The 243,793-nt window shown below is 45.2% G+C and overlaps 1 protein-coding gene across 1 annotated transcript; it reads right to left on the bottom strand.

Annotated features, from left to right (window-relative positions):
- Positions 1-1,266: 1,266 nt before the first annotated feature.
- On the bottom strand, positions 1,267-188,635 carry NMS (neuromedin S). The gene is made up of 11 exons (XM_075334263.1): positions 188,572-188,635; positions 155,465-155,614; positions 153,124-153,179; positions 145,592-145,642; positions 89,647-89,706; positions 78,672-78,698; positions 78,555-78,602; positions 75,074-75,109; positions 15,819-15,860; positions 14,633-14,685; positions 1,267-4,923 (listed from the first exon to the last, which is right to left on the bottom strand). Exons 1-10 carry the CDS (start codon positions 188,585-188,587, stop codon positions 14,650-14,652), a joined length of 522 nt encoding a protein of 173 aa, XP_075190378.1. The 5' UTR covers positions 188,588-188,635; the 3' UTR covers positions 1,267-4,923; positions 14,633-14,649.
- Positions 188,636-243,793: the final 55,158 nt, after the last annotated feature.

Raw genomic sequence — 243,793 nt, 5'->3', positions numbered from 1 at the left:
ACATGTACAGCAAATGGATATAATCTGTGTGATAGGTAAAAGAAAAAAACGCTTGACACCGAATCAATGTTTTTTACAATATGCTAAAGAGATACAAAGATAGACAGATGTATAGAGATACTGTAGATGGATAGGCTAATACAGTCCACACTGTTTGCCTGTTTTTTGAGCGCTGCCTTACTTTTATCATCCTATTATCTTGCTTGTTATTTTACAGGGCTTTGCACCTGTATCACATTTTTTAATTTGCTGTTCCATTTTTTTTTTCAGCTGTCTGCTTTACTTTGGCTGTCTTCTCTCTTTTTGTTTTATATATATATATATATATATATATATATATATATATATATATATATATATATATATATATATATATATATATATACATATATACACTGTGTATATATATATATATAAAAAGGAGTGATGTACTTTAGACAGCCCTTGCACCCCATCCCCCACGTTATCCAATAGCCTCATGTGTTTTTAAATCCCAAGGTTACTCGCTGATCTTATATGTAGGTTTTTAGGAGCCCAGACAGATGATTATAGAGTAGGACCCAGCAATGGAGGTTGCCGTGACGTGGCCACTGGGCAGGTACTACAATGGCCATTCTAATGTGCCAAACTCCTCTAAATGTTTTATATTAGTTTTTTATTAGTCTGCCATTAGTGTGTGCAATTGTTTTTCTCTTAGAAAATGCAGGAAAAAAAATCCAGCTAAGTATACATGGATGAAAAATATAATGTAGCTTTTATTTATAGCATTAAAAGTCTATAACGGCACCGACATGCAGGACTGTGGAGTCTGTAAGCCAAACCTTCGACTCCAACTGCGAGTCCTCAATTTCCCTTGCACCGACTCCGACTCCACAACTCCGACTCCCACATATATTGCTTATAGTTAAGTGAAAAAATTGTTGCAGTACAATGTGAACATCAGACATTTAATCATTTTTATGATACAATAATCAAGATATTTAGATAGAATATAAAATATATTTATTGTAATACAACTTTAAAACACAAAAAACTGTAATAAATTGTAAATATGTAATACACTATGTAATATACAGTAGATTACATATATATCTTGCATATATATATACATATAGATATATATATATATTACATATTGACATATTGTTTTACATATTTACAATTTATTACAGTTTTTTGTGTTCTAAAGTTGTATTCCAATAAATATATTTTATGTTCTATCTAAATATCTTGATTATTGTATCATAAAAATGATTAAATGTCTGATGTTCACATTGCACTACAATACATTTTTCACTTAAATATAAGCAATATACTAAATGTTATTATTTAGTATGTTTTTGTTGAAAACTGTTTTTTTGCCACTTACATAGTGTATTACATAACACCATGTAATATACTATGTCAGTGGCAAAAAAACAGTTTTCAACAAAAACATACTAAATAACATTTGTGCAGTCCATGAATTTGTTCTAAGAAATAGAATTGCTTCCATCAGATCCTCCTTCGCAGATGATCTCAAATCTGACCTAATAATTTTAAGGCTAGAGAACAACCTCTCTACAGTAACTTGGGTTGGAGGCAAAGCCGTAACCACATGAGCAACATCTCTAACAATTTCCGGGTATAAAGGAATTGCCTCATGCACAGTCAGTTTTGATGAATTTTTGACTTTTTCTATTTCTTTGAGAGCAAGTGAAAAATTTTACTGAAATCTGGTCAATCTGCTGCTATAGGAGACAGATTGAAATCTTTTTCCTTGCGGCAACGCTTTGCCTGCTCCATGTCATCCAAATACTTGTCAAAGTTAAAATCCTCATCTGATGAGGATGAACATATGGCAGCCCATAGAATAATAGAAGAAGGGCAGCACTCTCCGGTGGTGTGAGACTATTTTATTTTCCAATGCTGACAGGTGAAACAGACATGAGGGAATGGAGGGAGGGAAACACGAGGACGACGGTACCATTTCGCACCTCTAGGGGTGCTTTCACGGGTCCATGGTCTTCTATTATTCTTTGGACCTACATGCTTTGGCTGGGCAATAGCACCTCGGTAGGAGACTTCATCTTCCATCAGGAAAAGATCCACGATTATACCCGGTATACTAAGCAAAATTTACTAGGCAAGAGCCACACTGAATAGTGTTGGAACGGGACTACTTTACTACCTCCTAAATGGGTAAGCAGTGCTGTGCACATTCTGTCTAATATATTTCAAGTTTGAACATATGGCAGCAGTAGCACTGTCAGGACTGAAGTTCTCTTCCGCCTGGCAGTCCTGTAGCCGCTCATCCTAACTGCTACCTCACTAAAAGCTTCTTTTCATTTAGTAAGCTGTTGATCATCAAGCAGTATATGATGACTTGGGTCCACATAAAGAGCTGCCAGAAGAATCTTATTTTCCAATAGCTGCATCTCTCTCCGTTTCATTAAACCTCCTCTTTGGGACAGGCAAAATAGCAAGTTCTTCCACTCCCTTATGAAAATGCCAGGAGTTAAATCCTCAGCTTGTAATTTTTTAGTCACGGTAAATGGGTGATTAACCAATTCCTTTAATTCAGCCACCTGTGTCCATTGACCTTCATTTAAGGTTACTTGAGGGTTCACCATATCTATAAGAAATGATTTTAGTTCAAGCAATCGCTCAGTCATTAAATAAGTGTTGCCTCACTGAGTGGCTTGATCAACAATTGCCCCTTTCCCAGCACGTCTCTTCAAGATGGAATCAATTTGAGGGGTTCTTGCGGCAATAACCAATTTCCTCACTTTTTCAATCAGATATCCAGCATGTCCGCCCAGTTTCACACATCCGGCTTTTCGCCGGTTTGGCGGATGCGGCACACGCCAGTACAGTACGATACAGTACAGTGGCAGCACCGCAACTTCCAGGTCACATGACAGCATGTGACCGGCATTTGTCGCGCTGCCACTGTACTGTATACACTGTACTGCAGTGCGCTGCATCCACCAAACCGGTGTAAAGCCGGATGTGTGAAATCGGGGTCCCTCTTGCAGACTATCTCTTATTGCCAGCTGCAGCGTGGCCACAACACAGCGCATGTGATGAATATGAAAGTGTTTTGAATCATCTTCAACAAGATCATCTAGTCCTAAAGTATCATTTTGCTGTTCTTCTGTTGTAATATCTGTTTGTTCCTCAGTTACATGAACAGCGCTGTGGCTCCATCTCACACATACTGAATCCTAAATTTTCTTCTAGATGTTGTTCATTACTCTCATTCATCAGTTTAATTGTACTTATCATGTTTCAAGCATTGTCCGCTACAATAGCAAGAACCTGTTCTTGTTTTGAGTTTGTAATCTTGCAGAACTTTTTCCACTAAGGCCTGGAGAAACTGGCTGATGTGATGAGCTTTAGTATCTTTTACTGCCAGTGTCTTGCTAACAATTTCTTTTTTATCACAAACATCGAACATTGATGGCAAAATAATTCAGTTAAATGCAGTGACTCTGGCATCCCAGCAAAGGCAATGGGTGAAAAGATAGGACATTCAGACACATCGTTTTGTCAGGATCCTTTTTTGTGCTCAAAAACAGATCCTCACAAAGAATGAGCATGTCAGTTTGTGGTGGTTTTCTAATCTGCTTTTGCTATTGAAAGCATTATTTATGAGCTCAAAAACCTTTCAGGTGATGCGGTTTTTTAAAAAGCTGATCTGCTTTTGCAGCTGACAAACTTATCCTCAAAAAACACAGTAAAAACGCTGTGTGAATGTAGCCTTAGATCAGGAATAGAACAGCCATTTATAGGACATTTCATAACTTTCCCAAATTCCTATGAAAAAATATTCAGCACATTCTGCATTGCACTACTGTCCCCAATTTATTATATATTTTAGGAGTCGGAGTTGGTGCATTTTATACCGACTCCGACTCCACCAAAATGAGCTCCGACTCCATGACTCCGACACCACAGCCATGCCGACATGTAGTACTGACTGTACAGTATGGCTCAATGGGACAACAACGTGATTCGGCGACAGCGTCTTCCTCTAGTCAACTGAGACCCAAGGAAGGCGCTATTCCCGAAATGCGTTGTTGTTCAATCGACCCATACTGCAATGTCAGCATTACATGTCAGTGCCGCTATAGACTTTTAATGCTATAAATAAAAGCTAGTTTATTTTTCAGCCGTGGATGCCCAGCTGGATTTTTTCCTGCATTTTCTGGTTTACTATTGTGCAGTTTGCTGCTGAAGTTCCATGCTTGGATACAGGACCTCTACAATACAGGGTGGATTCTGACATATCTACAGAGTGGATAGCAGTGTCTGTGTTTTTTGATATTGTATTGCTTTTTTTTCTCTTAATTCTATCTAGCAATCTTTGCTTATACACACCCAAACCATTACGGTTATTTCAGTGTCAAGCATTTTCTTCCAGTACATGTCACACAGATATCACACAGATGGAAAAAACGGAGCGTGCAACATGTGTGTTTTTTAAAAGGACGCATGAAGGGGGCCTTAGTAGAATTGCTCCCTTTTACATGCACAGCCAGAAGGAATTAATTCTCTCTGCTCCACATCTTCTCTTGCTTGATCCACCATAAGCTCCATTCACAGAATATCGGAAACTGTAATGATGATATAATATTGCTTATGGAACCCACAGGACTGATGATTGGTTGTAAATGGAGCAGTTCTAGTTGTATTGCAAACGCAATTAAATATTGTGACATAAACAAAACCTAAATACATTATTATTAGTTTACTAACATTGCAAAATTATTAAGACATGTTAAAATTTTAAAAAATATAGATAACTTCTTTCTACTCTTAAAGTAATGCAATGTCGGCAGTTATGTTTAGCAGTCAAAAAGAATGCGTCTGTAAAGCTAAAAAAAAGGTTAAACAAAAAGAGAATAGTTGATCAATCCATGCTTGAAATCCTCAGTGATTCTGTAAAAGAAACAGTTTGATAATGTTATCTTAGTGAACCGAACAGTAGGTACAGTATGTACTTTAGTTTTCTCTTAAAACTCATAGACATCACGTAATATCTCTTTGTACCAGTTTGTGCACTTATAACCATCAGCCTTGAGAGCCAAGGATGACATTCCAATAAAAAAAAAAGCATCAACATTAACCAATGATGATCAAGATGGTTTCGACACAAGTTTGTGTATTGCTGCTTCAAGATGTCACAACAACACTTTAAAGCCAACAAAAACAATGATTAAAGCTCTGAACAAAAAATGACTTTTGACACAAAGAGGTATAAAGCTTAAAGGAAACGTGTCATGATGAGAATGGCATCTGATCTGCAGCCAGCATGATGAAGGGTAGAGGGAGCTGATCAGACGGATATGTACAGTATATTGTTATGGGAAATCTAATATATAAAGCTGAGTGTATGTGTTTGTGTGTGTGTGTGTGTGTGTATGTGTGTATGTCCGCTAAAGGAATCCGAACCGTCGCATTTACAATCACGAAATTTTGCACAGACGCCTCATGTGACCCAGGGAGCGTCGTAGACTATGTTTTGACAGAAAAATGTAACCCCTTGTTTTACAGTTAGTCTCTAAAATCCTGCCACCATTAAACTGAATGGAGGTGGGAGCTATAGGTTATTAATTGCAACTGTCAGTAGTTGCTATAGGAACAAAATAAACTGTTAGTTGAAGCTTATATGATGTTGGTGGAGAGATGGATAGAGAGACAGAAAAAGACAGACAGACAGACACAGACAGAGACAGATGGGGAAAGAGACAGACGGGAAAGAGACAGCCCTGGAACGAAAAAGCCCTGGAACGAGACAGCCCTGGAACGAGACAGCCTGGAAAGAGACAGCCCTGGAATGAGACAGACAGGGAAAGAGACAGACGGGCAAAGAGACAGACGGGCAAAGAGACAGACGGGCAAAGAGACAGCCCTGGAAAGAGACAGCCCTGGAAAGAGACAGCCCTGGAAAGAGACAAACCTGAAAAGAGACAGCTGAGCAAAGAGACAGACAGGCAAAGAGACAGACCTGCAAAGAGACAGCCCTGCAAAGAGACAGACCTGCAAAGAGACAGACCTGCAAAGAGACAGCCCTGGAAAGAAACAGCCCTGGAAAGAGACAGACGGGCAAAGAGACAGTCCTGGAAAGAGTCAGCCGGGCAAAGAGACAGTCCTGGAAAGAGTCAGCCGGGCAAAGAGACAGCCCTGGAAAGAGACAGCCCTTGAAAGAGAGAGCCCTGGAAAGAGACAGACGGGGAAAGAGACAGACGGGGAAAGAGACAGTCCTGGAAAGAGTCAGCCGGGCAAAGAGACAGTCCTGGAAAGAGTCAGCCGGGCAAAGAGACAGCCCTGGAAAGAGACAGCCCTTGAAAGAAAGAGCCCTGGAAAGAGACAGCCCTGGAAAGAGAGAGCCCTGGAAAGAGAGAGCCCTGGAAAGAGACGGACGGAGAAAGAGACAGCCCTGGAAAGAGACAGGCCTGCAAAGAGACAGCCCTGGAAAGAGACAGCCCTGGAAAGAGACAGACGGCGAAAGAGACAGCCCTGGAAAAAGACAGCCCTGGAAAGAGACAGCCCTGGAAAGAGACAGACGGGGAAAGAGATAGACGGGGAAAGAGATAGACGGGGAAAGAGATAGACGGGGAAAGAGACAGACCTGGAAAGAGACAGACATGGAAAGAGACAGACGGGGAAAGAGACAGACGGGGAAAGAGACAGACCTGGAAAGAAACAGACCAAGACAGACAGAAAAGAGACAGACGGGGAAAGAGACAGACAGACACACACACACATAGAGACAGACACAGAGACAGAGAGAGACAGACAAACATAGAGATGGAGACAGATAGACTGATACAAATACAGACAGAGATAGAAATAATCAGACAGAGACATAGACACAGACAGACAAGGAAAGAGACAGACAGAGAGACAGACAGACAGAGACTGGGAGAGAGACAGAGAAACAGTTACTATCCCAGGCAACACCCGGGTACTACAGCTAGTGTTTCTATAAAACTTGAATTTTCTTACTAAAAATCCCTAGTTCATGTATGTATGGGTCCAGGGGGCGGTCTAAAGGCCCTGTCACACACAGAGATAAATCTGCGGCAGATCTGTGGTGACAGTGAAATTGTGGACAATCAGTGCCAGGTTTGTGGCTGTGTACAAATGGAACAATATGTCCATGATTTCACTGCAACCACAGATCTGCCAAAGATTTATCTCTATATGTGACGGGGCCTTTAGTCAGTGATTGACAATGTTCCTTATATGATTGCTAGTAAAACCACCCATTGGACATCTATACATACAAACACCAAGGATTTGAATGAATAAATTACAAGTTATACTGAATCTTTTTTTACAAACCTATATTATCTTCTCTTTCACTATATCATGTTGTCCACAGGTTAACTGCATGTACAATGTGCCCAGGTTCCCTTAACTTGTCAGGTACAGCTGAAGACATAATGTCAGTCTCAGCAATTGTCTCTCTCAAACTGCATTCACAATGACTATTTAAAGTTCTGTGGGCCATTTCCATTGAGGGCTTGACATTTCCGGGAGGGATTTTCCGGTCGTTGATTCCTATATTATTCCCAATTACCCTTACCCGGTATCAATAATACACGGACACTGCTTGCGACTTGGTAAAAAATGGCCACAGCAGCCCTTTATTGCCTATTGTTTACACACTAACACAAGGGGGCGCCGTCCAACGGGCGTCCCCAACATTTAACAATAGGTAATACCATAATAATAATAATACAGTACGTAATACAATACGTAACCCTGGGTAGGCCCGGTCCAGAAACCACCATCCACCACCAAAACATGATCCCTGGCCGCAACACACACCAGGCCGGAGATGAGGTATGAATCACGGATCAATACCCCCCACCTTGCAGGACCCATGCCTGCAAGATCCTTGTAACCGGAGCCACTATATCCTACAAGTGACTCTCCAATCAAATAACATTATCCGTTAAACCGCCTCTGGACCAGACCTACCCCCGCCACAGAACAGGCCACGTGACACCTTGCGTGGCCTGGACCCCCACACACCCAACGCTTGCTCCACCAACTTGAAAGCCAAACCAACCATTAAAACCTTTCCATCCATCACTTAAACTCTGAGCATCCAATATATGCACCAGCCAGCGTACCCAGTCCACCTTACTGCACCGCACTCCCCTGATCCTTGGTGGCAGGAGCCACCGGGTCCCTCTGACGGCCACTCAGGCCCACCATGCCACAAGCTCCCAAACTATACCGGAATCCACACCATGCCCCGTTGGCCTTATTATAACCAATTAAATGCAGTACCGACTGTACCATCGTCCTCCCCAGTACCGACCAAAGAACCACTGTACAGTCACCCTGTACAGTCATTCCTCCTCCTGTCTCCAGCTGAATTAAACCACCACTGGGGTTGAGATACAACAACAGGATGACACTCACACTGCTTATGCTACTGGGTCACTTCGCACCCCAAACCTAGTTCTCCCAGGAAACCGCTAAAGTGAAACCCCGCTGTAAAACGACTGCAATCCATAGCCTTGAAATTTCCCCTACAGCTGACCTTGCAGCTTCCCCAGAGCCAAATATCACTACCGGTCTCCCCTGACCGATTTATTCCGCCATCACACCCTCTGACAACAACAGAGGCTCGAGCTGTCTTCCCCAGAAAATCCCAAAATCTTCCCACATACTCAACTACCACACTAATGGACCTTCTTCATCCGAAATCAGGCCCACTTAATTTCAACGAGGCCCACACGGCCTAACGGAACCATGCTCCACCCCAAAATTAACACGGCCTCAAAAAACAAAACAACCACAACCATCACCCTGTACCCCTTACTGAGGCGAAGATATTGAAGCATTACCTTTGATCCCAAGGTCCCCAACAACACCTCCAACCATAATACATGGTCCGCTTGCCTCCGCAAACCGGACCACGACAAGCTCCCTGTACTACAATGCCCACCGGAAAATTGCAGCCACACCACTGGCCCGATTGACTCCATATGCAACTATGGGCATCAGGAGACACAACTTTACCAAACACCATGTCCGGGCCTTTCGATCTCAAGGAAAAACCTTGTGACACGCAACCCCCTTTGAGCTCTCATATTACACCCCAAGATAAATTAAAACCTTGGCCACACCATAGTATCCGCTCAAAGCCGACCACCGAGGGGCGTACCACTATTTTCCCGTAACGCACAACTGCACCTTCAAACCAAATACCTTCGTGTCGTGAGACCGGAGCACCACGACTCCCTAAGCAAACCCTTACCCAGATGCCCATACCTACCACCGGGCCAAGCATTCCTTTTTTTTTTTTTTAAATTGTATATGAATATAAAATAGACTCCACCAGCCCACAGATGCCAGGAGTCCACCCATGCAAAACACCCAATAATACCAGATGGCCCTAAGCTATCCGACTTACACTCTATGCACCACAAGTACCCAATCCTCTAGTCCAAACCATAACTCGCATAGTCCCCACCCGTAATCACGGCTGTCGAAGAACTCCATTATTCCGTCCGCAGCCCACCATTGCTGATTAACCGAGTTCACCCACAGCAGCCCAAAGCTGCCCAGAACCTACATTGACACCAATTCAGTCACGCTGGACTCAACATTCCTCCCAGCAACAACCTCCACAATGGGATAACATGCTGACTAGCCACAAATTAACCCCATGTTACCATTGATGCAGTTGCAAACCTACAAACCCATTACAGCAACCAACACTTCACCTTCTCCTACATTTCCGCTCTCCTTTATTCACTTATCCACAGCAACCCTCGCGCCATACCGGGGCCCCGCACCTACACATCACTCACAAAACCCCCCTGAAAACTCCTCGCACACACCGTACCGCGGGACCCCTCGCCCCCTTACCTTACCCACCATAATTCATCCAATAAGAGCCACCATGCATCAGAAGATTAATAATGAAACACCCCAGCAAACTTTCAATAACTGCGCCGTCTCACCCGCTCACATGTGCCGCAATCATCAGCCTCCTTAACCAAGTCTCACAAGACCTAAACTGCGGTAAATGCCGAACCTTGCCATCCCCAACCTGCAACTGTAACCACCGGACCTGACGCCACCTGCACTCTCATGGCCCCGCTGCCATGAGACCACCCCTTCCGTAACTCTGCCCCTGGCCACCAGAACATGAACCCACACCCCCCGGGGACCACGGCACCAACCGACCTATGAACTAACCACATGCTCCAAACCCCCCCAGCTGCTACCCATATCTCCAGACACTACTCCACTACAGCGACTGTCCCCCCACCACTACAAAAAAAGCTGAAACTTAAATTGATTACTGCGCCAGGCTGCCTCCAGAGGACGCCCTCAGATCAGCCGTCACCGTCCTTTTCGCCAGTCGTCCGACGCTGATCCCGGGACAGTCCCTCAAGCTGCAGGCACCGAATGCCCGCCAGGTTCGCCCCCTGACGCCAGGAGCACCGTGTCCACATGCCCTGTTTGGGCTGATTGTCGCCTCCACAATGCTGGGCGCTCCCCTCTTGGGGGAAGCCGCTACTGATGAGAACTGCACCCTTTTCCCAATGCCTGCTCCAGGATAGACAGCAGGCCTCCTGTCTCCTCCTCGTCGCCACCTGCTGCGCCCAGTCCTCCGGTCCCGATGATCCAGCCACACAGGTAAGGTGACCCTGCAGGCGCCTCCTGTCTCCTCCTCGCCGCCGCCTGCTGCGCCCAGTCCTCCGGTCCCGATAATCCAACCACACAGGTGAGGTGACCCTGCAGGCAGCCGTCCTCCGGGTGGGGGGGGGGTGTTGTCCATCCACCGCCACTGGGTGCGCTTCCGGCCAGGAGCGGCCGCATCGCTCAAAAAATCCAGCCTGAGGCCTCACACCGGAAGTAGGCCCCCGGGCTGGACACGCCCCTTTTTCGGCCGTCGCGGCCCTGCAGGAGATTCATCCTGACAGCCAGAGCGGGCGCAGCAAGCTACCGCCGCCCGCCCAGCTGCGGAGGGTCCCCACGGGAGTGGGGGCTCTCACGTTGTCCTCCTCACCCCCACCTTCCCCAAAAGACCCCGGCGAGTCCTGAAACTGCCAGCACTGCAGCAAAGAGGGGGGGGGGGGAGGGGAAGGTGTCGAGGAGACACCCAGGCAGCCTGGGTGTGGGACTGCACTGCCTGGGCGCCCTGCACCGCCATGCTGACCAGATCCAAGGATACCTCAGGACATCATGATGGAGGTTCCCCTGCCCGTCCAAGCTGTCATCCAGGAAGTGCAAGAGGAGGTAATTGACTCCCACCTCCTATTATATACACCATGAAGCTCCCTCCTTTCCTACCACCACACTCCACCCCCTAACCAATCACCTTCTTTTCCTCATTCCTAAACGAACCAATACTGTTTAACCCCATCAACTCCCTACCCTCCGGGCTGTCATGTCGCCCCTACAACCTATGGGTTCCATGGCTTTCTTTTGTGTCTCAGTCTATCGAGCTTCAGTCTGGTGACATCTCGCAATCTATTTATCAATTTTTGGCAAATATTAGGGGCCTCTCAGTCACACCAGTTTGACTTGTTTTGATCATGTGTACTTCTTCATGAACATGAGCTCTTGGATGATGTCCACTAGCCACTATTCTCCCACTTACTGTTTCAGTTCCACAGGTTTCTGCGTGCAGCCTGGCCTTTCTTGGCACTGTTTCTGCTCTATAACAGGCTACACCCTATCTACTGAAGGACTCACCGGTGACCGCTAATCCCCTGAGTGACTGAAGTGAGCAAGCGTGATCAGCAGTGCCGTCACTCAGATGACCCGCGGCCAGCTGGAGTCCTCCACCCGAGACCGCAACTCACCTGTGACGTCATCGCTGATTGCGCAGCTCACTTCAGTCACTCGGGCGACTTGCTGTCACAGTTGGAGGATCCAGCGGTGGCCGCGGGTAACCTGAGTGACGTCATTGCTGATCGCATGGCTCACTTCAGTTGCTGCGTGGAGTTGACAAAGAGTGGTTGTGGTCTGTGGCCACTCCTGTCAGCTTCATGTAGCAGAACTGGATGCGTCGCGGGATCTCGTGTGGATTATGTTGGACCTGGAGGGGTATTTGGGGATTAATAAAGTGGTGAAAGAGGGTGTTTTTTTTGTCTTTTATTCCAAATAAAGGTTTTTTTTGGGTGTATGTGTTTATTTTCTTTAACTTACAGGTTAATCATAGAAGGTATCTCTGGGAGACGCCTGCCATGATTAACCTAGGACTTAGTGGCAGCTATGGGCTGCTATTAACTTCTTATTATCCCGATTGCCACCTCACCAGGGCAATTCGGGATGAGCCGGGTAGAGTCCCGGGACTGTCGCATCTAGTGGATGCAGCAATTCCGGGCGGCTGCTGGCTGATATTGTTAGGCTGGGGGGCTCCCCATAATGTGGAGTTCCCCATCCTGAGAATACCAGCCTTCAGCCGTGTGGCTTTACCCTGACTGGTATCAATATTGGGGGGGGACCGCATGTCGTTTTTTAAAATGATTTATTTATTTATTTTACTGCACGATATAGACCCGCCCACCGGTGGCTGTGATTCGTTGCAGTGAGACAGCTGTCACTCACTGTGGGTGCGTGTCTGATTGCAACTAATCATAGGCGCCGGTGAGCAGGGAAAGCAGGGAATACGAGATGGAATAATGAGCGGCTGGCATTTTGAAATGAGGAAAAGCCGCCGGCGTTTTTGACAGCCATGCAGCGCCGTGCCAGTGATTGGTTAGTATGAGAGAGGGGCCGAGACCGACCGATGGACAGAGAGAGAGACAGACAGACAGAGAGAGACTGACATCGACAGAGAGAGACTGAAAAGACCTGGGTTTTGTTTGTCAAAAAAGCATCTGGAACGCAACAAAAATGCAGTCCCAAGTTCATTTTGGTTGCGTTTTGACCCACATCATTGATTTCAATGAGTGTAGAATGCAGATACAACACACAAAAGAAGTGACATGCTGCTTTTTTTTCCGTAGCGATTTTTGGCATCCATTTAAAAATGCAGCGTGCGCATTGAATTTTTGGACTTCTCATACACTTTGCTGAGGGAAGCAGAATGCATGCAATTTGGCACTGAAATGCTGCAGTTCAAAACGCAGCGTTAACGTGGGAAAAAATGCAACCAGCGCACATAGCCAAACGGTGGGTTTTTTTTCAGCAATGATTGCTTCTTGTGACAGACAAATGCTCTGGAAGCTAACACCTCTAACAAACTCTGCTTTTGCTTTTATAGGCAATTTGGACTTGATAGGTTCTCGGAGCTGGTCAACAACTACAAAATGTTTTTTTCTCCATCCATAAGGCAGGCTAGGACTGGCCCACGGGTGAATTCTCCAATGAGCTTCTTCTATACAAGAGTGCAACCAACCAAATGGGCAGCGTGTGGCATATTTACAGTGAACAACAGCATCACCTCATTAAAGAGGTGGTTCAATACCAAAAATCTCCTTTGTAAATGTCTATCTTTACACCCTAACCACTTTTGTAATTAGCTTTATTATACAGTACAATGACCTACAATTCTCCCTATCTAGCTATTCTTGACATCCAAAGATGTTTTGTTTGAGAGGAGTCTCAATTGGGGTCACAGGATCCAGGGACCACACTCACTTCCCTGCAACGTCTATCGCCCCTCCTGCAACAGGATATCATTAGGGTTACTTATTACAGTTTCTTGCATTGCTACCCTCTAAAGATATCTTGGATCCATGGTGATAGAGGCTGCAAGAGGTGAATGCAGCTCCGGTATTTTGCTTCTGTCTCTGCTACATCTTGAAAATGTGAAACAAGACATTGTCTGGGGGCAGAGATAGCAGCAGTGAAACCAACACTGCCCCAAGCTTCTATCACTGCTCTCAAATGAATAGTCATCAGTGGGCAGTACTTGTGTCACTATCACAGTCCGGGAAAGTGAGTGCAGCCCCAGCCTCCTGTAACATCATGTTTGAGACTATTCTCAAACTAAATGTTACAGGAAGTGAAGTAAAAAAACCAAAACATTAAGGTATTAGTTATGTAAGGAAAAATATAGGCATTTTATAATAAAAATAATTACAAATGTGGTTAGGGTGTAAAGATAGATATTTAGAAACGACATTTTGGATATTGAAACAATGCTTTAATTTAATAAAGTGCAGAGTTTATTATTATTTAGTAGCAGAGGCAAATTTCTGGACAAGGATTAAGTAATATTACATATTGCCGAACAGTAGGCACCCAGAATCAGTGACACTTATGGGCCCTGCACACTCCTCTGAGCTGAGTATCACAGGCCACATTTTCTTCATCAGCTAGTTCATTGAGGATCAAACACTAGAGACTCAAGTTCTTTGATAGCTCGCTATCGCCCCCGGATAGTGGTTGTGATATATCTGCATTAGTGGGTGTCTGCTGAGTGAAGACAGGGTGTAATGCCCCCGCAACAAAAATCAGAGCTAACAGGAACTTATCAACTATACAACTTATTACTTCACTTGTGCAAACAATATAAATGTAGCAATAAAAAAACTAGTTCAATCATTATCAGGGAGTAGATTAACAAACGAGTTCAGTATCAGACTACACGCATGAGGTCTGTTTGCAGCCTGTTACCTTTCTGGTACATGCTCTTCGAAATCCATTTCCAACATACCTTTAAGTATGGAAGTATTATTCCTCTGTGGAAACTTTTCTTCCATTTCTAGGCTGTTCAAATATATAAATGTTGAGAATATAATTAGAAAGTAGAAGACTAAAGTCTAGATTGGTAAAATGTTAAAGACTAAAGCCTGCGTTACACGCTGCAATTAATCGTGCAATCGCATATGCGATCGCACCCGCCCCCATCGTTTGTGCGGCACTGGAAATTTGTTGCCCGTGTCGCACAATGTTGTAACCCCCCGTCACATGTACTTTAACTTCCAAACGACCTCGCTGTGGGCAGCGAACAGCCACTTCCTGAAGGGGGAGGGACGTTTGGCGTCACAGCGACGTCACACAGCGGCCGGCCAATAGAAGCAGAGGGGCCGAGATGAGCGGGACGTAAACATCCCGCCCACCTCCTTCCTTCCGCCATGCCGGCGGCCACAGGTAAGCTGCAGTTCATCGTTCCCGGGGTGTCACACGGAGCAATGTGTGCTGCCTCGGGAACAATGAACAACCGGCGCGCAGAAGGACGTTCGATATTTTGAAAATAAGCGACGTGTCAACGAGCAACGATAAGATGAGTATTTTTGCTCGTTCACACTCGCTCGTAGCTGTCACACGCTACGATATGTCATACGATGCCAGATGTGCATCACTTACGACGTGACCCCGACGACATATCGTATGATATATCGTAGCGTGTAAAGCCCGCTTAAAATAAAAAGTTGTAAAAAATGATGGCTTTTTCAAAAAACTTCAATATAAATACATTCTGGAACATTCCTAATGGGCAAATAACAGAAAAGGGAAAATAAGTCCTGAACATTTGTGAAAGAAATCTGTACCGAAACATCGGAGAATGTGTGACTGTAAAATGTTTTACCAATCTAACAGATATACTTTATGTAATACCTAAGTGAAAGACTATCACTTTAAAGAGCTGTCCTTTATTTTATTTTATTTAAGTCAATTATATTATGTCCATTTTTGAGGTAAAAATGTCATTTGTGTTGATCTATTATATACTGTACCAGAAGACTCCTGGCTGTTTATACAATTGGAAGCAAACCACATGCACAACCTAATGAAGGCTCTCAGCAGTCATCTTCTGAAAGGATTAGCCATGCAGCACTTCAATAAACAAAACATTTGTCATAGTTGAAAGGCATTTAGAAAATATAATAATTATTTACCCTAAAAAGGAAGAAAGGTCTTCCAACGGTACCGGAGCTATCCTGTAAAATAGAACATATAGATCTCACATATGAATACATATATATATATATATAAAGTATATATACAGTATATAAATATATATACAGTACAGACCAAGAGTTCGGACACACCTTCTCAGTCAAAGAGTTTTCTTTATTTTCATGACTCTGAAAATTGTAGATTCACATTGAAGGCATGAAAACTATGAATTAACACATGTGGAATGAAATATTTAACAAAAAAGTGTGAAACAACTGAAAATATGTATTATAGTCTAGGTTCTTCAAAGTAGCCGCCTTTTGGTTTGATTACTGCTTTGCACACTCTTGACATTCTCTTGATGAACTTCAAGAGCTAGTCACTGGAAATGGTTTTCACTTCACAGGTGTGCCCTGTCAGTGGGATTTCTTGCCTTATAAATGGGGTTGGGACCATCAGTTGTGTTGTGCAGAAGTCTGGTGGATACACAGCTGATAGCCCTACTGAATGGACTGTTAGAATTTGTATTATGGCAAGAAAAAAGCAGCTAAGTAAAGAAAAACGAGTGGCCATCATTACTTTAAGAAATGAAGGTCAGTCAGTCTGAAAAATTGGGAAAACTTTGAAAGTGTCCCCAAGTGCACTGGCATAAACCATCAAACGCTAGAAAGAAACTGTCTCACATGAGGACTGCCCCAGGAAAGGAAGACCAAGAGTCACCTCTGCTGCTGAGGATAAGTTTATCCGAGTCACCAGCCTCAGAAATCGCAGGTTAACAGCAACACAGATTAGAGACCAGGTCAATACCACACACAGTTCTAACAGAAGACACATCTCTAGAACAACTGTTAAGAGGACTTTGTGCAGCAGGCCTTCATGTAAAATAGCTGCTAGTAAAACACTGCTAAGGACAGGCAACAAGCAGAAGAGACTTGTTTGGGCTAAAGAACACAAGGAATGGACATTAGACCAGTGGAAATCTGTGCTTTGGTCTGATGAGTCCAAATTTGAGATCTTTGGATCCAACCACCATGTCTTTGTGCGGCGCAGAAAAGATGAACGGATGGACTCTACATGCCTGGTTCCCACCGTGAAGCATGGAGGATGAGGTGTGATGGTGTGAGGGTGCTTTGCTGGTGACACTGTTGGGGATTTATTCAAAATTGAAGGCATACTGAACCAGCATGGCTGCCACAGAATATTGCAGCTGCATGCTATTCCATCCGGTTTGCATTCAGTTGGACCATCATTTATTTTTAAACAGGACAATGACTCCAAACACATCTCCAGGCTGTGTAAGGGCTATTTGATTAAGAAGAAGAGTGATGGGGTGCTACGCCAAATGACCTGGCCTCCACAGTCACCAGACCTGAACCCAATCGAGATGGTTTGGGGTGAGCTGGACCGCAAAGTGAAGGTAAAAGGGCCAACAAGTGCTAAGAATCTCAGGGAACTCCTTCAAGACTGTTGGAAGACCATTTCCGGTGACTACCTCTTGAAGCTCATCAAGAGAATGCCAAGAGTGTGCAAAGCAGTAATGAAAGCAAAAAGTGGCTACTTTGAAGAACCTAGAATATAAGACATACTTTCAGTTGTTTCACAGTTTTTTGTTAAGTATTTCATTCCACATGTGTTAATTCATAGTTTTGATGCCTTCAATGTGAATCTACAATTATCATGAAAATAAAGACAACTCTTTGAATGAAAAGGTGTGTCCAAACTTGTGGTCTGTACTATCTATATATATATATATATATATATATATATATATATATATATATATATACACACACACATTTTTTATTTTACACTCACAAACTTACACGTATGAGCGAAAGGGTAACAATGTTTTTGTTATGCGCGTAGTACCGCACACTTGCAAAATATAGCAGATAGTATAGCGCAATACCTCGACAACTGATCTGACCGTTTCTTGTCCAGACTAGAGGTCCAGGCTATGCAGTTTCTAAAGAACCCAATGCGCAGACTGAAACAACACTAACTGGATAACTAAGGTGACCACTCGGACCTTTGCTTCCCACGAAGCCATGGAGGGTATCACATACCTCCTTGAGAATCCAGTGAAAGGTGCAAAATAAAAAATAAGGAGAACAAAAAGTAACAATCTACCAGAAAAAGCACTTGGCAGAACAGCTGTAAATCCAAGCAAGGTCTACTTCAGAAATATCACCAGCGGGAAATGCAAGCCCAGGAAAGCTTTAAATTGTTACACCTGACAGGTGACAGGTGAGACTGAATTACAGTATGGAAACACCTGTTGGCAGAAAGTCAATGAACACAAACAAACTGTTTAGAACCAGGACAGCAACTGAACCTTACTGAGGCTCAGTGGAGAGGGAAATGGACCACAGCACACAGGACTGCTGGATCAAATCCAAGGCATGACAGTACCCTTGTTTCCACAAGGGGCCACTAGGCCCCCAAAAATACCCATCCTCTGACATCACTGATAAAACTCTTTTTTTTTTTTAGACCATTATCACACAGCTCTACTCCATTATCCAAGGATTATCCTCCGGACTGTAACCCTCCCATGTAACAAGATTCTGCAGCCGACGTCGGACATGTCTCTCATCTAATACTCGCTCCATCTCATATACTCCATCCTCTTTCAAATCCACCTCAATTATCTCCCAAGGATCAGACATCTCTCAAACCTTTTAAGGAGAGAGGAATGGAAGGAATTATTGATCCTCCATGTCACAGGAGTTGGAGTTTAACCATCACAGGATTAAGGATTTTAATTACTTATATAGACCAACACATTTGGGAGCAAATTTCTTAAAAGGTACTTTAAAGAGTAGATTTTTTGAGGCTAAACCTCAAAAAATAAAGTGTAATTTACATGCTTATCTAAAAGTAACAAACCGTTCCCTTGAAAATCTTTCTCAAACAGAGCTGTGGAAAAAAGCGCAAAATAGGGTCTTATCTGGTATACAGATGGGTATAAGGGGTAAGACAGGTACTCACCTGTTAAAGTTGTGACGGGCACAACTCCTTTGTAGGCATAAAGCAAATTAATGCAGAAAGTGGTCAGCCGCAGCCCCGATGGTACAATAAAAGTCACAGGGTAGGTGGAGAAGTCGGGCTAAATGCTGCGCTAGAAACCACAAATCCAGGAGATGTAGTGAATTCTTTCCTTTATTAACACAGGTCTGTGTTAATAAATGAAAGAATTCACTACATCTCCTGGATTTGAGGTTTCTAGCGCAGCATTTAGCCCGACTTCTCCACCTACCCTGTGACGTTTTTTGAAAATCTTTCTGGGAGGGGCAGTTTGGGTTTGGATGATCCAGGACCAGAACAGATTGCGCCGGTGTGGCGGACTGTGCTTGTGGCTGTCTGAAATTGCGTCATAGCGTAGCAACTGGGTCTATGCTGGAGTATAAAGTATGGCCAGTTATAATGTCATGATGACTATGGAATAGTGGGGAACTGGGGCTCCTAAGCTGTCCCTCAAGCTAAGTGACACTATGCTATACCTAATCTCAGAATTACTCCTAATGGTGGAAATGCCTGAGTCTTCTTCCTGGCCCTGATCCTGACCAGTCCTGATCTGACTTCCCTCACCCCTCCCCCAGGGAGGGACAGGACAGGAGTGTGTAGAAACCCATAGAAAAAGACTGACAAGGGAAAGCCAAAACTCTGTCACACAGCCGCACACAGAAAGGTAAAGACACTAAGAGATTCAGGAGAAAAAACAAGTGTAGGAAGGAAGTATAAAACAACAAAGTTAAACTCCACAACCACTCTAAGCAAAAAGCACAAGTTAGTGCAACTTTCACCAAAGAGTCTGTGACACCACACCTCACAGACCAACATAGAATAAACTATAGCTGGTATAGGTAGAAGGATTCCACCAGCCTAAATAGGAAGGGAGAAACTGTGATATGTCTCCTCACTACATGTGATTACAGGAGCAAGCAGAATAGCAGAGATTAAAGGCCCTGTCACACACAGAGATACAGTGCCTACAAGTAGTATTCAACCACCTGCAGATTTAGCAGGTTTGATAAGATGCAAATAAGTTAGAGCCTGCAAACTTCAAACAAGAGCAGGATTTATTAACAGATGCATAAATCTTACAAACCAACAAGTTATGTTGCTCAGTTAATTTTTAATAAATTTTCAACATAAAAGTGTGGGTCAATTATTATTCAACCCCTAGGTTTAATATTTTGTGGAATAACCCTTGTTTGCAATTACAGCTAATAATCGTCTTTTATAAGACCTGATCAGGCCGGCACAGGTCTCTGGAGTTATCTTGGCCCACTCCTCCATGCAGATCTTCTCCAAGTTATCTAGGTTCTTTGGGTGTCTCATGTGGACTTTAATCTTGAGCTCCTTCCACAAGTTTTGAATTGGGTTAAGGTCAGGAGACTGACTAGGCCACTGCAACACCGTGATTTTTTCCCTCTTGAACCAGGCCTTGGTTTTCTTGGCTGTGTGCTTTGGGTCGTTGTCTTGTTGGAAGATGAAACGACGACCCATCTTAAGATCCTTGATGGAGGAGCGGAGCTTCTTGGCCAAAATCTCCAGGTAGGCCGTGCTATCCATCTTCCCATGGATGCGGACCAGATGGCCAGGCCCATTGGCTGAGAAACAGCCCCACAGCATGATGCTGCCACCACCATGCTTGACTGTAGGGATGGTATTCTTGGGGTTGTATGCAGTGCCATCCAGTCTCCAAACGTCACGTGTGTGGTTGGCACCAAAGATCTCGATCTTGGTCTCATCAGACCAGAGAACCTTGAACCAGTCTGTCTCAGAGTCCTCCAAGTGATCATGAGCAAACTGTAGACGAGCCTTGACATGACGCTTTGAAAGTAAAGGTACCTTAAGGGCTCGTCTGGAACGGAGACCATTGCGGTGGAGTATGTTACTTATGGTATTGACTGAAACCAATGTCCCCACTGCCATGAGATCTTCCCGGAGCTCCTTCCTTGTTGTCCTTGGGTTAGCCTTGACTCTTCGGACAAGCCTGGCCTCGGCACGGGAGGAAACTTTCAAAGGCTGTCCAGGCCGTGGAAGGCTAACAGTAGTTCCATAAGCCTTCCACTTCCGGATGATGCTCCCAACAGTGGAGACAGGTAGGCCCAACTCCTTGGAAAGGGTTTTGTACCCCTTGCCAGCCTTGTGACCCTCCACGATCTTGTCTCTGATGGCCTTGGAATGCTCCTTTGTCTTTCCCATGTTGACCATGTATGAGTGCTGTTCACAAGTTTGGGGAGGGTCTTAATTAGTCAGAAAAGGCTGGAAAAAGAGATAATTAATCCAAACATGTGAAGCTCATTGTTCATTGTGCCTGAAATACTTCTTAATACTTTAGGGGAACCAAACAGAATTCTGGTGGTTTGAGGGGTTGAATAATAAATGACCCTCTGAATAAACGCTTATCAATTTAAAAAAAAAATAAAAAAGAAATAACATTCTTTTTTTCTGCAGTGCATTTCACACTTCCAGGCTGATCTACAGTCCAAATGTCACAATGCCAAGTTAATTCCGAATGTGTAAACCTGCTAAATCTGCAGGGGGTTGAATGCTACTTGTAGGCACTGTAAATGTGTGGCAGATCTGTGGTTGCAGTAAAATTATGGACAATCAGTGCTAGGTTTGTGGCTGTGTACAAATGGAACAATATGTCCACGATTTCACTTGAACCACAGATCTGCCAAAGATTTATCTCTGTGTGTGACGCGGCCTGAACTCTTGCTAGCCTACCTATGAATCAGCACACAGCAGGTCGATGCCTCAGTCTGCCTGTGTTGATCCCAAACACCAGAGAAACCATCAGGTGGAGTGTTAGAATCTCCAATCTGAACAGAGCCCAATGTCGCCATGATAGTTGGTGAAGTTTGTGCAAAACTCTAAGTGGGATGAAAGGCCCTGCAGCAGAATAAAAGGGAGGTACCAGTGGCTGTAGAAGTGCGATTATTGAGAGCGAATTCAGCAAGAAGTGTATATTCCACCCATTTCTCCTGATTAGATGAAACAAAACATCTTAAATACTGCTCTATTTCTTAGTTCATCCTTCTGTCTGTTCATTAGTTTCAGGATGCTAACTTGAGAAGAATGAACGTTTAACACCAAATCTGGAGCAAAAACGACACCAAAACTAGCTAAAAAGTGAACCCCTCTTGGAAATAATGTTCTTAAACATTCCATGTAATCTCACGATATGCAAGATAAATTATGTATCTAAACTTTTAGACGTGGGCAATCTTTGGAGAGGAATCAAATGAACCATCTTGGTGAAATGGTCCACCACCCACACTAAAGAATTACCGCCAGAATTATATAGATCAGTGACGAAGTCCATGGACACGTGCATCCAGGGCTGAGACAGGACCTTGTTAGGCAAGAGAAATTCTGCTGGGGACTGATGAGAAGCTTTAGCCCTGACACAAACTCTACATTTACAGACATACTCATCAACATCCTTACAAATGTTCTACCACCAAAAGGCCATAGCTTTCCAAGTGGCAGAAGAACCCAGGTGATCGGTCAACATGGAATCAGGCATCGGACTGGCTACTGGAGGAACTACCAGTATTACCAGGCCTGGCTGCGGTTACCTGCATTGAACTCTGGAGCTTTCACTCACCTGAGCTCCAGAGTGCAGCCTGGACTGAACTCAGGGCTTGCATACTGAACTGTGAGTGCCGACTGATTCCTCGGCGATTGAGGTTCAGTTCATGACAGCTGCGGACAGGCAGGGCTGAACTCGAAAGCTCTCACCTGAGCTCCGGAGTACAGCCCAGCCTGTCTGCAGCTGTGACATGAACTGAACCGCAATCGCCAGGGAATCAGTCAGTGCTTGCGGTTCAGTCCTGCAAACCCTGAGTTTAGTCCAGATTGCACTCTGGAGCTCAGGTGAGAGCTCCGGAGTTCAATGCAGGTAACCGTAGCCAGGCCTGGTATTACTGGCGGTTCCTCCAGTAGCCAGTCCGATTCTGTCTGTGCATAAAGAGGATGGTATAAAATGTTTATTCACAGGCAATTCCTTTGATGCACTTTACTGAGCATCCTGAATGAACTGTCTGAGGTCAATCCCCAGAGCACCCATCACCGCTCTTTCATTAAGAATCTTAATAGGATTTTTGACCCTCAACTCTGAAAAAAAACTATGTGACAAAGCATCAGCCTTAATATTCTTAGATCCGTGGAGATAAGTACCAGAAAAAATAAACTGGGCAAAAAATAGCACCCATCTAGTGTTAATGTCCCAATAAAGTTTTTACAAACATTGTCGACTGTCATGGTGGCTTCAAGATCTGTGGAGACTACAGATTCTAGCACTCTGCCTGTTAATTTCTCTGATATCTGTGATCAGAGTAGTTCATAGGTAGGCTAGCATGAGTTAATCTCTGCTGGTCTGCTTGTTAGTCTCCTTGGAACTCATGCTGTTGAAGAGTTAGTCACATTCGCTCCCCTTCTATATATGCTTGCTGGACACTTCCTTTATTGGTGATATAGCTTCTCTATGCTGGTCTGGTGAGGTGTTGGGATTCAGACTTACTAGTAGTTGTAGTACTTTGTTGCTGTGAGCAGTTGTGGTGTTAACCCTTGTTGTCCTTTGGTTGCTGCCATACTTCTCTTTCTCTTCTCCTTAGTTTTTTACTGTTTGTTAATGTGAGTTTGTAGGGTGTCTGAGTTTTGTTTTCTCACTATCAGTCTTAATCTGTGTTGCCTTCACACTCTTGCCCCTTTCTTACCTGGGGGATGAACAGTTTAGTTCTGTTTAGAATATTAAGGCATGGGACTCCGACATCTCCACCATCAGGGGTAATTCGAAGGTTAGGGATAACCTTGGATCAGCTAGCCTGATTGACATTTTTGGAGCCCCATGTCCTTTGCTATCCTACAGTCACATTGTAACAGTGAAGACATCTGGCGGTGTCAATATACAGAAGGTTTTTATGGTTGGTAAGGAGTCGGACTATCATGTTATGTAAAGCCCCCTCTAATTGGGTAAGGAATTGGCTAAAAGATAGGAAACAAAGAGTAGTCATAAATGGTACATTCTCTAAATGGGCTATAGTCAGCAGTGGGGTGCCGCAGGGATCTGTGCTAGGACCAATTATTTTTAATCTCTTTATTAATGACCTAGTGGATGGGATTCATAGTAAAGTGTCAGTCTTTGCTGATGACACCAAACTATGTAGGATATTAAAAACTGACCTTGATAGTACAATATTACAAAAAGATCTGGATAAGATGTCAGAATGGGCAGATACTTGGCAAATGAGATTTAATGTTGATAAATGTAAAGTAATGCACCTAGGACAGAATAATCCTATAATTGCGCATACATTAAATGAAAGTAAACTCGGGACTACAGAACAGGAGAAGTACTTGGGTATTCTCATTACAAATAAGCTGAGCAGAAGCACTCAATGTCAAGCAGCAGCTGCAAAAGCAAACAAGATTCTAGGGTGTATAAAAAGAGAGATTAGATCCCGTGATCCCAACGTATTGTTACCCCTCTATAAATCACTTGTAAAGCCACATCTGGAATATGGGATCCAGTTTTGGGCTCCACATTTTAAAAAGGACATTCAGAAGTTAGAGTCAGTTCAAAGGCAGCTAACTAGACTACTACAAGGAATGGAAGGCCTCTCATATGATGAGAGGTTGAAAAATTTAGATATGTTTAGCTTAGAAAAAAGACGTCTCAGAGGAGATCTCATTTATATGCATAAATACATGTGTGGTCAATATAAAGGACTGGCACATGACTTATTCCTTCCAAAGACAATACTAAGGACCAGGGGGCACTCACTGCGAGTGGAAGAAAAGCGATTCCGACAGCTAAATAGGAAAGGGTTCTTTACAGTTAGAGCAGTCAGACTGTGGAATGCCCTACCATAAGAGGTAGTAATGGCAGATACTATAACAGCTTTTAAAAAAGGGCTGGATGATTTCCTCAGTACACAAAACATTGTTGGTTATAAATGACTTAGTGACCAAATGTAGAACTGGTGGAGGAAGGTTGAACTAGATGGACCTAGGTGTTTTTTCAACCTTAGTAACTATGTAACTATGTAATTAATGTCTCTACTCCTTTAAGGCTCTCTCAATTTCCAGAAGTTCCTGGTCCCCAATATCATAGACTCAGCTTGTGAGGACATCTGAGACAAAAAAGCACAAGGATGAAGGTAACCATCTTTCTTCTGTGAGAGATACACATCCATCCCAACAGAAGAGATGTCTACCTCAACCACAACAGGCAAATCAACCTCAGGTTGCCTGGGCACCGGAGCCTTAGGCAGACTTTACACGTTGCGATATCGGTAAAAATGTGTTACCGACACTGCAGCGATAGTCCCCGCCCCCGTCGCAGGTATGATATCTTGTGATTGCTGCCGTAGCGAACATTATCGCTACGCCAGCTTCACATGCACTCACCTGCCCTGCGACGTCGCTCTGGCCGGTGAACCGCCTCCTTACTAAGGGGGCGGGCCATGCGGCGTCATAGTAACATCACACGCAGGCAGCCAATAGAAGCGGGGGGGGGCGGAGATGAGCGGGACGTAAACATCCCGCCCACCTCCTTCCTTCTGCATAGTCGGCCGGGACGCAGGTAGGAGATGTTCCTCGCTCCAGCGGCTTCACACACAGCGATGTGTGCTGCCTGCTGGAACGAGGAACAACATCGTACCATCGCAGCAGCAGCATTATGAAAATGTCGAACCTTACACCGATCATACGATAACGACACTTTTGCGCTCGTTAATCGTATGTAAAAGGCTTTACACACTACGATGTCGACAGCGACGCCGGATGTGCGTCACTTTCGATTTGACCCCACCGACATCGCACCTGCGATATCGTAGTGAGCAAAGCCTGCCTTAGAGGAGGCTGTTTTGAGAGCTGCAAAGTCTTCAATAGCCTCTTTAGACCAGGAGCAAAAGTCAGTACCTTCTTGGTCATATCAGTAAGAGGCTTTACAATAACTGAGAAATTCTTATTGAACTTTCAATAATAATTAGTAAAACCTAAGAATCTCTGTAATGCTATAAGGTTAGGTTGTATCCAGTCCAGGACGGCATGTACCTTACCTCCAGCTGAAAACCTGATGAAGAAACCAAATCACACCAAAAATATACTCAATGAACCTCAGATTGACATTTCTCTAGTTTGGCAAATAAATGATAGTCACAAAGAAGTCGAAGCATCTGTCAAACCTGTTCCTGATGGTCCTCACGAGAACATGAGTAAACCAATATGTCATCCAAATAAATTCCCATACATCTACACATCATAGGGTAAAAAATGTCTTTAAAGTTCTGAAAAACTGCCGGAGCAGTAGTCAAGCTGAATGGCATCGCCAAATTTTCTCAGGTGTACTGAAAGCGATTTCCACTCATCAACTTGCCGAATACGTATGAGGTTATATGCCCATCTAAGATAAAGTTTAGAAAACCATTTGGCTCCTGCTAGTTGATTAAACAGGTCAGGTATAAGAGGTCAAGGATATTAATTTTGGACCATGATCTTATTAATCTCTCAAAGATCCAAGCATTGACGCAACCCTCTATCTTTCTTCTTGACAAAGAAAAATCCCACTGGAGAGTTGTATGGTCTTATATGCCCCTTAGCCAGACTATTATGGAAATACTACTTTAACGCATCTTTTTCTTGAATAGGGAGATTAAACAAACGAGATTTAGGCATTTTGGCACCTGGTATGAATTTGATTGTGCAATCAAATGACCTATGCAGAGGAAGAACTTCACACTCTATCTCAGTAAACACATCCTCAAAATCCTGAATAACTCCAGGAAAATTCATTCTTGTATTTGAAACACTGAATCATGACATGCCCAGAACGACCACGGTACAAGCAAAATTGAGCAGAGATTGACAATTCAATTCCCTCCTTGGATTGTTGGCAGGAACCAATTTGTATAGGTTCACCCATATCTACTGAATGAGAGGACGTAATCACTGACACACCATTAAATATGTCCATATTGCATTGGTCTAAACGAACAGCCAGTGACATTGTCTTTTCCAGTGATGACGGGAAGAGACTATAAGCCATTATGTCTCTGATGTTACTAGAATTTCCCTTAATAAACAGACTGCGGAGAGCTGGATCATTCAAAGAGGTGTCCACTGCCCAACGTCTGAACTGGGAGCAATAGTCCTCCATTTTATGATTACGGTACCCTGAAGCAACTTGTGGATCACCGAATTAAGAACTGCAACCTTATTGGCGCCACCATAAATGAGACCCAGCGCAGAAAAAAAGTGTTTACAGTGGTAAATCTCGGAGAATCTTCAGGCAAAGAGAATGCCCAAGTCTGAGGATCGCAACAGAGCAAAAACATAATAATTCCTATTCATTTAACTCCCCCCAGAGGAAATACAGTGAAGGAAATAATTATTTGGTCCCTTGCTGATTTTGTAAGTTTACCCACTGACCAAGACATGAACAGTCTATAATTTTAAAGTCCAGAAAATCACATTGTATAAATTATGTGAATTTATTTGCATTTTTATTTGCATTTTGCAGAGAGAAATAATTATTTGATCCCTCTGGCAGACAAGACTTAATACTTGGTGGCAAAACCCTTGTTGGCAAGAATAGCAGTCAGACGTGTTCTGTAGTTGATGATGATGTTTGCGCACATGTCAGGAGGAATTTTAGACCACTCTTCTATGCAGATCATTTCTAAATCATTAACATTTTGAGGCTGTCACTTGGCAACTCAGAGCTTCAGCTCCCTCCATAAATGTTCTATGGGATTAAGGTCTGGAGACTGGGTAGGCGACTCCATGACCTTAATGTGTGTGGAAGGATTATCCTCCCCTGTCTGTATCATGGTGGCTTACAGCTGGCTCCACACCTGTTTTTTATGATTCTTCAATAAAGACTTGTTTAATTCACTTACCTGTACCTTCCGTGGACTCTGGAGACTTCCCCTCAGTTATGTCTTCTCTGCAAGATTCCGTCCTAAGCCAGGAAAGCTCTGTGCACCGGCTGTGACATCCTCCACCAAAGGTGGTAAGCTGATCTTCTATGTCTACAAGTCTTCGATTGGGTTGAGGTCTGGGGACTGTGGGAGCCAAAATAGCACCTCTACTTCATTGTCATTAAACCATTTCTATGCCAATCTTGACATATACTTTGGGTCATTGCCATGCCGGAACACTATGTTGTTCTTTTCAGACCCATTAAACTTGAGTTTACAAAGTAACTCATTTGTAGGATACTCACATATAGCTCAGCTTTGAGACCACCATTGATCCTGGTCAAGTATTCAATGTTTGTGGCTGGGGAACAACCCCATATCATCAGGTTTTGCCCGCCGAACTTGACAGTTCCTTCAAATTGTCAATTCATTAAACCCTTTTTCGTCCAAACCCATTTGCACCTATCAAAGCCTATGCTATTGAGTTTTGTTTCATTGCTCCAAATGACCTGTTTCCAGTATTCTACTGTCCACTTTTTGTACTTTTTTGCAATTTAGAGGCGACGAGTTTTATGATTAATTGAAGTCAAGGTTTCGTCACCTTTTTTTCAGTCCATCATTCTAGACTTGTATAATGTGTGTTGCATGGTGCTTGCATGGATGTCTGTGAACTCACTATTAAGAAGCATACCAGTCACCACCACTGCCATGTTTGTTGCACCCGGATTGATAGACCAACCTCTTGGCTTTTGTATGGATGGATGAGCTTCATTTTGTATTCTTCCAATTTTCATGGCACTCACTTGGTGCATTATGGCAATTTTCTTGACTGAGAGACCACTATCAATGGGCTGGATGACACTGTTTTTCTTTTCTTGGGAAATCTTCATGGCTGCTTCTCGATTCGAACCAGTGATCTTTTGTTTAGGAATAATAATAATAATAATAATTTTATTCATTTATATAGCGCTATTAATTCCACAGCGCTTTACATACATTTGCAACACTGTCCCCATTGGGGCTCACAATCTAGAGTCCCTATCTGTATGTCTTTGGAGTGTGGGAGGAAACCGGAGTACCCGGAGGAAACCCACGCAAACACGGGGAGAACATACAAACTCCTTGCAGATGGTGTCCTTGGTGGGATTTGAACCCAGGACCCCAGCGCTGCAAGGCTGCAGTGCTAACCACTGAGCCACCGTGCCGCCCAATAATGCCCACAGCATATACATCACAGGAGACGCTGGGGGCATACACATCACAGGAGATGCTGGGGGGCATACACATTACAGGAGATGCTGGGGGCATACACATCACAGGAGACACTGGGGGGCATACACATTACAGGAGATGCTGGGGGCATACACAGGGGGGGCATACACATTACAGGAGATGCTGGGGGCATACACATCACAGGAGACGCTGGGAGCATACACATCACAGGAGACGCTGGGAGTATACACATCACAGGAGACACTGGGGGCATACACATCACAGGAGACACTGGGAGCATACACATCACAGGAGATGCTGGGAGTATACACATCACAGGAGACGCTGTGGGCATATACATCAAAAGAGGGGCTGGGGCATATACATCACAGGAGGGGCTAAGGGCATATATATTACTGGAGGTGGTGACGACAAACACATCACAGGAGGGGCTGGGGCATATACATCACATGAGTCGCTGGGGCACAGACATCACTGGGAGGCATATATACGGCTGAGGGACACAGACAGCAATTGGGGGGGCACAGACAACACTGTTGGGGCACAAACATCACTGGGGAGCAGGCATCACTAGGGGGCACGAACAGCACTTCTGAAGCACAGACATCACTAGGGGGAAACAGACATCACTGGGGGTTACAGACATTACTGAGGGCATGGACAGCACTCGGAGTACGGAAAGCACAAGGGCGGCTCAGATATCACGAGGGCAGCATGGACAGCACTAGGGGGGCTGGGAAAATCGGATAACACTAGAGGAGCACAGACGTCACTGGGGGGGAACTGGGGAGCAATGACAGCACTTCCGGAGCACAAACATCACGAGGGGGGCATGGACAGCACAGGTAAACATGGACATCTCTGGCACAGCACTAAGGGTGGTACACAGCACTGTGGGGTAGCACACAGCTCAGGAGAGGGCACACAGCTCTGGGGGTGGCACACAGCATGGGGGGCACTCAGCACTATGGGTGGCACACAGCACATGGGGGCATGCAGCACAGGGGCATTCAGCACTGAGGGAGGGGGAAGACAGCACTATGGGTGGCACACAGCAATGGAGGACACATACAGCACTGGGAGAGGGAACACACAGCACTGGGGCACACAGCACCGGAGGGCATATACAGAACTGGGGGAGGGAACACACAGCACTGGGGCACACAACACCGGAGGGCACACAGTGCTGGAAGCCTTGAAGCTGCTGCTGCTGTTCGTCTTTTGTGGGACAGACGCTCAGAACACTATCCACGCCCACGAAGTAAGTCCTGAGCACATTGGCCAGTGTGAGGACCCAATGATACGCTCAAGTAGCGTTCAGTAGTGAACGCTTCGGCGCCGGAGTCACATTTGCAAGTGATTCACGCTAGTCTCACATCACATCACCCAGCAGGGCTGCACATTCTCTGGACAGGAGCATCTCAGCTGCATAGAAATACATGCAGCCAACCTGCTCCTGTCAGGAGAGTGTGCGGCTGTGTCAGGTGATGTGAGACTAGCGCGAGTGCAAATGTGACTTCTGAATGTACGTCCTCACAGCGCACATGGGGATTTAAAGCCTTGGCAGCCGGCAAGACGGCAAGCCGGCAAGACGTGGTGGCTGGCCCGATTACTGCAGACCCAGGAATGTGCCCGGAGGCCACAGAAAACTGGTCTATAAAATGAAGTTAGTGTCACCCTCAAAGCTATAGTTGATGGTGAGATATGGAGCCTGAAAGTCAAAAGTCAAAAGTTCAAAACATTGGTTACCTTTTGTTCATCAGTTGTATTTTATTGGGATATTATTGGATATACCAACACAAAGTAGCAAGTATTTATGAAATGAAAAGGAAATGATACATGGTTTTCTAAATACTTTTACCCTTTATGACCTAGAATGTACCTATACTGTACGTACTAGGTCACTGTCACTTTAATGCAGGCAAGCGCGGCGAGCCCGCATTATTTTTCGCACGTTTACTGATCTGATCGGAGATCCACCCGCAACTATTAACCCTTTAGATTGCGCTGTCAAACTCTAACAGCGCAGTCTAACACATTGCAGCTGGGATCACGCCACTCCCCATCGCCATTGCTGGCCCCATAATGTGATCATGGCATGCCAATGGGTTGTCATGACAGCATGGGGTTAGCGCCAGTATTTACAGGAGAACAGCATTTCTGCTGATCAGAGCGCTGCTAAAGCATCACTACGATCAGCAGAAGTGATATCGGTTAGTGCAGGCTTCAAGTCCCCTAAGGGTCTAATAAAATCAATAAAAAATACGTTTTTAAAAATAAGAACCCCCCCAAAAAAAATAAAAGCTCAAATCACCCCCTTTGTACCATTGAAAATAAAACATTAATCAAAAAATACACATGCAGTATTTAGTATCGCTGAGTTCAGAAATGCCCGCTCTAAGCAAATATAAAGTCAATTGATCTGATTGGTTACGGGCGTAGCAAGAAAAAAAATCAACACACCACAATTAGTTTTTATGGTTGCTGCAACATTGCATTAAAATGCAAGAACAGGCGATCAAAATATTGGATCTACCCAAAAATGGTAGAATTAAAAATGTCAGCTCAAGGCGCAAAAAATAAGCTCTCACAAACCCCTGATCCCAAAAGTGAGAACGTTACAGGTCTCAGAAAGTGGCGACAAAAGCGCAATTCTTTTTTTTTTTTAATAAATTTTTGATTTTTTTTTTCACTAATCAAATAAAAGTAAAACTATACATGTTTAGTATCTACTAACTTGTACTGACCAGGGGAATCATATTGCCATGTCAGTTTTACCATATAGTGAACAAAATAAATAAAAACCCCAAAAAACAATTGTGGAATTGCACTTTTTTTTCCCCAATTTCACTGTACTTGGAATTTTTTGTCTGTTTTCCAATTCAATATGTGGCAAAATGATTCGTGTTATTCAAAAACCCAACTCATCCAGCAAAAAAACAAGCCCTCATATGGCTATATTAATGGAAAAATAAAAAAGTTATGGCTCTTGGAAGAAGGGGAGGAAAAAATGGAAAACCGCCGGGTGGTAAAGGGGTTAAAATATAAATCTGCAAATTGTGATGCACATTTTTATTAGGTCCAAAGTAATCTGATACCCCTAAATAAATCCTGAGTTACCAGTTCCCTGCAGAAGTCACCTAATTAGTATATTGAGTCCACCTCTGTGTAATTTATTCTCAATATAACTACAGCTTTTCTGTGAAGACCTCAGAGTTTTGTTTGAGAAAATTAGGGATCAAACAGCATCATGAAAATCAAGTAACACACCAGACAGATCAGGAATAACATTATGGAGAAGAGTAAACTATGGTTAGGTTATAAAAAAAAATAGCCCTAGTTCTGAACCTCTCACAAAGCACTTTTCAATCCATCATCCAAAAATTGAAGGAGTATAGCACGACAGCAAATCTACCAAGATATAGTCGTCCACCTAAACTGACATCCCAAGCAAGATTAAAGATGGAGCCAAGAGGTCCATGGTCACTCTGGAGAAGCTGCAGAAATCCACAATTCAGGTGTGAAAATTTGTCCCTAGGAATACTAACACTGCACATCACCCTGAAAACACCATCTCCATCGACAAACATAGTGGTGGCACCATCATGCTATGAGATCTTTTACTTCAGCAGGGACATGAAATCTGATCAGAGTTGATAGGATGATGGATGGCGGTAAATACAGGGTGATCCTGGATTTAAACTTGTTAGAAGCTGCAAAAGACTTGACACTGGGCCATGAGATCACCTTCCAGCAGGCCAATGACCTTAAACATACTGCTAGAGATACAATAGAATGCTTTAGATTAAAGTATATTCATGTGTGAATGGCCAAGTCAAAGTCAACACCTAAATCCCATTGAAAATCCATGGCAAAACTTGAAAATTGCTGCTCACAGACACTCTCCATCCAATCTCACTGAGCTAGAGCGAGTTTGTAAAGAAGAATGAGAAAAAAAAATCATCTTCTAGAAATGGAAAGCTGGTAGAGACATACCCCAAAAGACTTGTGCATTAATTACAGCATAATATGGTCTTACAAAGTATTGACTAATAAGGACTTAATACAAATGCACTTCACAATTTTCAGATTTTTTTTTAAGGTAGATTGAAAACTATGTATCAGTTCCTTTACATGTTACAGGTACTTGCTATTTTGTGCTGGTATACGCATAAAATCGTCAAGTCCTTTTTGTATGGAATCTGTCAGGTTGTTTTGCAACATCATCTGCCAGCCCCATGATCTAGGCAAAGGGATCTTGAATCCAAACATACATCACTTACAGGTGTATCTCAATAAAGAGAATATCATCAAAAAGTTAATTTATTTCAGTAGTTCAATACAAAAAGGGAAACACATATATTATATAGAGTCATTACAAACAGAGTGATCTATTTCAAGTGTTTATTTCGGTTAATGTTGAGGATTATGGCTTACAGCCAATGAAAACCCAAAAGTCATTATCTCAGAAAATTAGAATATTATATAAGACAAATTGAAAAAATGATCTTAAACTCAGAAATGTTGGCCTACTGAAAAGTCTGTACAGTAAATGCATTCAATACTTGGTTGAGGCTCATTTTGCATGAATTACTGTATCAATGCGGCGTGGCATGGAGGCGATCAGTCTGTGGTGTTATGGAAGCCCAGGTTGCTTTGATAGCAGCCTTCAGCTCGTCTGCCTTGTTGGGGCTGGTATCTCGCATCTTCCTCTTGACAATACCCCATAGATTCTCAATGGGGTTTAGGTCAGGCGAGTTTGCTTGCCAATCAAGCACAATGATACTGTGGTTATTAAACCAGGTATTGGTACTTTTGGAAGTGTAGACAGGTGCCAATTCCTGCTGGAAAATTAAATTTTTATCTCCAAAAAGCTTGTTGGCAGAGGGAAACATGAAGTGTAGACGGCTGCGCTGACTTTGGTCTTGATGAAACACAGTGGACCTACACCAGCAAATGGCATGGCTCCCCAAACCATCACTGATTGTGGAAACTTCACACTACACCTCAAGCAGCTTGGATTGTGGCATCTCCACTCTTCTTCCAGACTCTGGGACCTTGATTTCCAAATGAAATGCAAAATTTACTTTCATCTGAAAACAACACCTTGGATTTGGACCACTGAGTAACAGTTCAGTTCTTTTTCTCCTTGGCCCTGGTAAGACGCTTCTGGCATTGTCTATTGGTCATAAAACACGCCTGGACATTAGGAGAGAGGTGCACACGTCAATCAAAAAGTGCACGAATTTTCGAACTTTATAAAGTTGGATTTCACTGACTAAACACCCGAGCTGCACCCTAATGGTATGTACACACTATGCCTGATAGTGCCAGTACTGCACTGGCTGCACCTTATACATGAAAATCCTGATGTTTGGTTCCCTTTAAGCAAACGTACCTCCCGATGTGGGAAGATGTATGATTGTAATGTTTTAACTTTTCCTTTCCTGTTTAAAAAAAATAAATAAATAAATAAATAAACGTTGGTAGCTGGCCAGCCCGAGGACGGGCTGTGTTTTACCAAGGGATAGTGTGCCGCCCTGGCAAAACCAGGGTGTCACAGAGGTCTGCATCCATCTTTTTGGTGCAGATCTCACTCTCCCTTGGGAAAAGGAAGGGGGGCGAGAGGAGCTTAGAAAGAGCAGAGTTTGAGCGGTAGTCAGTCTGCAGGCGGAGAGAGGTCTGGAACCAGCTCCTGTGTGGAGCTGGGAAAAGTGGGAGTAAGGGCCTCAGGAATAGGCCAGCCGCTTGTGGGAACCGAAGTGGACCGGGAGAGGGTAGTGGCCCCCCGGTGCCGACTGTCGGGACCCAGTCCAGACCTGTGTACAAAACAGACACAGACATCAGGCAGGAGAACAACACCTGAATTACACGCATGGGTGTGGGACCCGTCCTCACAGCATCTGTGGGCACCAGCTACCAGCAATTTGGTTTACAAAAGACTCTGAGTATTTCTTCCATCTGCGTTCCTGACCCTCCACATCAATCCAGCTTCATCCAGCACCACGATAACCGAACTGTGAGTGTACTATTCTCTGCAATCCCTGCCACCACCACAACCCCCAACTGGTCCCCGGGACTACACCTCCCCTACCCGTGGAGGGGATCCCACCTTGCTGCCCCACACCATCAGTCCCGGGACCGGTCCCCAGAGGCAGCGGCGGTGCCACCATCTCATCACCGCAACCCACGGGTGGCGTCACGGACAATCTCCCTTACCTAATCCCCTTTTTGCTGTAGAGCCTGGGATCACAGACCGGGTGACGCCACCGTGATACTCACAGAAGTGACCCCTTGGCCCGGATCTGAGTACCCCCTATCCCTGGGCGACACACTCATATAATGAGCAGGACCATATAAGAACACCACTTACCCAAGTCGTGTCTGAACCGCTCCCATGCTGCAAGTACTGACAACTGCGAATAAAGGCAGCCCAGGTGCCAGTGTGTGTGGCAGAACCACTCACACCAGCACAATGTCAGAACTGGCCCTCACAGTGCCAGACCAGCAAACATGGATAAGGGCGGAACAGATTCAGGCAGGTGGTGCTTAAATAATGATGCCTGTGGAACAGGGGGCGGTGGCTGTGTATGAACAGGCACCAACATGAATTTTGATGGCAACAGAAGGAATTTGCAAACCACACTGGGCGTGCACGGCAAAGTGGGGGTCAACCACCGACCAGTTAAACGCAAAGAGGAGGGGAGCCAGCACTGCTCATGAATGCAACAATGAGAAAATAAAAAGTGGAATATTCACAAATTCATTCCTACTGTAAAATTTCAATGAGATTTTTTGCAAATGATTGATCAATGATTTGAGCCCCCCTGCCCCGTCACGGCAAATCTCTATAGGGGGGTCCCTACACTATGTAATAAATTATTATCGTACCATAAGGTCTCATATATATATTTATGTTGGTGCCTGTTCATACACAGCCACCGCCCCCTGTTCCATAGGCATTATTACTTAAGCACCACCTGCCTGAGGCTGTTCCGCCCTTCATCCATGTTTGCTGGTCTGGCACTGTGGGGGCCAGTTCTGACATTGTGCTGGTGTGTGTGGTTCTGCCACACACACTGGCACCTGAGCTGCCCTTTTACTCGCAGTTGTCAGTCCTTGCAGCATGGGAGCGGTTCTGACATTTCTCAGGTAGGTGGTGTTCTTATATGATCCTGCACATTACACGAGACCTTATGGTACGTATATAAATTATAAATATAGTGTAGGGACCCCCCTATAGAGATTTGCCGTGACGGGGTAGGGGGGCTCAAATCATTGATCAATTATTTGCAAAAAATCTCATTGAATTGTTACCTTAGGAATGAATTTGTGAATATTACACTTTTTATTTTCTCATTGTTGCATGCCACTCATGAGCAGTGCTGGCTCCCCTCCTTTTTTAAGGGATGGTAATGTATAAGATGTATCAAAGTAAAGAATGTTACTATGTAGAAGTGTAGTAGCATTGAAGATGTAGTGTATGAGTATTGGTATAAGGTATAATGCTATGTAGTATATAATGTAGAATGCTTAATAATGTATTTGTCAGGACTCTGGTTTTTCTGTCTATCCTGTTTCGGCTTTTTGCCCTTTTCCAAGATGGTGTCCCTGGCTTCATTCTTCTCCATGTGTTCTGTGTCCTCTTGCCTTTACAATTCCAGTCCAGCCTCCAGTCCTCTGCTTGAGTATTTTGCCTGGTTTCCTCCTCCTAGTAGTGTCTCAGGTTTCTCCATCTACCCCAGCAAAGTCTGTGTGACTTGCCTGTTACTGCTCATCAGAGGTTCTGCGAACGTCTGCCCTCCTACTGCTTCCTGCTTCTGATGCCTAGCACCTGCTGCGGTTCTTGTCTGACCCGCCTTGCTTTCACGTAAGCTAGCTTGTTCTACTGCTTGTTTTTTGGACACTTGCAAATTGCTCTGCTACTTGTTTGTTTTTCACGTGTGTTACAATATAAACCTTATCACCTATAAACTGGGTTCAGTTGTGTCATTGCTCCTCGCAAACAGATTCCTGAGTAATCCATTATAATTGTTACAGTATTATAAGTTTAGGTATGCAGGTGAAAGGTTAAATCTGCCCATCAACAGACAGTTAACAGTTTGGATTAGCCTATAGGGGAGGAGCTAGTTCTGAGGGAGAGAAAGAGTTTCTGGGATAACATCAGTTAGGGAGTAGTCTGTGACAGAAACAGACCTATGGTCTGCGTAGCAGCAGAGTCGCATAGTATGGGTGATTTGTGAAAGGGAAGGAAACCAAGAATCACGGAAGCGAGAATATAATAAGAGAAAGAGCCACCTGCAAAGCAGATAGTGACTGGAGCAAGATCCTTCTCCACTGAGCAAGTGAGCAAACAAGAATGACTTATCCGTAAGGGAGATGCCTGGTGATTTGTCTCAAGAACTTAACAACGTTATTTTTGCAGAACATACTGATGGCATAGGTTACAGACAAATTTCTAAACTACTGAAAGTCCAGGGAGCACTGTTGGGGCCATAATGTAGAAGTGAAAGGAACATCATTACACCCCAATTTGGCCATGATCAGGTGCTCCCTGCAAGATTTCACACAAAGAGTGAAAATAATTATCAAACAAATTGTCCAAAAGCAAAAAGTTACCTGTGGAGAGATACAGAAAGACCTGGAATCAGCAGGTACAAATGTTTCAAAGAAAACAATAAGTAACGCACGCATCCTCCATGGCCTGTATGCACGCTCTCCCTGCAAGACTCCATCGCTGAACAAAAACCATGTTCAAACGCGTATAATGTTTGATCAACAACCTGTGGACAGGCCTGTGAAATACTAGGAGAATATTGTCTGATCAGATGATACCAAAATTGAAGTCTTTGGATGCCATAATACACACCATGTTTCAAGGCCAATAGGCACTGCAAATCACCTCAAAAACACCATACTGACAGTGAAGTTTAGAGGTGGGAACATCATGGTGTAAGGCTGTTTTTCAGCAAATGGCACAGGAAAACTTCACATAATTAAAGGAAGGATAAGTGGGAAAATGTACCAAGACATTCTTGATAAAAATCTGTTGCCATCTACTAATATGATAAAGTTGAAACAAGAGTGGACATTTCAGCAAGATAATGATCCCAAACACACAGCAAATTAAACTGTCAATTGGTTTCAGAGAAAGCAACTAAAGCAGTTAGAATGGCCCTGCCAATCACCTGACCTGAATACAATAGAAATTATATGGAAGGAACTAAAGGTCAGAGTTCATAAACGGTGCCCACGGAAACTTCAGGATTTGAAGTGTATGTGGGTAAGAATGGTCCAAAATCACACCTGAGCAATGCATGTGACTAGTTTCTTCTTACATGAGCCATCTTGAAACTGTCATCACCATCAAAACATTTTGTACGAAGTATTAAATAAATTTCAGTAAGCGTGTTCAATTTTTTTTCCCTGGGTCATTTGTCATTAATACATATCACTAATTTTAGAGACATCTATGGTTTGATTTCTCTCATTGGATGGGTTGTTACTGACATCTGGTGAGAAATTCATGTAAATAGCACCTTTATAAATATAAAGTATTTACTTAGAAAATTCATGACGTGTTAAATACTTATTTCAACCATCATATACAGTATATATATATATATATATATATACAGTGACAAACAAAAGGGTAACAATTAGGGATGATCGAATGCCCTATTATTCGATTTGACGAATAACCGATGAATACCTTTCCACTATTCGAGTATTCACGAATATTCGACTCCCAATGTAAGTCTATGGGAAACCAGAATAATTTTACATCGGACGAGTCGGTGACCTTTGGTGACTGAGGAAAAGGCTGAAATGGATGGGAAAAGGCTGAAACAGTATGGTCACAGCCTGTAGAAGGTGCCTCACTGCATTTCTGGTGTCTTTAAATAACAAGGTCAGAACAGCACCTGGCGTTTAAGTAGTCGCCAGAACAGCTCTCAAACCAAAGTAAAAGAGGGGAAATTGCTAAGAAACAGTTTCTAGTGCCTAATAACTGTAATAAAACGTCAAATCGAGCCCCGACCTCCCAAAAAAAAAACACTTTAGCATATGTTCACACGTTTCTTTTTTTTATATTTTTCCTTCTTTTTCGATTAGAAAGGGCTGTAACTTATACATTATATTGGTGTCTGTCTCACACCTCTTTTTTGGGACAAATTTGACAGCACTTTAAAAGTTCAGCTACAATGTGCCCGTTGGGATGTTGACCTTGCCCTCCTCCTCCACCAGCACCACAGACTCCAGTGGCCCTCTACTCAAATGTAGGAAGGGCCACTGGCTGTCCTCTAATCTCAGACTTTTTAGGGCTCTCCGGTGGGCCCTATAACATACATTGGGGAGTCATTTGTAGTTTTCTGCGTCCCCTATATCAGTAGTGTGAAAGTTGGAATACGTACTCCATAACACTTTACAGTGCTATTGCCAATGTGGCCATATGGGTGTTGGCCTTGCCCTCCTCCTCCACCAACACCACCGGCTCCAGTGGCCCTCTATTCAAATGATTCAGAAATGTATGTTTTATGGACAAATAAACACCACGCTGGGACATTGAAGCTGATGTTATTGATGATGATTGCATCTGACCAAAAGCAGGTTGGGAGCAGGAGGCATCATCGCCTGTTTCCTAGACCGCAGTTTGTGAAGCATGCAGCACCGTGGAAGTGGCAGTTGTTTCACTCTGGAACTCAGGCTTTTTTCCACTAGCTAACACCGAGGATTTAAAAAAATTCAGTTTTCCCAGGGGGGAATGGTTCAAACACCATGGATCACAGCATCAGAAGGTACTCCCAAAAGCTCTCAACAGCTTTTATTTTTTTAAAAAAAAAAAATTGGTAGGATTTGCAACAGGGCATAACATGCCAAGAAGTTTAATAAATTCAGTTCGCCCAGGGGATAATGGTTCAGACACCATGGAACACAGCATCACAAGGTACTCCCAAAAGCTCCTGACAGCTTATTTTTAAAAAATTGGTAGGATTTGCAATAGAGCATAACATGCCAAGAAGTTTAACCCCTTCACGACCTTTGACGGATCTAGCCGTCATGGTGCCCTGGTACTTAAAGACTAGTGATGAGCGAGTACTAAAAAGCTCGGGTGCTCGAGGCTCGGGCCGAGCATCCCAAGATACTCGTGTACTCGGCCCGAGCACCGAGCCCAATGTTATCCTATGGGAGACCCGAGTATTTTTATGAAATGACCCCCGGCAGCATGTAGAAACCCTAAAAATGTCACAAAAGTCTCAGAAGAGTGCTCAAATGACATGGCAACAGCATGGGGAAGACCCCTTGAAGCATTTATCACTCAAAAGTCACAGCTGTGAACAATTTTGTCTGCGTTTTACGCCATTTTTACGGACTCACCAGAAAACCTTCAAAAATGACACCAAAATGAATTTTCATGGCGGAAATGTTAAGGGCACATACCCAATAGTGAGATAGAGCTGGTGTATGTTACTTTTGGAGATTACATGAAAGATTTTACGTGAAAACATTGTGTGGCACTCCGATGTCCCTGAGAAGAGACGTACATGAAGGCCTCTTGAGTCTAATGTGCCCATTTTGAGGAAGTGAGTCTTTGTAGTATTTTCCTTTGCCAGGGCAGTCCAAAATTGTGAGGTTCACCAATGCCCCTGCATACAGACGTTCATGAGGGCCTGTAAACCTGAAGTGCCCATTGTAAGGAAGTAGGTCTATTGTAGTATAGCCCTTTGGCAGGGCAGCCAAAAATTGGGAGGCTCCACATTGTCCCTGGATAGAGACGTGCATGATGGCCTGTAAACCTGAAGTGCCCATTGTAAGGAAGTGGGTCTATTGTAGTATAGCCCTTAGGCAGGGCAGCCAAAAATTGTGAGGCTCCACGTTGTCCCTGGATAGAGACGTGCATGATGGCCTGTAAACCTGAAGTGCCCATTGTAAGGAAGTGGGTCTATTGTAGTATAGCCCTTAGGCAGGGCAGCCAAAAATTGGGAGGCTCCACATTGTCCCTGGATAGAGACGTGCATGAGGGCCTGTAAACCTGAAGTGCCCATTGTAAGGAAGTGGGTCTATTGTAGTATAGACCTTAGGCAGGGCAGCCAAAAATTGGGAGGCTCCACATTGTCCCTGGATAGAGACGTGCATGATGGCCTGTAAACCAGAAGTGCCCATTGTAAGGAAGTGGGTCTATTTTAGTAATGCCCTTTGGCAGGGCAGCCAAAAATTGGGAGGCTCCACATTGTCCCTGGATAGAGACGTGCATGATGGCCTGTAAACCAGAAGTGCCCATTGTAAGGAAGTGGGTCTATTGTAGTATAGCCCTTTGGCAGGGCAGCCAAAAATTGGGAGGCTCCACATTGTCCCTGGATAGAGACCTGTTAGGTTCTTAGTGCGTCCGTGCTTGCATTTAAAAACCGCACGTGTGTGCCTGTTGGTGGCAGCGTTCAGGTGCACTTGTGTGCGTTTTGCACAAACTTGGATATAACGCACAAGTCTAGTGAATACACATCAGCACAGCATTGCAAAATGCGCAAGGGCGTTGGCAACGAACAAGGAAGTGGACGTGATGGTGGTGCAGGCAGAGACCGAGGTCATGTGCAAGCTCTAATATCGCCACAACAAAGGGCCACATCTACTCGCTCGCACATCCTGTCCCAAATTCTTGGGGACCGCAGCAGTACACCACTCTTGAACCTAGACCAGTGTCAACAGGTTGTTAGTTGGATAGCGGATAATGTCAGTAGCCGTGATACTGCACCGCACATTTCAGAACCTGATCCTCCTTCCTACCACCAGGCCGAGTACACGTCCACGGACATTACTGATCCCACACTTGGACACTCGGAAGAGCTGTTCACGTTTCCATTCACACATTCTGGCCTCTCGCCAGCTCCTGTTGAAGTGGGTCATGACGAGATTGTATGTACAGATGCCCAAATATTTGAGCAGCCACGTTCTCACGAAGTTGGCAACGTGTCTCAACAAGGGGTGGACGATGATGAGACACAATTGTCAGGAAGTCAGGAGGAGGAGCAGGGTGCGGAAGAGGAAGACGACGTGGTGGATGATCCAGTAACTGACCCAACCTGGCAGGAGGATATGAAGAGTGAGGACAGCAGTGCACAGGGGGAGGGAGGCGTAGCATCCCAACAGGCAGTAAGAAGCAGGGTGGTGGCCCCAGGCAGAAGTCAGGCAACCGTTCTCCGGAACAACAACACGACACAAGGTGCCTGTACAAATGTTAGGTCTTCCCGAGTCTAGCAGTTTTTTAAGTTGGCTCCAGATGATTCTAAAAAGGCCATTTGCAACACCTGCCATGCCAGCATCAGCAGGAGTACCAAAACTAGCAGCCTGACCACCACCAGCATGATCAGGCACATGTCAGCCAAGCACCCGACTTTGTGGGATGTACAACAGAGTCGAGGAGCAGTGCTTGCTGATGTCACTGCTACGTCTTCGCTTGTTGTGCATGCGAGCCAATCCCCTGTCCATGCTGCCCGCGAACAAGCCTCCTCCGGCCCTGCACCTGCAGTTGCCCACGCAGAAATAACACCATCATCAAGCACGTCCTTGTCCCAGCGCAGCGTTCAGTTATCCATTCAGCAAACCTTTGAACGCAGGCGCAAATACACTGCCAACGCCCAACATGCCACACTTCTAAATGCTAACATTTCGCGACTGCTTGCGCTGGAAATGTTGCCTTTTAGGCTGGTGGAGACAGAAGCATTCCGCGACCTGATGGCGGCAGCTGTCCCACTTTACTCGGTCCCCAGCCGCCACTATTTCTCCCGGTGTGCCGTCCCCGCATTGCATAACCACGTGTCACAAAACATCACACATGCCCTGAACAATGCTGTTTCAGCCAAAGTCCACCTAACCACAGACACGTGGACAAGTGCTTGTGGGTAAGGCCGCTACATCTCGTTGACGGCACACTGGGTTAATATTGTGGAAGCTGGGACCCAGTCTGAGCGAGGGACGGAACACGTCCTTCCCACACCAAGGTTTGCAGGCCCTACCTCAGTCAGGGTTTCACCCACACTCCACAGCTCCGGAATGTCATGCTCCTCAGCCTCCTCCTCCTCCTGCGCATCCTCATCCACTTTACCCTCCACACCAGTCCCAAGCTGGAAGCACTGCAGCACTGCCTCGGCGAAGCGGCAACAGGCTGTGCTGAAGCTAATCTGCATAGGTGACAAACCCCACAATGCAGAAGAGGTGTGGACAGCTCTGAAACAGCAGGCAGATCATTGGCTCACACCTCTGAACCTAAAGCCAGGAAAGGTTGTGTGTGACAATGGCCGGAACCTGGTGGCGGCTTTGAGGCGAGGCCAGCTGACACATGTTCCATGCGTGGCCCATGTGCTCAACCTCGTAGTTCAGCGGTTTCTAAAGTCATACCCAGAGCTGTCTGATCTGCTGGTAAAAGTTCGCCACCTGTCTGCACATTTTCGAAAGTCACCTATTGCTTCAGCCGGCCTTGCCGGCTTTCAGCGCCATTTGCATCTTCCGGCTCACAGACTGGTGTGTGATGTCCCCACGCGTTGGAATTCAACTCTGCACATGTTGGTCAGGATATGTGAGCAGAAGAGGGCAGTTGTTGAGTACCTGCATCACCTAAGCCGTCGGGAAATGGGTCAAACTCCACACATAACACCTGAGGAGTGGAGATGGATGTCCGACCTATGTACCATCCGCCAAAACTTTGAGGACTCCACCAAGATGGTGAGCGGCGATGACGACATTATTAGCGTCACCATACCGCTTCTCTGCATTCTAAAATGGTCTCTGCTCAAAAACAAACATGATGCATTGCAGGCAGAGCGCGATGAGTTGGAGCAAGAAACAGTAGTGGGTGTGGGTGATAACACACAGCCCAGCCTCGTCTCATCACAACGTGCAGTGGAGGACTATGATGAGGAGGAGGATGAAGACATGGAGCAACTCTCCGGCCAAATTGAGGATATGACATGCAGTCATATCCTCGGTTCAGCGTGGCTGGCCAGAGGACAGGGTAGATGATGAGGAGGAGGAGGAGGACAGCATGTTCAGTCATCGTGTTGGTCAGGATACTGAAGTGATGGCTGTTAAAAGTCTGGCGCACATGGCTGACTTTATGGTAAGCTGCCTGTCTCGTGACCCTCGCGTTAAGAACATCTTGGCCGACAATCATTACTGGTTGGTAACACTGTTAGACCCACGCTAAAAGGAGAACTTTATGTCTTTTATTCCCGAGGCGGAGAGGTCAGGCAAAATGCAGCAGTTCCAGAAGGCCATAGTCACGGAAGTAGGAAAAGCATTCCCCTCACAAAACGCTAGCGGCATAGGTCAGGAATCAGTGGACAACCAAGGCGTACAGCCGAGAGGGGCACAAGTCCAATCCGCCAGAGGTAGGGGAACAGTCTTTAAGATGTGGGACAGTTTTCTCAGCCCCTCACATACCACAGCCCCTGAGGTGCAGGGTAGTGCCACAAGAAATCCTAAGTTTGCCCAGATGCTCAAGGAGTACCTTGCAGATCGAACAACTGTACTCTGACATTCCTCTGTGCCTTACAATTATTGGGTATCCAAGCTGGACACGTGGCATGAATTGGCTCTCTACGCCTTGGAAGTCCTGGCCTGCCCTGCCGCTAGCGTTTTGTCAGAGCGTGTTTTTAGTGCCGCAGGTGGAATCATTACAGATAAACGCACCCGCCTGTCAACTGAAAATGCTGACAGGCTGACTCTGATCAAGATGAACAAGGGGTGGATTGGGACTTCACCACACCACCAGCAAATGACAGTGGAATTTAAAGTTTGTAACAGGAATTTGCTATGTACCTCCACTCACCCATGGGTACACACTTCTGGACTTTGGCTAATCGCTGGACTGCTCCTCCTTCTCCTCATGCGCCACCATGATGACCGTTACAATAGTTAGGCCGTTGTTTCAGGTATACCCCCAGTGGTAAATTTTTTCGCCCATTCTTTCAGAATGGGCATTACAACGACAGGAGACCCGCTCCTTTGCAATGGGAACAATGTTTTGAGGCCCTCATGCACATCTCTATCCAGGGACAATGTGGAGCCTCCCAATTTTTGGCTGCCCTGCCAAAGGGCTATACTACAATAGACCCACTTCCTTACAATGGGCACTTCAGGTTTACAGGCCCTCATGCACGTCTCTATCCAGGGACAATGTGGAGCCTCCAAATTTTTGACTGCCCTGCCTAAGGGCTATACTACAATAGACCCACTTCCTTACAATGGGCACTTCAGGTTTACAGGCCATCATGCACGTCTCTATCCAGGGACAATGTGGAGCCTGACGCTGCCACCGACTGCCACACACGTGCGGTTTTTAAATGCAAGCACGGGCGCAATAAGAACCTAACAGGTTTTTAGGAGCGACAATTACTAAGAAGTTTGACACTATCAGACACTGCTGACGTGTATTATTCACTAGACTTGTGCGTTATATACTAGTTTGTGAAAAACGCACACAAGTGCACCTGTACGCTGCCACCGACAGCCACACACGTGCGGTTTTTAAATGCAAGCACGGACGCAATAAGAACCTAACAGGTTTTTAGGAGCGACAATTACTGAGAAGTTTGACACTATCAGACACTGCTGACGTGTATTATTCACTAGACTAGTGCGTTATATACTAGTTTGTGAAAAACGCACACAAGTGCACCTGTACGCTGCCACCGACAGCCACACACGTGCGGTTTTTAAATGCAAGCACGGACGCAATAAGAACCTAACAGGTTTTTAGGAGCGACAATTACTGAGAAGTCTGATACTATCAGGACTGTTTTAGACTGTACACCAGCCCCAGATATGATGAAGGCTGGTATACGGTCACCACTAGAAATGGCTATATACCTTGCCTGCCTGTATACAGCTACAATAGTCCTGAGAAGGACTCTTCTGGTCACTAGCCTGTATTCCGACCTGGCTATACCCTGCCTGCCTGTATACAACTACAATAGTCCTGAGAAGGACTTCTGGTCACACTTTTTGCAGCCCTGCTACGGAAATAACTATAAAGGGCCGCAAACCTTTCCCTGAAGCAGCAACACTCTCCCTGCACTGACTGTCTGGATGGCTGTGTGCAGAGCACAGCGCGCCCGCCGGTATAAACGCTCGGTCACGCTGTGCAGGCCGGCCAATCACTGTAATTCCACAACTAACAGGGCTGTGGCATTGCAGTGGTCTGCCAGTCAATCCCTGCATGAGGGCTGGCTCTCAAAAGAGCGCCAACATGCAGGGATGAAGACCACGAGTACAGCACGAGTATCGCGAGATTACTCGGTCCCCGCCGAGTAGCCCGAGCAGGGCCAGATTAAGGTTGGTGGGGGCCCCTGGGCAGAAAATCTGGTGGGGGCCCAATAACGTTAACAATTTTAGCCGTAACAGTAGAGCACGCACTGTAGCATTTAGATATAAATACTGCACCTCAGTCTCACATTCCCCCTTCTCAGCATACTGTGCCCTCCTCCATACTGTGCCCTCACACTGGCCACCTTGCTGCCCCTTCTCTATACTGCACCTCAGTCTCACATTCCCCCTCCTCAGCATACTGTGCCCTCACACTGGCCACCTTGCTGCCCCTTCTCTATACTGCACCTCAGTCTCACATTCCCCCTTCTCAGCATACTGTGCCCTCCTCCATACTGTGCCCTCACACTGGCCACCTTGCTGCCCCTTCTCTATACTGCACCTCAGTCTCACATTCCCCCTCCTCAGCATACTGTGCCCTCACACTGGCCACCTTGCTGCCCCTTCTCTATACTGCCTATGTCCTTCACTATCCAGTCACTATACTGTACCTCCGTCTCACATTCCCCCTCCTCAGCATACTGTGGCCTCACACTGGCCACCATGCCGCCCCTTCTCTATACTGCTTATCCCCCACCACTACTCAGTCTCTATTCTATGCCCCTCACACTTTTCTTTCCCAATACTGTCTACTTACAATTTTCTCCCACCATACTGCTGCCTCACACTTTCCAATGGTGCCCCTTTGATAAATATGCAAATATGCCGCATGCCCCCCAAAGGTACGCCCCTGCACAGTGTACAGGAGAATACATGACTGGTACACGCAGGGCCGGCTCCAGGTTTTTGTGGGCCCTGGGCGAAAGAGTCTCAGTGGGCCCCATCCACACATAGACATGCACAGATACATACACATACAGGCATACATACACATATATATTTAAAGAGAAATTCACAAAAACACATATAAATAGACATAAATCTAGACACAGTCATATACACTGACATACATAGATGACATACACAGATCATACACAGATACACATCATACATGCACACACAGACACATTTTTATATATATTTTTAATATTGGGAAGCCGGCAACAGTCTCATTCACCTCCCCGCTTGTCTCCATCCAACTCCTCCTGGGCATGTGTCTGTGCCACGCTGATTGGCGGCAGTCACTAACAGACATGGCCGCACATAGAGCACACTAACACCGATGTATATACACATCACATGAGAGGCTGGGGACATACACATTACTGGGGGGGCATAAATATTACTAAGGAAAGGGGTATGGAGCAATGGGGGGCATACAGCTCTAGAGGGGGGCAGTGGCTCTGAGGTGGGGGGACAAACAGCTCTGAGGTGGGGGGGTGACATGCAGCTCTTAGGGTTTACAGCTCTGGGGTGGAAGGGACATACAACTCTGGGGGTATAGTATTATGCAGCCTCAATATTCCTCCATATAGTATTATGCAGCCCCGATATGGCATTATGCAGCCCCAATATGGCATTATGCAGCCCCCATATGGCATTATGCAGCCCCCATATGGCACTATGCAGCCCCCATATGGCACTATGCAGCCCCCATATGGCACTATGCAGCCCCCATATGGCACTATGCAGCCCCCATATTACAATAAGCAGTCCTCATATAGTACAATGCAGAACCATATAGCAGTAGGCACCCTCATGTAGTATACAGCCCCATATGGCACTATGCAGCCCCCATATGGCACTATGCAGCCCCCATATTACAATAAGAAGTCCTCATATAGTACAATGCAGACCCATATAGCAGTAGGCACCCTCATGTAGTATACAGCCCCCATATAGCACAATGCAGACCCATATAGCATTAGGCATCCTCATGTAGTACACAGCCCCTATATAGCACAGTGCAGACCCAGATAGCATTAGGCATCCTCACGTAGTACACAGCCCCTATATAGCACAGTGCAGAGCCAATAGCATTAGGCATCCTCACATAGTACATAGCCCCTATATAGCACAGAGCAGACCAGATAATATTAAGCACCTTCACATAGTACACAGCCCCTATATAGCACAGTGCAGACCCTGATAGCATTAGGCATCCTCATGTAGTATACAGCCCCTATATAGCACAGTGCAGAGCCAGTTAGCATTAGGCACCCTCATGTAGTATACAGCCAGTATATAGCACAGTGCAGAGAACCAGATAGCAATAGGCATCCTCATGTAGTGTACAGCCGCCATATCATTTAATGTACCCCCATGGTCGTCTGGCCACAGTGAATGTACATACTCATTTCTCCTCGTTCCCCCGCTGCTCCGGTCTCCTCGGCGCGTCCATTGCTGTCGTTCGACCTATCAGCAGGCGCGCAGTGATGACGTCACCGAGCTCTGCTGCAGCGCTGTCAGAGCGCCAACAGAGACAGTGAGGAGAATCATGAGAGAGAGCCGCCCAATCTCATCATTGCTCTCAATTGTATCGGCAACTGCGATGCCGATACAATTGAAAGTGCGATCCTCGGCGGGGGGGAGGCTGGTGACAGCGCTAGCACTGGGCCCCCTGACTAGCGGTACGCCACTCCTGCCACCGCGATTGGGCCCCCCGGCAGCTCAGGGCCCCGGCATTTGACCGGGTTTACTGTGATACAGACACCAGATGTTATACAATATACACATTATATGCCATCTGATGTGTGTACACAGTATATCACACTGCTCTGTACACTGGATGTGGTATACCATGTACACAGTATATCACACTGCTCTGTACACTGGATGTGGTATCCCATGTACACAGTATATCACACTGCTCTGTACACTGGATGTGGTATATAATGTACACAGTATATCACACTGCTCTGTACACTGGATGTGATATACCATGTACACAGTATATCACACTGCTCTGTACACTGGATGTGGTATACCATGTGCACAGTATATCACACTGCTCTGTACACTGGATGTGATATACCATGTACACAGTATATCACACTGCTCTGTACACTGGATGTGGTATCCCATGTACACAGTATATCACACTGCTCTGTACACTGGATGTGATATACCATGTACACAGTATATCACACTGCTCTGTACACTGGATGTGATATACCATGTACACAGTATATCACACTGCTCTGTACACTGGATGTGATATACCATGTACACAGTATATCACACTGCTCTGTACACTGGATGTGATATACCATGTACACAGTATATCACACTGCTCTGTACACTGGATGTGATATACCATGTACACAGTATATCACACTGCTCTGTACACTGGATGTGGTATACCATGTACACAGTATATCACACTGCTCTGTACACTGGATGTGATATACCATGTACACAGTATATCACACTGCTCTGTACACTGGATGTGATATATAATGTACACAGTATATCACACTACTCTGTACACTGGATGTGGTATATACACAGATATACAATGCCCTGCACTGATCACACCTGGGCCTACAGGACCTCACATATTCTATATGTAATATGGGCCACATAGTGTAATGTGTGCTGCAGGCTCAGATGTGATCAGTGCAGGATTCTGTGTATGTAGTGATGTCTCTGCTGAAGATCAGTGTGAGTTATTGCAGGGGAGGGATGAGGCCGATGATCCGGCACTGACAGCCCGACCTGATCTGCAGCAGGTCACACTCCTGCAATAACTCACACTGATCCCGCCGGCAGAGCTGCCGCTGACACTATGAAATCCCGTCCTGCTCCCTCCTCACTGCAGCCTCCTGCCCGGCACCATGATGGATGACGTCACTCACCATCATCCACCGAGGCCTCTGCTCCGGTCCTCCCACAAGCTCCTGTACGGCACGAAGAAGCAGCAGCGCGGTGACGTCATCCTTGCAGACTCAGCCCACATCATGCAGTGGGCGTGTCTGCAGCATAGTGATGGCCAGATTGAAATTCTCTTAAAGGTACAGTGTGGTCCTGAACCTTAATAAAATGGCGCTCACACTGATGGTGGTGGGGGCCCCCTCAGAAGCTCTTGTGGTGGGGGCCCCTGGGCTGAAGCCCCACCTGCCCCGCCTATAATCCGGCCCTGAGCCCGAGTATAGTGATACTCGTGCGAGTACCGAGTAGTGTCAAGCATACTCGCTCAACACTATTAAAGACCCATGACGGATACATCCATCATGGCGAAATCGCGGCCCCGGAGCCACGGTAACTGCGATCGGTTTTCAAAAACTGTAGATTCGGGAAGGAGAGGACTTGCACCTGACCTCAGGAGGGGTGGTGTCTCCTTCCCGGACCTACGGAGGCTGTGATTGGCTGACGAGCGCCGCTCAGCCAATCACAGCCAGTGTAATGTTTCAGCCATTGAAAATTGCTGAAGCATTTAATTCCAGCTATGGTCAGTGCAGCTGCAGCACTGGCCATTGGCTGGAGCTCGGTGAGCTTTGCTGCACCCGCCCCCAGCTCTGATTGGAGAGATCGGCCATGTGACCGATCTCTCCAAGCACCGTGCATCTGGGACCGGGTGAGCTGTAGATCGCTCTTCTCAGATTCTCCCTCCGTGGAATCTGAGGAGAGCGATCCCAGCGGGTGCCCATCTGTGAGTCATAGCCCCCGATCCACCGCTGCCCTCCTCCATGTGCTTTGGCCCTGCTCTCCCACTGCGCCCCTGCATGTGAAGCCGCTACTCTCCCGCTGCGCCCCTGCATGTGACGCAGCTACTCTCCCGCTGCACCCCTGCATGTGACGCAGCTACTCTTCCACTGCACCCCTGCATGTGAAGCCGCTGCTCAGCAGAAAGAGCAACGTCGTCAGATGCAGGGGGGCATTTGACGCCGCTGCTCTCCTCCCACTGCGCCCCCCCTGCATCTGACGCCGCTGCTCTCCTCCCACTGCGCCCCCCCTGTATCTGACGCCACTGCTTTCTTTCTGCTGCCTCCTTGTATCCGCCGCTGCATCTGCCGCTCCACTCTCCCCATCAGCCACAGCACTCTCCCCATCAGCCACAGCACTCTCCCCATCAGCCACCGCACTCTCCCCATCAGCCACCGCACTCTCCCCATCAGCCACCGCACTCTCCCCATTAGCCACTGCACTCTCCCCATCAGCCACTGCACTCTCCCCATCAGCCACTGCACTCTCCCTATCAGCCACAGCACTCTCCCCATTAGCCGCTGCGCCCCTGCATCTGCCACCTCACTCCCCATCAGCCTCTGCCCCCTCCCTGATCTGCTGCCTGCTCTCTCCCATCCACTTAATCCTCTGCTCCCTCTCCCACCTCTCGCCCTCCCGGATTTGCTGCAATCCTGCTACCTAGATCCATTCTGTAAGGTAGCTATCCCCAATTTCACCTCCCACTCCCCTTCCACCCTCCCCCCATCCTCCGCCGCTTTTGCATCCGTTGCGCCCTCACCCATCCTCCGCTGCTCCTCCATCCGCCGCGCCCTCACCCATCCTCCGCTGCTCTTGCATCCATTGCGCCCTCTTCCATCCTCCATCCATCTTTTTTTCCATCCCACCTAGTCCTCCCCTTTTTGCAGCACATCTGTGCGTTCGTCCTGATTTTCTTTTCCTGTAAACTAAGAAAGAAATACAAATAAACTTAGTTTAGGGCCAGTAAAATTATACTGTAGTAATCGTCAACTACAGTATTTTTTACTGAATATTGTAAGGATCAGCCCAGTGCCACACATGAGAGCGAAGCACAAGTCTCACATCGCATCATCCGGCATGGTCGCTCTCTTCCAGACAGGAGTGTGCGGCTGTGCCGAGTGATGCGATGCAAGATTTGTGCATTGCTGTCACATGTGGCACTTGCCTTAGAGTCAGTTGCAGGCGCTCATATATATATATATATATATATATATATACATATATAAAAAAAATCATACATTAACTACACAATAAATTCTAGAAGACCCGATGCCGTAGAATCGGGCCACCTTCTAGTAGTTATATAAATCAAACTTAACATCCAATATAATGTAAAGGCTTCAATGTTCTGAAATGACCCATTTCTTAATGATTTTCACCTCAGTCATGAATGCAAATATGAGAATGAACATTTCTAGTTGGCTCTTGTTTCTATAATACCAAGGAGTTTTCCATTTACTGCTACATTTAAGTAATGCATTAAAGCAAACCTGCTAAATCTGCAGGGAGTTGAAGACTACTTGTAGGCACTGAAGATATATATATATATATATATATTTTTTTTTTTTTTACTGACGTCTATATTTTTTATTTCACCAAACTAATATTTTTTTGTATGGGGGGTCTAGTTTCCAACATGGGGTCACATGTGGGGGGAGCTCCACTGTTTGGGCACATCAGGGGGATCTCCAAACGCAACATGGTGCGGCTAACGATTCCAGCTAATTTTCCATTTAAAAAGTCAAATGACGCTCCTTCCCTCTGGAGCTCTGCCGTGCGCCCAAACAGTGGTTTTCTGCCACATATGAGGTATCAGTGTACTCAGAACAAATTGCCCAACAAATTTTGCAGTCCATTTTATCCTGTTACCCCTGTAAAAATTAAAAAATTGAGCCTAAAATAACATTTTTGTGGGAAAAAAGTACTTTTTCGTTTTTATGCCTCAATGTATGAAGCACGTGAGGGTTCAAAGTGCTCATTACTCATCTAGATTTATGCCATGGGGGGTCTAGTTTCCAAAATGCGGTCACTTGTGAGGGAGCTCCATTGTTTAGGCACCTCAGGGGGTCTCCAAACGCAACATGGCGTACGCTAATAATTCCAACCAATTTTGCTGTGAAATGGCGCTCCTTCTCTTCTGAGCCCCGCCGTGTGTCCAAACAATTACTTTCCCCCACATATGAGGTATCTGTGTACTCAAGATAAATTGCACAATACATTTTATGGTGCATTTTTTCCTGATACCCTTGTGGAAAAAAAAAGCTACTTGTTTGAAATAACAATTCATGGAAAAAAAATATATATATATATTTTCACGGCTGAACATTCTAAACTTTTGTGAAGCCTTCAAGGGTTCAAAGTGTTCAGTAAACATCTAGATAAATTCTATGAGGGGTCTAGTTTCCAAAATGGGGTCACTTGTGGGGGAGCTCCATTATTTAGGCACCTCAGGGGGTATCCAAACACAACATGGTATCCGCTAATGATTCCAGACAATTTTGCGTTTGAAAAGTCAAATGACGATCCTTGGCTTCCGAGCCCTGCTGTGTGCCCAAACATTTGATTTCCACCACATATGAGGTATCTGTGTACTCAGGAGAAAATGCACAATGCATTTTATGTTGCAATTTTTCCTGATACCCTTGTGAAAAAAAGCTACCTGGTTAAAGTAACAATTTTGTGGTAATTTGTTTTTTTTATTTTCACGGCTCAAAGTTATTAACTTTTGTGAAGCCCCCAGAGGTTAAAAGTGCTCAACAAACATCTAGATAAATTCCATGAGGGGTCTAGTTTCCAAAATGGGGTCACTTGTGGGGGAGCTCCATTGTTTAGGCACCTCAGGGGGTCTCCAAATGCAACATCACATCCGCTAATTATTCCAGACAATTTTGCTTTCAAAAATTCAAATGATGCTCCTTCTCTTCCGAGCCTTGCAGTGCGCCCAAACAATTGATTTCCCCCACATATGAGATATCGGTGTACTCAGGAGAAATTGCACAATTAATTTTATGGTGTATTTTTCCTGATACCCTTGTGAAAATGCTAAATTTTATGGCTAAAGTAACATTTTTGTGTAAAAAAGTAAAATTTTCATTTTTTCCTTCCACATTGCTTTGGCTGTTGTAAGGCTCCTAAAGGGTTAATAAACTTCTTGGATGTGGTTTTGAGCAGAGTGAAGGGTGCAGATTTAAGACTGGGGTCACTTTTGGGTATTTTCTGTCACCTAGGCCTCTCAAAGTCACTCCAAATATGATGTGGTACCTAAAAAATTTTTTTTGTAAATTTTGTTGGAAAAATGAAAAATTGCTGATGAACTTTGAACCCTTCTAACTTCCTAACGGAAAAAAAAACTTGTTTCGAAAATTAAGCTGGTGTAAAGCAGACATGTCGGAAATGTTATTTAGTAACTATTTTGTGTGACATATCTCTCAGATTTATGGGCATAAAATTTCAAATTTTGAAAATTGCAAAATTTTCAAAATTTTTGCCAAATTTCCAAAATTTTCACAAATAAACGCAAAACATATCATCCTAAATTTATCACTGACATGAAGTACAATATGTCACGAAAAAACAGTGTTAGAATCACCAGGATCCGTTAAAGCGTTCCAGAGTTATAACCTGTCAAAGTGACACTGGTCAGAATTGCAAAAAATGGCCTGGTCTTTAAGGTGAAAACAGGCTGGGAGCTGAAGGGGTTAATAAATTCAGTTTCTAACACCGCCAAAAGGTCACGGAAAGCCTCTGTCCCCACAAGTTGATACTGCAATATCTCAAGGGTTATCAATCGTGCAATGTGTGCAGTTATGGTTTCTGCCCTTGGGTGCGTAATGGGGTATTTTCGCTTCTTTTCGAAGGTCTGTGGTATGTACAACTGAACAGAATGCTGGGACACCGAAGTGGATGTGGTCATTGATGATTGAGTTTGGCCAACATCAGGTTGGGAGAAGGAGGCATCAACGCCACCTTCTTGCACACCAGTTTTGGAAGCAGACAGCCCAGGGGAATTGGCAGAGTTTTGAGTCTGGAAATCGTGTTTTCACCTAGAGCTGTCAACCACCTAGGGGTGTGCTTGGCTAACATATGGTTACTCATGCTGGAGGTGCCCAAGCTGGAAGTATTTCTGCCTCTGCTAAGCTTGGTCTGACAGATTTGACAAATGGCAACCGTTTGGTCCAAAGGACTCATGAAAAAAAACTCCCACACAATCGCACCACGGACCCTTGGACTCTGAGATGGCTGAGATGGTGCACGGACCCTTGGACTCTGAGATGGCACAGGTGGTGCACGGATCTTTGGACTCTGAAATGCCACAGGTGGTGGTGTCATGTGCACAGTTGATTGACTTCTGGCAGTGGTCGAAACCCTATGTCTTACAGCCTTTTTGCGGACTATGGGCACATGCTCCTCTGCACTACTGCTCTCGCAATCCATGCCATCCGTCCATGGTGGATCAGTCACCTCATGATCAACTTGGTCGTCTTCTAATTCCTGAAGGTCAACATCTTCAGGAATGGAGGTTTCAGGCTGACCTGAGGGCAACTGTGTCTCATCATCCTCTAACACTTCCACCTGATTGCCCAGCATGTCACGGCCAACAACATGGCTTTCTTCTGGCCTTGGGTGCTCAAAGATCTGTGCATCACTTCACACCACGGCCTCACCTGCGTTGGTGGGGTTGTGCGGTGAGACGCAAGAAAGGTCAAAGGGTCCCATAAACATTTCCTCAGAGTAATCTGCTTTGGTGTCATATGTTTCCTTAGAATACTGATGTTGTGAGGAAAGAGGAACAGGCTGAGGTTTCGATGGGCCAGCCTCTGGGCTACTCAAGTCTGTCTGTGTGGACCCTTGGAATTTGCTACTCGACAAGTAACTGGAGGCATTTTCTGCTAGCCAACTCGTTACCTGTTCGCACTGTTCAGGGCGCAAGAATGCTTTCCCTCATGGACAAGAAAATTGGGATAGGAAGGCAGAGGTAGATAAAGCAGGAACCTTTTTCTTTGGCTCGATCACACTGCTTGGGTGACCACCACTGTCACTACCACCTCGTCCATGGCCCTTATCCCTTCTTTTTCCCATTTTTTTGGTTTGATTATTTGAAGGTGAATACTGTAACGTGACCTTTTCTACAGGTAGTGGAACAAACCTTATGCCGGGTTGTTAAACTTGTGTTAATAGTTTCTCACAATAGCTGTTTTTGTAAGTCTAAAAACCAAAAGGTACCTTTATTGGAGAAACTACCTCTTGGAGGAGTCGACAAAGATGTTATGAATGTCTTTCAGCCCCAAAAGAAAACAGGGTTTGACAACACTTTTATTTTAGTATTGGTTTTTGGCACTCAGACTGTGTTTTAGTAAGAGCAGGACACTATGTAGGTTCTGTAAGATAGGAAGACGCCCCCACCAGGATGCTAGTTTGGTGCTATGAAGGTATTTTGCTTCAAGCAGAAGTAGTGCCACTGACACCAAGTATTAATAAAAATTTGGTAACACTGAGACTGTGTTTTAATAAGAGCAAGCCACTATCTAAGTTCTGTAAGATATGAAGCCCCCAAAATTATGTTAGTTTGTTGATAGGAAGGTACTGGCCTTAAGGCAGAAATAGTGCCACTGACACCAATTATTAATAAAAATTGGGTAACACTGAGACTGTGTGTTAGTGGCAGCAGGCCACTATCTAGGTTCTGTAAGATATGAAGCCCCCCAAAATTATGCTAGTTTGCTGATTGGAAGGTGTGAAGGCCTAGGCTATGAATCATTTGTCCAGTATGATATTATATTATAATTAGATTAATCTGTATTTTGAATGTTTTATGTATTGCTTTCTACATATATCTGACTGAAATGTTGCAAGGATTGTATATGTAAACAAACTATGCTTAGGGCTAAGTAATGAGTTTGTAGTCTCATAAATAAGTAAACTGACATTTAGAACAGGTTCTTGGAAAACCGGTTAGACTCATGATTAAGCAATATTCTTGAATAGGCTTTCGTCTGTTCCCAGACACACCTGAATGACTTAAAGGAATGATGTTTTACAGGACTATCCAAAAAGCTGTGTAAAATGTTATGCTTTGTGAATACACGGGCAGAAGACCTTCACTTCTCCCAAATAGAGACACGTTTCTCTGTGTGGTCATTTTCCTGATTCATATACATCTGCGCAGTTCTGATTTGAAATACAAATCCGTGACCCTGAGAGAGACCCTGAGGTCTCCCCCAACAAAGGTACTAGCCTTTAGGCAGAAGTAGTGCCACTGACACCGAGTATTAATTAAAATTTTGGAAGACTGACACTGTGTGTTAGGCCTCCGACACACATCCGTTAAAACCACGCACGTGTAATACGGGCCGTTTTTCAGGTCCGTGATCCATTTTTTTGTCTGTTTTTATGGTCCGTGTGGCCTTTGTATGACCGGCGTATGCTAGCCGTGTGTGCGTGTGTAATGCCCATGTGTGCATATGATTTGTAACTGACGTGTGAATGTTTTTTTCCATGTGAAATGTTCCGTGTTTAATGTAAAATGTCGTGTTTGATTACCCGTAGACAGCAGACAAAGTTGCGCGCTGAGAATGAACTCGGGTGAACTTCACCCGACTTCATTGTCATCCCGCGGCTCTGTCTGGGTGTCATGTCCTGATTAGCAGTCACCCATGAAGGAATAACCGGTGATCGTTAATCCCCTGAGTGACTGAAGTGAGCAGCGCGATTAGCGCTGCTGTCACTAAGGTTACCCGTGGCTAGCTGGAGTCCACCCCCCGTGACCGCAACTCACCTGTGACTTCATCGCTGTCACTCGGGCGATTTGCTGTCACAGGTGGAGGATCCAGCGGTAGCCACGAGTAACCTGAGTGACGTCATCGCTAATCACAATACTCACCTCAGTTGCTGCGTGGAGCTGTCAGGAGTGGCGGTGTTCTTCTGCCGCTCCTGTCACCTTCATGTAGCAGAGCTGGAAGCGACGCGGGACCTCCGTGGATTACGCCGGACATGGATGGGTATTTGGGGCATAATAAATTGGTGAAAGAGGGTTTTTTTTAGTGTTTATTATTTCAAATAAAGGATTTTTTGGATGTGTGTGTTTATTTACTGTAACTTACAGATTAATCATGGAAGTTATCTCAGGGAGAAGCCTGCCATGATTAATCTAGGACTTATTGGCAGCTATGGGCTGCCATTAACTCCTTATTACCCCGATTGCCAATGCACCAGGGCAATTCGGGAAAAGCCGGGTAGAGTCTCAGAACTGTCGCATCTAATGGACGCGGCATTTCTGGGCGGCTGCTGGCTGATATTGTTAGGTTGGGGGGGCTCCCCATAACGTGGAGCTCCCCATCCTGAGAATACCAGCCTTCAGCCGTGTGGCTTTACCCTGGCTGGTATCAAAATGGTCGGAACCGCACATCGTTTTTTTTTAATTATTTATTTATTTTTTTTACTTCACAGTATAGACCCGCCCACCGGCGGCTGTGATTGGTTGCAGTGAGACAGCTGTCACTCAGCGTGGGGGCGTGTCTCACTGCAACCAATCATAGGCGCCGGAGGGCGTGGAAAGCAGGGAATACTAGATTGATTAATGAGCGGCCGGCTTTTTCAAAAGAGAAAAAGCCGCCGGAGTTTAGTGAACAGCCGTGCAGTGCCGCACCGGTGATCGGGGATCGGTAAGTATGAGAGAGGGGGGAGACTGACCGACAGACAGAGAGAGGGACACACAAGACAGAGAGAGACCGACAGACAGAGAGAGACCGACTGACGGACTGAAGGAGAGTGACCGACATAGACAGAAAAAGAAAGAATGACCGACATCGCTACAAAAAAGCACAAAACGTACACGGAGCATACAAAGATGCATCCATGTCACGTACTTGTGCGCACCAAACCATTGACTTTCATGGTGTCCGTGTGTGCGTGTTCCGTGCAGGAAACAGACATGCTGCCGTGAAAAACGGAAACACATACGGATCACGGACAAGATGAAAAACGCAAGTTTGACCACAAACATAGATTAACAATGGTGCACGTTTGTCCGTGTCTCCGGTATATACGGAAACGGACAAAACACGCACGTTTTTAACGGATGTGTGTCGGAGGCCTTAGTTGCAGCAGGCCACTATCTAAGTTCTGTACGATATGTAGCCACCACCAGGATGCTATATATTATGGTATTTGGCTTCAGGCAGAACTACAGGCTGTGACAGCAATTTTATTTATTTATTTTTTTAAACTTACACTATTTTTTTTAGCAGTAGGTACTGTGGAGTTTATGTATGCTATGAAGCAAACACAAGGGCGCAACTGAGCTAGTATGAATTGAGATGGTGGCTGACAGGCACTACACTACACCTGAACCCGTTGTTTTGGCAATTTTGGGATCTTTTTTTGCAAGTTGTAATACCTATTCCTAGTATAACAGACACAAGGGATGTAGCAGTGCTGCGATTGTTGATTATTAGTACCAGATGTCAGGAGGACAGATTTAAATCTCTCCCTGCCTGTGAATAAGCTCTCCCCATATCACACACTGCAGTAACAGACCGTATGCACCACTAATAAGAGGATTATTTTTTTTTCGCCGGTTTAAAACAGGAACGGGTATCACCTAACTAAGCAATGCACTAACACTGTCCCTATACCTGGTTCTACGATTTAAATAGCTGGTAGCAGCTTGTGGACACTGTGTTCAGCCCTTACAAGGACTATTTTGGATTGTGCAGCAGGAACGCTATCTCATAGAACGCAGTGCACTGTCCCTATACCTGGTTCTATGATTTACATAGCTGCTAGCAGCTAGTGTACACCGTGGTCAGCCCTTACAAGGACTATTACTAGTTCGCTGTATAAAAGCTGTCCCGCACACAGTACAGTCTAGCTACACCGGCAGCTCAGGAATTAATGCGTGCACAAAATGGCGGCAGCCTTATATAGCCCCTATGACACTGTGCAGCCAAGCCAATCACAGTAACACCACAACAAAGATGGCTGCGGCGTTACTGTGAGGGCAAGCAACGTCAGATGTGTTCATTGGCTGGAAAAAGGCGCCAGGAAGTCCAGAAATGAAAATGAAAGTATTGGAGCGAATACCATATTAGCCGTCGGATACCAAATACCTCGAATACCCCATTATCCGCCAGATACCGAATAGTGGCGAATACATTCGCTCATCCCTAGTAACAATGTTTTGAACTTTTGACCTTCAGGCTCCTTATCTCCCCATCCCTTACAGCTTTGAGCACAAGACTACCTTCATTCTATAAGCAACCATCTTGATTATCTCGTACATAAATTTTACTTGCAATCATTAAGCATATGATTAGTTATGCAGATTCTTTTCATGTCTCTACATTGCTACTGTTTTGCATCTTAAAATCTAAATTTTGATTTTTATTATTTTATTAGTATTTTGTAAATCCAGTCTTGGCCTTCAACACTGCCTGAATCCTTATGGGCATTCTCTCGATCAGAATCAAGCATTTCTTGACTGAAATCTGATCTCAGCTCTCTTCTGGTTTCCTGATTCCCAATATTGGTGCATACTGGTCAACTCACTTGGGTATGTATACAGCTTTTTCTTCAACTCTACCCACAAGTGTTCAATTGGGTTGAGGTCTGGGGACTGTGGAGGCCAATACAGCTCTCCTACTTCATTGTCATTGAACCATTTCTTTGTAAATCTCGACGTATGCTTTAGGTTGTTGTCCAGCTGAAACACAATGTCATCGTTTTCATACCCACAGTATTTGAATATATGAAGTAACTCATCTTGTAGGATATTCACATATACCTCAGCATTGAGACCACCATTGCTCCTGGTCAAGTATCCAATGCCTTTGTGTTTGAAACAATCCAAATCATTAGGCTTCCTCCACTGAACTTGACTGTTCCTTCAATTTCTCTATTTCTTAGCCTATTTTTCCCTTGTTTCTTCGAGACATATTTGCACCTATCAGAGCCTAGTTCATTGACTTTCACTTCACTTTAAATCACCCGTTTCTAATCTTCTACTGTCCGCTTTTTGTACTTTTTTAAAAACTCGAGCCAATGCATCTTACGATGATATTAAAGTTGAGGCTTCCTCACCTTTTTTTTGTGCCACCATTTCAAATTTTTGTAACGTCTCGTACAGTGCTTGCATGGATGTCTGTGATTTCACTATTATGAAGCATTTGAGCCACTTCCACTATATAGCACGCCAAAACTGAAAGACCTTGTAATGAGCCGACTTTTTGACTCAAATATTTTGCCTGGACGTCCACCTCTTGGCTTTTGAATGGATGGCCGAACTTAATTTCTTATTCTTCCAACTGTCATAGTGTGACGTCCTGGACTAGCCAGGTAGTCACAGACATAACACACACACACAAACACCCTCCACTGAATATTAACATCAGTCAAACAAAACCCAGGTTGCCTCCCTCCAGGGTCTGATGTCCACACCAGGTGGGGCGGAGCCAGGTGGTTGGCCCCACCCACCGAGGAGTTCACAGGCCTGGAGGCGGGAAAAGCAGGGAGTTGAGCAGGCAGTTCAATTTTGGAGTTCAAGTGGAGTGGAGTTGAGAAGTGAAGGAGAGAGACTGCTAGTGTCTGGGTAGGGGCCCAGGCACTGTCAGCAAGGTCGGCAGATGGTGGTGGCCATCTGCAGGAGTTAGTGGACCTCTGCGGAACCGTAGGACCGGGGTCGGGCGGTGGCCCGCCGGTACCGAACCAGGGAGCGGAGTGAAGCTAAGCACAACAAGGCAGGGCCATCGGACCCCGACTAGGCTGGGAGCCGCCGACAACGGTCAAATCCGAGAGTGACCGGAACCCCAGGGGTTTCCTAACATCCAAGACCCGACAGAAGGCAACCGCCCACACCGTGAGGATAGACAGCCACCGCCATAGGCTAGAGCTCCAAGGGCCAGTGCCTGCGGGCAAAACGGGCTCCTTCGGTACATGTACACCGGGGAGCGGACTACCAGTGGGTAACCACAGGAGTCAGAACATTCTAACAAGGTGCAGGGAAAGACAGCCACCATCAACCTGTCCGTGGAGAGCAAAGACACTGCAGCCGGCTTCGAGACCCGTCCATCCAGCCGTTTGGTTTACCAGAGACTCTGTGAATTTGTGCCTGAGTGAGTACCACAGTGCCATCCGGCACCGCGCCGTGCTGCCCCTGCAACCCTGCACCCCGGCCGTCCAGCCTCCTCGTACCGCCACCGGGCCCCACGATCACCAACCCCTGCCCACGGAGGGGACAACATTCTAGCTGCTCCCTACCATCACTCCCGTGATCCCCGTCACCAGCAGCGGTGGTGCCCCATAATCACCACGACCCGTGGGTGGCGTCACGAACTCTCTCCCAAAGCAAACCACCCCCCTTTTCACTTGTGGGCGAGGAGTCCCCGGGTCCGGCCTACCGCTCGAGCCACCGAGCAGCAGCAACAGCCGCGGACCCAAGCGTAGCGAGCGCGGCCCCTCCGCCTGCGACAACTTGGCGTCACGAACAGGATAGAACCGGTCTACCTACCGGTAGAAGTGCGCCTTGCAGTCCCCGCTGGCGGCGTCTGCCCAAAAAATTTGAAGTTCCGCCATCTTTGGGAGCGAAGATTTCCCGCTCGAGCGTCTTCCCCGAGCAGGGAAGGCCCGAAAGTGAAACCCACCCCCAGCAGAAGGAAGTGCTGGAAAGAACCAAGGGGGGGACGGGAAAAAGTTGTCTGCGCCTGACGGAGCCATCGGAGGTGCGGCAGTCGCAGCCGCGGCGGCGCCCGACGACGGAAATGGGGCGGCCCTAGCTCAGGGTGCAGGAGCGGGGGAGGCCAGGGGTCCAGCGGTCGCCCAGGTAATGCCGTTCTCCCTGCCCTATGTGCCTGGTGCTACCTGGATAACGCAGTACGATGGGAAACCGCTTTTGAGACCCGCACGGAAGAGGAGTTGCGGATGCAGTTTTATCAGTGCCGACAGCGGCCTGCGGATAATATAAGAGACTATGCCTTGCGCCTGCAAACAGCCCTCCATACGTTCAAGCGGGTGGACACTATTAACGATGTGGACACTGGAAAGCAATAAGATGCTAGTAGAATAATTCCTGCAAGGGCTGGGGTCCACGGAAGACCGCAAGCAGCTACGACTGTGGGCCCTGGAACACCCCGATCTGGACTTTGCAGTATTGAAAGAGCGGGTCATCAAGGCCCTGCAAGCCCCAACACCCGACGCTTCTGAAGCGGCCCCATGGCAGGCCGAAACTGCTCCCATCTCGGTGGCACCTCCTCTCCCAGCTCTACCAGCCCCTGCAGCGCCTGTTGGGATGATGGAGGAACTGGCTGCCCAGGTCCGCCGCATGGATGGAGACCTCGCCAAGATCCTCGCAGCACTCCAGCCTCCAACGAGAGTCAAGCCACCAGGGAAGATCCAGCTCGCCTACAGCCCGGAGGACGTCCCCTGGATGCAGCGGAGAAGGACCAACGATTCGCTGTATGGGCCTCCTATTTGTTACAGGTGCAACAAGCCTGGCCACTACTCTAGGCGATGCCCGTTAAACGAGCAATCCCTGGGGCCAAGGGCCAATCCTCAGAAGTAGACACCACTGGCCCCCCTGACTGGTGAGACCGGTACGTTGGAGCTTGCCCCATCATCCCTCTGGCAGTGGACGGCATCCCGCTCATGGCCCTATTGGACACAGGATCACAGGTAACCACTATGCCGTATACATTGTACCTGCATTATTGGGGTACTGGTGAACTTGCTCCCCCTGATGATAGCCTGACCCTTGTCGCGGCCAATGGACTCCCTCTGACCCAGGTGGGATACAAACAAGTGGCCCTGACCGTGGGACGTGTGGAGCTAAAGCACCAGGGGATGATTGTGGTGATGAATGAACCCAGTTACCATAACCCAAAAGTAATTCTAGGGACTAATGTGATGGAGCATTGTATGAGTGAGGTGCTGAGTTTGTTGCAGCAGTTGTCCGCCACTGCAGGAGGAGGCCGACAGAGGGCAGTGCAACGTGAGATCCGGGCCCTCCTATATCGGCAACAAGTGAATTCGACGGGTGGAGAGATTGGTGGAGTAAGGGTGATGGATGTGGCCCTCTTGGTGGTGCCACCAAGAAGCGAGATGATGATTTGGTGCAGGGCAGCAGTAGGTCCACAGGGGCGCGACTACCCGGCGATGGAGGAGCCCACGCCTTCTGAGCACTGGCCCACGGTGATGGCGGCCAGAGGGGTGGTTGACGTCAAAAAAGGGAGAGTGCCTGTGAGAGTACTGAATTGGGGGGAGGAAGAAGTTAGGCTTCCCCGTTATGCTACCCTTGCCAAGCTGCTTACCCTAGACCCTCACACCATTCATGAAGCCGCCCCTTCTGCCTCTACACCTCCTGCCAGTAACCACATACCCCCTGAACAGTTAGAGGAGTGGTGCCAGGAGCTGCATGTAGGCACTGAAGCTACACCCACGCATCACAAAGAGGGGGTATACAGGGTAGTACAGGAGTATGAACAGGTTTTCAGCAAACACCCATTAGATTTCGGGAGGATTAAAGGGGTTCAACACCATATCCCTACAGGCATACATCCACCTATCAAAGAAAAGTATAGGCCTATCCCGCCAGCACACTATCAATGCGCCAAGGACATGGTGAGGAACATGAAGGAGGCAGGGGTCATTCGCGATAGTTGTAATCCTTGGGCAGCTCCCCTGGTACTGGTGAAGAAGAAGGATGGCACCATGAGAATGTGTGTGGATTACCGGAAGATCAACCAGATAACGCATAAAGATGCCTATCCTCTCCCCCGTATCGAAGAGTCGCTAGCTGCTCTGAAGACTACTAGCTTCTTCTCTACCCTTGACCTTACCAGTGGATACTGGCAGGTGGCGGTCATACCGGAGGACCGCGAGAAGACTGCATTTGCCACTCCCATGGGTCTCTGCGAGTTCAACAGCATGCCGTTTGAGCTGTGCAATGCCCCTGGAACCTTCCAATGGCTCATGGAATGCTGCCTGGGACATCTCAATTTCGAAACTGTCTTGCTGTATCTGGATGATGTGATCGTATACTCCCAGACGTACGAGGCCCACCTGGAGCACCTGGCTGAAGTGTTCGCGTCCCTTGCCAAGTATGGGATGAAGCTAAAGCCCTCCAAGTGCCACCTACTGAAGCCTAGGGTACAGTACCTCGGACACGTGGTGAGCGCAGAAGGTGTCGCCCCAGATCCTGAGAAGATCAGGCTATCTGGGACTAGCCGCGACCGACCACAGTGAGAGAGGTGAGGCAGTTCCTGTGCCTGGTGGGCTATTATCGCCGCTTTATCAAGGAGTACACGAAGAAGGCTGCACCTATTCAAGGCCTCCTCGTGGGACAGACCAGGGGTGGCAGAGCCCCTGGACCCTTGTTGTTGTGGGAAGAGAAGCATGAGGAGTCCTTCCACCAACCGAAGTCGGCCTTGAGCGGGGAAGAGATTCTAGCGTACCCTGACTACGGTCTTCCATTCGTCCTCTACACCGACGCCAGCAATGTGGGCCTAGGGGCAGTCTTGTCCCAGGTCCAGGAGGGGAAGGAGAAAGTGATCGCCTACGCCAGCAGGAAACTCAGGCCCACGGAAAGAAACCCTGAAAATTACAGCTCCTTCAAGCTCGAGTTCTTGGCCCTGGTATGGGCAATCACCGAAAGGTTTAAGCATTACCTTGCCGCGGCAAAATTCACTGTCTACACGGATAATAATCCGTTGACCCACCTGGATACAGCCAAGTTGGGCGCTCTAGAACAAAGGTGGGTGGCTCGGCTGTCTAACTACAACTTCACTATCAAATACAGAGCCGCCCGCAAGAACACCAACGCGGACGCGCTGTTCCAAATGCCACACCTACTTGATGGAGGAGCGGAAGATGATGACCTTGAAGAAATCGAGTTACCAGCGTTTCACCGGCCACTTCCTGAAAAGCTGTGTGTCAGTCAACAACAGGTGAACCTGGACCCGTTACCCAGTCAGGGATGGCAAGAAGCTCAAGATCAGGCGCCTGCTGTTCAGCTGGTCAAAACCATGATTGAACGGGGTTCCTCCATAATGGACCCCGCTGCTCTCCCAGAGGTCCAGCGGTTATGGAAGGAAAGGGCCCGGCTGTGCCTACATCAAGGGAAGCTGTTTCGGGAACTGATTAACCCAAAGACTCATGAGAAGGTTCGCCAGCTGGTGGTTCCTCAGGCTAACGTGCCCAAAGTTCTACAAGCTTACCATGACGGTGCCGGGCACTTTGGTTGGAAGAAGCTAGAGATGCTGTTGAGAGAACGGTTCTATTGGAGTGGGATGCGGGAGTCTGTAGAGGCCTGGTGCCGAGAGTGTGGTCACTGTACACTGAGAAGAAGGGACGAAGCCAGCAAGAAGGCCCCACTACGACCAATCATTGCCCATCAACCGCTAGAGTTGGTCGCTCTGGACCACGTCAAGCTCACACCTAGCAGAAGTGGGTACACCTATGCCTTGACCATTGTGGACCACTACTCAAGATTCATGGTGGTTGTTCCAGTCAAAGATCTGACTGGCCATACTGCAGCTAGGGCATTCCAGGCCTACTTTTGTCGACCGCACGGATACCCAGAAAGGGTGCTTACAGACCAGGGTTCGGCCTTCGAAGCAGAGGTGTTTCAAGAGTTCTGCCAATTATACGGTTGTAAGAAGATCAGGACCACGCCGTACCATGCCCAGACTAATGGGATGTGTGAGAAGATGAACCACCTGGTTCTGGATCTCCTCAAGATACTACCGTTAGAAGAGCGGAACCTGTGGCCGGAGAAGCTGCCTGACCTGGTAGACATGTACAATAACATCCCCTGTGGTTCTACCAAATGCACATCGGCGTATCTGATGGGAGCCCGACCTGGAAATGGACTTGGAAGTTCCAGAGGCCATCCCTTCGACTGCCGACTGGGATACCCGGCGGCAAACACAGTACCGACGGGTCCAGGAATATGTGGAGAAGAATCTGCGTCAGAGCCGAGAAAAACAAGAACAGTGCTTCAACAGGCGGGCTCCAGCTGTTCCCTTTGAGCCCGGGGATGTAGTGCTGAAACGGAAGAGAAAAACCCATAAGCTTGATGACTAGTGGGAGAAAACCCCGTACGTCATACAGCCCACCGAATGGGAGAACAAGAAGACTTATCTGATTAGTCGCGACCAGGGAAAGACCTCGGCTACAGTTTCCAGGGACCACCTGAAGAGGTGCCCACATCCCTTGAGATTGGCAAATGAAAATCCGGTTCCCACGCCGAGCGGGGAAAGGAGGAAAGAGGTGATCCACACAGTGATGAGCGATTTTCCAGCAGACTGGCCTATGCAGAACGGTGCGGTGATTATTCCGGTGATAATGTTCCCACAACCCGTGGAAGAAATAGAGACGGAAACGCCCGCCAGTGAGCCACTCGAACTAGCGCCCAGGGATGCACCTATACCCCCTCCCCTTGGGTCTCCACCTGCCATATCTGACAGACGGGAGGAGGAACTGGTTGTCTCCTCTGTCCCATTGCCCTCCACTGACAACATTGGGCCCAGAAAGTCCACACGCCCCAACCTAGGTAAGCCCCCGCTTAGGTACAGGGAAACTGCCATCTAGGGGTGCCACATGGTGATTGTGTAAATATTGAATGAATGAATATTAATCATCTGAGTTTGTAACCTGATTTTCAGCAAGTTGATTTTACCGCCCGTTGCAAACAAGTTGTCCCCGTAGGGACTCTATGTGTTCCCACTAGCCATTTCAGAGACAAGGCCGAGAACTTGCAGGCCAACCACGAACTTGTGGTCTTGTAAATAATTTGCTGGACTGTGTTCCGTTGCCGCCTCCGGAGAGGCAGATTGGAGGAAGGACCCGCAGCAGAGTAGGCTGGGGTTCGGTCACCACCAGGACTGGTGACCATCCTCCGGGGGTCAGGGGTCCCCCTGGACGTGGGGCCCCCTGAATTGACAGCCGGGTGCGAGACACCGTACCCGTTCTCGCTTGGGTGACCTGGAACCGAGTTCCTGCTTCCGGACTGGGGAAAAGGGGTGCTGCCCATTTCTTAGGGGCACCATCAAGGTTTAGGTTGCTTGGGTGGGGAAGCGGAGGAACATGAACCCGTCCGTTATTATTAAAAGTGTTTTTACTAATGTTTGCAATGTTTAAGTGACATGCCTCCCGTAAGGGATTTGAAAATGCATACTGTTCTTTGTTATTTATCTTTTTCAGAAAAATAAAACCGGTGATGGACGGGCAGCCCGCGGACGGTCTGCATTTCACCAAGGGGGAATGTGATGCCCTGGACTAGCCAGGTAGTCACAGACATAACACACACACACACCCTCCCCTGGATAGTAACATCAGTCAAACAAAACCCTTGTTGCCTCCCTCAAGGGTCTGATGTCCACACCAGGTGGAGCGGAACCAGGCGGTTGACCCCACCCACCGAGGAGTTCACAGGCCTGGAGGCGGGAAAAGCAGGGAGTTGAGTAGGCAGTTCAGTTTTGGAGTTCAAGTGGAGTGGAGTTGAGAAGTGAAGGAGAGAGACTGCTAGTGTCTGGGTAGGGGCCCAGGCACTGTCAGCAAGGTCGGCAGACGGTGGTGGCCATCTGCAGGAGTTAGTGGACCTCTGCGGAACCGTAGGACCAGTGTCGGGCGTTGGCCCGCCAGTACCGAACCAGGGAGCGGAGTGAAGCTAAGCACAACAAGGCAGGGCCATCGGACCCCGACTAGGCTGGGAGCCGCCGACAATGGTCAAATCCGAGAGTGACCGGAACCCCAGGGGTTTCCTAGGATCCAAGACCTGACAGAAGGCAACCGCCCACACCATGCTCCCTACCATCGCTCCCAGGATCCCCGTCACCAGCAGCGGTGGTTCCCCATAATCACCACGACCCGTGGGTGGCGTCACGAACTATCTCCCAAAACAAGTGGGCGAGGAGCGCTGCTCGAGTCCCCGGGTCCGGCCCACTACTCGAGCCACCGAGCAGCAGCAGCCGCGGACCCAAGCGTAGCGAGCGCGGCCCCTCCGCCTGCGACAATAGCATCATAGCATATAGTTCAACACTTGAATTAGAGATTCACAAAGGTAGTGTAGAGGCTCTGTTATTTTATGCTTATGGGTTGAGGACCATGGAGAGCCTGGATATCTTCACTCAAGAGAAAAAATACTGCTAAGGGACCTTTTGACCCGAATATATCTCAGATAAGTGATTGTTTCTTTGGTTCCCTCTACTATTTAATGATATAATCCTAGAAGTTCTACCCGACAAGAAGGGAGATCAGGGATATCACCGGAGGGAAAGTCGCCGAGGAATGGGGGCACCTTTTTACCTTTAGGGTGTGTGTGACGCAAGTCATAACTCCATTGGCAGGCAGAGGAAAGAAAGATTGAGGGTCATCTAGGCTTTATCCCTTTAGCAATGTTGTTCATTTAACATGTTGAGTAACTAACAGTTTTTGTTCCCTTGATAGGAACTATTGTGGCGGTCCCATGGTCCTGGGATTTTTTTGTGTGTGTTATTTTTCACAGGTGGAATGTTTAGTATTTTAATAAATTTAAATAAAAGTGTTTTTATGTATTCTAATTGAGGTAGCTTTTGAGGTTACATCATAGCATATACCCTATATAGGTTAAAGTGAGGGATAGAAGTGAGAAAACTAGTGGAAAGATGGAGAGGATGAGGGGGGAAGAAACCTCCTCATCCTCTCCATCTTTCCACTAGTTTTCTCACTTCTATCCCTCACTTTAACCTACCTGCACTCCTAGGGCTACATACAATACATACAATACAATACAATACAATATAGGGCTACTCCCCTATACATATGGACACATTTATAGACATACAGTTAGGTCCAGAAATATTTGGACAGTGACACAATTTTCGCGAGTTGGGCTCTGCATGCCACCACATTGGATTTGAAATGAAACCTCTACAACAGAATTCAAGTGCAGATTGTAACGTTTAATTTGAAGGTTAGAACAAAAATATCTGATAGATATTGTAGGAATTGCACACATTTCTTTACAAACACTCCACATTTTAGGAGGTCAAAAGTAATTGGACAAATAAACCAAACCCAAAGAAACACTTTTTATTTTCAATATTTTGTTGCGAATCCTTTGGAGGCAATCACTGCCTTAAGTCTGGAACCCATGGACATCACCAAACGCTGGGTTTCCTCCTTCTTAATGCTTTGCCAGGCCTTTACAGCCGCAGCCTTCAGGTCTTGCTTGTTTGTGGGTCTTTCCGTCTTAAGTCTGGATTTGAGCAAGTGAAATGCATGCTCAATTGGGTTAAGATCTGGTGATTGACTTGGCCATTGCAGAATGTTCCACTTTTTTGCAATCATGAACTCCTGGGTAGCTTTGGCTGTATGCTTGGGGTCATTGTCCATCTGTACTATGAAGCGCCGTCCGATCAACTTTGCGGCATTTGGCTGAATCTGGGCTGAAAGTATATCCCGGTACACTTCAGAATTCATCCGGCTACTCTTGTCTGCTGTTATGTTATCAGTAAACACAAGTGACCCAGTGCCATTGAAAGCCATGCATGCCCATGCCATCACGTTGCCTCCACCATGTTTTACAGACTATGTGGTGTGCCTTGGATCATGTGCCGTTCCCTTTCTTCTCCAAACTTTTTTCTTCCCATCATTCTGGTACAGGTTGATCTTTGTCTCATCTGTCCATAGAATACTTTTCCAGAACTGAGCTGGCTTCATGAGGTGTTTTTCAGCAAATTTAACTCTGGCCTGTCTATTTTTGGAATTGATGAATGGTTTGCATCTAGATGTGAACCCTTTGTATTTACTTTAATGGAGTCTTCTCTTTACTGTTGACTTAGAGACAGATACACCTACTTCACTGAGAGTGTTCTGGACTTCAGTTGATGTTGTGAATGGGTTCTTCTTCACCAAAGAAAGTATGCGGCGATCATCCACCACTGTTGTCATCCGTGGACGCCCAGGCCTTTTTGAGTTCCCAAGCTCACCAGTCAATTCCTTTTTTCTCAGAATGTACCCGACTGTTGATTTTGCTACTCCAAGCATGTTTGCTATCTCTCTGATGGATTTTTTCTTTTTTTTTCAGCCTCAGGATGTTCTGCTTCACCTCAATTGAGAGTTCCTTAGACCGCATGTTGTCTGGTCACAGCAACAGCTTCCAAATGCAAAACCACACACCTGTAATCAACCCCAGACCTTTTAAATACTTCATTGATTACAGGTTAACGAGGGAGACGCCTTCAGAGTTAATTGCAGCCCTTAGAGTCCCTTGTCCAATTACTTTTGGTCCCTTGAAAAAGAGGAGGCTATGCATTACAGAGCTATGATTCCTAAACCCTTTCTCCGATTTGGATGTGAAAACTCTCATATTGCAGCTGGGAGTGTGCACTTTCAGCCCATATTATATATATAATTGTATATCTGAACATGTTTTTGTAAACAGCTAAAATAACAAAACTTGTGTCACTGTCAAAATATTTCTGGACCTAACTGTATATATCCCCTTGACTATACATTGCTGACAGCCTTTCACACAAACCATTTAGATCATACCCCTAGTCGTCTATACCCTATCGTACCCTAATAATCTCTGTATCCTTTTTAAACCACTATTGCACCCTCCTTTCTACCATACTCTCCTCTACTGATGTTCGCATCTATCCCCTATCAGATGCTTTTCCTATTTCCTTTTCCTTTTACAGCAGCTAACCCCCTCCCTTTTTTCTACTAACATTACCTTCCTCCTGTTTCCTTCCCTCCCCAACTTGCTCCACCCATCCATGGTCTCCCTTATTACCTTAGTAGGTCCTTTCATCAATTATGTACATTCTGTATGTATGTATTTTTTTTTTTTTAATTGTCTATGTATCCCACATGTATTGTTACACAATGATGCACTTTTTTGTAGTATTATATAAATATTGTATACAGTATATCGCATATATTGTATACTTTCTAAATGTTATTCCTTGTATGTGACAGATATCCTTGACAAGGACCTTGAACAGGTCGAAACGTCGTATCGTTTTCTGTTCCCTTGGTGCCAACTCGGAAGAAAATGTCACTTTTTGCAGCAATACTGAACTAATTTTGTCTAATTTTCTGCTGAGGTTCTACTTTCTGCATTAGAGGACTTCATCCTTTCCTCACACATAAATACTTTTATTAAATTATATGCAGGGTTGGAGCTTTGCCCTCTTTATGTTGTGGATGGTTAGATATGGAGGAGCCTGAAAGTCAAACGGTTCCAAACCCTTTTTCTGGCCACTATATATATATATATATATATATATATATATATATATATAGTGCTCAGCATAATGACTATGCCTCTTTTAGAAAGGTAAGATTATAATATCTCAATGAACACTAGAACTTTCAAAATTTTGACAACACGGAGTTTCACAAAACATATTTTTCACTCTTTAACTCATAACATCAAAGTAAGGTTAATAATGTAACTTTAATTAGATAATGTCTAGTTTTACTCAAGTTAGTTGATGCAAACATTAATAACCTTCACATCACAACTGCTACATCATCTATTGCAACATCTATATTTTTCCATTCTTCGAGAAAAACCTGTGAGGCTCAACAAGTCTATCAAAAATATTCCATAGGTGTTCCATTGGGGTTAGATCAGGAGACGTACTTGGCCACTCAATCACTTTCACCCTGTTCTTCAAAAATACAATAGATGTATGTTGGCAGCACAGCGGGAGCCAAGTGTCATTCGAGTATCTGTGCTACTGAGGTCCGATAGACCATAACTGCGGGGGGCGGGCCGGCTCTGAGAAGGGGCGGGCCAGTGCTGAGGAGGGGAGGGAGGGATTTATCTCTATATCTCCTCTGTTGCTGGCTATTGCCATTCTCCCTCTGCACTCACATTACACCGATGTACTGCGAGTGCAGTGCGATTTTTCTCTCGCCCCATAGACTTGAATGGGTGCAAGAGAAACAAGGATCGCATTGCACCCGCAGCATGCTGTGACTGTTTTCTCGGTCCGATTAGGGCTGAGAAAATAATCGCTCATGAGTGCTGGCACATAGGTTAATATTGCTCCGAGTGGAATGCAATGTTTTATCACATTCCACTCACTCTGATTTTCATGCCATGTGGCTTAGGCCTTAGAGATGAAGTAGAACAAGGAACAGAGAGAAAGTGCGGTGTGGTGTGTGAAGAAACAGGCTAAAGAATTGGGCAGGAGGAAGATAGAAGCAGTGACCTATATCAGGTTGTACAGAGCGGTTTCCGGGAAATATATCAGCAGCGCCTCCAGGGTCAGCAGGCAGACTGAAGTAGTGCGGTAGAAGATCAGTGCCTCATTCCATTACTGCCAGTTCTGGGGTCATTGGATGTCCAACTCAGGGTGGCCTATCCTTAGGGGAGAAGGTACTTGCCTAGGGACTCGGAGTGGAAGATCTGTATACTCTCAAGAGCCGGTGGGACTCTGTACATAGCCGGTATGGGAGAGCCGTGTTACACTGTGTTACAAAGCCTGTAATGATCGTGTGCCTCTCCATAGGAGAAGTTTGGAGTAAAGTTAAAATATTATTCAGCAACTATGAGTGTGTCTATGATTCTTCAGGACCAAGACCGGCAGCCTGTGACATGAACCCGCAGCCCTCAGGTAACCACACCACACTGGCTCCACCACACACCACAACACCTGTTCATGTAGTCGCCAGGCAGGTGCACGACTACAACCCCAGGCCTCGGCCATTGCCCGTCCCAACTCTACATTAGTGTACAACCCCGTGATCGGCTGCAGCCGAGCCGTTCGGATCCGGGCTCGCTAGTCGGTGGCTCGAGCGTCTCCAGACCCGGAGGCCCCTGTGGTCACTTCGATCTGAAAGGGGGGCTGGTGGTTTAGGGGACGTAGGTGTACGGCCGGAGCCGTGGTTAAGTTCGTGACACCACCCATGGGATGTAGTGAAGGTGGACACCACCGCTGTGGCTTACGGGGCACCTGGGGGAGATTTTGCGCAGCAAGTTGTTAACCCCTCCGTGGGTAGGGATGGTGGCCCTGGGACCCGTTGTGGGGTGTTTGGCGGTGCAGGAAGATGGGCGGCCGGAGGGCACTGGTGTACTCATGATTAGAAACACACACAAGTCTCTGGTAAACCAAGGTGATGGTAGTTGGTGCCCGCAGCCGGCTGCAGTCTGGTCCTCCACCCGATTTGTGGTCTCTGCCTTTCTCCTGCACCTGTTTGTGATGATGGACTACCTGAACTTGCAATACAGGAGTCCGCTCCCCGGCTTGTAGATGTCGGAAGAGCCCTTTGCCCGCAGACGCTAGCCCGTGGGATCTCTCTGCCATGGCGGTGGTCTTCTATCCCCCTCGTTGGGCTGTTGTCTTCAGTCGGGACTTTGGGTGGGAAAGGACCTATAGTCCTGACCGCAATCAGTTAATTAGTTAGCCCCCAGTAGCTTCTGGACCTAGCTTCAGGGTCTGAGTACCCCCCTTTGTGCTCCGGTTTCCAGTCGGTTCCCAGGGGTTGGTACCGGCGGGCCAGTACCCTGTCCCGGTCCACCTCGGTTCCACCGAGCTGTCTTCCCGGCTCCTGCAGGCAGAGACCTCCGTATGCCTCCTAGCCAAAGGTGCCCGGACACCAACCCTGGCATCTGTCAGTCTGCTACAGGCCTGTCACACAGGCCTGACCTCCTCCACTCAACTCTCAAACTGATCTCTCCAGACTAAACTGAACTGTTTTTCCTGCCTCAGGCTCTCTGAACTCCTCGGTGGGCGTGGCCAACCACCTGGCTCCGCCCCCTGGTGTGTCCATCAAGCACTGAGAGAGGTGACTAGGGTTTTAGTGGTTTGGCTGCTGACACCTTGTTAGGGGACTGGTGTTGTGCGGGGCTCTATCTGTGACTAGCTGGCTGGTCCAGGGCGTCACATTAGCACACCCACGGGGGCATACTAACATGCTATTCAATGCAGCGTCACGAGCGGTCCCGCGCGTACCTGTGTGTGCTGTGATTGCGCTTCTGAATGCTTGGCACTTCCTATATCACAATCCAATTAATTTCCAGTGTCCTCAGCTTTAAGAATGCCATCACTAATAACCTAACTAATCAAACTTTTCTCAGCTCTCCATTTCTACAGCGTTGCATAAATAGTCGCATCTAATATAAAGATGGCTGGATCATAAAGCATAATCACTTGGTGTTGTCAATATGTAAGTTTTAGCAAAAAAAGATTTACCTTTTTTGTAAATTCTTCTGTGGTTATATGGGATTCCTGGAGAAGTAACCATAGATGGTGTTAGTTGCTCCTTGCAGAGCTTGTTATCTGCTGACTTGGAAAAGGGTATGGAAATCAGCTTTCCATCACAAAAAAGAAAGCTTGCTTTCTAGAGTCACCTACTGAAGGTAGCAACACTAGAAGTCACTAATTTATTATATTTGAAACTTTACAGAGCTTTTTTTACTCCTTCGAGGCCGGTTTATATTTTTCATTTTTCCGGTTTCATTATTTCCTCCCCTTCATCCAGGAACGACACTTTTTTTTCCCTCCATTAATAAATCAGCGCTTCTTTTTTGTGGGATGATTTATTGTGTTCAATGTCACCAGACATTTCACCATAAGTCTGCCATGGTAGCAAACTTTCATAGTCTTTTTAGATTTTAATGGAGAAACAAATACATGGAGAAACAAATACAAATTTTTTTTTTTAAAGCGCTGTATTAGGGCTTATTTTCACGTGCCAAACTGACATATTTTTTTTATATATCATTTTGGGTTACATAGTGATTGTTTTTTATTGTTCTTTTGGGGGGAAATTTGGTGACTGAAATACTGCAAATTTTGACTTATGATTTTTTTTTCACCATTCCATGTACAGCGAGTGGAAAAAAGTATTCAACATATCACCAATATTCAAAGTAAATATATTTCTAAAGGTGCTATTTACATGAAATTCTCACCACATGTTGGTAACACAATCCATCCAATCCACACAAGCAAAGGAATCAAACCATAGATGTCCTTAAATTAAGTTATGCGTAATAATGAGAAATGACACAGGGAAAAAGTATTGAACATATGCAGAAAGAGAGGTTCAAAAAGCATTGGAAAGTCATGACACAAGATGAAATCTATCAGTATTTAGATAATAATCCTGTCACTTATTGAAAAATAATATCAGCTGGTTTAGCTGATTGTCTATAAAAAGGTGTTTCATTACCAGAGGTCACAAGAAACATCCCATGATGGGTAAAAACAATAAGCTTTCTCAAGACCATGGAACCTTAACATAGAGAATTTCAAAATGAATGAAGGTTCCAGAGAGCACAGTTAGGACCACAAGAACATCAGTTCACCATAAAGCAGCCACAACCAGGTGCTCCTCGCAAGATTTCAGACAAAAGAGTGAAAAGAACTATCAGAAGAGATTTCCAAGAGCTAAAGACCATCTGTTAAGAGTTAAATAAAGACCTGGAATCAGTAGGTACAAATGTTTCAAAGAAAACAAGTAATGCACTCAACTTCCATGGTCTGTATGTACGCTCAACATGCAATACTCCATTGCTAAACAAAAAGCATGCATAAGAGCGATTAAAGTTTGCTCAACAACATTTAGACAAGCATGTGAAATACTGTGAGAATATAGTTGGATCAGATGAGATCCAAATTTAACTCTTTGGATGCCATAATACACAACATGTTTGGAGTCACTTAACACCATACCAACCATAAAGTGTGGAGGTGGAAACATCATGGTGTGGGTCTGTTTTTCCACATACAGCACTGGCAGACTTCATATATTTGAAGTAAGGATACATGGACATTGGACATTCTTGATAAAAATATGCTGCTATCTACCAGGATGATGAAGATGAAACAGGGGTGTGGAGCAAGACAATACTTCCAGTCACGCAGGCAACAAAAATTTCTCTTGGTCTCAGAGAAAGAAAATAAAGCTACTAAAATGGCCCAGCCAATCATCTGACTTGACTCCAACAGGAAACTCATGGAAGGAACTAAAGCTCAAAGTTCATAGAAGGAGCCCACGGGATCTTCAGAATTTGAAAAGTGTTTGTGTGGAAGAATAGGCCGAAATCATGCTTGAGCAATGCATGGGACTAGTTTCTCCTTACATGAGGCATCTTGAAGCTGTCATCACCAACAAAGGATTTTGTATGAAGCATTAAATACATTTCAGTAATTGTGTTCAATGCTTTTCCCTGTGGCATTTGTCATTATTACATATCACAAATTTTAGAGACATCTATAGTTTGATTTCTCTGCCCGTGTGGATTGGATGGGTTTGTTACAGACAGATGGTGAGAAATTCATGTCAATAGCACCTTTTATAAATATATTTACTTAGAGAATTAGTGACATGTTGAATATTTATTTCAACCATCGTATATTTAAATAATTTTATATTTTGGGACATTGGAGTTTTATTAATGCAGTGATACCAATCATGTTATTTTTTTTCTTTACTTTAAAACTGAGAAAAGAAAAGGGGATGATTTAAACTATTATTATTTTTTATTGTTTTGAACATTTTTGAATATTTTTTACTTTCTTTTTAGTCCCACTAGGGGATTTAAACCTGTGATTGCTTATGCTATATACTACAAATTATGGTTTCCTTTGAAACACAATCTATGCTGGAGCTTCAGCCTGAGCTTCAGAGGAGTACATAGATGACCATGGCGGACACCTTCAGCAGGCTCATGACTACCATGGTAGACAATTGGCACCCCACATTGTGGTGCGAAGGGCCAAAGAGAACACTATTTAAATACTGCTGTCAGTGATTTACTGTGGTATTTAAAGAATTAAACAGCGGCTAGCTTTGTTTGCTGCTGTTACTGGTAGATGCTGGCTGTGTATTTCAGCGACCATCTGCTTACCATGGTGCGGGCTCAGCTCCTGAGCCCACTGCATACAACACACCCTAAGGGGTACTTTGCACACTGCGACATTGCAGGTGCGATGTCGGTGGGGTCAAATTGAAAGTGACGCACATCCGGCATCGCATGCGTCATCGCAGTGTGTAAAGCCTGGATGATAAGATTAACGAGCGCAAAAGCGTCGTAATCGTATTATCGGTGCAGCGTCGGCGTAATCCATGATTACGCTGACGCAATGGTCCGATGTTGTTCCTCGCTCCTGCGGCAGCACACATCGCTGTGTGTGAAGTCGCAGGAGCGAGGAACATCTCCTACCGGCCTCACTGCGGCTTCCGTAGGATATGCGGAAGGAAGGAGGTGGGCAGGATGTTTACATCCTGCTCATCTCCGCCCCTCCGCTCTGATTGGCCGCCTTCCGTGTGACGTCGCAGTGACGCCGCACGACCCGCCCCCTTAACAAGGAGGCGGGTCGCCGGCCACAGGGACGTCGCACGGCAGGTGAGTGTGTGTGTGAAGCTGGCGTAGCGATAACTTTCGCTACGCCAGCTATCACCACATATCGCTGCTGCGACGGGGGCGGGCACTATCGCACTCGGCATCGCAGCATCGGCCTGCGATGTCGCAGTGTGCAAAGTGCCCCTAAGATTGATGTACTATTCTGTCAGGGAGCGCAAAAGGGATTAATATGAATTAATAAGAATATTTAGCTAAACCAGAAATAGGTAAATTGTACCCCTAAATCTTCACACCCTGTTCCCTGATCTGCCCTGCAATAAGATCATTGTGCATTTTACATGGATTAAGTTGAATGTACTTACCCCAGTTTTGAGGGCAGGATCTTGAGCTCTGGAGTATTGAAACAGAAACTATAAAGAGGGACATTGTAAGTAGAGAATCAATGATATATCGTAATAATGCAACATTTTGATACTTACTCTTTTGTATATTTCTTGGTTGTTCTCCTAGAATAAGAAAATATACATTTAATAAAATGTACATTATATACATACAGTAGCTACAATTTTAAAAGCACACATAAATATATATATATATATATATATATATATATATATATATATATATATATATATATATATATATATATATGGATATATATATATATTGATATCTGATTTTTGAAGAAAATCTGTTGCCAGCTTTATGCTGCCCCTTCCGAGAGCAACGTAAAGTAGGTGCAGAAACCATAATTTGGATGCTAGATTATTTCCTATACTTTTTGCTGTAGTTTTGATAACATTTAGTAGTTGTATTCTGTAGCTCTGCTAGTCTTCTCATTGACAAGCTGATAATACACAGTCCCTGATATGTAAGAGTTATGGCTATCCCCACTCTCCACCATTGCTTTATTTTGCCTGTGCATAGTATACTGCAGGTGAAGTTAGATTGGGGTCATCATTGAGAAGACTAAGAGAGCAGCAGCAAATAAACCCAGTGATTTTATTAAAACAACATCAAGAAGCCTAGTACGTAACCCAGTGCCCGGAGTCAATGTCTCTGTCCCCATTTATGCTGTCCTCAGATTGAGAAGCATAAACCTGGTCACAAATTCTCTTTTTATATGAGTTTGTTAAATACAGGCATGGTGATAAATGGGTTGCAATCAATATCTGATTTTTGAGGGTCTTTATGCTTTGATGCATTGACCTTTACCAAATGTTAAAGTCAAACAGTAGTGGTCGCAGAAAAATATTTTAAAACAGCCAAACTTTGATAAAAATTCATTGGGCATTGAAAATTCATAATGATAAAATATTCTTGGCTCTTTTTCTGCAAATAAAATTTATCCCTTCCTGAATGAGCGATTTTCCATTTTTGTGCTTTCATTTTTCCTCCCTTTATTCCAAGAGCCATAATGTTTATATTTTTCTGTCGCCAGTTTGTTTTTTCTTCATGACGAGTTGTAATTTTGAATGATAATATCCATATTATCATGTGATATAATGGAAAATGGGGAAAAAAATCCAAGTATGGTGAAATAGCAAAAAAGCGCAATTCCGCAATTCATTTCGGGATTTTTTATTTACATAATTTATTTTTACAGGAATAATGATTCTGCCATATGATTCTCTAGGTTATTATGATTACGTAGATATCAAATATGCATAGTTTTATTTAAATGATGAAAAAATGATCAGAAAATTGTAAGAAGAATAGAACATTTCGCTTATGCTGCCATTTTCCAAGACCTGTAATGTTTTCAATTTTCTTAATATACTTTCTTGATATATTGATAACACCCACTGCGAGCGAGCCATACTGTATGCAAATAAAAGGGCTAGGAACAGGAGAAAACCAATGTGGCTAAATAGGGATGTAAAAGGGGCAATAAATAATAAGAACAAGACATTTAAGAAGCTAAAACAAGAAGTCAGCGAAGAAGCATTAAAAAGTTATAGAGAAAAAAATAAAATGTGTAAAAAACAAATACATTTAGCAAAAGTAGAAACAAAACAAATCCCAAACTATTCTTTAATTATATAAACAGTAAAATGATTAAAATTGATGGTGTCAGCCCTTTAAAGAACAATGAGGGTAAAATCATAGAGAGCGATGGGGGAAAAGCAAATGTTTTAAATACTTTCTTCTCAACTGTGGTCACACGGGAAAAGCATATGCTACGGGAAATGCAGAGTGATCATGTAAACGCTTCATTAAGTATGACCTGCCTAACCCAGGAAGAAGTGCAGAACCGACTTAGTAACATTAAGGGTATGTGCACACGTTGCTTTTTTTTCCGCGCGGAAAAAAACGCACCCTCTGGCAGAGGGGAGAATTGTAAACAATGCTTTTTGAGAAACAACGCATCGAAAACGCATGCGTTTTTCATGCGTTTTTCATGCGTTTTTCATGCGTTTTTCATGCGTTTTTTAGGTGCGTTTTTTAAGACTTGTCAGTGATAATAAAGTTGGTTGAACACAGACCTTTGGAAAAAAAAAACCTGTGATGTCATTTCCTTCTCCACATTCTGTTTGGATAAATGGGAGGGCTTGGAATGGAAGGAGCACCATTTGAATTTTGGAAAAGTTGAAATAAACTTCGCGCACCAAGCCCCTTAGGTACCTATACGTCAGAAAACCCCCACAAGTGACCCCATTTTGGAATCTGCACCCATCAAGGATTTTATTCAGGAGTATATTAAGCATTTTGAATCCACAGCTACTTCACCCAAAATGTTGCTGTAGCAACAATATTCTCACTTTTAGGCCCGCTTCACATGTCAGTGAAAAACACTGACGTTTTTCACTGGCGTGTAAAACACGCACATGTCCCTCCGTGTGCTGTGAATCACGGCACACGTGGGTTGTCTAAGTGCAATCCGGGCTCCGTTCTCCGTGGCCCGTGATTGCACTTAGAGATTAACTCACCTGCACCCGCTCCCGCTCTCCATGGTGCTGATCGCTCCCGCGGTGCAGCATCCGGCCGGCGCTGACCCCCGCAGCAGCTGCTTCCGGGTCGGCTGTGTCGTGCATCATGAATATGCGCGACAATAATGAGCCGGCACAGAAGGAACAGGGAGGACGGGCTGCAGAGGACATCGCTGGAGCCGGGTGAGTTAAAATGTTTTTTATTTTAAAAGCACGTTTTTTTCTGGCACGTGTTTCACGGATCACACCACTGCGTGGTCCGTGGGACATCAGTGATGCCAGAAAAAAATGGACATGTCTCCGTGCGGCAATCACGCACACGCGGGTACGCCGCATGGAGACACGTGCAGTGAAAAATCACTGACGTGTGAGCAGACCCATTCATTATAATGTGTCCGCGTATGTCAGTGATTCTGGTACGTTTAAAAAAAAGCACAAACGTCCCAGAATCACTGACGTGTGAAAGGGGCCTAAGGCTATGTGGCCATGATCCAGCGACACGGCATCTAGTACACAGTGCCAGCCTTCCTGCAGCTGCCCATGCCCACGATTTGGGTTCAGGCTGCTGTGGAGCTCTATGCTACCTGCAGAGAACACTCTCGTCTCCGCAGCATAAATTGACATGCTGAGGCTCGGGAAGCCACGCTACCGGTCAGTTTATGCTGCGGAGAAAAGAAGCACAGTGGGCATGGGATCTCCAAAAATCCTTCCACTGTGCTTCTACTGCACAACGCAGCGTTATGGACGCAGGGAAAACACTCAGCGCCCATAACGCTGCAAACCCTGATTGTGGACACACAGCCTAAAAAGCGTCAATGGATGAAGGGATGTCAAATATATAGAACGTCCTACCCCCGCCTGCATATTCTAAGCTGGCACCTTTAGTACCTTTCATGTGGCACTAAAGGGTGCCTAGCTTAGTATTTATCCAATAAAAAAAAAAAAAAAAAAAAAAAAAAAAATGAAAAAAATGGCGTGGGGTCCCCCCTATTTTTGATAGCCAGTCAGGGTAAAGCAGACAGCTGTAGCCTGCAAACCACAGCTGGCAGCTTCATCTTGGCTGGTGATCAATTTGGAGGGCTCCCCATGTTTTTTTTTTTATTTATAAATAAAGAATAAAAAAAAAAATAACGTGGGGTCCCCCCAAATTAGATCACCAGCCAAGGTGAAGCTGACAGCTGGGGTCTGGTATTCTCAGGGTGGGAAGAGCCATGGTTATTGGACTCTTCCCAGCCTAAAAATAGCAGGCCGCAGCCGCCCCAGAAGTGGCGCATCCATTAGATGCGCCAATCCTGGCGCTTCGCCCCAACTCATCCCGCGCCCTGGTGCGTTGGCTAACGGGGTAATAAATGGGGTTGATACCAGATGTGTAATGTCACCTGGCATCAAGCCCAGCAATTAGTGATGTCACGGCGTCTATCAGACACCCGACATAACTAATTGACAGTAAACAAAAGCAAAAAAAGACAACAAAAAATTTTTTATTAGAAAAAACACTCCCCAAATCATTCCCTTGTTCTCCAATTTAATAAAAAAAAATGGGTCCGCAGAAATCCATATGGATGTCCCACGTCGCCTCTGGACCTTCTAGAATATGGGGGCACGCTCAGGGAACGTACCCCCCATTTTCTAGGAGGGCAGACCCTCCATTTGAGGAGAGTGGGTGCAAAAATCTGCACCCACTCTCCCCGGGTCACAGCTGCAGAGTGCGAGCAGCCAGCACAGCTCACACTGAACACTGTGCTGGCTGTCAGCTGCTCTGCTCATGTGACCGGCCAGCGTGCACTGAAGGAGGAGGGGGCCGCGGGGGATCAGCGCTGCGACCGGACAGGTATGTATGACACCGGGGGGAATAGGGGGTGACCGGGCAGGGCCTGGGGAACAGTTTTCTGTCGCATGTGTTATTGCACATGAGACAGAAATCATAGGAGCAGGGCGGCCGGTGCGCTACTGTGCGCGCGGCCATGTTGGATTTTCGGGAGGGGGGTCGGGGGTCGGGGCGGGCACTTTGGCGACACCGGGGACTTTGCCAGGAAGTGAGGTCAACAGGAAGCCTCTTGACCTCACTTCCAGGTAAATGCCTGCGTTCTGGCGTGCCGACAAAGGCCGCGGACCGCAACAAAAAAGCAGGTCCATGCGTTGTGGCTGCGTTCTGACCCCACATCATTGATTTCAATGGGGGAGAGAACGCAGCCACAACGCACAAAAGAAGTGACATGCTGCTTTTCTTTCCGCACCGATTTTTGGCATCCAAAACGCTGCGGAAAGAAACGCAGCGTGTGCACTGATTTTTCAGCTTTCCCATACACTTTGCTGGGAAAGCTGAACGCATGCAATTTGCCACTGAAACGCTGCGGTTCAAAACGCAGCGTTTCCGCGGTAAAAAACGCATCGTGTGCACACAGCCTAAAATTGACAAATCACCAGGCCCTGATGGCATTCACCCTCGGGTATTAAGGGAGTTAAGTAATATGATAGACAGGCCTCTATTCCTTATATTTAAAGACACTATAGAAACCTGGTCTGTTCCACTGAATTGGCAGTCAGCAAATGTGGTACCAATATTCAAAAAGGGGTCTAAAAGGGAACCTGGAAACTATAGGCCGGTAAGCTTAACATCTGTGGTGGGTAAAATGTTTGAAGGGTTTTTAAGGGATACTATTATGCAATATTTCAATGTTAATAAATGTTTAACTCCATATCAGCATGGATTTATGAAGGATCACTCCTGTCAAACTAACCTGATCAGCTTCTATGAGGATGTAAGCTCTCACATGGACCGAGGAGAATCATTGGATGTCATTTACTTCGACTTCGGTAAAGCATTTGAGACTGTCCCACATAAAAGATTGAAAAGTAAAATGAGAAAGCTTGGGCTCGGGGAAAATGTGTGTAGATGGGTAGGTAGCTGGCTTAGTGATAGAAAACAAAGAGTGGTTATTAATGGCGCATACTCAGATTGGGCCACTAGTGGGGTACCACAGGGGTCTGTATTGGGTCCCCTACTATTTAATATATTTTTTAATGATCTGGTGGATGGCTTACAGAGTAAAATATCATTATTTGTAGATGATACAAAACTATGTAAGGTAGTTAACACAACGGAGGACAGTATGCAACTACAGATGTATTTAAGTAAATTGGAGAATTGGGCTGAAAAATGGCAAATGAGGTTTAACACTAGAAGTCCCAGAGAGGGGTCATTTAACATTTCTACTTTTTCTACATTTCTACTATTTGGAACCCAGAGAGCTCAAAATCTTTGGGACTTCTAGTGTTAATGTGACACCCTGGCAAAACCAGGTAGTCACAGTTAGGCCCCCGAATTTCACCTTCCCTCATTAGGAAACACACAGCCAACCAGAAAACCTAGCCACCCCCCCTTAGGGAAAGATAGACACACCAGTGGGCGTGACCAGGTGGTTGGGGCACGCCCACCCAGGTGTCCAGACAGCCCGGGGCGGGAAAAAGAGCAGTGGAGGTCAGAGAGGAGTTTGGAGAGGAGTGGAGCTAAGTGTAGCTCCAGCAGTGAAGTTCAAGTGGAATGGTACCAGGGTAGAAGCCCTGGTGCCTTTGGCTAGGAGGCAGACGGTGGTCTCCGTCAGCAGGAGCCAGGAAGACGGCTCGGTGGAACCGAAGTGGACCGGGACAGGGTTGTAGCCCGCCGGTACCGACACGGGAAACCGACCCGGAAACCGGAGCACAAAGGGGGTACTCGGACCCTGAAGCCAGGACCAGAACCAACTGGAGCTGGTTAATTAACCGATTGAGGCCAGGTCTAGAGGTCCTGTTCCACCCAAAGTCCCTCATAGAAGACAACAGCCCACCGATTAGGGATAAGAGGTCACCGCCAGGGCCCATAGATCCCACGGACCAGCGTCTGCGGGCACGGCTCCTTAGGCCACATTCAGCCGGGAGTGGACTCCTGAGTTTCACACTAGGAAAGTCCACCTTTCACACAGCAGTGCAGGACAAGGATAGAGACCACCAGCCGGGTGGGGGACCAGAACGCAACCACCATCACCTTGGTTTACCAGAGACTTGTGTGTTTTACTAACAGTGAGTACACCAGCACCCCCTGCAGTCGCCATCCCCTGCACACACCAACTGGGTCCTGGGGCCACTATCCCTACCCACGGAGGGGTTAACAACTTACTGCACAACATCTCCCCCGGGTGCCCCGTAACAGCAGCGGTGGTGTCCCACCTCACCACACATCGTGGGTGGCATCACGAACTTAATACGGCCCAGCCCGTACATCTACATCCCCCCATTTATTCGGCATGTCCGTTAGACCCCCGGGTCCGGAGACCCTCAAGCCACCACCCTTGAAGGCCCAGATCCGAGCAGCAACCGGCTGCTGGCACGGGGGCGGCACATTAACACAGATAAGTGTAAGGTTATGCACAAGGGAAGGAGAAACAGATGCTATAATTACTTACTAAATGGGAAACTGCTGGGAAAATCAGACATGGAAAAAAACTTAGGCATTTTAGTCAATAAGAAGCTAAAGTGGAGTGCCCAGTGTCAGGCAGCAGCCACCAAAGTAAATAGGCTCAAGGGATGCATTAGAAGAGGTCTGGGGGCACGAGATGAAAACATAATTCTCCCTCTGTACAAAACACTCGTCAGACTACACTTGGAGTATTGTCTGCAATTTTGGGTGCCGGTGCTCAAGAAAGACATTACTGATCTTGAAAGGGTTCAGAGGTGGGCTACTAAAATAATAAATGGAGTGAGTGCATTACAATACACGGAAAGGCTATCAAAATTAGGTCTATTTACTCTAGAAAGCAGAAGACTTAGGGGAGACCTAATAAATATGTACAAATATATCAGAGGGCCATATAGAGATCTCTCCCATGATCTGTTTGTACCAAGGACTGTGCCAAGGGGGCATTCTCTTCGATTTAAGGAAAGAAAATTTCTGCACCAGCATAGAAGAGGGTTCTTCACAGTAAGAGCAGTGAGGCTCTGGAACTCTCTTCCTGAGGAAGTGGTGATGGCCAACTCACTGAATAAATTTAAGAGAGGAATGGATGCTTTTCTTGATAGCAACAATGTAGAAGGTTATAAATAGCATAATATTACAGATAGATAGTTGACTCAGCTTAGGAGTCGGGAAGGAATTTTTTTCCCTATGGAGAAAATTGGTTTCTGCTCTGTGGGTTTTTGCTTTCCCCTGGTTTAACACTGCAGCACAGCGGCACTAAAAATAGGCTGAACTAGATGGACATGAGGTCTTCCTTCAGCCTTAGAAAACTATGTTACTATGATATGGGACTGTGCAAGGGTTTGGTTTTTGCACCCCAAGCCAATGATTTTATTAGTACTATTTTGGGGTAAATACAATGTTTTGATCGCCTCCTATTATATTCCTCTGCACTGTTGCGGCAGCTGAAAAACAGCAATTCTGCAGTTTTAATATTTTTTTCTACAATTTATCAATTGGATTAGTTTATTTTATAGTTTGATAGATCAGACTTTTACAAACATAATGATACCAAATATCTGTATTTTCTATGTATTTCTTAATTTTTCATGGGGGGGGAATGAGCGATTTGAACTTTTATATTTTTTTATTATTTTTCATATTTTTCAAAACTTTTTTTTCACTTTTTACTCTACTTGTTAGTCCTTTTAAGGGTCTTGAACCTGCAATCATCTGACCGCATGTACTCTATACCTTAATACAACAGTATTGCTGTATATCGCAAAAATGATGGTCTTTTATGAATGCCAGTCACATACTGCCTTTCACAGGAGTACAGTCATGACATTGATGGGGTCTTCAGCAGACCCCTGACTATCACAGCATCCCATCGTCACTCCACAATTACGGTTACAATGGCGCACCTCCCTACCAGTATGCTGTAAATGCGTCTGTCAGATTAACAGTGGCATTTAACAAGTTAAGATCTCTGCTCCATATATGACTGTTAAAGGCAGAAGATGGCTGAATAACCGCCATCATCTGCTAGCAGAAATACAGGCTCTGTTTCTGAGCCCATATCAATGCCAGGTAGCAGACATATGACATAGCAGAATATCATATGTTGGTAAGGGGTTAAAAGGCATTATTGTTATATAGACTATAGTTATAAAATGAAGGCACTTAGCACTCAACTTGTCAAATTCATGTGTGCCCATCAGCCACCACAAGGCATACCTATTTTGGATGAGACCCTATCCTAAGGTTTATCAAACCTGCCTCTCCCAAGCTGAAAGCCTACAAATTTAGAAGGCAGGTATGATCAAGCTTTAATTAACCCCTTCAGCCCCAGGGCACTTTCCGTTTTTGTTTTTTGCTCCCCTTCTTTCGAGAGCTGTAACTTTTTTATTTTTCCATCAATCTTGCCATATCAGGGCTTGTTTTTTGCGAGAAAAGTTGTACTTTTAAATGAAACCATACGTTTTACCATATAGTGTACTGGAAAATAGCAAAAAAATTCCAAGTGTGATGGCACAATAGTTTTTGGGATGTTTTATTCACGGTGTTCAGTATATGGTAAAACTGATGTGTGGGTGTGATGCCTGAGGTCGGTGCAAGTTTGTAGACACCAAACATGTATAGGTTTAGTTGTATCTAAGGGGTTAACAAAAAATTCACAAGCTTGTCCAATAAAAGTGGCGTACGTTTTGCGCAATTTTCCAAAACCCGTAGCGTTCTCATTTTTTGGGATCTATGGCTCAGTGATGGCTTATTTTTTTGCATCTCTAGCTGATGTTTCTAATGGTACCATTTTTGCGCAGATGCTACGTTTTGATCGCCTGTTATTGCATTTTGCGTAAAACTTGCGGCGACCAAAAAATGTAATTTTGGCGTTTGAAATTTTTTTGTCACTACCCTGTTTACTGATCAGATTAATTGATTTTATATTTTGATAGATCGGGCATTTCTGAATGCGGCGATACCAAATATGTGTATATATTTTTTTTTTAACCCTTTAATTTTCAATGGGGTGAATGAGGGGTGATTTGAACTTTTAGGTTTTTTTTTTTTAAATTTTTTAAAACTTTTTTTTTTAAAATTTACTAGCCCCCTAGGGGGCTATAGTGATCAGCAATCCGATCGCTCTGATCTATCTGCTGATCACAGCTATACAGCTGTAAACAGCAGATACAGTCACTTCCTGCTTCACTGGCCTGCAGGCCAAGTGAAAACGAAAGTGAAACGTCATAGCTGCAGGCGTCATCACATGACTCTGTGCTACCATGGCAACCACCGAAAGTCACGTGATCACTCACGTGACTTCCGGTGGGGGCGGCGGTAAGTGAAAATCTTCACCGCGCGTATATACATCTCACTGACAGACTTTGGCAGCGAGATGTAAGGGGTTAATGTTACGGGTGGAATGCGGCACACATGTCAGCTGTTGAAAACAGCTGATATGTGTGCCGATCGCCGCACCCTGCCCGCGCCAGGGGGTGGGGCTTAACGTCACACGATCCATGACGGATAGATCCGTACATGGTCGTGAAGGGGTTAAAAACAGCCTCTTTGATTGGAGGAGAGCTCCTTCAACTGACTGAGCACTCCTCCAATGAGTGTTAAGGCTGCTTTACACGCTACGACATTGCTAAAGCGATGTCGTTGGGGTCACGGAATTTGTGACGCACATCTGGCCACGTTAGCGATGTCGTTGCATGTGACACCTATGAGTGATTTTGAATCGTCGCAAAAATGTTCAAAATCGCTAATCGGTGACATGCCCCCCTATTCTCAATTATCGTTGCTGCTGCAGGTACGATGTTGTTCGTCGTTCCTGAGGCAGCACACATCACTATGTGTGACACCGCAGGAATGAGGAACCTCACCTTACCTGCGGCCGCCGGCAATGAGGAAGGAAGGAGTTGGGCGGGATGTTACGTCCCGCTCATCTCCGCCCCTCCTTTTCTATTGGGCGGCAGTTCAGTGACGCCGCTGTGACATCGCTGTGACGCTGAACGAACCGCCCCCTTATAAAGGAGGCAGTTCGCCGGTCACAGTGACGTCGCAGAGCAGGTATGTGCATGTGACACAGCCGTAGCAATAATGTTCGCTACGGCAGCGATCACCACATATCGGCCGTACAACGGGGGCGGGTGCTATCGCGCTCGACATCGCCAGCAAATGCTAGCGATGTCGCAGCGTGTAAAGCGGCCTTAAGACAAAGCTCACATGAGCGCATATATAGGGCAGTGCTATTTTATTTTTTATTGGATAGCACTTGGACCAACGTTACTCAATGGGACAGTGCTGAAATATTGCAGCAGGATACTATTAGTCTGAAATTGCGTGTCGCTCAACCATTCAAGTCTATGGGTTTGTGGAAAACATCGTACTGCACTTGGATGACCTACTTCATCTACCTCTGTACATCATGTTCTCTCAATGGGTAAGATTAGTTCCTTTCTTAATTATCCCCTTTTTATTTATTACTTTACCAAAGCTACCATTTGATTGGTTGAATATTTTCTATATTGAGTCCATATTGTGTTCAGGAAGGATTACACTTACAAATAAATCATAATTTGTCCTTACCTCGTCAACTTTCATTCTGTTGTAAATGGAGGTACAGAGGTCCATGACAAAATTTGAGATCTGAAAAATGCATTATATTGTTAACACAGATGATCAATATAACAGTTTTCTATGAAATAAAGACTGATAATTGGGATAAGACATTGGGAGAGCAATTAAAGAGGTTGTCCTCAACTTAGATATTGATTACTACTTCTTAGCATAATTAATCAGTATCAGATTGGTGGTGGTCCAATGCCCAACACACCCCACTGATCCGCTGTTTGTATTTACGGCGCCTGCCAGACAATGAACTGAGCTGGAACATCACAGCTATGTATACTGTAGCGATCGTTCTTGTGTACTACAGAACAGCTCATATTCACCTGAAAAAGAGCTGAGCTGCAGTACCCAAGAATGGTTACTACAGGGGAACGGTGGAGTACCGGCTCCTTACACCATGTAAGAGCTGAGCCATAGTACACAAGAATGGTGACTACAGAGGAACTTTAGTGTACCGGGTCGTTACACCATGTAAAAGGTGAGCCACAGTACACAAGAATGGCGGCTACAGAGGAACTTTAGTGTACCGGGTCGTTACACCATGTAAAAGCTGAGCCACAGTACACAAGAATGGCGGCTACAGAGGAACTTTAGTGTACCGGGTCATTACACCATGTAAGACCTGAGCCACAGTACACAAGAATGGCCACTACAGAGGAACTATGGTGTACCGGCTCCTTACACTCTGTAAGAAGTGAGCGCAGTACACAGGAATGGCCATTACAAAGGAACTCTGGTGTACTCTGTAAGCTAATATTGCTCACTCTGCAAGCTAATATCGCTGAACAACGGTGTCAGACCCCACAGATTTCATATTAACAACAATAATTAAGTACTGTTTGTCCTCACTAATTTATAATAACTTTTTAACAGTTGTATTTATGATTTAAAAATTGTTACTTTTTTCCCAGCCATTATTTGTGTTGGATATAGCAGCATTTAAGTCAATGAGGTTGAACTGCAGGTGGTGCTTTGAAAAATAAATTATTTATTTTTTACTGATCCTGTACAACTCAAGATTGTGTGCAATAATCAATTTTTCTGTTAATAGTGAAATTTAATATAAACAAGTGAAATATTTACCCTCTTTGTAAAATATTTGGTGTTTTTGCCCTTATCTGTTATATGAGAGATGATACAAATTAAAATTACCGTAAGGCTGGGGCCACACGGGGCACTAGTGCGATCCCCTCACATGACACTCGGTTCACGCTGGCAGTACAGCAGAGCCGAGTGTCATGCGAGTGTCCCTGCGACTGAGGTCTGACTGTGCGAGCAGACCTCAGCTGCGGGGGGCGGTCGGCACTGACGAGGGGAGGGATTTATCTCCCTCTCTCCTCCGCAGCCGGCTATTCCCATTCTCGCCCTGCACTCGCATTACTATGGTGTACCGCGAGTGCAGTGCGATTTTTCTCTCGCCCCATACACTTGAATGGGTGCGAGAGAAAGAGTCTCGCATTACAATCGCGGCATGCTGCGATTGTTTTCTCGGTCCGATTAGGGTTGAGAAAATAATCGCTCATGTGCGCTGACACACAGGCTAATATTGGTCCGAGTGGAATGTGAGGTTTTATTGCACTCCACTCGCACCGTTTTTCTCGCCTTGTGTCTAAGAAACATACACTAGGGTTCAAACACAGGAAACTGACCTGAGCAACACACTGCCCAGATTTATTAAATAGTCATAAATTTGAAATAAAATTATTATACATTTATTAGAATTTTGCAAATGAAATTAAAAATTTGGTGTACTTTTCCAGAATTAGATAAATTAGATTATTTTCCTTAAATCATCTCATGGTTGGCATATGTTATGCTAATATTAAAAGAAAAAAACCTAAAATTCCTATGCATTTTGCTTTTCAATGCACTTTTTAATAATACCGTATTTTTCGGACTATAAGGCGCACCGGATTATAAGGCGCATTAGCAATGAGAGCCTGCTAAGGCGCTAGGGGTAAATATATAAGGCGCACTGGATTATAAGCCGCAGCGCTTTAAGTTCATGACAGCTACAAAAAGGCTGGGGTGCAATCCGGAGTTCAGATGAGAGCACCGGAGATCAGCCCAGCCTGTCTGCAGCTGTCATGAACTGAACCGCAATCGCCGGGGAATCAATCACTCAGCGCTCGCGGTACAGTCTAGGCTGCACTCCGGAGCTCAGGTGAGAGCTCCAGAGTGCACTGCAGGTACCTGAATCCAGGCCTGGTATTACTGGAGATTCCTCCGGTAGCCAGTCCAACGCTGCTCTTATGTACAGCATTCTAACATGCTGTATATAAGAGCGCAGGCCACACTTTAGAAAATAAAAAACACTTTACTCACCTAAACCAGTCGCTCCGGTGCTGGTTGGCCAGATGGGCGGCGCTGTTCTCCAGGACCGGCGCCTCCTCTTTCGGCCATCTTGCTCCTCTGTCTTTTGAAGCCTGTGTGCATGATGCGTCCACGTCATACACACTCCCGGCACTGAGGTCCTGCGCAGGTGCACTTTGATCTGCCCTACTCATGGCAGATCAAAGTATGGTATTGTAGTGCGCCTGCGCAGGACCTCAGTGCCGGCGAGTGTGTATGACGTGGACACGTTATGCACACAGGCTTCAGAAGACAGAGGAGCAAGATGGCCGAAAGGAGGCGCCCCCGGAGAACAGCGCGGCCCATCTGATCAACCAGCACCGGAGCGACCGGTTTAGGTGAGTAAGCATGTCTCTTAACAGGAGGCATAATGCTCACTTGTGTTCATATACAAGGCGCACCGGACTATAAGGCACACTTTCGATTTCTGAGAAAATCATAGGTTTTTATGTGCGCCTTATAGTCCGAAAAATACGGTACTATTATCCAGAGTCACTCATTTTTATGATTATTTGTTTTGACTTTTTCATATCCAATGAATACTAATTTGTTGCCCTGCTTCTTTGGTTTGTTGTTCAGCCCTATAAGACCATGTTCTCAAGACAGTATTTTAGTCATTATTTCACATCAGTATTTGTAAGAAAAATTACAGAAGTGGTGCCTATGTTTCTATAATACTTTATCTCTGATTGTCCCACTCCTGGTTTTGGGTTAAAAATACTGATGAAAAATGCTGTGCGAACAGGGCCTAACAATGGTACTAGTACCTAATAAAAGTTAAAGCCACAATGCCTTGATGATGATAGCAGTCATTGTGTCCCTACAAAATAATAGGGTGCAACGTTAGTGAGTGTAGAGGTTGACCTAAAGCACGGGTCTCAAACACGCAGCCTGCGGGCGGCATGCAGCCTCTGAGGCTGCACCTTACAGGCATGTAGACCCCCTGAAGATCACGGCCAGTGCATAGGGCCGCCACAGTCAGAGCTTTATTTTAGGTCAATGTATTGCGAACACTGAGCAGAGAAGCCTTCTGCATAGCTATCCAATAGCAGCTTCTGGCCTCTGATTGGCCGATGGCTGCTATTGGATAGCTGTAGAGAGAGCTTCTCTGCACGGCGCCTGTAATACATTCACCTGAACTATAGCACTAACTGTGGTGGCCCCCTGCACTGGCTACAATTATAGGGGGAGGTCTATGTTCCTGCAGGTTGCAAGAAACAGAAAGGAAGACACCGAGGGAACGGAAGACATGTGAGTAGAATTTTTTATTTTTATGTGTATGTGAAGAACGGCATATTAGTTGAAATTACTATACGATGGAACATTGCTACAAGAAGGGGACTAGGAAGGGGGACATTACTACAAGAAGAGGACCAGCATGCGCACATTACTACAGGATGGGCACATTACTGCAGGCTTGGGACATGGATTAGCACATTACTACAGGATGGAGACAAGGATGGGCACATTACTACAGGATGGGGACAAGGATGGGCACATTACTACAGGGTGGGAACAAGATGGGCATATTACTACAAGAAGAGGACCATCATGGGCACATTACTACAAGAATAGTACAAGCATGGGCACAAGGGGACAAGGATCGGCACACTACTGCAGGATGGGGACAAGGATGGACACATTACTACAGGATGGGGACAAGGATGGGCATAATACTGCACAATGGGGATAAGGATGGGCACATTACTACAGGGTGGGGACAAAGATGGGTATATTACTACAAGAAGAGGACCAGCATGGGCACATAACTACAAGAAGGGGACAAAGATGGGCACATTTCTACAAGAAGGGGACAAGAATGGGCACATTACTACAGGATGGGGCACATTACTACAGGATAGACACATTTTTGCAGGATGGTGACAAGGATGGGCACAGTTCTACAAGATCGAGTGAAGAAGAGGCACATTACTCGAGATGGGGACAAGGATGGTCACATTACTACAAGATGGGGACAAGGATGGGCACAAGGATGGGAACATTACTACAAGAAGGAGACAAGAAGAGGTACATTACTCTAGATGGGGACAAAGATAGGCACATTACTACAAAAAGGGGACAAGGATGGACACATTACTACAAGATGGGGGCAAGGATGGGAACATTACTACAGGATGGGGACAAGGAGGGGCACATTACTACAAGATGCCAACAAGGATGGGCCCGTTACTGCAGGATGGGCACATTATTACAAGGGAACAAAGATGGGGCACATTACTACAGGATGGGGACCTGGGCACATTACTGCAAGAAGGTACATATTAGGGGAAATTACTACAGGATGGGGCATTGCTACAAGAAAGGGATTAGGAAAGGGGGCATTACTATAAGAAGAGGACTAGCATGGACACATTACTACAAGAAGGGGACAAGCATGGGTACATTACTACAGGGTAATGACCATCATGGACACATTACTACAGGATGGGTACAAGGATGGGCACATTACTACAGGATGAAAACTTTACTACAAAATGAGGACCAGGATGGACACATTACAACAAGAAGTTGGCCAAAATTTCGACATGTGTTAATTGTAAAACGATATTACTTACAAAAAGGGGATAAAATGTAAAAAAAAAACAAGATATAGCATGATTTATTTTTTTTACCATTAAAATTGATTTTTATATAACCTAAAATAAACAGAAAAGTGCACGTTTGTTATCACCACATCCATAACAACCCAAGCTATAAAACCGTACCATAAGTATATGATGAATGTCATTTAACACTAGAAGTCCCAGAAATTGCGAGCTCCCCCCTGAAGTCCTGAAAGAGGGTCAAATGACGCTTAATAAACTGAATAGAACTAACTAGAAACTAAATGGCTAAACTCAATGGAAAACAACAACCTCCTGTGGTGCGACAGTAATGGCCTTAATTACAGAACAAAAGACGGTGATTATAGGATGTTAGCTAAAATCCTTCTCTGGGTTCCAAAGGTAGAAATGTTAAATGACTCCTCTCTGGAACTTCTAGTGTTAAAAGAAACATGCTGAGAATGTTAAAAAAAAGTAATCCAGGGGTGTATAGAAAAAAAAATATATCACTAAAAATGTCACTTTGTCCTGCAAAAAACGCAGTCCCCCAAATAATTTTCTTTCTATGTGCAGCCCATATACGTAGCTGAGTTTGAGACCCTTGCACTAGAGCATATGAGAAAACTATTCTTCTTCTTCTTATTATTATTATTATTATTATTATTATTATTATATATCTGTCTGTCACATTTGTGTTCTATGTTGGAAATTTTGCATTGGGGCTAAAAAGCTTCAAGCTACACCACTGCAGATAATCTTCATATTATGACAGCTACAATGTCCTTATGTTACACCCTGGCCTATCAGGTTGTCACAGGGTATTGTGCAATCTGCTCTTCTGTGCAATATCCACCTCCTCCTTGGTTACGGGTCCCTAACCAAATGGTGTTGCCAAGACCAGCTAATCAAAATCCTATGAGCACTCTACACCACACCCACCAGACACACCAGTGGACGGACTGAGTGGAATAGGGTCACCCACTTGGGGGGTTGGTTAAGGGGTCAGGAGTGTCAGGAGTAGGTCAGTGTAGTGTTGGAGGCAAAAGTGAGATGAGGTCAGGAGCTGGGCTCCGTGAAGTACTAGGTAGCAGACGTTGGTCTGGGCCTGGTAGGAGCTGGACCCCCGGTCGCAGGGGATAGTGACAAGGGGTACGGCATTGTCGTGGAGGACAGCCGGCAGCCTTGTACCATCACCGGGCTGGGACCATGGTACGATGGGGTACGTGGACCCTAGGTCAGGGAGTAGCTTCAGGAAACCTGACAATTTACCCAACGAGAACGGAGCCTTCAGGATCCGCCCTCCACCCGCTCCAAAATCGGGGTACTAGCGCAACAAGAGAGATAGGACTTTGCACAAATACAGTCCAAGAAATCCCAAGCGTGAACCCTGAGAGCAAGCTTCCCCATTTAGCCATACTGGGAAGCGGTACCCGACTAGTTTCAGGCTACAGGGACCAACCAGAGAGAAACGAAGTGCCAAGGGAAAGGTCACAGATCAACAGGCAACACCAACGGCAACGGGACCCACGCGTTCTCCCACTCAGCGGCAGCGGTGTCCAGAACTTTGGTTTACTACAGTTGTCGGTGTAAGTGTGCCGCCCCCGTGCCAGCAGCCGGTGCTGCTCGGATCCGGGCCTTCAGGGGTGGTGGCTTGAGGGTATCCGGACCCGGGGGTCTCGCGGACACAGCAAATAAATGGGGGGGACGTAGACGTATGGGGTAGGCCGTAGTTAGTTCGTGACGCCACCCACGGTGTGTGGTGAGGTGCTGTTATGGGGCACCCAGGGAAGATGTTGTGCAGCAAGTTGTTAACCCCTCCGTGGGCAGGGATGGTGGCCCCGGGACCCGGTGGCTCGGTGCAGTAGATTGCGACCACAGGGAGTGTTGGTGTACTCACTGTTAATAAACCACACAAGTCTCTGGTAAGCCAAGGTGATGGTGGCCGGGGCCGCGGCCGGTTGCATTCGGGTCCGCCACCCGGCTGGTGGTCTCTATCCTGGTCTCTGCACTGTTTGTGTAAGGTGGACTTTCCTAGTGTGAAACTCAGGAGTCCGCTCCCGGCTGGATGTGGCCTAAGGAGCCGTGCCCGCAGACGCTGGCCCGTGGGATCTATGGGCCCTGGTGGTGACCTCTTATCTATAATGGTGGGATGTTGTCTTCTATGAGGGACTTTGGGTGGGACAGGACCTCTAGTCCTGGCCTCAATCAGTGAATTAACCAGTCTGCTTGGTTCTGGGTTCTGGCTTCAGGGTCCGAGTACCCCCCTTTGTGCTATGGTTTCCAGGTCGGTTCCCCGTGTCGGTACCGGCGGGCTACAACCCTGTCCCGGTCCACCTCGGTTCTGCCGAGCAGTCTTCCCGTCTCCTGCTGACGGAGACTACCCTCTGTCTCCTAGCCAGTGGCACCAGGGCTACAACCCTGGTACCGTTCAACTTGAACTTTCCTGCTGGAGCTACACTTAGCACCAGCCAACACTCCTCTCCAAACTGAACTTCAGACTCATCTGCCTTGCTTTCCCACCCCAGGCTGTCTGGAGCCCTGGGTGGGCGTGTCCCAACCGCCTGGTCACACCCACTGGTGTGTCTATCTTTCCCTAAGGGGGGGTGACTAGGGTTTTCTGGTTGGCTTTATGTTTCCTAGTGAGGGAATAGTGTAATGTGGGGGCCTATTTTTGACTACCTGGTTTTGCCAGGGCGTCACATTCCCCCTTGGTTAAATACAGACCGTCCACGGGCTGTCCAACCACCACCATTTATTTAACTGGAAAAGATAAAAAGATGAACAGTTTACAAGTATAATAACATATTTACAATCAATATTTTGTTTTCTTCCCTTATGGGAGGTATGTTACTTAAACGTTGCACATATAAAACCGGGACGGGACGGACCGGGTCCGTCTCACCTCACCCACCCAAAACAACCTAGCCCTGATGCCACCTCTAAAACACAGGTTGTCACCCCTTGCTCAAGTCCAGGGTAGGTCCGGGTGTTGCCCAAACAGGCCGGGTAAAAAGTTCCTTACCCGGCAGTCCTTTTTCAAGGGCCCCACATCCAGGGGACCCCTGACCCGGAGGGTAGTCACCGGTTTTGCTGGTGACAGGGCCTCGGCCGAAGGCCCATCCTCCAACCAGCCTCTCCAGAGACTGCGGCTTGGTGAAAAGGTTAGTCATTTGTAACATTTAAACTCCGCTGCCAGAACAGCCTCGTCTTGCAGCTTTCCCCGGACCACCACCGGACAGCACGAGTCCCCAATGCCACCTTCGCTCACGGGCGGCACTGTCCAAAACACTCCGTCTTCAGCTGCCGACGGTGCGGGTATGACTGCTCCTCCGGAACAGGCTCCATCCTCCACCTGGGGCTCCGACCCCAGATGGGCTCTTCACTTGTAACTTGCAGGGGTGAAGATGTTCAATAAGAACGGAGTGCTGCATCATTGAACTTTTTAACTGCCCTGTCATCCCCCACCTGCTGTGCAGATGGCCTCCTCCAGGAACAAGAGGACGTTCAACAGGGGTGCTAGTCCATAAACATCAAACTTCAACTTGTAAACTTTAAAACTTATAGCGGGCTCCGGCCCCTTTAAGGCCGGTCATTCCCGGGGCACGCACTGGCAAAGTGCCCGGGCACCTCGCAGTGCCGGCAGATTGGCACTATCACACCCTCTCCGGCAGTCGGGGCCTCATCCTCAGAGCTGGACTCCGCATCAGCCTCATACGCCACCAGCATACAGTATGTACGGGTCAACAGAACCATCTGATATCCATTCCCACCACATCGCGGGGTATACGCTGCTACCGAGGCGTCGACACCGGGGCTGCTTTCATCTGTCTCCTCCGATTCCGAGCTGGCGGCTAAGGGGTCTTCTGAGCCAGGCGCCATTCCCGTTGCGGCTGGGCGGACTACCGGAGCTGACACCCTTCCTGTGGCAGGCGGGTCACCACCAGCTGCTACATGGGGAGTCACTACCGGAGCCCAGGGGTCCACCGCTCCTGCGACTGGAGCGGGAGCTGCAGCTTCCTTACCAACTGCTTCACTTGCGGATGCCGCCGCTCCCAGCTGGATGTGGTCTAAGGAGCCGTGCCCGCAGGCGCTGGCCCGTGGGATCTATGGGCCCTGGTGGTGACCTCTTATCCCTAACGGTGGGATGTTGTCTTCTATGAGGGACTTTGGGTGGGACAGGACCTCTAGTCCTGGCCTCAATCAATGAATTAACCAGTCTGCTTGGTTCTGGCTACAGGGTCTGAGTACCCCCCTTTATGCTACGGTTTCCAGGTTGGTTCCCCGTGTCGGTACCGGCGGGCTACAACCCTGTCCCAGTCCACCTCGGTTCTGCCGAATTGTCTTCCCGTCTCCTGCTGACGGAGACCACCATCTGCCTCCTAGCCAGTGGCACCAGGGCTCCAACCCTGGTATTGTTCAACTTGAACTTTCCTGCTGGAGCTACACTTAGCTCCAGCCCACACTCGTCTCCAAACTGAACTTCAGACTCATCTGCCTTGCTTTTCCGCCCTGGGCTGTCTGGACCCCTGGGTGGGCGTGTCCCAACCGCCTGTTCATGCCCTCTGGTGTGTCTATCTTTCCCTAAGGGGGGGTGACTAGGGTTTTCTGGTTGGCTGTATGTTTCCTAGTGAGGGAACAATGTAATGTGGGGGCCTATTTGTGACTACCTGGTTTTGCCAGGGCGTCACATCAGAGTTATTGGACTGAGTGAGTACGCAAGTGACCATTACCTCCCAACGGCACGTCCCTGTCACCATCACCGAGTCCTGGGGCATTCCCCTTACCCGTGAAGGGGTTAAACACCTGCCTGCCCACTACATCGCCACCGGGTACTCCCAGCCGCAGCGGTGGTACTCAACCTCACCACACACCACGGGTGGCGTCACAAACTATTCCAAACAATACTCCGCTGTAAATCTGTAAATACCCCCCTTCTTTCTATTCGAGTGGCCGCGAGACCCCCGGGTCCAGACGCCCCTCGAGCAACCGCGGATCCGGGCAGCCCAGCTGCTGACACGGGGGTGGTACACTTACAATAAAAGACACAGAACATTCAAGAATAATGAACACAACTTTCTAAAAAATAAAATAAAAAAACAACAAAATGCCACAGTCACTGCCATCCACAATTCTCCCATGTTGCCACCCAAGAATAGCCCATTCATTGTAACATTACACTTACCTACTTTCACAATGTTCAGTCTCTGTATTAAAGTGGATGGTCACTGCTTTTTTTTATAGGTGGTCTATACGTAGGTCATCATCTATTAGCTCTTACTGGTGCTGGCTGGAAGTTCTCTGTTGCAGCCGAAACAAAGTAGCTCCATCATTTCTATAGAGACTGTTGGCAGATACCCCTTATTCAAGTAGAGGGTGGATCAGCACTACCTGTCTCTGGCCACTATAGTTCTGATGGAACTTCTATGTTCCAACAGCATCTGAGAACTTCCTGATACCATCAGCAACAGTTGATCAGTGAGTGTGCCAGGTTTCGCATCCCCACCAAAAAGATATTGATGGCTAATCCTACAGATAGGAAATCAGTAAAAAAAAGCAGTGGCCAACCTCATCAAGGGGCGTTGCAGGCAAGCTACCACCAAGAGACACTGATCTGTAATTTACTACTTGCATTATTCGATATGAGAATTTGAACTAGAATTTTTCACTATAATATGTTATATAGGAGATATGTGACATTTGGTGGTATTAAATAACATTTTCCATAGGGATACCTAAACAGAATTAAGATAATGCTCAATTACTTAAGGAGAATTACACATCTGAATAATTACATATTGACAATTCAATACATCTACTTGTTAATGCGCAGTTTCTATTAAATATGCCTTTACTAACTTGCAAACCCATTCAATATGTCTTCAGGCAGTCATGCGGGGTATATTGATTCACTTTGTGACACAGATATTGACTTATTCATAACCAGCTGATGTCCTAAATACATGTAATAAATTACTGATAATAATATAATTGAAATGACAGACCTATAAAAACCAACGTCTAATAATACTGCAAGCTTATAAAAAAGGCATAACACTATATTATATGTTTATTTAAAAAATAACAATATGCTGGATTTCTTTTAATATATATAAATCCTGGAGGGGGGAAATATGGTTCACCGAGGTTGATAGCCTCAGTCATAATAACTCAGAAGCAGGCTCCAGCATGTTAAATGCTTAGGCCGGTTTCACACATCCGGCTTTTCGCCGGTTTGCCGGATCCGGCGCTCTCCCATACAGTGACTACAGTACAGTGACAGCGCAACAAGCGCCGGTCACATGCTGTCATGTGACCGGCGCATGTGACCCGGAAGTTACAGCGCTGTCACTGTACTGTATTGTCTGTACGGGAGAGCGCCGGATCCGGCAAACCGGCGAAAAGCCGGATGTGTGAAACCGGCCTTACAGGGTTACTAGGCCATGACAGGGCTTGGTTTTTGTGAACAAAGACATGTGTGGGATGGCTGTTCAGATATCTCTACTCCAGGGTTTGGTCCAGGTGGTCAGGTGGTAAAATGGAGACCTGTGGATTCATTCAGGTGCCTGTGTTTATGGAGGTGTGTAAATCTCCACCAGAGTACTTGTGCTAAAAGAGCCGGATATTTACCTGAACAGGCAGACCGTGTAGCAGTGTATTTGAGTTTAGTTTGTTCATTTATGCCAGACAAAAGCTGTTATTGAGTTTGTGATTTTTGACTTGTTTATGAAGCCTAAAGAAACCAGCTGAAGAACAATAAGCATCCTTATGATTACCTCAACCCACATCCATGCGAGGTGAACAGCCACATTTGGTGCTAGAAGTGCAGGCAAGATTCCGAAGGAGCACGTGTGACTGCTGGAGACAAACTGTATGTCATGGGCGAAGGCAGCCATAAGTCTGGAAGCATGTTCAGACAGCATGGGGGACATGATTTAACACCTGGTGCAAGCTCAGCAACAGCAGTAGGTGTTGGAGCAGCAGCAGCGGCTGTTGCACCAAGTCTTGAAGCAGCAGATGGATCTCCTAGCAGAAGCAATCTGTGGTTGAATGCCCACCAAACCCCCTAGTCCAGGTGATGACTCACACGTCCAGAAGGCAGTAAGGAGAGCAATGCAAAAGATGACCTTGGGTGACGATGTTGAAGCATTTTTGACTGTTTGAAAGAGTCACAGAGTGGAAAAAGCTGCCGCTGGAGCAGTGGGCAGAGGTGCTGGCGCCATATCTAATTGGTGAGCCACAAAAGACCTTTTGTGACCTGGCCTTGCAGGACGTGAAAGAATATGTTAAGTTGAAAACACATAGGAGTTACTTTGACTGTCACATCGTGATGGGTGCACCGGCGGGTGAACCACTGTGCTTATCACGATGACAAACCTCCTCACTCCCAAATGTTTGACTTGCTGCATTTAGTTAAAAAATGGTTGCAGCTGGAGTCCTCCACCCCAGCACAAATGATTGAGAGAGTTGTCAAGGACCGATGAATTCACTCCCTTCTGAAGCTGATGCAGATGATGACTTAGTGGGCTTGTACTCCATTACTTTGTGACTGTTTCTCTATGAATTAGCTCCTATATAGTTCTATTATTTTAAGCTGCTGAGAATACTGCTGGAATACCTATACAGAGGACAAGGAGGGGGGGAAATTACTAAGACTGGAGTTTCATACTACAGTCTTAAACTAAAGTATGGTAAAGCAAAATGCACAAAGGTGTTAACGCGCCTTTAATAATTTAACATGTAGCAATTTTGTCGCAATGTAGGCTTTCTATAAAGCAGACATTAAAATCTTTGAGCATGCGTATATTTACACTTAAGGCCCTGTCACACACAGAGATATATCTGTGGCAGATCTGTGGCAGATCTGTAGCAGATCTGTAGCAGATCTGTGGTTGCAGTGAAATTGTGGACAATAAGTGCCAGGTTTGTGGCTGTGTACAAATGGAACAATATGTCCATGATTTCACTGCAACCACAGATCTGCCAAAGATTTATCTCTGTGTGTGACGGGGCCTTATGTTACTAAAATTTCTGACATTAACCCCTTCACGACCATAGACGGATATATCCGTCATGGAGCGTGTCCCGTTAAGCCCCACCCCCTGCCGCGGGCAGGCGGTGGCGGTCGGCATACATATCAACTGTTTTCAACAGCTGACATGTGTGCCTGCTAGCCGCGGGTGGAATCGCTTCCACCCGCGGCCATTAACCCCTTAAATCTTGCTGCCAATGTCTGGCAGCAAGATCTAAATGCGCGCGGCCATGTTTTTTACTTACCGCCGCCCCCCACCGGAAGTCACGTGCGTGATCACGTGACTATCGGTGGTTGCCATCGTAGCACAGGGTCATGTGATGACGCCTGCAGCTATGAAGTTTCACTTTCGTTTTCCCTCGGCCGCGAGCAGAGAGGAATAGAAAGTGACTGAATCTGCTGTTTACAGCTGTATAGCTGTGATCAGCAGATAGATAAGAGCGATTGGATTGCTGATCGCTATAGCCCCCTAGGGGGACTAGTAAAATAAAAAAAAAGTAAAAAAAAAGTTTTAAAAAATAAAAAAAAAACAAAAAACCTAAAAGTTCAAATCACACCCCTTTCCCCCCATTGAAAGTTAAAGGGTTAAAAAATAAATAAATATACACATATTTGGTATCGCCGCGTTCAGAAATGCCCGATCTATCAAAATATAAAATCAATTAATCTGATTGGTAAACGGCGTAGTGGTAAAAAAATTCCAAACGCCAAAATTACGTTTTTTGGTCGCCGCAAGTTTTACGCAAAATGCAATAACAGGCGATCAAAACGTAGCATCTGCGCAAAAATGGCACCATTAGAAATGACAGCTCGAGACGCAAAAAATAAGCCATCACTGAGCCATAGATCCCAAAAAATAAGAACGCTATGTGTTTCGGAAAATGGCGCAAAACGTGCACTACTTTTTTTACATAGTTACTAAGGTTGAAAAAAGTCCTAGGTCCATCTAGTTCAACCTTCCTCCACCAGTTCTACAAAGTAATTTATAACAAACAATGTTTTGTGTACTGAGGAAATCATCCAGCCCTTTTTTGAAAGCTGTTATAGTATCTGCCATTACTACCTCTTGTGGTAGGGCATTCCACAGTCTGACTGCTCTAACTGTAAAGAACCCTTTCCTATTTAGCTGTCGGAATCGCTTTTCTTCCACTCGCAGTGAATGCCCCCTGGTCCTTAGTATTGTCTTCGGAAGAAATAAGTCATGTGCCAGTCCTTTATATTGACCACACATGTATTTATACATATAAATGAGATCTCCTCTGAGACGTCTTTTTTCTAAGCTAAACATATCTAACTTTTTCAACCTGTCATCATATAGGAGGCCTTCCATTCCTTGTAATAGTCTAGTTGCCTGCCTTTGAACTGACTCTAACTTCTGAATGTCCTTTTTAAAATGTGGAGCCCAAAACTGAATCCCATATTCCAGATGTGGCCTTACAAGTGATTTATAGAGGGGTAACAATACGTTGGGATCACGGGATCTAATCTCTCTTTTTATACACCCTAATCCCTAATAAAGATTTTGGGATTTATTTTAATGTCATTGGCGATTTTTGTTTCAGTAGCTAGTTTTGCTTGTTTGATTTCTTTTTTGCATTGCCTATTGATATCTTTATACTCCTGAAATGCTATTTCTGTATTCTCAGCCTTCAAGATTTTAAACGCCCTTTGCTTTTGTTTTATTATACTTTGTACAGTCTTATTTAGCCATAGTGGTTTCTTTTTATTCCGGGACGTTTTATTACCAGAGGGTATACGTTTTTTACAGGACTCTAGCAGTATATCCTTAAACTTTCCCCATTTATGTTCAGTATCCCCAGTTACCATGACTTTGTCCCAATCTACACATTTAAGCTCTTCCCTTAATTTATTGAAATCAGCTTTCCTAAAATTCCAGGTTTTAGCATTTCCCCTTTGAAATGTTATTTTGAATATTACGTTGAAGCTTACCATATTATGATCACTGGTGCCCAAGTGCTCCCGGACCTGTAGGTCTGAAATTGTATCCGGTCTATTTGACAGGACCAAATCTAGCAAATTATCTCCCCTCGTCGGTTCATCTACTATCTGAGAGAGGTAATTGTCTTGAATGGTAGATAAGAATTTACAGCTTTTAGTACACCCAGAAGATTCTATGTCCCACTGTATAATCAAAAATTTCAAGGTGACAGATGGGGTATACAATAAAAATGAAATACGGCCACTCCATAAAGGCATCAATAGAAGAAAGAGAGGAAGGAGTGTTAAATGGCCAACCATATAATCAGAAAAAATCATCAAGACCATTGTCATTATAGTATAAAAACTAAAAAAGTTTATTAAGTACAAATTCAGACAATGGTAAAATCACAATAATAGAAAAAGACATAGTAGGTAGGAGAACAGTCCCAGACAAATAATCCCCAAAACAGGAGGACATCAACCCAATAAGGTAAAGGCATATACAAAGAATGGGCAAGCAGCACCCTGAAGATGTAGTAAAGGAAGTTCCTCTAACTACAAGTACAATGAAATGTCTATAGAACAAAGCTGCTTACCCATTAAAAAGTTGCAAAGTGCTAAATTAGTGCCAGGGCAGAAGTCCAAGTATCAGTGGGAGAAGCCCCAACGCGTTTCGCTTTGCGTTGCTTCTTCGGGGGGCAGTGCATACATCCTATGTGGCCAAGTGCCCCTAAATACCCCTGTACATTACCATAGATCACCGCCATCTGTGCCGCATGTATCGCGTCAGCGCTCCCCATCCACCCATCACTTCCGGGTCTCCCCGGCAGAAGTGACGCCACAACAGCGTCACCTCCCACCGCATCCGAGATCCTCAGCGTGGGCGGAAGTGGGGAGCGGCAAGATACATGCGCCGCGGCCATCTTGTGTGTGGGCAAGAGAAAGGGCGTCCCCGAACTCATAATGCCGCACGGAACCTAGCATCACACAGCATTATTGCAGGTCCGTTCCACACCGATTCGCCTCAAAGAGAAGGGAACCACTAAGATGCCATCACTGGAAAAACCCAATGTGATGGCACCAAATATAAGCTGGTATAATAACTATATGTGTATGGGACCGGCAGGGGTATCCCTGGAATAGCAGATGAACAAGGGGAACCGAGAGGTGATAATAATCACTACCCAAATGGAAAATGAATTCAAATATAAAGGACACATCATGAAGCATTAACATAAATCATAATGCATGTATGCAACATATTCTTGAAGGCTTCATTTCTGTGTCACACAAAATCCATCATATTGGCCACAAAAAAGAGATAAGAGCACTAAGAAAAAATAGAAAACATAGAGGGAGGTAATTAAAATCAATTTAAAAACAAAACATACATAAACATATATGAAATGCCCCTAGAGAGACAGAAAAATCCGTAATAGCATTATTATAAGAATGGAGAAAAGCTGAGTTTTTCGTTGAGGCCCATGGGTGTCATGGTTCCAAGGCGAACAATCCAGGCACACTCTCTCTGTGCCAAAATCTTGCCATAATCTCCACCCCTCGCCCCAAGATGGACCACATCTATGCCCCTTACCCTAAAATGGGTTGGGTCACATCCGTGTTCCACCTTGTGGTGACGGGGTAGCGTAGTAAGGCCGGGGTCATCCATGTCCAATTCTGATGCCGCAGAAATACTCCTGACATGTTCACGTGTACGTAGGCGCAATTCACGTGTAGTAAGTCCTATATAGACTAAATCGCACCCACAAGTGGCATAGTAAACTACATTGCTTGTACGACAAGTGATGTGGTGGCGTATCTCAAATTCACGACTGCCATCAGCAGAAGAGAATGTGGTTGCTCTTATCATATTACGACAGGCAATGCAATTGCCACAAGGAAAAAAGCCACGTCGTGGTTCGCCAACACCAAAAAGACGAGGCACCTTAGCCACATAATGGCTGTTGACCAATGAATCACGTAAATTAGAGGCCCTTCTAGCTGTCATGGGTGGATTAGATGGCAACCTATCCCCAAGGGAGGGTTCAGTCTTGAGCACATCCCAATGGCGTTTTAGAATTGTTCGCATATCCTGCCATCTATCATTATAGGTGGAAATGAACCTAGTAACAGGAGCTGTCTCCACTTTCTTTCTTGAGACCAGTAGATCATTCCTTGGTGTACTACGGGCCCGTTGATAACCTCTGCGCACGCTCCTCCCACTATATCCCCTAGAAATAAATCTCTCCCGGAGATCTTTAGCCTCTTCTTCAAATAGATGGTCATTAGAGCATACTCGTTTAGCTCTTAAATATTGGCCAATTGGTATCGCGGAGATTGTGGAGGGAGTGTGCGCAGATGAGGCATGGAGAAGGCTGTTCACTGAAGTCTCCTTGCGGTGTATAGTGGTCTGGATCGAGCGGTCTGAATGCACAGATATATGAATATCCAAAAAATCAATGGCAGCGGCATGACATTTGGATGTCAATTTGATGTTATAGCCATTAGAATTCAAAACAGAAATAAATTGAAAAAATTCCAAATCAGTGCCCTTCCAAAAAATCAAAATATCATCAATAAAACGGAGCCAGCACTGCGCCTGAGACGCGGCGGGCGCGCCCTCGCCAAAAACCTCCCTCTCCCAGTAGCCCAGGAAAAGGTTTGCGTACGAAGGCGCGCACGCCGCGCCCATCGCAGTGCCACGCTCTTGTAAAAAGAATCTATCCTTAAAAAGAAAATAATTGTGCGTTAAAATAAAAGAAAGTAATTCCAAAATTAATTCAATCATCGGTGCATCCAGACCGCTCGTCTCCAGAAAAAACCTAGCTGCTTGAAGTCCAAAGGTATGACCAATGGATGAGTACAAAGACTCAACGTCTACAGTGGCCAGGATGACGCCAGGATCCACAAAGATCCCATCAATCTGCCTCAGGACGTCAGTGGAGTCCCCGACATAGGAGGGCAAAGTCTGAACTAGTGGATGCAGGTAAAACTCAATGAACCTACATACCGGCTCAGACAGCCCCCCAATGCCGGAGACTATCGGACACCCCGGGGGGACAAGGGGATCTTTGTGGATTTTAGGGAGTAGATAGAAGGTCGGAATTTTGGGATCCTTAATCAACAGCCCCTCCATAACCTTTTTAGGTATCAAGCCCAGCTGAAAGGCCCGATCCACTATCTCAAAGAGAATAGACATGAATTGATCGGTCGGATTGGATGTCAGGGTAGAGTAGGATGATTTATCCCTCAAATGCCTGAAGGCTTCCCGCTCATACATTTTGACGGGCCAGACGACCACGTTCCCCCCTTTGTCCGCAGGTTTGATAACAACATCGGGTAGGGACCCCAACTCCCTCAGAGCTTTCCTCTGATCTAGGGTCAGGTTGCCCCCACCCGATCTCCTACTCTCCAGTGCCTTGAAGTCACTGGACACTAATTTATGAAAAATATCAACCGCAGGACAAAGTACCACTGTATGTCTGGTTAGTTGAAATCCCCCATAATAAGAACCCGATTATTATTATTAGCTGCCTTTTCAATTTGTTCCAGCATTTCACCCTCTATTTGTTCAGGTATGTTAGGAGGCTTAGAGCAAACTCCAATTAGCATTTTTCCATTATTCCCCTCCCCATGTACATTTACCCATACTGACTCTACATTGTTGCAGTTCCCCCCAATGTCATCATTCAACACAGGTTTTAGGTTTGATTTGATAAATATACACACCCCACCACCTTTTTTGTCTTTCCTGTCCCTCCTAAATCTACTATAACCCTGTATGTTTGTCACCCAGTCATGGCTTTCATCCAGCCAGGTTTCCGTAATGCCCACCACATCATAATCCATGGTTGACATAAGAGTCTCCAATTCATTCATTTTGTTTGCAAGACTTCTTGCATTTGCCAGTAGACATTTAATCCTATTAACACCTTTATTACTCCTAGCCTCCCTACGTTCCTTGCATGTCCCATCCCCCCCTAATCCTTCATTGACCCCTACCATCTCACTGTCTCTATCTGCTCTATCTATCCCCTTTTTTGCTCCACTACCCTCCCTCCCCCCAGGTTTAAAAGCTCCTCCATCCGTCTCACCATTTTCTCCCCCAGCACAGCTGCACCTTCCCCATTGAGGTGCAGCCCGTCCCTACCGTAGAGCCTGTAGGACAAACTTGTGAAATTTTTTTAACCCCTTAGATACAAGTAAACCTATACAATGTAAGTGTCTACAAACTCGCACCGACCTCAGGCATCATACCCACACATCAGTTTTACCATATAGTGAACACTGTGAATAAAACATCCCAAAAACTATTGTGCCATCACACTTTTTTGCAATGTTTCCGCATTTGGAATTTTTTTGCTGTTTTCCAGTACACCATATGGTAAAACCTATGGTTTCATTTAAAAGTACAACTTGTCCCGCAAAAAACAAGCCCTCATATGGCAAGATTGACGGAAAAATAAAAAAGTTACGGCTCTCGGAAGAAGGGGAGCAAAAAACAAAAACGCAAAAACGGAAAGTGCCCCGGGGCTGAAGGGGTTAATAAATGCCTACCTGCATCGTTACTATTTTTACAGTGTCAAAGGAAGAAAAAGTCACAAATTTGAGTGCAAATATGGAATGAATTAAAATTTGCAACTTGCCAACACCAGAAAAAGTAAATAATTTCTTTGATTCTCCACATTAACCGTCTTCTGCACACCTCTAAATAATAAAACTAATATTACATTTGAGGTAGTCCCTCTTTTGACTCATATGATCTCAATCATGGTTTTTCAAATAAAATGTGATGTTAATTTTAGATTTGACAATCAGTAGCTGATACATAACAATTAAGTCTAGAATAATACAATAGCGACATATATTATCTAGAACATTATACATGAATATAGTGAATGTGGCGTGACATTCATTCTTCATTTTCATTAAACTTTTACATTTACACAAAGTATAGCATTAGGGCACAAATAATGTCTTGGTTAGATTAATAGACTGACCCTACATAGATATATTAGAGGAGGCTCTTGGGATTTGGTTACTACTTCCTGGAAATCTTTATAAGTAAGTCAAAGGACTTTATTAAACTGCTACAGAAATTGTTCTAATGCATTTGAAAATGTCTCTAACATTAGATAAAACACTTGTAAGTTTTGGTTTGAAGTGAATTTAGCTGCACTTGACATAAAAAGTTAAAACGCCAACTTTTTATCATCTACAAAAACCATATCAAGAAAAATCATTTCAGAATTTTTTCCTCCTTTAATGTCCCTCATAATCTGTACAAAGCCATTGAAAAATAAATTGAAATCTTTTTAGGTAGAAAAATAAAAATAAAGAACTAAAATAATGTATTTCCATAAATACAGTGCCTTGTGAAAGTATTCAGTCCCCTTGAATTTTTCAACCTTTTCCCACATTTCAGGCTTCAAACATAAAGATAAAATTTTTAATGTTATTGTGAAGAATCAACAACAAGTGGGACACAATTGTGAAGTTGAACGAAATTTATTGCTTATATAAAACTTTTTTAAAAAATAAATAACTGAAAAGTGGGGCGTGCAATATTATTAGTCCCCTTGAAGTTAATACTTTGTAGCGCCACCTTTTGCTGCGATTACAGCTGCAAGTTGCTTGGGGTATGTCTCTATCAGTTTTGCACATCAAGAGACTGAAATTCTTGCCCATTCTTCCTTTGCAAATAGCTGGAGCTGAGTGAGGTTGGATGGAGAGCGTTTGTGAACAGCAGTTTTCAGCTCTTTCCACAGATTCTCGATTGGATTCAGGTCTGGACTTTCACTTGGCCATTCTAACACCTGGATACGTTTATTTGTGAACCATTGCATTGTAGATTTTGCTTTATGCTTTGGATCATTGTCTTGTTGGAAGACAAATCTCCGGCCCAAACCATGATGCTACCACCACCATGTTTGATAGTGGGAATGGTGTGTCCAGAGTGATGAGCTGTGTTGCTTTTACGCCAAAAATATCGTTTGGCATTGTGCCCAAATAGTTCGATTTCGGTTTCATCTGACCAGAGCACCTTCCTCCACATGTTTGGTGTGTCTCCCAGGTGGCTTGTGGTAAACTTTAAACAACACTTTTTATGAATATCTTTGAGAAATGGCTTTCTCCTTGCCACTCTTCAATAAAGGCCAGATTTGTGCAGTGTACGACTGATTGTTGTACTATGGAGAGACTCTGCAGTTCATCCAGAGTGATCATGGGACTCTTGGCTGCATCTATGATCAGTCTTCTCCTTGTTTGAGATGAAAGTTTTGGCTGGATGGCTGGGTCTTGGCAGATTTGCAGTGGTATGATACTCATTTCATTTCAATATGTTCGCTTGCGCAGTGCTCCATGGGATGTTTAAAGTTTTGGAAATCGTTTTGTAACCAAATCCGCCTTTAAGCTTCTCTACAACAGTATCACGGACCTGCCTGTTGTGTTCCTTGGTATTCCTGGTATTGGTGTTCCTTGGTATTCATGATGCTCTCTGCGATTTAAACAGAACACTGAGACTATCACAGAGCAGGTGCATTTATACGGAGAATTGATTACACACAGGTGGCTTATATTTATCATCTTCAGTCATTTAGGACAACATTGGATCATTCAGAGATCCTCAATGAACTTCTTCTGGAGTGAGTTTGCTGCACTAAAATTAAAACGGCCGAATAATATTGCACGCCCCAATTTTCAGTTATTTATTTTTTTAAAAAATTTAAAATAAGCAATAAATTTCATTCAACTTCACAATTGTGTCCCACTTGTTGTTGGTTCTTTACCATAACATTAAAATTTTTATCTTTATGTATGAAGCCTGAAATGTGAGGAAAGGTTGAAAAATTCAAGGGGGCCAAATACTTTCGCAAGGCACTGTATGTACACCCTTAAACTGCTACTTTGTTGAAGTATCCTTTGATTTGACAGTATTCAGTCATTTTGGGTAAAAGTGTATGAGCATGGCACATCTAGAATTGGAAATCGTTGCCCACTCTTCCTTGCAGTAGCATTCCATATCTGTCAGATTGTGGGGGCTTCTCCTGTGTACAGCCCTCCTCAGGTCAACCCACAAATTTTAAATTGGATTAAGGTTTGCGCTCTAAAGGCTATTTTACATGCTGCGATATCGGTCCCGATATCGCTAGCGTGGGTACCCGCCCCCATCTGTTGTGCGACACGGGCAAATCGCTGCCCGTGCCGCACAACATCGCGCAGACCCGTCACACATACTTACCTGCCCGGCAACGTCGCTGTGACCGGCGAACCGCCTCCTTTCTAAGGGGGCGGTCCGTGCGGCGTCACAGCAACGTCACTGAGATGCCGCCCAATAGAAGCGGAGGGGCGGAGATGAGTGGCCGGAACATCCCGCCCACCTCCTTCCTTCCTCATAGAGGCAGGTAAGGAGAGGTTCCTCGTTCCTGCGGCGTCACACATAGCGATGTGTGCTGCCGCAGGAGCGATGAACTACATTGTTACTGCTGCAGTAACGATAATCGAGAATGGACCCCCATGTCACCGATGAGCGATTTTGCACGTTTTTGCAACAATGCAAAATCGCTCATCGGTGTCACACGCAGCAACATCGCTAATGCGGCCGGATGTGCGTCACAAATTCCGTGACCCCAACGACTTCGCATTAGCGATGTCGCAGTGTGTAAAGCCCCCTTTAGACTATGCTCACATGTGGCATCTTTTTGCCAGTGCATTTTGAGTGCATCTTGAGTGCATCAAAAATGCACCAAAAATGTACCAAAAACGCAGCGCGGCAAAACGCTGCAAAAATGCATTTAGAAAAAAGCAGCCAACAAAAGATGCCCAGTGTGGACAGCAAAAATTGAAATCTCATAGACTTTGCTGGGAGAAGGAAATGCATGCATGTTGGTGCATCTTTGTGACCTCAAAAACGCACCAAAGATGCAGCAAAAGATGCACAAAAGATGCCACATGTGAACATAGCCTAACTGAGCCATTCCAAAACTTTGATCTTCTTCTTTTGAAGCCATTCTTTTGTTGACTTGGAGGCATACTTAGGGTCATTGTCATGCTGAAAGGTGAATTTGATCTTCAGATTTTTAGTCCCAAACCATAAAGCTTGCTCCACTATGCTTGATTGTTTTGTTCTTGTGGTGATGCAAAAAGGTGAAAAAGTTCAACCTTAGTTTCATGAGAATATAACACATTTTCCCACATGCTTTTGACATCCTTCATGTGTATTTTGGAAAAATTGGAATTTTTCTTCGTAAGAAAAGACTTCCGTCTTGCCACCATACCTCATAGGACAGTCATATGATAAATAAGGGAGACTGTATATCTAGTTAACAACCAGTCCTGCCAAACATCCCTGCAGCTCATTCGATGTTGCTATAGACCTCCTGGCAGCTTCCATGACCAGTTTTCACCTTGTGTTTTCATCAACTTTTGAGGGACATGCAGTTCTAGGTAATGTCACTGTTACTATGCAAAACAATAGCAGTAATGTGCCCATTCTGGTCCCCTTGCAGTAATGTGCCCATCTTTATCCCCATACTGTAGTAATGTGCCAATCCTTGTCCTAACTTGTAATAATGTGCCCATCCTGGTCCTCTTCTTGCATTAATGTGCCCATCCTGGTCCCCTTCTTGTATTAATGTGTCCATCCTAGTCCAATTCTTAAAGTAATGTGGCCATCCTGGTACCATTGTAGTAATGTGCCCATCCTTGTCCCCATCCTGTAGTAATGTGACAATCCTTGTCCTCATTTTGTAATAATGTGCACATCCTGGTTCCCTTCTTGTAGTAATATGCCCATCCTTATCCCCATCCTGTAGTAATGTTCCCATCTTTGTCCCTATCCTGTAGTAATGTGCCCATCCTTACCACATCCTGTAGTAATGTGCCCATCCTTGTCCCCATCATGTGTGCCCCATCCTTATCCCCATCTTATAGTAATGTGCCCCATGCTTGTCCCCAGGATGTAGTAATATGTCCATCCTTGTCCCCAGACTGTAGTAATGTGCCACCATCCAGTAGTAATGTACCCATCCTTGTGCCCAGTCCTTGTCCCCATCTTGTAGTGATGTGCCCACCCTTGTTCCCATCCTGTAGTAATGTGCCCATCCTTGTCCCCAGCCTGTAGTAATGTGCCCTTCCTGTCCCCATCCTGTATTAATGTACCCAGCCTTGTCTCCATCTTATAGTAATGTTCCATCCTGTAGTAATTTCCCCTTATATGGCATTATTCATATACACATTATAAAAAAAAATCTTCTCACCTGTCCTCCATTCCCTCGGTGTCATCTTTTCTTCTTCTTTCAGCCCTAAGTCTCGTGTCCCCCTGGATGAACGTGGCCATTGCCATGGGCTGCTGTAGTCAGTCCTTAATTTCATTTGAATGAACTGATGGCACCGCGCAGAGAAGCTCTCTGCAGCCCTAAACCAATGGCAGCCACTGGCCAATCACAGGCCAGCAGCTGATGTCATATGCCTAAATCAACTGCTGGCCTGTGATTGGCTGGTGGTTGCCTTAGGTATAGTTCCACAGAGAGCTTCTTTGTGCGGCACCAGAAGTTCATTTAAATGAAATAAAGCACTGACAATGGCGGCCCCCAGCACCGACAGCGATCATAAAGGGGGGGTCACGGTCCTGTGGACCGCAAGAAGAAACCTGAGGAGCCGCATGTGTCGCGGGCGGAGGAGGGGACGCTGCGCTCTCCCACTGCTCGGGTCCGGCTGCTGCTGGTGCCGCTGCTCGGTGGTGGCTCGAGCGGTGGGCCGGACCCCGGGGACTCGAGCGGCGTTCCTCGCCCGTGAGTGAAAAGGGGATTTTGATTGTGGGGGTTTTGGTTATTGTCCGTGACGCCACCCACGATTGTGGTGATATTGGTGACACCACCGCTGCTCTAGACGGGGATCTCGGCATCGGTGACAGGGAACAGCCTTGTTGTTAGTTCTCCCCTCCGTGGGCAGGGGGTTAGTTGTCCCGGGGCCCGGTGATGGGGGTAGGGGTGGATAACAGGCGGGTTACAGGGCCTGGTGAGGTGCAGGGTCGCAGGGGCAGCACTGTAGTGGTACTCACTCAGCCAATGATGAAGACACAGTTCTCGGTAAAACACACGGCTGATGGATGGGTCCCACCGACGGCTGCGGTGGTTTCTGCTCCCGGCAGGTTGATGGTGACTGCCTTTCCCTGCACCTATATACGGTAGACGGTTCCAATGGGTTCCCACCGGTAACCCGCTCCCCAGCTTGGATATGGGCTGGAGGAGCCCCTTTTGCCCGCAGGCTCTGGCCCTGAGTAACGGTTGCCTTGGCGGTGGCGGTGTCTCCCTCTCTTAGTTGGACTGTTGCCTTCTGTCGGGACTTGGCTGCTGGGAAACCCAGGAGGTTCCCTTCACTAACGAATTCGGCAAATTCACGGCGACTCCTAGCCTTGCCGGGGTCCGTAAGCCCCTGCCAGATGGTGCTGGCTTCTCTTTGTGTACCAGTCCGGTACTGCCGGGCCACCGCCCGTCCACGGTCCTTACGGCAGACTCCGATAGGCCACTCCTGCAGACGGTCACCACCGTCTGCCAACCTTGCTGATCTGTCCGGGCCACACACCCGGACCAACTTCAGATTGCTCGACTACCACTCTCCTCCCTCTCACTTTCACCTCCAAAACTAATCTGCCTGGTTTTCCCACCTCCAGGACTGTGAACTCCTCGGTGGGCGGGGCCAACCGCCTGGCCCACCCCCTGGTGTGGACATCAGCCCCTGGAGGAAGGCAACAAGGGTTTTGTGTCTGACTTCGGTGTGCCTGACCGGGAGTGTGGGGTGTGTGGGTGTTGTGCTCTGTGGCCCCTGGCTTGTCCAGGGCGCCACATTCCCCCTTAGTTAAATGCAGACCATCCGCAGGCTGCCCGTCCATCACCGCTTTTATTTTCACAACTGAAAAATAGAAAAACGGCAAAACAGGGATTACAAGTAAAATAACATCTTCCCACATCGGGAGGTACTCTTACTTAAACGTTACGGTTACGGCTTCCACTCTCTCCCACCCAAGCAACCTGGCCCTGATGCTGCCCCTAAGCAAATCGGCAGCACACCTTGACCCCAGTCCTGCACAAGTTGCCCGAGCGGGTTCTGTCCTTTCCAGGGGACCCACGTCCATGGGGAACCCCTGGAACCCCCAGAGGATTGCGACCGGTTACGGTAGTGGCTGGGCCCCAGCCTGCTCCACTGCGGGCCCTTCCTTTAATCTGCCTCTCCGGAGGCGGTAACGGTGAAGCCACAACAACATTATTTACATGCCACAAGTTTGTGGTTGCCTTGCAAGTTCTCAGGCTTGTCCATAAGGAGTTCCTTATGCATAATTGTAAAGGGGGGTCCCAACGGGGACCAGTTGCTGGCAACGACCGGTTTCAATCAAGCAGTAAATCAGGTGACTTTTCGGTAAATCATTTGCTTATTTCTCAAAACTTTAAACAGTACTTTCAACACACACACACTTTTTCCTTTTTTTTTTAAAGAGCAGTTTCCCTGTACCTAAGTGGGGGTCTACCTAGGTTGGGACGGGTGGACCTCCGGGGCCCGGTGTCAGTGGTGGCAGGCAGTGGGGCAGAGGGAACAATCAGTTCCTCTTCCCTGCATCATGTGGCGCAGGCGGAGGCATAGGGGAGCTGGGTACAGGTTCATCCCTGGGCACTGGCTCATGGTTGACCACTTCCATTACTTCCTCTTCCACGGGTTGTGGGAATAGTATCACTGGAAGAATCACCGCACCATTCTGTGTAGGCCAGTCCGCTGGAAAGGGGCAGCAGACGCCTTCTGGTTGAAGCGCTGCTCCTGTTGTTTCCGACTCCGACTCAAGTTCTTCTCAACATACTCCTGAATCTGTCGATACTGCACTCTCCGCCAAGTGTCCCATTCAGTTGTCAAAGGGAGCGCTTCTGGGGCCTCCAATCCCATGTCGAGATCCACCGGTAGCCGGCCGGGGCGTGCTCTCATCAGGTATGCTGGGGTGCATTTTGTTGAGCTGGAAGGGATATTGTTGTACATATCGACCAAGTCAGGCAGCTTCTCCGGCTACAGGTTCCGCTCTTCTAGCGGCAACATCTTAAGGAGGCCCAGGACCAGGTGGTTCATCTTTTCACACATGCCGTTGGTTTGGGCATGGTAAGGCGTGGTCCGGATTTTCTTGCAGCCGTACAACTGACAAAATTCATGGAATACCTCCACTTTAAAGGCCGGGCCTTGGTCAGTAAGCACCTTCTCCAGGTACCCATGTGGTCGGCAGAAATAGGCCTGGAACGCTCTAGCGGCGGTACGGCCAGTTAGGTCTTTGACTGGGACAACCACCATGAACCTTGAATAGTGGTCTACAATGGTTAGAGCGTAGGTGTACCCACTTCGGCTGGGGGTGAGCTTTACATGGTCCAGGGCAACCAGCTCCAGCGGTTGGTGTGTAACAATTGGGTGTAGGGGCGCCTTTTGGCTGGCCTCATCCTTCCTTCTCAGCGCGCAAGGGCCACACTCTCGGCACCAGGCGTCTACAGATTCCCGCATTCCACTCCAATAGAACCGCTCTCTCAACAGCATCTCTAGCTTCTTCCATCCGAAGTGCCCAGCACCATCATGGTATGCTTGCAGGACAGTGGGCACGTTAGCTTGGGGAATCACCAACTGGCAGATCTTCTCATGGGTCTTTGGGCTAATCAGCTCACGGAACAACTTCCCCTGGTGTAGATACAGCCGGGTCTGTTCACGCCACAGGCGTTGGGCTTCATCTGGGGCGGCAGGGTCCATCCCAGCAGCACCCTGTTCCACCAAGATCTTGACTAAGTGGACGGCGGGTGCCTGGTCCTGAGCTTCTTGCCACTCCTGGCTGGGCAGCGGGTCCAGGTTTACCCGTTGTTGATATACATGCACCTTCTCAGTCGGTGGCTCATGAAATGCGGGCAGCTCAATCTCTTCGAGGTCGTCGTCTTCAGGCCCTTCTTCCGACAAGTGGGGCATCCGAGAGAGTGCATTGGCATTAACGTTGACACGGCCGGCCCTGTACTCGATGGTGAAATTGTAGTTGGCTAGCCTAGCCACCCATCGCTGTTCCAACGCGCCCAGCTTGGCGGTGTCCAGGTGGGTCAGCGGATTATTATCCGTGAAAGCGGTGAACTTAGCCGCTGCCAGGTAATGGCGGAACCGCTCAGTGATAGCCCACATCAGTGCCAGGAGTTCAAGCTTGAAAGAGCTGTTGTTCTCGGGGTTCCTCTCAGTCGGTCGAAGCCTTCGGCTCGCATAGGCAATCACTTTTTCTCTCCCGTCTTGGACCTGGGATAGGACTGCCCCTAAGCCCACATTGCTGGCATCGGTGTAAAGGATAAAGGGGTGGTTGTAGTCAGGGTATGCTAGTATTTCTTCTCCGGTCAGGGCCGCTCTCAGCTGATGGAAGGATTCCTCATGCCTTTCTTCCCACACCAATGGAGCTCCTAGGGGTCTACCACCTTTGGTCTGTCCCATGAGGAGGTCTTGCATGGGGGCAGCCATCTTCGTGTACCCCTTGATGAAGCGACGGTAATACCCCACCAGGCCCAGGAACTGCCTCACCTCCTTCACCGTGGTCGGCCTTGGCCAGTCCTGAATGGCGGTGATTTTATCAGGGTCGGGGGCGACACCCTCTGCACCGACCACATGCCCTAGGTACTGCACTTTGGGTTTCAGCAGATGACACTTTGAGGGCTTCAACTTCATCCCATATTTGGCAAGGGACGCGAACACCTCGGCTAGGTGCTCCAGGTGGGCTTCATACGTCTGGTGGGAGTACACAATCACATCATCCAGGTACAGCAGGACGGTCTCAAAGTTTAGATGCCCCAGACAGCATTCCATCAGCCGTTGGAAGGTTCCAGGGGCATTGCACAGCCCGAACGGCATGCTATTAAACTCACAGAGCCCCATAAGGGTAGCAAATGCAGTCTTCTCTCGGTCTTCTGGTGCCACAGCCACCTGCCAGTACCCACTGGTGAGGTCAAGGGTGGAGAAGTAGTTAGCGGTTCTCAGCGCAGCCAGGGACTCCTCAATGCGGGGTAGAAGGTAAGCATCCTTATGTGTTATCTGGTTAATTTTTCGGTAATCCACACACATTCGCATGGTGCCGTCCTTCTTCTTAACCAGTAACAACGGGGCGGCCCAGGGACTACAGCTGTCCCTAATAACCCCTGCCTCCTTCATGTTCCTCAACATGTCCTTAGCACATTGGTAGTGTGCAGGGGGAATAGGCCTGTACCTTTCTTTGTTAGGAGGGTGCTCACCGGTGGGGATATGGTGTTGGACCACTTTAATCTGCCCAAAGTCTAGGGGGTGCTTGCTAAAAACTTGCTCATACTCCTGTACCACCCGGTATACCCCTTCTTTGTGATGTGCAGGGGTATCGTCAGTGCCTACGTGTAGCTGTCGGCACCACTCGTCTAACTCCCCTTGGAATGGGTGAGTGCTGGCAGTAGGTGGTGAGGTTGTGGGAATGGCCTCGTGGATGGTGTGGGGATCCAAGGTGAACAGCTTGGCAAGGGTAGCGTACCGGGGAAGCCTGACTTCTTTCTCCCCGCAGTTCAGCACCCTCACGGGCACTCTCCCCTTCTTTACATCCACCACCCCTTGGGCGGCCATTACTGTGGGCCAGTGTTCAGAGGGCATGGGCTCTATCATGGTGGGGTAGTCACGCCCCTGGGGCCCTACTGCTGCCCTACACCAAATCATCATCTCGCTCCTGGGAGGCACAATCAAAGGGGCAACATCCATCACTCTCACCCCACCAATCTCTCCTCCTGTCGAGTTCACATGTTGGCGGTACATCAGGGCTCGGATCTCAAGCTGCACAGCTCTCTGTCGGCTCCCCGCCGCCGTGGCGGCCAGCTGCTGCAGTAGGGTCAGCACATCACTCATACAGTGCTCCATCACGTTGGTCCCTAGCACTACCTTCGGGTTATGATCACTGGGTTCATTCATTATCACAATCATACCCTGGTGTTGCAGTTCAGCTCGCCCTACAGTCATGGCCACTTGTTTGTACCCTACTTGGGTCAATGGGAGTCCATCAGCAGCAATCAGTGTTATACTGGTATCTGAGGGAGCCAGCTCGTCTTTTCCCCAATACCGTTGATACAGTGTGTATGGTATGGTTGTTACCTGTGATCCAGTGTCCAGGAGAGCCATCACCAGTATGCCGTCCACAGCCACGGGGATGATGGTCCGGGCCCCGATGTACCGGTACCGCCAGTCTGGGGGGCCATGAGATTCTACTCCTGAGGATTGGCCCGTGGCCCCAGGGGTTGGTCGTTTAACGGACACCGTCGGAAGTAGTGGCCGGGTTTGCTGCACCTGTAACAGATTGGAGGTCCATTCCGTGAGTCATTGGCCCTTCTCCGCTGCATCCAGGGGACGTCCTCAGGGCTGTCGGCGAGCTGCATCTTCACCGGGGCCTGGGATCTGGTCGGAGGCTGGAGTGCGGCAAGGATCTTAGTGAGGTCCCAATCCATGCGGCGAACTTGAGCAGCAAGCTCTTCCATCGCTCCGCTTGGAGCTGCAGGCACTGGAGGTGCTGATGGGGTAGGGGCCACCACGATGGGAGCAGTCTCGACCGGCCACAGGGCTGGCTCAGGAGCTTCAATTGTGGGGGGTTGCAGAGCTTTGATAGCCCGTTCCTTTAATACGGCAAAGTCCACATCAGGGTGTTCTAGGGCCCACAGCCGAAGCTGTTTGCGGTCCTCCGAGGACCTCATCCCCTGCACAAACTGCTCACTTAACATTTTGTTACTGTCCACACTGTTGACGGTGTCCACCCGCTTCAGTGTGCGGAGCGCGGTTTGCAGGCGCAGAGCATAGTCCCGAATGCTATCTGCGGGCCGTTGCCGACATTGATAGAACTGCATCCGCAACTCGGCCTCGGTACGGGTCTCAAATGCAGTCTACAGCTTTTCAAATATGGTGGCTACAGAGGACCGGTCCCCCGCGGCCCAGGTCTCCGCCTCTTGCTCAGCCGTGCCGGTTAGCTGCCCCAGCACTAGCGCTGCACGTTTCTTATCAGTCAGGGGGTACAGTTCTAGTAGCGGACTGAGTTTTTTCCGGAAAACCTGCAAGGCATCAGGTTTCCCATCGTACTGCAGTAGCCAGGCAGCTCCGGGCACATAGGGCAAAGAGAACGGCATTACCTGAGCGAGAGCTGGGGCCGCGGCGCCCCCCACCAGCGCGGCCTGGACCTGGGCAGGCCCGTTCCCATCTACAGGTGCTCCCGCGGCTGCGTCCGCCGCTGTTCCAGCGGCTCCGTCGGGCGCAGACATCTTGTTTCCGTCCCCCTTAGTCTTTTTCCGGCTCCTCCTCTACAGGGGCGGGGTTTTGGCCTTCGTGCCTCCACTACTCGAGGAGACGCTTGAGCGGGAATTCTTCACGCCCAAGATGGCGGCTTCACAAATTTTCCGGCCGGACACCTCCGGTGGTAACAAGGCGCACCTCTACCAGACGGCAGAGCGGTAAGATCCTGTTCATGACGCCAAGTTGTCGCGAGCGGAGGAGGGGACGCTGCGCTCTCCCACTGCTCGGGTCCGGCTGCTGCCGCTGCTCGGTGGTGGCTCAAGCGGTGGGCCGGATCCCGGGGACTCGAGCGGCGTTCCTCGCCCGTGAGTGAAAAGGGGATTTTGATTGTGGGGGTTCTGGTTATTGTCCGTGACGCCACCCACGGTTGTGGTGATATTGGTGACACCACCGCTGCTCTAGACGGGGATCCCAGGAGCGGTGACAGGGAGCAGCCTTGTTGTTAGTTCTCCCCTCCGTGGGTAGGGGGTTAGTTGTCCCGGGGCCCGGTGATGGGGGTAGGGGTGGATGGCAGGCGGGTTACAGGGCCTGGTGAGGTGCAGGGTCGCAGGGGCAGCGCTGTGCCGCACGGCACGGTGGTACTCACTCAGCCAATGATGAAGACACAGTTCTCGGTAAAACACACGGCTGGATGGACGGGTGCCACTGACGGCTGCGGTGGTTTCTGCTCCTGGCAAGTTGATGGTGACTGTCTTTCCCTGCACCTATATACGGTAGATGGTTCCAATGGGTTCCCACCGGTAACCCGCTCCCCAGCTTGGATATGGGCTGGAGGAGCCCCTTTTGCCCGCAGGCTCTGGTCCTGAGAAACGGTTGCCTTGGCGGTGTTGGTGTCTCCCTCTCTTGGTTGGACTGTTGCCTTCTGTCGGGACTTGGCTGCTGGGAAACCCAGGAGGTTCCCTTCACTAACGAATTCGGCAAATTCACGGCGACTCCTAGCCTTGCCGGGGTCCGTAAGCCCCTGCCAGATGGTGCTGGCTTCTCTTTGTGTACCGGTCCGGTACCGCCGGGCCACCGCCCGTCCACGGTCCTTACGGCAGACTCCGATAGGCCACTCCTGCAGACGGTCACCACCGTCTGCCAACCTTGCTGATCTGTCCGGGCTACACACCCGGACCAACTTCAGATTGCTCGACTACCACTCTCCTCCCTCTCACTTTCACCTCCAAAACTAATCTGCCTGGTTTTCCCGCCTCCAGGACTGTGAACTCCTCGGTGGGCGGGGCCAACCGCCTGGCCCACCCCCTGGTGTGGACATCAGCCCCTGGAGGAAGGCAACAAGGGTTTTGTGTCTGACTTTGGTGTGCCTGACCGGGAGTGTGGGGTGTGTGGGTGTTGTGCTCGGTGGCCCCTGGCTTGTCCAGGGCGCCACACATGTTTAAGACCCTTGGTCTACATCATAGTCACACCTTGTCTGTTGTATGATCACTGAGCATGTTTCTGTTTTCTAAGAAAAATTGCTTCATTATTGAGGAAAAGCACTCAATTTACACAAAGTGTAGTATAAAATGTATTTCACGTGCATTCTAATATACAGTGGTTAGCATAAATGATCACACTCCAACAGATTTGTTCAAAAACCTTTAGTTTCCTTTCTGAGTCAACATTTTATGTGGAATACCATACTACAAAAAAATGCGGCCCATTGATTGTAAATATTATTTGTTATTTTGCATACACAAAAGATGATTTTCCTAAGAAAATCACACAATACCATGTTGCAAAAATGAGTACACCCCAATGAAAATCTTATGAGCAAAGCTAAACCTTAGACTACAAAATCCTAATTAACAAGAATTAAACCACAGATAAATCTAATCATTTATGAAACAGCTGTCCAGCAGACAGTTAACTATGAAAGGGCTCTACTTAAAGAAAACACAATCCCATTACATGCTATCAGCAATGGTACCACATGGAAGAGAAATGACACAAAACCTAAAAATATAATTTGTTTACACAAGAAAGATGAAGATCACAAGCAGATCAGCAAAGCTTTACTTAGTCAAAATATTGTAGAAAAAGTCATACAAAAATTTAACAAAATAGAACTGTAATCATCTTACAGAGATGTCCAAGCAGATCACAGAAGTTAACACCTAAACAGAAGCATCTTCTGATAAAAAAGGTTAAAAAGTTGACATGCAGTTAGATAAAGAAAAGTAGAAAGCCAAATCGGAGTGTGTGTTTCAAGTGACACAATACAGCGTACACTGCAGAGGAATGGCATGCATGTGTGTTGTCCACAAAGTAAACTTCTCCTAAAGCCCATGCACAGAAGAGCAACGTACAATTTGCCAGGGCTCATGCTGAAAAATATGAAGACAACTGGGACTCTATACTCTGCAGCAGATGTAGGCAATTAATTTTCCCGAGAGGCCACATGAGACACCATAACTAATATAGAGGGCCAAACCAATAGGCTGAAATTAAATTTGCTCAATATTAAGATTGACATAACAATTATTATATAAAACTAGCTGTAGTCTCTGTCTGTCTGTGTGTCTGTCTCTTTCTGTCTGTTTGTGTCTGTCTCTTTCTGTCTGTGTGTCTGTCTCTGTGTGTCTGCCTCTGTCTGTGTGTATGTCTCTGTGTGTCGGTCTGTCTCTGTGTGTTTGTCTCTCTCTCTCTCTGTCTCTTTCCCTGACTATCTCTATGTGTCTGTCTCTCTGTGTGTCCCTTTCTCTGTCTGTCTGTCTGTGTGTGTCTCTATTCATGTGTGTGTCTGTCTCTATCTATATCTGTCTGTGTCTAACTCTCTGTCTGTGTCTATCTCTCTGTCTGTCTCTCTCTCTGTGTGTCTGTCTGTCTGTCTGTCTCTATCTCTGTGTCTGTCCATCTGCCTCTTTCCCTGTCTGTCTCTTTCGCCATCTGTCTCGTTTCCCGTCTGTCTCTGTCCCTTTCTCTGTCTCTTTCCATGTGCATCTCTTTCACTGTCTGTCTCTTTCCCTGTCTGTCTCTTTCCCTGTCTCTTTTTCTGTCTGCCTGTCTGTGCCTGTCTCTTTCCCTGTCTATCTGTGTCTGTCTGTCTGTGTTTGTCTGCCTCTGTCTGTCTCTTTGACTGTCGGTTTCTCTCTGTCTCTTTCCCTGTCTGTCTCTGTCTGTCTCTTTCCCTGCCTGCCTCTTACTCTGTCTTTGCCTATGTCTGTCTGTCTCTTTCCCTGTCTCCCTCTCTCTCTTTCTGTCTGTCACTTTCTGTTTCTCTCTATCCATCTCCCCACCGACATCTTATTACCTCACACATAAGCTTCTTATACTAACAATTTATTTTGTTCCTATAGCAACCACTCACAGCTGCTATTAATAACCTGCAGCTTGCAGCTCGATTCACGTTAATGGAGGCAGGTTTTTTGGAGAGTAACTGTAAAGCACGGGGTTACATTTTCCAGTCAAAACATAGTCTATGACGTTCCCTGAGTCACATGGGGTGTCTGTGCAAATTTTCGTGATTCTAAATGCAGCGGTGTGGATTCCTTTAGCGGACATACATACATACATACAAACATACACCCAGCTTTATATATTAGACTAGCTGTAGTACCCGGGCGTTGCCAGGGATAGTAAGGCTGCTTTCACACATCAGTTTTTTTGCATCAGGCACAATCCGGCTCAAAAATGTATGCAACGGATGCGGCGAAAGACCGGATCCGTTGCATACGTTTTTCCATGCGGCCCGTCCGTTTTTTGACGGCTCCGGTTTGATACTGAGCATGCGCAGTTCAAAAAACTGCATCCGGCCGCAGGATGCGTTTTTTTTTGCCGCAGGACGCCGCATTTGGCGTCCATAGGCTTGCATTGTAAATCGCGCCGCATCGCGCCAGTCTGTCTGTCTCCCAGTCTCCATCTGTTTGTGTCTATCTGTCTATTTCTGTCCGTCTGTCTCTTTCTGTTTATCTGTCTCTGTCCATCTGTCTCTGTATGTTTGTCTGTCTTTGTCTGTCTATCTGTCTATCTCTGTCCGTCTGTTTCTTTGTCTCTGTCTGTCTCTGTCTGTGTGTCTCTGTCTCTCTGTCTGTCTCTGTCTCTTTCCCTGTCTGTCTCTGTGTGTCTGTCTGTCTCTTTCCCTGTCTGTCTCTGTCTGTCTCTATCCATGTCTGTCTGTCTGTGTCTATCTCTCTGTCTGTTTGTGTCTATCTCTTTCTCTGTCTCTGTATCAGTCTCTCTGTCTGTCTCTTTCTATCTCTGTGTCTGTCTCTTGCTATCTCTGTCTGTCTGTCAGTGTCTTTCCCCGTCTGTCTCTTTCCCTATCTGTCTCTTTCCCCGTCTGTCTCTTTCCCCGTCTGTCTCTTTCCCCATCTGTCTCTTTCCCCATCTGTCTCTTTCCCCATCTGTCTGTTTCCCCACCTGTCTCTTCCCTCGTCTGTCTCTTTCCTCGTCTGTCTCGTTCCCTATCTGTCTTGTTCCCTGTCTGTTACTTTCCCCGTCTGTCTCATTTCCTGTCTTTGTCTCTTTCCCTGTCTATCTGACTCTTTCTCCATCTGTCTTTTTCCCAGTTTGTCTCTGTCTCCTTCCCCATCTGTCTCTGTCTCTTTCCCTGTCTCTTTCCTTGTCTGTTTCTTTCCCTGTCTTTTTCCTTGTCTCTGTCTCTTTCCCTGTTTTTGTCTCTTTCCCTGTCTTTTTCCTTGTCTCTTTCCTTGTCTCAGTCTCTTTCCCTGTCTGCCTGTCTCTTTCCCTTTCTGTCTGTCTGTCTCTTTGTTTGTCTCTTTTCCTGTCTGCCTGTCTCTTTCCCTGTCTGTCTGTGTCTGTCTCTGTCTGTCTGTCTCTGTCTGTCTCTTTGACTGTCTGTCTATCTCTCTCTCTGTCTCTTTCCCTGTCTGTCTGTCTCTCTTTCCCGATCTCCCTCTCTATCTCTCTCTCTGTCTGTCTGTCTCGTTTTGTCTCTCTCTATCCGTCTCCCCACCGACATCTTATTACCTCACACATAAGCTTCTTATACTATGAATGTCCTTTGATCCTATAGCAACCACTCACAGCTGCTATTAATAGCCTGTAGCTCCCACCTCCATTCACTATAATATAGGCAGGTTTTTTGGAGAGTAACTGTAAAGCGCGGGGTTAAATTTTCCGGTCAAAACATAGTCTATGAAGTTCCCTGAGTCACATGGGATGTCTGTGCAAAATTTCATGATTGTAAATGCGACGGTACGGATTCCTTTAGCGGACATACATACATACACACACACACACACACACATACATACACTCAGCTTTATATATTAGATTAATAATAATTGTATCACTTAATACTGAGCAGAGCTAAGTATGCTGACATCCCTCTATATACAGTATGAGCCCACACAAAGGCCCCCTTTATACAGCATGAGCCCTGATGTAGCTCTATATATACAGGATAAAGCCTCACACAACCCCCTATATATCGTATGAGCCCACACACAGCCTCCTATACACAGTTGAGCCCCCACATAGCCCCGACATACAGTATGAGCCCCCCACATAGCCACTCTATACACAGTATGAGCACTCGCATAGTCCCTTATATACAGTGTGAGCCCCCACATAGCCTCCTAAATACAGTATGAGCCTCCACATAGCCTCCTAAATACATGAGACCTCACATATCTTTCTAAATAAATAATGAAAACCAAATTGCCTCCAATATACAGTATAAATCACCACATTGCCTACTAAATACAGCATGAGACCTCACATAGTTTCCTAAATATATTATGAGCCCCCACATAACCTCCTATATACAGTATGAGCCCCCACATAGCCTCCTATACATATTATGAACCACACATAGCATATTGTATACATTATGAGTTCCACCTAGCCTCATAAATGCAGACTGAGCCCCACGTAGCCTCTGATATATATTTCTGAGCCTACATAGCCTCCTATATTTATTATGAGCCTCACATAGCCTCATATATACATTCTAACCCCCACATAGCCTTCTATATACATTATGAGCGAGTGTAATCAATACTATTTGCTACTCGCACAGACAGTATTCGGGTTACTCGTTAGAATGCGAGTTTTTATGTACTCACCTCGCTATATTTGTATGTGTTGCCCAGTAGGTTTGGCACCTGATTTTCAGCCACTAAACATGCAGGGCTTCTTAACCAATCACAGTAATGCCACAACCATCTTGGTTGTGGCATTACTGTGATTGGCTGGCTGCGTGTGTGGTGTCTGATGGCTGCCCTTGCCAGCTCCACAGCGACTCACAGCAGTGTATGAGCAGTTGTGGGGATGATGAGCGCTGCTATCTTGAGGTTAGCTAAGTTCATTACTTATAGTGATGATCTCCGCTGAACTCATGATGTCAGCGCTTGTCACTGACTTCCATGCCCACCGCGTTCTTACATCAAGTCTCACAGGCGGCCTGAGGCTGTAACTAGCGTTGACGTCACGGGCGTGAGAACGTGGTGGACCATGGAACTCAGTTATGAGTGCTGATGTCACGAGCTAGCTAACCTCATAACGTTGGCGCTCGTCATCCCCAACTGTGACCTGGCCTGACCTAATGATGTTAGCTCATGTCATTGCACTGCTCTCCCAGCCAATGGGGAACATTCTGTTCTTCATTGACTGGGATAGTGAGTATGGATCGTTGTGGGACCCCTTATTGGATTACACTGGACCCGGATTTTTATTTCCCTTTCCAATAAATTGGTGAAACAGGGAATCTGTTGGGGAGTTTTCTTTCAAATAAAAAAAATGTTGTCGTCTATTTATTTTGTTACTGACTTGGTTTGTGATTTCGAGTATCTGATAGACGCCGTGACATCACCACTTATGCCAGGGCTTGATGCAAGGTGACATTACACAGCTGGCATCAACCCCATATATTACCCCGTTTGACACCGCACCAGGCAACGGGATGAGCTGGGACGAAGCGCCAGGATTGGCACTCTTAATGGATGTGGCTTGCTATTTTTAGGCTGGGTCCAATAACCATGGACATCCCTGGTCTGAGAATACCAGACCACAGCTGTCCGCTTTACCTTGGCTGGTGATCCTATTTGGGGGGACTCCACATTTTTTTGTTTTAAATTATTTATTTTCTTTAATTTAAAATAACAGCATGGGGAAACCTCTGTTTTAGATTACCAGTCAAGTTAGAGCTGCCAGCCACGGTCTGCAGGCTAAAGGGGGATTTACACGCTGCAACATCGCTAATGCGGAGTCGTTGGGGTCACGGAATTCGTGACGCACATCCGGCCGCATTAGCGATGCCGTTGCGTGTGACACCGATAAGCGATTTTGCATTGTTGCAAAAACGTTCAAAATCGCTAATCGGCGACATGGGGGTCCATTCTTAAAAATCGTTACTGCAGCAGTAACGAAGTTGTTCCTCGTTCCTGCGGCAGCACACATCGCTGCGTGTGACACCGCAGGAACGAGGAAGCTCCCCTTACCTGCCTCCCGGCTGCTATGGAGAAGGAAGGAGGTGGGCGGGATGTTACGTCCCGCTTATCTCCGCCCCTCCACTACTATTGGGCGGCGGTTCAGTGATGCTTCAGTGACGTCGCTGTGACGCCGCATGGACCGCCCCCTTAGAAAGGAGGCGGTTCGCCGGTCACAGCGACGTCGCCGGACAGGTAAGTATGTGTGACGGCTCTGGGCGATGTTGTGCGGCACGGGCAGCGATTTGCCCGTGTCGAGTAACAGATGGGGGCGGGTACCCACACTAGCGATATCGGGACCGATATCGCAGTGTGTAAAGTAGCCTTAACTGTAGCTGGCTACAAAAATAAGGGGGACCCCACGTCGTTTTTTGGGGGAAAATAATGAATCTGTGGCACTAAAAGGTGCAAGATTACAAAATGCAGGGAAGTGGGATAATATATTTGTCTTTCATATCTATCTATCTATCTATCCATCCAGCTATCTATCCCTCTTTATCTATCTATCTTTCTAGCTTTTGACTATATGTAACCCTACTACGGTCCAAATAAAAAAATGGAAGGCACACGGATGTAAAACAGACCGTATACGGAACAGAATGGAATTGATGTGGTCACATGGATGTCACACAGATGCATATGAGAAAAAACAGGACCATTTTTTATGGACCGCAAAAACGGGACGGTCATGTGAATTTACTCTAACACAAAAACCCTTTTCAGGGCTACCTGCAGTGTATACTAGGTCAGTGTAGTGTAGCAAGGAGAGATTTTCGAATAGGGACAGAGTTTAAAGGCTTCTTTACACACTGCATATATAGCCTAAAATATTGTAGCCCCAATTTCCCAAAATAGAGGTGGGGATACAAAGAGAAGAGGACCACAGATGATCAAAGTGAAATACAAAATTTATTGATATACATGCAGGTGATACAAGACACAGTGAGGACAGGCTAGATGGAAACAGCCTGCCAGGAAACAACCCAGCAGTACCAGGACATACCACCAGATGGCAAAGCCTACTGACACGTGGCAGTGTAAGGGAAAAATGATGCAAGGTGTAAAGAGTTGAAAAGATGGCCCGTAGAAGTAGAAAGGGACAATATACAGATAGAATAATAAGTAGAAGATCTGTAGAATCTCCTAAGAGGTCCCAATAGCAAGGGGCAAAAAATGATCAGTCAATATTACCTTGCGACATGTCAGGGCAGCAGTGGTGGAAGTGTCCGGGCGTGGGGGCGGGGCCTCGACGCGCGTTTCGCCGATAGCTTCGTCAGGAGGCGTGGCTATAGTTTAAAAACGAGGGGTATAAGTAGTGAGGTCCCTGTTCCCGGCTCCATTCATTACCTATTTGATTGGCACAGACGCGCTTCCGTCATGCGCTGTCCCCTCCCCCTTGCGGCCCGGGCTCGGGCGGGTCCCTGTGCTGAACGTGGGAATGAGGTCTCTTCCTTCTCACGCTCGGGTCATGGGACTCGGCGTGCCCTGCCGTTCGGGGGGGCGTGGCAACATGACGTTGTGCGCGCCGATTTGCCAATGGGCTCCCACACCTCACTACTTATACCCCTCGTTTTTAAACTATAGCCACGCCTCCTGACGAAGCTATCGGCGAAACGCGCGTCGAGGCCCCGCCCCCACGCCCGGACACTTCCACCACTGCTGCCCTGACATGTCGCAAGGTAATATTGACTGATCATTTTTTGCCCCTTGCTATTGGGACCTCTTAGGAGATTCTACAGATCTTCTACTTATTATTCTATCTGTATATTGTCCCTTTCTACTTCTACGGGCCATCTTTTCAACTCTTTACACCTTGCATCATTTTTCCCTTACATTGCCACGTGTCAGTAGGCTTTGCCATCTGGTGGTATGTCCTGGTACTGCTGGGTTGTTTCCTGGCAGGCTGTTTCCATCTAGCCTGTCCTCACTGTGTCTTGTATCACCTGCATGTATATCAATAAATTTTGTATTTCACTTTGATCATCTGTGGTCCTCTTCTCTTTGTATCCCCACCTCTATTTTGGGAAATTGGGGCTACAATATTTTAGGCTATATATTTCTTGTGGACCTCTTCCGGTCAAAGGAAGGTTGTTTAGGTTATGTTGATTTTCTTGTTCCACAGAATCCCATACAGGGTTCATGGATTTTAAAAAACGTGATAGAGCCTGGGTATCACAACTCAGTGCTGTATTTGGTGAACAGGCCACGGTTGGTACGGAAACACAGAATGTCACTGATTTAAAGCTAGAAATTAAGTCTCTTCTCAAGAAACGTGTCAAGGTGTGGTGGAATAAGGCTGCTCTTGAGAATTACTTGCAAAAAAATATTATCCCTAGGGGGCTGAGGGTACAACTTTTTCCCACCCTAGCCGTGCAGGATACCACCTTTTCTGATAAGTGGGAGGAGACACTTTCTAAGTGTTCCCTTACTCTCCTGGAACTCCTTATTGGTGCGGATAAAAGAAGCTTGGACACTCTTGAAAAGGACATTGAGAACATCAGGTCCAAGCTTCAGACTGCTCTTTCTGCTGAGGATTTGAAGACCTTTGAGTGCTCCTTGGAGGAAACACTGGATAAGTGGGAACGTGATATCCAGGCTTCTAAGGCTAAAAAATTCCAGCGTGACCTCAGTGATTACCAGTGTAATCAGGTCTACCGCTGGCACCAGGGATCCAGGGGCGCTCCTCGCCTACAGTCGGCCTCTAGCGCTTCTTCTCTTTCGGAGGAAGAATGTTCTACTCGTTTTTTAGGAAAACGGCCAGCACCTGGAGAGGCTCCTGGTCCCATGTCTCTACAAGTAAAAACACCTATGGGGCGGGGCCAAGCTCACGGTTACAACACCAGGAAAAGGACCAACAGGAGATTCTAAAGGTAATCAACTTGTCCCCACATGTACTGACATCATCACAGATCAGTGTTCTGTCTCGTGGTCTTTCTTTTGCACCGGTCAGTGGATTTGATTGTTTCGAGGCCATTAAGGACCTGGAGCTCTTTGCCAGAAAATTAACTTTTAAAAAATATTTTTCCTCAGAGGCTCCACCCTTTTTCTCTGATGTAGAGCTCCGGGCCCTTAGGGACCTTGAGTCCTTGGCCCAGGAGCATGATGGCCTTCCTAATTCCTCTGTCCCCACGCATTTGCACCGCCACTCGCAACATTTCCCGCCTAAACATGGTTGTCCACAAATTGAGATCTTCGTACGGTTAGTCCGGGATGAATTTTCCCGCTTGCGGACTCATATCCATCATGATAATTTATCCCACACTGAAAGGACGGCCATCCGTTCATTAAAAGGATTAACCGATCTAGTGATAAAACCTGCGGATAAAGGCGGGAATGTTGTGTTGTGGCCGGTGCGCATGTATGAGGATGAGGCCTTTAGATTGCTCAACGACAGACAGTGTTATAGGCGTTTATCTTGCTCCCCCCTGGCCACTTTTTCTCGGGAGCTGGAATCCCTTCTTGATGATGGGGTGGAGGGTGGGGCTATTACATCTAAAATGCGGGATGCTCTGTTCCCTACTTGCCCTACCATTCCTACTTTCTACCTTCTTCCTAAGGTTCACAAGGACCCCCGGTCCCCACCTGGGAGACCCATAGTCTCAGGGATTGGGGGTCTTTGTGAACCTGCTTGTCAGTTTATTGATTTTTATTTACAGCAAAGTGTCCTGACTTTACCATCCTTCGTTCAGGACACCAATGATGTTCTTAGGAGGCTCGACGGTGTTGTTCTTGAGGATGACATGTGGCTTGTCAGTTGCGATGTGGAATCACTTTATACATCTATTCGCCATGAACAGGGTGTAGCAGCATCCCAGTTTTTTCTTAATATGACTAATTTTGAGCCGGAACTTAGGGAATTTATCATTCTTCTCCTCCGGTTCATACTCAGTCGGAATTTTTTCGTGTTCAAGGACCGCCCCTTCCTACAGCTCCAGGGCACGGCTATGGGGGCTGCTTGCGCACCCTCATATGCCAACCTTTTCCTGGGCCTGTGGGAAAGGGATACGGTCCTGGACACGGAGGGACATGGGGCAGTCATCTCTTGGATGCGCTACATAGATGACATCCTGTTCATTTGGCAGGGCTCCACATCGCAACTTGACACCTTCCTCGGCCTCCTCAATCATAACAACAGGAACATTAGACTGACATGGAAGTACAGCCGTGACACAATCGACTTTTTGGACTTATCTATTTCTGTTATGCCTGATGGCTCATTACATACTGACATTTTTCGCAAGAGCACCTCCACCAACTCCATCCTTCATTTCTCCTCGTCACATCCTTTGCAGCTTAAGCGCTCCATTCCAGTCGGGCAGTTTCTCCGGGCTAGGAGAATCTGTTCTGACGACACCACATTCCATCGGCAGGCATCAGTTCTGTCGCGGCGGTTTCGCGATCGGGGCTACAGGTCTACAGACATCACTGCTGGATATGAACGTGCATGTCAGACTACAAGACAGTCTCTGCTCTCCAGAAATCGACCTCGTGGGGGTTCTGCTGATCAAACCATCCGGTTTATCACTACTTTTAACGCAGAATCCCAGGAGATCCGTAATGTTCTGGAGAAACATTGGTCTGTGTTACTCACCGACAGGGATTTGCGCTTGGCCCTTACCCCACATCCGGCTATCACATGGCGTAGGTCCCGTAGTCTTAAGGACATGCTGACTAAGAGTCATTACATTCCTCCCCGCAGTAAATTTATTTTTGATAGTTGTGGCCCCCCTTGGGGCTCTTCACCTTGTGGTACATGCTCCGCCTGCCCGTTCATTCCCAAGAAATCTGATTTTTCGAGCTCCTGTGGTGGTAAGACATTCAGAATTGTCCATTACATTTCTTGTGGTACGGAGGCGGTTATTTACCATCTCACCTGCCCATGTGGTCTTATTTATATTGGCATGACAACACGCACTTTGCGTGTCCGTACCCAAGAACATGTGCGTGATATCAGGAGTGCGGCTAAGTCTTTGGAACCCGAAAAATTAAAGACCATTCCTAAACACTTTCGGGCTTGCCATGGATGCAGTCCCCGGGGCCTCTGTGTGCGTGGAATTGACCGCGTGTACATTGGCTCTAGGGGGGGTGACGTCAAGCGTAAACTCTTGCAAAAGGAGACTAGATGGATGACGGTTTTGGGGACTGTTGCTCCATTGGGCCTCAATGAGGCGGTTAGCTTTAAATCATTTTTATAAATAGCGCGAATTTTATGGTGGGTCTTTGTGTGTTCTTTCCTTCGGGGTCTTAATTTCTTTTCTTTTTTCTAGGCGCCCATTTGCATCTTTGTTGCAGCTCATGCCACCATTAGGACGTCGGGGACATCTGCCTTATGGAGTACATCTTTATATGGACCATTTTCCTTCGCATCTCTATTCCGGATTGGACACAGTCGGCATGATAATCTGTCCTGTGTCTCTTATACTGTATATGTTATTATTGGTATTTGGTGTCTTTGATATCACTTACTTTTTGTATATGAATACGTGTGTGTACATATATACATATATATTGATGTTCTCATGACATGTTCATGCTTTTTATTTAGGGGTGACATATATGTGTACTTACTGTAACTGATATAAACATATCTTTTGATTAGGACATATTTTGTCCTTCGCATGGATATACACTATGATATGTACACTCTTTACGGTTCTTTTCACTGTACATTAACTTCCATGTATTATACATGGTGAATCTATTTCCTGTATATTTATACAGTTTTGCATCTATCTTTGCATGTAAACATGTCTTTTATGTACACACATCTTTGCTAATATCATCCATATATGGTTTCGGCATACTTGATATATTCCCACTATTGCATATAATGTCCCTTTATATAGATGTATACTATCTTCCCTGCAGCATTTGGCTGCACGAGTCATTGCTGGTATTGTATTTCACTACCAGCGCCCTATGACGTTTTTGGTCCCTCCTTCATTCACTGTCCATTTAGACCGGCACATATGCGCCTTTATCTGGCGCTGTGAATACTATTATGTTTACACAATTGTGCCTCAGCTCTCCATGACGTCCCTGTTCCCGGCTCCATTCATTACCTATTTGATTGGCACAGACGCGCTTCCGTCATGCGCTGTCCCCTCCCCCTTGCGGCCCGGGCTCGGGCGGGTCCCTGTGCTGAACGTGGGAATGAGGTCTCTTCCTTCTCACGCTCGGGTCATGGGACTCGGCGTGCCCTGCCGTTCGGGGGGGCGTGGCAACATGACGTTGTGCGCGCCGATTTGCCAATGGGCTCCCACACCTCACTACTTATACCCCTCGTTTTTAAACTATAGCCACGCCTCCTGACGAAGCTATCGGCGAAACGCGCGTCGAGGCCCCGCCCCCACGCCCGGACACTTCCACCACTGCTGCCCTGACATGTCGCAAGGTAATATTGACTGATCATTTTTTGCCCCTTGCTATTGGGACCTCTTAGGAGATTCTACAGATCTTCTACTTATTATTCTATCTGTATATTGTCCCTTTCTACTTCTACGGGCCATCTTTTCAACTCTTTACACCTTGCATCATTTTTCCCTTACATTGCCACGTGTCAGTAGGCTTTGCCATCTGGTGGTATGTCCTGGTACTGCTGGGTTGTTTCCTGGCAGGCTGTTTCCATCTAGCCTGTCCTCACTGTGTCTTGTATCACCTGCATGTATATCAATAAATTTTGTATTTCACTTTGATCATCTGTGGTCCTCTTCTCTTTGTATCCCCACCTCTATTTTGGGAAATTGGGGCTACAATATTTTAGGCTATATATTTCTTGTGGACCTCTTCCGGTCAAAGGAAGGTTGTTTAGGTTATGTTTCTTTACACACTGCGATATCGGTCCCGATATCGCTAGTGTGGGTACCCGCCCCCATCTGTTGCGCGACATGGGCAAATCGCTGCCCGTACCGCACAACATCACCCAGACCCGTCACACATACTTACCTGCCCGGCGACGTCGCTGTGACCGGCGAACCGCCTCCTTTCTAAGGGGGCGGTCCGTGCGGCGTCACAGCGACGTCACTGAGCGGCCGCCCAATAGCAGCGGAGGGGCGGAGATGAGCGGGACGTAACATCCCGCCCCCCTCCTTCCTTCCGCATTGTGGCCGGGAGGCAGGTAAGGAGAGCTTCCTCGTTCCTGCGGCGTCACACGGAGCGATGTGTGCTGCCGCAGGAACGAGGAACAACCTCATTACTGCTGCAGTAACGATTTTTGAGAATGGACCCCCATGTCACCGATGAGCGATTTTTCACGTTTTTGCAACGATGCAAAATCGCTCATCGGTGTCACACGTAACGGCATCGCTAATGTGGCCGGATGTGCGTCACCAATTCCGTGACCCCAACGAGTTCGCATTAGCGATGTCGTAGCGTGTAAAGCCCCCTTTAGGCTATATGTGTACACTGCAGTTTTAACTGCACCCAAACTGCAACCAAAACTGCACCTTGTCACAGAGACCCTGGAAATGTAAAAAAAAACATGCTTGTAATGATGGTGTGTTTTTGCCGCGTTTTTGTTAACGCGTTTTTTAAAGGAGAAACAAAATATGATATGATAGGATAATTGATAGATAGCTAGAATAAATGTATAGATAGAAAAAATAGAAAGAATAGATAGACAGATAGCTAGATAGAAAATATAGAATAGATAGATAGAACCTATAGAATAGATAGAAAGAAAGAATAGATAGAAAGAAAGAACTGATAGAATAGATAGAAAGAAATAACAGAAGAGCTCAATAGAGGGATAGCTAGCTTGGCCAGCTGATTTTTTTTTTCATTTTTGGGGGTAAAAAAATGACGTTGGGTCCCCCCCCATTTTTCATATCCAGCACATGAACAGCAGCAGCTGCGGGCTACAACCCTCAGCTGTCTGCGATACCTTGGCTGGTTATGAAAAATAGAGAGGATCCCATGCTTTTCTTTTTTTTTTTAAAAATTATTTATTTATTTTTTTTAAAATGACGAGAGGTCCCTCCACATTTTTCTAAAACCATCCAAGGTACAGCAGACAATTGGGGGCTGATATCATTAGGGTGGGAAGGGCGATCATTATTTGGCCCTTACCACCTAACAATAGCAGCCCACAGCCGTCCCAGAAGTGGCACATCCTTACGATGCGCCAATTCTGTTGCTGGGCCCGCCTCCTCTTGTGCCTTGGTGCGGTGGCAATCAGGGTGGTAAGGAGTTATTAACAGCCCACAGCTGCTAATAAGCCCTAGCTTAGTGATGGCAGGCATCTATCAGACACCCCCCATCACTAATTTGTTAAGTAAAAGAAAATAAACATAAACACCCAAAAAATCCTTTATTTGAAATAAAAGACAAAAAAGCCCCCTCTTTCACCACTTTATTAACCCCAAACATCCCTCCAGGTCAGCGTAATCCACACAAGGCAATTCAGCTCTGCTACATCCCTATCCTGTCACAGCGAGCATCTTAGAACAAGACTGCCCGCTGTGAGCTCCACGCAGCAAGTGAAGTGAGACGCGCAATAAGTGGTGATGTCACTCGGGTGCGGTCACAGCAGGAGTCCATGTGATCTGGAGTCCGCGACTGAAGTGAGCCGCAGGTGGAGAACATACCTGAGTGACGACACCACTGATCGTGCAGCTCACTTCAGTCGCAGCTGCCTGATTTGCGGTCACAGGTGTAGGACTCAGCTGTGACCGGAAATCACCTGAGTGACATCACAGCTTATCATACAGCTCACTTCACTTGCTGCGTGCAGCTCATAGTGGGCAGTCTTGTTCTATGGTGCTCGCCATGAGCGTCGGATGTAGCAGTCCTGGAAGTGTTGTGGGACCTCATGTGGATTACGTCAAACCTGTAGGGGTGTATAGGGGGTTAACACTAGAACTACTGAGGTAGTCATTTTGACTACTTCGCACTATGTAGTTCTAGTAGGTGTCACGAGTCCAGTAGTTCTAGTGTTAATAAAGTGGTGAAAGAGGATGCTTTTTTGTCTTTTATTTCAAATAAATTATTTTTTAGGTATTTGTGTTTATTTACTTTTACTTACAGATTAGTGATGAGGGGGTGTCTCATAGATGCCTTCCATGACTAATCTAGGACTTAGTGGCAACTATGGGCTGCCATTAAATCCTTATTACCCCGATTCCCACCACACCAGGGCAATCGGAAAGAGCTGGATAAAGTACCGGGACTGTCACATCTAATGATGTGGCAATTCTGGGCGGCTGCTGGCTGATATTTTTAGGCTGGGGAGAACCTAATAACGATAAGCCTCCCCAGTTTGAGAATACCAGCCCCCAGCTGTGTGGCTTTATCTTGGCTGGGGGACCGCTCGACATTTTTTTTTAATTAGTTATTTATTTATTTTACTGTACGATATAGACCCGCCAACTAGAGTCTGTAATTGGTTGCAGCCAGACAACTGTCACTCAGCGTGGGGGCGGGTTTGACTGCAACCAATCACAGATGCCAGTGGTCGAGAGAAGCAGTAAATATGTAAGCAGTAAATATGTATGAGCCTAATGAGGGGGTGCAGTGAATATGTATGAGCCTAATGAGCAGGTAGGGAAGAAGAATGAGAGACCACGGGAGCAGTGTGACAGCCGTGCTGCGCCAGTGATCGGTGAGTATGAAGCGCTTAGAGACAGAGAGAGAATAAGTGGCGTATTACTGTGATACATTCTTAATCCAAGAAACCATGTGTGAGTCAGAAATGAAGGCAGGCATATTCTCCCGTCTCTCCCCATTCACTTTCATCACTTTCCCATCCATTTCAGCCATTTCCTCAGGCCCCTAGACCTCTTTGTTGGGTTCAGCAGAAAATTACTCGCATTTCCCATTGATTTGCATTGTACTTGCTATTCTGAACGAATACTCAAATATTACAAAGTACTCGTTACGAGTATAGCGAATACAAATATTACGGTACTTGCTCATCTCTAATTATAAGCACCCACATTGCCACCTAACTACAGTATGAGCCCTCACATTACATTTATATTATTAGCCTCACTGTCATGTTATGTGTGAAAAAAAATGTTCTATGAAACTCAGTCTTGTTAAAATCATGAAATTGTTATTTCGTTCAGTGAGAAATTGATTAAAACCTTAATTTTTAAAGGGCGTATAATCATTTATGTTATGCAATGTATGTAAAAAATATTATTTTGCTGATTTTACTAAACTACTTTGGAAAACTTGTCTTTTAATATGCTATACTCTAGGGTCTCCTTATTTCCTTTATTTATTGTATATTCATTGTCAGGTTTTACTTAAATTCTTGCCTATTAAAAATCAAGACTAAAGGCTACTTTACACACTGCGATATCGGTCCCGATATCGCTAGTGTGCGTACCCGCCCCCATCTGTTGCGCGACACGGGCATATCGCTGCCCGTGCCGCACAACATCGCCCACAGCCGTCACACATACTTACCTGTCCGGCGACGTCGCTGTGACCGGCAAACCGCCTCCTTTCTAAGGGGGCGGTCCGTGCGGCGTCACAGCGACGTCACTGAAACGTCACTGAACCGCCGCCCAATCGCAGCGGAGGGGCGGAGATGAGCGGGACGTAACATCCCGCCCACCTCCTTCCTTCCGCATAGCGGCCGGGAGGCAGGTAGGGAGAGCTTCCTCGCTCCTGCAGCGTCACACGCAGCGATGTGTGATGCCGCAGGAACGACGAACAACCTCGTTACTGCTGAAGTAACGATAATTGGGAATGGACCCCCGTGTCGCCGATTAGCGATTTTGCACTGTTTTGCAACAATGCAAAATCGCTAATCGATGTCACACGCAACGGCATCGCTAATGCGGCCGGATGTGCGTCACGAATTCCGTGACCCCAACGACTCCGCATTAGCGATGTCGTAGCGTGTAAAGCCCGCTTAAGTATATAATTCACTAATTTACAATCTTTAAATCATCTTTTGGGATATCAGCTCATTAAGAAAGCTTTATGTCAGCATCTGTAAGCAAGCATATTATTCCCCATAGACCCCGTACAATCTAAATAATGTATATAGTAACCAAAGTAGGGCTGAGAATTGATACATCAGAGAATCCATTGGATACATTTTATCCCGCAGACCTTATGTCATTGACAGCACTATATCAATACAAACACAACGACATTTCCCCTTCTTTAGTCCTATATGGCTGGTTTCACAAACAGAGACTGCAAAAAATGTGTTTTAAAGCAGATTTTCTAATTAAAAACAAAAGTAGATTTAAAAGGAATAAGACATTTGAGGGCACAACCTAAGACCATATTTATCAAATAGCTTCACCAGGATTCTGGCATAAAATTGAAATGTAGCAAAAATGCTGTGACTTGACATTTTATGCCACTCCTGTCCAGCTACGCCAACTTTAAAACATTGTTGGAGCTTTATGGGGACAGAGGTGGTCGTGCACAGCCTATAATTACATTATAAGATGTGCAAGTTAGGACAGATATGTACATAAATTCTTGACTGGAATACATGTCTTGTTCTGGAGCATATCAGTTGAAGGGTGCACCAAATGTATTCATCCCTTTTGATGAATTTGCCACATCTTACTCCAAGTGGACATGACACGCCCAGCTCCAGGGTCGGGGGGTACTCGTTACCGGGCCAGACTAGTCCGGTGATGTCGTGTCGGCGTGGGACGGTTTCGTGACCCTGGGGATGTCTTTCAGTAACAAAGGGACGATGATTGTGATGATGGGAGTTGTAGTTAAGAGTAAAGGTTCATGACAGCCACCTGTGGTGCTGCAGCTATGTGAGCCGTTGCTGCACTGTGTATTCCCTGGGGCAGATGTTGATGGCACCGCTGAGGTGATGTATGTTGCTCCCTACAGGTAGAGCTTGAGGCTTGGGGATCGTGAGAAGGCGCGGGAAGGTAGTAGACGACACTGGGGGTTGCAGTCAAAGTCTCACGACACCAGTTCCACAGGTGTACAGTAAGCTGGCAATCACCCGCGGTATGCTGGGATCCACCGTAATGGGCTCCCGCCGATCCCGGACAGGTCAGAGGCCAATACCGGTGCACCCCTCAGATGTGCTTTTCCTAGTCATCTGTCCCGCGCCTCCGCACACAGTGCCCTGAGCCAGGGGCCACGGACCTTCAACGGGTTTTCTGCCTGCTTGGCCCCGTGATGCTCTGTGGCCCCCTTCCAGCAGATTCGTGTGCTGATTTTTGGCCCTGGATGCTTGTAGCCACCCAGGCCCCAGTGTTACTAAAGAGTATGTTAGTTTTCTTTTAGTCTAGGGACCGGGTTTTGCGGCAAGATCCTTCCACCCAGTGTTCTGTGGAGCAAGGCCATGGGTGCCTTATACAATTCCGTGTCTCTAGGATCCCTTCTTCTGTGTCACCCGGGTCGAGCAGGACCTCTGGGTTTCTACACTCCGGTCACCTCCTCACCACACCACTCGACCGCTAACCTCTAACTGACACTGTCAACTAATGCCCTGCTCACTCACCTCAGACACCTGACCCACTAAGCTCCACCCCCAAACTGGCTTTGGGGACAATGCTAGTCGCTATACAAGTCTAGCTGCACTAGGCCCTAACCACGGTTTAGTGGAGTGTTGTGATGAGTCTGTCTGTGTACGTGTGTCGCGTGAACCAGTGGATGACCCCTTCTTACCCTGGGATGGGATACCACACCTCTGGATGAGGTGGAGCATCTCTGTGACGACGGAAGCCTCAGGGGCGCCACAGACACTTCATTAACACTGGCGAGCAAAGCATCAATCTTGGGGTTGCGCTTGTGGGAATGAAGAGTTCTCAATACTATAAAATGAATCTTTGGATCATACCAACATGTTTTGGCGACGAACTGGAGCCTTTTTCAAGGTACAAAAATAATGTCATATTTCGTCCACACATTCAGCTCTGCTACATCCTGGTGCCTGACTGTAATCTTAGATACGTTGTATCAAGGTACCAGTCTGTCTACATGTCCCTACTGATGATATGTGCCTCCTGCAACTCAGCTCTGCTGTACCAAAATGCCCAACAATGTACATAGGAACTATATTTGACTATTAGCATTTATTTTATTGTTCATAAACAAAATGGAGATAGGGATGGAAAACAGAAGTAAAAAAACACACAAATGGATGGAATATGGATGTAAAAAATGTACACATGGAACTCATTCAGCTGCAAAAACATCTTTTTATGGATGATCAAGGATGGTCGATTTTGCATATGCTTGTATGAACCCAGCCTAACGGCCCCTTCACATGTCAGTTTGTCTTGTACGGCTGCTATGCATGTATTTTACAGATAGCACTTGTACCTGTGATAGTCTATGGAGTATCTCACATATCCAATTTTTATCGTGTACTGAGTGGTTTGCACAAAAGCACAAAGACTTGTCTGATTTTGATCCTAGTGTCGAATTAAACTCGACATGGCAAGTGTATGGTCCGTGAAACAATCAGACAACACTTGCATGCCATCCATGTGTTGTCTGTTTTTCATGGACTGTTTGATATGGGAAGTCTGAGAAACCTCAATCGTTTTTTTCACCAAGAAAAAATAATGAAACTGACTGAACTTGGATGGTAAAAACTGTCACCCTAACCAACCGCTGAAGGCAAACACTGATGAAGTCAGACCATTTATTTGTGTTTAAAAAAAAATCCCTGAGGTGTGAAGGAGTCCTACCTCAGACGCCTGATGATGAAATCTCATTATATTAGGCTGGATTTAAACAATGGTATGGTATCGGATGTGAGTGCATTGGATGTGATATGCTAATGACCCTCGGCTCCAGCTATGCTGCCAGTGTGAGCCGAGTGTCATGCAACTATGATCCGACCCTTCGCTCTGATCACAGCTGTGGAGGAGAGGGAAGGATTAATCCCCCCATCTCCTCCATTGTCAGCTGATGTGACTGTGGCGCCCCTGACCTGGTCAGGCACCACTGAGTACTGCACCCATGCTGGGGACAGTACAACACAGGTAATCCAGAAGGCTGACAGGGGTGTGGAACACAGGCGCATAGTGATCAGGTCTCACACATGTACCCATGAGAGGACCCCTGGGGATCCCAGGAGGGGGAAAAGCCTTGACCTTCACTGGAATAGTGGAGGGGGCCAAAAGCCTCCATCTCCTCTCAAGGGGTGTGGTGGAGAGTCTGGTTGCTAGGTGGCGTAGGCAAGAACAGGAGAGGAGGAGCAGTGAGTCAGTTAGAGCAGAGAACTCCAGAGGGCTCGGAGAGGAGCAGACCTGTGGGGAGATGCTGTCTAACAGCGCCCGCGCAGTGGCTACTGACGGGGGAGAACGGTCAACTAGGAGTGCTGCCTGAAAGCCAGCTTCAGCTAGAGAGAAAGCACGGAGTGGGAAGTAAGGAGACTGCTAGAGAGCACCAGGCCCAACCGGGCGGCAGATCCCGAAGCGAAGATAGATCCAGCTTTCTTCTGCTAAACCTGCCGGTGTGGGGCTCTCAAAGCCCACACCACAACACCACAAAAGCCGCAGCCACGTAACCGCAGTGAGGGCCCATAGGTCACAGGAGGCAAGCAGCTGGAGTGGCCTGGTCCGGGGAACAAGCAAACGGCAAACAAAAGGGGGAGAGAGGCTGCAGCATCTTCCCTGGGTGACCCCCATAGGGACTCAAAGTCGGGGTCACCCCAAACCACCAAGGGCTAAGGAAGGCGAGTCAGTAGTCACCCTCATAAAGTCAGCCTGAAGGATACCTGGTTCCCATCTGGTTCATCCCAGCTACGCCCGGGCTACTCACCCTGCCATCAAAAGTGAGTAAAGCCCTTGAAAGACATCCTGCCTGTGTGAGTCATTCTGCGACTTGTGGTACTACAAACCTACACCGGGCCCTGGGGCTTGCCTCACTCTCAGGAGGCTATTCCAACTAACTGCACACACCATCAGCCCCAGGCGACCCTCAACCTGCAGTGGCGGTCCCTACTGGCCGCAATACTGAGAGTGGCGTCACGATCAAAACCGAAGATTCCCTACCTGTGACCAGATCCAGCTGAGTGGAGTCCCTGAAGGTAATGCACCGACACAACACCTGTGGGGCTTCACATGACTATCGCACTGCACTCGGATGTCATCCAAGTGCAGTCCGAGGTTTCACTTGCACCCATAGATTTGTATGGGTGCAAGTGACACGGCTCTCACTGACAATCGCAACATGTTGCGACTTTTCTCTCATCCAGAATCTGGATCAGAAAAAAGTTGACAATCTGATCTCCCTCATTTTTTCGCATTGTACTTGTCCGAGTCATACGCTCATGTGAGCGTACCCTTTCACTTCTGCGTCCAGTCTCAGGACAAGAAGACATCAATAAACACCAGGCAGGTGACCAGAAGAAGGATAACGGTGGGGTATATATTTTGTGTTATAGACTTTACTGCATCTGCAGCAAGTAACCTGCCGACAACTCCACCAAAATACACTAAAATGTGCCGAATTGCAACTGCACATGGGCATCTGCGTTATTCATACAAAAAAACAATATTGTGTCTGACATAATTCCTATGGAAATTTTTTGGTGCAATTCCATTCTGTGTGACCCAAAAAAATAAGGTTAAAAAATGCTACCCGAATCATCATAATTTAATTTTGCGAGAATGAGCACTATAAAATAACCCAAATAAATAAAATTGCTTTTTTTATGACATCTTGCCTTTACAGTAGAGAGTAACCCTGTATATTACGCCCAATTTAAAAAGATTTTCTTATTGTATTAATAGTATGAATGTTCTAATACAACAAATAAGACTCGCCTTACTCACTCCGTAAGACATATGATACCAGCGATAATTTCCCATGCCTGTGGTCTCGTTGACTAGAGCATATCCAAAAATATAGTGGACGTCTACTTTTCAGATCACTATATTCACCATGCTGAGAGAACTCCTACCATCTTGATCTTGCCCTCTGACCAGTGACAGATGGCTGCTATATACAGTATGAATGCAGTTACACAGCTGGTAATCCACTCATGACTCAATGGTGAGACTGCTGTATTTCTGGTTAGGCTGTATGGTTTGAAAAATATTTACTACATCTTGACTAATGATAGAGGGACCCTGTCTATATAATATTTTACCCTTAAAGCACCCCTCTAGTGTTTTATTTCTAATTTAACTGCTAGAATGGTGTTTTAAATGTAAGTCATCTGCCTCGTTTTATGCTCACCATCCGGTGGCTTTATCTGTTTCCAGTGTTGCTTCAGTCAGTCTCCATTCATTTGTGACCTGTTGGCTCTATTCAGTGTTTCATGGAGCGCAAAGTAGGTTACAAATCAATAAAGTTCTATGAGAACCTCGTCCTGGCTCTCATAGACTTGTATTGAGCAAATGTGACATAACTGATGACTTCCGGCTAGCCAGAAGTTACGAGCACAAGATGGTGCCACCGGACCAGATAGGCTCTGAAAAAGGATTCAACGCCAGAGAGTAAGGGGTACTTTACATGCTGCGACATCGCTGCCGATATATCGTCGGGGTCACGTCGTTAGTGACGCACATTCGGCACCGGTAGCGACATTGCAGCGTGTGACACAAATGAGCGACGATCAACGAGCGCAAACACGTGCAAAATCGTTGCTCGTTGACACGTCGTTCATTTCCATAATATCGGTGCTGCTGCAGGTATGATGTTGTTTGTCGTTCCTGCGGCAGCACACATCGCTATGTGTGACGCCGCTGGAACGACAAACATCTCCTTACCTGCTTCCACCGGAAAAGGAGGAAGGAAGGAGGTGGGCGGCATCTTCCGGCCGCACATCTCCTCCCCTCCTTTTCTAATGGGCGGTGGTTCAGTGACGCTGCTGTGACATCGCGGTGATGCTGAACAAACCGCCCCCTTAGAAAGGAGGCGGTTCACCAGTCACAGCGATGTCGCAGAGCAGTTATGTGCGTGTGATGCTGCCGTAGCGATAATGTTCGCTATGGCAGCGATCACCACATTTCGGCCGTGCATCGGGGGCGGGTGCTATCGCGCTCGACATCGCTAGCAATTGCTAGCGATGTCGCAGCGTGTAAAGCCCGCCTAAGACCGGGGCAGCGGACTTAGGTTTAACGCACCACTCCAACACTGAAAAAGAAATCCGCTGGAGTGTTACATTAAATAGGACATCACATATAGATGACAGATTAGCATTAGGGTACCTTATCTATTCTTGACTACATTGTCTGACAAAAAAGAGAAATGATTATTATAAAGGTTGTCTGTTACAAGCATAACATAGATTGAACATTTTAATAATATATATAGTAAAAGGCTGTATATGATATTGTGGCTGTAGTGTCTGTTTCACAGTGGCATATCACATCACCCAAAATATACATTACATATGTTTATTCCTGTGGTTTTACCTGGGGTTGATCTGATAGCGCTGTCCACTGACTGAAGCAGAATGCAAGTCTCTAGATTGAAAAGAGGACAGGAAAATACATCTGAGATATGATATGATTTTATGTAATCCTTACCTTAGACAATGCACAATGACATACACTGGGCTGTCACACTCTGTCATCTATTTCCTAATGAAACAGATTAGTTGTATATACAGTTCCTTGCAAAAGTATTCGGATCCCTTGAATTTTTAAACCTTTTCCCACATTTCAGGCTTCAAACATCAAGATAAAAAACTTAAATTTTATGGTGAAGAGTCAACAAGTGGGACACAATTGTGAAGGTGAACGATATTTATTGCCTATTTTAAATTTTTATAAAAAATAAAAAACTGCAATATTTTTCGGCCCCTTTACTTTCAGTACAGCAAACTAACTCCAGAAGTTCATTGAGGATCTCTGAATGATGCAATGTCCTAAATGACTGATGATGATAAATATAATCCTCCTGTGTGTAATCAAGTCTCAGTATAAATGCACCTGTTCTGTGATAGTCTCAGTGTTCTCTTGATAGGGGCGTGTTCAAAATACTATCACGTGACAAAAGGGACGTCATCCCTGGAAGCAGCCCATACAGTCTAGCATCTACCCTGAGCACAGTGTGACCGCTGGAGAGGTTTGCGCGCTCACGAGATTATGGGCGGGTACTTGCTGATAACAATCAGAGCCCCGCCCATAATCACTTGCCTGCGCACACGTCACCAGCGGTCCCACTGCTCAGTCCCGTGAGACTGGCACTGGGTATGCGCGGGGATGGCTGGAGCAGTGGGCGGTGCATCAGCTATGGAAAGGAGCGATGGGGGCGGCATACAGGACCAGGAGGCAGACTAACGGCCATCAGGCAGCCCACCCCCGTGTCACATTTACAGAATCTGAATACAAAAGGTACCACTTTATAAAGTTTTTATTTTGGTCTCACATGGGGCACAATAATAACAGGGACCTTTCTAGAATGCAGCCCAGGAGCTGCAAAGGGGGAATCTTTTAGGTTTTAGGCAAAATTTCTGCTGACAGGTTCCCTTTAAATGGTCCAGCTTTTAAAATGGTGTCACTCTGTATAAATAGGCCTCTCAAAGTCACTGCAAATGTGATGTGGTCCCTAAGAAAATGGTTTTGTAAATTTTGTTGGAAAAATGAGAAATTGCTGATGAGGTTAGAACCCTTCTAACTTCCTAAAAAAAATATGTTTCAAAAATTGTACTGATGTAAAGTAGACATGTGGGAAATGTTATTTATTGTCTATTTTGTGTGGCATAACTCTCTGGTTTAAGGGCATACAAATTCAAAGTTTGAAAATTGCAAAATTTTCGCTAAATTTCTGATATTTTCACAAATAAACGCATAAAATATTATCTTAAATTTACTACTAACATGAAGTACAATATGTCACAAATAAACTGCCTTAGGCCTGTGCCACACATCCGTGCCTCCGGCACGTGTTTGTCATTTTTTACACGTACCGGCGGCACGGAGACACTTTAACCAATGCTACCCTATTGTAGCAGGCACACACACGTAAAACCACACGGAACGTGTGTCCGTGTGCGTTTGTACGTGTGTGCGATTTTCAAAGCGCTGACATGTCCGGTTTTTCGCCGGCAGCACGGGTGTCACACGGCCCGCACCCGCACCACACGGGTGTAGTGTGGATGCGGTCCCGTGTGACACGCGCCGGAGAAAACACACATGTCAGTTAAAAAAAAAAAAAAACATTAACTCACCTTCTCCAGCCCTCCTGTCTCTGCCGCTGCTGCCTCTTGCTGCCGACCGCCGCTCATTATTCTCATTGAATATTCACTTCACAGCCTGGCAGCAGCAGCAGCGGGGAGACGGGAGGGCTGGAGACCGAGGATCAGCACCACGGACAGCAGCGCGGACATCAGGAAGGACCAGGTGAGTATAATAATTACTGATTCTACGTGTGCTATCGCGGATAGCACACGTAGAACACACGTGTCACGCACGTACCAGAGACACGTACTTACCTGCACACAACACGCAGGGAAAATACGTGTCTCTCGGCACGTGCGTGAAATTCACGTGAGTGTGGCAGAGGCCTTAGAATCACTGGGATCCTATGAAGTGTTCCAGAGTTATAATCTGTCAAAGTGACACTGGTCAGAATTGAAAAAAATGGCCTGGTGATAAATGTGAAATCCAGGCTGGGTGTAAAGGGATTAAAAAGGAGTTGGCCACGTAAGACATCACGTAAGGTATTTAATTTCCTTGCAAAATAACATCCTCTCTCCAGCTTCAATCAACATGAAAATTTGCAGAAAATTTGTAGTCTTTATCTTGTTTATTTTATTTTTTATCATTGTTGCATTTCAAAAATCATAACTTTCATAACTTTTGTTTCACAATCAGTTTAGCTGATTTTTTTTATTAGGTTTTTATTTATTTATTTTTTTAAATGCTGTTAGTTTTAGAATCTTAGAACTTAACAATCACTCTAAGGCTGTGTTCGCACGTTGCATTTTTTCCTGCGTTTCCGCAGCATTTTGAGCTGCAGCGTTTTCATGCCAAATTGCATGCGTTTTGATTTTCAGGCAAAGTCTATGGAAAATAGGGCTTTCTTGTGCACACAGTGCTTTTTTTAAAACGCAGCGTTTTAGGTGCGTAAAACTTGTTAAAATCTCTGTGTTTGAAGAAGCAACATGTCAATTGTTTTTGCCATTTTGGCTGCGTTCTACACCCATTGAAATCAATGAGTTGTAGAAAAACACTGCCAAAATGTTAAGCAGTGCACTTGCATTGCATTATTGTTGCGATCCGCATGTTTTTTTAAATAATAAAGGCAGGTCTTTCGTCTCTCTCTCTGTCGGTCTGTCGGACGGTCTCTCTCTCTATGTCTCTATCTCTCTCTCTGTCCATGTCGGTCTCTCCCTCCCACTTCCTCTCTCATACTCACGAATCCACGATCTCTGGAGCGGCGCAGCATGGCGTTCATGCTGTGACGGCTTCTCCTCTTTTGAAAATGCCGGCCGCTCATTAATCCATCACGTATTCCCTGCTTCCCCCAACCACCGCCGCCTATGATTGGTTGCAGTTAGACACGCCCCCATGCTGAGTGACAGCTGTCTTACTGCAACCAATCACAGCCGCCGGGGGGCGTGTCTATATCGAGCAGTAAAAAAAAAAAAATAATTAAAAAAAAAAAAACGACGTGCGGTCCCCCCAATTTGGATACCAGCCAGGGTAAAGCCACATGGTTGAAGGCTGGTATTCTCAGGATGGGGAGCTCCACATTATGGGGAGCCCCCCAGTCGAACACTATCAGCCAGCAGCCGCCTGTAATTGCCACATCTAGAACACTGCCGCTCCTATCAGCTCCATGCAGCAACTGAAGAGAGTCGCACGATCAGCTGTGCTGTCACTGAGGTTACTCACTGCCACCGCTCTCAAGTGGAGGACTGCAGCTGTGGCCGCGAGTAACCTCAGTGAAAGCACAGCTGATCGCGCGGCTCACTGCAGTCACTCAGGGGATTTGCGATCACAGGTGAGTCCTTCACATGTGACCGCAAATCAAGCCGCGGCACACGCACAGAGCCGCGCGATCACAATGAAGTCAGGTGAAGTTCATCCGAGTTCATTCTGATCGCGCGGCTCTCTCTCACAGCCAGCCATGCTATTTTTGACAGTGCGGTCCCACTCGGCTCTGCTGCAAGTCTATGGGGATGCTGCAGAGCCGAGTGAGACCACACTGTGAAAAATGTGCATTCTGGATGCTTTTCCCACTCTGTCTATGGCAGAGAAAGCATCCAGAACGCATGAATTCTCCAGGAATGTGTGCACGTTGCGTTCTGCCGAATGCGTATCAGAACGCAGCTTTTTCGGCTTCGTTCTGAGACGCACAGGCAGTGACTTTCACGCTGCGGAATAGAATGTAATGTGCGCACAGAGCCTAACTCTTGCAGGGTGTGGCACGGAGAAAAAAAGAAAAAAAAAATGTTTTTAAATAAACATTTTGCATAAACATTTTTTTGTGTCGGCATCATTTTATTATTGATTATTATTGATGGAACTGTATGAGATCTTGTATTCTGCAGTCTTAGATATAAATGTTTTAATCACTTTTTTTTTCATTTTGCATGGGGATAAAAAATAGAAATTCTGGCATGGCTTTTATACCGTATTTATGACAAATAATTAATTAACTTGATTATTTAAATAATTTTTTATTATCTGTTTCAATTTTTTTAGTTCTACTAGGTACTCGGCCTCGTGACCAATGGGTCCCATAGCTGCAATGAAAACCCATCCAACCCCTTAGATTCTGCATGTTCTATTGACTGCGGCATCTACCGTATTTTTCGGACTATAAGACGCACCGGACCATAAGACACACCCTGGTTTTAGAAAAGGAAAATAGGAAAATAAAATTTTAAGCAAAAAATGTGGTCATGACACAGTTATGTGTAGAGGATCTGCTGCTGACACTATTATGGGGGTAATATCCCCAAATTCACTACTAAGGTACCCATCCTGGTAATGATGCACCTGCCTTGTGTATATATTTATGTCCCTCATCCTGGTATAGCCCCATCTTGCTATATACTGCCATCCTGGTATGTGCTCCCATCCTGCTATATACACCATCATCCTGCTCATATATGCCATCATTCTGCTCATATACCCCCATCATCCTGCTCATATATCCCCATCATCCTGCTCATATACCCCCATCATCCTGCTCATATACCCCCATTATCCTGCTCATATACCCCCATTATCCTGCTCATATACCCCCATCATCCTGCTCATATACCCCCATTATCCTGCTCATATACCCCATCATCTGCTCATATACCCCCATCATCTGCTCATATACCCCCATCATCCTGCTCATATACCCCATTATCCTGCTCATATACCCCCATCATCCTGTTCATATACCCCCATTATCCTGCTCATATACCCCCATCCTGCGGCACACACAAAAAAATAAATAAATGTTTACACTCACCTTTCCTTGTTCCACGCAGTGTCGCTCCTCCTCCTGTCTGTGCCGGCAGCGCTGTGTTGAGCCAGCCACGTTCCCTGCAGCACCGCGATGTCCTCCAGTCTGCCGACATGGCTGTGAGGACACACGTGCACACAGCGATGACGTCATCGCTGTGAGCACCGCTAGTCTGCAGTACACACAGCGCGGCCGGCAGACTGGAGGACATCGCGATGCTGCAGGGGAACGGTGAGTACATTGATTCACTGCACCCCGTGCTGATGATGATGCGCGGGGGGCAGTGAATACAGCCGCACATGATCACTCCAGGCTGTAGTTGCCAGGGGTGATCACGGTCAGCTGTTAATTATGCGCACGTCCCCGCCTATCACCCCGCCCACACGTCAGTGCTAGCTTCAGCGCTGAGAGAGGGGCGGTAAAATACGGTAATTGTCAAGTGTCCAAGATTGGCAATATCGCAGATCCAAGGCATTGTACCATGCTCTTGCTGAAGATGGACATGGTCCTTACCTCTTTCGATTTTCCTTGGCAGTCAATCATAAAGACAACTCAAATCACCCAGTCCCTTCCTCCCTTAGAAGTACATTTCTTATCCCAGTCCTTTGCTAGTAAGGGAAATGGAATAGCATGAAATCAAGAGTGGTCTGATGATAACTACTCACAAAAAGTTAGGGTTACTTGGTTTTTGGGTAAAATTTCAAGATGATCCTAAAATGCACTCTAACCTTTCCAGGTGAACTTAATGTGACCTTCTCTAAATGTCTGAATGCACATGTCCAATTGTTCAGTGTTTCAGTACTTTTTGTACAACTTACTGTTCTCTAATAAGGAGCTTAATGGCAGATTCACAATAGGTATTTGATCGATTAATTTTGGGGTTGAATTATAATTGGTATTTAAACAGCCTCCTCATCATGCTGTTCACATTTTAACATCATGAGCCCAAGACACCTAACAATTGATCAGCAGTATCTTGCCAATGCGAGGCTTCAAACAGGATATTCTTAGACAGAATTAGTCACTGAGCTTACAGTATCACAGAGTGTCATCAGTCGGTTCCCACAGAGATACAGAAAGACTAGAAGAGTCACAGAAAGGAATAGAAGTGGTTGTCCTTTGGCCACATCCCACACTGATGACTGCTTCATTGTGAAAAATGTCCTTCGAAATGGGATGACGACTGCCACATAACTCCAGGCACATTTCACAGGGAAGTGAAAGGTACCCAAGTGTCATGTCAGACCATTCAAAACCATTTACATCAGCGTAGTTTGAGTGCTACATTATATGCAAGGGTACCTGAAAATACCACCAGGCACAGGTTTTATTGTCTTGTTGGGGGCCTCAGTGCTGTTGAATGATAAAAGCTGATTCATGCTTAGCAGAAGTGATGGCCGCCAATGATGTTGGCAACGTCAAGGACAGCGCTATGTATTAGCCACTGCTGTCACCAGATGAGACTTTGGTGGTGGTGGTGTTATAGTGTGGGCAGGTGTGTCTTCTCAATACAGAACTGTCCAACACTTTGTGAATGATACAGTGACAAGTCCCTACTACTTGAATAACATCATTAATCTAGTCATTGTGCCTCTGTATAAACAACATTGGCCTAATTTCATCGTCATAGACGACACTGCTCCAGCTTATCAAGGTTGCATCATTAGGGAACAACTGCTGGTGACTGGGGTACCTCAAATAGAGTGCCCTGCACCATCTGAATCCCATAGTACACCTATAGGATCAGCTGAACTGCCATGTAGACGCTCTTAACTCTGTACCTCAAGAAGAGTGGGATGCCATGCCTCAGCAGACAATAACTCCACTTATGAACAGCATAAGATGTTGTTGTCGAGCTGTAATTGATTGCCAAGGCCACAGGACAAGTTATTGAGCATTAACAATTTTTATTTTTGTGGGGGGAATATCCACGACCATTGTTGTCTTTTGTATCAATATTTCAATTAATTATTTGAAATGAGTAAATTACCAGTGCACGCTGCTACATAAGTGCCCTACTTTCAAGTTAAAATATCGCTGTGGTGTGAACTTTTCCAGTTTTGCGGGAATTTCCCCCGAAATCTCCCTAACTTTTTGTGAGTAGTATATATATTCTATGGTCTTCCATCAACTGTTTTTATGGAAAATAATTCTATAAGTCTTGATATCTTTGTCTTGAAAGCTGTGAATTTACAGTTCTCCCATCCTTCCCATCAATAGATCCTTATTTGAAAGCGTAAAGTACAAGTACTATTACTTCTAATTACTTCTAATGTGATAATGTCAAACAAAATATATAACATCAAGATTATTCTAATTAGTTTGTAACAGAAGTAATTGGAAAAAAAATAAATATATATATATATATATATATATATATATATATATATAAATAACATCCTAAGAGATGTAAAATGGACGAGTGCATGAGCACTAATTCTCTGAATGACAAGTGTTATTTAGATGGAGCAATTTTAGAACTCCTCATTCCCCTTGTGCAGTTTTATAGAAAGTTTACAAAAAACAACCATACCTCACTTTCTGGAATATCCACTCCATCCGCATAGTGCGCTCCTGACTGGGGAAAACCTGCAAAGAAATCAAATGGTAAGCAACTGGAGCATAATTTACTGTTTGATGGCTACGCTTGACACAGAGGCTACCATTCCTGTCTGTGAATTTATATTAAGTATAGTGTCATTTAAATAAGTACACCCTAGGGATGGGTGTGATAAAGAAGAGTTATAAAGGCTTAACAAAATTATCTGGTGGTTACTTGGCTTGTGGCTTAATTGGATTAAAATGAAATTGATTTTAGAACAGCATTAATGATCCAAATTAGATTTGATGGGCACCCTGCAGGTTTGTTGTATTGTTGGTCACAGAGTAATAAGGGCAAAATATGATATATGTATCTGTGTCATTAAATAGATACTGCAGCCATACATATATATATATATATATATATATATATATATATATATATACACATATACAGTATGTATATATATATATATATATATATATATATATATATATATATATATATATATTCTGTATGGCTGCAGTATCTATTTAATGAAACAAATATATATCATATTTTGCCCTTATTACTCTGTGACCAACCATGTTATATGTGATTATCATAGACATATAGAATTATGCCCCAGTTGCAGTATACAATATTACCCTGGATACTATCTATTTCACTTGTCTCTATGATTTATATAAATATATATATATTTATATATATATATATATACATATACATATATATTTTTATATATATATATATATATTTATATATGTGTATATATATATATATAAATTTATTTTTTTATATATATACATATATGTGTGTGTGTGTGTGTGTGTATATATATATATATATATATATATATATATATGTACAGTATATATAAATCATAGAGGCAAGTGAAATAGATAGAATCCAGGGTAATATTGTATATTGCAACACGGGCATAAATCTACATGTCTATGATAATCACATATAACATTGTTGTCACCGTAGGGTTACTTAAATGTTATATGCCATATAATATCCTCTTGATGTTATGAGATTTCACAATGTAATTTTGAATATTTTTTTTATTACTTGCTAAAATAAGGCACCACTTCTCCATTGGGAAAAATTGTCAGCACTGTAATAATGCATTAGAAGGCAATGTATGTAGCATGGGCAATTTGGTGATATGATATTCACACGATAAATCATAAAAAGTAGTGCCAGAAAGGATGCAAAGTATTTATTCTATTCTTTATACTTCTCCCTTTAGGAAGCACTATCCTATCCAGTCATAATGCCACCAAACGTCGTTAGAACATGGTATATAGAAGTCGTAATGCTATATCTGATAATGTGGCATGCCATGTATACTTTTACTTTTGCACTGGAATTATTTCGTAACATACTGGGAATTAACAGGAAATTCCAATGATATAATTTTACATTATTATGTTAATGATTTATCACTTTATAAAGTTTTTACAACATTCTCCTATACTTTGCTATTTCTTCACTAATGTCAAGATACAAGATCCTTTGCTGAGAGTTTTTTAGACATAGCTAGTGCTCTCAGCTGATAAGTGTATATTGTATCAAGTCTAGACAATATTCTTGGAGCTAACCAGCCTGGACTGATACATTGTAGCAAACTATCAGGGATTAGTACATCATCTGCTGATACATACAGCTCACAAAGTATTACAGACACTTGATACAATTGTCTGGTTCTGAATGCATACAAATAATCTTGTTATCTGAGAGAGAACATATTTTGAACACAGATGAAATGAAACACAATGTATTTATGTAAAGCAGAAAAAAATCTTAAAATTCAGTATAAATACAATACTTTATAGATTTTTTATTTACTTGTTGTGCATGTTGTTCCCCTACTTAGTTGAGGTTTATCTCGAAACTTTTAGTTTCTTCTCCTCTAAACTAAATTGGTCAAAATGATCACAGAGCATGTGTACAGTTTATGTGAGAAAGACTTAATTTCTAGTCCTGCTGGGGACACAGATCCTACAATCCTGCAGAACATTTATTCTGCGCCATGTAAACACTATTCAAGAAAATATATTGTAGATAAACATTACACAAGTTAATCATATAGAATATGAGTTAATTATAAACTACTAACATTTAATTAGAATATTCCCAAAATATATCATTTATATCAATTGCTAAAACAATTGAGTCCTGGGCATTTATGTGACTAACATCATTCCAGGAACAGGAGATGATACCAAGTCTTTATTAGGTTGATAGGTTATTTGTCTTAGTTTATATTTTTTGGGATATAATAATTTGCATTATATTGTAGTAATTAAAGGAGATATCCTCTTACCTGAGGAAAGATGTAGGGAGCCCAGGCAGCAGATGACAAGCAGCAGAGGCAGGGGTGGATGGTGCTTTACAGATTTGATTTGAAGCCTCTTCCTCTCTGTAGATGACTTGCCTCTTTTGTGTGTCCTATACTTGAGCATCTTGCCAGGAACTGTTGAAGGTTAGATCTGTGAGTCTGTGTCTGGCTCATCCACGGTGCTGTGATATCTCTTTAAATGTAGCACTGTATCCCATAGGAGTGGAGGCAATCAGCACCTTGCAGGATCCTACTTTCTATCCTGGTGTCATGCTGAGCTCTTATTTATGAGGCATTGCCCTCCCAAATCAATGTTGCCTGATTAGCTAAGGGTTGAGTAAGTAGGGGAGAAGAGAGGATCTATATTATTGCACAATAGGGAATCTGAGAACTAACATTGACTTTGTAGCAGATAGGAAATGCTGCTCATGAACACTATGTGATATCGCTGTACTTGCCCTTTGAAATATAATAGCTTTTTACTTCCCATGGAGTTTATTAACAATTACTATTTTATGACATTTGCCGATGGTTTTACTCAGAGATCATACAAAAAAATTGGCGTACAAGAAATGATTCTAAGATTGCTCAGAGATCATGTCCCTTTACTACCATTGACTTCTTATTAATCACTTTACGGTGCAATTTGCACATTTTGCTTACAAAACGACAAGTCCTAGTTTTCGTTCTGCATTTAATCCCTCCACTATGTCAATGCCCCATTAAAAAACCTCCAGAGAAATCACTTATCACCACTGGGATTGACTTGGATTATTGTAGTTTTAGTCAAACCTATTTATAAAAAAAGGCTAGTATAGGAAACGAGCCAATTGTTTGAAGCCTGCTTATAAATATTCATGTTCAATAATCAATTTCACAGATTTTTGCATTAACACTATACACTGTATGTAGGATAATCAGCTCTCTTAGCTTGACTTTTAGCTAAACAAAATAGCATTAATTCTGTCTAATTATTCGGGATGATCGAATACGTCAAATATTCGGCTTTGCAAATATCCGAAGAAATAGGTCGCCACTATGCGAATATTCGATGCGCAATGTAAGTCTATGGGAAGCCCGAATAGTTCCGAATAGTTGTTATTCGGGTTTCCCATAGACTTACATTGTGCATTGAATATTCGTGAATAGTTCAATAGCGGCGACCTATTCGGCATATATTCGCGAAGCCAAATATTTGAGGTATTTGATCATCCCTACTAATTATCTTCCTATGCTATAGGGTTGACAGTAAATATAAAGCTGAAAAGTAAATGGGTCCATCTTCTGCATCACCTCGTCATCATGGAATTCAAGTTTCTGGCTCAGTCGCATTCTTGGTGTCTATAATCAAGCATCTGGCTGCAGATAGTTAGCATGGCCAAACATCAATCTTTGCTGCGTTTTGGGGACCAACCCCTTTATTAAAAGGTACCTGTAATGTCTCCAAATGCTATTAACCAACAAATATAGAGTCAATCTGTAGGTTAATAGCATTGTAAAGCTGTCTGGCCCCTTACTGAAAGTACGTATACTGAGAAGAAATTAACTTTATTCCTCCAGTGGTGTTGCTGGCTTTCAGTCCTAGAGGGGCGGCTTCAGTCTCTGCTCAGTACATAGTGAGTGGCAGTCATCAGTACATCCCATCATATCTGTGCAGACTGAGCTATCAAAATACCTGGGTTTGCTTACAGACACCTTTCACTGTATTCTGATTGGTGACTTAAAAACTGTGGCTCCTGGTAGGGATAAGGCTTATTTCTTCTTGGTAGCTACATTTTCAGTAAGGTGGGTTGGCAGATTTGGAATGCTATTAACCTACAAGATGACCCTATATCTGCAGCTTAATAGTCTTTTGAAACTTGACAGGTTCACCTTTAAGTATGCATATGCTTAAGAAAAGGGTGGTCCACAAAACGTAGTAAGGTTTGGCATGTGGCTATGCTATTTTAACTGTGATGGCTACATTTATGCTCCTGATTAGAGATGAGCGAACTTGTTCTCAAATTTATCATGAGCCTTGGCTCATTCGGGTAGGATGGGTTTCACAAACACTTTTCTCAAATATCGGTAAAGTTCGATAACTATTCACGTTTATGTGCCGCCCCCGCAACAGCCGACAGGCTGCTCGGATCCAGATCCGCAGTGGCTCGAGGGGTCTCCGGACCCGAGGCGGGGTCGTGCGGCCTCTCGAAATAAAAAGGGGGAATGTTTTTGGATAGGGTGGATTGGATAGTGTTCATGACGCCACCCACGGTGTGCGGTAAGGCAGGATACCACCGCTGCTGCGTTGGAAAAGGAGCACCCAGGTGCGATGGGCCGGAAGCTTAAGATGTTAACCCCTCCGTGGGCAGGGAGAAGGTGTCCTGGGGCTCTGTGATAAGAATGACTGGGGACCCGTTGGGGCAAAAGGGGCACAACATACTCACACAATCCAAATACGCTGACACAGACACCGGGTAAACCAAAGTCCTGGAATCTCCTGCTGCTGTTGTTAGAGCATGCTGGGTCTGTGCCCTCTTGGCATTGCTAGTTGGTCTGAAGCCTTGTCCCTTGGCACAGTGTTTAACTCATTGTAGATCCCTTTTGCCTAAGACTACTCGGGTCCCGCTCATCTGCGTGGCTAGCAGGGTGAGCTTGCTCTCAGGGTTCACGCTTGGGATTTTCTGGATGGCTTTGGGAAGTCCTATCCCCCTCGTTGCGCTAGTACCCGATTCTAGAGTGGGTGGAGAACGGCTCGTGAGGACTCCGTCCTCGTCGGGTGAATTACTGGGCTGTGTGAAGCTACTTCCCTGCCTAGGGTCCGCGTACCCCGTCGTGCCCTGGCCCCTGCCCGGTTCTAGCACAAGGCCGTCGAACTGCCCTCCTTGGCAGTACCGTGCCCCTTGCCACTACCCCCTGTTACCGGGGTTCTAGCTCCTTCTGGCCAAGCCAACGTTTGGCACCTGAGACGGGTGCAGGAGGCCAGCACCGCAGCGTGACCTTTCATTGTCACTGTTGGACCTCTCTACTCACTAACTGACACTTCTGGCCCTCCTTCTTACATCCCTCCATCTGGGTGGCCCTATTCCCCTCAGGCTGCCCAATGGTTGTTTGGTGGGTGTGGTGCAGAGTGTTCCCCAGGATTTATGTATACCTGTTGTTAGCAACACCAAAAGAACAGGACCCGTAACCAAGGAGGAGCGGGTACCATGCAAAAGGGCAGGTTGCACAGCACCCTTGTGACGACCTGATAGGCCAGGGCGTCACATTTACACTATTGCAGAAACCATCCACTTCCAGCCCCATCACAGCTATGTCAAGTATTGGCATGGCTGTGATTGGCCAGGGAAATCACTGTAAAAAAAATGAAGCAAAATGGTTAAAGCAGGACATACATACCAGTCTCTGCACAGCTGTAACATTACTTCTGGGTTTGCTCATTAACCATCATACATATTCACTGCTTCCCCCACCCACCGGCAGTCCCAGCATCTGTAATTTGTTGCAATCAGACCGCGCCCCCACTCTGCGTGACAGTGACTGTGATTGGTTGGAATGAGACACACTGTCTGCATACTAAAGTGTACAAATAAGTAAATTGTCATAGGGCCCCACATATGATATTCAGCGCAGATAAAGCAGACAGCTAGAGGCTGCAGTGCCCAGCTGTATGTTTATCTTGGCTATGTATCAAAATAAGAGGGACCCTAAGAGGCTTTCTTTAATTTAAATAAATAATTAGAAAAAATGGCGTGCAGGCCCCCAATTTTGATACCCAGCCATGATAAAGCCGACAGCTGGGGGCTGGCATTCTCAGGTTGGGGAGGCCCATGGCTATAGGCCTCCCAGCCTAAAAATAGCTAAATATGCGACAATCCAGCACTTTACCAGGCTCATCCTGATTCCCTTGGTGTGGTGTCAATTGAGGTAATATGGTAATATAAAGGATTAATGACAGCTCACAACTGCCACTAAGCCCTAGATTAGTAATGGGAGGTGTCTATGAGACCCCCCCATTACTAATACTGTAAGTGAAAAGAAATAAACACAAACACTGAAAAAATCCTTTATTTGAAACAAAATACAAAAACACCACCCTTTTTCTCCAATTTATTAACCCCAAATACTCAGTTTTGAAGTAATCCATTTGACTTCCCATGATGATACCGGCTCTGCTACATACTGAAGTCACAGCACGCAGGCACAGACCATGACTGCACATTTTGACTGCAGGCAGAGATTGACTGAATCGCAGCTTTGAGCTGTAACGTCACTCACTTTACCTAAAGTCACAGTTGGAGGTTCCCACAGAGGTTCCAAGCGGCTACTTGATCTTTCTATAACCTCTTCTAGTGAAGTTAGATTTGTGCTTCAGGTAGCCACTCCAAGGTAATCCCTGGATCCGCGGAAGCTGACAATAATGGAAACAGGAGAGACAGAGTCGAAACCATTGCCAGGACAGGATCTGGACAACTGTCAGGGAGAAAGCTGGTACAGGTACTGTACATACGGGAATGGATAAGGTACGGGTTCAGGTTCAGGCAGGAACAAGGATTCAGGAACACAGGCAGGTACTGGTATACTGAAACAGATACAGGAACACATGCCTGTACTGGGACACAGAAACGGATACAGGTACACAGGCTAGTCCCGGGACATAGAAACAGATAGAGGAACACAGGCTGGAAATGGGACACAGAAATTGATACATAAACTCCGGGACACAGTAATGGATACAGGAACACAGACTAGTATTGGAACAATTCAAAAATATACTGATAGGGACCTTTGATTGTGAGCCCCAAAGGGGACAGTGTTGCTGATGTATGTAAAGCGCTGTGGAATTACTAGCGCTATATAAATGAATAATTATTATTATATTATTATTATAAGAACGGATACAGGAATATAGGCTGGTACAGAGACACAAAAATAGGATCAGGAATTTAGGCTGGTAACAGGACAGAGGAATGGAAACAGGAACTCAGGCTGGAACCAGGAACCAGGAATGGGATCAGGAACTGTGGCTGGAACTGGGAACCAGGAACGGGTTCAGGAAATTATGCTGGAACAAGAAACCAGGAACAGTAATAGGATCTCAAGAAGGGACTGGGACACTGGAGCAGGTTCAGGCACTTGGGCAGGATTGGGTTCATGATCAGGTATACGGTTGAATACCGAATCTGAAACAGGATCCAGGGATCAGACAAGCTAGTAGCTTCAGGGCACACTGGCTACAGGAAACAACTTTGCACAGGCACCTCCCATTAGGGAAAAGTGCCTTAAATACCTCATTCTCCCCAGTGATAGGCTGGTAACACATCAGGTGTGACCCAATACTCTCCAGCGTTAGGCTAGGAACACATCACAAATGGCCCCCTTAAGAAGCAAGAAGGAAACCCATGTGGTGAGCCCGAGCCCTGGAAGCCAGGAGGTGCGGCGGAAACAGATGCTGTAGGAAACAGCGAGGCAATGAGTGGAGCAATGAGTGCGCCGGTGTCCCTGCTGGTTAGTGCAGGGAATGCCATCGTTACAACTATTACAGTGCTGGCCAAAAGTATTGGCACCCCTGCAATTCTGTCAGATAATACTCAGTTTCTTCTTGAAAATGATTGCAATCACAAATTCTTTAGTATTATTATCTTCATTTAATTTGTCTTCAATGAAAAAAAAATAAACAATTTGTCATAAATCCAAACTGGATATAATTCCACACCAAACATAAAAAAGGGGGTGGACAAAAGTATTGGCACAGTTTGAAAAATCATGTGATGCTTCTCTAATTTGTGTAATTAACAGCACCTGTAACTTACCTGTGGCACCTAACAGGTGTTGGCAATAACTAAATCACACTTGCAGCCAGTTGACATGGATTAAAGTTGACTCAACCTCTGTCCTGTGTCCTTGTGTGTACCTCATTGAGCATGGAGAAAAGAAAGAAGACCAAAGAACTGTCTGAGGACTTGACAATCCAAATTGTGAGGAAGCATGAGCAATCTCAAGGCTACAAGTCCATTTCCAAAGACCTGAAAGTTCCTGTGTCTACTGTGCGCGTATCATCAAGAAGTTTAAAGCCCATGGCACTGTGGCTAACCTCCCTAGATGTGGAAGGAAAAGAAAAATTGATGAGAGATTTCAACGCAAGATTGTGCGGATGGTGGATAAAGAACCTCGACTAACATCCAAACAAGTTCAAGCTGCCCTGCAGTCCAAGGGTACAATAGTGTCAACCCATACTATCCGTCGGCGTCTGAATGAAAAGGGACTGTATGGTAGGATACCCAGGAAGAGCCCACTTCTTACCCCGAGACATAAAAAAGCCAGGCTGGAGTTTGCCAAAACTTACCTGAGAAAGCCTAAAATGTTTTGGAAGAATGTTGTCTGGTCAGATGAGACAAAAGTAGAGCTTTTTGGGAAAAGCCATCAACATAGAGTTTACAGGAAAAAAAAAGAGGCATTCAAAGAAAAGAACACGGTTCCTACAGTCAAACATAGCGGAGGTTCCCTGATGTTTTGGGATTGCTTTGCTGCCTCTGGCACTGGACTGCTTGACCGTGTGCATGGCATTATGAAGTCTGAAGACTACCAACAAATTTTGCAGCATAATGTAGGACCCAGTGTGAGAAAGCTGGGTCTCCCTCAGAGGTCATGGGTCTTCCGGCAGGACAATGATCCAAAACACACTTCTAAAAGCATTAGAAAATGGTTTGAGAGAAAGCACTGGAGACTACTAAAGTGGCCAGCAATGAGTCCAGACCTGAATCCCATAGAACACCTGTGCAGAGATCTCAAAATGGCAGTTTGGAGAAGGCATCCATCAAATCTCAGGGACCTGGAGCAGTTTGCCAAAGAAGAATTGTCTAAAATTCCAGGAGAGCATTGTAAGAAACTCATTGATGGCTACCGGAAGCGGTTGTTCGCAGTTATTTTGGCTAAAGGTTGTGCAACCAAGTATTAAGCTAAGGGTGCCAATACTTTTGTCTGGCCCATTTTTGGAGTTTTGTATGAAATGATCAATGATTTGATTTTTATTTCATCCTCTTTTGTGTTTTTTCATTGCAAGCAAAATAAATGAAGATAATAATACCAAAGAATTTGTGATTGCAATCATTTTCAAGAAGAAACTGAATATTATCTGACAGAATTGCAGGGGTGCCAATACTTTTGGCCAGCACTGTATGTGGACAAATTCTCACAGATACAGTCTAAAGTCTTGTTAAAAGCTTTTCTAGAAGAGTGGACGATTTTATGGCTGCAGAAGAGGGGAACAACTGTGCATTAATGCCTATGAATTTAGAACGGGATGTCATGAAAGCCTCTGTAGGTTTCTTGTGTATCTATCTGCAATGTAATAGTATGTTAGCAAGACAATTTTTATATTTCCTGGAACACAATAATGATGTAATGTAATGAATTGTATTTTTGGAAGATACAAAAGGCTTTATTTTCTAAACCCTTACTGGAAGTTTGACAGCTTTTTGTCCGGTGCTCTGTACATGTGCTTCCTGAAATAGCAGTAAATATGTTCTTTCAGGAAAGATGCAAATGATTTAATAATTTTGAATGACTAATGTAAAAAGTTCGTTTTAATCATTGCATTTTATAGCTGCACTTACTGTTATCACTTTGTATTGTTAGCAATATTAGAAAATTGCTATGTTCACATGGTGTTAATGGCCTCCATTTAATTTATAGGTTGTTAAAGCATTTCATGTAGAAATAAAATAGGCCTGTGATAGATGCCTAAGGCTACTTTCACACATCAGTTTTTTGGCATCAGGCACAATCCAGCAAAAAACGGATCCGTTTTATTCCCCATTGACTAGTATTAGCGCCGGATTGTTCCGGATGGCCGCCGGATCCAGCGAAATTTCTTTGTCCGGCTGCCGGAAAGGACACAGAATGCAACGTTTTTTGTCTCTGACAAAAAACCGGACCAAGCCAGATCCGTCGTCCGGCATGCTGTATAATGGAAGCCTATGGACGCCGGATCCTTCGTCATCCGGCAAAAAACGCATTCCAGTGATGGATCGGTTTTTTTAATCTGAGCATGCTAAGATGAGATGTGAATTCTCTCTCTCTCTTTCTGTATGTCTCTCTCTCTCTCTGATGGTCTCTATCTCTCTCTGTTGGTCTCTCCCTCTCAAATAAACAAAAAACCATAGTCAGCTCACCCCTCTTCACTCTCAGACTCCAACCGATGCAGGGAACGCCCAGGCCCGGGCGGAAAGACAACTTGAAGAAAGGCAAATATCCAGCATCAAGGAGGGTAGTAGATTAAAACTTGCTTTTATTAGACAAGTAAAAACAAAATGTAGTCCAGTAAGCACAGAGGCACAAGTTTTAAGCGTGTAAACCAACGCGTTTCGACCAGAGCGTCTTATTCATGGCATGTGAATTACCCCAAAACTGATACCATATAAAGGGAGGCACACATTATACGTCATTGGCAAGGCTGAGTGCTTGATTAAAATTAAAACAGGTGCAAGTCCCAGTGCAATATAGACATATGGGACTGGAGTAAAAACATATGTGTGGAAAACCGCAGTTTGAAGAACAAAATTTACATAGACATATAAATGAAGCACAGATCAGAATTTATAGTTTACAGAGGATTAAATTGAGAACAAAAAAAAAATTGAATATGCATATATGCATATGTATGCTTCATTTAAAAAATTATAATGAAGCAATAAAAAGGCAAGAAAAAGAATTTATTATTATTATTTCAACATGTTATAGGAATGGAACCCGCTGGATATTCAGACTGTGCGATATTGTAGCAACAAATCCGAAAATCCTGCTGGATTCCGTCATTGATGTATTTGCTCTGATGGAACCGGCCGGACATTCAGACTGTGCGGTGTTGTGGCACCAGATCCAAAAGTGTTGCTTGATTCCATCATTGATATAAATGTTCTGATGGTTCAGTCAATACCTTGGCCGATTGAAATAAATGTGGATAAGCCCAAAAGTTTACGGTGGACATTCATAAGGTAAATGTGGGACAGTCATGATGTTATATATACTGTCAGTTGGGGCATCCGACAAGAGCCATGCAAATATCATAGGTAACATACTCGTAGTATATCATAAGTAATGGATTTAACATGAGATGATTTCTTATGATAGATTACAAGCCATAAGTGGCATTCAATACAAATTTAATACAAGTTTAAGTGTCCTACATGAAATTTTATGTAGATAAAAAATAATTATCTCGATTGTTTTTTAGCAAGTTTACACCCCGTGCAAAGATTATTAATGCAGCGGGAGGATCACTCGCAGGACAATAAAAATTTCTAATTATCCACGAGTAGAACCTATAGATATATGCAGAGCTCCTGGTATATATAGCAAATAGCTCTCCATTGCACATAATTTTTGTATATTGAGAGAATTTTTTGTCTCATATAGTAGTGAGATGTATTTTTATATATATTTTTTGCTACATAAGTGATTTGAATGATATCATGACATTGGGAAAAATGTGGAATACATGGATAGATACTTTTATTGAAATTAGTTGTCTTTATTGTTTATAATGAATTACTTAGGAGTATTGCAGAATTAAATCCTGCCGGATGTTCAGACCATGCGGTATCCTAGTACCAAGCCTGAAGATCCAGAAGGATTCTCTATTCAGGAGTTTTCTTCTGTGATCTCCTCCTCTTACTGGCTTGATCACTTTTTCGATACCCATGAATGTAAATGAGTCCAAACATCTATTGTGGGTGTTCACAAAGTGTCGTGAGACAGCTGAAATATTGGAGGCATTGACATTCAAAGTATCAGACAAGTGCCGCCTGATCCTTATTTTGAGCGGACTCCCGGTGCATCCGGTATATTGAATCTTACATAGAGTACATTCAATTAAATAGACCACAAAGGATGTATTGCAATTGATATAATTTTCAATGTTATATGTAGAATTTGTATGAGTAGAAGTAATGGTTTTGCTGATTTTTGCATATTTGCAAGCTGTGCAATAATTGTGGCCACAACGAAAAAATCCCTTGCAGGAAAGCCAGTTCTTATTATTTATCCTAGTGTCAGTGATCATGCTAGGAGATAAAATATTAGCCAGACTCATGGCACGTTTGGCAAGAAATTTAATATCATATTGTTCTAGGATATTAAAGAGATTTTTATCCTGGTGAAGTACTGGAAGATGTTTTTTAATGATTTTCACAATGTCATGATATTGTGGAGAATAGACTGTGCTGAAAGTAATTTTATTGGAACTATTTTTTCTATGTTTATTTTTATTATTATTTTTTAGTAAATCGTCTCTATCAATGTTATTTACAATTTTGCAAGCTCTTTCTAAGCTCCATTGAGAATAACCCCGATTCCTGAGTTTATTGACAGTTTTGGTACATTCCTGTGGAAAGAGATCAGAAGGGGAACAATTCCTTTTGGTCCTGATTAATTCCCCCACAGGAATGTTTTTAATTGTGTAGGCCGGATGGCAAGAACTGGCCAATAGTAGTGAGTTACAGTCTGTATCCTTGCTATAAGGTATAGCATCTATATGGTTCTGATTCCCCACCAAAGTAACGTCAAGATAGTTAATTTTTTCAGAATTGGTATGGTATGTGAATTTTAAATTAAAAGGATTGTTGTTAATATACTCAATGAAATTGGGAATAGCCTGCGAGTCCCCCTTCCAAATTAACAGTAGGTCGTCTATGTATCTAGTGTAAAAAACAATATGGTCAAAAAATGGATTATTAAGTAAATCAAAAATATAAACCTCTTCAAAGACAGCCACAACAATGTTAGCTAAAGATGGGGAAAATTTTCCCCCCATACTAACTCCACAACGCTGTAAATAAAATTCCTTGTTAAAAGAAAAATAGTTGTGTGTTAAAAGAAAATTAACCGCTGTCACAATATAATCTTGAATGTTAAGTGGATACGAACTGTGTTTGGAAAGAAAGGACTCCAGGCACTCCAAAGCTACATGGTGGGGAATAGACGGATACAAACTCACTATGTCACAAGTAACCCAGATATATTCAGGCTGCCAATTGACCATATTGTTTTTTACACTAGATACATAGACGACCTACTGTTAATTTGGAAGGGGGACTCGCAGGCTATTCCCAATTTCATTGAGTATATTAACAACAATCCTTTTAATTTAAAATTCACATACCATACCAATTCTGAAAAAATTAACTATCTTGACGTTACTTTGGTGGGGAATCAGAACCATATAGATGCTATACCTTATAGCAAGGATACAGACTGTAACTCACTACTATTGGCCAGTTCTTGCCATCCGGCCTACACAATTAAAAACATTCCTGTGGGGGAATTAATCAGGACCAAAAGGAATTGTTCCCCTTCTGATCTCTTTCCACAGGAATGTACCAAAACTGTCAATAAACTCAGGAATCGGGGTTATTCTCAATGGAGCTTAGAAAGAGCTTGCAAAATTGTAAATAACATTGATAGAGACGATTTACTAAAAAATAATAATAAAAATAAACATAGAAAAAATAGTTCCAATAAAATTACTTTCAGCACAGTCTATTCTCCACAATATCATGACATTGTGAAAATCATTAAAAAACATCTTCCAGTACTTCACCAGGATAAAAATCTCTTTAATATCCTAGAACAATATGATATTAAATTTCTTGCCAAACGTGCCATGAGTCTGGCTAATATTTTATCTCCTAGCATGATCACTGACACTAGGATAAATAATAAGAACTGGCTTTCCTGCAAGGGATTTTTTCGTTGTGGCCACAATTATTGCACAGCTTGCAAATATGCAAAAATCAGCAAAACCATTACTTCTACTCATACAAATTCTACATATAACATTGAAAATTATATCAATTGCAATACATCCTTTGTGGTCTATTTAATTGAATGTACTCTATGTAAGATTCAATATACCGGATGCACCGGGAGTCCGCTCAAAATAAGGATCAGGCGGCACTTGTCTGATACTTTGAATGTCAATGCCTCCAATATTTCAGCTGTCTCACGACACTTTGTGAACACCCACAATAGATGTTTGGACTCATTTACATTCATGGGTATCGAAAAAGTGATCAAGCCAGTAAGAGGAGGAGATCACAGAAGAAAACTCCTGAATAGAGAATCCTTCTGGATCTTCAGGCTTGGTACTAGGATACCGCATGGTCTGAACATCCGGCAGGATTTAATTCTGCAATACTCCTAAGTAATTCATTATAAACAATAAAGACAACTAATTTCAATAAAAGTATCTATCCATGTATTCCACATTTTTCCCAATGTCATGATATCATTCAAATCACTTATGTAGCAAAAAATATATATAAAAATACATCTCACTACTATATGAGACAAAAAATTCTCTCAATATACAAAAATTATGTGCAATGGAGAGCTATTTGCTATATATACCAGGAGCTCTGCATATATCTATAGGTTCTACTCGTGGATAATTAGAAATTTTTATTGTCCTGCGAGTGATCCTCCCGCTGCATTAATAATCTTTGCACGGGGTGTAAACTTGCTAAAAAACAATCGAGATAATTATTTTTTATCTACATAAAATTTCATGTAGGACACTTAAACTTGTATTAAATTTGTATTGAATGCCACTTATGGCTTGTAATCTATCATAAGAAATCATCTCATGTTAAATCCATTACTTATGATATACTACGAGTATGTTACCTATGATATTTGCATGGCTCTTGTCGGATGCCCCAACTGACAGTATATATAACATCATGACTGTCCCACATTTACCTTATGAATGTCCACCGTAAACTTTTGGGCTTATCCACATTTATTTCAATCGGCCAAGGTATTGACTGAACCATCAGAACATTTATATCAATGATGGAATCAAGCAACACTTTTGGATCTGGTGCCACAACACCGCACAGTCTGAATGTCCGGCCGGTTCCATCAGAGCAAATACATCAATGACGGAATCCAGCAGGATTTTCGGATTTGTTGCTACAATATCGCACAGTCTGAATATCCAGCGGGTTCCATTCCTATAACATGTTGAAATAATAATAATAAATTCTTTTTCTTGCCTTTTTATTGCTTCATTATAATTTTTTAAATGAAGCATACATATGCATATATGCATATTCAATTTTTTTTTTTGTTCTCAATTTAATCCTCTGTAAACTATAAATTCTGATCTGTGCTTCATTTATATGTCTATGTAAATTTTGTTCTTCAAACTGCGGTTTTCCACACATATGTTTTTACTCCAGTCCCATATGTCTATATTGCACTGGGACTTGCACCTGTTTTAATTTTAATCAAGCACTCAGCCTTGCCAATGACGTATAATGTGTGCCTCCCTTTATATGGTATCAGTTTTGGGGTAATTCACATGCCATGAATAAGACGCTCTGGTCGAAACGCGTTGGTTTACACGCTTAAAACTTGTGCCTCTGTGCTTACTGGACTACATTTTGTTTTTACTTGTCTAATAAAAGCAAGTTTTAATCTACTACCCTCCTTGATGCTGGATATTTGCCTTTCTTCAAGTTGTCTTTCCGCCCGGGCCTGGGCGTTCCCTGCATCGGTTGGAGTCTGAGAGTGAAGAGGGGTGAGCTGACTATGGTTTTTTGTTTATTCGGCTGGCTTTAATTGTCGTGCCCCCCCTAAACTATAGACTATCAAAATATACACAACTTCTTGTGACTTTTTTCCACTCTTATGGATCTTCCAACTAACAGGAGAAACAGATTTAATGCAATTTTTAATGTCCAGACCTCTCAGGCGTTACCTGAACCTGCTGAGGGCAATGCACATGCACAAGTTAATGAAGACATTGCACAATTATACAGATCACTAGAAAAATTCAAAATCAAAGAAACCAAGTTATGGTGGGATTCCACTTCACTTCAGTCTTATGTGGATAAAAATATGATACCACGGGGTCTAAGACTTCTAAAAAATCCCACCTTCTCTACACACTCAGAGGATTTCATGTCTAATTGGAACTCCATTCTATCGAACTGTTCTATAAAATTGATGGAACTTATTATCAAATATGAGGCATCAGAATTGGATAATACTAAAAGTCGCATACTAGAAACAGAAAAATCTTTGGAGTCTTTTAATAACCACAAAGACTTTATCAGCATGCAAACTAATTTAAACAAACGGTTGAATGACTTGGAAAATATAATTGCTGATAGAAAAAAGAAGAAATTTGAACGAGACTTCCAAGACTATAAACTCAACAAAGTTTACACATGGCGTCTCTCTTCTAATTTCACTCGCGGTAATTTCAAACATTACAATAAATCACCTCATACTAATCGCACCAGGAGGGTCAGCTTTGGAGACATTAGTACTACATCTATCTCCACTAACTATTCTGTGGATGATTCTTCTGACTCCTCAGCTGAGATTGATACCAACCGCAGAACATCCAACCCCAGCAATAGTTCCAAAAAAACATCAAAAAACTTCAACGTAGAGGAGGCAGAAAGCATAGGAGGAAACAGATATCCGGATCGCAGAAAGAAAAAGAAGAGATATTGATATATCCAGTATGGAATCTATCTGCACAAATCCTCAATTGTGACCAATTATCTGTTTTATCCAAAGGCTTGAAATTCTGTCCTACCAAGAAATTTGACATTTTTTCTACACTCCTTGATATTAACAAATTTGCAAGGAATCTAACACTCAAATGTCATTTTGATTTGGAATCCAACCATGATATTAGCTTCCATCAGGATATGGACATTAGAGAAAACAATATAATACCTAGTTTTCATGAACTTGTTCATCTTACAGATTTGAGAAAATTACAGTCGGAATCCAGGACATTAGATCAACTACCAGACGTATCTTTTAAGACGTCCAACCCATATTTTTATCCTTTGCAATCTCGTCCCCCAATATTGGACGTTTTCCAGGAAAGGATTGAGCATGATCTAATATATTTGGATCAGGCTCATAAAACAACGATTCACAATATGACATCTGCTGAAAAAACAGCACTAGAATCTCTGAGAGACAACAAAGATCTTGTCTTCAGAGAAGCTGACAAGGGGGGGGGATTGTTGTCTTGGATTTACCACTATATATCCAATTGAATAATGAAATTCTGCAAGACACCAATACTTACATTCACCTCAAAGGAGACCCAACTCTTTTATTTAAAAATAAAATTGACAGGTTATTGGAAGATGGGCTCACAAGGGGAATTCTCTCACAAAAAATATTTGATTATTTAAAGGTGGACTTCCCAGTGATCCCTATCTACCATGCTTTACCCAAAATCCATAAGGAGGTTTTCCCCCCCCCCCTTTAGGCCCATAATTTCGGGCATAGGATCACTGGGAGAAAGATTGGGATCCTGGGTTGCTCACTTTCTACAACCCCTTGTCAAAGATCTCCCCGGGTTCCTGAGGGACACTAAAGCCCTTTTATACAATCTGGATTCCCACACTTGGCAGCCTGAATATATCTGGGTTACTTGTGACATAGTGAGTTTGTATCCGTCTATTCCCCACCATGTAGCTTTGGAGTGCCTGGAGTCCTTTCTTTCCAAACACAGTTCGTATCCACTTAACATTCAAGATTATATTGTGACAGCGGTTAATTTTCTTTTAACACACAACTATTTTTCTTTTAACAAGGAATTTTATTTACAGCGTTGTGGAGTTAGTATGGGGGGAAAATTTTCCCCATCTTTAGCTAACATTGTTGTGGCTGTCTTTGAAGAGGTTTATATTTTTGATTTACTTAATAATCCATTTTTTGACCATATTGTTTTTTACACTAGATACATAGACGACCTACTGTTAATTTGGAAGGGGGACTCGCAGGCTATTCCCAATTTCATTGAGTATATTAACAACAATCCTTTTAATTTAAAATTCACATACCATACCAATTCTGAAAAAATTAACTATCTTGACGTTACTTTGGTGGGGAATCAGAACCATATAGATGCTATACCTTATAGCAAGGATAGAGAAAAAAAGGGAACCAGCACGATCTGAAATTGGCATGCATCATATAAAAAGTGAAAATTCACAAATTTATTCCAACTGTACTATAATAAAAAAATGAGATTTTTAGCAAATAATTGATCAATTTTTTGAGCCACCCCTGCCAACGTCACGGCAAATCTCAATAGGGGGGTCCTACTCTACATTCTGTATTTCATGTGCCATGCGGCCTCCTAGATAAAGTTAAAAGCAGAACCATAATGGAGCACACATACCTGCAACCTGTATATAGCCGCTTCCATGTTGCAAAAAAGGCACTTGTGGATAGAGACCAGCCCAGGTCCCAGCATGTGGAGCAAGCCCTACACATACCAGGACTATATCAGAACTGATCCTCCCAGTGTCAAACAGCAACCATTGATAAAGGCGGACCAGATCCAAGAATGGTGCTTAATTAGCATTGCCTGTGGAAAGGGGTGAGGTAACTGGGTCTGAACAGCTACCAACAGGAGGAATATATTGCAAGCCAAAATCAGGCGTGCATGGTATGGTGTTGGTCAGGCACCAGATTTGTAGCATAACTACGGTCAAAACAGAGAAAAAAAGGGAACCAGCACGATCTGAAATTGGCATGCATCATATAAAAAGTGAAAATTCACAAATTTATTCCAACTGTACTATAATAAAAAAATGAGATTTTTAGCAAATAATTGATCAATTTTTTGAGCCACCCCTGCCAACGTCACGGCAAATCTCAATAGGGGGGTCCTACTCTACATTCTGTATTTCATGTGCCATGCGGCCTCCTAGATAAAGTTAAAAGCAGAACCATAATGGAGCACACATACCTGCAACCTGTATATAGCCGCTTCCATGTTGCAAAAAAGGCACTTGTGGATAGAGACCAGCCCAGGTCCCAGCATGTGGAGCAAGCCCTACACATACCAGGACTATATCAGAACTGATCCTCCCAGTGTCAAACAGCAACCATTGATAAAGGCGGACCAGATCCAAGAATGGTGCTTAATTAGCATTGCCTGTGGAAAGGGGTGAGGTAACTGGGTCTGAACAGCTACCAACAGGAGGAATATATTGCAAGCCAAAATCAGGCGTGCATGGTATGGTGTTGGTCAGGCACCAGATTTGTAGCATAACTACGGTCAAAACAGAGAAAAAAAGGGAACCAGCACGATCTGAAATTGGCATGCATCATATAAAAAGTGAAAATTCACAAATTTATTCCAACTGTACTATAATAAAAAAATGAGATTTTTAGCAAATAATTGATCAATTTTTTGAGCCACCCCTGCCAACGTCACGGCAAATCTCAATAGGGGGGTCCTACTCTACATTCTGTATTTCATGTGCCATGCGGCCTCCTAGATAAAGTTAAAAGCAGAACCATAATGGAGCACACATACCTGCAACCTGTATATAGCCGCTTCCATGTTGCAAAAAAGGCACTTGTGGATAGAGACCAGCCCAGGTCCCAGCATGTGGAGCAAGCCCTACACATACCAGGACTATATCAGAACTGATCCTCCCAGTGTCAAACAGCAACCATTGATAAAGGCGGACCAGATCCAAGAATGGTGCTTAATTAGCATTGCCTGTGGAAAGGGGTGAGGTAACTGGGTCTGAACAGCTACCAACAGGAGGAATATATTGCAAGCCAAAATCAGGCGTGCATGGTATGGTGTTGGTCAGGCACCAGATTTGTAGCATAACTACGGTCAAAACAGAGAAAAAAAGGGAACCAGCACGATCTGAAATTGGCATGCATCATATAAAAAGTGAAAATTCACAAATTTATTCCAACTGTACTATAATAAAAAAATGAGATTTTTAGCAAATAATTGATCAATTTTTTGAGCCACCCCTGCCAACGTCACGGCAAATCTCAATAGGGGGGTCCTACTCTACATTCTGTATTTCATGTGCCATGCGGCCTCCTAGATAAAGTTAAAAGCAGAACCATAATGGAGCACACATACCTGCAACCTGTATATAGCCGCTTCCATGTTGCAAAAAAGGCACTTGTGGATAGAGACCAGCCCAGGTCCCAGCATGTGGAGCAAGCCCTACACATACCAGGACTATATCAGAACTGATCCTCCCAGTGTCAAACAGCAACCATTGATAAAGGCGGACCAGATCCAAGAATGGTGCTTAATTAGCATTGCCTGTGGAAAGGGGTGAGGTAACTGGGTCTGAACAGCTACCAACAGGAGGAATATATTGCAAGCCAAAATCAGGCGTGCATGGTATGGTGTTGGTCAGGCACCAGATTTGTAGCATAACTACGGTCAAAACAGAGAAAAAAAGGGAACCAGCACGATCTGAAATTGGCATGCATCATATAAAAAGTGAAAATTCACAAATTTATTCCAACTGTACTATAATAAAAAAATGAGGTTTTTAGCAAATAATTGATCAATTTTTTGAGCCACCCCTGCCAACGTCACGGCAAATCTCAATAGGGGGGTCCTACTCTACATTCTGTATTTCATGTGCCATGCGGCCTCCTAGATAAAGTTAAAAGCAGAACCATAATGGAGCACACATACCTGCAACCTGTATATAGCCGCTTCCATGTTGCAAAAAAGGCACTTGTGGATAGAGACCAGCCCAGGTCCCAGCATGTGGAGCAAGCCCTACACATACCAGGACTATATCAGAACTGATCCTCCCAGTGTCAAACAGCAACCATTGATAAAGGCGGACCAGATCCAAGAATGGTGCTTAATTAGCATTGCCTGTGGAAAGGGGTGAGGTAACTGGGTCTGAACAGCTACCAACAGGAGGAATATATTGCAAGCCAAAATCAGGCGTGCATGGTATGGTGTTGGTCAGGCACCAGATTTGTAGCATAACTACGGTCAAAACAGAGAAAAAAAGGGAACCAGCACGATCTGAAATTGGCATGCATCATATAAAAAGTGAAAATTCACAAATTTATTCCAACTGTACTATAATAAAAAAATGAGATTTTTAGCAAATAATTGATCAATTTTTTGAGCCACCCCTGCCAACGTCACGGCAAATCTCAATAGGGGGGTCCTACTCTACATTCTGTATTTCATGTGCCATGCGGCCTCCTAGATAAAGTTAAAAGCAGAACCATAATGGAGCACACATACCTGCAACCTGTATATAGCCGCTTCCATGTTGCAAAAAAGGCACTTGTGGATAGAGACCAGCCCAGGTCCCAGCATGTGGAGCAAGCCCTACACATACCAGGACTATATCAGAACTGATCCTCCCAGTGTCAAACAGCAACCATTGATAAAGGCGGACCAGATCCAAGAATGGTGCTTAATTAGCATTGCCTGTGGAAAGGGGTGAGGTAACTGGGTCTGAACAGCTACCAACAGGAGGAATATATTGCAAGCCAAAATCAGGCGTGCATGGTATGGTGTTGGTCAGGCACCAGATTTGTAGCACCTTTCCACAGGCAATGCTAATTAAGCACCATCTTGGATCTGGTCCGCCTTTATCAATGGTTGCTGTTTGGCACTGGGAGGATCAGTTCTGATATAGTCCTGGTATGGTGCAGAGCTTGCTCCACATGCTGGGACCTGGGCTGGTCTCTATCCACAAGTGCCTTTTTTGCAACATAGAAGCGGTTATATACAGGTTACAGGTATGTGTGCTCTATTATGGTTCTGCTTTTAACTTTATCTAGGAGGCCGCATGGCACATGAAATACAGAATGTAGAGTAGGACCCCCCTATTGAGATTTGCCGTGACGTTGGCAGGGGTGGCTCAAAAAATTGATCAATTATTTGCTAAAAATCTCATTTTTTTTATTGTAGTACAGTTGGAATAAATCTGTGAATTTTCACTTTTTATATGATGCATGCCAATTTCAGATCGTGCTGGCTCCCCTCTCTCTCTGTTTGGTCGTAGTTATGCTACAAATTCTGGTGGCCGGTCACCACCATGCCATGCACGCCTGATTTTGGTTTGCTTTGTATTCCTCCTGTTGGTGGCTGTTCAGATTCAGTTACCTCACCCCTTTCCACAGGCAATGCTAATTAAGCACCATCTTGGATCTGGTCCGCCTTTATCAATGGTTGCTGTTTGGCACTGGGAGGATCAGTTCTGATATAGTCCTGGTATGGTGCAGAGCTTGCTCCACATGCTGGGACCTGGGCTGGTCTCTATCCACAAGTGCCTTTTTTGCAACATAGAAGCGGTTATATACAGGTTACAGGTATGTGTGCTCTATTATGGTTCTGCTTTTAACTTTATCTAGGAGGCCGCATGGCACATGAAATACAGAATGTAGAGTAGGACCCCCCTATTGAGATTTGCCGTGACGTTGGCAGGGGTGGCTCAAAAAATTGATCAATTATTTGCTAAAAATCTCATTTTTTTTATTGTAGTACAGTTGGAATAAATCTGTGAATTTTCACTTTTTATATGATGCATGCCAATTTCAGATCGTGCTGGCTCCCCTCTCTCTCTGTTTGGTCGTAGTTATGCTACAAATTCTGGTGGCCGGTCACCACCATGCCATGCACGCCTGATTTTGGTTTGCTTTGTATTCCTCCTGTTGGTGGCTGTTCAGATTCAGTTACCTCACCCCTTTCCACAGGCAATGCTAATTAAGCACCATCTTGGATCTGGTCCGCCTTTATCAATGGTTGCTGTTTGGCACTGGGAGGATCAGTTCTGATATAGTCCTGGTATGGTGCAGAGCTTGCTCCACATGCTGGGACCTGGGCTGGTCTCTATCCACAAGTGCCTTTTTTGCAACATAGAAGCGGTTATATACAGGTTACAGGTATGTGTGCTCTATTATGGTTCTGCTTTTAACTTTATCTAGGAGGCCGCATGGCACATGAAATACAGAATGTAGAGTAGGACCCCCCTATTGAGATTTGCCGTGACGTTGGCAGGGGTGGCTCAAAAAATTGATCAATTATTTGCTAAAAATCTCATTTTTTTTATTGTAGTACAGTTGGAATAAATCTGTGAATTTTCACTTTTTACATGATGCATGCCAATTTCAGATCGTGCTGGCTCCCCTCTCTCTCTGTTTGGTCGTAGTTATGCTACAAATTCTGGTGGCCGGTCACCACCATGCCATGCACGCCTGATTTTGGTTTGCTTTGTATTCCTCCTGTTGGTGGCTGTTCAGATTCAGTTACCTCACCCCTTTCCACAGGCAATGCTAATTAAGCACCATCTTGGATCTGGTCCGCCTTTATCAATGGTTGCTGTTTGGCACTGGGAGGATCAGTTCTGATATAGTCCTGGTATGGTGCAGAGCTTGCTCCACATGCTGGGACCTGGGCTGGTCTCTATCCACAAGTGCCTTTTTTGCAACATAGAAGCGGTTATATACAGGTTACAGGTATGTGTGCTCTATTATGGTTCTGCTTTTAACTTTATCTAGGAGGCCGCATGGCACATGAAATACAGAATGTAGAGTAGGACCCCCCTATTGAGATTTGCCGTGACGTTGGCAGGGGTGGCTCAAAAAATTGATCAATTATTTGCTAAAAATCTCATTTTTTTTATTGTAGTACAGTTGGAATAAATCTGTGAATTTTCACTTTTTATATGATGCATGCCAATTTCAGATCGTGCTGGCTCCCCTCTCTCTCTGTTTGGTCGTAGTTATGCTACAAATTCTGGTGGCCGGTCACCACCATGCCATGCACGCCTGATTTTGGTTTGCTTTGTATTCCTCCTGTTGGTGGCTGTTCAGATTCAGTTACCTCACCCCTTTCCACAGGCAATGCTAATTAAGCACCATCTTGGATCTGGTCCGCCTTTATCAATGGTTGCTGTTTGGCACTGGGAGGATCAGTTCTGATATAGTCCTGGTATGGTGCAGAGCTTGCTCCACATGCTGGGACCTGGGCTGGTCTCTATCCACAAGTGCCTTTTTTGCAACATAGAAGCGGTTATATACAGGTTACAGGTATGTGTGCTCTATTATGGTTCTGCTTTTAACTTTATCTAGGAGGCCGCATGGCACATGAAATACAGAATGTAGAGTAGGACCCCCCTATTGAGATTTGCCGTGACGTTGGCAGGGGTGGCTCAAAAAATTGATCAATTATTTGCTAAAAATCTCATTTTTTTTATTGTAGTACAGTTGGAATAAATCTGTGAATTTTCACTTTTTATATGATGCATGCCAATTTCAGATCGTGCTGGCTCCCATCTCTCTCTGTTTGGTCGTAGTTATGCTACAAATTCTGGTGGCCGGTCACCACCATGCCATGCACGCCTGATTTTGGTTTGCTTTGTATTCCTCCTGTTGGTGGCTGTTCAGATTCAGTTACCTCACCCCTTTCCACAGGCAATGCTAATTAAGCACCATCTTGGATCTGGTCCGCCTTTATCAATGGTTGCTGTTTGGCACTGGGAGGATCAGTTCTGATATAGTCCTGGTATGGTGCAGAGCTTGCTCCACATGCTGGGACCTGGGCTGGTCTCTATCCACAAGTGCCTTTTTTGCAACATAGAAGCGGTTATATACAGGTTACAGGTATGTGTGCTCTATTATGGTTCTGCTTTTAACTTTATCTAGGAGGCCGCATGGCACATGAAATACAGAATGTAGAGTAGGACCCCCCTATTGAGATTTGCCGTGACGTTGGCAGGGGTGGCTCAAAAAATTGATCAATTATTTGCTAAAAATCTCATTTTTTTTATTGTAGTACAGTTGGAATAAATCTGTGAATTTTCACTTTTTATATGATGCATGCCAATTTCAGATCGTGCTGGCTCCCCTCTCTCTCTGTTTGGTCGTAGTTATGCTACAAATTCTGGTGGCCGGTCACCACCATGCCATGCACGCCTGATTTTGGTTTGCTTTGTATTCCTCCTGTTGGTGGCTGTTCAGATTCAGTTACCTCACCCCTTTCCACAGGCAATGCTAATTAAGCACCATCTTGGATCTGGTCCGCCTTTATCAATGGTTGCTGTTTGGCACTGGGAGGATCAGTTCTGATATAGTCCTGGTATGGTGCAGAGCTTGCTCCACATGCTGGGACCTGGGCTGGTCTCTATCCACAAGTGCCTTTTTTGCAACATAGAAGCGGTTATATACAGGTTACAGGTATGTGTGCTCTATTATGGTTCTGCTTTTAACTTTATCTAGGAGGCCGCATGGCACATGAAATACAGAATGTAGAGTAGGACCCCCCTATTGAGATTTGCCGTGACGTTGGCAGGGGTGGCTCAAAAAATTGATCAATTATTTGCTAAAAATCTCATTTTTTTTATTGTAGTACAGTTGGAATAAATCTGTGAATTTTCACTTTTTATATGATGCATGCCAATTTCAGATCGTGCTGGCTCCCCTCTCTCTCTGTTTGGTCGTAGTTATGCTACAAATTCTGGTGGCCGGTCACCACCATGCCATGCACGCCTGATTTTGGTTTGCTTTGTATTCCTCCTGTTGGTGGCTGTTCAGATTCAGTTACCTCACCCCTTTCCACAGGCAATGCTAATTAAGCACCATCTTGGATCTGGTCCGCCTTTATCAATGGTTGCTGTTTGGCACTGGGAGGATCAGTTCTGATATAGTCCTGGTATGGTGCAGAGCTTGCTCCACATGCTGGGACCTGGGCTGGTCTCTATCCACAAGTGCCTTTTTTGCAACATAGAAGCGGTTATATACAGGTTACAGGTATGTGTGCTCTATTATGGTTCTGCTTTTAACTTTATCTAGGAGGCCGCATGGCACATGAAATACAGAATGTAGAGTAGGACCCCCCTATTGAGATTTGCCGTGACGTTGGCAGGGGTGGCTCAAAAAATTGATCAATTATTTGCTAAAAATCTCATTTTTTTTATTGTAGTACAGTTGGAATAAATCTGTGAATTTTCACTTTTTATATGATGCATGCCAATTTCAGATCGTGCTGGCTCCCCTCTCTCTCTGTTTGGTCGTAGTTATGCTACAAATTCTGGTGGCCGGTCACCACCATGCCATGCACGCCTGATTTTGGTTTGCTTTGTATTCCTCCTGTTGGTGGCTGTTCAGATTCAGTTACCTCACCCCTTTCCACAGGCAATGCTAATTAAGCACCATCTTGGATCTGGTCCGCCTTTATCAATGGTTGCTGTTTGGCACTGGGAGGATCAGTTCTGATATAGTCCTGGTATGGTGCAGAGCTTGCTCCACATGCTGGGACCTGGGCTGGTCTCTATCCACAAGTGCCTTTTTTGCAACATAGAAGCGGTTATATACAGGTTACAGGTATGTGTGCTCTATTATGGTTCTGCTTTTAACTTTATCTAGGAGGCCGCATGGCACATGAAATACAGAATGTAGAGTAGGACCCCCCTATTGAGATTTGCCGTGACGTTGGCAGGGGTGGCTCAAAAAATTGATCAATTATTTGCTAAAAATCTCATTTTTTTTATTGTAGTACAGTTGGAATAAATCTGTGAATTTTCACTTTTTATATGATGCATGCCAATTTCAGATCGTGCTGGCTCCCCTCTCTCTCTGTTTGGTCGTAGTTATGCTACAAATTCTGGTGGCCGGTCACCACCATGCCATGCACGCCTGATTTTGGTTTGCTTTGTATTCCTCCTGTTGGTGGCTGTTCAGATTCAGTTACCTCACCCCTTTCCACAGGCAATGCTAATTAAGCACCATCTTGGATCTGGTCCGCCTTTATCAATGGTTGCTGTTTGGCACTGGGAGGATCAGTTCTGATATAGTCCTGGTATGGTGCAGAGCTTGCTCCACATGCTGGGACCTGGGCTGGTCTCTATCCACAAGTGCCTTTTTTGCAACATAGAAGCGGTTATATACAGGTTACAGGTATGTGTGCTCTATTATGGTTCTGCTTTTAACTTTATCTAGGAGGCCGCATGGCACATGAAATACAGAATGTAGAGTAGGACCCCCCTATTGAGATTTGCCGTGACGTTGGCAGGGGTGGCTCAAAAAATTGATCAATTATTTGCTAAAAATCTCATTTTTTTTATTGTAGTACAGTTGGAATAAATCTGTGAATTTTCACTTTTTATATGATGCATGCCAATTTCAGATCGTGCTGGCTCCCCTCTCTCTTATAGCAAGGATACAGACTGTAACTCACTACTATTGGCCAGTTCTTGCCATCCGGCCTACACAATTAAAAACATTCCTGTGGGGGAATTAATCAGGACCAAAAGGAATTGTTCCCCTTCTGATCTCTTTCCACAGGAATGTACCAAAACTGTCAATAAACTCAGGAATCGGGGTTATTCTCAATGGAGCTTAGAAAGAGCTTGCAAAATTGTAAATAACATTGATAGAGACGATTTACTAAAAAATAATAATAAAAATAAACATAGAAAAAATAGTTCCAATAAAATTACTTTCAGCACAGTCTATTCTCCACAATATCATGACATTGTGAAAATCATTAAAAAACATCTTCCAGTACTTCACCAGGATAAAAATCTCTTTAATATCCTAGAACAATATGATATTAAATTTCTTGCCAAACGTGCCATGAGTCTGGCTAATATTTTATCTCCTAGCATGATCACTGACACTAGGATAAATAATAAGAACTGGCTTTCCTGCAAGGGATTTTTTCGTTGTGGCCACAATTATTGCACAGCTTGCAAATATGCAAAAATCAGCAAAACCATTACTTCTACTCATACAAATTCTACATATAACATTGAAAATTATATCAATTGCAATACATCCTTTGTGGTCTATTTAATTGAATGTACTCTATGTAAGATTCAATATACCGGATGCACCGGGAGTCCGCTCAAAATAAGGATCAGGCGGCACTTGTCTGATACTTTGAATGTCAATGCCTCCAATATTTCAGCTGTCTCACGACACTTTGTGAACACCCACAATAGATGTTTGGACTCATTTACATTCATGGGTATCGAAAAAGTGATCAAGCCAGTAAGAGGAGGAGATCACAGAAGAAAACTCCTGAATAGAGAATCCTTCTGGATCTTCAGGCTTGGTACTAGGATACCGCATGGTCTGAACATCCGGCAGGATTTAATTCTGCAATACTCCTAAGTAATTTATTATAAACAATAAAGACAACTAATTTCAATAAAAGTATCTATCCATGTATTCCACATTTTTCCCAATGTCATGATATCATTCAAATCACTTATGTAGCAAAAAATATATATAAAAATACATCTCACTACTATATGAGACAAAAAATTCTCTCAATATACAAAAATTATGTGCAATGGAGAGCTATTTGCTATATATACCAGGAGCTCTGCATATATCTATAGGTTCTACTCGTGGATAATTAGAAATTTTTATTGTCCTGCGAGTGATCCTCCCGCTGCATTAATAATCTTTGCACGGGGTGTAAACTTGCTAAAAAACAATCGAGATAATTATTTTTTATCTACATAAAATTTCATGTAGGACACTTAAACTTGTATTAAATTTGTATTGAATGCCACTTATGGCTTGTAATCTATCATAAGAAATCATCTCATGTTAAATCCATTACTTATGATATACTACGAGTATGTTACCTATGATATTTGCATGGCTCTTGTCGGATGCCCCAACTGACAGTATATATAACATCATGACTGTCCCACATTTACCTTATGAATGTCCACCGTAAACTTTTGGGCTTATCCACATTTATTTCAATCGGCCAAGGTATTGACTGAACCATCAGAACATTTATATCAATGATGGAATCAAGCAACACTTTTGGATCTGGTGCCACAACACCGCACAGTCTGAATGTCCGGCCGGTTCCATCAGAGCAAATACATCAATGACGGAATCCAGCAGGATTTTCGGATTTGTTGCTACAATATCGCACAGTCTGAATATCCAGCGGGTTCCATTCCTATAACATGTTGAAATAATAATAATAAATTCTTTTTCTTGCCTTTTTATTGCTTCATTATAATTTTTTAAATGAATCATACATATGCATATATGCATATTCAATTTTTTTTTTTTGTTCTCAATTTAATCCTCTGTAAACTATAAATTCTGATCTGTGCTTCATTTATATGTCTATGTAAATTTTGTTCTTCAAACTGCGGTTTTCCACACATATGTTTTTACTCCAGTCCCATATGTCTATATTGCACTGGGACTTGCACCTGTTTTAATTTTAATCAAGCACTCAGCCTTGCCAATGACGTATAATGTGTGCCTCCCTTTATATGGTATCAGTTTTGGGGTAATTCACATGCCATGAATAAGACGCTCTGGTCGAAACGCGTTGGTTTACACGCTTAAAACTTGTGCCTCTGTGCTTACTGGACTACATTTTGTTTTTACTTGTCTAATAAAAGCAAGTTTTAATCTACTACCCTCCTTGATGCTGGATATTTGCCTTTCTTCAAGTTGTCTCTCCCTCTCACCCCCTCTCTCATACTCACTGATCATGGGCGCGGCGCTGCACGGCTGTCACACTGCTCTGGCGGCTTCTCCTCTTTTGAAAATGCCGGCTGGTCATTATTCCATCTCGTATTCCCTGCTTCCCCTGCCCACCGGTGCCTATCATTTGTTGCAGTCAGACATGCCCCACGCTGAGTGATAGCTGTCTCATTGTAACCAATCACAGACGCCGGTGGGCGGGTCTATATCATGCAGTACAATAAATAAATAAATGATGGAAAAAAACCAGCTTGCGGTCTCCTCCTATTTTGATACCAGCCAAAGTAAAGCCACTCGGCTAAAGGCTGGTATTTTCAGGATGGGGAGCTCCATGTTATGGGGAGCCCCTCAGCCTAAAAATATCAGCCAGCAGCCACCCAGAATTGCAGCATCCATTAGATGCGACAGTCCCGGGACTCTACCCGGCTCATCCCGAATTGCCCTAGTGCGGTGGCAATCGGGTTAATGGCGGCATATAGCTGCCACTAAGTCCTAGGTTAATCATGGCAGGCGTCTATGAGACACCCCCCATGATTAATCTATAGTGAAAGTAAATAAACACAAACACTGAAAAATCCTTTATTTGAAATAAAAGACAAAAAAACTCCCCTTTCACCACTTTATTAAAATCCCCAAATACCCCTCCAGGTCCGACGTAATCCACACGAGGTTCCACGACACTTTCAGCTCTGCTACATTGGAAGCTGACAGAGAGCGGCCACAGACCATGACCGCTCACTTTCAGCTTCACGGAGCAACTGAAGTGAGTCACGTTGTCAGCAGCGATGTCCCTCAGGTAGTGCTGGTGTGTGTGCGGTGATGATGGGTGCGGTAATGCATGCGTGTGTGCGGTGATGATGGGTTCTGTAGTGCCTGGGTGTGTGCAGTGGTGATGGGTGCGGTAGTGTCTGGGTGTGTGTGCTGATGATGAGTGCGGTAGTGCCGGTATGTGCGGTGATGATGGGTGCCGTAGTGCCTGCATGTGCAGTGATGATGGGAGCGGTAGTGCTTGGGTGTGTGTGGTGATGATAGGGATGGTAGTGACAGGATGTGTGCGGTGATGATAGGAGCGGTAGTGCCTGCATGTGCGGGGATGATGGGAGCAGTAGTGCCTGCGTGTGTGCGGTGATGATGGATACTGTAGTGCCTGAGTGTGTGCGGTGATGATAGGGGTGGTAGTGCCGGGATGTGTGCGGTGTTGATGGGAGTGGTAGTGCCTGGGTGTGCGCGGTGAAGAAGGGAGCGGTAGTGCCTGGGTGTGTGCTGTGCTGATGGGGCGGTAGTGCCTGGGTGTGTGCGGTGATGATGGGAGTGGTAGTGCCTGGGTGTGTGCAGTGATGATGGGGGCGGTAGTGCCGGTGTGTGCAGTGATGATAAGAGCGGTAGTGCCTGGTGTGTGCGGTGATGATGGCGGCGGTAGTGCCGGGGTGTGCGGTGATGATGGATGTGGTAGTGCCGGGGTGTGCGGTGATGATTTGGGCGGTAGTGCCTGGATGTGTGCGGTGATGATGGGGGGGTAGTGCCTGGGTGTGTGCGGTGATGATGGGGTCTCTCTCTCTTTTGGCATAAAAAAACCCAAAACGGATCTGTTTTTTGCTACAGTAGATCCGTCACATCAGTTTTTACACAATCTGCGACGGATCCGTTGCATCAGGCACAAGCCGGATTGTGCCTGTTGCCAAAAACATGGATGTGTGAAAGTAGCCTAACAGTAACATTCATCAGTCATAGGCTTGTAAAATGGTTAGTTTTTTCATTTAGGGAATACTGGGGTATAAAAGATGTTGTGGTGTCCTTTTAAGAGTGTGAATATAATGGCCCTTGGTTCCTCTCAGACAAAAGCAATGCAGATGTACAACAATTTTACTAAAGCCACTTTAATACATCCATTTTCCACATCTGTACATGTGTTTTCACTGATAGAACACATAGCCATTATAGCAGGGGTCCAAACTCAGTTGGGTATATGGGCCAGACATACAAAACATTTGACTTTGGCAGGCCACATTATCTGCAGGATGAGATTACATATTCAGTGATATCATATTTTTTTCCTGTGTAACTTTTTGATAATTTTATTAGCCATTTTTGCCATGTTGTTTATTTTTTTTAACGACATTAATTGTATGTTAGGGTACAGTGTTATAGATTGGTTCATTACAGTTGTGGCAATAACAACTTTAGCTTGTGCATAAAATAGGATTTTTAGTGGAAAAATATTTTTGGATTATTTTTTCATTCCTTATTTTTAATTCTTTTTTACATTTTTGCAATTTTTTTTCCTTTTTATTTTTTCCCCCAGTTGGTCACCTACACAGTAATACAATTAGTACCGCATAGTAATCTTGACCAATATCTTTTATCAATGTTCCCATCCGGGTCCCTATCTTGTAGTTATGACCCATCCAAGTCCCCAACTTGAAGCAATGTCTGCCATCCTGGTCCCTATTTTGTAGTAATGTACCTCATCCTGGTTCCCATCTTGTAGTAATGTGTCCTATACTGGTCTTCTTCTTGTAGTGAATTGCCAATCCTGGTTCCAATATTGTAGCAATATTGCCCATCCTGGTCCCCATCCTGTATTAATGACCTCCATGCTGGTCTGTATCTTGTAGTAATGTGCCCATCCTGGTCCTCTTCTTGCCGTAATGTCCCCATCCTGGTTCCCATCTTATAGTAACGTCCCCATCGTGGTGCCCCTGGTGCTCTTCTTTCTCTAATGTCCCCCTGCTGGGCCCCATCTTGTAATAATGCGCTTATGCTGGTCCTCATCTTGTAGCAATGTCTCCCATTCTGCTGCTTTTCACATACACATAAAAAATAATTCTTCTAACCTGCCCTCACTCCCTCAGCAAACAGCGACCTCTTCTCTTCCACAACCGGAAAGGCACATGGCAATGATGTCGTTTGCCACTTGTGATGGCATGCTGATGTCAGCTGTCGTTCTCTGATTGGTCGGTGACTGGTATCGGTATTGCAGTGCAGAGACCTGGTCTCTGCAGCGTGATACATTTCAAACATGCAAACATGAAGGCATATTCACTGAAGAAGAAGCATTAACATGAGCGGCTCTGTGGAACTAGCCACGATCATGATAGTTCCGGGGCCTGCAGGCCACATGATGCAACCACAGAGGTCGTGTTTGAGATCCCTGTGACTGTTCACATTCCCTTTTTTATTTTTTGCACACTGACTGATCTTAAAAAAAATATCAACATGTCCGTTTTCTATTTTTCAAGTCATGTATCAAAATCAAGTATACTAGTCCATGGGTCAATGAAAATCATATTTTTTTAACACTACAGTAGGGGAAAATTTGCAATTATTTTTTTATAAAAGAAAATCACTGATGAAACACTGATAGTAAAAACAGTCATACTGACCACCAAACACTGGTGACAATCTGTTCTTTTTTTGCGTATGAGGAAAGTCACTGACGTGAGGCTTAACTGGGAGGCAATAAGCTTGAGTTAACAGTCTCACGGAAGTCAAATAGTGGATAGCTTTTACCAGTGTTACATGAGACATCATGTTCTTGGGTAGAAAATAGAAACATCGTGTACTTGCAAACTTTGCCCAGGGCCTGCTGGCACACTCCACAGCAGCTCCTGCTTTAGAACAGTTACCGCAGTCTGCTGGCACATTTTCTTCAGCAGTGCACCTGTCTCTGTGTCTCCCACATTAAAGTACAGAACACATTTACAATGCTTATCTCAGCCCTCCTCACAGTCATCTCCCTGGGTTTTGTCTGGCGCTTTGCATGTTCTTGTCTTAGGTGGGCTTCTGAAGAAAACTTCCACTTTGTTCCTGGAACGTGGCGCTCCTTGACACATTGTTAACAACCCAAGGCTGACAGGCAAAAAAAAAGGCATCCACAAGCTTCTGTGAGCTGGAAAATTACCTGACAATATTCCCAAAGAGCATGTCTGGGCCATGCTTGGTCATGCAGTGAGAGTCCGTTCACAAAATCCTACTTGCGTGGAAAGTTTTTGAATGCTGAGTGGTCCAAAAGTCCATCAGTCGAAATTGCAGAACTTATCTACTCTGTATTAAGGCTTTAAAGAAAGCAAATAGTGGGATAGCCAACCTTTATATGCATATTTGGCATTTGTATCATGTGGATACTGTGAAATAAAAGTCAATATCTGAAAATCAGAGGGTCTACTTATGGGTTGCCTCTGTATGTGACATTGGATTGGATGTACCGTATATGTTTTCTGAATATGTTAAATTTTACTCAAATCTGAGTTTATAATGGCAGTTTTTCTTTGCCCCTCTACATGGCAAGGTCCACCATATTTGCAGGAATAATTTTAGAGACAAAATCAAATGCTGCGTTGATTCTTCGAGATGAGCACCTTGGGGATACCCTTAATTGAATCATGACAAAGGCTTTATATAAGTAATTACCAACAAGACAAGCCGAGGTGTAGTAATGTGTTAGTTCAGGGAAAATAACAAATTATCCGGTGAAAGCAAACAAGTAGTTGACTGCATATGGATTGATTGACCTATATGTATGTATTGAGTTGCACAGGTCATCGCTTATTATGAATACTCTTAGTAAATGCACTTTTTAATCAATTGTACCATGCACTGGCTACAGACTTCAGATACTCACTAGAAGAAGATGTATTATAAGAGTTGATCTTATTAGTTTGTATGTGTCTGGCTGTAGGTTCAAACCATTTACCTTCATGAAAGAGATGACAACAATATAGACATAATATTATTTTTGTATTTAGAATTAATATACATAGTAGAATACTTACTGAATTTTATGACTTAATAATATCGTACACTTAAGTATCTGGAAACAGTTTCAATACGTTAATCTATGAACAAAACATATCGTTCAACTTTTTTTATCATAGATTATTGAGCAGTACATTAATGGAAGGAGAAAAATATAAAAAGAATCTGCAATGTACTACACTATTTTTCCATATAAAAGAAAAGTTTAATTTTTTAATTAGTAATGGTGATGGGTGAGCAGTGCACTGAAATGCTCGGGTGCTTGTCTTGAGTAATGAGCATAATGAAAGTGAATGAGAAACTCAAGCATTTTTCCAGGAGACCCCCCAGGGGAGGTCTGGAGGACCTGAAAATCTCTGAAATGGAATGTGAAGATTATGAGGGAGACACTTGGACACATATCTTACTCACAGGCCGATGCTGGGAACAATGTTGTCAGAGTATTATGGCACTTTTACGGACTGACAATAAAACATTCCATATAGGTGCCTGCAACTCACATAACCCATCTAGTTGAGCAGTACCTGTATCCTACTTTCCTTGTCTCTCCTAGGTGAGACCATATTTTGCGTTCCTTTTGTCATCTTCGTCTTCTGTCAGATCAGGGCACTGTGAGGGCCATTGTAAAACCTTCAGATTGCGCCTTTTGAGGTAGTCTGTTGTGGATTTTGACGTGTGTTTAGGATCATTATTATCTATTTGTAGAAGCAATGAATGTTGTATGGCGATAGAAAAAAAACAAACTAATATCAACAATAAGAAAGTGTAAGCAACTAGCAGCAGCACCACTGTCACTGCTAGCAGCATGCATATTAGTGAAGAGGAAGCCGAGAGCATGGAATTAGTGATGGTCGAACCCCCCCAATGTTCAAGATCGGGAGCCTTGCCTGAGCTTTTTGCAAAGTCCGAGTTCGGGGCCGGAGATAACGCGAACTTGCGTCTGAAGCCCGAGCTTGGACTTTACAGTTATCGGATGGGGGGGTTGAGGGGTCGGAAAAATAAAGAATATAGTTACTAATAAACATTGTCATTATACTTACAGGTCCCGTGACGCATCCTGCAGACCCACTGTCTCCCAGCCACTTCTGCTTACGGGTCTGATCATTAACTTCCGACAGTATTCACTGCATTGCTCATCACTCGGCACTTTTTTCAGCCGTGTTCGCGTTGACGTCAGCGTTCACCCGAGTCCATGGTTTAGCCAAGGACTCGATTGAACTTTGACTGTCAGTGTCAGCCTGCTTTTTGCTCTGTAGAGACGCTTGTCTGTACAGAGTGATGAAACAGAGCTGACATTGCTCTCCCTGTGGACTACGTTGGACTACGGATTTTTTTATAATAATGATAGGGTCTCTAACTCTCTAAATGTTTTTTGTTTTATTTCTAATAAAAAAAAAATCTGTGTTGTGTTTTTTTTTTACTGTTTACTAGAAATTCATGGTGGCCATGTCTAATTTGACATGACACCATGAACTTCGGGCTTAGTATAATAATAATAATAATTTTATTCATTTATATAGCGCTATTAATTCCACAGCGCTTTATCAACTGAGAATACAAAGCTGGCATTAACCCCCTTTTTACCAAGCATTCCACCGCCATCAGGGCTACTGGATGAGCCGGGTAATGCACCTGGAAATGTTGCTAAGAAACAATGCGCCATTTCCAGGGGAGGCTGCAGGTTATGGTTTTTAGCATGGGGGGGCCAGAATGCTTGGACCTTACCACACTGAGAATTCCAGCCCCCAGCTGCCTGGTTTCACCTGACTGGTGATCAAAATACAGCGAGAACACACACATTTTTTTTTTACTATTTTTTTTAAATAATTAAAAAAAAATGGGCTTCCTTGTATTTTGATTTCCAGCCAAGGTAAAGCCAGGCAGATGGGGGTGGCAGCCCATAGCCATCTGCTTTATCTGTGCTGAGAATCAAAAATATTGCAGAGCGCTACGTCATTATTTTTTTTATTAATTGTTTATTTTACACTACAATATATTATATATATATATACATATATATATATATATATATATACACACACACACTATATATATATTACATATATACTGTATTGTAGGAGGAGATACAGAACAGGTTTTCTTTGGGGGGGCAGGGGGCTGGCTCAAATTTTGGGGACACACCAAAATAACAGTACTATGAACTAAAGTCCAACCATGGCTGTGTGTGGCTGTTATAGTTCTCTACAAAGCCAAAGGTAGCGAAAAGTCCTGTGAGATCCACGCCTGGTTCATTTTAAGGAAAATCAGTGTTCCCACTTTGGTTGTGGACAGATGTGTGCACTTGTCTGTTATGACCCCCTGTGCCGTGCTGAACACACATTTGGATATAACACTTGTTAGAGTGCAGGCCAGCACCTCCAAGATATAAAGGGCAAGCTTGAGCCAGGTGTCCAATTTCGAGACCCAGAAGTTAAAAGGGGCAGACCCATTAGATTTCACCTTAAGATGCTGGGACATGTAGTCTTGCACCATGTTCTGAAAATGTTGCCCCCTGCTGATTAGCGCTGTACTACATGTTGTTCCCGATATTTTGGTGTGTTCATAAACTTTTGCCAAAATTCGGTCAGGCCAGCCCTGCCTGGAGACATGGTGCGGGTTCCCAAGCTGCTTTGGTGCCTTGCTTCTCTTCCTCATTCTTCTCCTCAGTGTCAGATGAAAATGCTGTACTTAGTGCCTGCACCAATGCAACCTTTTATTCCTGTACCTTGTTGTCCCGTTTCACAGATGGAATTAATGATGCTATATTGTCTTTGTAGCGGGGATCCAGCAGGGTGGCCATCCAGCAATCATCATTGTTTACAATCCTGGCAACACTGAGGTCGTTCTTCAGACACAGCAGCATAAATTGGCTCATGTGTGCCAGGCTGTCCAGAGTCAACAAGCTATCTTCGGTGGGAGGTGTAATGTCTATTTCCTCTGTATCTCCCCAGCCACGCTCGAGTGATGTCAATGACCTGCTTAGAGTACCACCCTGCTGGGAACACGGTATGTCTTTGTTTTCCTCATCATAATCATCCTCATCCTCGAAAACTGTACCGCTTTCTGGGCCTTATGTTGGTGTTAATGTTAAATGTTCCTCCTGCTCCTCCTCCTCCTGCATCATGGACTCAATAGTTGCTTGCAGCAGGCATAAAATTGGTATACTGATGCTGATTTTGGCGTCATCTGCTCTGACCATGTTGGTGGTGATTTCAAGCAATGCAACACAGTACACAAGCTGAGCATGGAGGCTCACTTATTGGTAGTGTAGTGAAGTGGGATTGTTCTGCAGAACGATTCTGCCGTACGTGCTGAATTCGAAACTCAACTGTTGCCTGCTGCTGCTCGCACAGTCTCTCCAGCATATGCAAGGTGGAGTTTCACCTTGTTGGTACGTCACATATCAGACGGTGAGCAGGCTCCCTCACTTAGCCATAGTGGGAAGCGGTGCACGAAAAGCTCCAAGCTAACGGGCCACAAAGGACACTCTAAATTTGTGCCAGGAGGCAGGTCACGGACCACCAGGCAGTGCTGCAGGAGACAGGACCTGGACGAGCTCCCCTCGAGAGGCAACGACAGTCAGAGACTTGGTTTACCCTGTTGTCAGCGTCTGCTTCATTGCTGAGTGAGTACCTGACTGACCCCTGTAACCAGCGAGCCTGCGCTCCCCCTGCATCCCAAAGCACCATCCAGAGTCCCGGGGCCTTCCCCTACCCGTGGAGGATAACGTCATCTTGCTGCCCCACTCCATCACTCCAGGTACTCCCAGCGGCAGCGGTGGTACTCCTAATTACCGTACACCACAGGTGGTGTCACGAATTATATACCTAACCCCTGTAAATAACTCCCTTTTTCCATTTGTGTGGCCCCTAGCCTCCGGGTCCGGAGACCCTCGAGCCACGAGTAATCACCAACCCCCGGATCCGAGCGGTTCGATCCGCTGCAGGGGCGGCACATATGTCAAACTTGCTAGACTCAGAGCTGCTATTAGATCTCGCCCGTTATCACACACCACCTGTTTGGGCTTCAGGTTAACTGGCAACAAACACTTGTCTGTCTGCTTTTTGATTCCCTTCCACAGCTCCTGCGCAGTGTGGGATTGGTCCCCCAGGCAGATGAGTTTAAGAACAGCCTGCTGTCGTTTCCCCTTGGCTGTGCTGAAGTTGCTGGTGCCGGTGTCACTGTGACTGTATTTGGAAGCAGAGTAAGAGGAGGAGCCAACTCAGACCGACAAACATCCAGCAATCTTAGGTGGTGGTAGTGTACCGCCCCGGTGTTGGTCGGGCTGCTCGGATCCGGGATCGTGGTGGCTCGAGGGGCCCGGACCCGGGTTGGCAGACACTTTGATCCGTGAAAAGGGGGTATTTACAGGGTAGAAGTTTTTGACGCCACCTGTGGGTTGCGGTAATGGGAGTACCGCCGCTGCTGTTAGGAATACCGAGGCAGATGAAGTTAAGCAGCCTGATGTTAGTCCCTCCACAGGTAGGGAAAACCCCGGGCTCAGGGTGTTTGGTGGTTATTTGGGAGTGCAGGGTGCAGGGCTTAGGGTACTCACTGCGGTAGTCATGGTTCTGGTTGAGGTTTATAAAGTAGACACATACTGCAGGTAAACCAAAGTCTCTGTGTATCACAGTCACTGCGGGGAGCCCGTCTAGGTGTCTGCTCCCATTGGTGTCACTTGATAATCCGGAGCCCGCCTCCATGCACAATTTAGTTGTCTGTTTGTGGTCCCTTGGCTTGAAGCTGTTGGGGCCTCGCTCACTATGTGTAGTGTAGTTGTGCTCTTGATGGCTAGCACTTGGGATTTCAGTAGGCTGCTTACTGGAAAACCCTATCACCCAAGTTGTGCTGACGCCTCAATGTCTGAGCTCTTAGGGAAGTTTGTGAAGATACTCACTCTCTCTCCCAGGTTAATTATCAGGACGTTGAATCGGTTCCTGACCTAGGGTCCTGTACCCCGTCATGCTTGGTACTGGTCAGTTCTTTTGGATTTTCTGATGCCGACAGTTCTCCTAGACTATGTCCGTCACACCCTTTCCCAATGTCACTACCACCGGTCCCCGACACCTCTGGTCCCGGACCACCGCCTGCGACACAACCTCAGTCTAGCTCCCCGGGAGCTACCACTCCAGCTCCTCACTCTTTGAGGGCTGCCACTGAACTGCCTCTTCCTTCCTCCCACCAGTCTGCCTGACCCGTTAGGTGGGTGGTCCTATTCCAGCTTGACAAACCCACTCGTGTGTCTGACAGGCCATGATGTGAGGTGTTGATTGGGATTTCTAATGCTGATGGTAGTGACACTGATTTCTGAGAACCTGGAACCATATGGGGTATATATTTTTTAAGCACCCTGGGTGAGGATTGCAGTTCCCTGTGGCACCCTTATATATTCAGGGGCACCACAGTAGAACATACGCTATGCCTTCTTCCGCCTGTGGACCAGCAGGCACTAGATTTACCCAGTGGGCAGTTAGTGACATGTAACATCCCTGCCCGTGCTTACTGGTCCACATATCGGTGGTAATGTGAACCTTTCCACTGATGGCATTGCCCAATCCACACTTGATGTGGTCCACAACATGTGTGTGCAAGGCAGGGATGGCTTGCCTGGAAAAATAGTAGCTGCTCAGAACAATGTACTGTGGTACAGCCGCCACCAACAGGTTTTTGAAACAGTCTGTTTCCACAAGCTGGAACGGCAGCATTTGTAAGGCGAGCAATTTTGTAATTCTGTCAGTCAGGATCATGGCTCGTGGGTGGGTAGGGGGGTACTTCCTCTTTCTGTCGAGGGTTTGTTGGATGGAGAGCCAAACGCTTCCATGTGAGACTGAGGACATGGTTGGTGACAATTGTGTTTGTGGTTGTGCAGTCACATCCTCTGATTGAGGGGAAGTCATTGGCATTGTTGTTGCTTGTGAGGAAGAGGCTGAGAACCCAGCCGAGGCGGGGCAGGACGAGGCTCTGATCTTTTTTGGCTTGTCAAGTATGCATTCCACTGAATTAAGTGCTTTGCTTGCAGATGCCTCATTAGGACATGCTTGAAACAAAGTTGTTTACCCACAGTTTTGGAAAGGCCCATTTTTCGAGTTTTGTGTGAAATTATGTCCAATTTTCCTATCTTTCTCTGGTTTTTTTTTGTGTGTTGTTCCAATACATGCAAAGAAAAGAAACATTTATAACAAAATGTGTAATTGCAATAATTTTCTGGGAGAAATATTTCATTTTCTGGAACAATTTCAAGGGAGAAAACACTTTTATCCATGACTGTATATATACAGGGTGCATTAAAAAAATGTATACACCCTTTGAACTATCATAGAAAATGTATTTCCCGTTCTACAAGGTTACATTTCTGGAAATGGAAAGCTTAAAGTCTAACTTGAAAATTAAAATGCAAATAACAGAAATGTACTTCTGATGAAAATATTAATAATGCTCAAAATGGTAATTCAAAGTATGTATACATTTTTTTAAGCACCCTGTATATGTATGTGTATATATATATATATATATATATATATACAGTTAGGTCCAGAAATATTTGGACAGTGACACAATTTTCGCGAGTTGGGCTCTGCATGCCACCACATTGGATTTGAAATGAAACCTCTACAACAGAATTCAAGTGCAGATTGTAACGTTTAATTTGAAGGTTTGAACAAAAATATCTGATAGAAATTGTAGGAATTGTACACATTTCTTTACAAACACTCCACATTTTAGGAGGTCAAAAGTAATTGGACAAATAAACCAAACCCAAAAAAAAAATTTATTTTCAATATTTTGTTGCGAATCCTTTGGCGGCAATCACTGCCTTAAGTCTGGAACCCATGGACATCACCAAACGCTGGGTTTCCTCCTTCTTAATGCTTTGCCAGGCCTTTACAGCCGCAGCCTTCAGGTCTTGCTTGTTTGTGGGTCTTTCCGTCTTAAGTCTGGATTTGAGCAAGTGAAATGCATGCTCAATTGGGTTAAGATCTGGTGATTGACTTGGCCATTGCAGAATGTTCCACTTTTTTGCACTCATGAACTCCTGGGTAGCTTTGGCTGTATGCGCTGGGTCATTGTCCATCTGTACTATGAAGCGCCGTCCGATCAACTTTGCGGCATTTGGCTGAATCTGGGCTGAAAGTATATCCCAGTACACTTCAGAATTCATCCGGCTACTCTTGTCTGCTGTTATGTCATCAATAAACACAAGTGACCAAGTGCCATTGAAAGCCATGCATGCCCATGCCATCACGTTGCCTCCACCATGTTTTACAGAGGATGTGGTGTGCCTTGGATCATGTGCCGTTCCCTTTCTTCTCCAAACTTTTTTCTTCCCATCATTCTGGTACAGGTTGATCTTTGTCTCATCTGTCCATAGAATACTTTTCCAGAACTGAGCTGGCTTCATGAGGTGTTTTTCAGCAAATTTAACTCTGGCCTGTCTATTTTTGGAATTGATGAATGGTTTGCATCTAGATGTGAACCCTTTGTATTTACTTTCATTGAGTCTTCTCTTTACTGTTGACTTAGAGACAGATACACCTACTTCACTGAGAGTGTTCTGGACTTCAGTTGATGTTGTGAACGGGTTCTTCTTCACCAAAGAAAGTATGCGGCGATCATCCACCAGTGTTGTCATCCGTGGACGCCCAGGCCTTTTTGAGTTCCCAAGCTCACCAGTCAATTCCTTTTTTCTCAGAATGTACCCGACTGTTGATTTTGCTACTCCAAGCATGTCTGCTATCTCTCTGATGGATTTTTTCTTTTTTTTCAGCCTCAGAATGTTCTGCTTCACCTCAATTGAGAGTTCCTTAGACCGCATGTTGTCTGGTCACAACAACAGCTTCCAAATGCAAAACCACACACCTGTAATCAACCCCAGACCTTTTAACTACTTCATTGATTACAGGTTAACGAGGGAGACGCCTTCAGAGTTAATTGCAGCCCTTAGAGTCCCTTGTCCAATTACTTTTGGTCCCTTGAAAAAGAGGAGGCTATGCATTACAGAGCTATGATTCCTAAACCCTTTCTCCGATTTGGATGTGAAAACGCTCATATTGCAGCTGGGAGTGTGCACTTTCAGCCCATATTATATATATAATTGTATTTCTGAACATGTTTTTGTAAACAGCTAAAATAACAAAACTTGTGTCACTGTCCAAATATTTCTGGACCTAACTGTAGATATATATATACATACACAAACACATGGTCAAAATTGTTGGTACCCCTCGTTAAATTAAAGAAAACCCACAATGGTTACAGAAATAACTTGAATCTGACATAAGGAATAATTAATAAAGAAATCTATGAAAATGAAAAAATGAAAGTCAGACATTGTTTTTCAGCTTCCACAGAATTTAGAAAAAAATAAAACTCATGAAATAGGCCTGGACAGAAATGGTGGTTCCCTTAACTTAATATTTTGTTGCACAACCTTTTGAGGAAATCACTGCAATCAAACGATTCCTGTAACTGTCAATGAGACTTCTGCACCTCTCGACAGGTATTTTGGCCCATTCCTCAAGAGCAAACTGCTCCAGTTATTATTATTTTTTATTATTATTATTATTATTATTGCGCCATTTATTCTATGGCGCTTTACATGTAAAAAGGGTATACAAAATAGGGACAAGTACAATAATCATAAACAATACAAGGCACAGACAGGTACAGGAGGACGGAGGTCCCTGCCCGCGAGGGCTTACAGTCTACAAGTTGTCTCACGTTTGTCATGTTTGAAGGTTTCCCTTTCCAGACAGCATGTTTTAGCTCTTTTCAAAGATATTCAATAGGATTTAGGTCAGGGCTCATAGAAGGCCAGTTCAGAATAGTCCAATGTTTTCCTCTTAGCCATTCTTGGGTGTTTTTAGCTGTGTGTTTTGGGCCATTATCCTGCTGCAAGACCCATGACCTGTGACTGAGATCAAGCTTTTTGACACTGGGCAGCACATTTCCCTCTAGAATCCATTGATAGTCTTGAGATTTCATTGTACCTTGCACAGATTCAAGACATCCTGTGCCAGATGCAGCAAAGAGGCCGAAGAACATAGCAGAGCCTACTCCATGTTTCACAGTAGGACAGTGTTCTTTTCATGATATACTTCATTTTTCCGTCTATGAACATAGAGCTGATGTGCCTTGCCAAAAATTTCCATTTTTGTCTCATCTGTCCATAGAATATTCTCCCAGAAGCTTTGTGGCTTGTCAACATGTAGTTTGGCAGATTCCAGCCTTGCTTTTTATGATTTTTTTTCAACAATTGTGTCCTCCTTGGTTGTCTCCCATGAAGTTCACTTTGGCTCAAACAATGACAGATGGTGCAATCTGACACTGATGTTCCTTGAACTTGAATTTCACCTTTAATCTTTTTGTTGCCATTCGTATTATCCGTCTCTTTGATTTGTCATCAATTTTCCTCCTGCAGCCATGTCCAGGGAGGTTAGCTGCAGTCCCATGAATCTTAAATCTCTGAATAATATGTGCAACTGTAGTCACAGGAACATCAAGCTGTTTGGAGATGGTCTTATAACCTTTAAAACAAGCAAGAATAAAAGACTTCAGCTTACCATAGGTCACTGTGCTCCAGGACTTGAAGGTGCTTGCGGTTCTCCAGACCGGCCAGGCTGATGTATAACTGGAAAAAGGTGAAGAGTGGACCCAGCACCAAAAAATCAGCAATATTAAAATTTCAAAAGTTTATTGGATATTTAAAATTACAAAAGGATCCAAAATGAGTGTACACACCATGTCACCAAACAGCACAGCTAGTATCTGTAGCTCTATATACAGGACTACTGACTGACTACAAAATTGTAGACACCTGTGATCAGTGGCGTAACTAGAGTTTGATGGGCCCTGGTGCAAAATTTGGACCGGGGCCCCCTCCACGTACACCGACACTTAGGGTATGGGATAATGACACTGACACTCGGGGTACAGAATAATGACGCTGACACTTGGCTTTTACCCTCCACACCCAGGTTTCCCATGATCTGAAATCCCTCTATCAGCACCCAGCTTTCCCATGTTCTGATATCCATCTTGTCCTCGGCACCCAGCTTTCCCATGCTCTGCTATACATCTTTCCCTCAGCACTCAGCTTTCCCATAACAGAGCATGGTAAAGCTGGGTGCTAAGAGATGTACAGCAGAGCATGGGAAAGCTGGGTGCTGAGGGAAAGAGCCTTTTTCCCTCAGCACAAAACATTACCATACCATACTTGTATCTTTGTCCCCCCTTGTATATAGATCTCCAAATACTATAATGGCCCCCACATAGCCTTCCGTATAATATAAAGGGTCCCACATAACCCGTCATATATTATAATGCACCCCCATAGTTCTCCATGTATTACAATGCATTTCCCCAAAGTTCTCCATGTATTATAATTCACCCCATAGTTCTCCATATATTATACTGCACCACAGTCCTCCATGTTTTATAATGCAGCCCCATAGTCCATGTATAAGGTGGCCTCCATATTCCTCCATATATTATAATGTAGCCCCCAATGTCCTATATGTATTATAATGCAGCACCATAAATCAGCCCCATACTCCTCCATGTCTAATGCACCCCTACAGTGCTGGCCAAAAGTATTGGCACCCCTGCAATTCTGTCAGATAATACTCAGTTTCTTTTTGAAAATGATTGCAATCACAAATTCTTTGGTATTATTATCTTCATTTATTTTGCTTGCAATGAAAAAAACACAAAAGAGAATTAAACAAAAATCAAATCATTGATCATTTCACACAAAACTCCAAAAATGGGCCAGACAAAAGTATTGGCACCCTCAAGGGGGCTTTACACGCTACGACATCGCTAATGCGAACTCGTTGGGGTCACGGAATTGGTGCCGCACATCCGGCCGCATTAGCGATGCCGTTGCGTGTGACACTTATGAACGATTTTGCATAGTTGCAAAAACGTGCAAAATCGCTCATCGGTGACATGGGGGTCCATTCTCAAAAATCGTTACTGCAGCAGTAACGAGATTGTTCCTCGTTCCTGCGGCATCACACATCGCTCCGTGTGACGCCGCAGGAACGAGGAAGCTCTCCTTACCTGCCTCCCGGCCGCTATGCGGAAGGAAGGAGGTGGGCGGGATGTTCGTCCCGCTCATCTCCGTCCCTCCGCTTCTATTGGGAAGCGGTTCAGTGATACAGCTGTGACGTCGCTGTGACGCTGAATGAACTGCCCCCTTAGAAAGGAGGCGGTTCACCGGTCACAGCGACGTCGCCGGGCTGGTAAGTATGTGTGACATGTCTGGGCGATGTTGTGTGGCACGGGCAGTGATTTGCTCGTGTTGCACAACAGATGGGGGTGGGTACCCACGCTAGCGATATCGGTACCGATATCACAGCATGTAAAGTAGCATTTAGCCTAATACTTGTTTGCACAACCTTTAGCCAAAATAACTGTGAACAACCGCTTCCGGTAACCATCAATGAGTTTCTTACAATGCTCTGCTGGAATTTTAGACCATTCTTCTTTGGCAAACTGCTCCAGGTCCCTGAGATTTGAAGGGTGCCTTCTCCAAACTGCCATTTTGAGATCTCTCCACAGGTGTTCTATGGGATTCAGGTCTGGACTCATTGCTGGCCACTTTAGCAGTCTCCAGTGCTTTCTCTCAAACCCTTTTCTAGTGCTTTTTGAAGTGTGTTTTGGGTCATTGTCCTGCTGAAAGACCCATGACCTCTGAAGGAGACCCAGCTTTCTCACACTGGGCCCTACATTATGCTGCAAAATTTGTTGGTAGTCTTCAGACTTCATAATGCCATGCACACGGTCAAGCAGTCCAGTGCCAGAGGCAGCAAAGCAACCCCAAAACATCAGGGGACCTCTGCCATGTTTGACTGTAGGGACCCTGTTCTTTTCTTTGAATGCCTCTTTTTTTCCTGTAAACTCTATTTTGATGGCTTTTACCAAAAAGCTCTACTTTTGTCTCATATGACCAGAGAACATTCTTCCAAAACGTTTTAGGCTTTCTCAGGTAAGTTTTGGCAAACTCCAGCCTGGCTTTTTCATGTCTCGGGGTAAGAAGTGGGGTCTTCCTGGGTATCCTACCATACAGTCCCTTTTCATTCAGACGTCGACGGATAGTACGGGTTGACACTGTTGTACCCTCGGACTGCAGGGCAGCTTGAACTTGTTTGGATGTTAGTCGAGGTTCTTTATCCACCATCCGCACAATCTTGCTTTGAAATCTCTCGTCAATTTTTCTTTTCCTTCCACATCTAGGGAGGTTAGCCACAGTGCCATGGGCTTTAAACGTCTTGATGACACTGCGCACCGTGGACACAGGAACTTTCAGGTCTTTGGAGATGGACTTGTAGCCTTGAGATTGCTCATGCTTCCTAACAATTTGGATTCTCAAGTCCTCAGACAGTTCTTTGGTCTTCTTTCTTTTCTCCATGATCAATGTGGTACACACAAGGACACAGGACAGAGGTTGAGTCAACTTTAATCCATGTCAACTGGCTGCAAGTGTGATTTAGTTATTGCCAACACCTGTTAGGTGCCACAGGTAAGTTACAGGTGCTGTTAATTACACAAATTATAGAAGCATCACATGATTTTTCAAACAGTGCCAATACTTTTGTCCACCCCCTTTTTTATGTTTGGTGTGGAACTATATCCAATTTGGCTGTATGACAATTTTTTTTATTTTTTTTCATTGAAGACAAATTAAATGAAGATAATAATACCAAAGAATTTGTGATTGCAATCATTTTCAAGAAGAAACTGAGTATTATCTGACAGAATTGCAGGGGTGCCAATACTTTTGGCCAGCACTGTATATTCCATGTATAAGGTGTACTTAATTTTGTATTATGCAGCCCCATACTCCTCCATGTATAATGCACCCCTAGTCCATGTATAAGGTGTCCTTCATGTTTATTATGCAGTACCATAGACCTCCATGTATCATGGAGTCAGCACCCCCAGGCCTCCATGTATCATGCAGCCAGCTCCCCCCAGACCTCCATGTATCATGCAGCCATGCTCCTCCAGGCCTCCATGTGTCATGCAGCCAGCAAAATAAAAAAACAAGTACCTCTCTTCTCCTTCCGACCCCTGTGACTGTGGTAGTTACGCCCCTGCCCCCATATGTCACACACCCTGCTCCCCATACAGCCTGCACCCCCATATCATACACACTACACCTCCACATCTCACACACCCTGCTTCCCATACAGCCTACACCCCCATAATACACACACTACACCCCTATATGTCACACACCCTGCTCCCCATACAACCTGCACCCCCATATCACACACACTACACCCCCATATCTCACACACCCTGCTCCCCATACAGCCTGCACCCCCATATCACACACACTACACCCCCATATGTCACACACCCTGCGCCCCATACAACCTGCACCCCCATATCACACACACTACACCCCCATATGTCACACACCCTGCGCCCCATACAGCCTGCACCCCCAGATCACACACATTACACATTCTACGCATTCTGCCCGGCATCTTGTGTCTCCTCCCACACAGTCACATGGGCGTGACATCATCGCAGGTCCTGCAGGATGGATTATTCCATCTGCTGTGCAGGTCAGGAGCACTCCTGCTCTGCTGCAGCTCAGAAACGGCTGGTGGGCCTCTCCAGGTCAGGGGCCCCTCTACTGACACTGGGCCCCCCTGACTCACAGGCCGGCCCCCTGACGGTCGCATTGTCGGCCACTACACAGCGGCACTACACATAGGGGCACGGCAGCCGGCTCTGCAGAGCGGCTGCCGGGCCCCTATAACCCTGCGGGCCCGGTTACGCCCCTGCCTGTGATGCTAATTAGTGGATACATCTTGATTTAACATATTCCTCTTATCACATTATTTTCAGGGGTACCATCATTTCTGTACAAGCCTATTTCATGAGTTTTATATTTTTAAAAATTCTGTGGAAGCATGGCTGTAAAGCAATGTCTGACTTTCATTTGTTAATTTTCATACATTTTTTTATTTACTATTACTTTTGTCAGATTCAAGTTATTTCTGTAACTATTGTGGGTTTTTCTTTCATTAAGTGAGGGGTACCGACAATTCTGACCATGTATGTATGTATGTATGTATATATATATATATATATATATATATATATATATATATATATATATATAGATAGATAGATAGATATAAGCGTTGAAATAAAACACCTTATACCTTATATCAGGAAATATTTTTCATATATTTAGGGATGTCAAGAATGGTGACTACAACTGTATTTTTGGGAGCACAAAAGCACCAAGAGTAGTGGAAAAATCACAGCATTCGTGTGTTGCAATATATGTTCAGCGTGTGTGTTTGTTTATGTCAACCAAAGGTTTGCCCAAAATTTAAAACAAATTTTAGAAATATATGGGTTATATATCCCAATACACCAAATAGTACTAGCAATGTTCTTGTCCATGTCTATAAACTAATACGTGTAATTGTGCTTGAGGTGGTAATTTAGTAAATAATACATAGAGGTAAAATAGGTGTCTGTGCTAAACTCACTCATATCTGTAGCAAAGACTAAGGCACTTTGCACACTGCGACATCGCAGGTGCGATGTCGGTGGGGTCAAATTGAAAATGACGCACTTCCGGCATTGCATGCGACATCGCAGTGTGTAAAGGCTGGATGATACGATTAACGAGCGCAAAAGCGTCGTAATCGTATCATCGATACAGCGTCGGCGTAATCCATAATTACGCTGACGCAATGGTCCGATGTTGTTCCTCGCTCCTGCGGCAGCACACATCGCTGTGTGTGAAGTCGCAGGAGCGAGGAACGTCTCCTACCGGCCTCACTGCGGCTTCCGTAGGATATGCGGAAGGAAGGAGGTGGGCAGGATGTTTACATCCTGCTCATCTCCGCCCCTCCGCTCTGATTGGCCGCCTGCCGTGTGACGTCGCAGTGACGCTGTGAAGCCCCTCCAGTGTTGTGTCGGTGCATTACCTTCAGGGACTCCACGCAGCTGGATCTTGTCACAGGTAGGAAACCTTCTTTTAGGATTGTCGTGACGCCACTCTCAGAATTGCGGTCAGTGGGGACCGCCACTGCAGATTAAGGGATGCCTGGGGCTGATGGTGGGTGCAGTCAGTTGTAATAGCCTCCTGACAGTGAGGCAAGCCCCAGGGCCCTGTGTAAGTGTGTGGAACCACAAGGCGCAGAATAACTCAACACAAGCAGAATGTCTTTCAGGGGTTTTACTCACTGATGATGGCAGGGTGAGTAACCCGGGCGTAGCTGGGATGAACCAGGCTGGAACCAGGTATCCTTCAGGCTGACTGATGAGGGTGGCTACCGACTCGCCTTCCTTAGCCCTTCTGTGGTTTGTGGTAACCCCGACTTTTAGTCCCTATGGGGGTCACCCAGGGAAGTAACTGCTCCCCTCGTTTCGGCCCGTTTGCTTGTAGCCTGGACCAGATCACTTCAGCTGCTTGCCTCCTGTGACCTATGGGCCCTAACTGTGGCTACGTGGCTGCAGACTCTGTGGTGTTGTCTTGGGGGTTTGAAGTGCCCCCTCAAGCAGGTTTGGCAGAAGAAAGCTGGATCTATCTCCGCACTGGGACCTGCTACCCGTTTGGGCCTGGTAACTCCCTGACAGTCTCCTTACTTTCCACTCCGTTGCTCTCTCTTTAGCTGTGTGTGGATTTCGGGCAGCACTACCAGGTGACCGTTCTCCCCCGTCGGTAGTCATTGCGCGGACGCTGTTAGACTGCAACAGCTCCAGGGTCTGCTCCTCACGTCTGCTTTCCCTGAGCTGCACACTAAACTGACTCACTGTTCCCTCCTCTCCTGTTCTTGCCTACGTCACCTAGCAACCAGGCTCTCTACCACACCCCTTGAGTGGAGATGGAGGCTTTGCACCGGCTTCGCCCCCTCCTGGGATCCCCAGGGGTCCTCCCAAAGGTACATGTGTGAGACCTGATCACTACGCGCCTGTGTAGTCACACCTCGGTCAGCCTTCTGGATTACCTGTTTTGTACTGTCCCCAGCATGGGTGCAGTACTCAGTGGTGCCTGACCAGGTCAGGGGCGCCACAACGCCGCACGACCCGCCCCCTTAACAAGGAGGCGGGTCGCCGGCCACAGGGACGTCGCACGGCAGGTGAGTGTGTGTGTGAAGCTGGCGTAGCGATAACTTTCGCTACGCCAGCTATCACCACATATCGCTGCTGCGACGGGGGCGGGCACTATCGCACTCGGCATCGCAGCATCGGCCTGCGATGTCGTAGTGTGCAAAGCCCGCCTTAGGTTAATATAAGCAGTCACGGTACTCTGCTGGTCTATAAATCTGAAATCAAATAAATAAAACATTTCTTCCTCACACTGACTCCTTTAAATGGGGTAACAAGTCTAAAAAAAAGCGTCTGAAAGGAAAAGTATAAAATAGATTTAACTCTCCCCATACTTCAATTTCACCCCAGCTCTAAATCATTAGCTTATTATCTGCTAGAATTGGTCTTTCTTCTTGACGTTTCAAGTCCCTAGGAGTCACTGCAAAGAACATTACCAATATATTTACCAGTGCCATGCCAATTTGTTCAAGATTTAATTTTACTGTACAGATGAAATCCCTGCCAGGGCGATTGGAGGTTGTGTCATCTCTAATGACTGGCAAAGAGTAGCATGAATTCAACTCATGCTCATGAATAATAGTTGACAAATTAACAGACCATGTGAGCTAGGCTTCAGATATAATTGCAGAACAGAACATTATCTACTTGCCTTTTACAAGATACTAGCTGTATGATCATGAGAAGAAGGTCAAGCTTTATTGTAATTGCTATATTTGTAGAACCGTGTATGAAAATTACTAAATAATGCATCAAGATATCTCTGCTTTTAACTACTTGGAGACCACTGCATATGTACAAATCCAAAAAAATATTTTCTATGTACAAGCAGGGGGTGGGTCGGTTCACTTCGGCATAATTGACAATTTTGACCAGTGGCATTGTTGCACCACTGGCTGGAACTGCACTTTAAAGGGAATATGTCAGGTCCCTTTTGCCCTCGAATCCAGCAGAACAGCTTCTGTACTTCCGATCAAGTGCAGTGCGCCTCTTTGAAGCTGGGACGTGCTCACCTGGCTTCTGAGGCGCACTGACGCTGACAAAATGAGCAGCGCATATACGCAGGATTTCCAGGAGCTGCTATGAAGGAGGCCATAGGGGCGTGATAACATGGAAAAAGGGACGACTAGTCTGGGGAAATAATGCCCCTTAGACTAGTCAAGGCATAATTAGCATAGGAACAGTGCACTTGATAAATGCTTTTTTAAAGATTGATTTTAATAAATAGCATTATACAGGACTTAGGCAGAGAATTTTTGCATGCACATATGAATGCTGCTGGGTTGGAGGGCATAGGGGCCCTGACAGATTCCCTTTAACACTAGAAGTCCCAGAGAGGGGTCATTTAACATTTCTACCTTTGGAACCCAGAGACGGGTCGAATGACCTGAAGGATTTTAGCTAACATCCTATAATCACCGTCTTTTGTTCTGTAATTAAGGCCATTACTGTCGCACCACAGGAGGAAACATTGAGTTTAGCCATTTAGTTTCTAGTTATTGCTATTCAGTTTGGACTAAGGGTCATTTGACCCTCTTTCGGGACTTCAGGGGGGAGCTCGAAATTTCTGGGACTTCTAGTGGTAACTGATGCTGTTATTTAAGGAAGCTTTGCCTCTTCAGCATCTCTGTGGCACTGAGAATGGCCGGGATCAAGAAATAGTAGTGTACTCTAATGATCCTTGCCAGGTTTAGAGCAGTGCTTACAAATTCTATTAAGCTACTAAGCACTGTGCATTTGCAGCCCCCACTGCTAGAGTGCAGGGGTGGATGGTCCCATAGACCATGAAATGTAAATAATAATAAATTAATAATTATCAGGGTAGAGGTGAGGAATTTAAATAAATAGAAAATTGGAAAGTTGCCTATTAGATATCCTAAATGCTGAGAAATACAAGCATATACTTATCCATTCTGCAATACCATCAGAGAGAACAAAGACCCTAAATATATAGCCAGTCATTAAAGGGTAATTCACATTACTTTTCACAAAGCACAGCAGATGCATACTTATTGTTAAAATATAGACTTAGGGGCACTTTGCACACCACGACATCGCAGCTGCGATGTCGGTGGGGTCAAATCGAAAGTGACGCACATCCGGCGTCGCAGTCGATATTGTATGTAAATCCTTTTTGATACAATTATGGAGCGCAAAAACGCCCAAATCGTATCAACGGTGTAGCGTCTGTCATTTCCATAATTTCGGAAGGACCGATGTTACGATGTTGTTCCTCGTTCCTGCAGCAGCACACATCGCTGTGTGTGAAGCCGCAGGAGCGAGGAACATCACCTTACCTGCGTCCTGCGGCTCACGCCGGCTATGCAGAAGGACGTAGGTGGGCGGGATGTTTACATCCCGCTCAGCTCCGCCCCTCCGCTTCTATTGGCCGCCTGCCGTGTGACGTCGCTAAGATGCCGCATGACCCGCCCCTTAATAAGGAGGTGGTTCGCTTGCCAGAGCGACGTCGCAGGGCAGGTGAGTGCATGTGAAGCTACCGTAGCGATAATGTTCGCTACGGCAGCTATCACCATGATATCGCAGCTGCGATGGGGGCGGGGACTATCGCGCTCAGCATCGGCTTGCGATGTCGTAGTGTGCAAAGTGCCCCTAAGTTCTTTGGGTCATCCAGCTTCATATAACAGAATAAGAAGTTCAATGATTATCTGCTAAATCTATATTATCCATCAGCATTTGCTTCTCCTCAGTGCTGCAGAACCCCTCCCCCTCTTATATGCTCCTGTCTATCCCCACCTCTCTGAGTTATCATCAAGCTACTGTAAGTGTAGAATTCACTCTCCTCTCCTGTTCACTAACTTTACTAGCATATTTTTTCTGCTGCCAACTGCTTCAGTTTAGCTTCCGGTGTGGTTTTACATTTTTAGCTGATTCTAACAGAGCTTAACTTTAATGCACTTTTCCACACAGCAGTGCCGAGCTGTGTTAGTTGCATGCTGCTCATGGATGGTTAACATGAAACTGCAAAGTCCACTCTATTGATGCACATGGCAGAAGTTAATAGTTTGACATATGTATCAAAATTGCAGCATTTGAAGATTCACATCACTGGTTTCTCAGCAGTCAATAAACATATCTCAACTAATCTCAGCCCCCCTGTATACAGCCTATCCTGTAGTACATTTCTCCTTTTAGCCTCCTCTTGTAATAAGACTTTCCTTTCAGCCCACTGGATACAATTCATCCTGCAGTACATGGATCTTTTTAGTCCCTTCCTGCAATATATTTATTCTATCATCCCCAGGAATTTAGCCAAATATTTTTGCAGATCACTCCTTTCAATTACTAGCATACAGGCAAACGGTTGCTTCCTTATATAAGTTGTTTACACTGCAATGAAAGAGGTTCAACCACTTTCTGTAAGATCATTCCTCACAATAGAAGCTCTGTTCTAGACATATCAAAGAGTATTGCAATCCTGGCAGGATGCTACCTGGAAGAGACTAAATTACCCATTTAAAAGAGTAAATAGAACCTGGAAGGTCATTTTTTTGGGGGGAGGGAAAGTAATATAAGCAAAACTGGGTAGATTTATAAATGGGTTATGTTGGCACAAATTAATAAATTTGTATACATTATTAAAAGACCACATTTATTTTGGGAATACCCCATTAAAAATTTTCCAGCATAAAAAAGAACAAGGAGTCCTTGAAATGAGGATATGTCTATGTATATAGCCCTGATTTCAACATCATCAAGTCTATCTGGGAGTACATTAAGAGACAGAAGGATTTGTGCAAATCTAAATGTACAGACAATTTGTGGTTAGTTCATCAAGATGGTTGGAACAGCCTCAATGCTGAGTTCCTTGAACAACTGTGTGCAAGTGTACCTAAAAGAATTGATGCTTTGAAGCTGTGTGGTCACACCAAATACTGATTTAAATTAGTTTACTCTTTTGTTCATTCACTTTGGATTTTGCTCATTATGGAACAAAAAGCTATTGTCATGAGTGTCTCTCGAGGCTTGAGAGACTTGTGACAACTCTGGGACCGGAGCTTCACATTGCTCTGTGATTCTAAATATGCTTTGCTTTCTGCTGATGCAGAAAGGGTTAATGATATTTCCTTGCTCTTAGCTCCTTGTTAGTTTACCTCAGGTGCAGCTGGTTTGTGACCACTTCCATCTCCTTTAAATATTCACATGATCCATCACCTGATGTTGGTAACAGAATATCATTCTGTTTCTGACCACTGTAGAGGGAGGACGTTTTCTTTGAGCTGCTGGTGTTATGCTGCTGGAGCTTAACTGTTCCAGTGCCACATTTTGGAGTCTAGTTGGCTGCAGCCTTGGTGTCTGGCTGCAGAAGTGAAGTTTGTTTGTATATCCTTTGGTCTATGTCCCTCTGTCTGTCCTCCCTTTCTTTGTGTGTCATTACTATGGTGGTGACATCTAGCGTACTCATCGGACTTGTCATTTTCCAATGTGAGTGGAGGGACAAGGCACATAACGGCGACAAGGGGAAGGACTCATATAGGGACGTTAGGGGAGCTAAGGTACCAGACACAGGTTAGTGTCAGGAGGTGGTCTATTCTCTGCTCTACAATGTCAGGGTCCTCCTCTCCTTTACCATCCCTGTGTATTTTGCCGTGCACCAGACAGTTATTTGTCCATGCGCATCTATCACTTCGTATGTCGGACACTCGCCAGTCGAAGTGTGAGGTATGTACACTTTTATTTATGACAGCTTGCTTACTTTGCAGTATATACTCGTAAATACATATGCACATACACACAGTTAATGAAAAAGTATTTGTGGCTCATAAACGTTTACACATTTTTTCATGTTACACCCACAAAAGTAAATGTATTTTATTGGGATTTTATGTGATATCCCAACACAAAGTAGCTAGAATTTGTGAAACATTAAGGAAATGATGCATGGTTGTCTAAATATTTTAAAAATATAAATCTGAAAATTGTGACATGCATTTGCATTCAGCTCCATGTAGTCTAATACAACTCAATAAAATCCTGAGCCACCAATTGCTTCCAGAAGTGACCTAATTAATAAAATTAGTCCACCTGTGTGTGATTTATTCTTCATATAACTACAGCTGTTTTGGGAAATTGTCACAGGTTTGTTTGAAAACATTAGGGATCAAATAGCATAATGAAAAGCAAGAAACACAATTCATTGGGTTAAATGAAAAACATTAGGTGTGGCAGATAAGTAACATTGCATATCACCCTGAAAACACCATCCCCACCATCAAACATGGTGGTAGCAGCATCAAGCTTGTCACACTGGTGGGTGTGGACCCACTGCGCCACAGTACCGGGCTTACTTTGGAGGGGTATGACTAAGCGACTACCTGATTCTTCACTAGAGCCACTGATGGTGTAGGTAGGCTTGTACTGCAGGTAACCACTAGGTACTACTGCAGGGCAGTCTCCAGTATTGCAGCAGCTGACTCTAAGAGACAGGTATGCAGGAATGGACTGAAAGGCAGGATCAACTGTGAGTAACTGATTGAATGGATTTAGAAGAGACATACTGGTTAGATGTCACAGGATGGGTATTGGAATACTGAGAGGATGCATGGCAGGATCAGGTGCACAGAAGGGACCAGAGGGGGTACAGGGGCAAAGGCAGAATACAGGAATTGAACAGATTCGGGATACAACACAGGTACAAGGTCACAAGTACTAGTTCACAGATTTGGGTACGCAGGTGCAGGAACATGAGGCTGGAGCAACAGACACAAATAAGAACTATTGCTGTGGCTCTTCCTAAAAGGAGTGCAGGGATGCTGGTGGCATTACAAAGCTGGAGGGATGCTATTCTTCAGCAAGAACAGGGAAGTTGGTTGAAGTTGATGGGAAGAGGAATGGAGCTAAATATAAACAAATAAAGTTCAGACCTAAATCCCATTGGGAATCTGTGACGCATCTTGAATTGGTGTCCCTGGCCTATGGCTGGGAGGCATCTGGTATAAAAGTTCCCCTTCCCAGATGGGCGGGGTGAGCAACTTCTTTAGGTTATTAAACCTAGCTCTGTGTTGGTCCTGCTGTAACAGGGTGCCAGGGGTGCCTCGGGGGTTGTAGTCGTGGCCCTTGCTATCAGGCTTACCCCTGGCTCCGCCGTCACTATCGGGACGGGAGATGTCTTGGTGGGGCAGAGTGTGGTGGTGCAGATGTCGTCCGACGTATAAACACGTTCCAGGCATGATTCGGTGCAAACAAAAGGCATTCTTTATTACACAGTTCTTCACACAACCGGCAGTTATAGATGACACTTCACACTTCCTTTAGCTGAGGGAAAGCCTGCCCTGACGTCTCCTCCAGTGGGGATGTGCCCGGCTAATCCTCTTCACCTGGCTCCCACTACGGCTACCCACAGACCGGACCCACACCGGTACTGCTTCGCACTTTGAGGTTCCGCCCGCTCCTTTTCTCTCCGGCTTCCCTTTTCATCCAGCTCCCACACTCTGCCCCTGCTCTGCTTCCACTCTTGAGAACACTTCTTCTCTTCTTCCCTTCTTTCTTTCTTTCTTTCTGCCCACTCAGCTCCACACTCTGCCCCTGGCTGTTCCTTCTCCCCTGTCCCGGAATCAACTGACTTCAACACACACACACTTCTCTCTCTAAGCTGCCGGCTCCTCCTCTCTCCTGCCCTGTTTCTATGGGGACAGCCGTCCCACCCGGGCTCTAGGGGAAAACCCACTGCACAGTAAAAACATGTTTATTAATAACATCAACAGTAACTACCCCAGAGTGAGGTATCTTCAGGGGGAAACTGCACCTCCTTGTAAGGGGTCTGCCCACCCCTTACATTCCTCCCCTCTTTAAGCCTAAGCCTCCCGGCAGGGCTCGGACCTGTAAAACACAATTTAGCAGCAAGGCAAACTTTGGATAAAACTTTAAAACCTTCATAAACAAAGTCAACCACTGAGCGCCCAAGTTCTGCGCCCGGAGTCCCTCCTGGGAGCTCCCGGTCTTTGTAGGCAGTGTGCCCGGAGGCCTTCAGCAGGCACTCCCGGTCTTTGCTGGTCTTCTGCCCGGAGGCTTTTACAGCACTCCCGGTCTTAGTAGATAGGTAAAAGTACAAAACAGTAAAGTCTCCGTTAACAACACAGAGGGAGCCCCTGGCTCAGTAGCTTAAACATGGTTGCAAACTGTGGAACTTTTCCGGCTCTTGAACAATGCCGGTATTCAACATGAACATGTCCATCACCTCCGGTCATTACGGGTCACTCGGGGTGGTACGCGCGCTGCCATTCGGCCCGCTGAGCCCTCACATAATCAGAAAGGGACTGACCTGGCAAGCGGCGCAGCCTCCGGAACGGTTCGTAGTTGACGGTTGGTTCTGGTGCCTCTGTCTCCGGTCTTGCCTCCTCAACCCCCGACGGGGGTGATGGGGTCGCTGAGTCGGGGGCGTCGGCTTCACCGGCTCCCAAAAGAATCCCCACTCGTCCTCTTCTAGCTCCCGGGCATGTCGCTCTTCCGGGGCCGGAACTGCTGCGTGGGTTGGGGATCCCACCTCGTCTGGCGGGAATACCTCCGGACACTGGTGTGGAGTTCCCAGGACTTTGTTCCCCGGATGTAGCTGTGCCTTGTAGGTGGCCCGGACTTCAGTCGAGGTCTCACCGGTCGCGGCATCCCAGGTAGTGACCCAGGTTACTTTTGTGGGCCGCTCCGGTCCTTCTGGCACGGCCGGTAAAGCAAGGGCAAGTCCTTCTGCGTCCGCAGTCTGCTTCGGGCGTCCTCTGCCCAGATTAGTGGCTGCTAGCGCGGCCACCACATCTTGCTGTTGTCTGGAGGTCTCCATCTCGTTTTCAGTCAGCGTCTCTGATAATGGCAGCGGGGTCAGTGAAGAAGCTGGAGGAAGTGGAGGCGGGCCTAATTTTCCCGCTCTTGGGTATACTCCACCCCCAGTCTCACACATCAGGTCGACCCCTCCGCGGCGGTTCTTCTTTTTCCTTGGAACACCGCCCACTTCACATATCTTCATCCGTGCCCTGGGACCGGCACCTCCCCTCTTTGGGCGGAGTACTCCGAACTTCTTTTTCGGCACCGGCCAGCCCCAGGCTCTTCTTTTGGCGCCAATTCTTCGCGCGCTTTCTGTGTTCTCAAAGACGACGGCCATCTTGCCGCCATCTTGTGCCCGGTCCAACGCTTCAGGCACTTCTTTTTCTTCCCACCAAGGGATCGGGACTCTTCTCCAATAATCCGGATCCTGTGCCCTAGGCACCACTTGGTCTCCGTCTTCTTGGGTCGGGACCCCTGGCATACAATCCGCATCCTGCCGACTACACCACATGTAACGGGGTGCCAGGGGTGCCTCGGGGGTTGTAGTCGTGGCCCTTGCTATCAGGCTTACCCCTGGCTCCGCCATCACTATCGGGACGGGAGATGTCTTGGTGGGGCAGAGTGTGGTGGTGCAGATGTCGTCCGACGTATAAACACGTTCCAGGCATGATTCGGTGCAAACAAAAGGCATTCTTTATTACACAGTTCTTCACACAACCGGCAGTTATAGATGACACTTCACACTTCCTTTAGCTGAGGGAAAGCCTGCCCTGACGTCTCCTCCAGTGGGGATGTGCCCGGCTAATCCTCTTCACCTGGCTCCCACTACGGCTACCCACAGACCGGACCCACACCGGTACTGCTTCGCACTTTGAGGTTCCGCCCGCTCCTTTTCTCTCCGGCTTCCCTTTTCATCCAGCTCCCACACTCTGCCCCTGCTCTGCTTCCACTCTTGAGAACACTTCTTCTCTTCTTCCCTTCTTTCTTTCTTTCTTTCTGCCCACTCAGCTCCACACTCTGCCCCTGGCTGTTCCTTCTCCCCTGTCCCAGAATCAACTGACTTCAACACACACACACTTCTCTCTCTAAGCTGCCGGCTCCTCCTCTCTCCTGCCCTGTTTCTATGGGGACAGCCGTCCCACCCGGGCTCTAGGGGAAAACCCACTGCACAGTAAAAACATGTTTATTAATAACATCAACAGTAACTACCCCAGAGTGAGGTATCTTCAGGGGGAAACTGCACCTCCTTGTAAGGGGTCTGCCCACCCCTTACACTGCCATGTTGCTCTGGTCTGCCTGTACCCAGCTCCAGTACTGACTGCTATAGTTCTGGCATGCTGATGTCTGGTCTGGACCTGTCCTGTTCATGTGTTGCCCTGGTACCAGTCTGTATCTTGTTCCTGAATTCCTGCTGTTTTCTGTACCTGAAACCCTGCTGTGTCCTGTTCCTGTAACCCTTCTGTGAATAAAGCATTGTTTATGTTTTAAGCCTGAAGTCCAGAATTCCTGCTGGCCTTCACCACCCTTTAGTGGTCCAGGCCCGCTGTGCCTGCACCACTCTGCTGAAGGTATAAGCCCCCTGTGAATTCACCAACCTGTTGTGGTCCAAGCCCGCTGTGCCAGCACTACCTTGCTGTGGTCTGTGCTTATTGTGCCTATGCCACTCGACTGCAGTCTATGACTGCTGTGCCTGATGTCCGGTGTCTGATGACTTCTGCCCGATGTCTGGAGCCTTACCCGATGTCCGATATCTGATGACTTTTTCCCGATGCCCGGAGCCTTATCTGATGTTCGGTGTCTGATGACTTCTGTCCGATGTCTGAAGCCTTACCTAATGTCTGGGTTCTGATGACATCTGCCCGATGCCTGGAGCCTTGGCTGATGACTTCCTGTGTCTGTCCTGTTCCTGAGTCGGTTGTCCTGTTCTCCTATCCATCTCTGTGGCCAGGACCAGCCAGTATCTCAGATCCATCCTGCCTGAGTTTCTGGTTCGTTCCTGTGTCCTGGGACCAGCCTTATCCTGACCTGTTCCTAAACTGTACTGTGTTCCTGTGCCAGTCTTGTCTGACCCTGCCTGTCCCTCTGTCCTGCGGTCACCTAGCCTCAGCTCAGCTGCCACAGTTCTTGGGTGCCACCCTTCCCTTGCCTGGGTGGATCCGGGTCCCACTTGTGGTCCAGTGGGCCTATCTCATACTTGGGCTGCGCTATCCCCTCGCTCGACTTATTGCCCGGCGGTGAGCATGACACATATTGACTCTGGGGCTGAATACAAATGCATGTTACAATTTTCAGATTTATATTTTTAAATAACACTAGCGACCAAAATATTTGCATTTTTTTTTAAAGTGTGATTACTTCCGGCTGGTTATTTTAATGCTATTTTCTTGATGAATTGAAATTGCATGATGTCGTCATCATGCAAGACCTTAACTTAACCCAAAATGCCAAAATGCTTTTGAACATCGGTATGACCATTTAATTAAAGAAAACTGATTGCCAAAAGTTTTGCATATATTATTTATTGATCACAAGATAGAGTAATTTATTGTTTACAATGCGATAACTTACTATTCTGTAGCATAACCCCTTTCTTTATTTACTGCACCACTACAACGGGGCAATGAAGCCACTAGAATATTCAAGACATCTTGAGGGATCTTGCTCCATTCCATTTGAATATCTGCAAACAATTCATCTTTATTGCTATGGATATTAGCCCCAACTCATCACCATAAAGCCTTCTTTACACGTTACAATTTATCGTGCGATCGCATTTGCGATGGCACCCGCCCCCATCGTTTGTGCGGCACGGGCAATTTCTTGCCCGTGTCGCACAATGTTGTAACCCCCCGTCACACGTGCTTACCTTCCAAACGACCTCGCTGTGGGTGGTGAACATCAACTTCCTTAAGGGGGAGGGACATTCGGCGTCACAGCAACGTCACACAGCGGCCGGCCAATAGAAGCAGAGGTGCGGAGATGAGCAAGACGTAAACATCCCGCCCACCTCTTTCCTTCAGCATTTTTGGCGACCGCAGGTAATCTGCAGTTCATCGTTCCCGGGGTGTCACACGGAGCAATGTGTGCTGCCTGGGGAACGATGAACAACCGGACATTCGATTTTTAGAAAATGAGTGTCATGTCAACGATGAACGAGAAGGTGAGTATTTCTGCTCGTTCATAGCTGTCACACGCTACGATATCACTAACGATGCCGGATGTGCGTCACTTACGACGTGACCCCACCGACATCTCGTTAGATATATCATAGCGTGTAAAGCCCGCTTTACTCATTCAAAAGGTTCTCTATAGGGTGTAAGTCAGGTAATTGGCTTGGCCATTGCAACAGGAGAACATTTTTCTTTACTAACCAATTATTGACTAAATTGGATGTGGCTTAGGATCATTGTCTTGCAGGAATTTCCAGCCCCTGCCTTCTTTGGTTTTACTATGTGGCAACATTACATTCTCCAGTGTATCCTCGTACGTGGTAGCATTCATATTTCCATCAATTCTAGTAAGAGGGCCAATGACAAATACAGAAAAGCAGCCCCAAACCATGACATTGCCACCACCATGTTTCACTGTAGGGTTTTGGTACCTTACATCATTTTTTGTGCCCCATGCCAATATTTCTATTGATATAATATAGTTGTACACTGGGTGCAGACTTATTGGAAAAGTTGTATTTTAGAGGATTTTTTTTATTATTGATTAACAACTATGTTCTCAATCAACCCAAAAGACTCATAAATATCAAATCTTAATATTTTTGGAAGTTGGAGTGGGGATTTTTTAGATTTGGCTATCTTAGGAGGATATCTCTTTTTGCAGGTAACTATTACTGTGCAGAATTATTAGGCAACTTAATAAAAACCAAATATATTCCCATCTCACTTGTTTATTTTTACAAGGTCAACCAATATAACTGCACAAAATTTAGAAATAAACATTTCTGACATGCAAAAGCAAAACCCCAAAAAATTAGTGACCAATATAGTCACCTTTCTTTATGATGACACTCAACAGCCTACCATCCATAGATTCTGTCAGTTGCTTGATCTGTTTATGATCAAAATTGCGTGCAGCAGCCACCACAGCCTCCCAGACACTGTTTCGAGAGGTGCACTGTTTTCCCTCCCTGTAGATCTCACATTTTATGAGGGACCACAGGTTCTCTATGGGGTTCAGGTCAAGTGAAAAAGGGGGCCATGTCATTATTTTTTCATATTTTGACCTTTAATGGCCAGCCACGCTGTGGAGTAGTTGGAAGCATGTGATGGAACATTGTCCTGCATGAAAATCATGTTTTTTTGAACGATACCGACATCTTCCTGTACCACTGTTTGAAGAAGTTGTCTTCCAGAAACTGGCAGTAGGTGTGGGAGTTGAGCTTCACTCCATCCTCAACCCAAAAAGGTCCTACAAGTTCTTCTTTGATGATACCAGCCCATACCAGTACCCCACCTCTACCTTGCTGGCGTCTGAGTTGGAGTGGAGCTCTCTGCCCTTTACTGATCAACCTCTGGCCCATCCATCTGGACTATCAAGAGTCACTCTCATTTCATCAGTCCATAAAACCTTTGAAAAATCAGTCTAAAGATATTTCTTGGCCCAGTCTTGACGTTTTATCTTATGTTTCTTGTTCAAAGGTGGTCATTTTTCAGCCTTCCTTACCTTGGCCATGTCCCTGAGTATGGCATACCTTGTGCTTTTTGATACTCCAGTAACATTGCAGCTCTGAAATATGACCAAACTGGTGGCAAATGGCATCTTGGCAGCTTCACGCTTGATTTTCCTCAATTCATGGGCAGTTATTTTGTGCCTTCTTTGCCCAACATGCTTCTTGCGACCCGGCTGGCTATTTGCCATGAAACGCTTGATTGTTCGGTGATCACGCTTCAAAAGTTTGGCAATTTCAAGACTGCTGCATCCCTCTGCAAGACATCTCACAATTGTGGACTTTTCAGAGCCCGGCAAATCTCCATTCTGACCCATTTTGCCAAAGGAAAGGAAGTTGCTTAATACGTATGCACACCTTATATAGGATGTTGATGTAATTACACCACACCCCTCCTCATTAAAGAGATGCACATCACGTTATTTACTTAATTGGTAGTTGGCTCTCAAGCCTATACAGCTTGGAGTAGGACAACATGTATAAAAAGTATCATGTGCTCAAAATACTCATTTGCCTAATAAATTGGTTAAAAATCAATTTTCATTTATTCCAAACTTCATAAAAGCATAAAATTCTCCATCATGATGAAGAACGCATCACAAGGCGTGTAAGGTGGATGCATTTCGGACAAAAAACTAGTCCTTAATCTGAGACCAGGGTCTCAGATTAAGGACTAGTTTTTTGTCCGAAACGCGTCCACCTTACACACCTTGTGATGCGTTCTTCATCATGATGGAGAATTTTATGCTTTTATGAAGTTTGGAATAAAGGAAAATTGATTTTTAACCAATCTACTGATCTGGATGCTGGATAATTTTCTACACTACGTCCTGCTGCAGAGGGATCCTGCTTTCTTTTCCGTGCACCGATCAAACATTTAGCCGTCTCTATTGGGTGAGCTGGACTTTTTCTATATACTCATTTGCCTAATAAGTCTGCACACAGTGTAGATATGATGTTTTGATTTTCTCTTGTTATATTTGTTTATGTTCTTGCAGCAGCTGAAAAATCTTGATTCTAGAGTTATGATTGTTTTTATCATTATGCCGTTCACCAATCAGATTAATTTATTTTACATTTTGATAGATTGGACTTTTATCAACGCAGCAATACCAAATTATGTATTTTTGTTTTTTTATTTCTTAATTTTTAATGGGGGAAATGGAGTGATTTAAACTTTGGTATTTTTTAAGTTTTTCTCATATTTTTTTTAAACTTTTTTTATCTTATATTGTATGTTTTTGTTATATAGAAAATCAATTCTGACAGGAAAAGGTGTGTAATGAGTTATCGCACATTCACTTAACTATTAAAGCCAATCCTGATTGCTTGAAATTTCTATTTTCTCCACTTAAGGCTAAAAGTGATATTTCAAAGGATTACGAGTCTAAAAATCATGACTGTTTTAACACTGCAATTGATAAAGAAAGTTGCTGAATAAACTTAATTTGTATACTCAGTTACAGCATGGGAGCTCTTGTTAACATATTTAAGAGATTAATAGAGATAAATTGTAGAAATTTCAGCTGATCAAGATGGATATACGTGAAAATCTCTTACTAATTAAGAAATTCTAAATTTTATTAATAAATTTAAAACACTACATGTAATTCAGCTGGTTAGGAAACTAATGAATATGCCCCAGACTACGCGTTTCGGTGTTAAGCTACGCCTTCATCATGGTCTACTTCCCTAAAGAGAAGAAAATCTAGCTACTTAAATTCTAAAATCACATGATAAAGGTATGGCCAGGGTTTTGACTAATTAAAAAAAGGAGTATGTTCCCTTTAACATAAGGTTAAGAACAAGCCTTGAATCCTATACCCCTAATATCACTTTCTATAATACTGAAGAATATGTATGTTAATTTGTTACAATACATTATAATTAGAGTTGAGCGAGTACCTAACTATTCGTACTTGCTATACTCATAATGAGTACTGTCTAATACTTGCGTATTCATTCTGAATAGCATGTGCAATGCAAGTCAATGGGGAAAACTCGCACAAATAGTACGGCATTCGGGTTACTCGTTACTTTGCGAGATTTTCCTCATTGACTTGTATTGTACACGTTATTTGGAATGAATACGCGAGTGTTAGACAGTACTCGTTATGAGTATAGCGAGTTCAAATAGTTAGGTACTCGCTCAATTCTAGTTAGAATCAAGATCCAAAAACTGCTCCATATAATAAACTAGTTTTGGATCCCCAGTAATTTGAGCAAAACAATTTTTTTTATTGTTGACAAAATCCATAGATTTTGTCTCCCTCTAGTATCTGAGCCATCGTCCGGTACGATAAAAAACACAAGACACATGGTCCAAAATATTGGTAAATTGGGGGTCAAGAGATGCTCATTCAGGTTGCTCATATGGAGCAAATGAGGCATGCCATTTTCAGATTGTGCTGGCTTCTCTCTCTCAGGTTGCTTATATAGTAGAGTTATTCCAGGATGGCACATTTATAAGTGCCATTGCAAGATGATTTGCTGTGTTTCCAAGCACTATTTCAATACCACAGAGCAGATACCAGCTCACAAGGGGAGATGGACAGGACCGTTGAAGGTCATCAACCAAGCAGGCAAACTGATATCTTCTCCTTTGTGAAAGGAGGAACAAGAGGTGAACTGCCAGAGCCTTTTAAAATGACCTACGGACTAATGGTGTTCATGTTTCTGACCAAATTTTCAGAAACATGCTCCATGGCGGTGGCATGAAAACCCGATGTCCTGTAGTGAGACTGATGCACACAAGCCAGCACCATGCAGCTGGACTGACATTCACAGGAGAACATCAGCATTGGCTGGTCCACTATTGCTACACTGTTCTCTATACAGATGAGTGCAAGTTCACACTGAGCACATTTGGCATACGTCAGAGAGTCTAGAGATGTGGTGATGAACGTACTTGATGTTTGCAACATCTCTCCAGAATGACTGGTTTGGTGGCAGGTCAGTGATGATAAATCCTTGGAGGGTCACACAAACCTCTATTTAATAGACAACACTGATGTCTGTTAGGTACCAGGATGAAACCCTTAGAGCCATTATCAGATCTCCATTTGATGAAATAATCTTTAAACTATACAAGTTTGGATCGCCATAATCATACTGACCTGAATAATTATGTTGCTAGGCCATTTATAAAGCATACTGGCCATCGTGAAAATGAATCCCTAACCACAATGTTTGAGTGCATATTTTTTCATCATCATATCCCAGTAGTATTTTTTTCACAGTGTTCAGTACAATATATGGTCAAATGAATGCTACCATTCAAAACTCCAACATCCAACAAAAACGAGCTGTTAGATAGCAATGTTGACAAAGAAAAAAAGTTTTGGTTCTAGTGAGAACAAAAAAAAATTGAAGACTATGAATGAAAAAATCATCTCGTCATAAAGGTATGAAAGACAGGATTCACAGATGTAATGCGTGTTATCCTTATCTTTTTGCAGTTTCAGGTAAACATTGCATGTCGCTGTCAGTAGGAATACTTGGGTGTAAATGAGAGGTGACACCTCCGAACAAGTCAGTCAATGACTATACAGGAAATGAATCCCTCATGTGACGAACGACCAAAACCTTTATATTTGAAAAGGAGAAACTGTGAAGATCATCAAAATAATCAATTTTTTAGGACATTTGAGAATAACCCCTTAATAGCTATTTCTTTTTGTTTCTTAATGATATGTTAACTTCTTTTCATTTGTACCTCTCAGCATTTCATCAGCCAAGTAGTGTGTCATTTTTCTTTAGACACTGTTATATTGTGTATGGGCAAACAACATTATTTTGTTTATAATGTCCCATTGAAAAAAATAAGTATATTATATGTTAGTTTTTTTAGCAGTGGGTAGAAAAGCACTCTAACGTGCTTTGTTCTACTGTTAAATAGGAGATGACAAAGCATACCACCACTGCAGAATCCAAAATGCCTCTTTATTGGCCTATATAAGGTGAAAGAAGCCTTAGGTACAGTGGTGTGAAAGTGTTTGTCCCCTTTCTGATTTTTTATTCTTTTGCATGTTTCTCACTCTTAAATGTTTCAGATCACCAAAGAAATTTAAAATATTAGACAAAGAAGACACAAGAAAACACAAAATGCAGTTTATAAATGAAGGTCATTCAGGGAAAATGAAAGACAAACCTACAGGGTCCTGTGTGAAAATGTGATTGTCCTCCACCACCACTTAAAACATTAAGGCTACTTTCACACATCCGGTTTGAGCAGTGCGGCTCAATCCGGCTGTGAAACCTATGCAACGGATGCGGCAAAAACACCGCATCCTTTGCATAAGTTTTTACATGCGGCCGGTCCGTTTTTTTCCGGTTGCGGCACGCTACTGAGCATGCGCAGTGGAAGAAACCGCATGCGGTGGCCGGATGCGTTTTTTTCCGCATAGCGCCGCATCCGGCATCCATAGGCATGCATTGAAAAATGCGCCGCAGCGGCCGGATGCGGCGCGATGCGGTGTTTGCAGGCAACGTTCTATCCGGCTGCGGCATCGGCTAAATCTGCCGCATGCGGCAAAAACCGGACCGAACGCAAGCCCATGAGGCACAATACGGCACTAATGTAAGTCTATGCAAAAAAAAAACGCAACCGGCGGCAAAAAAAACCGGTTGCGGTTTTTCTGCAGAGCGCCGTATTGTGCCGCAGAGCAAAAACCGGATGTGTGAAAGTAGCCTGACTGTGGTTTATCACATCTTTGGGAAGCTGAGTTCAATTTCCCTAGCCACACCCAGGCCTGATAACTGCCACATCTGTTCTCGATCAGGAAATCACTTAAATAGGACCTACCTGACAAAGTGTGGTAGACCAAAAGATCCTCAAAACCTAGTCATCATGCTACGATCCAAAGACATTCAGGAATAAGTGAGAAACAAAGTCATTGAGATCTATATAATAATAAATAATAATAATAATAATAATAATAATAATAATAATCTATCAGTCTGGAAAAGGTTATAAAGCCATTTCTAAATCTTTGGGACTCCAGCAAACAACAGATAGAGCCATTATCCACAAAAGGCGAAAACATGGAACAGTGGTGATTCTTCTCGAGTGGCCAGCTGACCAAAATTACCATAAAAGTGCAGCGACAACTCAACAAAGAGGTCCCATAAGAGTCCATAACAATATCCAAAAATGCATGGAATTTGCATTCCATCTGAGATCTTTCCATTCATATTTTAGCTGTGTTGGAATCCCTTAAACAGCTGGATAAAACAGAACTGTACTTTCAACGAACTTTGAATAAATCAATAGTACAAGCGAATATACAAAATTTGTAATGCATCTTATCAGAGAAATAAGCTTCCTTCCCCACTGATAAGATGGAGATTATACCAGAACTAATGAGATGTCTTGATAGATATCGTTAGGCTGTATCTATCATAAAACACTAAATAAGAAAAAGAAGAAGGAATGGAAGTTTTTAAAATATAGACAATGTTTATTCATTTATTCTACATTTGCCAGTAAACATCGTAGTTTTTAATTGTTACTAATAGTATGTTTTACATTTATTTAGTCCATTACTTTTCAGGATGACCTCTAAAATACCGTACTAGGAACACCCACTATGTCACATCATGCCAGCCTGATACTTTTTCCACTATGAAATCATTGCTAATAGAGACTTCATGGTTACTGTGATAGTTTACATTTTAGACCTATTCCATTAATTATTGGGATCATAAAGAAAATAATCAATACAGCTATTATAATCAACAATTTGGTAATTTATTATATTACTTGTTATATGCCAGCTATGTACCAGCTTGTAAAATGATGCTTTGTTTGAGCTAAAAGCAATCACGGCTGGGCCTGCAGATATTATCAAAATGTTCTGTAAGATTTATTCCATAGATAAGATGTACTCACAAAAACCAAGCACATGGAGGTCTTCTGATGCAGAATTATCCTTGAAAACAATTGTTTATGTTCCATTGAGTTGTTTAATTATTTGGTTCGGGCATGAGTAGAAACTCCATGGATGTGAGCCAGAAGTTTGATTTAAATATTGCACTTTCCTGCAACAGGGCAGATCCCTCTCTCATATTGGGATCCAGTACCTACATTTATTTTATCTTATCTTTATCTGTCCTTTTTGCTTGTAATTTTTATTCTAAATACATTTCCTCTTCTACAAATCACCTTTGAAGACCAGATTTTGGATCGATGGAGATTTCATGTCAGTTGGTGAACTGTTTTCCCAAAAATAAGTCACTGTCTTATATTTTTTTTTTGCCCTGAAAAAAGCACTAGGTCTTATTTTCAGGGGGTGTCTTATTCTCGAGGAGGCATGGTTGGGGGTAAGTTTACCCCCCACAAAAAGTGGACCCCCCTTACCAGGATCGTCATACTTACCAGCCTCGGGCATCTGTATGGCTCCCAGATCCTCCTGTAATCTCCCAGCAGGTGTGCTGCACGCCTCCCTTGGCTGATACTCGCAAAGATCACATCACACACACACAGATACATCACATTCCACATAATTTCTCCCTGTGATCTCCCAGCAGCTTTCCTCCCCTGCGTCTGGCCGATACTCACACATCAGAACACACTCACACATCAGACAGTATATACACACACACACACACACACACACACACACACACACCTTTCACATCATTCCTCCCTGTGCTTTCCAGTGGCCGCTCCCAGGAGCTGTGCTGCACGCCGTCCTCCTCTGCCTCCTGCCGACACTCACAGACCGATCGCATACATTCACACACACACACACACACACTCACACATCGGACAGCATACACGCACACATCCGATCGCATACACTCGCACACAGTCACGATATTGCACATATGCGCGCACACATTCATAACATCTGGAGATACAACATGCTTCCGGCCATGTGACCATCCGGCAGGTCCTGGAAGCTCACTGCACCGCACAGTATCGCCGCCGATAAGCAAGCAATATCACTGGATGTGGTGAGTGTATGGATGTGATCTGATGTGTGTGTGTGTATGTGATCTGATGTGTGTGTGTGTGTGATCTGATGTGTGTGTGTGTGTGTGTGTGTGTGTGATCTGATGTGTGTGATGTGTGTGTTTTGCTGCAGGACCTTGATGCGCTCACCTGCTCCAGCGTCTGGTGAATATGATCGGGGGGTCTTCTCTCTTCTTTCTTTAGGGGGTGTCCGCTGTCTATAATGAAGTGTTCTGCAGTGTTTTTAACTTTCTTACCGCTGCATGACACTTTATTATTGACCGCGGCTAGGTCTTATTTTCAGGGGATGTCTTATATTTAAGCATCCCTGAAAAGTCTTGCTAGGTCTTATTTTTGGGGGAGGTCTTATTTTCGGGGAAACACGGTATCCAGAAGTTTTGGGTCCCTTGGACAAGCAACCAAAACAGAAGGATCAATAAGAGGGACAAAAACATCTGCTGGTGAGAGTTCTCACCAGTCTGTCCTTTCCTGCTCCTCTGCAGATCTTTCTTTGTGGCTTTGGCTACAAGAGATAATGCCAATCTCAGGTGACTCATAACATTTTCTTAACATATTTGCACATTGTATTTTTGTGTCCTGATAACTGGTTGTAATGTGAGGGGTTGGGACAATTCTTAAACTGCGTGCCCACGATCAGGGTTCACAGCATTATGGACACAGCGTGTTATACACACAAAGGAAGTTAAAAGGTGTATAACACCGTATGTAATTGCAATAATTTTCTGGAAGAAATATTTCATTTTCTGGAACAATTTCAAGGGTGCCAACACCCTGTTATTGTGAACAGTTAAGCAAGTTGAAGTTGAAATGATCTATAAAAAGCATAAAGTTAAAGACTGTACATTTCCTTTGAATTTTAGGCAAAAAAATAAATAAATAAATATACATATATATATATATATATATATACTAGAAGGTGGCCCGATTCTACGCATCGGGTATTCTAGAATTTACGTATTGTGTAGTTCATGTATGATTTTTGTTATATATATATATATATATATATATATATATAGATGTTGTTGTGTGTAGTTACCAAGTGTTTGTGTAGGGCGCTGTACATGTTCTGAGTGTCGCGGGGGGTGAGAGCGGTGTTGTATGTGTGTTGCGTGTGTTGCGTTGTTTGTGGAGCGCTGTGTGTCTGTAGCGTTGTGTGTGTGTGTTGTGCGGTTTGTGTGTGTGTGGTGTGTTTTGGGGGGAGGTATGTTTTGAGCAATGTGTGTGTTGTGCAGCATGTGCGTATATTTGTGTGTGCAGCGTTGTCTGTGTGTGTGGGTGTCTGTGTAGGGCGTTGTTTGTGATTCCTAGTGTGTGTGTGTTGTGCAGTGCGCGTGTGTGTGTGTGTTGGGGGGAGGTGTGCACCTCCTATCGTGCTCCATCCCCCATGCTGCGCACCCCCCATCGTGCTGCATCCCCCATGCTGCGCACTCCCAAACGTGCTCCATCCGCCATGCTGCGCACTCCCAAACGTGCTCCATCCGCCATGCTGCGCACTCCCAAACGTGCTCCATCCCCCATGCTGCGCACTCCCAAACGTGGTCCATCCGCCATGCTGCGCACTCCCAAACGTGCTCCATCCGCCATGCTGCGCACTCCCAAACGTGCTCCATCCGCCATACTGCGCACTCCCAAACGTGCTCCATCCGCCATACTGCGCACTCCCCATCGTGCACCATCCGGCATGCTGCGCACTCCCAAACGTGCTCCATCCGTCATGCTGCGCACTCCCAAACGTGCTCCATCCGTCATGCTGCGCACTCCCAAACGTGCTCCATCCGCCATGCTGCGCACTCCCAAACGTGCTCCATCCGCCATGCTGCGCACCCCCCATCATGCTCCATCCGCTTGGGAGTGCGCAGCATGCCGGATGGTGCACGATGGGGAGTGCGCAGTATGGCAGATGGAGCACGTTTGGGAGTGCGCAGTATGGCAGATGGAGCACGTTTGGGAGTGCGCAGCATGGCGGATGGACCACGTTTGGGGGTGCGCAGCATGGCGGATGGACCACGTTTGGGAGTGCGCAGCATGGCGGATGGACCACATTTGGGAGTGCGCAGCATGGCGGATGGAGCACGTTTGGGAGTGCGCAGCATGGCGGATGGAGCACGTTTGGGAGTGCGCAGCATGGCGGATGGAGCATGATGGGGGGTGCGCAGCATGGCGGATAGAGCACGTTTGGGAGTGCGCAGCATGGCGGATGGAGCACTTTTGGGAGTGTGCAGCAAGGCGGATAGAGCACGATGGGGAGTGCGCAGCATGGCGGATGGAGCACGTTTGGGAGTGCGCAGCATGGGGGATGGAGCACGTTTGGGAGTGTGCAGCATGGCGGATAGAGCACGATGGGGAGTGCGCAGTATGGCGGATGGAGCACGTTTGGGAGTGCGCAGCATGGCGAATGGAGCACGTTTGGGAGTGTGCAGCATGGCGGATAGAGCACGATGGGGAGTGCGCAGCATGGCGGATGGAGCACGTTTGCTCAGCCTCTCTCCTTCCAGCCTCCCTCAGCATCAGCCTCCCCCTCCCAGCCTTCCCCAAGATCAGCCTCTCTGCTCCCAGCCTCCTCCAGCACGCCGTGCTCCTCTGCCGACACTCACCCACACCCGATCGCATCCACTCACCCACACAACCGATCGCATCCACTCACCCACACAACCGATCGCATCCACTCACACACACAACCGATCGCATCCACTCACACACACAACCGATCGCATGCACTCACACACACAACCGATCGCATCCACTCACACACACAACCGATCGCATCCACTCACACACACCCGATCGCATACACTCACACACACAGACACTGACGATATTGCACATACGCGCTGATACTCACAACATCCGGGGAAATCACATGCTTCTGGCCATGTGATCCTCCGTCAGGTCCTGGAAGCTCACAGCACAATATCGCCGCCGAGAATGAAGCGATATCCCAGGATGTTGTGAGTATTTGGATGCGATGTGATGTGTGAGGTATGTGTGAGTGTGATCTGATTTGTGTGTGTGTGCTGTTATGTTATGTATGTTCCGCAGCTGCAGGACCTTGATGTGTGGATGCGATGTGATGTGTGTGTGAGGTGTGTATGAGAGTGAGTGTGAGCCGGTGTACACTGGTAACTATGATACACATCGGGTAACTAAGGGACCTTAGTTACCCGATGTGTATAATGGTTACCAGCTTTCACGGCCTCCGTTAAGATCCCAGCATCGCAAGGTTATGTGTGGCGCTGCCGGGATCCTGACAGAGCCGGTGTAGAAGCAAGCGATATCCCAGCATGTTGTGATGTGTGAGGTGTGTGTGGATGTGATGTGTGGATGTGATGTGTGAGGTGTGTGTGAGAGTGAGTGTGATCTGATGTGTGTGTGTACTCACCTGGGAATCTGAGCCCCGTGTCAGTTAGGCCAGAGCGAGCGTGCATTGCGTGAGGGGGGCGGGGCCTGCAGAGAGCCGGGGCGAGAGGCCAATCCGTGTGGGGGGGCGGGGCCATGGCGAGCCCAGCGGCCAATCAGCTTTGTGTCACCGTAAGGACACAATTTCGGAGCATGACAGACAGACAGATAGACAGACAGATAGACAGACAGACAGACAGACAGACAGAATAAGGCAATTATATATATAGATATATATAGATGTTGTTGTGTGTAGTTACCAAGTGTTTGTGTAGGGCGCTGTACATGTTCTGAGTGTCGCGGGGGGTGAGAGCGGTGTTGTATGTGTGTTGCGTGTGTTGCGTTGTTTGTGGAGCGCTGTGTGTCTGTAGCGTTGTGTGTGTGTGTGTGTGTTGTGCGGTTTGTGTGTGTGTGGTGTGTTTTGGGGGGAGGTATGTTTTGAGCAATGTGTGTGTTGTGCAGCATGTGCGTATATTTGTGTGTGCAGCGTTGTCTGTGTGTGTGGGTGTCTGTGTAGGGCGTTGTTTGTGATTCCTAATGTGTGTGTGTTGTGCAGTGCGCGTGTGTGTGTGTGTTGGGGGGAGGTGTGCACCTCCCATCGTGCTCCATCCCCCATGCTGCGCACCCCCCATCGTGCTGCATCCCCCATGCTGCGCACTCCCAAACGTGCTCCATCCGCCATGCTGCGCACTCCCAAACGTGCTCCATCCGGCATGCTGCGCACTCCCAAACGTGCTCCATCCGCCATGCTGCGCACTCCCAAACGTGCTCCATCCGCCATGCTGCGCACTCCCAAACGTGCTCCATCCTCCATGCTGCGCACTCCCAAACGTGGTCCATCCGCCATGCTGCGCACTCCCAAACGTGCTCCATCCGGCATGCTGCGCACTCCCAAACGTGCTCCATCCGCCATGCTGCGCACTCCCAAACGTGCTCCATCCGCCATGCTGCGCACTCCCAAACGTGCTCCATCCGCCATGCTGCGCACTCCCAAACGTGCTCCATCCGCCATGCTGCGCACTCCCAAACGTGGTCCATCCGCCATGCTGCGCACTCCCAAACGTGCTCCATCCGCCATGCTGCGCACTCCCAAACGTGCTCCATCCGCCATACTGTGCACTCCCAAACGTGCTCCATCCGCCATACTGCGCACTCCCCATCGTGCACCATCCGGCATGCTGCGCACTCCCAAACGTGCTCCATCCGTCATGCTGCGCACTCCCAAACGTGCTCCATCCGTCATGCTGCGCACTCCCAAACGTGCTCCATCCGCCATGCTGCGCACTCCCAAACGTGCTCCATCCGCCATGCTGCGCACCCCCCATCATGCTCCATCCGCTTGGGAGTGCGCAGCATGCCGGATGGTGCACGATGGGGAGTGCGCAGTATGGCGGATGGAGCACGTTTGGGAGTGCGCAGTATGGCGGATGGAGCACGTTTGGGAGTGCGCAGCATGGCGGATGGACCACGTTTGGGAGTGCGCAGCATGGCGGATGGACCACGTTTGGGAGTGCGCAGCATGGCGGATGGACCACGTTTGGGAGTGCGCAGCATGGCGGATGGAGCACGTTTGGGAGTGCGCAGCATGGCGGATGGAGCACGTTTGGGAGTGCGCAGCATGGCGGATGGAGCATGATGGGGGGTGCGCAGCATGGCGGATGGAGCACGTTTGGGAGTGCGCAGCATGGCGGATGGAGCACTTTTGGGAGTGTGCAGCATGGCGGATAGAGCACGATGGGGAGTGCGCAGCATGGCGGATGGAGCACGTTTGGGAGTGCGCAGCATGGGGGATGGAGCACGTTTGGGAGTGTGCAGCATGGCGGATAGAGCACGATGGGGAGTGCGCAGTATGGCGGATGGAGCACGTTTGGGAGTGCGCAGCATGGCGAATGGAGCACGTTTGGGAGTGTGCAGCATGGCGGATAGAGCACGATGGGGAGTGCGCAGCATGGCGGATGGAGCACGTTTGGGAGTGCGCAGCATGGGGGATGCAGCACGATGGGGAGTGCGCAGTATGGCGGATGGAGCACGTTTGCTCAGCCTCTCTCCTTCCAGCCTCCCTCAGCATCAGCCTCCCCTTCCCAGCCTTCCCCAAGATCAGCCTCTCTGCTCCCAGCCTCCTCCAGCACGCCGTGCTCCTCTGCCGACACTCACCCACACCCGATCGCATCCACTCACCCACACAACCGATCGCATCCACTCACCCACACAACCGATCGCATCCACTCACACACACAACCGATCGCATCCACTCACACACACAACCGATCGCATGCACTCACACACACAACCGATCGCATGCACTCACACACACAACCGATCGCATGCACTCACACACACAACCGATCGCATCCACTCACACACACAACCGATCGCATACACTCACACACACAACCGATCGCATACACTCACACACACAGACACTGACGATATTGCACATACGCGCTGATACTCACAACATCCGGGGATATCACATGCTTCTGGCCATGTGATCCTCCGTTAGGTCCTGGAAGCTCACAGCACAATATCGCCGCCGAGAAGCAAGCGATATCCCAGGATGTTGTGAGTATTTGGATGCGATGTGATGTGTGAGGTATGTGTGAGTGTGATCTGATTTGTGTGTGTGTGCTGTTATGTTATGTATGTTCCGCAGCTGCAGGACCTTGATGTGTGGATGCGATGTGATGTGTGTGTGAGGTGTGTATGAGAGTGAGTGTGAGCCGGTGTACACTGGTAACTATGATACACATCGGGTAACTAAGGGACCTTAGTTACCCGATGTGTATAATGGTTACCAGCTTTCACGGCCTCCGTTAAGATCCCAGCATCGCAAGGTTATGTGTGGCGCTGCCGGGATCCTGACAGAGCCGGTGTAGAAGCAAGCGATATCCCGGCATGTTGTGATGTGTGAGGTGTGTGTGGATGTGATGTGTGGATGTGATGTGTGAGGTGTGTGTGGATGTGATGTGTGGATGTGATGTGTGAGGTGTGTGTGAGAGTGAGTGTGATCTGATGTGTGTGTGTGTACTCACCTGGGAATCGGAGCCCCGTGTCAGTTAGGCCAGAGCGAGCGTGCATTGCGTGAGGGGGGCGGGGCCTGCAGAGAGCTGGGGCGAGAGGCCAATCCGTGTGGGGGGGCGGGGCCATGGCGAGCCCAGCGGCCAATCAGCTTTGTGTCACCGTAAGGACACAATTTCGGAGCATGACAGACAGACAGATAGACAGACAGATAGACAGACAGACAGACAGAATAAGGCAATTATATATATAGATATATATATATATATATATATATATATATATATATATATATAAACATTTTAAACATTTCAAAAAGGATAATGGGCTGATGTAAAACTTTGGACACTCTTAAGGCCCTAACAATCAAAATGACTGCTGGAACACCATTGTAAATGTGAACAGGGTGCTAGCCAAAAAACACATAATCTATATGAAGTGAAAGCTGCACACCAAATTCAGAGTAATATGAACAAGCATAACTGCTTTATGATACATAAAGAATGAAAAATACAACTAGCCATATGAAAAATGGAAGAAACATTTTTTGTGGTGATATTGCATAACTGCTGAGGATTATTTTGAAAAAAAGAGATATTTAGCTAATGTATTGATCAATTCATTACTGCCCCATAACCACTTCACGGTAATCTCTTATTTGGGGTCCCTTTTTCTCAGACAGAAAAAAAAAAATTTTACTCTGAATTTGGTATGCAGCTTTCACTTCATATAGATTATGTATTTTTTGGCTAGCACCCTGTTCACATTTACAATGGTGTTCCAGCAGTCATTTTGATTGTTATGCAATTCTTTTCTGTCTGAGAACCCAGTCCCGCCCTTTAGCCATGATTATTCAACTTCCTATATAGCCAGGTCCCATGCTTCCCATACACAGCAGGTTTCAGCCGCACATTGAGGTAACATTTGGTTAGGTACCCATGCACACAAGCAGGTTTTAACCGCATATAGAGGTAACATTTTGTTAGGGACCCCATAAATAAAAGATTACCGTGAAGTGGTTATGGGGCAGTAATGAATTGATCAATACATTAGCTAAATATCTCTTTTTTTCAAAATAATCCTCAGCAGTTATGCAATATCACCAACAATTTTTTTTTCCATTTTTCATATGGCTAGTTGTATTTTTCATTCTTTATGTATCATAAAGCAGTTATGCTTGTTCATATTACTCTGAATTTGGTGTGCAGCTTTCACTTCATATAGATTATGTATTTTTTGGCTAGCACCGTGTTCACATTTACAATGGTGTTCCAGCCTTCCACTTCCGGATGATGCTCCCAATGGTGGAGACAGGTAGGCCCAACTCCTTGGAAAGGGTTTTGTACCCCTTGCCAGCCTTGTGACCCTCCACGATCTTGTCTATGATGGCTTTGGAATGCTCCTTTGTCTTTCCCATGTTGACCAAGTGTGAGTGCTGTTCACAAGTTTGGGGAGGGTCTTAATTAGTCAGAAAAGGCTGGAAAAAGAGATAATTAATCCAAACATGTGAAGCTCATTGTTCTTTGTGCCTGAAATACTTCTTAATACTTTAGGGGAACCAAACAGAATTCTTGTGGTTTGAGGGGTTGAATAATAAATGACCCTCTGAATAAACTTTTCACAATTTAAAAAAAAAAAATAAAAAAAGAAATAACATTCTTTTTTGCTGCAGTGCATTTCACACTTCCAGGCTGATCTACAGTCCAAATGTCACAATGCCAAGTTAATTCCGAATGTGTAAACCTGCAGGGGGTTGAATACTACTTGTAGGCACTGTATATGAAGTGAAAGCTGCACACCAAATTCAGATTGTTATGCAATCTTTTTTCTGTCTGAGAACCCAGTCCCACCCTTTAGCCATGATTATTCAACTTCCTATATAGCCAGGTCCCTTGCTTCCCATACACAGCAGTTTCATCCGCACATAGAGGTAACATTTGGTTAGGTACCCATGCACACAAGCAGGTTTTAACCGCATATAGAGGTAACATTTTGTTAGGGACCCCATAAATAAGAGATTACCGTGAAGTGGTAATGAGGCAGTAATGAATTGATCAATACATTAGCTAAATATCTCTTTTTTTCAATGTGCGGCTGAAACCTGCTGTGTATGGGAAGCAAGGGACCTGGCTATATAGGAAGTTGAATAATCATGGCTAAAGGGTGGGACTGGGTTCTCAGACAGAAAAAAAATTGCATAACAATCAAAATGACTGCTGGAACACCCTTGTAAATGTGAACAGGGTGCTAGCCAAAAATGCATTATCTATATGAGGTGAAAGCTGCACACCAAATTCAGAGTAATATGAACAAGCATAACTGCTTTATGATACATAAAGAATGAAAAATACAACTAGCCATATGAAAAATGGAAAAAAAAATTTTGGGTGATATTGCATAACTGCTGAGGATTATTTTGAAAAAAAGAGATATTTAGCTAATGTATTGATCAATTCATTACTGCCCCATTACCACTTCACGGTGATTGTTATGCAATTTTTTTTCTGTCTGAGAACCCAGTCCCACCCTTTAGCCATGATTATTCAACTTCCTATATAGCCAGGTCCCTTGCTTCCCATACACAGCAGGTTTCAGCCGCACATTGAGGTAACATTTGGTTAGGTACCCATGCACACAAGCAGGTTTAACCGCATATAGAGGTAACATTTTGTTAGGGACCCCATAAATAAGAGATTACCGTGAAGTGGTTATGGGGCAGTAATGAATTGATCAATACATTAGCTAAATATCTCTTTTTTCAAAATAATCCTCAGCAGTTATGCAATATCACCAAAAAATTTTTTTTCCATTTTTCATATGGCTAGTTGTATTTTTCATTCTTTATGTATCATAAAGCAGTTATGCTTGTTCATATTACTCTGAATTTGGTGTGCAGCTTTCACTTCATATAGATTATGCATTTTATGGCTAGCACCCTGTTCACATTTACAATGGTGTTCCAGCAGTCATTTTGATTGTTATGCAATTTTTTTTCTGTCTGAGAACCCAGTCCCGCCCTTTAGCCATCATTATTCAACTTCCTATATAGCCAGGTCCCTTGCTTCCCATACACAGCAGGTTTCAGCCGCACATTGAGGTAACATTTGGTTAGGTACCCATACACACAAGCAAGTTTTAACCGCATATAGAGGTAACATTTTGTTAGGGACCCCATAAAAAAAGAGATTACCGTGATCACCGTGCACACTCACACTTCTGGACCCTGAGAGCGTCATAGGCTATGTTTTGAGGGGACATTTTAACCTCGCTCTTTACAGTTATTCACCAAAAAACCTGCCTCCATTAAAGCGAATGGAGCTGAGAGCCACAGTGCAGCCAGAACTTCAGAAGAATGCACAGCCACGCCCTTATATGGAATGTTGGCGTGTCACAATGCAGCCAGGGAAAGAGGCAGACACAGACAGGGAAAGAAGCAGACACAGACAGGGAAAGAAACAGACATAGACAGGGTAAGAGACAGACACAGACAAAGAGACAGACTGACAGGGAAAGAGAGGGAAAGAGAGAGACAGGTTAAAAGACAGACACAGACAGATAAAGAGACAGACACAGACAAAGAGACAGAGACAGACACAGGGAAACAGACAGAGAGGGAAAGAGAGAGACAAAGACAGGTAAAGAGACAGACACAGGGAAAGAGAAAGAGGGAAAGAGGGAAAGAGACAGACAGGGAAAGAGACAGACAGGGAAAAAGACAGACAGGGAAAAAGACAGACAGGGAAAGGGACAGACAGGGAAAAAGATAGATAGACAGACAGGGAAAGAGATAGATAGACAGGGAAAGAGATAGATAGACAGGGAAAGAGACAGACAGACAGGGAAAGAGAGAGACAGACAAAGAGAGAGAGAGACAGAGAGATATATACAGACGGGGAGACAGACATAATTACATTTCTATCTATTTGTTTTGTGGTTTTTGTGTGCAGAATACATTTTTGTTAATACAATCTATTTTGTTAACAGCAGTCATTAACCCGGGCGAAGCCGGGTAGTACAGCTAGTATATATATATATGTAAATATATATATATGTGTATATATATATATATATATATATATATATATATATATATATATGTATATACACACGATATATATACATTGTATGTCTAATATAAACCTGAGTATATGTATGTGTGTACAGTACAGATGAAAAGTTTGGACCCACCTTCTCATTCAAAGAGTTTTCTTTATTTTCATGACTCTAAAAATTGTAGATTCACATTGAAGACATCAAAACTATGAATGGAAACACGTGGAATGAAATACTTAAAGAAGTGTGAAACAACTGTAAATAGGTCTTATATTCTAGGTTCTTCAAAGTAGCCACCTTTTGCTTTGATTACTGCTTTGCACACTCTTGGCATTTTCTTGATGAGCTTCAAGAGGTAGTCACCGGAAATAGTTTTCCAACAGTCTTGAAGGAGTTCCCATAAATGCTTAGCACTTGTTGGCCCTTTTGCCTTCACTCTGCGGTCCAGCTTACTCCAAACCATCTCGATTGGGTTCAGGTCTGGTGACTGAGGAGGCCAGGTCATCTGACGTAGCATCCCATCACTCTCCTTCTTAGTCAAATAGCCCTTACACAGCCTGGAGGTGTGTTTGGGGTCATTTTTCTGTTGAAAAATAAATGATGGTCCAACTAAACACAAACCGGATGGAATAGCATGCCGGTGCAAGATGCTGTTGTAGCCATGCTGGTTTAGTATGCCTTAAATTTTGAATAAATCCCCAACAGTGTCACCAGCAAAGCACCCCCACACCATCACACATCCTCCTCCATGCTTCACGGTGGGAACCAGGCATGTAGAGTCCATCCGTTCACCTTTTCTACAAAGACATGGTGGTTGGATCCAACGATCTCAAATTTGCACTTATCAGACCAAAGCACAGATTTCCACTGGTCTAATGTCCATTCCTTGTGTTCTTTAGCCCAAACAAGTCTCTTCTGCTTGTTGCCTGTCCTTAGCAGTGGTTTCCTAGCAACTATTTTACCATGAAGGCCTGCTGCACAAAGTCTCCTCTTAATAGTTATATCATCTCATTGAGATGAGAAGGTGTGTCCAAACTTTTGGTCTGTACTGTATGTCCGCTAAAGGAATCCACAACGTCGCATTCATAATCACGAAAATTTGCACAGACACCTCATGTGACTCAGGGAACGCCATAGACTATGTTTCGACCAGAAAATTTAACCCCGCGGAAAGAGACAGACGGGGAAAGAGACAGGCGGGGAAAGAGACAGACGGGGAAGGAGACAGACCTGGAACAAGACAGACCCGGAACAAGACAGACCCGGAACAAGACAGATGGGGAACGAGACAGACGGGGAACGAGACAGGCGGGGAACGAGACAGGCGGGGAACGAGACAGGCGGGGAACGAGACAGGCGGGGAACGAGACAGACCGGGAAAGAAACAGACCGGGAAAGAAACAGACCGGGAAAGAGACAGACCGGGAAAGAGACAGACCGGGAAAGAGACAGACCGGGAAAGAGATAGATGGGGAAAGAGACAGTCCCGGAACGAGACAGATGGAGAACAAGGCAGACGGGGAACCAGACAGACAGGGAAAGAGACAGATGGGGAAAGAGACAGACATTTGAGACAGACCTGGAATGAGACAGACGGGGAAAGAGACTGACAGATAGAGAGAGACAGCCAGACACAGCCAGACACAGAGATAGAGAGAGAGACACACAGAGATAGAGAGAGACAGACAGATCGACTGATACAGACAGACAGAGACAGACACACAGAGACAGACAGACAGAAACTCGGAAAGAGGCAGAGAGACAGTTACTATCCCGGGTACTACAGCTAGTATATATATATATATATATATATACAGTGCCTACAAGTAGTATTCAACCCCCTGCAGATTTAGCAGGTTTACACATTCGGAATTAACTTGGCATTGTGACATTTGGACTGTAGATCAGCCTGAAAGTGTGAAATGCACTGCAGCAAAAAAGAATGTTATTTCTTTTTTTATTTTTTTTTTTTAAATTGTGAAAAGTTTATTCAGAGGGTCATTTATTATTCAACCCCTCAAACCACAAGAATTCTGAATGGTTCCCCTAAAGTATTAAAAAGTATTTCAGGCACAAAGAACAATGAGCTTCACATGTTTGGAATAATTATCTCTTTTTTCAGCCTTTTCTGACTAATTAAGACCCTCCTCAAACTTGTGAACAGCACTCATACTTGGTCAACATGGGAAAGACAAAAGGAGCATTCCAAGGCCATCAGAGACAAGATCGTGGAGGGTCACAAGGCTGGCAAGGGGTACAAAACCCTTTCCAAGTAGTTGGGCCTACCTGTCTCCACTGTTGGGAGCATCATCCAGAAGTGGAAGGCTTATGGAACTACTGTTAGCCTTCCACGGCCTGGACAGCCTTTGAAAGTTTCCGCCGAGGCCAGGCTTGTCCGAAGAGTCAAGGCTAACCCAAGGACAACAAGGAAGGAATACCATAAGTAACGTACTCCACCGCAATGGTCTCCGTTCCAGACGAGCCCGTAAGGTACCTTTACTTTCAAAGCGTCATGTCAAGGCTCATCTACAGTTTGCTCATGATCACTTGGAGGACTCTGAGACAGACTGGTTCAAGGTTCTCTGGTCTGACGAGACCAAGATCGAGATTTTTGGTGCCAACCACACACATGACGTTTGGAGACTGGATGGCACTGCATACGACCCCAAGAATACCATCCCTACAGACAAGCATGGTGGCCTAGTCAGTCTCCTGACCTTAACCCAATTGAAAACTTGTGGAAGGAGCTCAAGATTAAAGTCCACATGAGACACCCAAAGAACCTAGATAACTTGGAGAAGATCTGCATGGAGGAGTGGGCCAAGATAACTCCAGAGACCTGTGCCGGCCTGATCAGGTCTTATAAAAGACAATTATTAGCTGTAATTGCAAACAAGGGTTATTCCACAAAATATTAAACCTAGGGGTTGAATAATAATTGACCCACACTTTTATGTTGAAAATTTATTAAAATTTAACTGAGCAACATAACTTGTTGGTTTGTAAGATTTATGCATCTGTTAATAAATCCTGCTCTTGTTTGAAGTTTGCAGGCTCTAACTTATTTGCATCTTATCAAACCTGCTAAATCTGCAGGGGGTTGAAGACTACTTGTAGGCACTGTAGGTAACTTTTAAGATAGGAAATATGACACTTTTAATACTGCATTTCTACATAAAGGTAACACATAATGTAAGGTAAGAACTGTCCTAAACTGTCCTAAAAATACATCAAATAAGTTTCTGTTGCAACTGTGGCGCCCTGGACTAGCCAGGTCGTCACAGGTAACACACACACACCCCCACCCCCACTAGACAGTTACATTAGCCAAACACAAAACCCTTGTTGCCTCCCTCCAGGGTCTGATGTCCACACCAGGTGGGGCGGAGCCAAGCGGTTGGCCCCACCCACCGAGGAGTTCACAGGCCTGGAGGCGGGAAAAGGCAGACAGAACAGTAGAGGAGGTTGAAGTGAGAGGAGTAAAGTGGAGAGTGTCTGGGTTTGTGGCCTAGGCACTGACAAAAAGGTTGGCAGACGGTGGTGGCTGTCTGCAGGAGTGGTGGATCGACGCGGAACCGTAGGACCGGGGTCGGACGGTGGCCCGCCGGTACCAGTCGGGGAGCGAAGTGAAGCCAGCACACACAGGCAGGGCCATCGGACCCCGACTAGGCTTGGAGTCGCCGTCAACAGTCAAATCCGAGTGTGACAGGAACCCCAGGGGTTTCCGAACAACCAAAGACCCGTTAGAAGGCAACCGTCCGCACTGTGACGGTATACAGCTACCACCAAAGGCTAGAGACCCAAGGGCCAGCGCCTGCGGGCAAACGGGCTCCTCCGGTATCCATACACCGGGGAGCGGACTACCGTTGGGGACCCCTCGTAGTCAAGACAGTACACAAAGGAGCAGGGAAAGACAGCCGCCATCACCTGTCCGGGGAGAGACACAGCAGCCGGATGCGGGACCCATCCATCCAGCCGTTTGGTTTACCAGAGACTTTGTGCATCTCTTGCTGAGTGAGTACACCCGTGCCATCCGGCACCGCGCCGCGCTGTCCCTGCAACCCTGCACCTCATCTACCCTGCCTCCCCGTCACACCACTGGGCCCCGGGACCACCAACCTCTACACACGGAGGGGGAAAACAACATCCCAGCTGCTCCCTACCATCGCTCCCGGGATCCCCGTCACCAGCAGCGATGATGCCCATCTTCACCACAAACCGTGGGTGGCGTCACGGACCAAATCCCCAAAACAAACCAACCCCCTTTTCACTCACGGGCGAGGAGCGCCGCTCGAGTCCCCTGATCCGACCCACCGCTCGAGCCACCGAGCAGCAGCAGCGCCGGACCCGTGCGTTAACGAGCGCAGCGCCTCGCCGCCCGCGACACAACCATTTTTAACAAGATTAAAAAATACCAGTTTTCTAAAAAATATTATTTTTTCTTGACTTGAAAAATGTGACACATTAATCTCATGTAACATTGGGAAGTGCATTACCATGCTTGAAAACTTGCACTGGCTAATTTGCTCCACATTTATCATTAACCCCTTAACGACCGCAGGCAGTAAAATTACGTCCTAGTGGTCATACCGTTACTACCCGCAGTCTGCTGCCGGCAGCTTGCTGCGATCGGCGCACATCTCAGCTGATTTTCACAGCTGAGATGTGTGCCTGCTAGGCACGAGCAGAATCGTTATCTGCTCGTGCCGTTTAACCCCTTAAATGGCGCTGTCAATATGTGACAGCGCCATTATAAGCGCGATCGCGGTAAACTTTTACTTACCGCCCGATACCGGAAGTCACGTGACGCGATCACGTGACTCGATCACGTGACTTCCGGTAGTTGTCATGGTAGCACAGGGTCATGTGATGACTCCTGTACTACACATGAATTGCTTTCACTTTCACTGTGCCCGCGGCACAGTGAAAAAGAAAGTGAGCGTATCTGCTGTTTACAGCTACGGATAGTGCAGAGCGATCGGACTGCTGATCGCAATAGCCCCCTAGGGGGACTAGTAAAAAAAAAAAAAAAAAAAGTAAAAAAAAAAAAAAGTTTTAAAAAAATAAAAAAAAAACAAAAAACCTAAAAGTTCAAATCACCCCCCATTCGCCCCATTGAAAATTAAAGGGTTAAAAAAAACAAAATATACACACATTTGGTATCGCCATGTTCAGAAACGCCCGATCTATCAAAATATAAAATAAATTAATATGATCAGTATACGGCGTAGCGGCAAAAAAATTCCAAACGCCAAAACGACGTTTTTTTGTCGCCACAACTTTTGCGCAAAATGCAATAAGAGGCGATCAAAATGTAGCATCTGCGCAAAAAGGGTACCGTTAAAAATGTCAGCTGGAGACGCAAAAAATAAGCCGTCACTGAGCCATAGATCCCAAAAAATGAGAACGCTACGGGTCACGGAATATGGCGTAAAACGTGCGCCACTTTTTTCGGACAAACTTCCGATTTTTTTTTAATCCCTTATATAAAAGTAAACCTATACATGTTTGGTGTCTACGAACTCGCACTGACTTGAGGCATCATACCCATACATCAGTTTTACCATATAGTGAACACAGTGAATAAAATATCTCAAAAACAATAGTGCTATCGCACTTTTTTTGCAATTTTTTTGCATTTGGAATTTTTTTGCCGTTTTCCAGTACACTATATGGTAAAACTGATGATTTCATTTAAAAGTACAGCTCGTTCCGCAAAAAATGAGCCCTCACATGACCATATTGACTGAAAAATATACGTCTCTCAGAAAAAGAATGGCGAAAAAAAAAAACAGAAAGCGAAAAATCGGCCGGTCGTGAAGGGGTTAAGGTGCAAATTTGAAAAAATATGTATTGGCAGATATTGAAGTGAGTGATACAGAAAAATGTGGAGCAAATGATGCCATTTTAATCACTGAGACTATTACATTTTGGAATGTTGGAATGTATGCATTGTAATATGTCAATAAAATCTGAAAAATTGGTAGGTGGGGGATTTTTGTACATTATTTGTTCTCACTTATGTGCACATATGGGGCATCTAGTCACAATCTTAAGGACCTCAGATCACATATAAACACAAGCAATTGAAGTCCATTTTCCATTTTTACATTAGTCTTCAGATTTCTAGGCCTTTCCCTGACACTTATTTTTTTTTTCTTTCTAGGGAGTATATCTGGATCCAGAAAACAAGACTGAAGAATTTAGAAAGGGCTATGATATTTATTAGTGTAAAGGCCGCTTTACACGCTGCGACATCGCTCAAGCGAACTCGTTGGGGTCACAGAATTTGTGACGCACATCTGGTCGCTTTAGCGATGCCATTGCGTGTGACACCTTTGAGCGATTTTGCATCGTTGCAAAACCGTGCAAAATAACTCATCGGTGACATGTGGGTCCATTCTCTAATATCGTTACTGCAGCAGTAACGAAGTTGTTCCTCGTTCCTGCGGCAGCACACATCGGTACGTGTGACACCGCAGGAATGAGGAACCTCTCCTTACCTGCCTCCCACCTGCAATGCGGAAGGAAAGAGGTGGGCGGGATCTTACGTCCCGCTCATCTCCGCCCCTCCGCTTCTATTGGGCGGCGGATCAGTGACACAGCTGTGACGTCGCTGTGGCGCTGAACGAACCGCCCCCTTAGAAAGGAGGCGGTTCGTCGGTCACAGCGACGTCGCAGGGCAGGTAAGTAGTGTGACGGGTCTGGGTGATGTTGTGCGCCACGGGCAGCGATTTGCCCATGTCGCACAACCGATGGGGGCAGGTACCCACGCTAGCGATATCGGTCATGATATCGCAGCGTGTAAAGCGGCCTTTAGATTATAGGACTATAATTAGTCGTAGACTAGGATAGGTATATTATATTTGGTGCCTTTTGTGTCATCACACACTGATTATACAGAACAAAATCTGGACTCTGTTTTATGGCATTCTGCTACAGCCATTTCTTTGTATTCCTGTACGGAAAGTTGGCATGTGAGATGACACCACCTGTATACATAATCCCTATCCATCTGCTTGTTTTGCAGTATGTTGAATCTTGGTCTATATAGAACCTGGACTTAGTTTGGTTTACATACAAGTTGATGGTGTCTATTTTCTCTTAACATTCGGTGGGATGCAGGTCTGGAGAGCTGTTGTCATCTTATTAGATAGATAATGAATGAATGTATTATAGAAATATCTAATATCATGTTCCCTATTTTGTTATTATGTCACATCCTGGTCTCCATCTTGGACATCATAACAAACGGGCACTTTTTTTGTTTAATTTCACATTGGAACTAATAGGAAAAATGACACTACAGCTACAGAGGCGACCGTCTGATGGCTCAGCTCGACTACCCATCTCTCCTGAAGACCCTTTCAGCTTTTTGAGGGTGGGGTGGAGGACATCATCTCTGAAAATAGGGTCCCACAGCTGCACCCCAACAGATTGAAGAGTCAATGCCCTAAAGCCACAGGGGGGTGTGTAGTCACTCACTACATCACTTAGGATGATTTCATTCTTCAGGGATTACACAGGAGTGGTCCTTGTGGTGGGGTGACATAAAATCTGTCCTAGTCTGGGGCAATAGCGAATGCTATTTCTGGTCTTCAAACAACAGGCCTAAATGCGTCTTAAGCCTGCTTTACATGTTACAATTCTGCATACGATATCGTATGCGATCGTAACCGCCCCCATCGTATGTGCGGCACGTTCAATTTTGTTGAATGTGCTGCACAAACGATTAACCCCCGTCACACATACTTACCCGTCCATACGACCTCGATGTGGGCGGCGAACGTCCACTTCCTGGAGTGGGAGGGACGTTCAGCGTCACATCGACGTCACGCGGCAGCCGGCCAATAGAAGCGGAGGGATGGAGATGAGCGGGACGTAAACATCCCGCCCACCTCCTTCCTTCCGCATTGCTGGCCGGGAGCCGCAGGACGCAGGTAAGCTGTGTTCATCGTTCCCGGGGTGTCACACAATGTGCAATGTGTGCTACCCCGGGTACGGTGAACAACCTGACGTTCAATTCATGAGGAATGAACGACGTGCATGCGATGAACGTTTTACCATTCATTCGCAATTGCACGTACCTGTCACACACTACAATGTACCTTACGATGCCGGATGTGCGTCACTTACGACGTGACCCCGCCGACACATCGTAAGATATATTGTAGTGTGTAAAGCGGGCTTTATACTGCCACTGGCCTAATTCCATTTCTTCTGTTGAGAGTTTATGAATGCTACATAAGGGATCTAATATGATATAACCGTGCTATATTTCAGTCAGTTAGTTAGTTAGTTGTAGTATAACCTTGGTCTAGGGTTCTTGAACTGATCGCCTTTTCTCAGGGTCAAGAAGGAATTTTCTCCCTGTGGCACAAATTGGCTGAACGTGTCCAGGTTTTTTGCCTTCTTGTGGATCAATGGCTTTAGGTATAGGTAGAGACTTTATTTAATAAAGTGTTCAAAAAAAGATTGATCTGTCTCCTCATTTCTTTATATTATATAACACTTAGTTATTTGTATACATTGTATAAATTTTAGGTCTTCTGACTGCTGCAATACATCAAACTGAAATACAAGGCTAGTAACTATGTCTGATGGATAGGTGGCCATGTACGTACAAGTAGTTCAGCTTCTTCTGTACCTTCCATAGCTGCAAATAGAGAGTAAATTGGACAAGAGTGGCCACCTATTCTCTACCGGATTGGTTTGGTGGTAGTCGTAAAATGGGAACTTCCATTACTTAGACATTTATTTCATACTCGTAGATAGCCCGTTCCAGTCCAGTGACATCCTCGTGAGGACAGAGTTCTTGTCCCAGGACAGCAATCGCTATATATATATATATATATATATATATTTTTATTATATATCTGTTTTCATGAACACAATCTATATATAATATAAAAAAACAAGAAAGCAAGCACTAAATGTGCACTACAGCACTAAAAATTCCAAACTTTACTTATTATTAAAATTTGAGATTTTTGGCAAAAAAATGCAATGTCTTGAGCTACCCCGCCACGTCACGGCAAATCTCTTTGGGGCAGTCCTACTTTAAAATATTTTTATATATAATGAGCCATACGGCCTCACATATTAGCAGCACTTACTTGGTCTTTTTCAATCCCGTACCCATGACTGAATCATGGCTGTGGGCGGGACAGGCCCAAGCAAATGCTGCATGCAGTAAATAGCCTGTGGACAGGGCTTGATGACTGAATGTGAACAGCCACCAATTTCCAAAATCAAGACAGGTGGAATACAACCCAAATTACTTAGACATTTATTTCATACTCGTAGATAGCCTGTTCCAGTACAGTGACTGTAGTATATAATGCATCCACTTGAGGACAGAGTTATTGTCCCAGGACAACAATCACAATATAAATATCCATGTTCATTAACATTGGTATAATATATTATAATGCAAGGATGTTAAGGGCGTACCACGATGGAGAGTGATCTCCTCTTATTCAGGTGTCAGAAGATTGCAGTGCATGGCTGAAGCAATGGTGCCTAGAGCGATAGCCATGGGTGAGCGTGGAAAGTTCAGCACTCTGACACACTGATTTTAAATGAGAGCTCTGGGTCTATGTGTGCTGATAGTATTACTCGGAATACCTTCAAACAGATGCTGTTACGATCTTCATCAGGTCCGTGGGACTTTCAGATAAGGGTGACAAACATATTCATAACAACAAAGTAGTCTTTTCTTGACCTCACACTTGGTCACAGAATACAGCAGTCAGCACACTTCATGGTATCTTCTGTATAACACAGAAACACAATCATTGCAGTTTCCAACGGTGGCACTTTACTTGTAAACATTCTTTTAGCCAGGCATGTTAAATAAGCACTTCATCTTTGTGGCCCTGGAATCCACGGATCAATATGTTTGGCTGAGTATCCTGCACCCACAGCCACAGGCAGTGATCCGCATCCCTCTTCCTTGGCTTCTCAGCTGGTCAGCACCCTCACTTCACCAGTGTGCCTACCACTGGTATACAATGAATTCACTATATTCTTGGTTTCTTACATTTCTTTGGTCTTTTCCAGCTTGTCTGCCAATAGGACCACTGTCACTCCAACAGGTTCATTTTAACAGTTTCTTGCTGATTCTGTGCTATTTGTTTCACACCACACCAGCTTCACTAGAACAACTCCTTGCTTCACCTGTACTCTAATTGTCTCTTCAGGGAGGAAGGCGACAACTCTAATGTCACCTATTGGAAGTAGCAATCTAAAAAGTCAAAAGTGGTCCTTTAACAAGCCTTTC

The sequence above is a fragment of the Anomaloglossus baeobatrachus genome, chromosome 2, assembly GCF_048569485.1.
Source record: "Anomaloglossus baeobatrachus isolate aAnoBae1 chromosome 2, aAnoBae1.hap1, whole genome shotgun sequence".
NCBI classification, from domain to species: Eukaryota; Metazoa; Chordata; class Amphibia; order Anura; family Aromobatidae; genus Anomaloglossus; species Anomaloglossus baeobatrachus.
Note: the sequence above shows the minus strand (reverse complement) of the source record. Positions and strands in the feature narration are given on the sequence as shown.

Bases quoted from the DNA above. Each gene is read 5' to 3' on its own strand.
- NMS (XM_075334263.1), bottom strand. The intron at 145,643-153,123 runs GTATGGTTGTTT...TTTTCAATCTAG, and splicing joins TGGATATTCCAGAAAGTGAG to AGACTTGCATTCTGCTTCAG. The intron at 78,603-78,671 runs GTAAGTATCAAA...CCCTCTTTATAG, and splicing joins ACCAAGAAATATACAAAAGA to TTTCTGTTTCAATACTCCAG.